This window comes from Zootoca vivipara, chromosome 7 (assembly GCF_965207765.1).
Source record: "Zootoca vivipara chromosome 7, rZooViv2.hap1.1, whole genome shotgun sequence".
In the NCBI taxonomy this organism is placed as follows: Eukaryota; Metazoa; Chordata; class Lepidosauria; order Squamata; family Lacertidae; genus Zootoca; species Zootoca vivipara.
Genome location: NC_142590.1, coordinates 19126288 through 19414645, shown reverse-complemented (window position 1 = coordinate 19414645; position 288358 = coordinate 19126288). Strand labels below are relative to the sequence as shown.

At 43.4% G+C, this 288358-nt stretch overlaps 1 protein-coding gene across 3 annotated transcripts; it reads right to left on the bottom strand.

Moving 5' to 3' along the window:
- Window positions 1-60358: 60358 nt before the first annotated feature.
- OLFM3 (olfactomedin 3) lies at window positions 60359-208284 on the bottom strand. 3 transcript variants are annotated; one of them, XM_088673780.1, is made up of 6 exons: window positions 207835-208284; window positions 95768-95914; window positions 83070-83225; window positions 74592-74811; window positions 63976-64082; window positions 60359-61785 (listed from the first exon to the last, which is right to left on the bottom strand). In XM_088673780.1, exons 1-6 carry the CDS (start codon window positions 207901-207903, stop codon window positions 61108-61110), a joined length of 1377 nt encoding a protein of 458 aa, XP_088529906.1. In that variant the 5' UTR covers window positions 207904-208284; the 3' UTR covers window positions 60359-61107. The 3 variants fall into 3 exon arrangements, with proteins under 3 accessions (XP_088529906.1, XP_088529907.1, XP_034978641.3); XM_088673781.1 differs by lacking the exon at window positions 207835-208284 and adding an exon at window positions 110578-110821; XM_035122750.3 differs by lacking the exon at window positions 207835-208284 and adding an exon at window positions 110825-111192 and having other exon boundaries at window positions 60365-61785.
- Window positions 208285-288358: the final 80074 nt, after the last annotated feature.

The window sequence follows — 288358 nt, the reverse complement described above, 5'->3', positions numbered from 1 at the left end:
ACGAGCTGCAGCTGCCTCCAATTGTTCCCTATAGTTCTCAGATCTACCCTCTACAGCTGTGAAGGGAGGAGGGGAGGGGGCCCGCTGGCTCCTCTCCTCACAAGGGCCTGATTCTGACTCGACTCCTTCCTCCTCCTGTTCTGGTCTTCCCTCTTCCCTATCTGATTCTTTCTCTTCTGAGGATTGCCGCCACCAGTCTTCTCCAGGTATGAATTCCTCCATTTCCCCAGACTCTTCCGTGGTTGCTGCTTCGCCTAGGGGGGCTTGCCACCACTCCTGCTCATCTGACGCAATCCTGACATCGAGCAACAACTCCGCAAAATTCAAGTTCCAGAGTCCATTTAGGCCAGGGGTAGTGAAACTTTTTCAGGCTGAGGGTCTCATTCTTGTGTTGGTAACCTCTCGAGGGCCATATTCTGGTAGTGCCCAATGCTTTGGTTGTACATTTTTGGAGATGATTAGATGTGTGTGTGTGTGTGCCTTTCGTGGAAAGTTATTTTGCCATTACGAATCTACTAAGTTTCCAAGAACACAGTCTGAAAACTTCTGCCATAGGAACAGTAAGCACGAAGGCGAACATGGAAGTCCTTTGTTATATAGTCTTATGAGCCGCCACCATGAAAGCTGACTGGCTTCTCGGATTTCTGTATTCTTGGGGATAAGCATATGTAGCTGAAGCGAGAGCTAGGAACTTTTTCTCTCGGTTCTGTCTCGCCTTTTCCATTTTTGAACAAGCTGTCATAATAAGGGCATGGTACATGCTCAGCCTTATGTTAACAAATTTCTGGAGCTGAAATACTATTCCCTCAGGGTGGCTTGCATGCCAGCATTTGGCATATGCACAAAAAAAGCAATCGAGGAAAGGAGGACATTTCTGTGATGTGGGCCTACATTTCGAAAAGAACATGACAGCATTTCCTATGAACACAATAGAATGACTTTTTTAAAAAAATAATAATAATGCAAAGGTAGTCCAACACATTTTTCTGCTTTCACTCCTCTGCCTCGAACGCAGCATTTTTTTAAAAAAAAACCCTGACATGATAAGTAGAATAGCCCTCTAACTTGAGCTGTCTCATTAAGGTTTTTATTCTGAAATCTTCTATGAAATTGTGACTTGCTTTGAGGCTATTGAATCTTAGCACACTGTGCATTGTAAGTGAAATGTGCATTTGGTCATGTATTTGCGCTGGCACCAAGAGGTTGATCCTTCAACAGGGATAATAATTTATTCATTTGACAAAATTTGTATGCCACTAAATTGTAAATAAAATCTCTAAGCTGTTGGCAAAGAAGATAAAACATGCTTTAAAATTTGTCGATGAAAATCAAAGTTACAAGGAGTTTTAAAGAAATCAAGACACAAATAAAACCCCTTAGTTAGAAACATACAGTATAAGCTAAAATTACATAAAATACACAACAACTTTATGTTTGGGTAGCCTTGCCAAAAAGCAGGCACCAAAAAGAAAACAGCGAAGATGCCTGAGCAGGGAGTCCAAGAGTGTAGGAACTGCCCCACTAAAAGACTGTTTCCTTACAAGGGCAGAATGAACATTTTGTGGGACTTGTCAAAATGCCAGTTTTTCAGACTGAAGTGATCAAATGGGGATACAGTGGAACCTCTACTTACAAATTTAATGCGTTCCGAACGCACCTTCGTAAGTCGAAAAAATTTGTAAGTCGAATCCCATAGGAATGCATTGGGAGAAAAAAATTGTAAGTCGAAGCAACCCTATCTAAAAATTCGTAAGTAGAAAAAAACCTATCTAAACCGCATCCAAGATGGCGGACGGAGCTCCATTCGTAAGTAGAAACATTAGTAAGTAGAGGTACCACTGTATATGGGGTAAGGTGATCCTTCAAGCAAACTGGTTCCAGGTTGTTAAAGGCTTTTGACGATGGTGATGGTGATGATACTAGCTGAAACAAATTCAGAACATTGATTTATTTTTATTTTTACACTAGCTGGCCCGGGCACGCATTGCTGTGCCTGACTCAGGATCATTGTTTCCCAGGAAAGGGGGAGGATGTGCCCCCCCCTGGACTATGTGTTTTTTCCTCCCCCCCCGTTGTTGTGTCTCATCCCTGTGATTCTTCCCATCCTGTCGTGACCCATGAGGTATCCCGTCCCCCCCTTCCCCCACCCCTGGGTCATCCCTGTGACTCCCCCCACCCTGGCTCAACCCATGACCTATTCAGGCCCCTCCTCTTGGCCTAGTCCAGGCATCCCCAAACTTCGGCCCTCCAGATGTTTTGGACTACAATTCCCATCATCCCTGACCACTGGTCCTGTTAACTAGGGATCATGGGAGTTGTAGGCCAAAACATCTGGAGGGCCGCAGTTTGGGGATGCCTGGCCTAGTCTGTAGGCTGTAAAGTAGAGCCGAGGCCTAGTCTGTAGGCCTTGGCTCGGCCTAGTATGTAAATGCAAGCCGGCCTAGTATGTAAATGCAAGCCTCTGCCCTGTATCTCCATTCCTTGGCCCCCCACCCTTGGAAAAGGAACTATCAGCTTCTGGGTTCTATTTCCCAGCATGCACTTTTGGGTGAGTTGTGTGTTCTGAAACACTGGGTTTTGGGGTTTTTTCGTGGCCCAGGTATGACATCTGTGTACAGAAAGTGTCCTAGGTTACTCTCTTATTCACATGTGGTGTTGTGTCCAAATTTCAATGCTATCGGTCAAGCGGTTTCGTTGAACATTAGAGAGGAACGGACATGCCAAGTTAGAGAGGAACAGACATGCCAAGTTATATATATATATATATATATATATATATATATATATATATATATATTTGTTGCCAAGTTAGAGAGGAACGGACATGCTAAGTTATATATATATATATATATATATATATATATATATATATATATATATATAAGTTGTTGTTGTTTAGTCGTTTAGTCGTGTCCGACTCTTCGTGACCCCATGGACCATAGCATGCCAGGCACTCCTGTCTTGCACTGCCTCCCGTAGTTTGGTCAAACTCATGTTCGTAGCTTCGAGAACACTGTCCAACCATCTTGTCCTCTGTCGTCCCCTTCTCCTAGTGTCCTCAATCTTTCCCAACATCAGGGTCTTTTCCAAGGATTCTTCTCTTCTCATGAGGTGGCCAAAGTATTGGAGCCTCAGCTTCACGATCTGTCCTTCCAGGGAGCACTCAGGGCTGATTTCCTTAAGAATGGATAGGTTTGATCTTCTATATATATATAGGCTGTTCTACAGATCTGAATGTGTGCGCAGTCCTGGCCCAGGACACATCATTGTTCATTGATCATCTTCCGCTCAGGGAAATGAAAGATAGGGTGTTGCCTTACACTGCACCAGACTGCTGATAATTAACAACAACAGCAACAATTTATTTATATGCCGCCCACCTGACTGGGTTACCCCAGCCACTATGGGCAGCTTCCAACAAATCACAGTAAGAAATCAAACATTAAAAACTTCCTGATACAGGGCTGCCTTCAGATGTCTTCAAAAAGTCAGATAGTTGTTTATTTCCTTGACATCTGATGGGAAGGCGTTCCACAGGGAGGGTGCAACTACCAAGAAAATCCCCTGCCTGATTCCCTGTAGCTTCACTTTTCACAGTGTAGGTACCACCGGAAGACCCTCAGAGCTGGATCTCAATGTCCAGGCTGAATGATGTGATTGGTGATGCTCCTGCAGGTATACAGGGCCAAGATCATTTAGGGCTTTAAAGGTGAGCACCGACACTTTGACTTGTACTCGGAAATGTACTGGGAGCTAATGTAGATCCTTTAAGACTGGTGTCATTTGGTCCTGGCAGCCACTCCCAGTCACCCATCTGGCAGCTGCATACTGGATTACTTGTAGTTTCTAAGTCACCTTCAAAGGTAGCCCCATGTAGAGCGCATCTCAGTAGTCCAATGTCTACATTGGCTGGCACTTGCTCTCCAAAATTGAACCTGTAACCTTAACCTCGCAAAACAGTAGCCCTATTAGAAAAGCAGCAGTAAAAAGCTCGGTTTAAGTCCTCTCTCCTCTTATCAACAAACAGCTGACTGGGGTGTTTGCTGATTGTTTGACATAGCTGCAAACACAGACACAATCCTGGTTGCTAGACTGAGGCCCATGGAATATAGAATTTATACAGAGTCAGACCAATGTTCCACCAGGCTGGGACTTTCTATCTGAGTGGCAGTGACTTTCCAGAATACCATCCCCAGCTGGAGAGATTATACCAGGGATCTCCTGCGTGTATGGTCCCCTCATGTGTGGACAGGATATTTCACTATCACTGTTGGAACTGGCCCTTGGGAAGCACAGAAATAAGGGATTTATTACAAAAATAAAATAAAATAAATTCCCAAAGAAGTCTTTACATTACAGCTTCTCTGCCAATGGTAATAACAGCACTTCAAAATGTTCGACAAGCACTACTGCAGTGAACCGTGGCAAAAGCTGTGAAAAACAGGCGAGTCTTTTGATTTATTCATTTATTTTAATCCATTTATATCCCACTTTTAAAAAAATTAATTGGCTCCAAAGTGGCTAACAAATCAAGAGCGGTCATAACGATAAGACAACAATGGAAATCCATCGCGTATCTGCATGAGTCAGCATAAAACTGGCAAAACCAATATAAAAAGCGCGCATAAATCAGGCATTGAAAAAAGTCTTCCAGAAAAGAAAAGTTTCCAATGTCCGTCTAAAAATGAAGTCAGAGGGTTGGGTGGATTGCAGGATCCGGGGTGGGGCGTTCAGTTTGAGAAAAGAGCTACTTAGATCGGGGCAGCCTGTGTTTATGTGTGTGTGTGTATGTGACTTCAGAAGCTGTAGGGCAGTTTCAAACAAAGATGTGCTCTCCCAAGCCCACATTCCCAGCATGTTCACACTCCTGTCTCAGTGACATCTATGCTGGCTTGGTCATGTTCACAGAATGGAAGATGGCAGGATCCCCAAGGACGTGATCCAGAACTGGGTGCTGCAGAGACCTGGCTACTATCTCCATCTTAAGGATGATGGGAGTTGTAGTCCGACAATGTGTGCATATCACTATGTTGGCTCTCTCTGAACCGGGGGGGGGGGAGAGATATTCTTTCAGCTTCAACTTCCCAGTTCACAGTCTTAGGCAGCACTCGAGACTATGCTATAAATATATGATTATTTTGTATCATGGGCATCTGCGCATCACCAACGGGTAACACTATTATGTGAAATGAGTTGTGTTAGAAGGTAAGTGTCCTGATTTCTAAGACCGAACTTTAAGTATAAAGACACTTACATTCAGAATGGCAAACACTCTGGTTAACGCAGCAGCTCTCATGTGTGACCAGATTACTCCGAAGGGCACTTGAAAATTGATGCTTGTTAGTGGGATTCAAGCCTCCCATACTAAAAAGAGAAACCAGAGGAAGATCTCAGAAAGTGGAGCTCGGCTGAGAATTAATAAGAGACAGGGTGTTGTGGCCGAGTTTATTGTGTTAACAAGGTGACCTTCACAAAAGCACATCTAATTGTTAATTGCGGAGAGAAGCCATACACATATACCCCCATTGAAATTAATTACGTGGTCCCCCCACATCGCTTGATAGTTCTGTGTTGTGGCCATCTCCACAAATAATCAATGATACGATTGGCTGATATGAATGAGTTGTGTAGAGGTTTCCAAGATTGTCACTTTCATTATCTTTCCTTAGGGTATGGTATTGGCTTTCCCCTTCCTACTGCATAATGATTTATTTATTTCAAAAGAAATGATCAGAGGCAAGGATCAGCAGAATAAGAGTTGGGGAAAAATATATCTGGGAAGACAGATTGCAGAATAAAATATTATCTTCTCATACAGGAGGGTTAGTCTTGGAGGAATGACAAATTTGGCAGAGTTGAAGATGATACAACATAGTGTGTGTGTGTGTGTGTGTGTGTGTGTGTGTGGAGGGATGGGGTTAGTTTCAGGTCTGTCTCTATCCTACAATAGGCTATGTTAGGGTCCAGATTAGGGGGCACTATTAAAGGGCAGCTGATCCCCAGTTGTTTACTTTATAATCACAACTTTGCCACCATGAGGGGAAGGTCTATTTAGATTTCCTGCCTCCGACGCCAAAACTCCTTGGACCATTTTCTAGTTAGCAGTGGACATCTCTCTCTCCATCGGAATTCAGTAGTTGTTTCAGACTTTACTACTGATTTGTTGAGTTCCTCCCCCTCTAGTTGGCACAGTGGACCACAACTTTGTGGGTTTAAGGGTTATGAATCCACTAAAGCGAGAATATGGACTCATCATACCAGCAGGGTTGGGGGCCAGAAGAACCTAGATCTGCTGCTGGGTTCCAGTTCTTCCCTGCCAAGTAAGACTTAATGGAATTGTCATTTGAGCGTTTTATTAGCCCTAGTCATATGTCCGCCTCTTTGCTTAGACCAAACACATGGAGGGCTAACAGGGGATTAGGACATTATACATTATGGCATGAATAGGGAAACTCTGGACTTCCATTATCTTTCACCATTGGTCATGCTGGGTGGAGCTGATGGGAGTTGTAGTTCAACAACTACTGGAGGGCCACAGGTTTCCCATTCATCTGGCATTACCAAACCTAAGCTTAAATCTCCTCTGCATTGCTTCCCCTGCTGTTCGCTGTCCAAGGTGCTGATTTACTATGATACTGAATCAGGAGAGAAAGATCAAGTGCTCAGATGGTCCTTCACAGAAAGAAGCTCTCCTCTAATGGGCCATTCAAGGGGTGGCAACAAGTAAGAACCAAGGCTAACCATCAAGGATTCTGGAGTGACACATTATGGGCAAACACAGATAACCATTTGCCAATGACTAACTTCCCACAGTGTGTGGTAGCAGTTGAAATATGTTAAGGGAGGCAAGAGCAAGATAGAACAGGTATTAGGACCCGTGTGTGTGTGTGTGTGTGTGTGTGTGTGTGTGTGTGTGTGGTTTCATAGGGCTGTCTGTTATTAAAACTTCAGGTGTCAGTGGGAGAGAAGTATATAAGGTGGAGGAAGCAACCGTTGTCCTATGCTGGGACAAGAAGAGACTGTGAACATTGAGAGTGATGCGCTGCTGAGCCCTTGGTTCAAGAGCACTCAGAAACCCTGAATGTAGGATAGCAGGATAAAATGCTCCCAATGGAAACAGGTCTCCCTAGGACTTTCAGTTTGTAAATAAAGTCTCGCTGCTGGCTAGACCAGCCTTTCCCCAACTGGTGCCCTCCAGGTATTGCTAGACTACAACTACCATCAGCCACACAGTCAGAACAGTCAATTGCCAGGGATGATGGGAGTTGCAGTGCCCATCAGTAGGGCACAAGAGTATAAATGATAAGTAACTGTCAGGCTTTGAGGAATTCTATCCCTCCCTGGTGGCAGCATGAAGCAGAGAAAAACAAAGAAGAGTTCTTACTAATGTGTTTATTCAATTATCACGGAGAGAGACGAAGGAATGCAGTCTGTATCCCATTAATGGCGCTGCTCCAACTGATCTCCTCCCCCCTTCCTAGCAACAGCACTTCCCCTTATGGGGGAATAGCCGCCAGGGGCTATTTGTCTCTGAGTCCTTTGCTCTTACACTCTCAGTGAACACTGAGTTCTGGGAGAAGGGGGGTTAGAAATACTCTCCAGTGATAACGTATCAGCTGGCTGCTCCGACTCTGTCTCTGCCTTCTCTTCTCCCAACATCTCCCAACTCTTCTGTTCTCCTGTCTCTGTACTGTGACCTTCCTCAAACCACTGCTGTAATTCAATACTGCCTTCCTCTTCTCTGGAAGCTTTGGGGTGTGTGTGATGTACACAATTCCTCCTCAATCTCTTCCCCTTCAGTCCAATCCCTGACAGTAACTTAGCATGTAAAAGATCACCTATATTCATCAGGGGAAAAAGAAAGCCTTCGTTTGTTATTGTGATGTACATCATTTCAGTTTCTCGTTCTGCAGCAGCAAATACTACCGTATACCAGGTTTGAGACGGAGGGGATGGAGCGATCTTCTAGCCCCTCCTCTAGACATCAGCTGACAAAGTCAAGTCTTTTCTGATCATATCCGTCATATTTGCACTTCCAGAAATAGAAATGACCCCCATCACCAAAGCCTTGCTTGAACGCCTCTCTCCCCGACAACCAGCCTCTGTAATGTAATGCAATCATCTCTTACAACTGTTCTTCAACTTTCAAACAGCTTGAAGTAACAATTTCACTTAGGTGGACAGTATATATTATTAAGTGCTCCTCTTGCTGTGTGTCTCAGTGTGAATCTTCCTGTCTGAGGAGTGTGTAAAATAGAGAACAGGGGAACAGATGGGTCTTGCCATAAAAATGAAAATCTTTTTTTAAACACACACACGCACACACCAAAAACCTAGAAACGAAAAGTTTCATGAGAATGTGGAACCAAATCCTGTATAGCTCATGCTGATAATTCTCATTCCTTCATCCTGTGCAAAGTCCCACTGCTTTGTACAGCTCTCGCAAACCTGAGAGTGGAGAACATATATGAGGGAGGCTTAAAGGATCATGCTGGCATAGGAAGGGATGCAAACAGAAGAAGGAAAAAAGTCAACAAGGAAGCAACAGGATCCTATTTGCAATTCAAATCTGATGCTGTGTTTGTAATGCTGCAGCTACAGACACCCTACATTGGCAGGGAATGAAATCTCATGAAAATGCAAATTCTTTTGACACAGTGATAGTGCTGAGACCTACCTCTATTGTAAGAAGGGAAAGAGAATGCACAATGCAATATCTCTGGTATACAAATACCAAATGTCCCATTTCTACCTGCCCCAGTAGAGCCATCTAATTTCATACCCTGCTTCCTTAAAAGAAAAAAGAAGTTGTCCAGGTGCCATTCTCTTCATGGAAACATAATGGTCTGCCATTATTATTATTATTATTATTATTTCTGAATTGTTTCCTCTGATGCTTATTACCGTGATCTGCAGTGCTATAAAATGTGTATAAAACAATGACATTTCTAAAACAAATTTCAAATCCAATACAGATACCATCTGGGATAACAAGGCTTGTTTTAGTGCTAATTTATCCTGTTGTATTAGGGGAAGCTCCTTAGTTAAATCCCTCCCACAGAGCTTGAAAACATAATGCCAATGCCTTGTTTCATGCTTGTTTGGTCCTTGGCCAAACATCCACTTCAACTAAGCTGCTATAATGGCTCCTTGGGTGGCTTAAGACCTTTGTCAGAGGCGGAGAACTTGCAGCCCTCCAGTTGTTGCTGAATCTCAGCTCGCATCACCCTTGTCCGTTTGTCATGCTGCCTATGGCTGATGGGAACTGGAGGTTCCCTATCCTTATCCAGATGTGGGTTTTAGCCGGCTGTCCTTTTAACCCACCCCCATTTTTATCCGTTGACTTTTGTTATATTATTTGCTCTGTAATGGTACATTTCTGCTTTTCGTCTCATTGAGTGCTCAGTGAAGAAAGGCAAGATACATATTTATATATATAAAAAAACATAGGTGAATGTTGCTGCTAGGAACCCATAGCAGAGCTTATACCCAGTGGTGCTGATGGTCCGATTTGCATTCAGGTCTTCCGGAGTTGTCTGTTATGCCAGTGGGATTGAAAGGTCACTTCTGAGCAAATGAAAGACATTGTCTTTTTAAAAACCAGCATCCTCTGTTCTCAAGGCCTTGAGTCCCTGAAGATATTCATACTGAACGCAACACTTCCTGAATAATAAATAGCTATGCTGTTCCCGGAGGGGTGGGGAGGGGGGGAGAGAAACCAAATGGCAAAAATTTGGACTGTTTCCATGTTTTTCTCTTCTCTCTGTGATTCCAGCTGAGAGTTCTTAAAAAGATACAGTGCACTTTCTATCCCCCTGCTCCATCCCCCTAAATCTAATACAGTGGTACCTCTACTTACGAATAACTCTACTTACGAATGCTTCTACTTACGAATGGAGCTCCGTCCGCCATCTTGGATGCGGTTTAGATAGGATTTTTTCTACTTACGGATTTTTCTCCCAATGCATTCCTATGGGATTCAACTTACAATTTTTTTCTACTTACAAATGTGTGTTTGGAACGCATTAAATTCATAAGTAGAGGTACCACTGTACTTGCCTTCTCAGGTCTTTTGGACACCATGCAGAGCTAGTTCAGGCCAGCCACTGCTTTCTTCTACAGGAAGTGTGAAGAACAATTTCCCCTTTCCCCTTCTTATTGCCAAGCTGTGAACATCAGGGCAGTCAATGCCTAAAAATGAGCTAGCGGTACTTTGGACATCTTCCTTATACATACATGACATGCAGGCTTGCTATGGATCTCACTAGGTTTTCAATCTATTAAATTAATTTAAGTAACCCTGTGCCAACCTTATCCTCATCCTTTTGATTGCTAAGTCCTTATGCACATCATCCCCTCAACCGGATGCCTTGGTAATAGTGGGTTGTAGGCATAGTTAGTTCCACTCAGAGTGGGACAACTCTTAATGGAACAAAACTGGATACAACCCACAGTCTGCTTTCCTTATTAAGAAAGTTATAGTCTCCTTTGTAGTTTCTTGATATTTACAATACGGCATTTTTTAAAAAAACAAACAAACTCAAAACCAGCTTTGCAAATGTATTGTATTTATGGTAATAACTCACAATGAATGCAGAATTGTACGTGCGCTCTCTCCTGAGGCAAACTAAAATTCAAAAGAAATAAACATGCTCTCCTCTCATTTCCATTCATCTCACTTTTCTGTGAGAAGGTCCTGGTGGGTTATGTCCAGAATGCCTTCTCATCACATGAAGAATACCTGCTTCATGCTTTCAATTCTTGCCACTCTTTAAAAGTTTTTGTTCCAAGAACTGTAATTTATTTTGTTTTATTGTTGCATGTAGCGGGAGCAAACTTTTGTTCTTCACACTAGGGGTATGAAAAATGAAGCAGGTAATATCATGAACCCTAAAAATAGAGGACGTGACTGGATGCAGGCAGGCCTTGATTTAGACAGTGTGGCTTAGACTGAACTATGACATGTAGAAATACAGGGGGAAATATAGCCTGTGACCTGCCCACCTGCAGCATCTTGCAGACAAGCACCTGAAACTCAGACTCCATAGGTAGCAATTACAGATCAGAAGCATGAGGGATGATATCCTATAACTCACCAGTCAGATCTTCCTGCTCTTGCTGTCTCTTCTGATTTTATGAAACAATAATCTAACTAAAACTCAGCTGAACCTTCTCACTGTTTTCTGAACACTTTCAACAATCCAAAAAGCCACCTCCTTTCCCCAACCTTTATTTTTTTGGGGGAACAATTCCTTTGTGAACCTCAATGCTTCTCCCCTCCTTCTCTCAGTTGATGTCATGAGACAGACACATCTGATTGGCTACGTGGTGTCATGACATCATTCCATTTGCTGTGTGATTCCTTACTGGCAGGACCAACCATGTGACTGAGGTAGAAAGGAAGAGGAAATGGCATCTGTGGGCGAAATGACCCCAATAGCATGAAACAGGATAAAATATAGAAATATTATTTAATATTACTAAGGCAAGCAATACACATAGAACCCCCCCCCCAATTAAAAAATCAGAAGCAGTACTTTTGTGTACCGTCTGTTGCTCATTACACGGTCACATCATCATAAGTACAGTCTCTGCTATTGTTGCTTTTGAACTGTATTTTAATGTTGCATATTTTAAAAAATTTTAATACGTCATATAGCATTGTGTTTCAAAATTGTTGGAAGCTGCATGAGCACTGGAAGGGTGGGAAATAATGTTTTCCCATAAGTAAATTCAGATAAAGCCATCAAGTGCATTTTTTGGAGGGCTGCAAACTGGATTTAAGGTAGTGAGGCTCTGAAGAGAATACATATAATGGCAGACAATTCTGGCCTAATCTGATGAAATCGCAGGTAAGACATAACCCCCTAAATGTTCCAAAGTGCCAAGCTACAGCAAAGGACAGGGTGCCAACTCCATGTGGCTAAGGTGTCTTATGCCTTCCCAATATCTGTTGGGAAGGGACCAGGCCCCCTTAGAGTTGAGGGGGTAGAGCAGACTGACTGTGGAGCTGAGCACAATGTGGTTTCAGTGGCTGGCTCCTCCTGAGCATGAGAGAAGAGGAGCTCCACGCTCGGCCCCCTCCTGATAATGCGATGTTGCGCATGCTGGGCACATGACACCACACACACACACACACACACACACACAATGCACATTGCACACATAATATCATGCACCCACATCGTGCACCAGGCCCCCTCAATCTTGGGTGCAAGTTGCACCTCTCATAAAGGACAAGGGCTTGCCTGGCCTTTGAATTTGGTCCCCACTGGACTCAACGGCCAACTTGCTCAAATGTTCATCACAGACTGATTAAGATGCTACAAGAAATAAGATTCCACCTAAACATTAGGAAGAACTTCCTGACAGTAAGAGCTGTTCAACAGTGGAATTTGCTGCCAAGGAGTGTGGTGGAGTCTCCTTCTTTGGAGGTCTTTAAGTGGAGGCTTGACAGCCATCTGTCAGGAATGCTTTGATGGTGTTTCCTGCTTGGCAGGGGGTTGGACTGGATGGCCCTTGTGGTCTCTTCCAACTCTAGATGCTGTATTTCACTATTAATATACTTCTTCTTACTTGTATTTCAGTTCAACAATTACTTTGATAAAATACATATTTTGTTATGTGCAAATGGCTTTAGATACTTATTAGGTCCATAAATTCCCATATAGCATATATTCAACACACACACACACACACAATTGGACAGTTGGACATATAAAGGACCCCATTACCTTCAGTAGCTTAGGGCCTCATCAAACCTAAATCCGGCCCTGGCCACAATACTGATTGAATAGCTCCTGGTGGATATGAGTCATACATGTGACACGTGGGGGACCACTAACTAACAGCCAATGCTGCATATGTGCAGAGTGTCTTGGGTGCAATGGGACTCTCCTCTCCTCTCTTCTCCTCCCCAAGCACTCTCAAAATCTGCTCCAGAGGGTCCTCCAACACTCTGGGGCAAATCTTGAGGGTGCATTGGGGGGGGGCTGCAGAGGAGAGAAGGGGAAAGTTCTGTTGTGCAAGAGAAGTTCCATGTGGTAGTGGATAGGATACGATCTTGTGACTCTCCCAAACATCTCAGTGATTGGGCAGGGATATAAGGAATCAGGCAGTCATGGAGCCAAGATCTTGGATCTAAGTTGTTAAGGACCTTGTAAATTAATACAACACTCTTGAACCTGCCCAGGTATCACAAACTGGCTATGGCTGCCCCTCCCTCCCTCCCCCCCCTATATATTACTTTCACTCCACTTTGATTTGAAATGGCCCAAGTGTAACTCTCCAGAATTGGATCTAAAACTGTTAAAGGGTGATGGAGAAAATGTGACATCGCTGCAATTGAGCGGTGATGAAAAGTACCGGGTGCTTTTTTATCTCATATTTTTTGCTTTCAACAGTAAAGTACTCCTGTTGATGTTGCCACAAACTGAAGACAATTATTCTTTAATGCCATGTATTTGCTAGACCGGGGCAGGAAAAAGAATTCATAGCCTATTTCACTCAATTACTGCTCCCAGCAATATTCTTACCAGGATATTGCTTTGCAGCCACTAAAGCAAACCGAAATAAGATTGGGCTCTTTGCGAGGTGGATGGTAAAGGGGGAAAAATAGTTATTAGGTGTGTGGGTGTGGGATATATATCCAAACAAACAAACCTGTAAACGGACAGCATAATGCTTTCTTTCTGAAAGGCTGCTTCACAAACCAGTTAAGTTAGAATACTTGGGTTTTACTTGATAGTTACTTCATCATAAATGTTGGCTTTAGTGTTCTTGCCATAAAAATTGACCCTGCTGCTTCTGTCTGTCATAGTGCTTGTGAGATCACATTGGAACGCTGGCATCCTGCCATGTTTTGTGACGTCTCCCTTGTGCATGCCATCTTAAGTGAACTCCAAGCAACTGGTGAACTACCCAGATTAAATTTATTAGGACCCCTGTTTGTGCAGTCAACTAGCTAAGCAGAAGATCGTCGTGAGTCAAGAATGGCTGGTGGTCTTTGTGAGCCAGGACAGTTAAATATAATTGATTTAATTCACACAGTAATGAAACATGTATGTGTATTAATGAAGGTTTAAAATGGAAAATGGCTAAATGTGTATTGCTAACATTGGGAAAGATTGAGGGCACTAGGAGAAGGGGACGACAGAGGACGAGATGGTTGGACAGTGTTCTCGAAGCTACGAACATGAGTTTGACCAAACTGCGGGAGGCAGTGCAAGACAGGAGTGCCTGGCATGCTATGGTCCATGGGGTCACGAAGAGTTGGACACGACTAAACAACAACAACAACATTGGGGGTTTTCCACAGTTGTTTTCTAAAGAACTTCTAAATGGGTTAATGATTACCTGTTGATTGCATTCTGTTACTCTAAACTGCATGCAATTTGATCACTTGACTAGGCTATTGAGTTACTAATTTGCCATCCTGAAAGGGTGGTGGCTGTTAGTCTTTCTCTGAACATGACAGAGAACAGAAAGATGTAAATGACACTCTCCTGAAGGGATAGTAAACAGCCTTAGCCCAATGGAAGCTGGAATGCAGTCTGTGGGAAGAGATGATCCTCTGCTTCTAGGTCTGTTTGGATTATTTCATATTTTCTAAGATGCTGAGCCTGTGCTGGGTAGCACAAGACATTGTATAGATATTTTGGTTGTATCTTTGATACTTAGGTTTTGTTTTGAAAAGTTCTGCCAGCAAAAGTTCGAATGATATTTTTATGGGCCTGGACAACGAAACGTCTCAACAGCAGTTGTTTAAAATTACTTTCTTTTGAACCTAGACATGCAGGAAAATCTGAAAATCTTTAGTCATTTGAAAACTAAGAAGTTAATTTTTTATTTTAAATAGCACTGGGGTGTACCTTTTATGCGGTTAGTATTTTTTTTCTTTCAAAATTACAAAGAACAAACCTTTTCCATATTTTTTTTAAAATCTTAACTAAAACAAGTTTTCTTGGATGTGCTGAAAACCTTTCCAACACTTCTTTCTCAAATTCCTCCTTTTTTCCAGTGCAGTTTTTCTGTGCACACTCAGTAAGCATAGCTCATTGATAGCTCACTGAGCATTCAATTTCAAATGTTCTGATTATTTCTACTTTTAGCTAAGTATTTTTATTTATTTGCAGTCGTACCTTGGTTCTCAAATGCCTTGGTATCCGTATGCTTTGGATCCCGAAGCCGAATGTCCAATACGGCTTCCGCTTGAGTGCAGGAAACGCCTTGGTTTTTGAACAGTTTCAGGAGTCAAATGGACTCCCGGAACGGATTAAGTTCAAGAACCAAAGAACCTCTTGATGGGGCTCCTATCCTCCAGGATCACCAGCACCAAGCTAAGCATTGTAGGGAGGAATTCATGATTAAGTTTCAGAGGAACCATGGGACAGTCAGGTTTATTGATTGCTAACTACTGGGATATAGGACTGGTTCTTGAAATGCTCAATTTCAAGCTGATTTAGGCTTGATCTACACTTGCAGTGGAGTGAAGTGGTAGAGTTGAGGTGACAAGAAACAGCAGTACCATTTCAGATTACAGGCTAAGATCAAAAACACTCTCTTTTGTGTGCTAATTAATTTTGTTCTTTCTGTTTTGCCAGGAATTTTCTATCTCAAGGTGCACTACAAAATGGCACCTCCCACCTGTACGGTACAGCCCTCTCGTCCCGTCTTAGCATTCGTTCATGTCATTCTGCTGTATGTGTAGACTTGATCCCTAGCTCAACTTGATTGTAGATCGAACACATTTGCTGATTTGATGGGCTGCCTCCAACGATGCTACTTGAGAACACTTGTGCAGTGTTAGACTCATTAAACTGCACAGAAGCAGCTTTTTATGTATTTCAAAACACAGACGTGTTTTTTTTAGATTAAGAACAAATTAATCCCATTTGTTCTTAAGTACCACAGAAACCCCTGGGTAACAAGTAAACAAAACTCTACATCTGCCACGATTTACATTAATTTCCACTGCAGAGATTGTACACATTGGCTTCTTACTGTTAAGAAAACAATACTCCCCTTCTAAGATGAAAAATGCAAATAAGATTTTATCAGCATCACATGCCGACAGTGTGTGTAACATATTTGCCTGAAAAGCCTGTAGATCTCCAATGAGACTATTGCAGTTAATCATACATTAAAAATTCAATGTCCAGCTATATAAAAAAAACAGCAGGGAGTATAAAGTCTCTATAAATCCTTGTGGCCTTGAATTGAATAGTTAATGTTATAGATTCTGAAATCCAGTGGAGTGGATGGGAATGTGCCATTTGATTATAGCAGGCAGGGCTGATGATAAGGAGGCGCACAGAAACTCAACTCCAGTCCAAAAGAGGCCCTACCCATTTAGCTTTCCATTGTTGTTGTTTTTAAACTAAAGCACCTCTTTACCCTGGCTTTTGACACTTGAGGTGTATGTGTTTAGGACTCACCTAATTTTTATGGTTGTAAATTGTTTTAAATGGCTTTTAAGACTGTAACCTGCTCCGGAACCTTAGGATGAAGGCTGGGTAATCAATAAATAGTCAATGAGTGCTGTCCTTCAGCGTCAGAATTTGGATAGGCAGTGAAAGTGGTGATCTGGGGTCTGGAGACAGTTTTTATTTTATGGCTGGATGCTGCACTTAGAGCCATGAGAAAAAGAGTGGCTTAGAAGAGCTTTAAAATAAATAAAAATCAAAACACCGACAACGACGACGACGACAACAACAACAACAGATTAGTCCAGCTATAAAAATTTGCATGAAGAGGAACAATGTGCGTTTGTATTAATCATGGCAGCTACAGTAACCGTGACACACGGGAGAGAGAGAAATAGTGAAGACAGGAAGAGCGAAAGAGATTGCGAGGAAGCAGAGAAAGAGATAACAAGGAGAGAGGGAGAGCAGGAGGAGGAGGAGGAGGAGGAGGAGAAAGAGAGTAATTTTATCAGTTAGGGAGCCATTTGATTAGTTTGGTTATTGTGTTAGCTTGGGGGTTAGAGAGTGTTAGAAAGAATGCCATTTTCTTAGCTAAAGAGTCATTTTATTTGTTAAGGGGTTATAGCACTGTGGAAGAGTAAGTAGGATTTCTTAGCACTTTTTACTAGTGAAATTACTACCATAACTATCAAGAATAAGAGCTCTTTGGGACCACCCAGCCACAGTCATGGCTTGATTATTCTCAAATGGACCAGTTTAAATGCTTCAAGTGGCTTGCCTTTTCCTCTTTTAGGGCCTTGGGAATGGATGGTCTCTCACAGTACTTTGCTAGTCTGGCAAAGGAGTCCATGGAGCCAAGGAGACACACACATCTTCATTCTAGAGGGTTGACCCTTTAAGAGAATCAAGGGGACAGAGCACAGAAGAGGTAGACTGGAGGCAGTGGCTCAAAAGTCCTAGCTTTACTTCCAGCCGCATGAGGAGCTCTCCTTGGTGCTGTGAGAGCCAACCCACCTTGGCTAATGGGCTCCTTCGGACCAGAACCAAGGAGTCATCCTTGGTTTAAACTTGGGTTTGTTGGGGGGGACCATGTTAAGGAACCATTGTTTGATCCTGGCTATAATGAGCCACAGTTGAAACTAAGAACAGTTTGTTGTAAAGTAAAGGTAAAGGTACGCCTGACCATTAGGTCCAGTCGTGGATGACTCTGGAGTTGCGGCACTCATAGGCCGAGGGAGCTGGCGTTTGTCCACAGACAGCTTCCGGGTCATGTGGCCAGCATGACTAAGCCGCTTCTGGAGAACCAGAGTAGAGCATGGGAAAGCCGTTTACAGTTTGTTGTAGTTAGCTGTAACAACAAATAACGGTTAGTTTAACCCTGGAAACAGAGTTTCTGATCTCTTTGTCATGGCTGCATCAGAGGAAAGGGAAGAAGACAGTGTCCAAGCCTGCAGTTCACCCAAGCGCCTTCCTATACCACTAAATCAGACATAGGCAAACTCGGCCCTTCAGATGTTTTGGGACTACAACTCCCATCATCCCTAGCTAACAGAACCAGTGGTCAGGGATGATGGGAATTGTAGTTTGCCTATGCCTGCACTAAATCATGTCCTTGAGAAATACAACCTTTGTGAATTCCAGTATGAACTGATCTAATCCATAGCTCCCACACTAATATGCAATTGGAATGTAACTATTCATTAGATTTCACTCCGTGTGTGAATGGAAAGACGTGTTTTGATGGGCTGTGTAGATTTGAATGGATGGATTTGTGTAACTGAGTTGTGTATGAACGTGTGTGAACAAATGAAATATTTATATGGCTTTGACTCCACCTACTTTTGATCTCACCCACTTTTTGATTTGGTTACTCCCACTGTTGGCATGCAGCCCTCAGAAAGTTACACACAAGGGAATGTGGCCTTTGGTTTGAAAAAGTTTCTTCGCCTCTGATCTCACCAGACAAACTAGACTTACAAGCCAGGATATATAACATGTCAAGACCCTGAAGCAACTTACCACCTCTGTGCATGCTAGATTTAATCAGGTTTCACAAGCAGGTATACAAGCAATTTACCTGCAGTACATTTAAGACATAGGGTATTGTTTGTAATATGTTGTTAAAGATTATCTCCCCCCCCCTTACCTTTTATTTCCTTAGGCAAAACATTTATCCTGAGGTTTGCAGCTATTCTCATAAAATGAGCATCTAACATTTCATTCAGCTATGCAAATGAAGAAGGGATGAATAAACATTGCATATGAATGCAAAAGATACTTTGCATTATCACATTAGACATGGAGGAGGCATAAAACATTCCTATAATTATTGTCGGCATCTGTGAATTTATAGGAAAGATGCAAATTGGAGGAAATGAGAAAGTACCAACAAGAGAGTCTGTTGCTTTTTAGTTTTTAAAGAACTGTTGGCTATGAATTCCTCCAACGCTTAAAAAATATATCCATACCTATAGTCCTACAGTTAATAGTCCCCCCCTCCCACTGTGAAACAAACAAAAGGAAAGGTCTAAATTAATGAAACTACTGTGCATTTGAATTTTTACACTGCCATTGGAGAGAGGGGGGAAAATCCTTTGGCGGGCATCCCGGTATTGAAGAAATAATCATACTCAACGCGCTGAATTATTGTTAGCTAAATGCTCTGAAGGACTTTGGAGTAAATTAGAAGCTGTCAAATTAAGAGAGTCACAGTGCAAGCCTATGCATGTTTACTCAGAAGTAAGTCTTAGTTAATTCAATAGGACTTACTCCTAGATTGTGGCTTCAGAAATTCTGATAGCAGCCATTTCTAGATTTGTTTTCAGTTTTCATTCTTCCAAAGGACAAGTATTCAATCGAATGGCGTGGTGGGGAGGAAAGGATAATTACGTTGTCAAGTTTATCCTCTAACGTCAACGATGTTTAGTTTGGCCAGATAGATACCCCAGTTGTGAATATATTGGGACAATTTAATTAGTTTAGGACTGCAACCTTTAATTGGTGGGATCAGTAGACAAATCAGGCAAAGCTCTCTTGATCTTTGAGAAACAATTATCTTGCTGGAGCTGAAGAAAGGGCACACTTGTTTATTTTTTGAGGCTGTTTTGATCCTGGTAAAACAGGCTGCCAGGTGTGGATTCAAACACATCCCATGGAAAGAAAACTATAAAGTACAATACCGGTAAATAACTGAGATAATGGTCCGTATGAATATCTAATGCGAACATGCCTCAGACCACCTCAATGAAGGTTGTGGACCATTGGCAGTCTATGGACCAGTTTGGGTACTCCTGCTATACATGTTTACTCAGAAGTAAGCCCTACTGAGTTCAGTGTGGTTGTCTACTAGGCTTAGGGAGTGGCAAGGAACTCTGTATGGGACTGAAACTTCCCCCTTCTAGCCACAGGAAATCTTGTTTAACAAGATGTTGGGTGTTCTGAAATTTCTCTAGGCATTGACACACACAGAGAGAGAAACAAACAAACAAACAAACAAACATACTTACATATAAGAAGGAAGAGGATTCCCGTTGCACAAGCAGGATTTCCATTGTGCAAATGGGGAGAGCATTATGGATGTCATCCATGATTTTCTCTCCTTACAGCCACATACATAAAAAGCATTATAGTAGTTCCTATAAATGTACAGTACTTTCCCATTGTGCATTCTAAAAAGTACTCACAGATTTACTCAAGGGTGGATCATAAGAAATGAGGTACTGTAAAAATGAATTTATTTAGAAAATGGGGAAAGGATATGCTGCAGTCTAGCTTCATTTTTGTTTTCCTTGAACCAAATCGAGAAAAGGAACTTCACATCACTAAAAAAAACACATGCCTTGATTAAAAAGTTCTTGTAGAAAACTATGTATGGCTTGCTGGAATCGTCAAGGTTTGATAGATTGGTTGCAGGTGTGAGGATATTGGCGCCGAGTGATTGGCTCATGTGGCGGATAGGCATTGGCTCATTGATTTGTGGGGGAGGGGAGGTCAGCCATCGCCTGCCCCTCTATTGACGCAAGGGTCTTCCGTTAAAGGAAGCCAGGGCCTGGATCCTGTCCAAAGTCCGCTTGAGGGGCTGGGCCATGCCAGGCCTCTGGGGACACTGAGGAGAGCTACAGGCAGGTTCCCCCTCTTTGGGTGGTTTACCCTTACTGACTTCCTGCAAAGGGGGCAGGAGTCCGATATAGTCCTCTGCCAATGCCTAAGCCAATACTGCTCACATTTCTGTAATCAATAAAGTTGTGGCCTAAAATTTTGCCCAATAACCTTAAACCAAAATTCTGTGTCAGTGTGAATTTTAATCTAACGAGGGGCTGGTTTGGGGGCCTTGCCATGCAAAAATAAAAAAACCATCTGCAGTCTTGAGTCTCTGTAAAAAGACAAACAGCAGGTTTAGTTTGTCAATGGAAAAAAAACACCCTATATATCTTGACTTTACATGTTGATACTTTGGAAACTAAGCCTCAATTACAATGATACATGCCAGAGGAAAATCCCGATTCAGTCGCTATTTTATCTAAAGGAAATCCATTTCTAATTAACTGGATTTTCCTGCAATCTAGTCTGTCATTGCAGATTTGTTTTCCTCAATGGAAAGATGTTGCACCAGAATCCTTGTGGGTTTAAGTACATGGATATCCAGACAGAGATATTTTTCATAGTGGATGAAGAGTAAAACTCTGCCAGAGTAAAAGTTACCGGCATGGCTGTTTGTATGCTGCAATTTAGTACAAACAAAGAGGGGAAAGGGTGAGGTGTGATATTACAGACAGAATTCAGTTATTGGGAGCAGATGCCTGTTCACATTACAGTCATACCTCGGGTTAAGTACGCTTCAGGTTGAGTACTTTCAGGTTAAGTACTCCGCGGACCAGGAAGTGTTTACTTCCGGGTTCCATCGCGTGCGTATGCGCAGAAGCATTCTGCGTGCTTCGCGCATGCGCAGAAGTGCTCTATCGGCGCTTTGTGCACGCGCGCTATCGCCGCTCGCGTTAAGTACTTTTCGGGTGCAAATGGCACCCCAGAACCAATTAAGTACTTAACCCGTGGTACTGTTAATTTTTTCCATCTACAATACTGTCTTATTTATTTTATAGTACAGTACATTGATTATTACCTTCATTTTATGGATCAATGGTCTCGTTAGACAGTAAAATTCGTGTTAAATTGCTGTTTTAGGGGGTGTTTTTCATCGTCTGGAATGGATGAATCCACTTGCCATTACTTTCAAAGGGAAAGTTCGCTTCAGGTTAAATACGGACTTCCGGAACCAATTAAGTACTTAACCTGAGGTACCACTGTACATTGGTCCTCACCTCAAGTCTTCTGTAATCATCACAAATTATTTTCTCCCCAAGTTATAGATTTTACTAGATTTCAAAGCCAATTCACCACACTGTCAGGACAGTGCAACCTTGCTTCTTTTCCTCATTCTCTTGGCAGCTGACCACTGTGCTTCAGTTTTTCCACTCCTATCTCCAAATCCACTCCCCAAAACGGACCAACCTGATAGTTCCACTGCCCTCAGAAATTCAGAGTGGTGGTGGCGGCGGCCTGGGGAAGAGCATTCTCTGTATTTAATGCCTAGGCATTCTGGAATTCTAATCTTGTAGAGATATAAGAGATTAGAAGGGGAATCCTCGTGGTGACCGTGGTTGCCATGAAGAAATTTCACCTGCTGCTAATGTTTGCTGTCACGGGCAATGCTTTGACTTAATACCATTGTTTCTGTCTGCTGTATCTCTCTAAACTGAGCTCACATACTGACAGAGGCAAGTGGCCAAAAACAAAGCCCACCAACTTCTACTTCCTAAACACTGAAACTAGGACATGCCATCAAGGGCGTTGTGTCCTGTTTCACTGCCTGAGGCAAAACAGGGAGGTTCTGTGCCGCCTCTCCTGGCTGAAACCTCCCCTTACATGAGTTACACAGTGGTGCCCGTGAAGTGGCATCAGCAGGTTCCTATGAGATCTCACGGGATTTCTGCCATGGAATTCTACTCAATATCAATCCAGAGCAGATTCCAACGTATAGTTAGCAGAGTAAAAACTTAAATATGTTGCAGGATTCCCCCAAAATAGACCAGAGGGGTGCTGCCTCATGGGCTTCTACTGCTTGAGGCAGCTGCCTCCACCTGCCTCATGGGCTGGCCGGCCCTGCATGGCACACAAATGAATATACTGAGGATCCATTCTGGATCTTTCACAAAAGTCAGATTTTTTTGTGTGGTAGAACAAAAACATGAATATTTTAAAGTGCACCCTTCCAGAATACTAGCTGAATAATATGGCATCATTGTGTGAAAGCATGCCAGTTTTTTAAAAAATAAATAAAAAAAACCTAGCAACTAAGTACCGGTACAGTGGTACCTCTCATTAAGAACTTAATTCGTTCCGGAGGTCTGTTCTTAACCTGAAACACCTCTTTAGCTAATGGGGCCTCCCGCTGCTGCTGCGCTGCCAAAGCATGGTTTCTGTTCTCATCCTGAAGCAAAGTTCTTAACCCGAGGTACTATTTCTGGGTAGCGGAGTCGGTAACCTGAAGCGTTTGTAACCCGATGTACTACTGTATACCAATGGCAAGTACAGAAAGCCCCCACATTCCAATAAAAGTGGGTCAAAAAATGGCCCAGAACATTTGTGATAGAAAAAGTTACAGGATTCCACCAGTAAGTTATGGGAGAGGCACTCTGTGGAAAGGAAGCAATACGTTCACCATAAAACCGTTTGCACGTGCAGTATTAAAAACAGTATTGCCTATAGCCACCTCAGAACCATCAGGAGCACAAATTCTCATGAATGAATCACAAAAAGTATATCTGGAAGGGTCTACGGTGTTTGTTTTAGGAGGAAAACACATCTAAGGCCCAAAGCTTTCAACTACAGACAGCCATCTTAACAACAAGAGCTCTTCTCCTTACACTTGGGAGGCAAACAGAGATTAACTCTCTGCTCATGATAGTACTGTTTGCATAGGGCTGCCATATTCCCAAGAGTGAAAATCCAGACAAGGTTGATGACATTTTTTTCTGGACATTTTGCTGATTTGACAAAAATCTACCAAGATGCCATTTTCCGGCCAAATTCCTGGACATGTCCAGGGAAACCCAGATGTATGGCAGCCCTGGTTTTTATGTAAAGGTAAAGGGCCCCTGACCATCAGGTCCAGTCGTGTCCGACTCTGGGGTTGCGGCGCTCATCTCGCTCTATAGGCCAAGGGAGCCGGCGTTTGTCTGCAGACAACTTCCGGGTCATGTGGCCAGCATGACAAAGCTGCTTCTGGAGAACCAGAGCAGCGCACGGAAACGCCGTTTACCTTCCCGCCGGAGCGGTCCCTATTTATCTACTTGCACTTTGATGTGCTTTCGAACTGCTAGGTTGGCAGGAGCTAGGACCGAACAACGGGAGCTCACCCCGTTGCAGGGATTCGAACCGCCGACCTTCTGATCAGTAAGCCCTAGACTCTGTAGTTTAACCCACAGCGCCACCTGGGTCCCTAAGCGCCACCTGGGTCCCTAGTTTTTTTTATGTACTTCACTGCATTTAATTGAGCTTCCTGTTGCTTGCTTTGGAATAAATACGCATAGGATTGGGCTTCCAGTTTGCACATTTAAGCAGTAGCCCCTCCAACTTTTTAAACACAGCTTGATCCTGCTAAAATTCTTCTGTAAGGCATTAGCACGAACTTTTATGAAAAAGCTGCTTTGTCAATATCCTCTTGACTCAGGAAGCTTAAAGCGAACTTTTCAAAGAATCAGCAAGTTCTTTTGCTGGTAACGGATGAAGTGACGAGGATAGCTTAGGCTCCTTTCCCCCCAGCATAATCCCTTATAGCATTATTTCTGTCTATATATGCACAGAGCTACTGATGACTGAGTGAAAATAGGATTTAACGGGATTTAGTGACACTTTCAATAAAAGGCTTGAACTTAATGCAAGAATTCTAGGGGGAATTTCTTTCCGAAAGACATTTCCAGCAAGCATTTACACTTGAAATCTCTGGCTTCAAAATAAAGTGAGGCCTGGCTCTGGGTTGAGTAGACGAAACCCAGAAACGTATGCCACAAATTAATTGTTATATATACCTTTGTAAAAGTTCGTGTTCTGAATACAGAGTGAGCTTATGCATGCGCTGAGGTGCCTGTGGCCTTTGAAGTTCTTCTATTCTCCCCCACCCTATATCGACTTTTCAAAAATATGTTCCGTGAATTTACGCTTGAAGGACCTGGCAAAGCAGAGCACAATTAACCACTGCTTAGGTCAGCTGTCAAGAAGGATAGAACGTCTGTCAGGTGTAAGGCGTTCGGAAACCACCAAGGACCAGTCTTCTTCAAGTCTTTACAGTCTACATTTTCTGTTCAACGGTGGGTACATTGACTTCATTTAGGAGGTGATTTTCCAGCCATGCTCCATCTGCTTTCGTCTAAATGAATGCTTTGAAGTGAGGAGGTAAACCGAGGGCATGCCAGAATTTCACAGTCAGGAGAAACCAAACCTGGTTTAGGTTTTTCTGCCACGAGGAAGGTGGAATGCCGCAAACTTGAATTCTTCTCTGTCTTTCTCGCTCTCTCTTTCTCCTTTAAAAATCTGGCCATGGACCAGGGGGAAGAATTGGTGGAAGAAGATTGGAAGAAATTTAAAGTTTATTTAGAAAAGGATTGTAAGATTAGTAGTTCTTAGCAAAGGATTTGCAAGTAAAAGGAGGTTGTAGAAGAGTGTTAGCCTAGTTTATTATGTATTAAGATTTAGTTAAGTGTTATTATTGTATTGAATTTTAAGATTCAATTAGAATAGAATTGTATTTTGAGAAAGTATAAGAGATTTATAGTATTGATAAGTCATTAGGAGTATTAATAGGTCTAGATAATTATTTAAAAGATTGGAATCAAGATTTGGAAAGTACTAAGGAAGTAATATAAAGAAACGTAGTTGGGAGGGAATGGAGGAAGTGGATAAAGATTTATGCTATATGATTGATAGGTTATCTTTTTATTATTGTAGTGTTTTTATGTTGCTTTGTTGTGTACTTTGTGTGTGTTTTTTCGGTTATATGTTCCACTTTATAAAACCAATAAATATATAATGAAAAAAATAATAAAAAAATCTGGCCATGACAAGGACAACAATGAGAGGCACTGGTGCATAATAGGGTTGCCAAATTTTCCTCGAAGGGCCCCTGCACAACGATATGAGAAAGAGAAATAAAAGAGATCAGGTGAGACTAGGGATGTGGAGGGGGAAATAGAGTCCGATCTCATTTGAAGGCAAAGCCACCAAATTCACGCTTTCTGAAACAATATATATAGCAAAACACAGAATTTCCGCTTCTCTGAATTTTGCAATGCAGTTTTCCCACCAAATAATGTGTATGAAAACTGCGTATACTGAGGTACTGTGTCCATAGATGTGCACATGTTGGTGAAAATGGCTTTAATTAAAGACACAGTAGCCCTAGAAAGCCTCAGCGTTCCTTATGAGTCTTCAGTGGACAGGTTGGAACTGCTACTATGTTTTACATTAAAAAAATAAATCACGACAAAACAAAAAGTAAGGAGAAGTGCTGGAATGCAAGGACATCGTCTGGATTCTCTAACAAAAGTAAGTGAACAAGGATGTCAATTCCAGACTAAACAACTAGTCTAATAGCATCCCCAGAAATATTCTTTGGAGTTGACAAAAATCCTCTTGCTGCTAGAATGCACTTGAGATCCATCAACGTATGGCAATGAATGCATCTTGTAAAAATGGATGTCAGCCCTTTTGTGTTTCTTCCTAGTCACTTTATGCCCATGAAAAGTTTCCCTTGCTCCACATCTGTACGTCAGACTGCAGTTAAAGACACAGGAACAATTAGACAGCTGGCAGCTCCAGATCGAGAGACCTTCATTTTGGAATCGCGGGCAAAGTCCCTAAACTGAACTCCACAAATCATACATTTTCCCCAAACTCACTGCAGGTATATAAAGCTTCACACTTTACAGCTTTCCCATGCCCAGCTACTAACCTTTCTGCTTAAAAGACGAATGGCTTGTTTGCTGCCCTAAGTGTTTGTAATCGTGAATCATGCCTTGCTTGTAAACAAGAGTTACTGACAGGAGGGAACTCGGCTTTTAATTATCCCAAGTAGGTTATTTGGCTGAGGAAAAAAGAAAAAAGGAAGAAAAGAAATTTCAAAAGCTTAATCGCCAATGGCTTGTGTGGAAAGGCCAAATGCTGAGAAAGTGATTAGCTATTGAAATCCTACCCTCATAATCAAAAAGACAGACCATAAAATAACCATTTGTTTTGAATCAGGAGCACCTGACTTTTGAATAATGCTAAGCGACATAATGGTTCTTTAGCAAAGGTCCCATAAACAAGCCTGATCAACTTCAAACAGCAGTACTGTATGACTATCCTGTAATTGGAGAAGAGTCCATATAAATTTTGTTTTTAATCTTTGGACCTCTTCTTTTTCTCTTTTTTTCCTTTAAAATTTGCATGGAATAATAATGGGAAATGGGGAGGTGAGATCGAAGGACTGAAGTTCTCACAACTTCTGAAAGTTGGAACACAGCTTTCTTCTGTCAGGAATAAAACCGAAGATTCGGTTTAGACCAGGAATGGCTAATCCCCAGTCTGCAGGCTAGAGCAGGCCTCTTAAGCAAAGCTTTTGTCCCTCCCCTCCAAGACCTCTCTCATGGGAGTTTATGAAACCAGGGCAAGAAGGGGCAGAGCCCTGCCAGTATTTTTTCTTCACCCCCCAATCCAGCAGTCATATTCATAAATTTACCACTGTCCAAAGACTCCCTGAAGTATTTTCTGTTCTCCTCTGTGTAAAAAGAAAAGAAAAAGTATAATCACACTTGGCTCCAGAATGCAAACAGGGGCTGAAGATGAGTGAATTTTGGGACCAAACTGTACATCATGTTCAATGCATTATTGGGTTTAATTTAGTTACAATTACAATCTGGCTGTTTCTAAAACTAAAGACAGCTGCTGCAAGGTCCTTTGCCCCATCTTGATCAGGAATCTGGGGCAAAGGGAGTTTTCTCAAAATATTGCACTCTCACCTATTCATGCATTGCAGGAGATTGGACTAGAGGACCCTCAGGGTCCCTTCCAGCTTGACAACTCTATGATCCTACCCCAATCTTGATAAAAATGCAGCAAATTATCTCAGGAGAGAATCTGCAAACCAAGGCTTACAGAGCTATAAATGCTTACCATAATATAGTTCATAATTTTTGTGGGTTCCATCTTCACTATACTGTACATTTAAAGCAATACCATGCTACTGTAAACAGTCATGGATTGCCTCAAAGAATTGTGGGAACTGTAGTTCGTTAAGGGTGGTGAGACTCATAAGGAACCCCCAATTTCATCTCACAGAGCAACCATTCACAGAGTTCTCCATGAAGAGCGATTGTTAAATCATTCCAGGAATCCTTGGGGTCTTCATTTAGTGGGGATAATTAACCCTTCCTAAAGCAGTTGTTCAGGAATGAGAATTCAAATGGTTAAGTCTAGCGAATTAAGCCAAGAGAACTGGAGTGCTTAAGCCTTTTGATTCATTAGCCGTGGATATTTGCCTTGCTCCAGTGTCAAGGAAGACCAAAGCAAGCTGCTCCTGGAGTTGGAGAAGACCCTACGCCAGCCTGCCAGTGTGACCAATTTGTGTGTCAATGTCTGTCAACGTTTCCTAATTGAAAAGAGCGACTTGGCAGGCCACAGGAAAACCAGTTTAGCAGTAAATGCGCAATGACTCCCATGAACACAAACTTGGATAAAATTACACAACTGCCTGCTCCACCCCCCCCCCCGGGTAGGCTTTTGCCACTTGCTTGTTTATACTAATAATAATTTATTTGTACCCCACCCATCTGGCTGAATTCCCCCAGCCACTCTGGGCGGCTTCCAACAAAGATTTAAAATACATTAAAAACTATGGGGTTTCTATGAATTTCAGGACAAAATGTAATCTAACACACTCAGAACCAATCAGCCTAGGTTATGATACACTACTATATTTACAAAATAAAAAAATTCCTTCAGTAGCACCTTAAAGACCAACTAAGTTTTTATTTTGGTATGAGCTTTCGTGTGCATGCATACTTCGTCAGATACACTTGAAACAGAAGTAACCAGACCCTTATGTATATACAGAGGGTGGTGGGGGTGATGGGCTGATAGGAGTGGTAAACCTGTTGATGGCTGTTAATGACTGCTGATGACTGCAATTGGTCCTGCGGGAAAAAAGGAAGGGTTGAGGCGCTAAAGAAAGCTTGATCATGCATAATGAGATAAGAATCCTATGTCTTTGTTCATCCCAGGTAGCTCCATGGTTTTAAGATTGGTAATGACCCTTGCTTTTCCCCCGCAGGACCAATTGCAGTCACCAGCAGTCGTTAACAGCCATCAATAGGTTTACCACTCCTATCAGCCCATCACCCATTCCCACCCACCCCCACCACCCTCTGTATATACATAAGGGTCTGGCTAATTCTGTTTCAAGTGTATCTGAAGAAGTGTGCATGCACACAAAAGCTCATACCAAAATAAAAACTTAGTTGGTCTTTAAGGTGCTACTGAAGGAATTTTTTTATTTTGCTTCGACTCAGACCTTAGAAATCTTTCCATCAGCAATGGGTTGCATAGGAACACTGCTCTACGTCTAGCACTAGGAAAAGAAACCACACATTCCACTTCCAGTAGACCCAAGGGAGACAAGGCAGAAGTTGAAAAAACCTTCCTTTAAAAAAAGATGAAGTACATAAAGTGCTTCTTTAATGACAGTTTGAGAAGAAGTACAAGTCAGGCTCAAGTTGTGCAGTTCACAAGCATGGAAGGAAAACAAAGATGACAGACATGAGTTCCAAGTAGTTAGGAGGAGGAGCAAAGGAGGAAAAAGTTTAACCAAGGACTTGCTCCTCAGCCTCCTAATCTGCTGGTATGCCAAGGCTTATGACAAGCATTTGTGGCCTTAGGGTGGTTCACCTAACAGGAGCTGATACAGAAGAGAATTGAGGTTGCTAGCTGTAAGTCATGATGGATAAGGGATGCAGGTGGCGCTGTGGTCTAAACCACAGCGTGGTTCTGTGAGCTGCCCTGGTTAACCAGAAGCGGCTTAGTCATGCTGGCCACATGACCCGGAAGCTGTCTGCGGACAAACGCCGGCTCCCTCGGCCAGTAAAGCGAGATGAGCGCTGCAACCACAGAGTTCTCCACGACTGGACTTAACGGTCAGGGGTCTCTTTACCTTTACCTTTACCCTAGTCCCCCTAGCCTACTGACTGCACACCACTGTACAATTTTCACATGAGAAAATGGAAAAAAGAGATAAAGCTGGCAGCTGTAGACATTATGGGGAGGGGGGAACAGAAGAGCCAGCAGGGTCAATTCACTATTCATTGTGGGAAAGCCTGGGTCTGTAAGACTGTATTTAGATCCTTTGTAAAATAAAGTAAATAAGTAGTGCATTAAAAACTTCCCACCTGCTGCAACAAAAGAGATCTTTAGAGATGTGGCAGAAGCCAGGTTCTTTTCGACTTTTGATGCCTGTTCAGGGTCCTGGGAAGTTAACTCAAAGAGATGCACCTTCAACACATATCTTTGGGAAGGAAATACTTCCAAAGGCTTCCCTTTGGCTTGCAGAATGCATTTGAAGTCTTTCACAGGAAAGTTCAACAAATATGTGACTGCATGCTTCCATGGACTATGGCATAAACTGGCCTGAGGAAACACCATTGAAGAACATGATCAGAAACTTGGGGGGGGGGGGAAGCACCAGGAAGAGGCAGAATAAAAGGGCGAAAACTGAACAGGCAAAAGGGTAACCTCAGAACGAGAGAAATAATTCAGGTGAAAATATCGGGGAAAGTGGTGCAGATGAATCCTGATATGGTCAAGACTATAATCACCCTAGAAACAAAAAGGGTGCAAAAATCCCGAGTCGATTCTGTAAGGCTTATAGCAAAAACTAGCAGATGTGTTAGAATACTTTTTAAAAAACACACAAGCCAAACAAGGTAACAGACCCATAATATTGAACAGGACACCATGAGTCGGAAACCAGAGACTCCGCAACGGTATCTATTTATCTACTTGCACTTTGATGTGCTTTCGAACTGCTAGGTTGGCAGGAGCAGGGACCAAGCAATGGGAGCTCACCCTGTCACGGGGATTCGAACCGCCGACCTTCTGATTGGCGAGCCCTAGGCCATAGCTGCCAAGTTTTCGCTTTTCTCGCGAGGAAGCCTATTCAGCATAAGGGGAAATCCCTGTAAAAAAGGGATAACTTGGCAGCTATGCCCTAGGCTCAGTGGTTTAACCCCCAGCGCCACCTGCATCCCTTATCCATCCCTACTCACAGCTAGTCCCCAAATATTCCCTTGGTGCCCAAAGCCCAGGAAGCTTCTGCCTGGCTTAGGGAGGGAGCTGTGATACTCTGATGGGTCTAAGAGTTTTCCCAGCAGCTTCCCAAAGTCTCCAGGAAGCTTCTACCAAGCTTAGGGAGGCAGGACACGATGCTCTCAGGCACATTGCCCTCACAAGCTGGCATCTGTAGCCCTAACTGTTCCCATATGAAAAATTTCACCACATGCCACCAAAGATATATCTCCAACACTCTTGCTTATTTTTGGAAGACGGTGCTCCTCAAACGATTTCTTTGCTATATTTACAAATTTGCTCTTCTTCTCCTGAGGGCTGCAAACTATTGCAAATGCAGCCTTGCAGTGCTGAAAAGGATGATTGTAAATCTTCTTTTTTGGCTCTCCCTTGGCCAGCATTTACATTTCATCCCGTGTTCAACGGCATTGATTAGCTCAGCTCTCCGCATGTTTTTCTGTATTCCTCTTTTTTTCTTCCTTTTCTTCAGATCTTTCTAAGATTCCCCTTTCTGCATATCATGCACTCGGTAATAAGTGATGTGGGGTTCATAAAGAGCTAACAAGTGAAGATTTATTTAACATAATATTGAGAGGGAGGAATTAAGTTAACCATAAAGCCATGTTAATAGTTCCGAATGGACTCCTCTTATTCAGTAATATAAGAAGTCTCCATTTCTTCCCAAACCCCAGGTAAATGTATATATAGGATGACATTAATAAAGCTTTTTCATGCTGCAGCGGCAACAGTTTTGCCAGACTGAGCCACATTAGAGAGTAGTGCCTGAACAAAGTCGAGTTATTAAAATGTTAGGCCTAAAATTCTCCCGGGGGTTGATTTTGAGGTCCTGAAACTGGAAGGGGGCTATTTTGGATATGGGGCGGGGGCAAAATTTCAAGTGGTTTGCATAAATAAATAAATAAGTCATTTTTTAAACTGTATTTTTTCCAGTTTTTAGTGTTGTTTATAGTTTATAAAAAGGGCTAGGAGGCAGATTGGAAGAATGGAAACTGCTGTGTTTAGTAAGTGCCCTCTGAGCCCCCTCACAAATGTTTGCCTCACCCCTGAAAACTGACCAACTTTCCAAATGGGGTAAGAAATTGGGGGTGGGCATGCATGCCAGATCTAGTTTTTAAATCCATCTATGCAGTTTCTTGGCCATTTCCCAGTTCTATGACCTGTGAGGGCTTTCAAACTGGCAGATCAATAGCTTCCTTTTGGGCTACATCCTGCCCCTTGCAAAGCGACTTAATTTCCCTTGGGAGTCAAATGCTTTAACCTGGACTTTGTTACTTTTGGTGGGATGGGGAGAGAGCAAAACCGCCCCTTGAACATTAGATTAATCTTCAAGGGTGAGCAAAATCTAGATACTTTTGGGTGGTTGGAAGGCTAGTGTTATGGAAAAGTGTTTTTTTTTTCCATCAACACACCACCATATTGTGCTAAATTGCATTCACACCAGTGGGCGTGGTGTGACACAACAGCAGATGTCATTGGGCATGTCACCACCCTCCACATGGCATCATATTCCTGCCTGCCTGCAACCAATTAACATGGAATGAACACTAAACTCCAGCTAGATTACACTAGAGTCCCAGAAGTGGCTTTTACACTGTGTGAAATATCACATAAAACACAGAAATTATAAGGTAAGGAAGCATTTTTTTTTCAATGATTCCAGGGACACTTTAAGTAATTAACTGCCTTTCGGAGCAGCCCCATCCCAACTCCTACTTGCGTGCAAGCAGGAGGGGGCGGGGATCCCTCAGCTGGGAAGGGAGGCTTCCTGTTGCCTAACTGAGAGATTCCTGCCCCCTCCTGCTTGCACGCAAGCTCTGATAGGCAGCATGAAGCCTCTCTTCACAGCTGAGAGATCCCCGCCCTGCTCCTGCTTACATGCAAGTAGGAGTTGGGAGGCTGCTCCAATAGGCAGCATGAAGCCTCCCTTCACAGCTTAGTTGCTGGGGTCAGGGAAGGTGGGGGCATCCCGGAAGCGGCATTTTAGAGCCCCTGCACCACCATCATATGGGGACTTCCGAGCAGCTCCTGAAGCCAGCCAGAGCCAACTGCTCCGGGCTGCTGAGACTGCCGCTGCTGCGTTTCCCAGGGACATTTGATGAAATCCGGGGACATTCCGGGGATGGAATTTGTCCGGGGACTTATTCACAAATCTGGGGACTGTCCCCAGGAAACGGGGACGTCTGGTAACCCTAGAATAAGGTGTTGTCTGTATGAAGCCTAGATGTGAGGGTTTTTGTTTGTCTGCTTTTAGGGGGGTAATACATACATACATACATACATACATACATACATACATACATACATACAGTGGTACCTCAGTTTGCGACTGCAATCCGTTCCGCAGAGGCGGTTGCTCACCGAAGCGGTTGCTCACTGAAGGCACGCTTCTGTGTGTGTGCAAAGCACCGATAGAGCGCTTCTGCACATGCGCGAGCTGCGCAGATCGTGTCTGTGCATCCGACGCCACGGAACCCGGATGTAAACACTTCCAGGTCCATGGTGGTCGCTTGCCAAAGCGGTTGCTCGCCGAGGTAGTCGTAAACCGAGGTTTGACTACATATATATATATATATATAGAGAGAGAGAGAGAGAGAGAGGGAAAGAGAGAGAGTTTTGACACAGCTTCAAACAACAGCTTTGCTGACCCCCAGCAGGCAATCACCATTCCCTTTATAATTCAAAGCAGAATGTCCCATGGGAACAACACTATTGCCCTCATGAGCCAATGGGTAAAGTATCAAGGGCAGATGTTTTGCTTTTTAGGAAGCTTACTCATACAACGCCAGATTATTTGTTCTTCTGATTCAGTATTTGACCAGCAGCAGCTTTCCTGAGTCTTAGGCGGTGTGAAATTCCAGAAGTTTCAGGGGCCTACTTGGAATTCATGTTTCCTTTGGAAATGAGGGACAGTGGAGACTGTCTTTAGGATATATGGTTTATTTACAAATATATACAACCTGAGCCTACAAGAGAAGAGTCCACAACATTAGATCCCAGGCGATTCTTGCTTCTCCCGTAACTGCAGCCATGGATCTAAAAAAAACCTCAGCCATGGCTCTGACTCTCTCCCTCCTGCTTGCCACTTACAGACGGAAATGCTTTTCTTCCAGCCCACATCATGCTATGATCCCCTTTCTCCAGTTTGCCGCGTTTAACCGACTGACACCTTTTTCCTTGGCTTGCATAATCTCCAAGTGAAATCCAAAAATTCCACTCTGCTTTTGTCTCTCCTAGTGGAAGGAGCGGCTCACACCACTCTGCTGTTTGGCACAGAGGAACTGCTTTGTTAATCACCTGTTATTCTTCCTTTGTTCTACATGATGGTTCTTCTCCCAGATGGTCTCCTAGGCTCCAGCAAAGTGGTTCGGCCAGTATTTTGACACTGCTAAATTTAGCATCTGCCATCCAGGAATTAGAAGGGGGGTCCATAAATTAGAAGGGGAGTCACCCCACAAACATAACAATACCAGCCACATTTAGAGAAATAACAGCCACATTTTCTGGGGGTACTCAAGGGTATGCAGTACTGTCACCTTTTTTCTAGAAGAAAAGCACTGGATATGCTGGGAATCTAACCTGGGCCTTCTGTATTCAAGGCATGTATACAGTCCCTGAGCTGTACTCCTTCCTTACCCACTTGATACAAATGTTATGGTCGATACAGATTTCAAGCAGCCTCTGTATTTTTCCACGATCTCCTGCAAATGGGTATTCAGGTGAATGCCAACAGAGAGGGGAATATAGGTTCCCCTATTTAAAATGTTGGTGATACATTTACTGTCCTAATTGGCATGACTCATATTCATAGAGTACAGTGGTAATCGGAACCTACCAGCAGCTATCAATAGGATCGTTCCTAGATCCCACACTGCTTTCAATTTTAAGCCTGTTATTGATCCGATTGTTTTCCCCACCCCACCAAACTCTTCTAGATATCGATTTCCCTGGGGCTGCATCGACGGCACTGAAATGGCAGGTGTTATGCATTGATTTTTGTAAAGCCCTTCACTCTGAGTGCAGCTGCAGTGTTCTTTGCTGCAAAATGAATTGCTCGTGCAGAAACCAAATCGGTGGATTCTATACATATGGCTGTATCATTCAGGTGAGCAGGCTTTTTACCACTTACTCCAGTACAGTCTCATTGGGTATAGTTGCAAATCCTGAGGCTAAAAAGAACCATGAAATAATGTAGACAAGAGTCCCGACATTGGCACAATCCTTGAGAGTTCAGCGAGCAGTTGTCTATATCGAAAAAAATCTGGAAATAATTTGCCGCAATTTTTCTGAAAATAGGACGTAGGGTTTAGAAACATGGGAAGTTCCTTATACCAAGTCAGACTATTGGTCTATATGACTGGCAGTAATTCTCCAGATAGGGCACATTCTCAGCCCTACCTGGTGATGCCAGAATTGATTCTGTTACTATTATCAAAGGTAAAAAGGTAATGAACCCCTGGATGGTTAATTCCAGTGAAAGGCAACTATGGGGTTGAGGCGCTCACCTTGCTTTCAGGCCGAGGGAGCTGGCGTTTGTCCAGAGACAGCTTTCCAGGTCATGTGGTCAGCATGACTAAACCGCTTCTGGCACAACGGGACACCGTGATGGAAACCAGAGCGCACGAGAATGCCGCTTACCTTCCCGCCTATTTATCTACTTGCACTGGTGTGCTTTCGAACTGCTAGGTTGGTAGGAGCTGGGATAGAGTAACGGGAGCTCACTCCATTGTGGGGATTCAAACCGCCGACCTTTCTATCAGCAAGCCCAAGAGTCTCAGTGGTTTAGACCACAGCGCACCTGCGTCCCTACCTATTATTAGTAGTATTTGTATTAGCATTATTTACATTTGTTAGAAGCCTTATACAAAGACAGCCTCAAAATGACTTAACAAGATAAAATATAGCAAATGAAATTAATAAAAAGTCAAACATTTCAAAAAAATGTACAGCACGAAATTCTTTAACTACGCTGGGTAAATGAACCCAGGGTTTTTGAATGCAAAGCAGATGACCTGTCACTGAGCTACTAGCCCCATTCTTATCTGAAAGGTTGATGGCTTATCTGAATGCAGATTTCCGAGGGGAGACAAGAAGCATATTGTTCAGCTCCTCTTGAATGGCATCACTCAGAGAATGCAAGTGGGTGATTGCACATTTGAATGCTCCTCTAGGTAAAAACAAAACAAAACACAAGTCAATTACCTCTCTGTGACAAGCTAAGATACTGTAGGGAGCTGTTCCAGTCAAGTTCCTAAGCTTTCTACTAGTGATGTGAGAATGTGGGTGTTTATGGTGGGTTTTTTTTAAGGTATTCAAATATGTAATGACCTTACTTGCACTTGAAGTGGCACAGTCACCGCACCATGTAATTTTTCTGAAATTGTTGATCAGGAAAAAGAACATCTCGGAATCCTAATTTGAAGAAAGATTAGCCTTGAGTGCTGCAACATGTCTTCTGTGGAGGACCCTTTTCCTTGGCACTGCTAACTGGTCAATTAATTTCCAACTCTACAGACAGAGAATCTCACCTAAGAGATCTACAGCAAACCTTTTTAGAACTAAAATATCCACCTGATGAAGTTAAACAACAGATCAACAGAGCCAGACTGATACCTAGGGAGAACCTGCTGCAAGACAGACCCAAAAAAGAAAATAACAGAACACCACTAGTCATCACATACAGCTCCCAAGTTAAAACAGTACAACGCATCATCAGAGATCTACAGCCTCTCCTGGACAATGACAGCTCCCTTTCTCAAGCTCTGGGAGGAAGACCTTTCATTGCCTACAGACAGCCACCCAATCTTAAACAACTCCTCACCCACAATAATACAACCACCAGACTTAACATGGACACTGGTACCAGAGCCTGCAATAAACCCAGATGCCAACTTTGCTGCCACATACACCCGGACAACATCATTACTGGCCCCAACAACATCCAACATACCATCTCAGGACTATTTAATTGCTCATCTTCTAACATTGTGTATGCCATCAAATGCCAACGGTGCCCTTCAGCTCTCTATATTGGACAAACAGGCCAAACCCTACGCCAAAGGATAAATGGACATAAATCTGACATCAGGAACCATAAGACTGAAAAACCAGTAGGAGAACACTTCAATCTCCCAGGACATTCTATACAAGATCTCAAAGCAGCTGTTTTATTACAGAGAAATTTCAGGAACAGACTGGAAAGGGAAGTTGCTGAATTGGAAATCATTACCAAGCTTAAAACCATGGAAGCACCTGGGATGAATAGAGACATCGGATTCTTATCTCATTATGCATGATCAAGCTCTCTTTAGCACCTCAGCCCAGGACTAATTGCAGCCATCAGCAGCCATTAACACCCATCTACAGGTTTACCACTCCCATCAGCCCATCTCCCACCCCCACCACCCTCTGTATATATATAGGGTCTGACACTTCTGTTTCTAGTGTATCTGAAAAAGTGTGCATGCACACGAAAGCTCATACCAAAATATAAACTTAGTTGGTCTTTAAGGTGCTACTGAAGGAATTTTTTTATTTTGGTCAATTAATGCAGTACATGGCTGTAACTCAACTGCTGGTTTCTTGTGGCTGGATCACAAGGACACAAGAAGAGACTTACAGGCAGGAATGTATGATCATGTCTCAAAATCTTCCAACTTTCATTGGCCCTTTCATCTGCTATTTTCCTTTCCACTGCAGTTGGCTTCTTCTGTTTTTTTGGTCTGCTAATACAGAAATATATGTATTTTTATGTACATGTGATAGGTATGCATATCTCAGCCGCCAAGATCCTGTCTCATTTCTCTCACTTAGGCATCAGGGAAGGACGGCTTAGCACTCTCTCTATATTTTGCTCTTAGTGTCCTGTGGTCTACGAATTCCTGTGGTCATATTAAACATTTTATAGGCAGCATAATGCCACTCATAAAAGGCATTTTTTGTAATGCAGAGTTTTATTTCCCAAATGCATATTTTATACAGAGAATGGTTATGCATGTTCATTTGCTGAAACATCATGTTCAATCTAATGCAGTGTTTCCCAGCCTTGTGCCTCCAGATGTTTTGGGACTACAACTCCCATCACCCCTAGCTAGCAAGACCAGTGGTCAGGAATGATGGGCATTGTAGTCCGAAAACAGGTGGAGGCACAAGGTTGGGAAACACTGATCTAATGTATGTTTTTAAACATTTGTAGTAAACATGATATCATGTTTGACAGCTTGAATTCTTCAGACCTTCAAGTGAGGAGTGCAGATGAAGTCATTCCATGTGAAAAGAACAATAATAAACAATGTGTTCCACTGGTTTTTAAAATTCGCAGTTGTTGTTGTTTAGTCGTGTCCGACTCTTCGTGACCCCATGGACCATAGCACGCCAGGCACTCCTGTCTTCCACTGCCTCCCACAGTTTGGTCAAACTCATGTTCGTAGCTTCAAGAACACTGTCCAACCATCTCATCCTCTGTCATCCCCTTGTCCTTGTGCCCTCAATCTTTCCCAACATCAGGGTCTTTTCCAGGGACTCTTCTCTTCTCATTAGGTGGCCAAAGTATTGGAGCCTCAGCTTCACGATCTGTCCTTCCAGTGAGCACACAGGGCTGATTTCCTTCAGAATGGATAGGTTTGATCTTCTTGCAGTCCATGGGACTCTCAAGAGTCTCCTCCAGCACCATAATTCAAAAGCATCAATTCTTCGGCGATCAGCCCTCTTTATGGTCCAGCTCTCACTTCCATACATCACTACTGGGAAAACCATAGCTTTAACTATACGAACCTTTGTTGGCAAGGTGATGTCTCTGCTTTTTAAGATATTGTCTATGTTTGTCATTGCTTTTCTCCCAAGAAGCAGGTGTCTTTTAATTTCGTGACTGCTGTCACCATCTGCAGTGATCAAGGAGCCCAGGAAAGTAAAATCTCTCACTGCCTCCATTTCTTCCCCTTCTATTTGCCAGGAGGTGATGGGACCAGTGGCCATGATCTTGGTTTTTTTGATGTTGAGCTTCAGAACACATTTTGCGCTCTCCTCTTTCACCCTCATTAAAAGGTTCTTTAATTCCTCCTCACTTTCTGCCATCAAGGTTGTGTCATCTGCATATCTGAGGTTGTTGATATTTATTCTGGCAACCTTAATTCCGGCTTGGGATTCATCTAGTCCAGCCTTTCGCATGATGAGTTCTGCATATAAGTTAAATAAGCAGGGAGACAATGTCTACTATCACAGCCCTACTGAACTGAGTAGACACGATTAGGATTGGTGCTTATAGGCTGACTAAAGTAGGTTACTCACACACAAAGTCAAGAAAAAACACTTCAGAAAAAAAGAAAAACAATGAGGCTCCCAGCTTGAATTCAAGCCACAATGCATTTTGTGTGTGTGTGTGTGTGTGTGTGTGTGTGTGTGTGTGTGTGTTCTTTTGCATCCTTAGCTTGAAATCAAGTCAGGGATGCAAAGGAGGAATCAGGATTGCATTCTAAGTGTGCTCCTGGTACTTCCTTTGCTGCCAGGAGTTGGCGCCTGCAATTGGCACCTTTTTCTGTTAACTGTGCAGGGAAACAAAAAAAAGAGGCCAAAATAAAAAAAGGAAAAGAAAAGGAAGAAAGCACCAACTTTTTGGCTCAGCTCAGAACAGAACTGCACTTTGATTGTGCTTCCCCTTTTTCCTCCTTTTAGCTGCAGCTTGAAATTTCAATCAGTAGCTCAGACTTTCCTGTGTCCGATATATTATGTATTGTCAGGACAGGGAAAGGTGGGCATGGTTTGGCATCACGTTCTGGCTGACTCACCTCTGAAGCCTGGTGGGCTTAATTAGGCCCACGAAACAGAGGTTCCCCACCACCGATTTATTCTTACTCTCTGCTTCCTGTTCCTTAACCAGTTATGGGTCCTTCCTGCCAATGCTTGACTAACTGAATAATCCATGCCTAGGTCACAGGCAAAGTTCCCATGTCTATACCATATTGCTAGACAGCTGGGGGTGAATATTTCTTGCACCATTCACTCTATGAATTTTCAGGAAGTGGCAACAATGAGCTACCAGTACCTAGATTTGGTGTCAGCACCTGCCATGGTGGAGCAAATGTCAGAGCCCATGAGCATGGGGCTGATGCTGCCATCCCATTTTTGTTTCTTTTTCCAGCAGAGAAGAGATCCTGTCTCTACCACCCCCTTTACTATGCCAGAATGCAGTGCCCTCTCTGTCCACCCTCAGGGTAATGAGAGTAGTGAAAGCGGCTGCATCTGCTTTGCCCAATGCTTCTATTCTCACTACTAGGCTGAGCACTGCTGCCTGTCTGCCCTGCTGCCTCCCATAAGGGGCCAGATGGTGATCCTTAGCTTGGATCCTGGGCTTCCTGGATGCAGAGGGGTGGTGGGAGACTGGGAAACCCACAAGAGAAGAAGGCTCAGAGCCCGAGGAGTGGTGGTGGGGTGATAATGAGGGAGAAGAGGGGGCAGACTGGGGGGGAAGAAGCATCAGAAGCTGAAGAGGCAACAGGTTTTCATGAGCGGAGAAGAATCTGTGGCAGAGAGCAGTTCAGAATCAGAGGCAGAAGTGGAGGCTGGAGAGACCCCTTCCTGTTGTGATCAGCTCCCCTCCCCACTGGTCTACCAGAACTCAGAGAGGTATGAAGAGGGTGGAGCAAAGACAGACAAGCCAAAGGAGCCTCAGGTTGCTCAGGAAGGATCTTGGGGAAGAGGAGACTTAAGAGAGTTGTGGGAAGGCAGAGGCTGTCATTGGAATTCTACTCAATATTGATCCAGAGTAGATTTCAATGTATAGTTAGCAGAGTAATAACTTAAACACGTTGCAGGATTCCCAAACAATAGTCCAGAGGTGTTTCATCCAGCAGGCAAATGAGCATAATGGTCACAAATCCAATACATTCAGGATTGGCACTGTCCATAAAAAATCCAGTTCCAGCAGGCTTAACTTAAACTTACATTTTATAATAAGACTAAACCTTAACACTACATACAGAACACCACACCAGAAAGAAAGAGATACAGAAATACAGAGTGAGACCCAGGCTCCTTCTGGCCTCCCTATTACAGTCAGCATGGCCTTGACCGAAAAAAGATAACAGAACCAGTTTAAACCAGCTCTACTCAACTTCTCAGAAGGAATAACCCAAACATCATGAAGTTTCTTTCACACAGAGAAGCTTCCAGAACCCTCTTGAATTAGGTAGAATAGAAAAAATCTCTACACATCAGATCAATACTTTCTGTACTAAGAAAGGCAAGCTGACAGAGACCTTCAGACATTGCAACTGCCTCATTGGGGTAAGACTACCATGAAAAGTTGCTGTGCTCACCAGGCCTGAGCTGTTTTGTTTCTTTGAATAATAATAATAAAAAACTCCACAGGCACCTTGTGAGTTATTGAGGAGGGCCCTGAGGGCACAGTATGCCCTCTCCAATAGCCAATGAACTGGCTCTATGTTCCTGGCATCACAGATGAGAGCCTAACATGTGCATGGCCAGATACCACCTGCTTATTAAGCAACTGTGTTTTGCTGTGCAACACCATTCTTCCTCAAACCAAATCGGCACAAGGCACAAATGATGAGAGAAAGGTGTTGGGAGTCTCCCACACCTGCTTAGTATTCAGCGCCAATTGCTGAAACCGTGAAGGAAGAGAAGGAAAACTGCAGGCAAAGTGGAAAGTGCTAGGGCGGCTGGGGGTGGGAAGAGCACGATGTTTCTTGATTGAATTGGAGAGGAGGACAATGATACAGCTCCTTGTTTATAAAGTCTGTTAGTGGTGCATGACTGCAGTGCGCGAGATGACGGCTTGCAGTTTCCCCATCCTTCTGTATTTTCAGAGCACCAATTAATGGGGACTGTGTAGCAAGTCTTTAATGAGCAGGGAGAAATCCATAGCCGGTTCAGGCATACTTAATGGGCTGAAACACATCTGGCTATTTTGTAAAATGTTCCCTAAAAATACGATGCTGACAATCTTTTTATTTTTTTTTAAAGACTTCTTATGATTTCCCTTCCTGTTTCAAATGCAGGAAGTGACATCCATAATTTTTCCATGGCCAGATCACTAAGTAATTCCTGACACACCACTTAGGCTGCCCTCTTAAACATGCTCACTGGGAAGTAAAGCCCACTGTAGACACATTTCTGAGTCAATATGCGCAATATGGAGGGCTCTATAAGGACTGTGGCTGTTTGCTGCTGACCAGTGAGGAAATCACCTGCTGCTGAGGGCCTGAAGCGCCTTGCCTGCCTCCTTCCATCTGGGCAGCGAGGGCTCCGTTTTTGTTTTTTGTTTAAATTGCTTTTGTTTTTTTTATCTATGTCATTTTAAATTGTAATTGATATCAATGCTGTATTCTTAGTTTTAGATTTTATGATTTATGTGGAAATTGCTTTCCATTTGGTTGTGTACTTCTTGATGTGTTTTATTTATTGCTTATGACTTTTGTTACGTTGGTAATTATGTCAGTCTTGTCATGTTGTAAGCCGCCTTGAGCATTGTTTTAACTATGGAACGGCGGCATACAAATAAAATGATGATGAGGATGAGGAGGAGGATGAGATTTCGTACTCTTTGTTTGAGCATGGTCAGCTGCTCAAAAACTGCCTGCTATTAAAAAACCCCATATACCATCATCTATAATGCCAAAATTCGTTAAAATTCTGAGTTAACTGATGGTGAGAGAAGAGCAGGACATCTTTGTTGAAAAGAATTCAGCAGTGGTAATGGAATTCCAGAAAGCAGAACAATTGCTTCCCGCCCCCCTCTCCAATTTTCAGAAATTACACATCCTGGAGGGGGGAACAAGGTGTCGCTGTCTTTTTAAAGTGGTAAATAGGAGCAAAGCTTTACTATGCTGTCCAGTTTTATGTCTGCCTGGATCAGTGCTAATTTTCTAGAAAAAGAGGTGCCCGAACTCACCATGAACACCTCCCTTGTTCTCCTATAATGCCAAGGTGCCCACCTCACACCCTCCAACATTTCTCCGGTTCCATTCTATCATGATAATTTTACTATTTATACCCCATACATCTTACTGGGTTGCCCGGCTACTCTGGGCAGCTTCCAACATATACAAATCATAAGAAAACATTGAACGTTTTAAAAAATACTTCCCTAAACATGATTGCCTTCAGACAGCTCAGGGGTCGGATAACTCCATACCCTCCAATGAAAACAGGGACATCCTACCATACCCTCCAACATTTCTGCAATGGAAATAGGGACATCCTAAGGAAAAGCAGGACATTCTGGGGTCAGTCAGAAATTGGGACTGCTTCTCTAAATCAGGGAAATAGGGACACTTGAAGAGTCTGCCACCTGAGAGGTGCTGGAACTGAGTTCCAGTGAGTTCCAGCTGAAAAAAGAAGCCCTGGCCTGGATTAGACACTTCTGAGCAGGACCCTGTTCATTATTACTATATTAAAGCTTCATGGTTTTACGTGCTCTAGAAATAACCTCTGATAATGATGAGAACCTATGAAGTTGCCTTAATAGAAGGACAATGGACAAACTGACACTCTAGAACGACAGGAAGCTGCAATACTGACTATTTAGCCCAGGCACCCCCAAACTGCGGCCCTCCAGATGTTTTGGCCTACAACTCCCATGATCCCTAGCTAACAGGACCAGTGGTCAGGGATGATGGGAATTGTAGTCCAAAACATCTGGAGGGCCGAAGTTTGGGGATGCCTGATTTAGCCTATTTATTGGTCTATCTACCTCAGTATACAGCTCTCAACACCCCAAACAATATACAGTATATAACAATATACAATATATTTTGCGGGGAAGCCATAACTGTTTAAAGTGGTAAAGGGACCCCTGACCATTAGGTCCAGTTGTGACCGACTCTGGGGTTGCGCGCTCATCTCGCATTATTGGCCGAGGGAGCCGGCATATAGCTTCCAGGTCATGTGGCCAGCATGACAAAGCCACTTCTGGCGAACCAGAGCAGCACACGGAAATGCCGTTTACCTTCCCGCTGTAGTGGTTCCTATTTATCTACTTCCATTTTGACGTGCTTTCGAACTGCTAGGTTGGCAGGAGCTGGGACCGAGCAACGGGAGCTCACCCCGTCACAGGGATTCGAACCGCTGACCTTCTGATCAGCAAGCCCTAGGCTCAGTGGTTTAACCACAGCGCCACCTGGGTCCCTCACTAAAGTGGTAAGGTACTGCTTTAAATGAAGGTTACAGATGGGGTCTCAGACAAAGGCTTTTCCCTACTTTGATGCTTGAGATCCTTTCAACTAGAAGCTTCAGGGAGAACGAGGGTAGTAACAAAATGCATGGCAAGATGTTACAAATGTGTGACTTGCCAACTGTTGTGAAGGACCAAACGGTTCAGCAACTAGAAGAAAAGAAAAGAAAAGGAAAGGAAAGGAAAGAAAAGAGAGAAGGAAAGGAAAGGAAAGATAGGCATGCCTTTTCCAGCCTCCTGTGGAGAGAAAACAGGGGACATTACTGGACCAAGACATTTTTTTGCTGTACTAAATGGCTCCAGACCACAATCGGAGTAATGCAACCCAGAATCCCTTGCTACATATAACACTTTGTGCAAACTGAGAGTTGTAAAACATAGCTGAAGGTATACATTGCAGCATCTCTTACTGGGGGGCAGGGGAGGCTTTCTAGAAACATCTGGCTGACCACTGTGTGAAAGAGGATGGGCCAAAAAGGCCTTTGGTATTTTCTGACAGAACCATTCTTACCTGAGATGCTTCAGTTACATGCTGGGACGTTCCCCTTATATCATGTTATACTGGCACATTTATTGAGTGCTGCATTAGGGAAACTATTACCAGTGGAAGGTTTTGTGACTGAACATAGTTTGGGAATACTCGGACTCCTGTTCATCTTATTTGAGGTGAGAGGCAGTCATTCACTACCCCCCTTAGTGGACGGAGTTAGTACTGAAAGCAGCTAACCTCGCCCAGCAATTATTCTGCTTTGTTTTGTTTTGTTTATTCGTTAAGTTCACAATAACATAATTGTATATAATTGTGTGTAGTTAGGTGGGTAGTTGCATGCCATTATAATAGAATATAATAATATGGAATAATAATAATAATAATAATAATAATAATAATAATAATAATAATAATAATAGAGCTGTGGGCAAGGCAAAACACCTCAAATCAAGCCTCCCTCATTATTTGTTCCTCAGGAGAAAAATAAGAAAAACCATTGTGTTAAAAACAACAACCAGGAATTTCCCAAACCTAAATGTGCTTTCTTAGCAATTGATGGATTCTCCATACAGTTTTGTTTTTGTTCTTTGTTTTTACTTTGCTATGCATAAAGGTAAAGGTAAAGGGACCCTTGACCATTAGGTCCAGTCGTGACCGACTCTGGGGTTGCGCACTCATCTCGCATTATTGGCCGAGGGAGCCGGCGTATAGCTTCCAGATCATGTGGCCAGCATGATAAAGCCGCTTCTGGCAAACCAGAGCAGCACATGGAAACGCCGTTTACCTTCCTTCCCGCTGTAGCGGTTCCTATTTATCTACTTGCATTTTGACGTGCTTTCGAACTGCTAGGTTGGCAGGAGCTGGGACCAAGCAACGGGAGCTCACCCCGTTACAGGGATTCGAACCACCGACCTTCTGATCAGCAAGCCCTAGGCTCAGTGGTTTAACCACAGCGCCACCTGGGTCATATGCATAGCCTGGGACAAAAAGGTGAGAATGCACTTTGTGTCAATTTTATGCCATTCAACCCAGCCGTATCTTCCTTTCTGTTGCCCAGTTCCACTGCACACCAACCCAAGATTACCTGCAGGACAGGGGGTCCTCCTTGCATCTCTGGGTTATTTGTGGGGCATAGGAATGCGTTCATATTCCCCCCCCCAAATATAGCCCAGCCCACCACATGGTGTGAGGCCCACAGCTGAAAAAGGTTGCTGACCCCTGACCTAGTATGTATAAAAGCATTAACCATGGAAGAACCCCAGAACGCTTTTAAGGTCTTGCACAGAAGCACCCAATGAAAATGACAATGCCAGCTTCCCCAAAGACTTGGTTCAACAGGGTTTGCAAAAACAATTTGATGTCCTTAGGTGGCAGGCGCTGCCCAGGAGTCTGTGCTTCTTGCTGTTGTTTTTTCTCCCTCTTCCTTTTAGCAGCACAGAATGAATTAACACTTGTTTCCTCCGAAATGTTTCCCGGCCTTTCAAGTGGGGCTGTGCGACAGTGATGCTTCCAAGCAACTGCTAATCAATAATGTTATCCAAGGTTACGATAAGTCCTGTTTGCTCGGATGAGGCACGCCTGAATAATTGGCTTGTCTGCGTGGCCCTGACACACAGCAGTGACTTAACTAGAGAGAAAGACTCTTGACAGGACAACCAGGCTGCAGTCCAGTAAAGTTCATTGTGACAAGTGAATGACTGATGGAGTTTATTTGTGGAGCAATCATATGGATCGCAATAGAGTCATAATTCTAACAATGCACGTATGCCACAAATATAGTGCACAGAGCCATAAAATATATCAGAATTAATCATCCAAACAATATATCACATGTGCAGTTAAAACATTTAAACATACTCTTGTTGAGGCAATAATAATGATCAACTTTTTCCTGGTTTGCCGAATAGTTCATCGGCTGGAATTAAAGGAATATCAATGCACAAATGCTAACGGAATGAAATGAACGAAACCATTTAGAGCTGTGGTATAATAATAATACTAATAATAATAATAATAATAATAATAATAATATTTATACCCCCACCCATCTGGTTGTGTTTCCCCAGCCACTATAAGTGTTAGACTAAGTGTAGACACCCACACCCAAAGTCTCTCTTGGTCTCAAGGCTCCATGCATGACTTTGAGCCAATCACCATGTCTCAGTCGAATCTACTGTACTTCACAGAACTGTTGTGAGGATAAAATGAGGGGGGTAGGGCACCCACCCATTATGTATGCCACTTTGTATGGCTTGAAGGAAAGATGAGATCATGTCAGAATTCTATCAGAATACCAGGAAGTCAATTTCACACATTTAAGAACTGCATTTTGTACCATTGCGCTTCTAATTTCAATGAACCGCACTAATCAGGTCCCATGCTGGGATATCAAATCTGGGCAGCCGAATTTCCATATCATGCACATTGTCTGATAATTATGCAAATATTCCTTTGTGTGAAGCAGTGGACTTTGTGTGCTAATAAACAATAAAAAATGCAATGGTTCCAGGATGGGGCTTACTCTTTGCTAGGAATAACTGGTTCCGCTGCTTTCGGAATATTAGAATTGTAGAGTTGGATGGGACCCCCAAGGGCCAAATACTTCAGCCCCCCACAATGCAGAAACCCCTTGCAATGCACATGCAACTTGGTGCTGTGCATGTTTACTCGCAAGCAATGCAATCCTATACATGACTGCTCAGATGTAAGTCCCATTGAGTTCAGTGGGACTTACTTCCAGGTAAGTGGGTACAGTGGGGCTGCGAAACCTCAGACATGGGTGGAAGAATGCAGCCCTCCAGGCTCTCTTTTTGACCCTTGGGTCTCTCCCCACACCAGGCCCATGCCTCATCTACACCCCCCTTGAGTACTTTTGGCTGGCTGGATCATGTTCTTAAACCCTGAGAATGCCATTTGCTTGCCTGGAGGAAGAGGGGGTGGGGAGAGTAAATGTATGTATAGAAACTAGTCTATTGCAGAAGGGCAAAATTTACCTTCACTTTTATCTTTGGCCTTGCTTTCCACTTGCATGAGGTCCCCATATCCCAAATATTAATATTGCACAGTTTGAAGCAACTGGATGCATAAAAGACTGTTCCTTTTGGAAATAAAGCATTGTCCAGACCCATAAAAATATTGATCAAAGTTTTACTTGAAGAACTCTTCAAAAACAAAACAGAAACAGTAAGGATACACCCAAAATATCCAAGCACAGACTCAGCAGCTTACAAAATACAAAATATGGTAATCCCAACAGACCTAGAAGCAGAGGTCTGTCTCTTCCCACAGCATCCATTTCCCCTGAAGCTGTTTTCTCTCCCTTCCAGAGAGTCTTTTACACGAGTTTGTTCCTTGTGGCCATCTAAGAAAGACTAACAGCCACCACCCTTTCAAGCTGGCGAATTTGCAACCCAATATGTCACCTGGTCTAAGGTTACAAGACTCACATGTAACAATTAGCTAATTATCAACTCGGCAAGAGCTCAGAGAGCACTTAGAAAACTACTGTGGAAAACCCCCAGTGTTAGCAATACACATTTAGCCATTTTCCATGTTAAACTTTCATTAATACACGCAGACAATTCCCATTTCTGAGTGAATTAAATCAATTATATTTAACCCCCCAGACGGTCGCTCAGAAAAATAATGTGGCCTTTGGGCTAAAGGAAGGTTCCCCACCAACTTGATTGCAGCAGTAGACTCCTGAGTTTCAATCCCAAGCAGCCTTTGCCAGACTGGGACTTCCACTTGCTGTTGTCATCGACAAGGAGCTGCTGTAGACCATCCTGTGACATTGCTGGGTGGGTGGCACGATTCCAGAAGTGGGAAATTAATGGCAGCCACCCCAGCTCCAGTGAAAGATGATCCTAATCTAATTTTGTGCTGCCAGTGGAACAAAATATTTCCTTTAAAAAAAATTAAATACAAGAGAGTGGGGTGGGCGGGGGAGCCCTCTCAAACCTGCCTTAAATCATTCCTATGGAGCAGGCAGTGAAATACATCCATTGTTGCTTCCAGGCAGTTTTACAGGCATGCGAGAGCTAAATTTTACATAACTGGGAAAATAAATTAAGTCCTCCTCTGAGCCACGCTCCCTTGCGTTATAAATCTCCTTTGTGGTTTCTAATTCTACCCAGAGAAGCCCCGCGTTAAAATTCATTTGGCAAGATAAGCCGGGCAAGAGCAGGTGTAAGCGGTGATCAGGAAGATTAACACGGAAAGAAAGGAAGAAAACAAAAAAAAACTAATGGAAAATCAGAAGGAAATATTGGTGCCTCTTTGCAGGAGAAGCAGTGTGGGAGAAAGGAGGGCCATAATTTATTTAAAGAGTTAAGTGAATCGGAAGGAGTTACGAAAAAGTGCTGATTGTACAGCAGGGTGCATTTGGGTTCCAGGTCACTTAAGCGCACACTTCTTTGGGAAAAACGTTGAAGGTCAGATCCACACTACGGGCTTGAAATGGACTCAGCAGTTATTCCCTCTTCGCTCACCGGGAACTGCCCTACCATTAGGCAGAGTGAGGCAGGTGCCTCAGGCGGCAACCAAGACAGAGCAGTGGGAGACACACAACTTGACCACTTTTGCCCCCTAGTTTAGCCTGAGATACTCAGGTGAAATAGAGGATGCTGTCCTGTTGGCAGTGTTTATGTAAGACTCAGCTGCCAATCCGGTCAACTTTTGTACATGGAATGGAATGGAGAACGGCCCCATCTTGGGTTTCATTTCAGGCACCCAAATGACTCAGGCCACTGCTGCTATTCATCCCGGGAATTGCAGTTCTGTGGGGAGGAAAAGCTATAATTACTTTAATATGAAATGAACATGGTGTTTTGGGAGGGGGGGATCCCCTAAAACCTATAAATTAATCATTGGTAGGATTTTGATTATTCGGAATGAGAAGGGAGAAATACAAGCTGCAGAGGAATTCCTGGGCTAGTCTATGCAGAATGGCTTGGCCAAGCTAGGGCCTTGAAGGAACAATACAGGGCCATTGAGAGCCATTGCCAGTGCAAGAGAACTGCCCTTCCCCCTCCTTTGGGGGGTGAACAGAGACAGGGGATTGGGAAGGTTGCCAGGGGAACTGGGTGTGAGGTGACAGGAAAAGAGAGTTTTTAGCAAGGGGTTCTGGAAAGAGGAAGGGAGATCCATCTTGGGCGGAGTGGCTGAAGGCAAGTGGGGAGAGATGCCTTGGACTCCAGCACTGCACTGCAATGGAGAACAAGACCCTCTTGTGATGACCAAGCTGTAAGATCTGGACTCCTTCCATCTAAATTAGACATAAATATGTGAATAAATCGCATTTCTTAAAGCTGTGACAGCCTCTGCTATGTCTTCAATTCTCCAAAGGAACACAGGCCCTAGTTGAGGGCTAAGACCCCTGGAATCCCAATGTATAGATTACCTAGGAAGATTAAAAATGGGAGAAGTATTGATATGCAGTTGAAAATAGGATTAATAGGACCCATGGAAGGGATGTGGGGTGGGTGGGTCAGGAGATCCAGAGTAATCTGGATAATTAGATTTTGGAATTGGTTTTGTTGTATGCTTGTGTTTTTGAAAAGCAAATAAAATTTTAATTATTATTTTAAAAAACGACCCCTGGAATCCTGTGAGTAGCTCAGCAGGGATGGAGGAGGGGGGCTGGGAACACTCATTTAATATTGAAACAATTGAAAGCATTCCAACAGTGAACTTCCTAGGCACGGAAGGCATTGAGCTGGTTGCAAAGAGGGCTGACATGATGCCCTGAAATGAACTTATGTTCAGTGGACCAACACTAGGATTTAGGAACCACAGAGACCTTGGGGGAGTAGGACTCAAAATCCCCTTTGTATGATTGAGGGTGACAAAGTGATCAAGTAGAGTAGGCACAACCCAACTCTAAAACAATGTTTAGGCTCTTTGGGTCCTTAAACTAAAATGGGGGTTAGCAGCCACACACTTTCTTAGGATCAGGGTCAAGGAGATAAACATGCAGAGGGTGTATCATCTCAAGGGTTAGAGGGTTAGGGTAGCAGAGAGGGAGGCAAACTAATTGACCAGAGAGAAGGCTACCAAGAAGTGACGCAGCACATACCAGTAAATTAGCAAAAATATATAAAGCAGGGTCAAATATATGTTGGAAATGTAAGGAAAAAGAAGGCACCTTTTATCATATGTGGTGGACATGTAAGGTAGTAAAAGAATTTTAGGAAATGATATACAATGAACTGAAAAAAAATGTATAAAATAACTTTTTCTTAAAACCCCCGCAGCCTTTCTTTTAGGAATTCTAGGTGCCAAAATCCCAAAGGAGCAGAAAAGATTATTTATGTGCATGACCATGGCCGCACGGATACTAGAGATGGAAAGAAGATAAAGTCCCTACCAGAGAAGAATGGCAGTTCTAGTTGATGGACTATGCTGAAATGTCAAAAATGACTGGAAGAATCAGAAATCAGGAAGATCAAAACTTTAATAAGGAATGGGGGAAATTTATAATTTATCTTAAAAACCATTGTAAACAGTTAAAACTGTTAGCGGGACTGGAATAACACTTACAGTATAGTTTAATGGTGAATTTTTGGACATAAGGGTGATGTAAAAGATTGGATTATTATAAAAGATGCAGGAGGGAATGATTAACAATAGGACCCACAAAGGGGAGGAGGGAAGTCCAGAAGATTCCTTGGAAACTTGTTTTTATGTTATATATTGGATATGCGATTGTAAAACTCTGATTTGAAAACCAAACAGCACAAACATGACAGGTGGAAACCATGTTGCATGGGGGTCTCATTCCTGCTCTCAGTGCACATTGGCAGAGAGCACATAATCCCACCCCCCATTCCAGACCTTTCATCATCTTGGTCCCCCTCCTCTGCACAAGTACCTGTATATGAACAATTCAATTCCAAAAAGGAACAATCCTAAATATGTGATGACTCAATTAGTGCCAACAATTCCCCCCCCCAGTGGTTATATAAATGAATTGAGTAACTCAAGTAAATAAAAGATCCTATCATCTTCATTAGCGAAGCTACAGTTCCTGCAGAGGAACACCTAATCAAACATTAATTGGGACTGTTTATGATGAAGTGATTCAATTCATTGGTTCAAAGCAGCTTAATTCAATCGAAGGCAATTCAATCCCTTAATTTAAGATGCTAATAAATCATTAAATTGAATTATAGCTATTCGTTGGAGAATTATTTTTTGGAGAATGATTATTTTTTCAAGTTTGCACCGATCTTTATGGAACCCAGAACTGTGTATCATGTTGCTTAATTAGGGACTCAACAGTCATTCAGAAATTGCAGATAAAATACAAAACATGTTTCCAAGAAAGTGATGCAATGAAGTCCATCTTGAAGATAAAAACTTATTGCAATTTGCTATCTGTCACAGATGGGGTGTTGGCTACTCCCGAGTAAGCCCTCCACACATCCTCTGGATTTTCATAGTTTTATTGTGCATGCTATATACAGTGGTGAGATGTCTCAAATCATGTCTGCTCTGCATGGGGCAGAAGCCCACAATGGCGTCTCGTGGGCTCTGACCCCCCTTTTAAGACTCCAAACGCCCCTCCTCCTTGCTCTATGGGTCCTCCGTGGTCCCAAACCAGGCTCCTGAGGTGCCGTTCCCTCTCCTCCCTCCTTTCCAGCCCCTGCTGAAGCTAGCTCCTCCCCTGCTTCCCTGCTACCAACCTGGAGCTGAGCCACCAGGACTCTGCAGAGCCCTGGACCCGTCTTAACCCTTCCTGTTCCTGATTTGAACTCCCAGACTTGCTGCTGCTCTCCCATCTGATGGAAGTAAGCAGAGTGGGCTGCTCTCTGCAAGCCCTCTCTCTTACATCCACCCCCCCTCCAGGCTCCCCCCCCTTTCTGAGGCCTGGTTTGCCTGGTCTGATGTCTGTAAAGAGGGCTGGAAGCCTGACAGGTCTTCCTCCTCTGTAGTGTGTGTAAAATCCTGTTCCCAGTCAGTGCTGGGTGGCTGGTCCGTGTAGTTCCTTCCGTTGTCCTCCTCCTCCTCCCTCTGGAAAATTGCTTCCGATTCCCGGAGGGCTCCTTGGGTCTGCGTCTCCCCTGCTCCCCACCTGGGATTGCCCTCCCCCTCTGTGTTCCCTGTGCTACTGACGTGTGGTGGTTTGGGTCTGTGGGAGAAAGGAGCGTGCAGTTCCAGTGTGCGGTCCTCCCCTTGCATGGTGTGCGTGGTTGCCTCCGCGTTTTGGGAAGCAGGAGTGCCCTGCCTGGCCATCAGACATTTTAACCCCCCCTCCCCCCACCAGGAGCCCGGGCTCGCTGTGGCACTGTAGACCTCCTCCTCTTCCTTTCTTTCTGGAACCTCTTGGCTGCCTTCTCCCTCCACCCTTCTGTCTAGTGTCTTTTGTGTGATTTCCTCCCCCTCCCTCCTGTCAGCGTCTTGTGTTGGATGTGTGTCACGTCCTCTGAACCTTGGGCTTTCCCTAAAGTGTGAGAGCAAAGACCTGTGACCCACGGGATGGACCTTTCTCGCTGTAGGTACTTCCCCCCTGAAGGTGACAGGGTTGATCTGTGTCAGAACCTTGAAGGGCCCCAGCCTTCTGGGTGCCAGCTTCTTCCCCCTTCCCCCCATGGGAAGGCCTTCTGACCACAGCCAGACCCTGTCCCCTCCGTGGAAGACCTTCTCCAGTCCCCTGTGATGGTCTGCCCCCTCCTTGTAAGCCTCATTGCCCCTTGCCACGTCTCCATCCAGTTGTTGGTGTACTGTCTCCCTCCTCTCACCCCATGCCTCAATAGGTGGTCCCCCAATCTCCCCCTCCCCCTGCTCTGGGAAGGCTCTGGGGTTTCGCCCAAGACTGGCCTTACTGGGTGTGAGCCTCGTGAAGACATGTACTGCATGCCCCTCCGTGGGGTTGTCATGATATTGCTTGAGAATCTTCCCTCTGAGGGAGTCCTGGGGCATATACCGGGCATCATTGCTAAAGAGTAACCCCTCTTTCTCTGCAAGCCCTTCCCCTGCCCCCTCTCCCTCCCTCAAGTCCCTCCGTATGTTCTGGGTAAAAGTGTCCTCTTTGGTGAGTTGGCTCAGTTTCTCTTCCTGCATCCCTGCCTCTGCGTCGTTCCATCCGCCTGGGGAGCTGATGTGGTGCGATCCTGAGGATTCTCCTTCTTTCCTGCAGTGCTCCTTGCCGTCTGCATCTCCAAAGGTGAGATCTCCCCGGCGTTGGCTGCCCACAGGGTCATTGTCCATTAAGTCCAAAGCTAGCACTTCTGCGTGCTTGTTCACTGTCATCTTCCGAGAGGGGGTCTGTTGCGTGACCTCACCCTCCTGCAATTCCCGGCCGCCTACGGTCAAGACGCTCATGTGCAGCTCCCTTGGGAAAATGGGAATCTGATTCTGCTTAGCCAAGTCCACCAATAGAAAATCATTGCTGCTGCCCCTGCAGAGAAGCCCGACTGTCTCCTGGGTCTGGCCTCTTGGTAGCTGCAGACTTACTTCCATCACTTTGCCGTGCTGTGGGGTGTTCCAGGAGGGCTCTGTTGCTCTTCCTCCGCCTGGCCACTCCCCTCCTGATCTGGCAGCCAGGCTGGCTCGTTTCCCCACGCTCCAGTTTGCATGCTGAGCTCTTCCATCTTTGTGCCTGCCTGCTCTCGCAATTCCTTCCTCTGGGGGCAGTGTTCCACCCAGTGGCTGGATGCATTGCAAAGGAGCCATCCCCCGCCTTTCTCTTCTTTCTGTTTTCCCGCGTCAGCGTTTGAAAGCACCCGCGCGCGGGCTTTATCCCTCTGCATCACATCTGGTGGGAGGGGTCTGTGCTGGGCTGCAGCTGCCTCACCAGGACTGTGTGGGGACTTGGGGTGGCCGCCTTTCCCCTCTGTCTGTCCCTCCTGTCCGGAATCGCCTTGCACTCCCTCCTGCGCTTTCATGGCACCATGTCTCTCAGCCTCAGAGCCAGCTCGTGCTGGGGGTCGCCCTTCAAAGTGCTGGCCCGTGACGGCACCCTGCTCATCAGCCCTCCCGAGTGTCCTCTCTGCTTGTCCAGCCTCCGCTCCTCTGGCCTGGCTGTGTTCAGAGCTGCTCGGTTCACTAAGCCTGGCTTCCCCTGTGATTGGGCGCCTACCTTGTCTTTGAGCTGTTCCATAGTTGCAGGGTGCTGGCTGCAGCTTGCTCTCCGCTGCTCCCCTCATGCATGCCAATCCTTCCTTGGCATCTCTCCTTTCAGTTTCAGATGCTGCCAATTCCATGCCTGCTGCCACGTTTGCCGCTCTCTCTCCTCGGGGTAGCCATCAAAAGATTGTGGGCTTGCTGTCACAGATGGGGTGTTGGCTACTCCCGAGTAAGCCCTCCACACATCCTCTGGATTTTCATAGTTTTATTGTGCATGCTATATACAGTGGTGAGATGTCTCAAATCATGTCTGCTCTGCATGGGGCAGAAGCCCACAATGGCGTCTCGTGGGCTCTGACCCCCCTTTTAAGACTCCAAACGCCCCTCCTCCTTGCTCTATGGGTCCTCCGTGGTCCCAAACCAGGCTCCTGAGGTGCCGTTCCCTCTCCTCCCTCCTTTCCAGCCCCTGCTGAAGCTAGCTCCTCCCCTGCTTCCCTGCTACCAACCTGGAGCTGAGCCACCAGGACTCTGCAGAGCCCTGGACCCGTCTTAACCCTTCCTGTTCCTGATTTGAACTCCCAGACTTGCTGCTGCTCTCCCATCTGATGGAAGTAAGCAGAGTGGGCTGCTCTCTGCAAGCCCTCTCTCTTACACTATCTATCTAAATTCCAGCCATTTCTCCCTTTGCTGGGGGGGGGTTCCCCTTTTAGTTTTTGACATTTCATTGAGTTTGGGGGCAGTGGTACTTGGTACCCATTGGTGATTGGTAGAACAAAGTCAATGAGTCTAACGGTAGGTTGACATACCTGCCAAGTGTCCCTATTTTCCAGGGACAGTCCTGGAATTTCAGAAGCTACCCCAGCTTCTGATTTGAGCCTGCAATGTCCTTATTTTCCCCATCTTCTTCTTCTTTGGCGATCACTCGTAGCCGAGTAAGATTGTCTTCCATAAACACGGTTTTAACAATGGGTCCCCACCAGCACCACCGCGACTGAGCTGGGGGGGGGGGGAAGGGGAGAATGTGTCTCCACATCTAATCTCGCCCCTTTCTAAATTTTATTTATCGGTGTGTGTTTTTCTTTTTGTAAACCTAGCAAATAATAATAAAACATTGGGATTATGGGGTTTTTTTCAGGGTGGTGGACGGTGTGTGTGCTGTGTCCCATTGGTGAAGTGGTGGTGGCAGGCCACCCTTCTTCTGATTGGAAATGCTCCGTGGGGGACGGCGACCAAAAAGGTGGGACCGAGGAGGGTCAGTTGGGTAGGGGAGGGAGCTATTCTATGTCCCCATTTTCACCTGAGGAATGTCGGAGGGCATGGGTTGAACCAGAGCCAAAGACATAGTCTCCTTAGACTTTTCCTCCTTAGTATCTGTGTTGCCTCTTGTAGGATTCAGCAGAGAGCAAGATGGGAGACAAAACGATAATTAATTGGCTCTGCCTGTCATTGGCATTAAATTGATTATAAACAGCCTTCCTCTATCTCTAGTCACAGGCAATGTGTTTGTGGGATCCTCAACAGCGTAAAAAAAAATGCATCCGTCCTGTGTTTGTTGTGCATGTGGACGACTGCTTCCACCTGCGGCAATCCACGGCTGGATTATATGGGTTTACAGCTATATGATGGCAAAGGCAAAATTATGTGAACGAAAAAACCTTCTATGAACCATTCGTCTGCATCTCTTTCCCCCAATTCTTCTTTGGACTTGCGAGCATCTGTTCTCCTGTGTTCTGTTTTAGCTAGCGATTGCTGCATGAACTTGGTGGATCTGGCCTAGTGAGCTGAAAAGCATTTAGCACCACCAGGCTGGCCTGGAAATAAATATTATCCGGGAGAGAGTGAAGCAACACGGGGATTAAGCTGCTGCATTATCCTGCCACACTCATCTCTTGGGGGAATTGATTATTGTCTTCAGCTTGGAGTCACTTCAGTGCCAAGAAGACACTCAAGCAAGCAGCTCTTCCCATGGTTGGCTTGGCATGCTGTGACAGATGACATCTGTGGAGCAACAATCATAATCTTAAGTGTCTCGAGCAAGAACTGCCAAAAAGGAGTTATGCTAAAAGGATGGCGGGAGAAGAAAGCATTTTGAGCTCACGAACAGAATCTGCAGACATCGTGATCCCTGAGATGGTGGTGTGGCTTTGAATTACCACCGACAGCTGGAGATCCGTTTATATTATTAGGAACCCTATTGGGAAGCTTCCTTGTGTGCATAGATGTGCATGCATGTGCACACACATGCACACACACACTTTCTATGTTATGATATTTGATTCAGTTCACATTTCAAGGTGTACTTACCTACGGTAATCAACACTTTCTGACTCAAGATATGAACTGAGACGGAAACCATCTTTTGCAGTCTGCACTTACCTGAATTTTTGTAATGCAGTTCTCTGGCCAAGTAATGGGCTCAAACATGCATGTATTAGGGTAAAGTGTGCATAGAAATGCATGTATAAGTAAAAGTTATATACACAAATGCGTCTTTTTTTTTTTGCAAAAATGTATAGGCAAAATTGTTTACAGCAGTGTATATAAGGAGGAGTTCACACTAAAATGCTGATGAATTTTCATGTGGTCTTTTCTTTTTTAAATGATGTGGATGGAGACATGGAGATTTGAATTCTCAGACTGGAAAAATAAGAAGCAGGGAGAAAATTAAATCAATATATTCAGCCATCCCTAGTACACCATTGTGGTGCTCTTGAGTTATTGTGGAATACAACTCCCATTATCTCAGACTAACCATGGATTCTTTGGTTCCAGCAAGGCTTTGGATGTTTTGCTATCCGGAAAAGGAAGTAATAGAGGAAGGATATCTGGTCATTCTTTGCTGAAGTCAATGGTAAAAGACCCCACCCCTCTCTCTTTCTTTCTTTCCCTCCCTCTCCTTCCACTCTTGTCTCTGTATTATTGGCAATATTCTTTGACCCTTTGAAAATAATTAAGATAGAAAGACCTTGACACATAAGTATTCCATTATTGAGATTAAGTAAGCCCCCCCCCCCAAAATGCCCAGAATGTTTCAGAAATCTGCAAGATGGTCATTTAGAGCTTTAGAGTTCCAAACAGGCAAATAGGGAGAAGTTTGGTCTTCTGACTTCCGATGTCACAGAAGCTTTTCTTTCTGCATTTACAGAGTCCTGCTGGGTCTAGAAGGAAATGGCATTTGAAAGCCTCCCTCCCAAGCAAAATAGCAGATTTCCCAAACAGATTCCCTTCCCACCAATGGTGCCAAGAGGAAATTGTAGGGGGGTGGAGCCAGAGTCAATGACAGGCAGAACCAAAAAAATTCTACTTTTGTGTCCATCCTGCTCCCAGCTGAATTATACAAGGGACAGCACTGAGACTAAGGAGGAGGCCCTGCCACCCTCTGGTGGCTGTCAGAAAGAAGGTTCAGGTGTGGGGTTATTGAGGACAGACTAAGGTTGGTGGGGCAGTGCCCCAATTTGTCTTCCCCATTTGCTTTTCTCGTGTTATCACCATTTTGCTGTTTTGATGATACAGTTCAGGAGATGGAAGCAGTTCTCCCCAACACTCATGTGCTTATAGACAATCATCTGGGACATTATTACTGATATTTCCTTTGTGCCCATTATAGGCAACAGACACATTTTGAGTTCAAAGGTGCAATAGGGCATCTTTATAACTGTAACGTCAGAGACAGGTGAAGTATGCACAGATGTGCCTTAGGGCTGGCTTATCACTTGATATCTTTACTTTTGGGTTATGTACACTTGCAGACTGGCGACTAAATGTGTGCCCTGACTCCCGTTGACTAGCAATGCAGATGACTGCCTCCACCAACATTCATGAGCGCAACACGGAAGCGTTAATTCCCTCCAACTTTTCTCCGATGAAAATAGGGAGGTCCTATTTCATATCCTTCAGCATTTCTCCGATGAAAATAGGTATGTGCTATTCCATGCCCTCCAACATTTCTCCGAGGAAAAGAGGGATGTCCTAAGGAAAAGTGGGACATCCCAGGATCAAATCATAACCCAGGACAGCTTCTGTAAATCTGGGACTTTCCCTGGAAAATAAGGACACTTGAAGTATCTGGGAACCATAGATGAGAGTCGCTGTGTTTCAAATCTACTCTATTTTCCTGGGACTGCAAACATGGTGCTCTCCAAAGGCTCTTGAGCAGGCATCCCCAAGCTTCGGCCCTCCAGATGTTTTGTACTACAATTCCCATCATCCTTGACCACTGTTCCTGTTAGCTAGGGATCATGGCAGTTGTAGGCCAAAACATCTGGAGGGCCGCAGTTTGGGGATGCCTGTTCTTGAGCTACAACTCCCATCATCGCAAGTCAGTTTGGCCAACCAGGGATGATGGGACCTGCAGTCCAATACAGTTGTATTGGAATACACAGAAGAGAATTGCACGACGAGGAGTTAGATGGATGTCCAGCAGTTTTCCCCTTCTAACGCCCCTGGCTTACCAGGCCTGCGTTTATCACAGCCTGCTATCCGTACCTCTCATCAATATGATGAGAGTTAATATGATTTCTTTGTACTCGGCATTTCTCCAGTAGAAATGCTTAAGGCTCTAAAAAAGGATCAAAGGCTTGTGATCTGTTACAGATAAGCCAAGACAGGGTCTCACACCCTACGACTAGGGAATGCAGCTGCTTTCTGTCTGCATTAGCACTTCTTTTCCCACACTTGAAAGCGTAAGGAAGGTATATAGACCATGGGAAAGCCACTGCTTGGTTAAGTCCCCTTTTAATAGTACTATAGCTGCCAAGTTTTCCCTTTTCTCGCGAGGAAGCCTATTCAGCATAAGAGAAAATCCCTTAAAATAAGGGATAACTTGGCAGCTATGAATAGTACATGTTATTAGGGCCAATAGCGTACAACCCAGGCGGGTGTGATTAACATACACTTTGCCTTCCCCAGTGTAAGGCAACTGCATAAACCTGAGGGAGGAAGACACTGTCCCTGAGAATCCAGTGTAAGACCAGCCCAGGGCAGCGATGCCCATCATCCAGCTTCAGCTATGAGGAGGTGTACCCCCTGCCATGTCTTTATGGGTTTCCAAGTAGTAGCAGGGGCCTGAGTTATGCAATTTAGGTTGTCTTCTTTAGTTCTGCCAGGTGGCGCTGTGGTTAAACCACTGAGCCTAGGGCTTGCTGATCAGAAGGTCGGCGGTTCGAATCCCTGTGACGGGGTGAGCTCCTGTTGCTCGGTCCCAGCTCCTGCCAACCTAGCAGTTTGAAAGCACGTCAAAATGCAAGTAGATAAATAGGAACCGCTACAGCGGGAAGGTAAACGGCATTTCCATGTGCTGCTCTGGTTTGCCAGAAGCAGGCTTTGTCATGCTGGCCACATGACCTGGAAGCTGTACGCCGGCTCCCTCGGCCAATAATGCGAGATGAGCGCGCAACCCCAGAGTCGGTCACGACTGGACCTAATGGTCAGGGGTCCCTTTACCTTTACCTTTAGTTCTACCTAGCTGTAACATGCCTGCTGAAAACAGTATGCGATTGACAAGCATTCTATTAAGTAATTTTCTTGTTTTCAGATGATGCATATTTTTAACTACTGTGTATGTGTACTTTTTTATGTGTACTTTGAATTTATTTCTTAGGTCTTGTTTCTACCTTCTAACTTCAATGGGTAATATTGATGTATATTTTATGTTTTTTTGTAGACCTTGGTTTTGCCAGTTAAGCAGCATTTACATTTTTAAAACGGGCAAGCAAATAAATCCACGTATGTAGTCCGGAATTGAGGACCTTGACGACTGCAGAATTTTCATATCCACACCATTCCAAAATGGACCCATCAGACCATCAAACTTCAATATATTTTTATAAAAAATAGTTGACTTTCACAGAAGTGAAGAGATACAATTGCACAATGGTGGACACAATGGTATAAATACATATCACTGAGAAATTGCTTGCAAGAAGTTTAAAAACAGACTGTACAGCACCGCATCTGAAATTGTGTAACAGCCAATAGAATTTTACTTCTTTTCACCTCCAAAGAAATCTGATTCTTAAGTATTTGACTTTAGAAGAGAGTGTGGTTGTTGTTTGTTGCTTTAAAGAGAAACCCAAATAATATCGATGCACATTCTATTTCAGATTACTGTCCAAATATATTTTGATGTTGAGCATTTAGACAGATTGCTTTTGTTTAAAAAAATGATATATGGTAGAAAAAGACATTCATGCAGTTAAGCCACCATTAGTCTCTGACTCTAATATAAGGCAGATCATTAATCTTGTTTTAAATTATTTTTTAAACAATGTCTTTAGCCACTGAAATAAACTTTAGTGCTTTCCATGACAAAGTCATGGCAGGCCTGGTGTAGAGTTAAGAAAGTTACCTCTAATCCCATCCAGATCATTTTAAATAAAGGCTCCGCCATATTTGGAATACATGATACTGTAGAAAAAGCTTCCCTCCCCCCCATTTCCTTTTCTTAATTCTTACTGGAAAAAAGAGAACTTAAGAGAAACCCAGCAGAATGCTTTTGAGTTCAGCACAAATGACACTGCTTTCAGGTGGCCAGAATATCAAGGTTGAGTTTATGTGTCATCCTCAGTCTTAATTATGTGGAAAAGTGTGACATTGAACAGGACTTGGTGCCCATTATTCCAGGCATACAGAGCCCGATCTCTGGCATTGTAGTCAAGCATGGATATATGAAAATATTGATTATGAAAGGGGATATCCGTGTATTCGTACGTGGAGGTTTTCGTGGAATAGGAGTAGTACACCTTGGCTCCAGTTAAGTGAGAATTGGTGACGTACAAGGTGCCACAGATCATGAAGGATTCGCCAGCACTTCTCTTTGGGTAGCCAGTGCTCCAGCTTTTCATCACTTCCAATGTGTCCTGGTTCAGTTGGCTGATGACGATGTTGCCCGCGTTCTGATTGGTTGCGTAGACGGCCCACAAGCCAATTTCGTCCGCCATCAGGTCGATATCCGAGAAGCCGCCCCAAGTGTATGGGTAGACGTTGTGGAAGCCGGCGTACTCCAGGCTGCGCTGAGCCAGCACCCGGCCCGTATCGAAGCTGTACTTGATGATGATGTTGCTCTGGTACTTGTTGAAGAAGAGGGAGCCATTGTAGACAACGTGGTTGGTCCCTGCCCACTTGAAAGGGAGGTTGTATGTCCTCGACTCGGCTCCGCTGACAAAGTCTGCTATCGATTTGTACTCACGGACTATTTTGTTGTTGGTGTAACTGTCCATATACCAGACCTGAAAGGAAAGAAAGAAAGAAAGAAAGAAAGAAAGAAAGAAAGAAAGAAAGAAAGAAAGAAAGAAAGAAAGGGTAAGCTGTGAACTTTGGACAGAAGCATAATTTGCAAGTCGGTCTATCATTTTAAATACATTTGCTATTTACTCTTTCACTGGAGTCTGCAGTCCAAGGGGTTCCTCTGAGAAAAGAACTGTATTGGCAGACAAGCACGCACAATGTGTGATTTCTGTGGAGCTGTCGCCATGGGAATTAAATGGACCATTCAAGCAATTTTCCTTGGATTTCCTTCCCTTTCTTCCCTTGCCTTGCTGGGCTCTCCAAGGTTTAAGTCAGTAGCAGCTAATGTGCAGGGGTGCCAGCTTCTAGGGGCTGAACCCTTTTGAGTCCCCCACTACATTTTTGGAGTGGGACCGGCTCCCACCATCCCCCAAAATTTCGGAGCCAAAGAGTTGTTCAAGCACTTGTTGCGGGAATCCCTTGTCCCCTTCTAGCACTTGCTAGAAGGAGCTCTTAATGCTGATGAGGAGATAAGAACTCTGTCTGATAGGACCAGAGGAGTACAGGAGACTGACCGCAAATATTTTTAAAGTCTCAAAGAGGGTGGATAAAAACCAATGTTTTTTTAAACAGTTAAATCACGTGTTTTTTTTTAAAAAAATTAAATCAGATTTTTAAAATAAAATGCTTTTGGGGGGAAAATCTTTCTAAAGATAGTTTTCTATTTAAGTTACATTATGTTCCAAAGGCTATTCATCAGGAAATAAGGATTTGTTTTAAGTTTATCATGTGGGCTAAAACTCAGTCTGTGTGTGTGTGTGTGTGTGTGTGTGTGTACGTGTACATATATATATAATTTAACCACATCAGTTAACAAACATGGATACATATGCTAATAAATTGTTTAAATTGTTATTAAGGAATGATTATTTTTCTCCGTCCAATAAAGTACAGCAGAAAACTTATCCAAATATAATCAATAATTTCATAATTACCTGTCTTTGTATTTCTAATAGTATAACCAAAGCAGTAATTTTAGATATACTGTAACTGTAAAAACTGCTCTGAAAATTTATTAGTCCAAAAATAAAACCTTCATCTGGTTGTAAATATTAAGATCATACCAAAAAGAATGAGTCTTTCCGTTAAAAAATGATTTAAATCAAGTCTTAATGACTAGTGGTTTAAATCATGATTTAAACCATGATTTATATCAAATCCAGCCTGGTCTCAAACTTGCTGCTTTTAAAAGTTGCCCCTCTGTTGTGTGCTCTCCTAATGGTCAACTCTGCCCCCTTTTAATTCATTTAAATATATTCTACCGGAAGTGTTCTGCTGAAGTTTCCTTTAAAGTAAAGCGTTCCACTGCAAGCCAAAAGATTGAGAACCACTGCTTTGGACAATAAGGAGAATGATGTGTAGGTCATGGTAATATTAGACCCTTAACTGACATGGCTGTCATGTCTCCATGTTGATCCACCCCATGTGGTTTGTCCTGATTTCATGTTTATTAAAAGGGAAGGGTTGTGCACTGCATTCGGATAGACCCCAAACTAAATCGGGCTGATTTGGGGGGAATTTGGTTGAGACAGCCCCGGATAGGGCTGGGCAGGCCAGAGAGATCCAGGCTGTTATGGGGCAGGGCATGGGAAGTAGAGTTACGCATAGGTGGGGAGGAGAAACCATAGAAAGGTGGACCCGAACAGCTGGATGCACCTTTGTGGAAGAAGGTAGAGGTAGGTGTGAGTTGATGCTTTTCTGGCCTGACCTCTCCTTCCTGCCTCCTGAAGCAGCACCACACAGGATCGAATCCTAAGCAAAAGATCCGATTCTGCATGATGCTGGTTGCTGCTCCTTCCCACGGGGCTTCCCTGCATTCAGGGAAACTGCTGATGAAAGAGCAGCAGCACCCTGCAGGATCCAATCCTCCCACTTGTACGGTAAGCAGATAGTTGTAGAGCAGGTGTATTGCATTTAGAAGACCCTAAGTTTAGTCCCCAACATCTCCAGCCAAAACGTTCTCAGGTAGTAGGTGCTCAGAAAGACTTCTGCCCGAGGCCTTGGAGAGAGCTGACAACTGGGCTGAATGGATCTATGCTGTGACCCAAGTATAAGGCAGCTTCACATCTTTCATTGACCAACTGGTAGAATTCCTGCCCGGCTCCTAGCAAGAAATAATAAAAGTCACGTACTCTGTTATTTTTCTCTGATGCTAATGGATCCGTCATCCAAGCGCCAAACCGGGTTCCCGATGTCTTGACTGTAATAGGGCCAGTGATCTTCATCAATTTGCCGCATGCTGAAATGATAAAAAAACCAAAATGACTCTATGAAAATCCCTTCCAAACCACAATGTTGGCTGACTGTGCTCTTCTTCCAGATATACATGCTGTGAAAGGAGACTGAGTGAGAAACCAAAGCACTGGTGAATGCCCGCTTGCTTTTGGTGCCGTCCAAAAAAAGAAGAAGGATACTTTGTTAAAGTTCTTTAAATGAAGAGTTGGGTTATTTGAAGGATGCAAACAAGACATGGTATAAGGATTTGAAATAACTAGCAGTTCAGTGGTATATCATGCTTTCTTATTGTTTTATGTAGCATGTATGTAATAAAACCAACAAATGAAACACTGCTTTTTCAGGGAACATTTGAGTTGATTAAAAAGTAGCATATAATGTTGCTGGTTCTTCAGTGTTGTTTTTGCGACTTTTTAATGCATTGTCTTATTTGATTGGTGTATTGAGGTTTTACCTTACTGCTAGTGATCCATATGGCTCAAAAGAAAGGATACAAATATATTATATAAACGTATATATGTGCGTATATATTTGTATGTGGTATCGTGCCTGAATACATGGGCCTATACTCAGGAAGCCTGTACAGCTATCATTGGGTTTTTCTACTTGTAAGAGACTCTGCTTCCACCCAGAAATAAGGTTCTGGCCTTTGGACCATTGGCTGGAGAATAGCATGCATCTCCTGATCACATGCTTATACCCTAATTAAATGCCTAAATCCTAATTAGAGGTTTACATCCTAATTAAGAAACAATGCAAGGCCCCTTGATCAGGGGCCAGATCCAGGTTGACCCTGGATCATGCTGGGTGAGATTTACGGTAATTTATATTGTTTTGTAGTTATTTATTAAGGGACCCAGGTGGCGCTGTGGGTTAAACCACTGAGCCTAGGGCTTGCTGATCAGAAGGTCGGCAGTTCGAATCCCTGTGACGGGGTGAGCTCCCGTTGCTTGGTCCCAGCTCCTGCCAACCTAGCAGTTCGAAAGCACATCAAAATGCAAGTAGATAAATAGGAACTGCTACAGCGGGAAGGTAAACGGTGTTTCCATGTGCTGCTCTGGTTTGCCAGAAGCGGCTTTGTCATGCTGGCCACATGACCTGGAAGCTATACGCCGGCTCCCTTGGCCAATAATACGAGATGAGCGCGCAACCCCAGAGTCGGTCACGACTGCACCTAATGGTCAGGGGTCCCTTTACCTTTACCGTAGCTATTTATTAAATGGGAATAAACAAGTGCTGTCCTCCTCTGAGGGGCACTGCAAGATGCTATTCCAGAGGGTTTTTGCTCCAACATGCTAGACCAGCCCTTGGATCAGGGAGCCACCTACAGCCCTAGCATTCATGGATTTTTTTGGGGGGGGGGAGTATGTAAAAACACACCTTATTTTCATCAAAGTGACAAGGATTCCGTTGGGTGAATTTGAATGAGGTTGAGTGATTTGTTGATGGCAAGACGGCAAGTTGCACTTCCACGTGAATGAAAATGCTTAAATGGAGGTTAGTTTTAGGTATGCTTTGTTCAATCGGCACATAACTAAGTAGGTCAAATTGGAGACAAGCAGAACAGGCTGTGTGTTCTGACTGCTGCACCAGCCAAGTTATGACTTCATTTCCTACACTTAAGTTACTGGAAATGAATGCGCTATATCATCCGAGCCTATTCTCATTCTGTTATAATGGGGCAAGTGCCTTGATAAGCCGCCTTGAGGCATTGAATCCATTGCTGGGCTAAATGGATATAATGGAAATATGTACAAAGTGAATAGGCACTCAAGTCAATCAACTACATTGGATGAAAGTAGATGTTGCAGGAGCATCCACCCTGTGTGTGTCTCCCCCTTCTCCCTGGAAACATCTAGTATAGGGATGGGGAATCTGTGGCACTCCAGATGTAGCTGGATTTTCTCTCCTCCCCATCTGAAGCTAGGCCAGTAGTGAGAGAGGAGAGGGAATTCTCAGTCACAACACTCCATTTGTGGAATTCTTGTTATCTAGGTGTTCCCCTCAATCCATCTTTTGGGGGATGTTTCTTTATGACTATTTTCTTGGATTAGATCGGGTTAAAATATATGTGGCATAATAACAACATTTTACTTAATCGGAAGCTGTTTGTAAAATTAAATCAAATAGTCCTGTTTTTCTCCATTTCAGAGCAAGTCGGTAGGCTTGCGCAGAAATATAGGTCTCTTCGAGAATCAACAGGTGCACAAAGTACGGGGAAAAATGTAACTTTCAATGTAAATAGGGAATTGATTTCAGCAACACAGTCTCTACAACAGAGAGGACTTGGATCAGGGGTCAGCAAACCTTTTCAGCAGGGGGCCGGTCCACTGTCCCTCAGACCTTGTGGGGGGCCGGACTATATTTTTTTGGGGGGGAGGGAAATGAACGAATTTCTATGCCCCACAAATAACCCAGAGATGCATTTTAAATAAAAGGACACATTCTACTCATTTAAAAACACCAGGCAGGCCCCACAAATAACCCAGAGATGCATTTTAAATAGAAGGACATTCTACTCATGTAAAAACATGCTGATTCCTGGACCGTCCACGGGCCGGATTTAGAAGGCGATTGGGCCGCATCCAGCCCCCGGGCCTTAGTTTGGGGATCCCTGACTTGGATGTATCAGAACATAGCAAAAATACTGTATCCGCCACTCTTAAATCTTTCATAAATTGCGATTTTGAGGGTACCTCTTCTCTCTCTCTCTCTCTCTCTCTCTCTCTCTCTCTCTCTGCTGGGGGTGGGGGTGGGGGGTTACAGAAGGAAAAGTACTGGAGGTGTTAAGCCCAATGGAGAGCTTTAATACATATATTTTGGGTTTTGCCCTCTTGTCAAACCATTTTGGAAAGAAGTTATGGAAGTAATAAAAAAGATGAACAGACATGGTATTATGTTAAATCCTGAAATATTGCTTTGGGGTTATCTGAAGGATCACATCTTGCAGGGGGACTTAGAAAAGGTGAAACGTTTACTTAAAGCAGCAATACATAAGTGATGGCAACGCCAAGAACTTCTTTAATATCCTCCTGGAATGAGCAAATTTTGACTGTAACATTTCTAACCAAAATTAGCTTATTATGTGAGGTTTAAAGAAGGCTGTTTGGAATAAAAGTGAAGTTTGTTTTTTTTTAAAAAATTAATCAGTAGAATATGAAATAGCAATATAATATTCAACCACATATATTGTTTTAATTGCAGCCATTGCTGCTTTCCTCTTGCCAAGGGTAGGGTGGAAGGCAGGGAGGCCAACAGCAGGTGGAGCCAAAGCTACTGAGAGGCAGCACCAACTCATTCTATCTCCTTCCTCCTCTTGGCTGAGTTTTACAAGGTGCAACACTGAGACGAAGAAGGAGGAAGCTGACAGGCAGCGCCACCCCCTGGACTTGTTGCAAGTAAGAGGGTAGGCAGGTGGGCACTTGCTGAAGCATGTTGCGCATGCTGTAGTGGTGCCTTCGAGCCCCGGAAGTCATGTCCAAGGCCCCATAGTGCAGGGGCTGAGCACCCACAACAATTTTTTTGTGGGTGCCCAGGACCCTAGGACGCGCTGGTGCCAGTGTGTTTGTGTCTGTACATCACTACTTTGTTATAAACGGCTCCTGGTGGCCTGCATGAAATGGTTTCAAATTTTATTTATTTCATTTAAATACACTGCACTTCCAGTTACACACAGACACAAGCACCAAAACCCTTGCAAAGCCATCTTCTGATGCGGCTACGATGCTTCTCCCACAACAAAGGCTTTGAAAAGAATCAAGTCTTAAAAAATAAAAATAAAAAACTTTGTCAGGAGCCAATTCTTCCAAACTGCTTTGGTTGATAATCAAGGGGGGGGGGAATCGCAGAAAAGAAAGTGAGCTTGATTAATGAGCCTTCTCAGCACTCTGAGTTTCGGCAGCTGCGGACCCTGCATTTGCATTCAGGGAACGGCTCAGGATGACAAGGTAGGCCCTGAAGCACGTCTTCGTGTGAGTGGTGAGAATGATGGATCAGGCTGTACTATTTTGAGCTGCTTAAGGCCCACACTGGAAACTGCTGGGAGAGAAAATGACTTGGAGAAGAACACCCAATGACTGGCCCAGGAAATACTTGACCTTGGGAACGTATCAAGAGATGGATCAGGCAGGAACTGTAAGTTCAGGGCAGGAAAGCAATGGAGGAAATGCAGGGTCCCATTTGATTCTTGCTGAAATCCTCCCCAATGATTGACTTCTTGCTCAGAGTCTACCCACCCAGTATTCCACGTCAAATGTCTTCTTCACTCACTATTGCATTCACCAAGAGGCTGATCGATGTGACTTAAGGGTAAATTAAAACTAAGTGAATCACTTCTTATAGAGAGACCCTAGTAATCCCCCTCTCCAGTAATAATGTGCGCAAAATTCTTCCCCTGTCCTTGACTGCCTAGATCTCTCAAGGTAAGTATAAATCCTGTGTTTGTATGGATGTTCACAGAGTGTACCATAACTGATCCTATAGTTACCTTAGCCAATCCACTCATAATTGCCCATGTGGTACTGGTAGGACCTTGATTCTTTCACCGTTTCAAATAAACTGAACCAATTAGTGTCGTCGTTCAACAAAATCCTTGGAACCTGTGTTGTTCTCCGTTGCCTTTAGCTGTTTCATCAATTTTTCCACAAGTGCCAGTTCTAAAATGATTTTTAAGAATGAGACGTACTTAAAAACAAGCAAGAGAGTGCAAATGATTCCTCTGTGGAAAAGGAACCCAGTCTTCAAACTGTTGTGTGTGTGGAACCTTTCTGAAAGGCATTATAGCAGAGTGGTCAAACATGAGCTGTGAAATCATAAGGGGCTTGAAATTGCAGCTCAGCCATGAACTCATTGGCATCTGGCATCCTTGGGCAGATGCCAGGGCCCCAGCACCCTAGTGGGTCCCACTACTAATAAGAGTTGGAAGGGACCCCAGGGGTCATCTAGTCTAACCCCCTGTAATGCAGGAATCTCGACTAAAGCATCCATGACAGATGGCGACCCAACCTCTGCTTAAAAACCTACAAGGAGAGACTACAGCCTCCCGAGGGAGATCGTTCCACTGTTAAACAGCTGCTACTGTCAGAAAGTTCTTTTCTCATGTTTAGTCAGAATCTCCTTTCTTGTAACACTGGTTCAAGTCTGACCCTCCAGAGCAGGAGAAAACAAGCTTTTTCCCTCTTCCATGCGACAGCCCTTAGGATATTTGAAGATAATACTATGATACCTTGGTTCTCAAACTTAATCCATTCTGGAAGTCCGTTCCAAAACCAAAGCATTCCAAAACCAAGGTGCGATTTCCCATAGAAAGTAATGCAAAATGGATAATCCATTCTAGACTTTTAAAAACAACTCCAAAACCAGCAATTAAACATGAATTTTACTATCTAACGAGACCACTGATCCATAAAATGAAAACAATAAACAATGTACTGCAGTCACAATCAGTAGCTGAACTGGGTTCCACACAGTCACGAAAACAAAACAAAAAGAGCCGCAAAAACAAAAACATAAAATAAATAGGAAAAAACAGGCAGACCTCAGTGCAACACTCAAAACGGAAGTGTGGCACTCAAAATGGAAGCGTAACACTCAAAATGGAGCATGTTTGGCTTCCGAAAAAAGTTTGCAAACCGGAACACTTACTTCTGGGTTTGCACTGTTTGGGTTCTAAGTTCTTTGAGTACCAAGGTGTTTCAGAACCAAGGTACCATTGTACCATCCCTAGGCCCTCTTAACTTTTCCCCAAGCTTCGAACTCTGAGCAGCACCTGGGGGCTGGATCTAGCCATGCCGTTAATTTCCCACAATATCCCTGACTGAGCCTCACTTTAGGGCTCTGCGGGGCATTTCAAGGATGGCCATCACAGGCAGGTAAGCCCAAGGCTCACTGAAAGAGGACGGGTCCCCGCAGAGAGCATCCTGCTGAGGTTACTTCTCGAGAGATATTTAGTTGGTAAAGTAATGCTACTGTTGCTGTTGCTAACACAATTCCTCTGGAAAACAGAGATCATTTTTAAAAGCCGCACAAGGCTGCCATGCTAGCAGGGGTGAAGGCAGTAGAGGAAATGAAGGAATCCTCCCCTGCTATGCCCTTCTGTCGCCTCTGAAACGCACGGCAAATATTAGCAATTCTGAATGCATTAGGAAGAGGTCAGCTTTCTTCTGACTCTCCTGCTAGCTGAAAGGGACTCCTTTAACACCACTAATATGCGACTCGTACCAATGTTTTGGTGGCAAAGGACTGTCAGGAAGACAAATGCCTTTGCTGCCTGTGTCTATTAGGGACATAATGCGGGATGTGCAGCTATAGTTCTGAGGGAGAGCAGTGTGGGCTGTAAAAGCCATCTGCCCAGTACATTTTCTACAAGAGCAGAGACGGCCAGACTTTAATTGGAAACAGAGCTGAGCGTGACTTAAAATGCCAGCTCAGCCCCACATTGCGCAGCAGAGAAAATGTTGGCCCACCCTCTGCGGGCATATTTGATGGGTGGGTGGGGGTGGCTCACCTGACTTCATATGATGCCAGGTGATCGCACTTCAAAGGAAAAAGCAGCAGTATGGTTGTGCCGCTTTCCTTGGCAAAAGCGGGGCTTGCTTTTGATGCTGAATTCAGTGCTGAACGCAATCCCCCCCTTGCGCCACGGGTGGATGGCGCTCGAGAACACTGTTAAGAACATGTTAGCTCTGACTGGGAGATCCTAAATGCAGCTGGTTTATTGCATTTGGGATTGCATTTGGTGCTGAATTTAAAAACGGCGCAGGAGCAAGCATGCAAGGGCTAGCTGCACTTCATATCTTCCTGTTCTGACGGAGTCCCCATTCATGATGAGGTTTCTATGTGCATTTATTCAAACACAATCGACTAACTCTTCTTCAGGCCTTCCCTGTTGATACAGACAAGTCTGAAGTGGAGCTGGCGTATTGGAAGTGAGGCTTGCATCTTCACCCCTGCCGCTTCCCACTTCATTCATTCAGGCAAACACCAAAATGGAGCAGAAGTCCTAAAGAGATACAGTATTACTTATGATTACAGTGGTACCTCCAGTTGCGCACAGGATCCATTCCCAGGATCCTGAGGTGTGCGTATCCAGAGGTGCCTCTTCTGCGCATGTGCAGGGCATGTAGAGCGCTTCTGCGCATGCGCGCAGGGGTGAAACCTGGGAAGATACTTCCGGGTTTGCCGCGCACGTATCCTGAAGGATACGTAACCAGAGGTGAATGTAAGTAGAGGTACCACTATACATTTATACCTCACTTTTCTTCCAGGTCATCCCTTTCCTCATTTTATCCTCACAGCTCTGTGAGGTAGGTGGTTATCATCATCATCTTCATCTATAAGATTTATATACCAGCCTTCATGAAAAGATCTCAGGGCGGTTCACAATTTGAAAATACAAGATAAAAACACAAGATAAAACAGAAACAAGAAAACAACAACCTCTGCTTTCACGTCCTAGAGATGTGTTGACTGACCCAAGGTCAGGCAGTGAGCTTCCTGGCTGAGTCAGGATTTGATCAGTGGTCTCTCAGGCCTTAGTCTAGCACTCTGATCCCTCACATGCTGGCTAGATTTCCGCTAGACAATTTGCCTTTCTGTTCTTGCGCTTTTTTTTTTTTTGCTTTCTCTCTTTCACTTTTTTATTTCTAGTTTCAAAGGGAGACTCTGAGAATGAATTATTGAAAGGATAACTCAATCTAGAGATCATCTTTCACCTCTGACTCAGTTCATTTGCCTCCAGGATCCACTAGGATTCTTGACGTTGAGAAATATTGTATGGCTCTATACAGTTTTCCAGTTACTACGCAGAGTTTACCGCGGCAGACCCTACTTGGTAGGAGAGTGACACAATCTGGAAGACAGTGATGTGGGTAATCCTGCTATTCCCCATCTTTGACTAATTATTTTCTTTCAATTAATTGGGCTCTTTCTAAAGATGCACGGTTGACAGAAATGAAGGGCGAAGGTTCTTCTTCAGAAACTTTATAAGTTAATTCTTATGCACTTGCAATTCTTGTGAAGTTAGTACAAGTGATCTTCCTACACAGTCATTTCCCCCTTTCGTTAACTTACTAAGTTCATCGAACTTTAAAAATCATGCTGCCTTTTATTTTGGATAGGACTGATCAATATGATGCAATGGGGTGCTTGCATGAATGTGAGAGAGCCCCCCCCTTTGGAAACAAGGCAGCCTTCCCCAACCTGATATCACCCAGATGTTTGGGGCTATAACTCCCACTAGCCCCAGCCAGGCTGAAATAAGGGGTGAACCTTTACATAAGAGAAGTGGCGAGCATGGAAACTGCTCAGGCAGCAGCCCCAAGATGATGATGATGGCAATTTTTTTATTTATACCACGCCCACTCTGGGCGGCTTCCAACCAAATATCAAAAACAATACAGCATCAAACATTAAAAACTTCCCTAAACAGGGCTGCCTTCAGTTGTCTTTTAAAAGTAAAATAGTTGCTTATTGCCTTGACATCTGCTGGGAGGGCGTTCCACAGGGTAGGTGCCACTACCGAGAAGGCCCTCTGTCTGGTTCCCTGCAACTTGGCTTCTCGCAGCGAGGGAACCACCAGAAGGCCCTCAGCGCTGGACCTCAGTGTCCGGGCTATACGATGGGGGTGGAGATGCTCCTTCAGGGATACAGGACCGAGGCGGTTTAGGGCTTTAAAGGTCAGCACCAACACTTTGAATTGTGCTCAGAAACATAATGGGAGCCAATGAAGAACTTTCGTGACCGGTGTTACATGGTCTCAGCGGCCACTCCCAGTCACCAGTCTAGCTGCCACATTCTGGATTAATTGCAGTTTCCGAGTCACCTTCAAAGGTAGTCCCAAGTAGAGCGCATTGCAGTAGTCCAAGTGGGAGATAACTAGAGCATGCACCACTCTGGCGAGACAGTCTGTGGGCAGGTAGGGTCTCAGCCTGCGTACCAGATGGAGCTGATAGACAGCTGCCCTGGACACAGAATTAACCTGCGCCTCCATGGACAGCTGTGAGTCCGAAATGACTCCCAAGCTGCGCACCTGGTCCTTCAGGGGCACAGTTACCCCATTCAGGATCAGGGAGTCCTCCACACCAGCCTGCCCCCTGTCCCCCAAGAACAGTACTTCTGTCTTGTCTGGATTAAACCTCAATCCATTAGCCGCCATCCATCCTCCAGCCGCCTCCACACACTCACACAGGACCTTCACCGCCTTCACTGGTTCTGATGCTTACTTGTAATGAAGTTCCACAGGAATCAGTGAGACTTACAAGAAAAAAAGTGTTTGGGGTTAGAGCCATGACTCGCAGCCTATTTTCAGGAGCAATTCTGTTGAATTTAACAGAACTACCCTAGTACATAAGGGCGTCGTAGTTTTAAAATCGTGGAAATTTGGCACATCAATTCCTTAAATAAATGAAAGCAAAGGAAAAAAGAAACTAAGGCACAAATCAGAATCCAGAAATACCTGAATTTAAGCCATTTTGAGGAAGCTTCAGACATTAAAAGATGCATCTATAAGTGGAACTGCTGTGTCCCACACTTCAGCATTCAGCTTTCACCTCCTAACAAGCTGAATCATTTAACGGGCACAGAAGTCTTACTGTGTTGGAACTGAAGATGGATGAACTACCTTTCCAGTGCATTTGGTATGTGTGTGTAAACGAGCAATGGTTTCCCACAGCAATCTGGACACAAAAACTTAAAATGTAAAAAAAGTATGAAGGCTTGGTATCAGAGAGCAAATAATTTGCACTTGGGAGATAAAAGGTGGGACTGGAGCTGATGGGAACAAAGGGGAAGTATTGAGGAACAGCTGATAAAGTGGAATGATACGTGAGCAGTCCTATATATTCCCACTTCAGAAGGGAGCAGAGCTCAGTCGGTAGAGCATGAGACTCTTAATCTCAGGGTCATGGGTTCGAGACCCATGTTGGGCAAAAGAATCCAGCATTGCAGGGGGTTGGTCTGGATGACCCCCATGGTCCCTCCCAACTCTACAATTTGATGAAATGCATGATTAATGTGTCAGTGGGGTTTGGCTGCATGCACATGTAATAAAACAGAGGTGTATAGATAGGCCATTACACTTTGAAATCGTGCTTACCCACCAAGCAGGTGGTGTTCCGAGTATGTATATTTCCATGAAAATTTGTCTTTGGCTGAAAGAGGAAGAGCCAAGACCCTTGGATTTTGCAAGAGGATCTATTGAGTCAAAGTACATGTTAGCATTTGAAGTAAATGAAAAATAAAAATGCCAAAGATGAGCTACAAAGCAAAGGAAATTGGGCAAGTAGTCTATTGCTTTTCCCGAGCTGAGCTCAGCGCCCTTCGAACTCCTAGCCTGTGGGAAAGCACTGTGATCAGAGGCCATGTTCATATATTGCCACAGGGGTGTGCAGCAGGATGCCAACCTGCGCCCCTCCCCCGATGTGTCAGATTGCAACTCTGCAATTCCAGATGGCTTGAAACCGCATTCAAACCCACATGCAGTGGGACGAAATGGGCCATGAAATTGTGAACTTACTAAGCTTTTTCATGCAGTCTCGAAGCCTGGTTTCCAAACTGAGCACTCGCTGGTGGAGTTCCTCATAATCATAGGCGCCAATTTCCTCCTGGATCCCGGTGAGGACTGAAGACAGATTTCTAATTTCCTCTTTGAACTGGGTGATTAACTTAGCATCGGTTTTGTACTGTTCCAGGACTGGTATCAGTGGCAACAGCTCATCCATCTTTTCTTTCAGCTCCTGCGAAAAAGCAGTGAAGTGTGCATTAGGGAAGTCTAAAAATGTTAGGTCCTCTAAGTTCTTTAATAAAATTCTTTTATGCTTCTTATCAAATCTATGCCTGGAATTCCTATTGATCGTAGTATCAAAATTAGTGTCCCACGAGAGATTTAGAAGCCCCGAGATGAACGGCTTAAAGCTTTGGATAAATTGTATGTTCTTAAATAATGTTCTTAAAGAGAAATCATTTTCTTTTAAATCAAACCTTTCCTAGTGTAGAACTGAAAAGAACAGGAATGTTATTTTTAAAGCTAGCTTGATCAGAAACATACATCCATTTAGTCCAAATAATGACGGACCCCTTAGCTATATACATGCATTCCACTGTTATCATTGTGGTGTGTGAGAATGCTAGTGAATTTATTTGATTTTTCTACTTAGAAGAGGCAGTTGGTTGATCTGCACAGAACTGCCTCATCCACTAAGAGCACCCTATGCACTTCAATAAGTGTTCAACACTGTCTAAAGGAGCTCCTTGGCCACATGAAGACCCCTGTATCTAGGCTGATTCTTTTGCCAATATTTTAACCATGCACAAAACTGGCTATACCTGCCATTTGGCCAATCAAGACAAATATCAATAAAATGATTATTCCTCTAAAACTGCTCACAAGGCAGTTTTCCAGAGGAAAGGCTTTTGATTATGCCCATGTGTGTGGTTTGACCTTTATGCTAAAACACTTGGATTCTTCACCCACAGATAGTTTGCTTCTTCTGGATTTCTGTAGGTGCAGGCCTCCCCAGACCCCAAACTGATTCCAAAACTATTTCCTTAGCACACTGTACTACTTTGGTCAATACTTTAACCCTGCGTTAAACGAGTTCCATCAATCATTTTGCCAATCACCTGGTTTTGAAAGGTGATTTAGAACCCCTTCTCCAACCCATTAAGAAAAGATCTCAGCTTCTAAATCCTGAACAGCGAAAATGGACTGGCCAGTTCATCTGCGTAGTTGGCAAATGCAGAGGAATGGAAAGTGCACCAGCATCCATTCATTGGTATGGACCAATGATAACACAGAAGTATGAAAACGGTAGGTGGGTCCTAAGCGAACAACAATATTGGGGTTGTTTCCAATGCCAGTCCTCCTCAGAGGAGACCCATTGAAATTAATGGACACCACTAACTTCGGTCTATTGATTTCAATGATTTTACTCAAAGTGAAAGTTGGTTGGCGGCAACCACTGAGCAAGTGCGCGCACAAAGTAGGATAATCTGGATAGTACATGATTTGGTTCCACTGACTCCAGCAGAAATCATTGCCTGCCTGCCTGCCTGCATTGGGTTTTGGCATTTGCTCATTTGGAATAAAGAGAATCACTACATTTCATGATACATTACTAAAGTGGTTCTAATAAGAAAGCTTTGCCTATGATGGTTGAGAAATGCCCTCATGATGTTGAGAGAAATGAGCTGATATTGTAAAATGAGTCTTCAGCTCAATGAATGGGTTCATCCCTTGAGGTGTTTTTGTTAGCACTGTACCATGCTGCATAATAATGATGATAGTGGTTCCAGTGTTTCGGCAAAAGTACATTTAAATTAATTGTATCAACCATTTCACTTTAATGAATTTTTTTGGGGGGGGGATATCACATGGGAAATATTAATTCTGGTGATGAGGTGGCGTAAAAATCCACAGGCAATGTCAAAAGGCATGTTTTACATATAGTTAATTTAAATGGATGTAAATTGCATTTTTAAATTACATGCAGAAATGTTATTACCATAAATGCATTAGAGTAACTAGAGCTCCCTTTGCAGTTCTCAAATATAATGTTATACTCGTGAGAAAAATTCCACTTTTTGTTGATGCCCAGAAATCTTGAAATGATATCTGTTTGGAAAGGATGAGTCGAGGGAGTGTTTTGTTAGACACAGCACCATAAACTCATACAGACCTTCACAAATGGGACATTAAATCCTCTTTCTGTTCCAGAGATCTAAATTTATAAACACAGTGACATGACTATGTACATCGTTGGGCTTCGTTTCAATAGTGGATTCAATATGGGCAAAAGGAAAGAACTGTAGACCTCAGACTCAGTTTCCTGAAGCAAGCTTACAGCAGTCCCTTACTCTATGAGGCAAATGTGCTTAATTTGTCCACGGTTGTTCTTCCTTTAACAAACTTGAACAATATATATGTCAAGAGAGACATAAGATGAGCAGTTCATGTGCGTAACAACCAGCCATTGTGCATAATTCACCTGGCCTCTTGGAACAGGGGTCAGCAAACTTTTTCAGCAGGGGGCCGGTCCACTGTCCCTCAGACCACAAATAACCCAGAGAACATTTTAAATAAAAGCACACATTCTACTCATGTAAAAACACGCTGATTCCTAGACCATGTGGGCCGGATCTGGCCCCCGGGCCTTAGTTTACCTACCCATGTCTTGGAAGAATTCTCCATGAGGTCTGGTGAATGTTCACAATGGCTGGTTGATATGCACATTAACTGCTCAACTCTTAACATATGCATCTTTAAACATTTGTGTACATGCAGATGGGTACTCTGGTCCAGGGTACAGCATAGTGTGGCAGCAACCAGACTCGGGAGGAGTGCTGTGGCTGTGAATTTTGCTCTAGGAACCGGCTGCATGTTTGCTTATTTGCACCAAGCCATGATTTGGCACCTGGGCCAAAGTGCTACTTATTGTCTGCAGTTAGATTAGCATGAAGGCTGTGGTTTAAGATCTGAAGTTTGCATTTTTAAAAAAATAAAAAGAAAGAAAGAAAAGAAACCAAATGGACTGGTACACTTTTATGCTTGAGAATATATATATATATATTTTACAAAGGATCCAAAATGATGCAAATGCAGTCTTGTATTTAATCCTGGTAGCCAAAGGCAAGCGAATGGGATCCTGTGCAGTTGAGTGAGTGGGCTGGCAAAGGAGGAATGGAGCAATCTGTCCCTCCTTTGTGCCCAGAACAGAATCAAGTGGGCTGCTAGAAGAAATGAAAACCTCTGCATTGAAATTCAGCAGACTTCTGGAAAGGGGGCAGCACTCTTCAACCCTCTGCTGCCAGCTTGCAGCAGGTTGGTATTGGGTTGTTGTTGTTGTTGTTGTTGTTGTTGTTGTTGTTGTTGTTGTTGTTGTTTTTCTGCAGCTAATAACTTTTGTGGGCATCCCTACAGATGAGGGATGGTCACCCTGTGTACTGTAGTCTGTTCCCCAGGCACTAGTTCAGGAATTGCAATTCTCAGTTGGATGCACAGACTCTATGGCAAAGCTGACATCACCTAGCAGGGAAGGCTTCATAAGTATGGAACACATAAGTGCTCAGATTGTCTGTAACAATCAATGGGTAGAAATGCATTTTTCTAAAAGATCCTCCCATTCTCTGCACACACTCTAAGAGGCAGATCAGCCTTTTCAGAATGTGAACGAGATAAAAACACTGTAATGTGACTATGATATCCACAGGGCGACAGATTGCTTCTTTTCCTCCAAAAGTGAAATAGTTTTATTTTTTTTAAAAGAACAACAAACAAACAAACACCTTGATTGAAATTGGGTTGAGCTAATTCAGTTGCTTAAGAGCTCTGATCAAGCATATGCCAGTAAAAGGAAAACTGAACCACTATTTTACAACAGTTTTCAAAAGACCAAAGTGGGCCATATTAGTTACAGATAACAAATGTGTTCATTGCATTCTAACACAACTAGGAAGTACATGAATTGCACTTTGGTGATTGTGCATACAACGCCCGCTCTTTACCATTGTGCTCAGTCCCACCCCGCCCCAGTTTAAGCATGAAGTGCACTGAGCAATCTCGCAGATTGCTCTTCCAAAAGAAAGAAGCACGGCCTGTTATTCTGACCTTTTAAAATTACTGAGTAATATGATTGCTTTGCACTCCTTTTAAAATGCCAGTCAAAGGATCCAATCAAAGCTGAAGGCCCAGCCAATCCAAATATCAGGTCTTTTAAAAGGTTACAGTGTTCAGAACATGCTGTTGCCCTTGACAGCTCTTATTGAAACTGCTGGATGCTGACCTTAACGCTAGGGCCGCGAAAAGTGTAATGACAATACAAAATACTTGAATGGCACAATACAAGTTTCCCATTATTGCCAATGATGATAGGAATCGTTGTTGAGTTGGAATCTTGTACGGCTACGGGCATATCCTCTAGTTAGACCATTCTGAACCTGTCTTTGGCAGAAAAAGAACATCTTAAAGGGAGAGTTTCTCCAACCGGGACAACCTGGTTTTGTTTTTGAATTGCTCTTGTCCTTAGGTTAGATAGTGGGGAGCATTTCTGAAAGCTACCTGTAAGAGCAGGCAGGTGAGAGGAGGTGAAGCGAGGCAGCCAGAGGAGTCTGGAAGAAAGGCGAGCTGACTTGTTGACAGAATGGGGAGCCAGCGAGCTGGTAAGGCAACACAATATTGAGCAGGGCAGCTAAGAGACAGAGAAGCTGGGAGAATGGCAACTTGGCTTTTGCTCAAAAGTCAAGTTGCTCTGACTGAGCAGGAGCCAGACAAGACTCATTGTAGAGCCATGTAAAATGCTGTTGGCTCCGTTGTGTCATCTGACCCCTTTTCTGTCCCTCTGCAGTACTGATACAATGCACTGCAGAGAGTAGGCCAGAAGCTCCCTTTTCTGCCAAGCTGCCATATTGGTGCAGTGAGAACGGAGCTGGGGCGTCTAATGGCCCTGGTTAGGGATGAGCTAGTTGTCTCCTCTAGTGATCTAGGGCCTCACTCTGTTCTGGTGAAACCTGTAGAATCTCTAAAATTGGTTCCAGTCTAGATTTCAAAACTGGAGCATGTGCAGTTTGTCCTAGTTTTCCATTTCTTTGGTTCATTTGTAGCTTCTCTGACTCTCCTGCCTTGGCAAAGTGCACGATTGCACCACTGTTTGTTTGTTTTAATTCTTCCAAAAAGAAATCAGAAGCAAGCTTGGATTGTTACTTATTGCTCGCTTTTGTTCCTCTATGTTAGAACACCACACAAAAAAGAATCAAAAGGTGCAATCACAAAGAACAAGCACATCAAAACACTTTTATTTGTGGAGTCTTTTCCACTGTGCAGACAAGGGAGAGAGAGAAGACAGATAGAGATAGCAGCACTCTGCAGAAACGTCAGGGGGAAAATGGACTTGAAATGTAAAGATCCTTCATTCCTGCAGAATTATCTTCTTCAGCAATTGTATATAGTGACAAAGTTGTGTGTAGTATGTAATTGGAAGTCTCCAAAGCAATCATAATGGTTTGCATCCAGCGCTGTCTTTAGCATATGCGCCGCCGGGGTGCAAAGACCCACCCAGCACCCCCAAATTTAGTTTAGCCCCCAAATTATGCTTATGTCAGACACCACGCCTTATTACGAAAGAAGGGAGGGAAAAGCAACAAACTTTTTTATTTGCTCATTTATTTACAATACACTTGTGTATACAACACCACCACACTTAAACTTGTAAGTATTGTTTAGGCACCTACTTAGGAGAAACATCAGTCGTGTCAAAGGTGCCACTGACCCCGCTGCCGCATAGCAGCTCAACACAATATGTAACATAATATTTTGATGTTAAGAATTAATTTCATGTGCACGGCGCCGTTGTAAATGACAAGTGCCATTGTGGTGAATGATAAGCACTGCTTGCGGCACGGTGCGTCTTTGGTAAATGAGCGCACAAATCCGAAAGCCCTTTAGTGAAACAGTAGGTATACATTTCGGTAATACCTAGGTATATATGTATTTTGTTTTTCTAGCTTGATCAAAATTATTTATTATTTCATAACAGGTAGATAGTTAAGAACTTAGGTGGCTTCAGCGGCGGGCACCCGGCGCCCCCCAGAATTCGATGCCCAGCTGCCCCGCACCCCTTGCATCCCTGAGTAAAGACGGCCCTGTTTGTATCTATTTCTGCACGTGCACGAAGCGTCAATAGAGCGCTTCTGCGCACGCTGCGCAGATCGCTTCGGCGCATCCGAGCGCCACGGAACCCAGATGTAAACACTTCCAGGTCCGCGGTGGTTGGAAACCGAAGCGGTCGCAAACGGAGGTGGTCACAAACTGAGGTATGACTGTACAAGTGCCTGGCTACAATGTGCATTCTACATACAGTGGAACCTCGGTTTATGAACACCTCGGTTTATGAATTTTCGGTTTATGAACACCGCGGACCCATCTGGAACGGATTAATTCATTTTTCATTACTTTCAATGGGAAAGTTCGCTTCAGTTTATGAACGCTTCAGTTTATGAACAGACTTCCGGAACCAATTACACCCATGCTTCAGTTTATGAACACTTCAGTTAAAGTACTCCGCGGACCCATCTGGAACGGATTAATCCACTTTCCATTACTTTCAATGGGAACGTTCGCTTCAGTTTATGAACGCTTCAGTTTATGAACACTGCGGACCGTCTGGAACGGATTAATTCATTTTCCATTACTTTCAATGGGAAAGTTCGCTTCAGTTTATGAACGCTTCAGTTTATGAACAGACTTCCAGAACCAATTGTGTTCATAAACCGAGGTACCACTGTATAGCATAGTCAGTGAGCTAGTTGTTCAACATGCATAATAATCTAAGGATTGATTATTATCAGTAAGTTTGTTCCCCCCCCCTTTGGTAATCTTGTTCCATTGCAAGTTCCTTTCCTTGCTTTCCTTGCTTGTCTTTTTAACTCTGTCTCAAAATAAAATGTTGATTGGGGAATGGGGAGGGAGGGGAAAAAAGGAAGTTGGTTCCACTTTCAGGAAAAATTTGGATTAAAAAATATCAGATGAGGATAATTATGTAAGGAACCACCCCAATTATGTTGCTGCTGCAAAGGTGGGGGGGGGAATAGAAAAAGAGGCGCTCACTTCTTCCTGTTTTTTAATGGATCAAAAAGATCTGGTCTATTGTGACAATGATTAAACTAACTACTAAAGGCAGTTACAAATAAATCAACCCGATAAATTGATGGAGAAATAGATGTTCTTCTAGATGCTTGGAATAACAAGCACAGGGGCGACATGCAGCCTTATGCAGTTTTCAACCTGTTGTAATGTTATTATTTGGAACTTTTGTTGCCGATACATTGTAAAACTTAAAAATATTAACAAAAATAAAATGAAATGAACTGCAGTGGAACCTCGGTTTATGAACACCTCGGTTTATGAATTTTCGGTTTACGAACACCGCGGACCCATCTGTAACGGATTAATTCACTTTCCATTACTTTCAAAGGGAAAGTTCGCTTCAGTTTATGAACGCTTCAGTTTATGAACAAACTTCCGGAACCAATTACACCCATGCTTCGGGTTAATTACGCTTCAGGTTGGGTACTCCGCGGACCCGTCTGGAACGGATTAATCCACTTTCCATTACTTTCAATGGGAAAGTTTGCTTCAGTTTATGAACGCTTCAGTTTAAGTACTCTCTGGACTGTCTGGAACAGATTAAGCCACTTTCCACTACTTTCAATGGGAAAGTTTGCTTCAGTTTATGAACACTTCAGTTTATGAACAGACTTCCGGAACCAATTGTGTTCATAAACCGAGGTACCACTGTACATTACTTCATGTTTAACAAGAGTCAACAACCTATCATGCCTTTTTAAAAACCAACAACCAAAAAACCAACAACAACAAACTCAGAAACAACAACCGAAAAACCCAGTGCTACCAATTAAAGCAGGCATAGGCAAACTCCGGCCCTCCAGATGTTCGGGACTACAATTCCCATCATCCCTGACCATTGGTCCTGTTAGCTAGGGATGATGGGAATTGTAGTCCCAAACATCTAGAGAGCCAGAGTTTGCCTATGGGTGAATTAAAGCAACACGAACTTCTTTCCTTATAAAACTTCCCAACCCTTGAAAGTACAGAATGTCAGAGTTTAAAGGGACACTATCGCTCCTTGCTGTTTTCTTATTAATTCTGCTGGGTGTGCTTCATTTATCAAAAGCAGAGGCTGTTTTGCATATAAATCTCCTGGTGGGAACCCCATCACGGATGCCGCGAAAATAGGATTCTGTTCTGCAGTGGTGACATTCCCCCCCCCACTATTGTGTCAGTAATTAATGGTCACTTCCCATCACAGCGAAACGGTGCAGCGAGAGGGATGATCGCAGCAGAAAGAAGGGGGTTCATTATGCGCTTACCGACAAGCGTTTCAAGTCGGCAGCTTTGCCGGCCGCACATTATTTCTCACAAGCACATCACTTCTGGCAGTCATTCAAGTGATCATTAAAAGAAGAGAAAAGTCAAACATACTTGAAAGTGCTTTGTCATTAGCGTCTTCCGGTCATCTTCAATTTGCCGGAACTTGGCCTTCAGCCCTTTCATTTGTGTTTCCATCCTTAAAACGTACTGGAAATCTCTCTGAGTCCGTAGGTTTAAAACTTCAATGGACTGGGACATGTTCTGAACCTGTTAAGGAAGAACATCAGTTATGCTCTCAGAATATACTGTCTATCTATCTATATACTTAAGTTTTCTTTCTCACATATAAAAATGCTGTTACATCAAACGCTGAATGATACGCCGGCATGTGTCAGCATTCAGATTTGCTAGGCATTTTGCTGAGCTCTGAAATTCACAAGAACAGAGAATTGGAAACACAGTCTCGTTTTGTACAGGTTTGACCCCTTCTAAAATTAATGAGACTGTGGAGGTATAGAATTTGAACCTGTCCCTTTAGCCCATCAAACAACACCTGCAAAAAAGAACATACTGTGGCAACTCAGCAAAAGAGGAACATCGATGCTGAGGCAGAGCTGCATATTTTTACACACATATATATTAAATACTGTAGTAGCCTGAAGCAAGGTCTGTGTGTTGCTTTTAGGTCAGTTCAGGACAGTGCTGGGGATCAGTAACAACCACAGGCTGATATGGAAGCAGTCTCTTATGGCTGCTTCATACATTACACAGTTTAAAGTGCACACCTAAGTGGGTGTGAGTGTGTGGCTAAAAGATGTAAATCCTGTGAAAACAAACACACACACACACACACACACACACACACATTAGGGATGCGGGTGGCACTGTGGTCTAAACCATTGAGCCCAGGGCTTGCTGATCGGAAGGTCAACGGTTCAAATCCCCGTGATGCGTGAGCTCCTGTTGCTCGGTTCCAGCTCCTGCCAACCTAGCAGTTTGAAAGCACGCCAAAAGTGCAAGTAGATAAATAGGTACCACTCTGGCGGGAAGGTAAACAGCGTTTCCGTGTGGCTGCTCCAGTTTCACCAGAAGTGGCTTAGTCATGCTGGCCACAAGACCTTGAAGCTGTCTGTGGACAAACGCCAGCTCCCTCGGCCTATAGAGCGAGATGAGCGCGCAACCCCAGAGTTGTCCGTGACTGGACCTAATGGTCAGGGGTACCTTTACACACACACACACACACACACACACACACACACACACACAGTGGTAACCTGCAAAATTAATGCCTTGTGCAACGAACAACTCGCAAGACGAAAGCTTTTTGCATTGCGCGAGGTGTCTCGTAAGACGAAGTTTCCTGTGGCTGCGCTTCGCAAGACGAATAGTAACACATTAATTAAATGGGTAGACAACCGCGCTTCGCAAGACAAAATTTTTGCTTACGAAGCGACTCGCAGAACGAATTAATTTCATCTTGCGAGGTACCACTGTATGTGTGTGTGTGTGTGTGTGTGTATGTGTGTGTGTGTGTATATATATATATATATATATATATATATATATATATATATATATATAAACATTAGCTTAAGCTCCTGCTTAGAGATGCTTGAGGATTACATGCATGCTGTATTTTTAAATAAAATGACTGGACTCACATTTCCCAGACTGCTAGGGATATCCAAATGCAGTTACCTTTGGTACTGATACTTAGAAATCATACCGAAATGCATACAAAAGTCATACTTCAGTGTAAAACGCCAAAGTAAGGCCTATTTCATGAAAAATATGTACAAAAATAATGCACTTTTTTAAAGCTCCCAGGCTGATACAGAAACAGAAAATGGAATGGGTTTAAGAACAGATGTGAAAGTAATGCAGATCAAAAATAGACTGAACCATCCATCTCTACTCCTGGTCAAATATGCACCTGGCAAACCTTGTTTGCTGTCATCAGTGGTATATGGCTCAGCCACTCACCTGACCTCCAGTTGGTTGCATTGCTGCATACCAGGCGGTACAGAGGTTGCCACAGTGCAAATGCACCTACAGCCTTGCCTCTGCCACCATGTTTGCACCCTGTCAACCGCCCCTTCCCAGTACGCAGATGCGGTCAGGTGAGGGCCACCGCACCACCCCACCTTCTGGCTTTCATACACATTTTCTGGGTGTGCCTCCAGCTTTTCATATTTTAGCGCCTGCCTCTTCCCCACTGTAAAACTGCTAAAAGTTCCCCTCTTCCTGAGCTTCAGATACAGGTAGGTTGTTGAGGAATGCAGGAAGGATGGAGGGGAAGGCAGAGCCCCTGCTGTTCTCACAGAGCTTGCTGGGCAGCCTTTGGATGTCATCTATGGTGGTTAACTGAGGGATGAAGACCAAAGGGTTCAGGGGTCTAGGACCAGATACAGCCTCAGAAATACAAAAACAAAATAAAACAGGGTGGCATCTGAATGGGGAATTTTCAGGTGCACCAAAGAGGAGAGTGACTGCTTTTTTTTTAGTACAATACTGTACTTGACTTTGGATGGATGTTTTCTTGTGCTAATTTGAGGTCACTCAAGAACTCTGGGCTCTCAGCAACCGATTCATCACTTTCAGTATGGTTTCTTGATTGCATTAGGACATTGGGCCTTTGCTCACCCAAGAACTCTTTAGCCTAGGGAGTCAATTGGATTGTACGCGTCAAATTCTGTGATGCAGTTTTGGTTCAAACAAAGATGCCCTATTTTATGGGGGAAATGTGCATACAAAATGCATAGTTTAAAGGGAAATGCATGGAAACGCAAAACATGCATTTTAAGGCTGGAATGTGTACAAAAACACATAAGAGGTGCATAATAAATTCAAATAGTAAGAATAATAAAAGCACGTTTTTGAGCATTTTAAAAATCCAAAATAATGGGATGGAAGGGACCTATGATTGATAGAAAATGCAACAGAAATAGGCTTCCCTATTCAGCTGCTGCTTTTTAAAAATGTATAATGTATCAGATAACACAAAAATGTTAAGTATTCTAGCTCAGGAACTGGCAAATTTGATTTCATTACTTCTCAGTTCATAATCCCAAAATACTATGCAAAAGAAATGTCCAGATGGGATTTTCAATAAGGGAAAAAATAAAATGAAGTAGGGAGGCTGAAAAGACCAAAAATGTGGTGTGTTTTTTTGGGGGGGGAGCTGCCACACAGATAAAATATAGTGTGCTTCTGCTGATGTTTCAAGTGCTGTGAACCATATTATGTGGCTTCTCAGAAGTATGGCATCTTCTTGATGGGGGGGGGGGTTGCCACCATCCTTCGAAAGGATTTATTATGAGAGTGATTCTAGCAATATTCAGACCTCAGTGGCCTTAGAACTACTACTAAAAGAAAAGGACGACCAGAAGTATAACCACCTTCTATGCTGAAGGGCAGAACTGCTGACATAAGTGGCTACTCCATGTCAAGTTCACCCCCCACCTACCATATCAATTCCGGGCAATCCTAGTGCTGGTGTGACATCACCACTCCCACTCTGAATCACTGCAAGATTTGTTGAAACACTGGGATCAGGGTCTTTGATGTGGGGTCATGGTTTTAGTTCAGCCCTGACTCTTGATACATTGGAGTGCATTTATTTATTTTTCTTTCAGAGTCCCCGAATTCTATACTTTCCTGCTATGCTCCTTTTTGATGTGCCTGTGCTTTGGAAGATGCGAGACAGTGATATTTGTTCAAGTACTGTACAAACTGTCTCATTCCCCCCCCTCCCTGAACTATGTTAGTGTTTTCTTCTGCAAGTAGTTGGAAGTACAACCTGCACATTGGACATTGGTGTCCAGACATATACCCACAAATGCCTCGACATTTCCTTTTGCAGTCGGCCTTTCTCACACTGTACTGGAAGCAGCTTCCTCCAGCACCTTGAGATTCAAGAGGGAATTGTTGTGGTATAAACTGCAGAGTGGAGAGCCATGGTGCCCACATGGAAGTCCGTCCATGGTGCTTTTGTTCCAACCTTTGTGTGTGCCAACTGACTCCCTGGCTTCCTCCCTTATCAGCCAGGAGGAAGCTCCATATTGAAATGCATTATACCTTGGAATACTTTCACGGTCTGCTTGTGAGCTTCCAGTGGCATCTTTCAGTACTAGAACAAGATGCAGATGGCCACCAGCAATTAGAAGCTGGACAGCCAGTAAAGTCTTAAGGGTATCCAGCGCTGTGGTGCAAGAATCCTCCGGCGCGCCCCCTGATGGCAGTAGCGCGTGGCTGAGGGGCGGAGATGGAGGATGGCGGAGCCTGGACGGCGTGCACCACCTTGCAGGGGGGTGGCCTGGGTGCAGAGCCCACCTCCCGCAGAGGGGGCTGCTCGGCCTCCCACCCTGGACCGGCCCCTCCTTGGTGCCTCCTTCCAGCGGCCGCTCCGGGATGCGGCGGTGGCGCGCGGCCATTGAGCTTCCTCCATGAAGCAGAATCAGCGAGAGTCCTGCCTAGAGTGGCAGCAGGTGCGTGGTACCACTCTAGGCAGAAGTCTTGCTGATTCTGCTTCATGGAGGAAGCTTAATGGCTGCACACTACTGCCACCATGGGGGGTGGGGGTGGGGTGCCAGCAGCAGCTGCTCCCAGACACCAGCCGTTCAGCGCCCCTGGTGGCCAGGCGCCCTGGCGCCTTGCGCCACCCAGCCCAGGCCTAGAGACGGCCCTGTGGACAGCAGATAAAGGTAAAGAAAGGCAAAGGTGTGGGAAAGTTGAGGGTGGCAAGAGAGGATATATTGATTATTAATATCTTTCCTAACTTGCGCCAGGAAGTTTCTTCACTTAGCAGAATGCATTCCCCTTTTACGCAGGAGAAAACCGGTTGCAGACTCGTGTGAGCCTCTTAAGACAACAAACAATTCAATCTAGCTTGCCCAGATTGAGATACGGTGGTACCTTGAGTTACAAATGCCTCAGGTTACAAATGCTTCAGGTTACAAACTCCGCTAACCTGGAAGAGTTACCTCGAGTTGAGAACTTTGCCCCAGGATGAGAACGGAAATCGTGTGCTGGCAGCGCAGTGGCAGCAAGAGACCCCATTAGCAAAAGCACGCCTCTAGTTAAGAACAGTTTCAGGTTAAGAACGGACCTCCGGAACGAATTAAGTTCGTAACTAGAGGTAGCACTGTATGTTCTATTATTCCTGGTAGGACCCCTTTGATCGCTCCCAAAAGAATAAAGACACAACAGTCTTATTCATAAGTAACAAAAAGTAGTTTTACTCACGATCAGGCAGAGCACAGTGTGATCCCTGAAGGCAAGCTTTAGGCTTAAAGTTACAAACATGTACAAACAGGTTTACCCCCATATGGGAGACAACCTGGGGGACTGCTGGCTGGCAGCAGTACAGTCCAGGTGAATCAGGAAGTTCACAGGACGAAAAAGAAGACCGAAGAGAGGGAGGTGGCTGAATGACTTGCCCTTTTGCCAGGTATGGAAAGGTCACACCCACCTACTAGTTACATGCAAGAAAGGATGCTCCAGGTCAGGAGGAACAGGAAGTTTTGACTGGCTGGACCAACATCCTATGCATTCTCATTCTAGCAAAACAGGTAATGTTGTCATAGCTGCCAAGTTATCCCTTATTTTAAGGGATTTCCCCTTATGCTGAATAGGCTTCCTCGCGAGAAAAGGGAAAACTTGGCAGCTATGAATGTTGTACTTAACTGCTCCCAGTTAAGGACCCCAGTTAAGGACATCCCACAAAAGGACCCCTGGACGGTTAAGTCCAGTCAAAGGCGACTATGGGGTTGTGGTGCTCATCTCGTTTTCAGGCTGAGGAAGCTGGTGTTTGCTCACAGACAGCTTTCAGAGTCATGTGGGTAGCACAACTAAACCGCTTCTGGTGCAACGGAACATGGTGGCAGAAACCAGAGCGTACGGAAACGCCGTTTATGTTCCCGCTGCAATGGTACCTATTTATCTACTTGCACTGGTGTGCTTACAAACTGCTAGGCTGGCAGGAGCCGGGACAGAGCAACAGAAGCTGACCCATTGCACGGATTCAAACCACCGACCTTCTGATCAGCAAGCCCAAGAGGCTCAGTGGTTTAGACCACAGCGCCACCCATGCCCCATAGGGCAGCAGGACTGAGCAGGCATACAAGTCACCCAGTCACAGTCTTCGACCACTGGGGTAAGGTGTATTTTATTTCTGTTTAAGTTAAATCAATGAATCCACGTGCAAATTGTATGCGGGTGGGTGCCTTCTTCTTTGGTCATTTCCTCATTTTCGGCGCTGCTTAAATGACTACCTAGAGTAGGTGGACCTCTGGCCTGATGCAGCAAGGCACACTTTAAACTTTTAAATTTGTAAACCAGCTCAGCCCTGAGGGGTAGGCAGGGTCAGAAGTTCCCACAGATGCAGAGAAAACAATGCTATGGATTTGTGATCACTTAATCTTCTGTAACTCTGCTCCTAGTTTAAAAAGACTGCAAAGCTGGTATTTCATCAAAATGCAGATTTGCTACTTATCTAGCTCTTAACGCTTTTTGAGAAACTGCCAGTGATAATAGCAAATCCACAACTTTTATTATCCCTGTCGCTATGCAAGTCAAGCAAATAAAACACCCCTTAGAACTGTGACAAAACTAGGGCTGTTTGTTTTGCTAGAGTTGTTGTTAATCGGAATCTGTAAGAAGATTCAATGCGACATAAACGGGAATTTCCTTGCATACTCAATGTGATGAAATTAAAACAATTTTATTAGGGCTGTACTCAATATCATTCAGATTTGCTTTTGTGGCTGAAAATACTATGGGGAAGAAATAGTTCCAGAAACATTGATTGTGTGAATAGTTTTTTCCTGAATATTGTTCAGAAAAACTGAGTAGTAGTCATTATTCAGTGTAGAACCCACTGAGTTTAAGGAGCATTAATTCCAATGGGCCTACTCTGAGTAAAATTTAGTTGAATACAACCCACTGTTTCCCATCATTGCTGCCACTACTTGGGTGCCATTTTATTTCCCAGCCTGTTCCTTCAGCCTGCAGTACTTCCTAGATTAGTTACACAATTGATTCCTCACAATCTGGGATCACACAGTGAATAGGATAATGCCACATGGCTAAGTAACCAATCAGATTTGCCTACATGATGTTGTCACTGAGAGCAAGCAAAGTCAATGAAGAGCGAGAGCAAGTGAGTATGTTTTTTGTGAGGAGTGCCAAAATACACTGTTGAAAAGGGGAGAGTTGGTGGGTTTTTTTTTGCCACTGCTGTACACGTTCATAAAAATACAGGAGAAGTCGGAGTTTGTGCAGAATATTTTGGGTTTTCTAAGCAAGACCTGTGGCAAGGGTGGGGCTTATGGTAAAAATCACAAAGCACGCTACAATTTGATTTAATGTCTGGACTGGACAAATTCATGGAGAAAAGGTCAGGTTTTAACTAATGGGCAGTTAATCCTTTTAAAAATGTAATGTATTGATTACAGCCACAGACCAATATAATTCGTTACACTCGAATAATATGCATCAAAAAGATATGGATGAATTTACCGAAGAACAAAAAAAAAAGAAGTTCTCGCTTTACCATCTGCTTCCACATTTGTACGGTATTAAAGAGACAAGGAATTTAGCTACCTTATATGTAACATAGATATAGAATTGACAATTACGCAAAAAGATATCACAGTTTCAGTGGATCTTCTTGTTGAGTTCTTAATAAAGGGGGTGGAGGCACAGGCTCTTTGGGCTCCATATACAAATTGCAGTGTCTTTCTGATTTCACAAAGATGAAGTCATTCACCAAGAAGAGTCTTATTGAGCTGAAGGGCAGAGCCAAGAAAAACTACATGGCCAGAGGCTGAACAGCTCTGAGAACTAGTTTCTGCGAGACGAATGATGGTGAAGCACTGTTGCCTTTCCGCCTTTCCAGAGAAGCAGCCTAGAGATGTCTGACTGGCTGCTGTACCAACAGGAAATACTGGGCGAGGTAGATTCAGAAGCTTTTGTTATTCTGGAAGTGATCTACTTTACTTCAATAGGTTGTCTATCAAGGATGCAGTTTATAGCTACAGTTATGGAAAGCATCAGTGCTGTGAAATTGCCGGAAAGCCTTGAGAGCATTTTAGTGCAAGAGTGTAAATGGCATGGCCCCTTTGTCTGTTAACAAACAAACCCAGAATGGGAGCAGCTACACAAATATTCCCTTATTATTTTAAAACTGAAGTCTATAACCTCACCCTCCACCACCGTGCTCATGAATTCTTTTATTGTGGAAGACAGTTTGCTTTTATTTCACAATGCCTGAGCCAATGTAACATCTGAAACTTCGAAGAACAGTAGCACGACAACAACCCAGCTGTTTTTAAAGCCTTGTGGCTATGTGTGCCTATTGATGTGGAATATTGCCTTTATCCTGGTTTGCCCTCATGTTGCGATTTCTTAGAACTGGTCCACACATATGGATCCCTTGCCTACTTTTCTGCACTTGATGACTGCACAATTGATGACTAGCCTTGAATCACAGCTTATCTCTGGAGCCAGTTGTGGGTTTCTCGGTGGAAAAACTCTACTGTGGAGAGAAGGATTCCATGCTTTGATGTATGACATGAAAACAAACACTGCATTCATTCATTCGACCGTTCATTTGTTGGTAGTGGGCCACCCTCTTTATTCTGCATACATTTACTGCCACTCCTACCCATAATCTTATTAATTTGGTGTATGGAAGAGAAACCTTAAAAAACCTGCAGAAACAGTTCAATAATATCAGATTCCAGATCTTCAACAGGGATAGCCTACCATGTTAAGTGTAGCCTATTTCAAGAGAGTTTCTTAAAGCTGAATTGAAGAGGCTTTCTCATTTCCTGAGTGTAGACACTAGCCACCAAAGAAAGGACTTTTGACTTGTAAAATGGTATTACGGAAAGGTCATAGGCTTGCTACCTTTTCACGTGGCAAACTGTGGACAATTCAGACTGCAGCCGTATGCTCACTTACCTGGGAGTAAGTCCCACTGAAAACTCTGGGACTTAATACTGAGCACTTATGTGTAAGTCTGTCAGGAACCATGTCAGTCAGCACAACAAGAAGGACATCAAGGGGCTTATTATTTATCAGCAAGTATTACCCAGGTGGCGCTGTGGGTTAAACCACAGAGTCTAGGGCTTGCTGATCAGAAGGTTGGCGGTTTGAATCCCTGCAACGGGGTGTGCTCCCGTTGTTTGGTCCCAGCTCCTGCCCACCTAGCAGTTCAAAAGCACATCAAAGTGCAAGTAGATAAATAGGGACTGCTCTGGCGGGAAGATAAACAACGTTTCCGTGCGCTGCTCTGGTTCGCCAGAAGCAGCTTTGTCATGCTGGCCACATGACCTGGAAGCTGTCTGCGGACAAATGCCGGCTCCCTTGGCCTATAGAGCGAGATGAGCGCAGCAACCCCAGAGTCAGACACGACTGGACCTGATGGTCAGGGGCCCCTTTACCTTTACCTTTTTATAATAACAGAAGTACAGTGTTGAGTAAACATCTAAAATACCTGCCTGCAAAGGGGTGGGGAGCTCTTGCTGCCTGGAAGCAGTGGCTCATGAAGAGATACAATATGTATCCTCCTCTACAGGTTATTTTTCTCTCTGCCATGCCCCAACATTTCATTCTGTCAAGACTAACTCAGAATGAGAGACCACTTCCTCTGATGGTATCACTGACTCTCACCTAGGGACATTGGTCATAGACAACTGAGCCTGAGACCACAAGCCCAGGAAATTTTAAAATAAAAACTAATTTAGAAAATATTCCAGGAAATGATGGCCCATCAGAGCTGGCTGCCAATCCGGGGTATAACAATAAAACCATAAACAGGGTGGTGATACAATGACCACTGCAATCAACACAAGATAATATCACCAAGGCAACTATCTGTAAACAAACAATAAACATCCATAAAAATGGATGAGCACTTTATTTACTCTGTTTGCAATTGTTCAAGATAAAAACTCTCCTTCATGGATCACTGTATGGAAGTGAGAGCTGGATCATAAAGAAGGTGGATAGCTGAAGAATTGATGCTTTTGAATTATGGTGCTGGAGGAGACTCTTGAGAGTCCCATGGACTGCAAGAAGATCAAACCTATCAATTCTGAAGAAATCAGAAGGACAGATCCTGAAGATGAGGCTCCAATACTTTGGCCACCTCATGGGAAGAGAAGATTGCCTGGAAAAGACCCTGATGCTGGGAAAGATGGAGGGCACAAGGAGAAGGGGACGACAGAGGACGAGATGTTTAGACAGCGTTATAGAAGCTACCAACATGAATTTGACAAAACTCTGGGAGGCAGTGGAAGACAGGAGCGCCTGGCGTTCTCTGGTTCATGGGGTCACGAAGAGTCGGACAGGACTAAATGGCTAAACAACAACAAAGATAAAAACTACCGTATATACTGGCGTATTAGACGGCTTTTGAACCCAGGAAATTTTTTTCAAAAGTTGGGGGCCCGTCTTATACGCCGGGTCCAAGAATCTGCGGTCACCGCATACGGTGGGGGGAGCTCAAAAACGGCCGCATCCCCACTGTATGCAGTGACCATATGAACGCAAAGAAGCGTGCTCGGGAGGGGGCTGCTCCCCGCCAGGGAGAATGGCTCCCTCATGGCTTTGTCACCTGGATCAGCGCAGAGATACAGTTTTGTGTATTTCATTGGTGTCAAGCTGCTGCCTCTTCTCTTTTTGTCAGCGCAAAGCAAAGGGATCTCTCCGTCTCTCTCTCTCTCTCTCCGCTCTCTCTTTCACTGCTGCTCAGCGTCTTTCGCTGGCTGTGTGAGCTTCCGATGTCTCTGCCCCTCTATCGCTATCCTCTCTATGGTTTCTTTCCCCCCCTTTGCTCGATTTCTCTGCCTCCCTCTCCCTCTCCCTCTCCCTGGCTTCTATTCCCCTTTTGCTCACTGAGCCAGCCTCGTTGTCTCTCTCTCCGCTCTCTCTTTCACTGCTGCTCAGCGTCTTTCGCTGGCTGTGTGAGCCTCCGATGTCTCTGCCCCTCTATCGCTATCCTCTCTATGGTTTCTTTCCCCCCTTTGCTCGATTTCTCTGCTTCTCTATCTCTCCTCTCTCTGGCTTCTTTCCCCCTCTCAATAACTAAGCAAACAAACAAACAAACAAACAAACCACCATTTCCCCGGCTGCAGACTTGAGTGCTGGAGAAGACAGCCTCCCCTCCCCTCCCCGCCAAAAAAGGGCTGGAGTACACCCCAAATTCTATATTTTAACTTGAAAAGTAAGGGGTCGTCTTATACGCCCAGTCGCCTTATACGCCAGCATATACGGTATTTGGGAAATAAACTACTTTGCCATTTTTATGGATGTTTATTGTTTCTTTACAGATAGTTGGCTTGGTGATATTATCTTGTGTCGATTTCCAATCTGGGGGGCAGTGTACCCTTGATTGGTCTTCAGCACCACCTCCAGACCCCCTAAAAAATTACTCGGTGCAGAAGCCCAGAGCCAAAGGGATAATGACCATGTAGCAGCAGGAAGCGTCATATTCCTGAGACTCTTTGGAGGGAGGGAGACAGAGCCACACGCCCCAGAGCAAGGTTAACACTCCAAGAAAAGGGATAGGCAGCAGAGTGAGTAATAAAACAGCACAATTTGTGCTTAGCAGTCACAGGTGCAATATCTACTTCTGCTCAGCAATTAGAGAGCCTTTAGATCTGCTGGACAGCTCCCTGTTATCAGTAATAGGACAGGCATCTGAGCCAAACACCACCATAGGCAGAGATGTGGTTGACTGGAAGCAAGCAAGGTCTAGTGAATCAATCAAAGATATGGCAGGCAAGAGGTCACTATGGAGGTTGAGCTGGGGCACAGAATGGGTACTTCATTCAAAGTGTTGGTGCTGACCTTTAAAGCCCTAAACGGCCTTGGCCCAGTATACCTGAGGGAGCGTCTCCACCCCCATCGTTCTGCCCAGACACTGAGGTCCAGCTCTGAGGGCCTTCTGGCGGTTCCCTCACTGCGAGAAGCAAAGCTACAGGGAACCAGGCAGAGGGCCTTCTCGGTAGTGGCGCCCACCCTGTGGAACGCCCTCCCATCAGATGTCAAAGAGATAAATAACTACCTGACATTTACAAGACATCTGAAGGCAGCCCGGTTCAGGGAAGTTTTTTAAGTGTGACATTTTAATGTATTTTAAATTTTTGTTGGAAGCAGCCCAGAGTGGCTGGGGAGGCCCAGCCAGATGGGCGGGGTACAAATAAATTATTATTATTAATTCATTTTTCACAGCAGTTCTTTCATGGCACTCAGTTTGGGAATTACTAAATTGGCTGTGGCAATTAGGTAGCACTGAGTATCACCATTTCTCTTTAGATTATTAAAAGCTAAAATTGGAAAACCGGCCACTAATGCCTGATTATCTTTAGAACTCTTTATTCTCTAGCGCAACAACTTCTGTTTTCAGCGTGGCACACAAAATTACAATATATATTGCAAATCTACAAAAGAGATGATGGTGATTATTAAAAAGTTCTTTTTTTTGTTGCCCACAGAAGCTGTTTTTCACAAAACACTTATTGGGGAGACTGTCAGCACCGCTAATTGCAATTCTTGGGGAAACACAAGTGCTGCTTTTGCAGAAATTATGGGCGGACTTTGTCTGTAGTATGTTTGCTACGCATTGTCACCTTCTGTGTCAGGAGCTCGCTGCCCTGTGCTGTTTAACATTAAGAAGAGAAAGTGGATGTCGATAACTTTTAAAATGGAAAATAAAAATAGTATTTAAAAGGGAGTGAAAGAACATATTTCCACGAGCATCTTAATAGGCAAAATGAAGGTTATCTGGTGACCATACTCACCTTTTCCAGTAGCTGTCTAAGCTGCTTGCTCTTGGCATCTCTGGAGCACAGGTTTTGTTCTGGAGCAACCACAGTGCAAATGCACCTTCCATCTGGGTCTTGGGCGGAACTATAGACTTGCCATCCTTCTTTGGGGCTGATTTGAGTCTGTGAACAAGAAATAATGGGGCACTATAATAAACAAGCACAGAACGGAGAGAAAGAGAAATGGGGTTTCATTTGCAGGTGACCATTTTATTTATTTATTAAATAAATTGAATCTGTACAGTGTTCCATTGCATAAAATCTCTTCAGTAGTTTGCATAAAGTTATAGGCAAAAATCAGCAATTTAAAAACAGGTTGACCTAAAAATTTCAAAAAAGGAAAAGCCAGTGGTTTAAAATATATGCATTATAAGGTATATCAAAATACACGCCAGCTTTACCATACCAGAGTAGGCAGGCTTGAACTAAAAGGGTTTTTAGCAAGCATTGAAAAAAAGTACAGCAAAGTATAGCCTAATCTCATCTTTTCCAGAAATGGCAATTTACTCTAGGAATGATGTGTGCCGGTGATATATTTCAATTTGCAGTTGGTGCCATCTCTATGTCCCTTTTCAGATCAATCCCTCCATGTGGTCGGTGAATTTGTATGGAGGGAACAGATGAACGAACGCCTTAGGCTTATGTTAGTACACCCATTGCCTGTGCCCTGTCTAGTGCAGGCATATCCAACTCCCAAGAGACTGTGATCTACTCCCACTATAAAAAAACTGGTAGTGATCTACCCATTGGATTGACCAAAGTTGTTGAGATTATTTTGGGGAGGAAGACCCAAAGTTGCTGAACTTTTTTGGGGGGCGATCGCTCAGGATCACACGATCGACCAGGATCGACCGGGGCACACCACAAATCGACCGGTAGATCGCGATCAACCTGTTGGGCAGCCCTGACTTAGTGAGTACTTTGCTACAATCAGCTGAAGACAGCAAGAGGATGTTCTGATGTCAGAGGCATGGCAAAGAAGCACCAATTGTGCTTCTTGCGCCTCTTTAGTGCTGTGGTTGGCAGGGCTGGAGCTGGGACCTTGTGTTTGCAAAGCATTTACTCTCCCACCAAGCTGTGGTGTTTCCTTACTTCCCTCAGAGGAACCAGATGACCATAGATGAAGCTTCCATATGGAACGGAAATCTCTAAATTACCTACACCCCAACAGTTATAAAGAGAAAATGAAACAATTCACCCTTTGTGCCTTTTTAATTTCTTTTCAAAAAGGGCAGAGGTCCTGATCCAGCAAGAGATATCCGAATGCACAAGGCTTACTTATAGCCTGCTTATGTGGGTTAAGATATGAGAGGTTACTGTTTCTCCTCTCACTGCTCACTAAGGGCCAAAGCAGACCTTACTTTAATTGTGTTAGTGATCATGCTTCACCCTGATTTCGACCCTGGAGATGGAGCCATGGTGAACAGGGAAGTTACTCATTGGATGGGCTGCGTCTTCCAGTATGTGAATATCTGTGCAAGGATTTGGACACTAAACCTCTGTTTTGCTCCATACGTTTGCAGAGCACAATTTACTCCAAGTGGATTGATGGCTGGATCAGCACTTAACTTCAACTTGGCCAAAGGAGCTTGTCTGCTAAAAGGAGGAGTGCAAAGCTGACAATAAATAAAGAATAGAATAAAATAAAATAAACGGCAGGCCATGCATGTCATGTAAAGCTGCTCCTGACTTTGACCTATGATTGACACTCATGCCCACACAAGATACAAGGTGTGATGTTTTTCTAACTGCAGAAGAGGAACCACAACCTCACAAGTGTCTTCTTCTGTGATGTTACCAGGGCCGTCTTAAGTATATCGGGCGCCCTGGCGCAGTGGTGTGACAATCCCTCTGGTGCCCCCCCGCCCCATTTCCCAGCAGCAGTGCGGCACCCCTCTGGTGGCCCGGTGGCCTGGTGCCCCGCGCCACCCAGCCTTGCCCTAGGGCTGGCCCTGGATGTTACCATGTTAACTACTGATGGTTGTAACTTTGGCATCACGCCCAGACATACAAGAAATGCAGACTAAGTTGTAGCCTACCAACTGTCCACACACACAAAAGTGACAGCACAACACAGACCCAAAACAAATTGCTTAATAAAAGCATTAGACAAAACCAGGAAATCAGCCCTGAGTGCTCCCTGGAAGGACAGATCGTGAAGCTGAGGCTCCAATACTTTGGCCACCTCATGAGAAGAGAAGAATCCTTGGAAAAGACCCTGATGTTGGGAAAGACTGAGGGCACTAGGAGAAGGGGACGACAGAGGACAAGATGGTTGGACAGTGTTCTCGAAGCTACGAACATGAGTTTGACCAAACTGCGGGAGGCAGTGCAAGACAGGAGTGCCTGGCGTGCTATGGTCCATGGGGTCACGAAGAGTCGGACACGACTAAACGACTAAACAACAACATAGACAAAACCATTCAACACACCCAAGACACAACAGAGAAAGCATGCATTGGGCTAGAAGTTGTGCAGTTATGTTTTAATTGTTTTAGGAAAAAGATAGCATTGACATCTTTTTGTTTTAAAAAACGAAGAAGAAAGGTTTACATGTCTACAATTATTGGATTGCACACTGCTTGGCTTTTCTCTAGGGTTAATCTCACACAGCCCTCCCCAGACACAAGGCAGCAAAGGATTTGAACGAGATGCAGGAGTGTTAATAATTTTTAAAAAATAATCGCAGAAATATGAAGAAACAAGACTGCAAGGCATTTTTCTACCTCCAAAACCTTTCAAGCCTCAGAGGACTTTGTGAGGTAGAGAGTAGATATTGCAAAGTAGACTAGTCATTAGCAGAGCTGAAAATAGATCTGGGAAGCACACTGTTTTAAAAAAAGTCAGTGTCAAATTAAAATGTCTCACCTAGACTGGATATGCAGAGGCAGCAGAAAGTGAGGGTAGAATCCTAGTGGCAGTGGAAAAGATGGAACGACTCTGGACTGTGGTGATAACAACATCTTTTAATGTTCCTCTACAATTGAAACCAAACTCTCTCACTGCAAACAGAAAACTAGCACAGTAGTTGGAGGGAGATGCAAGCTCCTCCTTCCTGATGTGCTAGTTATCTACTTGTAGGGAGCTTTTACATGAGGGAACATGCAAAACCAGCATCCTTTACCTCCAGTCTGAAATGCCACAGCCCATTACACCATCGTTGGGCTTTAACCACCCAATTTCTACCCATATGCAAAGGGTCTTCTAAGGATGTGCTCTGTCCTTACTTTATAGGTGGAGGCAAGTAAGAGGAGCAGGCATTCAATGCTTTGTGGACATGCATGGGTACCGGACATATTACACAAATCGAGAATATGCATACTGACAATTACAACTAAGGAAATAGGGCGGCTTCTAAAATACATATCCCAGGTGTCAACAGCCAGTGTTAAAAGGTGCATCTTCAGCATACATCTAATGAATGTGCCATATACATCTCTGTGGAGAATGAATTCCACAAATTAGGGAGCTTTGCCTACTTCAAGAACAGGTGTGTATGAACTGATGGTTTAAGTTAGTGCTTTTATATATATATAAAACCTAACTGGGTTCCTGTACTTCTCTTCTGCTTGTAGCTTTCAGGTGGAACTTTTCCTTCAGTTATAATAAAGGAAGGATTTCGAAGTCCTGGTTATGAATTGCTCCCCGCCCCCCTGAACACAAACACAACAGCTTGCAATGTGCCATGTTAGTCCGCCCATTCCCTGATTGAGTCTTTTCATGTATATGGCGGGGATGGGCCTGCTAAACTACACACAAACACACACACACACTTCAGCATTTACTGTACATTGTACCAGGTACATATTAAAGAGAATGGTCAAACTGACAACAAATATATTTGAGGGCCAACCAACACCATCTGCACTGTGAGGAGGATGAAGAGAGTGAAGAAGGCAGCTGAAGACATCAGGATCTTATCCAGACGGACTGTGCCCTCCCCCACCTGGCCAGCTTTACAAGTTACAGCATTTGTCCAAGTTCTTTAAAATTCTAAACTGCCTCGGCAGAAAGGCAATATATAAATGCAATGAATGAATGAATGAACTGGTGCCTCTACAGCACAGACTTGCATAGAGTGCTCTTCACATTCAGCCATGAAGCCCACTGTGTGACCTAAAAGTGGAAGAGGGCATAGCTGCCAAGTTTTCCCTTTTTTCACGAGGAAGCCTATTCAGCATAAGGGAATTTCCCTTTAAAAAAGGGGATTACTTGGCAGCTATGGAAGAGGGGTGTAGAACTATGGACTCCTTGGAAGAAAGCTGGGAAATTAATAAAATGAATATATCAGCATCCTTTCAGAACAATCCTATACATGCACATAATTATAGGCCCATTGAAGTAACCATCCACACTACTAACTTAAAACATTAGAATAACTGAAAGTAAGGTAAAGGTAAAAGGTAAAGGACCCCTGGACAGTTAAGTCCAGTCAAAGACAACTATGGGGTTGTGGCGCTCATCTCGCTTTCAGGCCGAGGGAGCCGGCGTTTGTTCACAGACAGCTTTTCGAGTCATGTGGCCAGCATGACTAAACCAGAGTGCATGGAAACTCTGTTTACCTTCCTGCCACAGCAGTACCTATTTATCAACTTGCACTGGTGTGCTTTCTAACTGCTAGGTGGGCAGGAGCTGGGACAAAGCAACCGGAGCTCACTGCGTTGCGCAGATTCAAACTGCCGACCTTCCAATTGAAAGAACAGCTTATACACAACATAATTTTCATTCATTGTCATTCCGTCCTTAAACTATTGCTTATGTAGCCAAAATGGCAAGAGCCATACACAGAAGGGAGGTATCAGCAGACTTGGGTTAACCTTGTTTGCAGAAGTACTTATTTCTTTTTAAGAAAAAAAAACAACAACCCTGGGGATTGGGGATCCCCCAAAACAGCCCCATGAGGATTGAGCACCCTCACTGTCCATGGAATTCTGCCATACTGCTGAGAGAGGAAAAACAGAAAACTAGGTGGAAGGGAAATGGAATGGGCTGATTAGAAAAGGAGGACCGAGGAAGAGACATAGATATTTAAAGGTGGATAGAAGAATCTCATTGTCTGAATTGGTCATTTCCTGGTCACAATGTAAAGCTATTTTTATAGGTCCGGGGGGGGGGGGGGAGTGAGACCTGCCAAAGATTAAATCATAGATTTTAATTTAGTTATTACAGATGTCGTAAAATTCTGCCAAAAATGTAAAAGGAAGCAGTAATGGCTGCAACTTACAGCAATAGTCAGGAACAGAAATCAGTCAAGTGAATACAGTGGGTATTCATTCACACAGTTGTTTCAAGTCTGCAAATAGTACATAATTAGTAACTTTTTTTTAACAGTGCCCTGGCAATTCTTTTACATTGAAATGAATGTAAGTCACATAAGTCATGTAAATAGTTCTGTAACTTACACTGAATAGCAGACATTGAGAGCTATAACATAGTGTTTGGTAGAAACCGAACTGCAGTGGAATGGAAATGGTGCTAATTGTGACAATACAGGTCAGAATGCATATTGCTGCCTTATTGCATCTGTAGTAGTTATGACTGAGTACTAAGGTGTCTACCCCACCCAACTCCTCTGAGGCAGACAGGATTGAAGTGCCTAGAACCCTGAACAGAAGCAACATTTTGTTTCAGGGCTTTAAAAGGTAAAAGGACCCCTGACCATTAGGTCCAGTCATGACCGACTCTGGGGTTGTGGTGTTCATCTCGTGTTATTGGCCGAGGGAGCCGGTGTACAGCTTCCAGGTCATGTGGCCAGCATTACAAAGCCACTTCTGGCGAACCAGAGCAGCGCATGAAAACGCCGTTTACCTTCCCGCTGTATCGGTACCTATTTATCTACTTGCACTTTGACGTGCTTTCGAACTGCTAGGTTGGCAGGAGCTGGGACTGAACAACGGCAGCTCACACTGCCGCGGGGATTCAAACCGCCGACCTTCTGATCAGCAAGCTTCAGGGCTTTACCTAAGACATTAAAAAATAAGATTGACTTATAATTTTCTAAAAATAATTCAAATGCTGAAAAGGTAACAAATACAATCTGTTTTGTCACACAATCTTTTTATATATATATAAAAAAAATACACATTGCAAAGGGGGATTCAAACCATAGCACACACGACAATCACGTTAGCTCAGAGTGCATTTTCTGGAGCAAGAAAAGCTGCAGTTTCCCGGTAACAAAACACTGCAACACAAAGGCTGGGAAAGTGCAACACTCCCACCACAAAGAAGTGCAGCCTCAAAGAAAGATGTCTGGATCCTCCATAAAAAAGGAATAAGAAAGGTGTATTTATTATTTGGAAAGGTCCGTGGAAAGACTTGCCTTAGGGCTTTCTGGAAAAAAAAGGTTTAGTGCTGAATTATAGGACGCCCACAATGCTTTTTTATCCATTGTGTTTATTATTGTTACGGCGGAGGGCATGTGGTATAACAAGAACAATAAAAGCAAAGCAAAACAGAGCCAAAGGGACCAATGTTGATGGGTTTTGAATAGCTGGAAGCATTGGAAGCTGGAATAAGCCCAGCTTATCAAAGCTACAACTGTTTGTAACATAAATAAAACGTGGGGCCGTGAGATCTCCTTTCCGTTACCTGCTGATCTATTAAAGCTGATGTTGTGCAGTAAGAAGACACTGTTGCAGGTCTGTACAACCTACCAAGTCACATGCAGCCCAGTAGTCATCTATGGTGGCTGGGCAACCGGCCCTATCATTAGGCAGAATGAGGTAGCTGTCTCAGGTGGAAGTTGCAGAGGTGTACAGGTTGTAGTACAGAGGTGTGTGAGCCATGCAGCTTGTGCACTAAGCTAGCCTGGTGCCATCAGGTGCAGGGGAAGATGCTTCCCCATTTACAGCCTTGAAAGGTCTCAGCTGCCAGTATGGTTGGCTTTTGCACATGGAATGGTAGAAAGGCACCATCTTTGCCTAGGGTAGCAAAACATCTTGGGCTGCTGATGCCTATCAAATACTTGACAATCCCATAGATCCTCTTCCCTGCAAGGGAGTCCTAGGCAAGCAGTAAAGGCAGGAACTTTCTCAAGCCAGTGGAAGGCTGCCGTAAATGTACAGTGGACTGTGTTGACATTTGGGAATCGCAAATGTATAAGCTAGTAGCCAAATGGTGCTGTGGGAAGACTGTGATTTGGGGCCTGCCTCCATTTTGTTTTCAGCGGTGTAATATTTACGGTAAGTCGTCCAAAAGTCTCGGTGTGGTGGGGAAAATAATGGTGGTGATGAATACTATTTTGCAGAACTGATTATGGTTCTGCTAGCCAAAGGAACACGCAGGTTGCCACCCCTGACCACTAGAAGCTGGGATTCCTGCTCAGCACCCTTCTAGCTTCTGAAGTACTGCCAGGAACCTTGTCTGTACTTTACATCGGCAAGAAAACAAATTCTGAGCAAGTGCTGTTTTGGAAGCGTGCTCCTACACAGCAGTGAAGCAGGTAAGAAGAGCTCCTACCCCACCCTCAAGGACACCTCACGTGTGACATTTTAAAAATGTGCACGGAAGACATTGTTGTTTGACATGTACACCCAAAAAAGTAATGTGCAAATGCAATAAAAAAAAATGTTTGCAACATGCAGGCCCGTCAATCAGGGAGCCTTGTTTGGCTGCAGGTCCCTGTGGAGTGCATGTTTGGTGGCAACCCTGGGTTTGCTGCCATGTCATGTATGAAATATCACCGGAGAGAAAGGAATTGGCTGCAAGACTCCTGACTAGCAGCAGCTGAAAAGTGGACTGTGCCACTCAGCTGCCTGAAGCCACCCAGAGTGGCTGGGGAAACCCAGCCAGCTGGACAGGGTATAACAACAACAACAACAATAACTAACTGGAGGTGCCATATATCGATATGTGGTCCTTCTTCAGGCAGAGCTTGTGTTCTGCAACTGAGCTCTCCCTCCTCCCCAGCTCCGCTGCTGAGTAATCTATTGATGATCAATCAGGTGATAAACATGAATTTGTGACCAATCCCAACATATGCTCATGTTGTATCCATGTCTCATTCACATTTGCGCCATTCCCCGAGCTATTAAAATGTGGGTTGCTTATTTATTTATGACACTTATCTACCACCTTGCTGCCAAAGCACTTAAGGCAGTTTATATTTTATAATAATGACTCAGTAATGGATCACAAGCTTGCTGTGGCATTGGCACATCTGAGGCATGGAATAGGGAGCTCTGGGGCTGGTTCCTGCACAGAACGAATAAGCAAACAGTTTGAGGGTGAGTAACAAACTCAACTGCAGATGCAAAGTTACTGAAAAGCTAACGAGGGGGAAGCATTCTCACAGGTCTAAGCTAGGCTTATTCTCGCCAAGCAACAGCTTTGGACTCAGGAACTATGGGTAAAAATTCTTGCTCAGCTTCAGACTCAGTTGGGCATCTCTTGGCCTCAGTTCCACATTTGGAAACTGAGTAGAACAGTGATCGCCATTATTGTACGGATGAGGCTAAGAGATAGGACAGCTACGTATCACCTACAAATCAAAGAACATACTGTGATGGTGTTTATTTGCTCCAAAACTAATATTCATATCACAATCCTATACAAGTCTATTCAGAAGTAAGTTCCACGGAGGTCAGGGAGACTTATTCCCAGTTTATGGAGCAATCCTAACTCTGGGAGGCCGGTGAAATTTAAAGTGGCTTAAGAGAGGACAGCATAAAGTAAACCAAGTCCAGATATGAGGCTATTGCTAACTGAGCTGGTGTAAGCCCAGCAGAGGGAAAACTAAAATAGAATTTGACTTATGCCACCCATTTTGCTGGATTATCACGCCATGCAGTTGAGCTAGGAATTAGGATTGAGCATAAGTGTGTCCCTGCCCCCAGTCTGACACCTGTCACACTGCAGAATGCCTCTTTTTTCGGGGGGGGGGGCTAATACAAGCCTCAGATGAGCTAGCTTCAGACGAGCCAGGGTTGGTGGGGGTGGTGTCTTACACTGAACCAGAGATTCACTAGATCCTAACTCACTTATTCCTCAGAGAACCTTGGGTTTGGATTGCCTCCTAAGTGTGCATAGGATTGCAGCTTTCTTATTAATTTATACAGGGTCATCTATGTAGCTCATGGAGTGTCTCTACCCCCATCGTTCAGCCCAGATACTGAGATCCAGCTCTGGGGGCCTTCTGGCAGTTTCCTCACTCTGCAAGAAGTGAGGTTACAGCGAACCAGGAAGAGGGCCTTCTCAGCAGTTGTGCCTGCCCTGTTGAACACCCAATAATAATAATAATAATAATAATAATAATAATAATAATAATAATAATGCTGAACAAGATAACGTAAGCAGAATGGGAATGTTCCTTTCCCTGAAGGTATGACAATCCACATTTGGACAGCGAGGCAGACAGTAAATAGGATGGATTCTCAAAACCTTCCCTAAACCCAAAGGACATAAGCTTATGTATGAGACACGATGAGCTGGAAGAGTCCTCAGCATGTTGCATGCTGAACTAGTGCTATTCTAAAAGTAATCAAGTAATCACTACAAGACATTTTTTTTAAAAAAAAAATAACTTCCTGTTCATCTGATGCATATTTAGCACAAAGAAAATTCCTTAGGCACAGTGGAAGGGCATTGTGATTGGCTACCCAGGCTTAAATGATTGATGATATTAGGCTATATTTAGGCCACAGTGCTCTTGTGCCTTCTGTTTTTCCTTTATTATTTCCAGCATCTTTTGTGATTTTAGAAGGGCTGTTGTCCCTAGGAGAAATGGCACAGCAACAAACAGGTAAAGCTGGATTTTCATTTTCGAAAAGTGTTGATGCACTTGTTTTGCATCAAAGAGCCATGGCTCATTGGCAGAGCATCTTGTTTGTATGCAGAAGATATTCAGGTTGAATACCTGGCATGTCCAGGTGGGACTGCCTGAAACCCTGCAGAACTGCTGCCGGTCAGGGTAGACAATACTGAGCTAGTTGCTCTCATCACCACACCTAACATAAACTAACAAAAGCCACTGGTGCGTCTCCTGCAAATGCGGGTTTGCTGCTGGCTGGTCTGAGAAAAATCAAGGAAGCTGGGGGGAAATCTCTCTTCATGCAAAGGAAAAAGGATGCCTGCAAATCTTTAGGGCTGGACACACTGCATGAAACAGGGAAGGAAACAGAGTTATGAACAAGTAGGTCCCTGCCCTCAAATAGATTACATTCTAAAAACTAGCAGCTGGAAAGAGGAAGAGGAAGGACTGCTAAAGGTAGTAAGAGATGAATGAGAACAAATGGAGGTGTACATAGCCTTGGCTAGTTAGAACTGGGTGAGATTCCTCCCTATGTGAGTTTATGTTGGATTACCTTGGAACAGAGCCAAAATATTTCTGAACTAGGCTTATTTCCTGAGCGAATCCAACATTTTGAAAAGGAGAATACCATTCCCTCTTGCCAGCCCTCTCAAATCTCCAGAAAGGACCTCCCTGCCAGCTGAGACCTTCCAAACAACTTCTTCCTTCCCCTTAAAGATATTAACAGCTAGTTGTGGCAGTTGTGGAGGATATACCAAGAGCCGGGACATCAGGGAAAGGATGGAGGAACTAACTTGTCTCCCTTTCCCCCCTCTCTTCATGTGATGCTATGCTGCTGCCAACCACTATGTCTTTAAGGGAGGATGGGAGAAGATTGTTCTGGTTATCAGGGGAAGGTGGAGGAAGATGTTTTGGAGATCAGGTGAGGCTGGTAGGAGAGAGGCTGGGTATTCTTCTCAGGCTTAGATTTCAGCCGGATCTGCAGCTTGCAATCTCACCTCTCTTTTGAGATGATATTTATGAAAATGCAGGTCCCAGATATGACAAACTTTGACATTATCTTTAGAGCGGACATAAAATGAAGGGGTTACACCAAAACAGGCAGGCTTCGAAGAAAGATCTGAAAGAAGACAGAAAGGCTGCCATGTATTTGTAGATATTATGGTGATGACTGTTATGTTTATTTCTGCAGCGCTGTCCATGCCCTTGATGCTTTCCATGAACTAAAGGAAGACTGAGAAGTGTGGCATGAAAGATAAACTTCAGAGGGAAGTGGGGGGGAGAGAGACAAGGGAAACAAACTAGCAGACGGAGGCGAAGAGAGTTGAGACTATGGCAACATGAGATGAATGGGGGCGAATGAAGTTACTTTGACTTTGTTTGAAGGGGTTTGGGTTACTGGTACAATGGATTAATAAATCAGAATGCATTGCCACAGTATCAAAACTCACTGAAATGGAAGTGAGAAGGACAAGAAGCTGAGAACAATTTGAGAGCAATATTATTTATATGAAACACAAGTACAATTCAGAATGCATGTAAAGCAATCTCACTGCTAATTATATCAAGTTGTTGTCATGGTTATTAAACTAAAATTTGTATACTGCCCTATACTCGCAGAATAATATCACAATATAAAAACACAAAATACACAATCAAAATAAAACAACCCAATAACCCCCTGCAACACATTTAAAAAAGGGCATTGAATGCCAGTCAACCAAAGGCCTGGTTAAAGAGGAACATTTTTGCCTGGTGCCTAAAGATTTATAATGGGCCTATGGACTGTAATAAAGCTGTGTGTGTATAATGAAGGCGCCAGGCGAACCTCCCTGGGGAGAGCATTTCACAAGTCATGATTCATAGAGGTAATGGTGAAGGGTTATACAATAGTGAATATGTGAGTATGTGAGTTCTATAGGTTTGCATGTTCATAATATAGATGCCAATGTATGTGTGTTGAGTGTGTGTGTGTGTGTGTGTGTGAGTGTGTGTGTGTGTGTGTGTGTGTGTATCTAGATATAAATACACAGTTGCGGAATAGCTGTACTCCAGCCAAGCTGTTTATGTTTCTCATCGTCTGATGATAACACGGTGACATGCTTTTAGTTGCAATTGCTGGAGTTCAGATCTCTAAGTGGAAAAAATTCCTGCACAGGTTCCACTGAATTGAAAGTGGTAGGGATGACAACAATGAATGCAAACTTTCTATGGAAACAGCCTCATTTGTTTCAATAGAAGACTGGCCACTCAATGTATACTGGCCAAGTTTTTGGTGGGCGGGGATGGGGCAACAAATTCCATCAAGTTCAATAAAAGCAGCAACTGAAAAAAGGAAAAAAAGGAAATATTTCTCCAGCCCAGTTGGGGAAATAATAAAGGTAAGTAGATTTACAGCTCTTCCTTTATGATACAGTATGTGCAGCAAAATATCTGAAAAGGTACCAAACTTCATAAAAAGACAGCTCTTTGCTTCACATTTGATAGTTTATTTCGAGTTTATCTATGGTGGATTCATAATCACCACCCAGTGCCTTCTACATACAGAGAACATATTGCTAACTGGTCCACAGTAAGACATATATGCTATTATTTCCTTATCATTCCCCTGAACTATGAGGATTGCATTACTGTTGTAGGGGCTGCTTCTGTAGGGATTGCTGAAATGATGGAGGTGAAGTGTGTTGGAATGTGATATCTGGAGATATTGTGTGCCGGACATCCTACACACACACACACACACACACACACACACACACACACACACACACAATCAAATACAAGCTGCTGAAGCAAGAAGGAAAGAAAAAAAAAAGAAGAGAGTGAGAAAAGAGTGACTAAGGGGTGGGATCCAAACTTTGTTTCTATCTGGGGAATGGAAACTCACCAGCCTACTCTAAAGTATATTCATAGCTGCCAAGTTTTCCCTTTTCTCGCGAGGAAGCCTATTCAGCATAAGGGAAAATCCCTTAAAAAAGGGATAACTTGGCAGCTATGAGTATATTGGCCCAGGTTCTAATCAGGCTGTCCTGACTTCTATCTCTACATTTGTCACGGTCTCTTAGATCCATCACAGGAGTCCTCTCACACAGTGGTACACAGTAGGACATTTTAGACTGAACTTAGTGGTTCCTTTAGATGGCAAGGTATATCACTTTGCTTACTTTTACATGATCTCACACAGTCACCCTCTCTTTAAAGAGGAAGGAGTTTTACTAGACTTACTTCAAAAGCCAACCTGCTGTGCTATGTGGCCCTCTGCACTCATTCTGTTAAATTTCTGCCCCCAACTCCTTTCCTGGTGGTACCACTGCTTTCAGGGTCTGCCAACAAGGCAGTTATACTTGGAGGCCTGCTCTTGGATCAAGATTAAATTCCAAAAATTGTAAATTTTGAAATGAAGTCAAATCATATATTAAAGCCAATTTTATTGTAGGTTCTACACTTCTTGGCTTCATGTGTCTCCCAGTTTCATTTTTTTTTGGGGGGGGGAGGGAACCAAGGAAATCATCTGGATCTATTAATCTATCTAACAGTCACCCATCCTCAAATGTGTTGGGACAAGGCATATCACATCAACCTTGCAAGGCTGGTTGGGCTGAAATTGGTTAAAGGCCAGCCAGTTACTTTTGTGGCTAAGAAAGAATTTGAACTCAGATACCCTCTGCCTCCCAGTGTATCCTTTACACCACACAGGTTTTCCAAATTTGCAAAAATTAATAATTTTATATTCATTCAACATATAATTGAGAGAAACAGTGACACTTCGTCCCCTTCCTTCTAGCTGTAACCTTAATTAAACCCATTTAGTTTTTTTCATCTTACTGCAGTCAAAAATAAGGACACACACACACACACACACACACACACACACACACACACACACACACAATGTATAGCCTCAATCCATAACTCGATACAGCTCATTTGAGGTCTAAAGAGCTACATACACTAGTTCACCTTAGGTGAAGAGCTGATCCATCAAGTTTAGTAAGTCAAACTGGGTGCACAGTTTAAATAAACTCACATCTTCCCAGAGCCCCAGTAGGTACAAAGGCAATAATTCAGTTGTATTTCTTGAAAATAATCAGAATTGTCTCCCTTCTACACACAGTCTCCCTGAAATCAATAGGGCTACATTAGAAGGTCTTTAAAAATAGCAAAACAAGGAGTCCAAATGAACAGCACTGGAAGCTAACTACTATAATTATCTTCCTCTGTTCACAGGCTTTTTGGCAAATTCAACATTGATCAGTAAATTAATCACATCTTTAGTTTTTAAGTGAAATTTAGCCCCAAGCTGTTCTTGCCCCGATATTTGATTGCAATTACACGGCATGTTAGCACAGGTGTGGAGGAATGATTCCTCACAGATATTTAGTTTAAGTGCCTTCTCTTCAAACTTTCATTAGCTCCTCTTTCATCAAATGAGATGGCAAAGAACCCAGGGTTCACCCCTTCCACCAAGCTATTAAGCCAATATTAAGACCACAGAACGAGACAGATAAAAGCAATTTTGAACTGGCTGCTCTTATGCTGGAACAAAATTCCCTGGCATGCATCATATATGAACTGCAAGTAGTCATAAACGGGAGATTAAATCCATAAGGAAAAGTAGCAGAACATCAATAGCTGGTAAGCTGGGAATAACAATTGGCATTCTTTCCTCGCCAGATTGCTCGCAAGTGTGTGTTTGTTTTCTGGCCAACCGGTAAAACTCCTACTTTTAAAATATTATTTTGTGATATTTACATGCTGCATTGAAACCTGGCAGAAGCGGGAAGGTGGGAGGGGAGGAGGGAGAAATTATTCTGCTCTGCTGCATATGATAGTTTTTACAATAAAATAAACATAAAAATAAACAACTCTGACAGTCTAATCTATTTTACTCCACATAACCACGACAATATTTTTTGTTTGTTTTTGGAATAATAATAATCCTGCACATGAAAACAACCCAAACCTCAACATCTAGCAATATCTTGCATCTTGCATACAATACCCAGGGTTTTAGACAAGTATTCATCAAGCTCACTTCAAAATCTTCTCCTGCAAAGATCCTTCACAACTGTTCTGAGGTTCTAGGGTCCACCTCGCAACATACATCAATTAAGAGCCTTGGGAGGTTTCCTACTTAAAACAGATTTCAAAAGGAGATTAAAAACTTTATGAAGAAGGACTTCCCAGTCTCTTAAAAAAGAAAAATAAATTGCTCTGAATGTCTCTTCCCCCTCCCTAGCCCTCCTCCAAACGAAGCCCTTCAAGAGATTGCAGTTACTTACTAGAGTATTAGAAGTGGACAGCCTGGTGGTGTTTAGTCCTACCAATGATGGGAGCGTTTGGGACATCCAGTTAGAAATCATTGCCATGGTACTAAGGACAGCACCAAGCTTGAGCAGTGGAGGACTCATTGCTGTGGAGGCTAATGAGTTTTCATAGTGACTGATTATCATCCTAGTGCAGGCTGGCAGGGAGAGGCGTTCCTGCAGCTCACAACATCCTCAGCATGAAAGGGGATCAGCCTCCCCAGATTTAATCATCCACTAAAACACACATCTAGGCAGCCTCTCTCTCACTCTCTCTCACTCTCTCTCTTCCCCCCTCCAGTGCAGCTCCTAGTCTCCTTTCTTATATCACCACACACTAAAGCAGGCTGGCCACAGACACACAATCCTTTTTATATGCCTGTAATTATTACAGCTTCCCTGTGGAGCGAAGGAAAGGGAGAGGGAGTGGGGGGATGAGAATGGAAGGTTCTAAGGAATCTGTTAAAATCTAGTTAGCTCAACCAGTGGGAGATGACTAATAAAGCTGCCGCGCTCAGGGCAGGCACCAGAAAAATAACCCAATACAGCTAGCTGATGGGTATGCAAGAAAGCCTCTTCTGATTCACAGACAATTATTTGGGTGGGCATATAACCCACTGAAGAAACTGTGAACCTATGGTCGAAAGTGGTCCTGAATGCTTGCCTGCAGGTCTTGTGTAATCATTTAAGGGTGGTGGGTTTTGCGGGTCTGATTTCCAAATAAACAGGAATAGGGTCAGGCTGCATATTTGGCTCTGCCAATGATGGTAGATTTCATATGTGCATAATGTGCATGTATACAAACCCATGATGGAGAAGAGGGGATGGAAGGAGGGGCCTCTTGTACACCTGTACATTTAGGGTGCAGTGAATCACACACCTGCAACACTTGTTGGCAGTTGACATCAAGCAAGTTGGACTCTTTATGCTGGTTTTAAATACAGGATGGGAAATGTACATAATTTCAAATGACAAAGGGATTACTGTAAAACCCGCTACCAAAACTTCTGTTTGTGGTGTGGCGGAATAAGTGTTGTAACTTCATTGCTATCTAGGACAGTCATACATACTTGTATCTTTAGTCCTCACAGATAGCAATGAAGTCTAGGTATATGTAACTGCTTTCCCAATATACTTTCCTTGCCTCTTCTATTGATATTTAGATGGTTTAGATTGTTATCTCCCTGGGGCACAGATACTACTTAGTTACATTTGTCTGTAAAATATCGTGTATCCCGATGGCAACGTACAAATAAAACACATCATCATTGGCGGCAACAACCCCATAATCAACAGCAGGTAAAGGTTTTGAAGTATCTACAGCTGAAACTTCCATTGAGCTCAGTAGCAAAGCATATGCCGAAGGCCTTGGGTTCAACCCCATGCGTCTCCAGGTAAGCCTCCTGTCTGATACCCTGGAGAACTTCTGCCATTCACTGCTGACAGAGCTAAGCAAGGAAGACCAATGGCTTGACTTGGTATTTTGTCTCTGCTTTTATTCTGGCTGTGCTGCTCTTTGCTCATAGGTTTTTAGCTTTTATGAGATTATTTCAGCTGCCCACGTGACCCACATGAATTTGAGGGTGGTTGCAGTTAGCTTGTTTATCTGTGCTGTTTTTGGATTTTATTATGTTAATTTTTTTTTGTATCTCTGCCTTTTATAAAGCGTGTTAAGCTATTAAATGGACATTGCCCAGGGAACCATGCAATGGCGTGATGAACAAATAAAAATAAAGCAGCTGCCTAACAAACAACAACAACAACAACAACAACAATTTATTATTTATACCCAGCCACTCTGGGTGGCTTCCAACAGAAAAATAAAATAAAATAATAATCTATTAAACATTAAAAGCCTCCCAGGGCCCCTTAGATAACCCTTATTTGGCAAGGAGTTCCATTTTAATAAGGGATTGGATGTAAGTTGCTTCTGTGTAACGTTGTATGGCATTCAAGTAACTTTCCCATATGCTCTATTTACTTTAGAGAAAGTAAAAGATAAAACACAAAAAACTTGCTTCTGGCTCCAATTAGCTACCGCCATCATCCAACCTGTTCACCCAATGCGCAAGTGAACATTACAACTTGGGCAGGGATTGTCCATGTGATGAACATCTGAAGCATCCAATGTGTGTGGAAGGCCGTTTACAAGCATCACATGGCTGCTTATGCATGCAGATCTTTCTTGCTGGCAAGTAGAGCCCACTGGAACTGGTAGGGCAGGAGGCAGGAAGACCAACAGCCAATGTTGAGCCAGTGCCAATGGCAGGCAGAGACACCCCCTGGCTGGTTGTGGGAGGGCAGGCAGGCAGGAGTTGGCTGAAGACAGACTGAGGTTGGTAGGGAAGCGCCCCATTTGCCCTCATGGACCAGCCTCCATCATTTGTTACGAGTGGGACATTTGTTACTGAGAGCAATGAGGTCTGAAGGTGGGAGACTGGATGTCACACAATGCTAAAAAGAGTTGACAAAATAAGATGGTGCGTGTGTGTGTGTGTGTGCGCACACACATCAAATATGCTACTTTCAAAGTGAATATAAAAACGAGAGACTATTTGGCACAACCCTCCTACGCATCCCCCTGAATCTGTGCTCCAAATGCAAACCAAAGCTCCCCTTTCCCCATATGCATTTCAAATTATTTCAGTCTATCTCTTTGATTTAGCCAAGATGTACAGAAAAATCAATCAATGCCTATTTCAAAACACAGTGTGATCTGCTGTATAATTTTATGAGGGACTTGGAGGCTTGACCACATATATACAAAAGAGATCCCTCGCTTCTAAATATTGAATTCTTTCTTGGAAATACTGAGTTCGACGGAATATTGTTTTGCAGAAAGTGTGCAATTCCTGTGAAGCATGCCCTTGAAAATTGGCTAAAGTTTTAGTCCACAGGCAAATGAGGGAAACCAAAATTCCATTTGAAATTTGTAGCTCTCAGCTCCATGAAAAATCACCAGGTAGCAGTTAATATAAAATATATGAACTAGAATATGCCTCGTAGCTACCTTACTACCTGAAGAATGGCACTAGAAAGGCTGCCACTTCCATACAGCAAAATTTGCTGTAGTTAATATATGGAAATAGTGCATTTCCAATTGATTATAGGTGGATGAAGATATCCATTTATCAAATAGTAATTTATCACACGGTGCATATGGCCACTTTCTAAGATATATTCCTGGTTTAGTTCAAAGCAGCAGCAGACGACATAGCTAGACTGTTCCTGGACTGCGCCATTTCAGACTGCACATTATTGAATACAAGGGGAATCGTTGACCCTCTTGATGTTGCTGTACTACAACTCCCATCATCCCTGTCCAGGATGGCCAATAGTCAGGGATGATGGGAGTTGGAGTTCAACAACAGGTGCTGGGCCACAGGTTCCCCACCCCAGATTTTGTATTTCCACGTTTAAAAATTTCTCCCCAAATCTACAAGCCTAGTCCTATTACTGACAGGTAACTTTTGTATGTGCAGCAGGAATTCTAATTTAGTTTATTTATAACATGGAGGAGAACATCAGTCACATGAGCCCCACAAGTGCTGTCTGAAATGCTACAGTCCAGGCCCAATTTCACTCCCTCATCTGTGCTTTGTGTAAATGAGTCTTCTTCAGCCCTCCTGCCAAGGATAAGGAGAATTTTACCTCTCATCAGATGCAAATTAAAGTGTGGAGGAAGGTATTCTTCCCATATCTGTCCTCTGATTTCCATTGCTGAAGTTTGTGTTCGGACTTACTGTGGTGGGCATGGAATGGCTTGATAAGCTGGCTTTCTGTATCATCTTGCCAAGGGTTGAGTGGGATTTCATCATGTAACAGGTCTTCAGGTCCACTGAACCAGAGTCTAGCTGCCATTCTGATTTCAGACAATGCATCATTCCTGGACATTGTGGGAAAAGTAGCCACCTGCTACTGTCTGCTCCTTCCTGCACTGCTTCCAGGAAGCCCACTAGAGGAAGGGCCCCATCAGCAGGTAGACATTGTGCTCAGGCCCCTCACAGACTGGAGGCAACCCTGAAACCAGCTTTCCAGCCAACTTGGTACTGGTTGCAGGTGACACAGTGGGGGCAGCAGGGCTCACCCGGCCTCCAGGGAGTTGAGTCACTGCTTCTTGCAAGAACGGAGAAGCAAAGTCGCAGGGAGGTTGGCCTGGTGAAGATACTGTGGCAGGAGCACCAGATTAGCTCTGCCAGTGAGCCTCTCTAGCTCTGGAGATGTCACCAGAAAATGGTCCACTTCTTTTCAAGCTAGAGGGGCTAGAAATTTGTTTCTTTAAAAGTAAAGACAAGCTTTGGTGGATGCTGTGTGCTACATCCAATGGCCACAATCTGCCTTAATTGAAACTGCTCGGTTTTTCCCGAAGCTCTGGTTTAGCCCTACCTGTGCTTTTGTGCTTCATTTCATCTGATAATCTCAAGCCACACCAAAGGAACAGGTGAAGAAATACTGGGATGCTTCAAGATATAACTAAACTCCTCCTCCAGTGTTGTCCTCAAACCACTTAAGAACCTAATAAGAGCTTTCTGGATCAGAACAATGACCCCTCTAGTCATCCTGTAGACAAGGAAGTGACCAAAACCATCCCTCGGGTTCCTCTCAGGCAGGGAATAGAATAAGAAACGCAAGCAAGATTCCAGAAAGACAATACCCTTTTATTAACTTCACTGCAGTAAAGGACAATCCCATAAGTGATGGGTACTGCGACGACCACAGGTTTCACACAGCTAATGTACCTTTTACAAACAACGTACATCAGGTTTATTACATAACTACTTCCACGTTGTTCATTCCATGTCAGCCAACAACATTACAAGCCATCCTAGTACAATAAATTAACAATAGTAACAGTAAAAACAAACAAAAGCACAATGGTTAATCTTTAAATTTAAACATACAGATCCTTCAACCTCCTTGCCTCTAATATGTATAGTATAAAGTTAGTTAAGGGCTCTATACCTCTTCTATAATCAGGTTCAAGCTAACTAATACTTAGCAAATATCAATACAGGGCTCCCCCCCCCCCCCCGGAACTCAACAGAACTCAGTTCTGACACCTCTCAGGTAGGCGCCATTGCCATTCTAAGAGAACAAGGGTGAGTTGCAGTACCTCTTTTTCTAGAAAAATAGCACTGTATGAATGAAAGTATTTCAAGCAACAAGAATGTATGTTCATACATTGCACCTGAAATATCAACATTCCTTAATGACTTTTATTGCTAGGTCTATTCACTACCTTATTAGCTCATTCACTACCATTTGCCCATCACGGTGTATCTGCAGCATACAGGGAACTGAATCAACAACTCTCTACCCATCAGTGCATCAGCATAAGAGCTAAAGGAAAAAAGCAAACATCCTCAGACTTGGGCCTGAGCAAGGTCAATCAATACTTTCCGTTGCTTCCGTTTCACGTGTACACTATCCTAGGGGCTTTTAAGGTAAGTTGGGGAGCAATAACAAAGGGTAAAGCATGTTTTCCTTCACAGTTTTCTCACATTTGCCTACCAAGTACTCATGGGGAATCCACAAGCAGAATATGAGTGCAAAATCCTGCAGCTCTCAGCAAATGGTATTCAGAGGCACAAGGCCACCAACACAGTGCTGAGAAGCTTAGAGGAAATCTCTCTCTCGATGAGGGTACTGCCACAAGCAGAACAATGCAATCAGAACAGCCCTATCCCTAAAATGGTGGTGGAAACCTGGAAAAGGAGATGATGAAGGAACGGACAAGTCCCCGTGGCAGTGGGCAGTCTTTCTTCAGACACCGCAACCTCAAGTAACTGATAGCTTCCTAGATCCTAGTAGACTGCATCTTGAAGTCTACTAAGAAATGAACTGGGAACCAACTGGAATTCTTTAGATACTGGAAGAATGTTCCCTGGCTTGAGATAGCCCCATTTAACAACCAGGCTGCATATTCTGGAAATGGCTGGGGGAAAACAACAACGGCACACACACACACAAATCTGAGGTGGAGGAAGTACAGAAAAAGGCGTTGGAACACGATTTGAAATCTAAAAAGCCATGGGCAAATGGTGTGATTTGGCCTGGAAGCCTCTGTGGTGATTAGCTCGAGATATATTACCCAAGGGTGTGTCCTGGTAGCCCCCGGGAGCAAGCAGCTATTTCGACATAACTGGGAGATGGAATGCTTAAAATTCAGCCCTGCCACCGACTCCCTCAGTGATCTCTGTAGGAGAGCTAACCTTATAAAATGTGGTAGAAGGAGCACATCCAACTCAGTCTGAATGCCGGGAGGATTAATTAGTCAGTGTTTGTAAAGACTATTGAAGATGAAAAGAGCCATATATCTGTACTAACCTGGGGCTATAGGAGTGGTATGAAGCCAAATTAGAATTCGGGCCTCTTTTGTCGGGCATTTGTTTGAGTTGGAGAGGTTTAAAAAGTTGCTGTAACTTACTTTAAAAGGAAAAAAAAAATATCGGTGTCTCTGCTCACTCCCTCTGACAAAGAATTTATGGTGAGCCAGAGCCTTGCTCTGAGGGGAAATTGGGGAAGCTGGCAGCAGTAAAAATGAGAAAAAAATGCCTCAACATGTAAAACTATATTACATTTATATATATATCTCATTCGCAGCCGAAGCAAAATAAATAACCGGGAGCCGTTGGTGCAATACACAAAGTGAGCTTTAATAACTCGCTACTGCTGCTGACATGCATCCACCTTTTCTTTTCTAACCTGTCAGTGTGTTACAGATGGAAATTTCCACACAGGCAGACTAGAGTCTGATGTGCTGCAGAATAAAGAGAGGTCGCCTAGGCCTGGTGGATTGATTCTCCTGGCAGACAAAGCAGGCAACTGGGCTTTTGCTTCCTTGAGAAAAACAACAGTTTCCTAAACCACCAGGGACAATAACAAAAGGATGTGCTGCAGAACCATACGAGAGCAGAAGCAAATCATATCCATGTGAGCGACAGGCAAAAATCGCCCAGCTCTTTTGTTCAGATGAACAAAACATCTGGGCCAGTCTGGGACCTCTACTTAAGCCACTATTGTAGCAGAAAGTGTGAGTGGACCCATCTCCACGTTCATGAGATAAGACATGACTGAAGCCTTGAGCATCTCATATTATGCAGTCAGTCCGAGTTGAGACACCAGACTGGGCAAAATATCCCATTCCAACAACCTTTTGGCCTCACCTCTCTTAGCTAACTCTCTGGGTGCCCTTGAGGTGATTCCCTTGAAGGATCCACCAGCAGATGTATTTTGGAGTGTCTAAAAGGGGAGCGTTTACCTCTGAAGGCTCTCCAATCTCAATATATGGAGACGCTGCTTGACTCACATGTGCTCTCCTCCTCAATTCGAGTCCCACTTTGTATCCCTCCCTCCACTCCAATGACACAGTCAAGGATCTGCTCCCCACTCCGTACCCTCCAAGGCATTCTCCCCGTACTGCACTTGGAGCTCAACTTACAGCCTAGGGATGCTCCCGAATGACATCGTGCTTAGATGTACCTCGCTGCAGCCAAAGGTAGAGATGCATGGTAAGGCATTGTTGAGTTGGCTGCTGGAAGTTACTGACACAAGCACATTGACATTCTCTGTTTTGGCTGGATTAGCTTTCCATGTTGCTTTAGGTGAGCTTTGCAGACAAATCTGACTTCCACTGACTTTTACCTGGGGCGGTGGAGGAGCAAGTAAGCGTAAAACCCTCACCTGACCTTACACCAGATATAAACCTGGGGTTCAAGTCTCAAGTGCAAAGGTTATTTGGTGAATAGGTTTGCATGGTTTGAATATTAGCTTTTGCTTTTTGGTTTACGTTGGTGTGTCTACTTGCATTACGTCATGAAGAGAAGGAAGGAAGGAAGGAAGGAAGGAAGGAAGGAAGGAAGGAAGGAAGGAAAGAAGGAAGGAAGGAAGGAAGGGGCTTAACAATTAAAATGCTTAGTTCACTAGCTAAAGCAAAGGAAAGGTGCTTCCCAGGTTAATTGGAAACTAAGAAGCCTCAGACAGACAATCTTTGGACTTTGCTAAGACAGAGCTGAAGTGCTATGCGGATGGGCTAGAGGAGCTATACAGTATCCCCTAGAGTATTTTGCATGAACACACACCGTTAATTATCAAGGAGACCAGTTGCAAAAGCACATGCACAAAACTAATTATAAAACTTTAGAAAAGATTGTTCTATGAAAGACATGCCAGCAAAAGGAGAGTGTGTTACAAGCTAGGTAAGTGTGTGTGTGTGTGTGTGTGTGTGTGTGTGTGTGTGTGTTACTTGGGACTCATTTTTCTGCAAACCTACCTGACAGGCATTTCCAGAGACAATATGCAAACCGAAATACAGTTCTTCTTTGAAATTCACACTTCTCTGAATTTTGTGGCGGCCATGCATTAAAAATGCATTCATTAGCGAAAACAGCATTAAAAAAGGCATTGTGTCAGGGAGAATTGCTTGCAAAAAAAATGTGTGTAGTAGGAAAAAAGTCACATAAAAATGTTCATGTTGGGCGAAATGTGCACATAAATGCTGACAAATTTACATGAGAACAACAACAACAAGAAGTTTCCCAACTGATGCAGAAAGTGGCAAATGGAACTTTGGGTTGGAACAAATGAGAAACCAAAATGGACAGATTTGCTCACTCAACTGCCGGGCAATCCTATGCATATCCACTAAAAAAACTGGACCATCTAAGTTTATTGAGGTTGACTTCCAGGCAAGTGTGTAGAGACCTGCAGACTTATTGCAAAGCAGGGCCATTCAAAACTTGGCAGAAGAAGAAACAAAGGGTGGGATGGCAACACTGATTGTACTCTGAAAACGATGAAGGTATAAAGATAATGGCCAGCATTGGGGAGGGGAGGCAAATCACTGGGATTGAGAGAACCATGAATGTGGTTTTGGAAGCACAAGGCAGTTTTAGATTTGTTTCCCTTGAACAGTAGCCAGAAGAACATAAGAAGTGTCCTGCTGGATCAGCCCAATGGTCCATCTAGTCCAGCTTTCTGTTATCACAGCAGCCAACCAAATGCTTGTGGGAAAACCATTGGCAGGACCAAGCAAACCATTGGCAGGACCAGTGCTCCAGGGTTAGCAAACCTGGGTAGCCTCAGCGCCTCTGATAGTCCCACTGCTGCTGACTGGAGACTCCACCAGTGCTGCTACTCCTTAGCACTTACTGCTACCATTTACTGGAAAGGAGGAAAACAAAGGGTGAGGGTTGGCACCGGAGTGGGAGCTCATTCCTTGTCTGGGTCCTCCCCAAAAAACCTGGATGTGGTCGCAAGGTGCTCCAAGAAGAAAACAAAGCCAGTCATTCCATTGGGCTAGCTAGCTCATGTCTTTCATGTGAATCTGAGTAGTTCCATGGATCCTGGCCAATTCAGTTTTTCTTCATTTTTAGAAATACAATTATAGTGAGAAAGACTCCTACATACATAGAGGCTTGTTTCAGAAAAGGAGGAGAGCTTCTTAAGTGTAAAAGCAGCCCAACAGTGCGACTCTGCTCTGAGAAGGCTTGTCAGGATTAACTCCCATTTCAGCAGCTGGAACGAAGCAGCCTCGGTGAAAAGCTTCTTCTTTCATCTGCTCTGCCCATTAAGCAAAGGGGTGCTTCTCCCCTGCAGTGCCACTTCCAAACATTTGTGGTGACTGAAGAGCTCAGAATCAGATGGAAAGACAGCCTCCAGTAATTGGTGCTGGCTGGAGTTGTGAAAACAGTGTGCAAGTGGAAGGTCAGTGTGCAGAGTGCTCTAACAACCACATCTGCATCAAATGTTTGGAGACGCCTTGATGGAGTGCTCAGCAAGACGTGACATTAATCATGCAATTAAGTGAATGCATGAATGGCTTTTTAAAAGCCATGGTGGCAGTGGATAATTTAACCCTTTGCCCCCTCAGCAGATCTGATCTCTGTTGGGTCCTCACAGCTGCTATCTGCACGGAGAGGAAAGATTCCATTGCCATTATTAGTTTTAATCGGCATCAGGGCCCCGGTGTATAAGTTGATAGAGACCAAGAACTGGCTTGCAAGCAACAGTAAGCCCAAGTATGGCTTAGTGCAAGTGAATGAGCAGGTGGGGTCTCGAAGCAGAGATTGTGGCCACTGTGATCGTCTCCCGATCCTCCTTCCACTGCGCTGCTATGAACCACATCATGGTTTAGTCTAGAACGCTGGCCAAACCCAGGCCCATGGTTTGTCTCACTCTGGACAAACCACAAGCTGTGATCCATGTTGGTCTTTAGTTTACAGTGCATAGTTTGTTTAGTGGAGACAAACGCCAGATTCAGACAACACACTAAGCCACGCTATGGCTTATCTTGTCAGTGTTTGAAAAAAGCAAAGGTCCTGACTCCCTTTGTCTCCTCAGCCTGGTCCTCGGACCCTTGTCGGCATAAAAGAGTCCACGAGGAGAGTGTCCTTGCAGAGTATTTTCTGCTTTTATTCTTAAAAGTCTTTATCTGCAAAACGACCGACCAACTGTACACACATCAACACTACCAGCTTTAACCAACCAGATCATTCTATATATACACAAGTATATTTGGGTGAAAGGTTGTGTGAGTCGTGCAGGCTTTGCCAATTCATTGTAGGCCGCTGACTTAGTTCCTTTTTGAATTAAAGAAAAAGCGGCTAATTTTTAAGCCGTCACCTTATTCTCACATCAGAACTTGGAGGAGAAGTGCAGCAACATGTGTTCTAAGTCGGGGCTTGGCTTAGCATTACAGCTCTAGGAATTTTGCCTCATTTCCCTGCTCAAAAACATAGTGAGCCAATTCCCCATTGAAAAATGAATGCAAAGCGATCTAAGAGGAGCCCCTTCCAAGGGGGTAGGTTTTCAACAAAGGCCATTTTTGTGCCCTTGTCAAGTACCAGATGGCATATATTTACAAAATGTGAATCTATGTGTGATAGTTATACAGTTTACTCTGCGCCTGACTAGGTAAGGAAGAGTTCAAGGGCAAATTCCAGCCAGGCAAAAAGCACTGCAGGAGGGTGTGAGGCATGGCTGGTAAGGGATTTGGCCTGGGAGAGAGAGTGTGGCCTCTGGAGAGTCTCAAGGGCCAGATAGACAGGCCTGGAGGGCCACATTTTGCCCCCAGGCCTGCGGTTCTCAATCCTTGGCACAAAAAGTTACAAGATTTGCGGTTATTACTTATGTATCCCCTTCTGGGACATAGCCTACCCAAAAGGGCACACTGAACCATAAATAAACACAGACAGACAATCTAAAAACTACCTAAAATTAACAAAGGACGGATTGTTTAGAAAAAAAGTCCAGTTGAACCAAATAACAATGAGTAAGATAGCACTTACTACAGCTTTATTGGGCACAAGGTGAAAAGCAAACTGGACAATATGTTACCAACATAAAACAGCAAAACCACAAACTTTAAGGGCATTCCATCAATCAGCCAGTAAGACTTTCCCCAATTCATTCCCAACTTGAGCTGCTTTCTTTTATTATTATTTCAATACCTGGAAAACATATTTGGAGGCTAGCTCTGTGTTTCTGAGGCTCAGGCTGAAATCAATGGGATTTACTACTATATAAATTTGTTGACGGTTGAAATGAAAAAGGCAGAATTGTTAACCGCAAGTCCCCTGAAAAAGAAATGAGAAACAAATAAAGGACAAGTTCATGCATACCGTGGTCTCTAGGAGATCAACTCCATGTGTGCCATTGCTGGGATTGTGAAGAGCAGGGGTCAGCAAACTTTTTCAGCAGGGGGCCGGTCCATTGTCCCTCAGACCTTGTGGGGGGCCAGACTATCTATCTCTCTCTCTCTCTCTCTCTCTCTCTCTCTCTCTCTCTCTCTCTCTCTCTCTATCTCTCTATCTCTCTATCTCTCTATCTATCTATCATCTATCTATCATCTATCTATCATCTATCTATCTATCTATCTATCTATCTATCTATCTATCTATCTATCTATCATCTATCTATCTATCTATCATCTATCTATCTATCTTCTATGTATCCATATGGGGGGGGGTGAATGAATTCCTATGCCCCACAAATAACCCAGAGATGCATTTCAAATAAAAGCACACATTCTACTCATGTAAAAACATGCTGATTCCTGGACCGTCCGCGGGCCGGATTTAGAAGCCGATTGGGCTGAATCCGGGGCCCCGGGCCTTAGTTTGCCTACCCATGGTGAAGAGTAATCATATAGAAGAACATACAAACCTATCGTAAAGGGAATCAGACCATTGGTTCATCTAGCCCAGAGTCCTTCCTGCTTTGCTTGGCAGGAACTCTCTGGCACAGATCCATCTCAGGAGATTTTGTGTGCTGGACCTTCTTCATGCAAAGCAGGTGCCCTCTATGTCTGAGCTGGGGGAAGGAGCTAGGATTCTTGCTCTCCTTTCTAAAGCAGCTTGAGGGGCAATGAGGAGAACCTCCCTCCTCCAACTCCAGTTCCTGCCAATCAGATGCCCCTCTGTTTCTGTCGCCTCCTCTAGTTGCCAACCCAAGCCTGATTCTGACAGCGCCTTGGAGATGATGCCTCTCTCCACACACACTCACACTCACACTCACACACCCTTTCAACTAAACTTACCTAGGACTCCCATGAAGTTGTCTGGTACTCAACAAGGTATAATTTCTAAGAGTTCAAACACACAGTGCATTCAGGCATGGGGAATAGCGCATTGGGCTTCCTGATTATAGTATATATACTTCTGTTCTGTTTTCTAATGCTCCTTTCACACTGCACTACCTGGGGCATTATAGAACTGTGGCTTTATGACTGGCAGATCATGCTAACTTTCTTTCATACCAGTGAGCATGGTGTGTCATTGAACGATGTTGCTATCCCCTCCCACCCGGCATTCCGCACATGCGTGCTTCTGTCCCCCCACAATTCCCTCACAAAAACAGCAGGAAAGAACTAGTCTGTATGCTGGTATACCGCCCCAAATTTAATCACTTTTTACTCCCACAATTTTCAAGGTCACGTGGACTGCAAACAGGTCCCCCCCCCGGAATAAAATAGAATGGAAACGAACACTGAACATGTGCTATATTCCATTAGTTTTCATGAACTGGCGTTTACGTCACATGAAAGCTGAAATATAATGCAGAAATTAACCGTCCGGGGAGCGTTGAGGAAAGGGAATAAGATGCTGTGCGAACGCAGCCACGTGTAGAATAATGGCTTCTCTCCCATGCTCTATTTAATATCCAATTTCCGATCTAATATCTTACTCTGTGTGTTTTTAACCTTATCTTAGCCAGTCGTTACTTTAGTAGTTGACACAGTATTACCAGTTCAGTCCGAATTATTCATTGCACGGGAACACAGGAAGCTGCCTTATACTGAGTCAGACCCTCTTACTCAATATGTTCTACACTGACTGGCAGCAGCTGTCTAGGAATTTAAGCAGGGAGGTGCAGGGGGTTGAACTTCAGGCCCTTTGCTTGCAAGGCAGACATTCTACCACTGAGCCACAGTCCTTCCCTTAATTGCACTTTGGGTTAATTTGTTCCCCCACCTTCCTTCCAGACCCTTTTGGCTACATTCCTCATTTTTACATAGAGCTCTGCTGGCTTCAAATGCATCGCGGGTCCAATTTAAATGTGATGCCTGGCATTTAAAAATAAATCATTACCCATACAAAGGTCCCATATGGACACTGTCATGTCTAATCCAAGTTGCTGGCACTGAGATGTGCAGCATTTGCACACCACGTATCTGTGACCCACTATTACCCTGTCCCTAGCATGCTGCTATTAAGCAGGTAGACATGGCAACCAAATTTAGGTGTCACAATCCCCACACCAGAAAGCTTTGTATACCTGCCTAGCTTGAGATTTAAACTGGGTCTCATTTTTCAAATTATATACACCAGCTCCTATTCACATTCCAGTATTGATGAAAATCACAAGCATTTTGTGCCGATTTATCCTAATCTTCACAATTGCTCCTAGTATAATTCATTTCTGTATGTTATTTTTGCCAATGTATGCAACCTTATACACACTTTATTCTAGTGTATGCATTTGGGGAGCGTATTATTTGGCCATGCGGGGTGTATGGGGAGGGGCAGTACCTCTGGTGTGGGACATGTCATGCTCCTTCTGAGGTAGTTTGTCCACCTTTGATCCCCACCTTGCACTTACCGGTAGCTCTCACCTGTGGCTCCTAGAAGCTGCAACAGTGGCTACCCCCTGGGAACGGCTTCGATTGGCCAGCTAAACCAGGTGAGGGTAGCCAGTGGGTCTCAAACCCTCTGCGAGTTAGAGACTTTCCCTTCATGAAAAGAGAGGCTCCGGCGTATTGAGTGGGCAAGACCAATAGTGGGTCCAACAGTCAAGAAGGCGGTTTTTGCATGTGCAGTAGAGGCAACTGAAAAGCAGATGGGATTCATCAACCTGGGAAGGTCGCCCATCTAGGAGAAGGAGAACTCTTGATCCTAAACCTCCACTACTTATAGTAAGCTACATTTTTGTGGCCAAACGGATTTCATAAAGGTGTTCCTTGGCCAGTACAAACTTGTTGTGCAATCTCTGAGAGGGACAGTGGCTGGATTTCTCATGGGTAACTTCTGAAGGTACAGAAGAGCTTTCAGAAAAGCGGAGATGTTTAGGGGGCTACTGTGTGGTTCTGCATAGTTCATCTGCCAATTTCCCTCATTTTCTGTTGCAACCTTTAATGGTGAGATTTGCCAATTGACCTGAAAAGCCCGTTTGACCTTTTGTGTGTGTGTGGCTTTCAAAATCATACAGTGTGCAAAACAAAGTAGTCAGGGCAATTATCAAGCATGGGAACCAACATGGGCAACCCCCCCCCCCACTATGGCTGGTGAAAGAACCAGTAGTTATAGGCAGAGAAGCAGAAAGCTAGTAAAATATGGCAACCCTTTTAAAGACACAGGAGTCTGGTTAGTGTGTGTGTGGGGGGAATGGGAGCCCTTATTTCTAGACTCATTTCATTTAATAAATTAGCCACTTAATAAGGTTAAGATAATTCTTATGTGAATTCTTGCCCTTCTAAATGGTACATGGTTTCTTATTAATGATATATCTTCCTTTCTTCTTCTGTTGAGTTTCTCACTTTCAATTGCAAGCATAGCCTTCTCCAAAAGTAATCAAATTGCATTAATGAAAAAACCTTTCATTATAACATGTTGCATCAAGGGATTTTCATGTGCACTCAGGCTCCAAAAAACTGGGAAATCACTGTTAGGGGTCAAAACCTTAACATGTGTGTTATTTCGGCAATGTTGATATAGTATAGAATCCTACCCTGTGGTAAAAAAAAGGTAAAGGCAAAGGACCCCTGACAGTTAAGTCCAGTTGCAAACGACTCTGGTACGGTAGTTCCAGTTTTCCCACTGGCTGCCAATTAGCTACCAGCCTTAACTTCAAGCTGCTGCTTTTGTTATATAAAAAGCCCTACACATTCTGGGAACAAGATACCTGCAGTTGGTGGTTGAAGGCTTCCTGCAGATGCAATTTTATCAGGAGGTCTGTTCCACAGAATAGGGGAATAGGGCCAGCTAAATATTAGACACTTTTGCCTTATTGGAACCTACTTTCATCTTCTAACAAGCCATTTGGGGACAGATTTCCCCAGTCTGCATCTGCATTGAAATGGCTTTTATGACGTTTTTAGCTGTTTCTTGTTTGTGCATTTGCCACCCTGGGCTCCTTTGGGAGGAAGGGCAGGATATAAATTTAATAAATAACACAATAATGCATTGGCCTTTATGGCCACAGGTGGCAGAGTGGTCCCAGATCTGTACAGTCAAATCAAATGGATATACGGAGTCTACAGAATCAAAGCTATCATGCAACCAAGGCAACCATTTCACATTGCACGTACCCAGTTGTCAATTGATGCCATCAAGACAAAATAACAACCAAGATAATGCATGTGAACTGATTTGGACACATTAGAAATATGTCACCTTATTACTGAAGGCAGCTAATCATGAACAAAGCCTCTTTTCTGTGCTCCCTTCTGTGACATCACCTGAATGTTTTAGAAATTGTATTTTCATAGCGCAATCCTGTACTTGCCTACTGGGATACAAGTCCCATTGATTTCAATGAGACCTACTACCAGATAAGTGGGTCTAGGATTGCAGCCTAAATGTCTTTTTGAACTCAGTGCAACTACTAGCCTTTTCGTTCTGCTGGTTTTGAAAACTTCAGCTGGATAGCTAAGCTATTTCTTCTTCTTCAGATCTTGTGTTTACAGTGCGTTGGGGTCACTGGCGAGAAACTGTACTTTCAGGCATTTAAATAAAGTACATAATTCATTCTGCAAACACTACATTCAATTTGCTCTTCACTTCAGTCTACTAGGAAATTTATCTGGGTTACATAAATTTCAGATCTATATTACCATTCAAATAATTCAATGGGCAAATGATAATTTGTGCCTTCCCTTGCAAAATGAGCAGTCCTTGCGAACTGATCTTACGTAGACTGTGCCACACTTGCGTAATGAACTTCCTTTAATGCATTCATTCATTCGGTAGACATATTAATATTCCACCACTAGAGAGCACTTCAACAGAAACAATATGCATGGAAATTAGAATCTGGCTTCAGCTATGGACCTATACATTTCCTTCTCCGTGGACTTTTCTCAGGATTGAGCAAATGGCAACCCCTGCCCCCAACCCTCTCATTGAATGTTGGTAGAAAACACATTGCTGTGTGACTGAATGGATGTCCAAAAAGGATGAGAGAACTGGCACATCTGCATTAGCAGCACAGGTTTTTTCTCTCCCCTGCTCACTGAAGGAATCACCCAAGGGGTTGCTACTGAGTGCATCTCTAACTGCTGCAAGGATTGTGCTTGACTAATGGGAGTGCAGTACTGAATTATCCCTGATACATTTACAAGTAATTTCACGAATCTCAATAAGATAAGAGGTCAGTGGGGATGGTTCTGAGCTAGAGAAGAAGATTGAGTAACGCTATACACATTCCCCCAAGACCAAGTCCCATTGTAATCGGTGGGGCTGATTTCTAAGTAGACATGTATAGGACTGCACTATCACTAGGAATTCCTGGGAACTGTAGCTTGGGTGTGCGAGGGATCTTTACCAGTGAACACTCAGCACAAAATTACATTTCTTAGTATTGTTGGAGTGAGCCAGGACAGTTAAAATAATATCAGAGCTACAGTATTCTTACAGGACCCAACCCATCCAAGTAGTAGCATTGTGCCCAACATAGGGATGGGCGACATCTGGTTTTCAACATCATGACATATCACCAGCTAAATATCGCGATATACCAATGTATCAGGATGTCTGAAATAAGGATGGGGCTGTGTAGAGGCACTGGCTGGCTTCATGGTGTTTCCTGCATTGTGATTTTTGCCGGCATCTGTTCGTGATTCACTGCCCATTGCAGGAGGCAGGGGGAAGCGCTGAGCCAGCAAATTTAAAAGGGGCTGCAGGAATCAAGAGAAGCATTGGCTGGCTTCATGGTTCCCCCCACATTTAGACTTTTGCACAGCACACATGCACACCATGATTCATGATATATTGCCAGGTCAAAAATTATGAAACTGATACCACAATAGGAACCACAAACTGGTTTGGGGCGATATATTGATATATCTCCCAGCCCTAGTGCGGACCATACATCCAAAGAGGGCCTTGTTTTCTCCCTCTCCCCATTACACAAGCACCCAGCATGCTAGGTCATTTACAGTGGTACCTCTGGTTAAGAACTTAATTTGTTCCGGAGGTCCATTCTTAACCTGAAGCTGTTCTTAACCTGAAGCACCACTTTAGCTAATGGGGCCTCCTGCTGCCGCCGCGCCACTGGAGCACAATTTCTGTTCTCATTCTGAAGCAAAGTTCTTAACCTGAGGTACTATTTCTGGGTTAGCGGAGTCTGTAACCCGAAGCGTTTGTAACCTGAAGCATTTGTAACCCGAGGTACCACTGTATAGTGATTAGGTAGTCCATATGCAGCTTCCATATGTTCAAAAATATCACCCTTTGCTTAACTAGTGGAAGGTCAGCTACAAGGCTGAACAACCTCGCTCCCCAAAAATCTCTCTCTCTCTCTCTCTCTCTCTCTCTCTCTCTCTCTCTCTCTCACGCACACACACACACACACACACACACACACACCTATTTTAATATGCACCCCCCCTGAGTGTTGACTAATGTGATGCTTGCCTCCCAAAGATTAGCAACTCCTGTTCTACAGAATACAAATCCATTGTGCTAGGGATCAGATTACTGTATGTAGAATCTGGAGTGTGTTTTCTGGGTAGGGGATTCTCTGAGGAAAACAATCTTGCTGACATGCTATACACAAGGCAGTTGTTGTTGTTGTTGTTGTTGTTGTTGTTGTTGTTGTTGTTGTGATGCAGACTGACGAGAGGGTCTTCTGTCTTTGAAATGTGACCCTCTCTGTGTTGCATTACCATTTGTCTGACATGATGCCAAGTCTATTTCAATTAGCGAGTCGAACCATGACATTATGTACAAGAGAGAAGCTGTAAAACGTTTTAACGAGATGTTGAGGTCTCTGTATGCTGGCTTCTAGGGTGATGGGAGGGTTAGGTTTGTGAAGGTGAAAAAAGAGAAAAGAAATAGGTACCTTACAAAGTAGAACCCACTGTTCTGGGAGAGAAAGAAAGAAACATATGTAGCGAGTCTTTTAAACCTGTCTACAAACAATTATTTTACTGAACCAAGGAGGTCCCAAAGTGATGCACCTGGAAATTTCAGAGAAAGGGGCAGTGAAGCAATTTGACAAGCCTCCCGAGACAATAAACTGATTTTTTTTCATATTTCTTCCCATCTCCTATTAGGTTGTGAGAGACTTGCAATAACCACTGCTTGTGGTTACCAGATGCTTCTCGGAGTTTTTTTTAGAAGCATGTAACCCGCCTCAAAAGTTATTGCTTTGTGTGTGTTCTGATACCATCAATCTAACTTCAAATAGAATTGACTTTTCAAAACGGAAAGGAAAACAAAACCGCAACGTCTTTTTCAAGCAATGCTTCGTTATAGAAATAACTGAACCCCCACCCACACCTTTGGTTCAGTTCTGAGTCATCTCACTATTTGTGAAGCTTTCTGATTCATTTTTCCTATGGCATCTGTATCCCACCTTTTCTCCAAGAAATTCAAGGGGGGCTTACACAACCCCCTTCCTTCCTGTTTTGTCCTCTCACCAACCCTGTGAGGTAGGTTGAGCTGAGAGGCTGTGAGGTAACCCACGCCCAAGGTAACCCAGTGAGCATCATGGCTTCATGGGGATTTGAGCCTTGGCCTCCCAGGTCATCCTCAAAGAATTCTGGGAGTTGTAGTTTGTTAAGGGTACTGAGAATTGTTAGGTGACCTCTATTTCCCACACAGAGCTGCAGTGCCTAGCTGGTTTAACTACCAAGCCCTTGTCTCAGGGAACTCTTGGAAAGGAGCTGATTTTTTTTAAAAGGATGTATAAAAGAAATGGAAGGCAGGGCAGGTCCCTATGGACAAGTAGAGTTGAGAAGCTCAGACGGTGTCAGGAAAGCTGAAGCTTAGAACACACAGAGGCTGGAGAGGAATGCTACAAGTTTTCAGTCTTTGATTGATGTGTTTTCTTCTGATGATTGTTGATATTATTTCTGTGCTGCTTTTATTGACATGCTGTTTCTAAAACTTATTTTTATGGATTAGCAGGAACAGCCAGAGGGGCAGGGCAGCGACACACATCTGGCCACCACCTGGCAGCAGTTACCCTATGGCTTATGGGGGGGGGGAGAGGTGGCGTGGCTGGGAGCTTGGCACAGCATGGGTGAGAGCAACAGATTGGCTCCAGTGGGGCCTCTGCATCATACTGACCTCCTTGCCCGCTTCTCTCTCTTCCTTCCAGTAAGCTGCAGAAATACTGGTGCTGGGAGGTAAGTACAATTGCCCCTTTCCACCTATTGCTTCTGTGTATTAGCTATTTTATGGTGTGTTTTCTAGTAATTTGAGCTGGAAAGGTAGAGATCTACTTAGGTATAACTAACAAAACATTAACCAAGTAATATAAGACAGGGTAAAACAATATAAAACTGTGGAAAGCTGAATATACAATAAGCTTGCAAGCACTGCTTACCTATGCACCATAATACCCCTAGTTTTTGTTTTTTGTTTTTACAAACCCTGGCACCATTCACATCATTCATTAAGCCCTTCCAAAATCTTAAGAATGAATGAATGAATGAATGAATGAATGAATGAAATTCTTTAGAAGTGCCAGAAGCCACCAAACGAGATGACAGAAAGGATTTTAACTCAGCCTGGAATTTGGTCCTGCCAGCTCCCTGATTGGAAAATCGCCTACCAAAAGTTCAAACCAATAAACCAATAACTCCCCTTAAAGCACTATCATACCACTTTAAACAGCCATGGCTTCCCACTGCAAAGAACCATGGGAACTGTGGTTGTTAAGGGTGCTGAGAGTTGTTAGGAAATCTCTGTTCCCCCCACAAAACTACAATGTTCAGAGTGATCAATCCATCTTCCAGTGAACTGGGAATTGTAGCTAGGAGATCAAGGACGACGAAATATGGCATTTAACTGGCCAAACATTAATTGGGCTTCAGCTTCCTGAAGAGCTGCTGAAGTTAGGAGATCAGCCACTTCCACTTCTACCTGCCTGCTCTCTTTCTGGTTTGGGTCCCTGGGGAGGAACCTTTCCACCCCCATTCCTGCATTGCACTGTGCTGATCCTTGCAGAAGGACTCCTCCTTTCTAGCTTCTGAACACATTCAGATGACAGCTGCTGGTGGCAGCTCTTTCTCCTTAGCACTACCATTCCCACTTGGTTGCTTTTCTGTGAGCAAAGGAGAGGCAACAAACTGGCCACATGCAGAAGAGGACAGCACTCCTGTGCTAGCAGAAATTGCAGCTTGTGTGAATTAGAGTGAAAAAGTCACTTACATTCTGGAGTTCAAAGGCTTTATTCATGCAGGAATTATTTACAGGATGAGTGGTTATGAGAGAAAGAAAACAGCAAACATTGTGTGTCAACAAGTTGGGAGAGAATAATAAACAAACTGACTCAGCTTTTAGGGGTGGAGTTACCTTAGACAAATCGAAGATTATAAACAAGTGGTAGCTACATTGCTAGACAAATAGTGCCCTCATGTGGTTTAAAGTAACACATGCTTTAATTCAAGTTCAGGAAAAGGAAATGTATTTGCTTTTCTCCAGATCCTGCATCTATAATAGCTACACAGAAGAGGAGTCCTGCCCTCTTTAGCACCTGGGCTAGCTCCTGCCACCTGCTCACCTGTTCAAGTGGCAGTGGTGGTAAGGAGCCTTAGCCTAACTTCCCCTTCTTTGCAGCAAGAATCAGTAGAATCCCAGGACCTTGGCGGGGGCAACAACATTTTCAACTTTCAATTGTTGAAAACAAGGTAGCTTTTGCCCTGGCTTCTCTTTTGCAAAATAACACCATTTGACATTTGAATTGGCAAAAGCTGATGAATATGACATTTCTCTGCAAATATACAGTGTGCCTATAAGTTTACTTCAAAGCTGCCAACCTTCATTGGCTGAAACGTGCAGCAATCTGAATAAACTAGGGAAAAGAAATATTTTAAATTTATTTTTCTTTTGTTCTCTCTGAAAGTGTCAAAAATAATAAATGTTTCATGCTCCTAATAGCCCACTTCAGCTTCTGATTATATCTCATTGAATTCGAAAGCTTGACTATAAACATAATGTCATGAGGATTGTAATTTATTTTCTCTCTCATATCCACATCAAAGTTGCTTGGGAAAGTATTTTTAAATAGTCATAATTGCTTAAAGAACAACAGCCAACCAAACCCATTTCTTTGGCTTTTTGAATACTACCGGGTCTCATATACACTATACATTTAAAGCCACATTTAAAGCAATATTGTTACATTTCAAACAGTTAGATCTCCAATTCTGCTCATTGAGCTACAATTCCCACAGTATTCCAAGTGTGGTTGCCTCTGCATTTTGACTGAACAAGGATTGAATCAAAACAGCTGGAGGACCAAGTTTGGCCACTACTGGCATAGAGGAACCTGGCAGAAGGTATAACTGGCTGAATGGAATGCTGCACACTACAACGTTTTGTTGTTAAGTTCTATCTGCCACTTTAAGCTTTTGAGAGTTAACAGGTGGGATGCTATATTCTTAATACAGCTTGGGACCAGGATACCTGAAAGCTCATTTCACCCCCTATATACCCAGTTGATTGCTGTGTTCTGCAGGTGAGGGCCTCTTCCAGATACCATCCTATCAGGAGGCGCATTCCACAGAATAAAGGAATCAGCCCTTTCGTGTCATGGCACCTACCCTCTGGAATTCCCTCCTGTTAAATATAAAATAAGGGCTGTCTCTGTTGTCTTTTTGGCACTTACTGAAAATCTTTCTCTTCCCAAGTCTGCACTTGATTGGGAGTTGTTTTAAAGACGTTTTTAGTTGTTCTTTATGCGTTTGACACCCTGGGCTTCCTTTGAAATGAAGGCCAGGATTTAAATTTAATAAGCACAAATAAAAGAATACATTGGAGCTTGATGGCAGTCAGCGGCAGAGTGGTCCCAGATTTGTCCGGTCACTGAAATGGACGCATTGAGTCTACGCAACTGAAGCTACCATTTCATGTTGCAAGTACACAAATGTCAATCAGGGGTTTAATCTTGTGGACCCCTTTGGAGTTTCTTCCCATTAAATATTAGACAGGCATAATCACTGTTGTCTTTTAGATGTCTACTGAATACTATCCTCCGACTCAGGGGATGAGAACCATTTGCTGCTTTGTCTTCGGCAGCAGAGTGACCTGGAACAACTCTGCCACCATCCAGAGCTATGGATTGTCCCTGCCAAATCAGGATTGTCTACACCTTATTTTATGTCTTTGCCCCCTTCTCTGGCCCTCCAGAGAAGGAGAAATCAAATGCAGTTCCCACCTGCTCCTCCAAACATTTGGCCGTGTTGGATGGCCAAATGAATGGTGCTGACTACAGGGGAAAATATTAATTTTTAAGCCCAACTGCAACAGCCCTAAATTTAAGCGCTGGCTTCTTAACCTGCCCATTTGCATGTAAACAGTGCACCGACGAATTAGCAGAATCTTATCCCTTTGCCAGCTTTCAGAATTACACCAGCAAAACCAAATTCATCGCCGTAATTTGGGTAAGTGCTGCAAAATTGATTTTATTTGCATAGCAAAATGATTTAGCTTGGTTTGAAGCACAATTTATCAACCACTCTATAAGGCATTTGCATAAATGACTGCATTTCACACAGGCAGAAACCAAATCTATCAGAATCCAACACAGCAGAGAATTGTTCCATTGAATTTCTTTCAAAGAAAAGTCTAAATAGGAGGGTGGCATATGAAGATTCTCTAACCGCTTAAGTTCAAACTGTCTCTCTTCTCTTCCATCTCCTCAATCTTCCCCAGGAAAATAGAAATATCAAAAGCAACTCACTGTTAATTTTGAAACATTTTGGCACAGCCAGATATTAATTCACTTTGGGGCAGTTTTCAGCACTCTGAGCAACGTTTCCCTTTTCTTCATTTATTATTGTATTGTCAGATTCGTAGACGACCCTTCAGCTTGGAGGTCCCCTTCCATTGCCTTCATTTGCCCTCTCTCTCAAATGCCCTCACTTGCCTATGGTGATGTCATCAGGGTTAATCAGACTGGATGCAGCAGCCAAAGGAAAACTAGCACCTTACAGGATAAAGATGAATATCTGCACAGTTTAGGTGTGTGGGTAGTTCTTTCAGAGAGTCTTTGGGGGGGGGGGGCAAACAATGCCCACTCACTAAATATTGCAAGTTTCTACCCCAAAATCAAAATCAAAACTGGAGAATATTTGGCATAGCCCAGCACATCGGCTGAAACTCTGATGCAGACGTCCAGCGTATTAAGTTCAACAAGAAGTATTTTAAGTTCCTACTATATGTAGATGCTGCTGCATCATTTCCCCAGATGTGAACAAAGATATCCACTTCTAAACTACTTACATGTATCAAGTAGTGCTGCTCCTTTTAGAATGTGATGTAAAAGGGATGCCCAGCCATTGGTTCTCCAGAAAATGTTGGCCTACTAACTCCTACTATTCTGACCACTGGACTGTGCTGGCTTGGTCACAAATGGGCCTCAGTCCAGCGACATCTGAACGACCACAGATTCCTCCCTGGTGTTCACTCAAACTCAGTTCCGGCACCTCTCAGGTGGGCGCCATTGCCATTCTAAGAGAACGAAGGAGGTGTTCATGGTGAGTTCCAGCACCTCTTTTTCTAGAAAAATAGCACTGATTCTAAACATAGCATTTTTACCGTCAACCACTCCAAAATCCTATGGTTTCAAGCTTTAACTAATTCATTCCATAACTGACACTTTGATTAATTGATAAGACTGAAATAGAATGGCACAGTTGTGAATTTTTTGGGGGCTACTATGGCTCTCCCGATGTAACTGTAATAGATAATCTTCCTTTCCAACCATGTGTGGCAGTTTTACTTCTCAGCAAGAGACTTGTATTGAGGAGTTGAAGCTATGCAAATTTATTTAAATAGAATCAATCAGCTAGAATGATGCTTAACCACCCAAAGTTTCTTTATTTGGTTGGCAGCCTTACAAATTGTCTATCTTGGTATGTAGGTTTCTCTGGAAACTAAATCTGTGGTTAAGAGTAATCGATGATATCCTGCTTCAAATCATCCTAGACATGGATAAATCTTTCAGAGCACGGACATATCAGTGTTATAAAAAATGAATGTTCTACCATGGCCATTTATCTCCTTCACAATCTACCTCCATCCATCTTTCCAGTCTATTTTAAAAGATTGGGTCAATTATTTAAAGCTTTTTTTTATGGGGCTGAAACAGCAGGTCAAAGATGCACTTGCCAAGCTTTAAAGGAGCTTTAAAACCCCCAGATCTCAACACGGACCATTCTTTAATGTTAGGTCTCTCAAACTAACCTGTTGAAAGGGGAGGACCTGGTCAGGGATTGATCACCTAACTGGACTGAGTGCTACTCAAGCATCTAGTGGGCCAGAACATTTTAAGTTATACTTTCTGTAGCTCTGAAATGTTAACACCTCCAGGGTCACTGTCAGCTGCTCTTCAGCTGTATAGGCTGTAGGCTGCAGGTCAGAATCTCATAGCTCTGTATGCATACCTCCTTACTGATAGAAAACTGGGTGCCAAGGAGAATAAACATAGTATTGCTTTCTCCCCAATATGCCAGCTTTGTATGTACATGTAATGCTCCCCTACCTCCCAAATGGGGGAAGCATTCAGCAATTAAGACTTCGACCTGCAACCTCTAGTGATACTGTTCAGGAACCATTTTAACATCTTATTTGCTTTAGGTAGATTATCTGCAGGGGTGCAGGTGGCGCTGTGGTCTAAACCACTGAGCTTCTTGGGCTTGCCAATCAGAAGGTTGGCGGTTCAAATCCCCACGACGGGGTGAGCTCCCATTGCTCTGTCCCAGCTCCTGCCAACCTAGCAGATCGAAAGCACATCAGTGCAAGTAGATAAATAGGTACTGCTACGGCCGGAAGGTAAATGGCATTTCCGTGTACTCTGGTTTCCATCATGGTGTCCCGTTGAGCCAGAAGCAGTTTGGTCATGCTGGCCACATGACCCGGAAAGCTGTCTGTGGACAAACACCAGCTCCCTCAGCCTGAAAGTGAGATGAGCACCCCAACCCCACAGTCACTTTTGACTGGACTTAAGCGTCCAGCGATCCTTTACCTTTACCTTTTAGATTATCTGCCTTGCATGCAAAAGGTCCCAGGTTCAGTCTGTTGGTATCTCCAGGTAGGGCAGGGAGAGAACCCTGCCTGAAATCTTGGACAGCTCCCGTCAGTCAGGGTAGACAATACTGAGACAGATAGCCCAATGGTCTGACTCTGTATAAGTCAGCTTCCTCTACTCCTGTCAGCATGCTGGGAGAATCCCAAGGTTACAGAAGTACAAAAAAACCTTTAAAAACAAAAACTTAAGGGAGCAACTGTCCCCTGAAAATAGCTCACTTTCTCCATGCCAGGACTTATTTTATATGTTTCTATCATTTTGTCTCTTACTGGCCTTTGCTCTAAAATAAAAAAGGCTCTAATTTTGTAATCTTTGTTGCCCATTTCTGAACCTTTTCTAATTCTCCTATGACTCAAGTTGGTTGGGGAATGGAATGGCCTGCTTGATTTCCTCCCAGTTTATCATATTCTGGAGGACACCAAAAGAGCCCACTGAGGACTGAGCATGCTCAGTTGCCTCAGAATGCTGACTGCTGGGTGGCGTGGCTGATGGAAAAACCCAGCAGGAGCTGAAATGGCTTGCTGGCAGGCAGGCGGGCACCCTGAACAGGCAGGGAAACTCCTCTGAAGAAGTGAGGATGTACTGCAACATTTTCTTGCACGCCCCACTCACATTTTATATTGCAGAAATATTGCCTTCCTGTGGTGCTGCATATCTTTGTGTCTAGTTGGGAGAGAGAATTACCACCTCTTCCGAGTGATGGAGCTGTGGAGTGAGTCCCAGACTCAAAGCTGCATGGTAGGTCGGTGCAAGCTGGCAGCCCTGTTCTCAGAGAAGGCATGTAAACTTTCTCCTTAGAACTGTAGCTCCGTGGCAGAACATTTGCTTTGCATGCAGCAGGTCCTAGTTTTAATCTCTAGCATCTCCAGGTAGAGCTGGCGAGAGACTCCATGCCTGAAATCCTGACAGTCGGTGTAGACAGCTAGATAGACCCAAGGATCTTACTCTGTATAAAGCGGCTTCCTATGCTCCTAAGAATGCTTTGTAACTTAACTTTTGCGTAGTAAAAAGATAGGCTACCCTCCTTAATTAATGCTGGCTCTGAAAACCACCAGAAGGTATGTCTTTTCAGCATTTTGCTGGGCTGCCAAATACCTTTCATTGTGTATATAGAAGGAGGCCATGCCAGCCAATGTAGGCATGCTGGCTGCCTTCTTCTGCGGCCCACAAGTAAGTGATGTGTAAGAAAGAGACTTGGTGAAATGATTAGAACAGAAGCAATCTGACATCTCTTCCTGGCTTGCTATCCCTTGTAAAATAATCTGGGTTGTGCATAATGAGGAATTGGAGAGGGAAAGGGAGTGATTCCTCACCTCTCCCATATTAGTTTAATGTTTTGCTTCCCGTTCCCTTGAGATAGAACTAAGAATCAAATTTGAGCTAGGGGCTAGGGGAGGAAGACACAGTGTTATTAAGGATTTGAACAAGACTTTATATGCAAGTGATTTGCTCCTGCCTTGAACAACAGAAGCCTCTATGAAATTGTCGGGGGAAAAGGGCAGATCTATCAACAAATGGACTGCGTCAATTTTTAACCAAGTCAATGGTTTGTAAGTGAATATCTAGGTAGGTCATACACTTGCAAAATCTTTAGATTCAAGGTAAGTAACAATCATTTGTAAAACTTCTTTTAAGTAAAGTCATAGCAAAAGAAAGGCATAAATCAGTGGTTCTCAAACTTTTTTCTCTGGGCCACACTTTCAGAATAAAAATTTGCTCGCACCACACCAATTTTTTAATCAAAAAGAAACGCATTGGAAAACAAAAAGAAACTACCATACTACTGGAAGTGCTTGATTTACAACATACCAGTACTTTATAATATGATCACGAGACCATCCAGAAAGTATAAAACAATGCAGCTACATAAGAACATGAACCATTCCCAAAATATATTTATAAACGAGCCTCTTACATATGTACCTTAATTATGTGTACAAACTTAATGAGAGGTGTGGGCTCGCTTTTGCCGGGTAAGCTATTGTAATTAGATCTAATCCGAGACAAACTCTCATCTCCTCATCAATACAAGGAAGCCCTTCTCTCTTCTGATCTTTCATATTTGTCAGAGTTGGAAATCCCTGTTCACAACAGTATGTCACGGAGAACTGTAGAAGAATGGCCAGTGCTCTTGAAAAGAGGCAGGGGTGCTTTATCTGGTTGTGTGTGTATATATAATGTTTAAATGTTTCTTTGATTGTCCTTGAATCTTCCCGCCACACTTGCCACCCTCTCCTGCCACACCGAAGTGATGTCCCACACCCTTTCAGAATCATTGGGACAAATCATTCTATTTCTGATCGTCAGGTGTGAGCATCAATGTTTCTGTAGCAAAAAATGGTACTACCATCGCAAAACTCTAAGCTGATCTATTAGAATTGATGGATGTGACTAACGTATGTCCTCCTTTTAAGTAGAAACACTGGATACAGCCCAGTGTGCATCATAGCTGCCAAGTGCCCAGAGAAGAAATCTGGGATCGGCAGCCGCACGACACCGGAAGTTGCATAGATGCGACTTCCGGTGTCGCTTTGCCCAGAAAATGGCCGGCGCCGGCGCCGGATGTCGCGTCTATGCATGTCCGGTGGTGGCTCCGGCCATTTTCGGTGCCCATAGATGGGCAAAGCGGCACCAGAAAAATAGCCGCCGACAGGAACAAAAATAAGGGAAAATAACGGGAGAGGAGCTGGAACAGGAGACCTCCGGGAAAAGGTAAGTAAAAACGGGGGTTTCCCGGGAAATACGGGGTACTTGGCAGCTATGGTGTGCATGTATAGGCTACTTGCATCCCAGCCTTTTTGTTGAAACCCAAAAGGTTCAACACTTTTTAAATAAAGAAGGCCATGATAGCAGGAAGTGAAATGTCCCTTGAGTAGGTGTATGGATGGAAGCAGTTCTGAGAACCTTCCCAAGGGAGATCTGAAACCTAACGTGGCCGTAGCCATGCCGACGTCAACAGCCACAGCCCAAGCCGCACAATGTTAAGTATAGTTTGTTTGCTTCACACTTTGTTCTCCCGTGGCATCATTTTTTTTAAAAAATAAATAAATAGGCTGCTGCAACAAATCTTACACAGAGCATCCTCTGTGGCCATTAGCCCCACAATGGATCAGCTTATGAATGAATTGGAAGCGAGGGCTTCACTACTCCAGGAACTGCTTGAAGCTAATGGAAGCATAATTCAAAGGGGAACCGGAGCTGCAACCAGCCAAAGGAAAAAGCTTTTGTTTTCCATTAGGTCCTGTAGCTTCCCTTTCTCATTACATGCTACATCAGAGTCTCAATGAACTCCCCAACTCTATTTCCTATTCTAGCAGGTCCGTTTAAATCAACGCACAAAATGACCTACTAATCCTCCTAATTGGAGAAATTCCATTTAGCAGACGTATCCTATTTCCACCACCAAAGCTCTCTTTCCTTGACAAAATTTACAGTCCGCTCAACCTGTCTTAATAAAGTTATTTCACTGAAGCAAGATGCGTGCCTTATAAAACCTGGATGTCATTTATGAGCATTTTAAAGCTTACGCTATATATATAAAAAACTTGGGCATGTCAATGCAAACTTGTCAGGTTTGCCAAAAGGTCGCCTCGGAGCGAGGGGCTCCCAGTCGGTTTTTCTGCTATGCTATACAGAACGCGGACTGGAATATAAAAGGGGTGTACTTGGTCATTTCCACCTAGTCTAATATGACCTGTGGATTCTGTTAACCAGGCTGACTCACCACTGGGCGTGACCTGCTGTTTCACAACAAACCCGTTTACAGTCATTAACAAGCACGGGATTATAGATGGCTTGAAGGATCATTGCATCATTCAAAACTAATAATGCATGGCATGTGAATTCAGCAGTCACAGAACCAGGGTGTACGAGACATGTTTTTTCCATAAGGGTGGCAATTTATGCATTGTCAAAAGAGGGAGGACATGCACACACAACTATGACTAGGTGATGTGTGTGCCTGCTTGGTCTGTTGCCCAGGTGCCAAATGCAGAGGGGCCACTGCAGAGGGACCCCTGCTCTCACTTTTTAGGGTTCTTTTGCTTTAAACTAGACTTGTTCAAAAGGGAACCTGTGGCCCTCCGAGTGCTGTTTGACTTCAGCTCCCATCAGCCTCAATCAGCATTACCACTGGTCAGGAATGATGGGAATTGTAATCCAACAACATCGGGGTGGGGGGGGCATATGTTCTCCACCCCACTTCAACAGTGTAAATGTAATTTCACAGTTATCTTACTGTGGGTTACTGCACGCTGAAGAATTAACATAATTTTTTTTATCATATTGCCATTGTCATTTTATTATGGGGCAACCCAGTTAGATGGGTGGGGTATAAATACAACAACAACAACAACAACAACAACAACAACAACAACAACAACATTCCGCATTTCCCACAAGTAAATTGGTGCTCAAAAAAGTTCACAGAAAAATCAAAATCTAGACATAATAAGATATATGATATCACTGCAGTGCAGCATAGCACTAATAATCAATAATTAACAGTTCATCTAACATATATTAATATTTACTCAAGTGTACAGCTTACTGATAGAATAAGTCAAGTCCATGCCATCTATTGAATAAGTAATGATATTTCATAGGAACTAGCCAAACAGGCCTCATGTTGTGGTGATAGCAATGAATTTGAACGGCTCTATAAATGACTATTAGACAGGGTGGCTAAATGGAACTTTAAAATACCTGTAAATACCAGATATTGGGATAGGCAATGGGGAGAAGGATGATCTGCTTGAATTTTTTCCAAGGTTCCCTTGGATTGAGCTTCGTTCTGAACCATGATATTTAGTTTGAATGAAGGAAGCGTTGTAATGTGCCCTGCATTCCAAATAGTATGAACCCAAAAAACACATGCCATGTTTATTCACAAAGGAATGTTTCACATGAAATACCATTGCTTGGGGAAGACATGATATCTTTATTATAGATCTGTCACCCAGCTGAAGAAATCTGAGCTGATTAATTGTGTGAGTTTTAGTTGGCCAGTTGGTTGGTTCGTGTAAAATTTGCTTATCTCAACATATATTGACAACCAGCAGTTCTGAATTGGCCTGGGGGAAATAGCATTTCTGCATCATGGTTCTGTGATGGAAATCCTACTGATTTCAATGGGGCCTCAGCCCAAATAAAACTGTTAAAGAGCAGAGCCTCACACTCTGTTTGGAAATACCCTGTGCAAAATCTTGGCTTTGTGGCCATGGGAAGATAAACTTAATTTCCCCTTGCTTAATCAACTTCTGCAAGAGTTGTGGTAAGGACCGGCCACAGAGATGACATGCGAGAGAACTCTGACCCACCCTCTGTGCCTGTATCAATCTTACTTTCCTTTCCACCCAAATCTGTTGGGGGAGAGTAGGGGCAGATACTGTAATAGGAGATACAACTGAAAGTGGAGAAGATGAGATGCTCTTCTAAAATGGCACTCAATTAAGAATCAGTGGAAGTGAGCGAGATACAAAGAGGTTGTAGATAATACTATGGTGTGAAATGAGTATTGTTAGAAGATAATTATAATTTAATTAAGAGGTAAGATATAGAGTGTAAAAGGATAAGATACAAAAGATAGAGAAATAAGGTAATATTAAAGTAATAATTAGGGTTTATTTAAGATTTAGAGTTTACTAAGGATGATGTGTAAAGAAACGCAGAAGGAGGTGGAATGAGGAAGTCAATGGATTAGAAATAAGGGTTACAAATTAGAATTTTTGTTTTTGTATTTTTGTATTTTGTATTTTCTTTGTGTGTTTTGTATTTTTGTATGTTTTTGGTTGTTTGTTAAAAAAAAACCCTTTAATAAATATATTTTTTAAAAAAATAAATAAAATGGCACTCAATTAACTGAGGGGAGGGACCACATTTTTAATTGTTTGGAAGATCTTTAATGAACAATTTCATTTGATTAATTGGTTAAACATTGCAGTTTTGCCAAGTTTTCTCTGGATGGCATAAATCTATGACTGACTGCAAAGTCAGCTCCCAATGAAACACAGTCTTCCTGGATGAAGCAGGGTGGGGTGGAAATGCAACCATTCTTTTTTGATCCCGAATTTCAAAAATTGCCATCTTGGGAGACTTGCTTTGTCCAAAGGCAAAGCGCAACCACTATGGAGACAGCTCTTCATTAAGAATAACAAGCATTTCCCCAGAGATGTTAATCATTACCAACAACTGTGATTCCCCAACTGCATAAATGCATTATCGGCCCCTTTATACATCTCCCAGACAATAACGAGACAATATTGTTCCAGCGTAAGACCTTGGACCTCCAACGGATAATAAGTGATTCTTCAGTGATTACCAAAATCCAGGCTACTGCTGCAGAAGTTGTACAGGCCCACAGAAATGATGTGATTAGGCTTTGTGTTGCTCAGCAGCGCCTTGGCTAGGTCTCCAATATTTTAAGCTATTGTAATGGAGCAGAGCAAGCCTTTTATATCACAGTAAACAGTTCTGACATCAAGCTGACGGATCATTCTTGCCCCCTCCCTGCAAAAGGGCTCACAGCTTTCAAATGCAAACGAGTCTAGAAACCTTGGTGCACATTATGTCATATTAGAAGTATTCATCCGAAGTAACATCTTATAACCAAGGGAAGGAAAAATGCTATTTTCTTCTTACAGAGAGGGTTGCTTTGGTAAGCCTAGAAAAAGCTTATAATCCAATGCAGACTTGCGGCAGACTGACCTGTAGTACTTCACTAATCTTTTGAAGGCTGAAGATCCAGCGATATGTACAGACTGTAACATTATTATGTCCTTTAAGCATGTTCTCAAATAGATTAGGACTGCAATACTTACTTATTTATTATTTATCTGTTTCCAATACGGATAGACAGCTATGCTCCAGGGGTGGTCAGAAAGAAGTTTACACAACAATCAAGAAAAAGAGTTTATAAACCAAAATAATGCTGTCTTTAAGGCAAACAGCTGCCGCAAGGTAAAAAGTAAGTTCATTAATAGGCAAAGTATAACTTGCTTAAACAGAAAGGTATTTTTCAAGTGCCCCAAATCCCAAGGGTTAAGCAGCTCAGTCCCTAATCTCTCCATTACAAAGCAGCTTTTCGTGTTAAAAAAAGGGGGGGGCGTATTAGGAAACGCAGACAGTCTAAAAATTTAAGCGGCACCAAACTACATGTCATATGGCCCACAGGGCCTAGGTTTGTGTGTAATATGTAGCTTAGCCCACTTGTACACAGGCAACCCAAATTATGTCCAGACTTAACTACAAAAGGAAGTGAGACTTTAAATGGATTGTAACCTGATTTGATTGCAAATAATGGAATTCACAGCTTCCTATAGTCAATTTGTAATGTGCTCCTCCAGACTTAATGTTAAAGCCATTATTGTTATATGATAAGCCCTGAATCTTTTTACCAGGCTTTCCTGCATGAGTTCAGGTTTTACAATAACATTTTGCTATGGCACCATTAGAAAATGGAGAAGGAAATTTATCCCTCTAAAATTCTACAAATCCTGTGTGGCTTATTTTGGTTTCTCAACTAATCCAGTGGCACAGAAAAGAGAATGACTCTGAGGACTGTCAGATGCCATTTTAGATATAAATGTTAGGCAGAAATCTCCTGAAAGGATCTAAACTCGGTATCTAAAAGGCAGGGTGAGGGGATCCTGCTGTCAAATATCATGCGGTGCTTTGAAAGGAGTGGAAACTCACTGTTTGCTGCAGATGAGTTACTGACACAAGCCGAGAGTTAATTTATTTCTGCTGAGCTAATAGAAGAGGGATATCTAACTTCTTTGTGCATATGAGTACACCTGCCACATAAACTGAATTCCTCATGAGTAATCCATTTGGTGCTATGCATAGGGGAGCACCTGGGGGCTTAGGGTGAAGTGCAAGTAATAAAGAAATAATTTGCTATACCCATCATCTAGCAAAAGACACTTTCCGTCTATTTTGATTACTAACGCACATTGATGTTTTCTTTGGGAAACATGTAGGAATGTGCAGACTGCACCTCCTTCTCCAAAGTTTCTTTCAAACTCTGTTTTTAATCTCTGCATTTGCTTTGAAATTTGGGAACAACTGCAATTATACCATGGCCCTCCTTGTTTTGCCCTATTGTCATGGGTAATGGCCAAAGGATTGACAATTGGGCAGGTTAAGAGGTGGCAATTCTACCTAAATCACTGCTTGTCCATCTTGTGTCAAACTAGTGCCAGCAAGAGCAATGCAAGTTAGGAAAGTTAGGAAATGCCAGGAGTGCCCCTGAGGTAGAACCCAGGTAGAACCCAAAAAGAAATGCAATGTGCTGCTTAGATTTTGCAGTGAGAACCGCACCCATCTCCTTACACACACACACACATACATGGATTCTACCCAACTTTTGAAAATGCCTGGGATATCTAGCACTGTGAGCAGCCAATGCCGGCTGTTAATTTGGATAGCTCCTACAGCTTCCCAGCACAATCCCAGGGATACTCTGGAAGGCTGCCTCATGTTCCCTGATCACATCCACTGCAGCCAGTGGGTAGGAATAACACTGCCCATTCACTACACTGGAAGCTTGGTACATGTGACATGGCCACCAGGAATGGCATCCCAAGAAGACCTGGAAGCCATTTCACAAAGTGGGACAAGATGATCACATCATCTAGGGACCATGGTGCTCAGGGCTTGTGAAACAGCCTCCAATGTGAAACAGCCTTTGGGGTGCCCTTCAATTCCCTAGGATGTCACCTTGCATGACCCAATTGCATACAATAGAATGAGAAGAGGGCGTGTCCACTACCAGAGGCTGGAGCATGCCAGATGGACTTATGGAGTGGTCATGCGCAAACAGGTGATATGCAAATAGGGCATGTGCATATATCCAAGTTGAACTGCAGAAGCAATTCTGGCACCCACAAATCCACCCTGGTACTATGGGGGTGCAGAACAGATGCACTTGTAATTGCTTGCATCAGGAAGTTGAAAAAATATATGGCCACCTGATCTATGAGATGAAGATTGTTAGGGCCATTAAAAAACCACGGGGTGAAATTTAACAACCCTCCAATCATTCGATCTGTGCAAACATTGCCAGATGGAATGATCCTCACTCTCCTAATGCCATGCGCTATTCTGGGGTTCTCCTGCCCCTCTGGACCAATTTTGTAGAGGTAGGGGGGGGCACGAGGGAGGTGAGGAAAGCCCCATTGTGCAAGCAGAAGTTATTGAGCAGGGCTTCCATTGAAGGGGCTGGTGGAGTGTTTCCAGTCATAGAAAACAATAATTATCAAGGATGGAGATCAGTTTGAGATAAGGAGATATGGAGATGTTGTGGTGTAAAAGCTGCAGAAGGTCAGGTGGTCTGAAATACTAAGAACTCAAGAAAATAATGCAGAGTTCAAAAATGAAAATATTTTCAGAGAAATTTATTCTCCTGCTTTTCTCTGCCGCTGCTGACAGGAAAACATAATTGTGACTTGCTTCACTGTTGAGAGTTACAATGCTTGATTCAGGAACCTGGGACAGAGCTTGACTACTGTGTATCAAAAGGAATGAAAGCTGCCTTTTGCTGGGAGTGCATTCAATAAATACATTTTCATGGACAGTTTTGATTCTCTATACTTTAAATCTATGAGCTAACCTTTCTCTACTTCATTTTTTATTTGATCAATTCTTCAGTAAGGTCACTTTCTCATCTAGCTCAGTATTATTATCATTATTTTCCTGCCTGGAGATCCCTAAGGTTGAACCTCGGATTTTCTACAGGAAAAGCTCATGAAAAGGTCTTAGCACTGAGCTACAGCCCATCCCAAGGGAGAATGTGTGATCATTTCAGTTACATGTACATTGACTTACTTGCAATTGGGTGTTGGAAAATGTGTGCTTTGAGAAGGAAGGAAGGAAGGAAGGAAGGAAGGAAGGAAGGAAGGAAGGAAGGAAGGAAGGAAGGAAGGAAGGAATTCTACAGAGGTAATCTGCTACAGAGGTAATCTGCCGACAAAGTTCCGTATAGTTAAAGCTATGGTTTTCCCAGTAGTGATGTATGGAAGTGAGAGCTGGACCATAAAGAAGGCTGATCGCCGAAGAATTGATGCTTTTGAATTATGGTGCTGGAGGAGACTCTTGAGAGTCCCATGGACTGCAAGAAGATCAAACCTCTCCATTCTTAAGGAAATCAGCCCTGAGTGCTCCCTGGAAGGACAGATCGTGAAGCTGAGGCTCCAATACTTTGGCCACCTCATGAGAAGAGAAGAATCCTTGGAAAAGACCCTGCTGTTGGGAAAGATTGAGGGCACTAGGAGAAGGGGACGACAGAGGACAAGATGGTTGGACAGTGTTCTCGAAGCTACGAACATGAGTTTGACCAAACTGCGGGAGGCAGTGGAAGACAGGAGTGCCTGGCGTGCTATGGTCCATGGGGTCACGAAGAGTCGGACACGACTAAACGACTAAACAACAACAACAAAATCTGCTCCAGAAGGCTGGGAAGCCCTCCACAGCAGGTGGGGGGGGGCACAGGAGAAGGAGAGGAAAAGGAAGTCCCATTGAATGTGCAGAATTCCACTTGAGTAGGGTTGTATTATATTATACTCCTAAAGTACCCTCCTGTCCACTCCTGGTTGTTTCTCATGTTTAACTTCGAAACTTTCCACAGTCTTGACCCCCCCCCTTACCGCTTCACTCCTATATCCCATCCCATTTCCCCTTGTGACTTTCCTGCATTCAGCTCCACCACCCTCAGTCATCCAAGCGCCCCCATTTTCCCCAAACACCACAACCTGTTTCTCCCTTGCTGGACCACAACCATCACACCACCACCGATAATGATGTTGATCACAGCAGGCATGGAGGAAGAAAGGGTTAAATTCAACCCCCTCTCCCCCAATGCCATTTTCATTAAACAAGACATCTCTGCACATTAAATGCAAAGATATAGGGTGATCTTCAACTAAGTTTTGTTCAAGGTAGACCCACTGATACTAATGGGCCTAATTAAGCCATGACCCCTGATTTCAGTGTGCCTACTGTGTGTAAAATGGAATGCTACCCACTGTTTGTGCCAAAGAGATACGTTATACTCAAAGGGAATCTCTCTGTCCCTCTTCCCCACCCCCCTCTCTCTCACACACGTTCTGCACTTCTGAAATATGAGCAAAGCGCTGCTCCTCGATATTCTGCAAGAACGTTAAATTAGACTGCATGCATTATCGGCGCCTTGCCTTTTTCCCATGGCTATGGATTTTTCATAAGCCTTGAAGATTTTTAAACTTGACAAGTGGGGAACTAATGGGAAATTGGCAGAGTAACAATCGAACCGCCAAGTTAAAGTAGGAAAGTTGTAATAGTACAAGCTAACTCCCCCCCCCCCACCAAGAAGAACTGTTCATTGTGTTGTTCTCAATTTTCCCCCACTGGGAGACCCTTTTGCTCCTACACCCACACAAGCCTATTTCCACCCCCCTCTCGTGCATATGGTGTTTCTCTTGCTGCAGAAGGCTTCCTTCCACAAAGCTCAAGCCGTCACATCTGTGCAGCACTTATTTCTTTTCAGAAAGATGTTGCCTGAATGTTAAGTTAATGGGCCAAATTCGCCGGCGATGCAAATCCCTTCAGAGTCGCCCGTTAACTTCAACAGAACCGAGTCCGGGGAAACATGGTTATTTATATATAAATAATCAGATTCCATTGGTATGCAAGCAGAGACTTGCGTCAAAGGAGAAATTAGCAGATTTTCGGTTGTGTCAGCTGAACGACTCTGATTCCCCTCCCTCCGCTGATGAGCAAAAAGAAAAGAGAGAGAAGGGAACATTCGCTGTGGACCACAGAAACCTTCGTTCATATCTAATTGAAATTCACGCACAGAAAACGCTGCCATTTAAGCAAATTTGTAGGATGCTGAAGGTTGGAAGTGGGCAACAATTTTAAACATGCATAAATAAACAATCGGCATCACGGGGTAAATTGCACCTCCCACGCATTAGCTCCCTGCCTTAAGACTGATGCCACCCTGCAATGTAACATAGGCAAGGTAAAGTTGAGGGTTTTACTACAAAGACTTGAGTTCTGGAGTCCTCAGTTGAGTGCCTGTTGGCACGAGAGAGCCCCCAAACACCTCCCTCCATGTACTGGCACTGTATCCGGTGCCACATAGAACTCAAGCTTTTAGTGTGGGAGCACCTTCACTTTGAAACTCCCTGCCTACTGATATGAGGCAGGCATCCTAAAAGCATGTTTGCTGAGACAAGCCTACCCAGATGTTTAGAAAGTTGATGCAAGTTTTAATCTGTTTTTAGTCTACTACTGATAATGTTATAGGTTGCCCCCCCCCCCCGGTAAACCGCTTTGAAGCTTTTCTTCTTAACAATCAAAGAGTGTGCACATTTTATGAAACAAATAAATAAATTGTAGCCCCTTTCCCATTTTCTTTAGTTGCGTCTTTAGTTGTTTTTTGGTTGGGAGGGTTGACTGCTTTTCTTCTTTGAGAGGGGGGGACGACTGGTTTTTTGTCTGTGTTTTATTTCTGGGAGGGGGGGTGTTTGCCTGATGGACGGAATGGGCATTTTGAAGTGTCTGTGACAGATTTCCAAACATATCCCAGGCTTCCCAAATGTTTCAGATCCCTGCTCTAGTGCCTGGAATGGCTTTGCCAACCAACACCATGAGTACAAGTCATTTTGTGTCTACAGACTGTCAAATACATATTTTAGTTGTTCAATGTGACAAGTTTGGGAGGGTGTTTTTGTTTTAAGCTGACTTCTCCATTTTAATTATAAAATATTTCCACGCTGCCTTTTGGTTCCAAAAAGAGCTCCCGATATAGTTTCAAATGTCAAATAAGAATCAAATATCAAAGCAATTAAAAAGAGTTTTCAAAGCCAAAAACAGATAAATAAAAACCATAATGAGGTAAAACGAAAGAGCATTAAAAAGTGCAGGGGAACAACAAAAATGTCTAACTGCTTCTGTACAGGACATCAAAGAGGGAGGGAGTTCCACAGTCGGGACTCTTTTTTTATTTTATGAAATATTTTTTATTTTATAAGCTTAAAAATACAAAAACGAAAAAAAAACACCAAAAAGACAAACCTGAAAATGAATACAATACAAGCATACAAAAAAATAAATATAGAAAACCAAAACAATAACAATAAAAAAGAGAAAAAGAAAAAGAAAAAGACTCTAATTATCTATCATATGTTCTTACATTGTTGAATTCCTCCAGTACTTCCCAACTGCGTTACAATGTATATCATCTTTAGTACTTTCTACATCTTGTTTCCAATCTTATTTATAGGTTATATAAACATGTTCTTCTCTGCTTAACTTCACTGTCAAATAATATCTCTTATTACTTCTTTAACAAACCAATCAATTTTACCTTGACATTTATATCTAATGCTAACTCAACAATATAATTATAACACATATTTGAATTTTAATACCTGTAAATTCTCGACCAATCCTCCTCTACAACCTCCATATACTTCTAGATCTTATATCACAGTTGGGACTCTTGAAAAGGCCTTGCCCTACAACCCAAGTAACACCTAGGATTGAAAATCCCCCCCTTCCAAAATGGGTCTCTTGCCTCTCCTTCCTGCCCAGTGATTCACCCCTGGGTATCTGGACCTGACTCAGGGCTGTCTGGGACTGTCTTGACCCAACTCAGGCATAGCCCACGTCCTCCCCTCCACCAAAGGACCTGATCCAGTTTGGTACCCAGGCTTCAGCTGAATCCGGTGCAGAGCTTGAGTAATCACACCTGATGGGCAGCATCTTGTAGGAAGAGGTGTTCCTTCAAATTTCATGGCCTGAAGCCATTCAGGGCCTCTTTTTCCAGGTTAGATTTGTTGTTGTTTAGTCGTTTAGTCATGTCCGACTCTTCGTGACCCCATGGACCAGAGCACGCCAGGCACTCCTGTCTTGCACCGCCTCCCACAGTTTGGTCAGACTCATGTTGGTAGCTTCGAGAACACTGTCCAACCATCTCATTCTCTGTCGTCCCCTTCTTCCCAACATCAGGGTCTTTTCCAGGGAGTCTTCTCTTCTCATGAGGTGGCCAAAGTATTGGAGCCTCAGCTTCACGATCTGTCCTTCAAGTGAGCACTCAGGGCTGATTTCCTTCAGAATGGATAGGTTTGATCTTCTAGCAGGTTAGATGCTGATTTGCATTAAAAAATACATAACCTTGTTTGTTGTTTGAGGAATGATAATGCTGATTTGCATTAAAAAATACATAACCTTGTTTGTTGTTTGAGGAATGAACATGTATTAATATATTTATTTTAGGCAATTTCTGCCCTGCCTGCCTACCCAAAGTCTACTCAGAGACAGCCTGAGATAAAACAATAGTGACAGGTTGTAAAGTAAAAAAGCCATAAACACAAACCAGCAGTAACACAGTGAGCAGTATCAGATTTCTCTTTGGAGAACTGTTTTGGTTTTTTTATCTGCTCTTACTTGTTGGATTTTTAGTGGTGTCGCACACCGCTATGGCGCGTTTTGTAATGCTCAGTGGCTTAGGCAGAACAACAGCAAAGAAGGAAATAAATCCTGACCATCTGCAGACGTGATAAAGAAAAGTAATTGGGATCAAAAAGTTGGCTCTTACAAACTGATGTAAACAAATCAGATAGATAAATAAATTTTGCATGGAATCGAAAACAATTTTTTAGAAAAGATTTGATTGGATTGATTATATTTCTGTGCCACTTTTCATAGGATAATAGAATTGTACAGTTGGATGGGACCCGAGGGTCATCTAGTCCAACCCCCTGCAATTCATTTCCATTCAAATGAATCCCAAAGTGGTTTGCAAACAATAAATAACAGATACGTAATAGAACATCACAAATATGGCATCTATCATCTATTATACAGTGGTACCTCGGTTTATGAACACAATTGGTTCCGGAAGTCTGTTCATAAACTGAAGCGTTCATAAACTGAAGCGAACCTTCCCATTGAAAGTAATGGAAAGTGAATTAATCCGTTCCAGATTGGTCCGCGGCGTTCGTAAACCGAAAATTCATAAACAGAGGTGTTCATAAACCGAGGTTCCACTGTAGTTATAAAAATGGTACTAAATCGTTTCAAATATATATGAAGGGCGACAGTGTGTATTGGCAAAATGTAAACTAAACCCACAAACATATGGAGAGTTATGACTCACAAAATATTAACAGAAGCCCATTGCATTTTTACTTCCGTCTTCTTCAGTGAGGTAGGTTAGACTGAAAGACAGTGACTGGCCCAAGGTCACCCAGCAAGAAACTGGAATCCTGGTTTCCTAGGTCCTAGTCCAGCACTCTAACCACTACACCACACATAAATTAAAAATACAACATTGAAATCACTCAAAACAATTTATTATAAAGAGAATAGGGCAAGTCTTAAATTTTTTTTCCAGCGATAGCTCACCTGGTTAGAGCATGGTGCTGTTAACATCAAGGTTACAGGTTTGTTCCCCTTTTGAACAGCTGCATATTCCTGCATTGCAGGGGGTTAGACTAGATGATCCCCAGGGTCATTTTCAACTCTACAATTCTATGATTCTATGATCTCAGGTGTCAAAGGCCAGGGTAAAGAGCTGTGTCTTCAGCAGGTGTAATAATGTCAATTTGAAATGTGGATGTATTAATTAATATATTGATTATGATTACACGTAAATAGCAAATATAAATAATGATTTGGATGAATTAAACCATCCCAGGAGTCACTTTGCAGCTAGCAGGAGAAATATAGGCCAGCCAATTTGGTGGCAATTTAAAAGGGGGAATCCTCATACAAATCAGGTCTCTGTAATTGACCATTCTATATAGCATTTGAAGTGGAATTGCATTCCAAATTAACAATGGAGATATGAAAAGGAAACTTTAGAAGGACTATTTCACAGGCTTAACTTTCAAGGATATGCAAACTATGTTTTAATAAGCCCTTCTTACAATCAAGGGTGAGGACTGGGAATAGACGTACTACTTTTCAAAGGAGACAGATACCAGCACCATTTTATATGGGGGATTTGTATTGCAGAAGGAAAATCCAATTAAAATAAAAGTGTCGTAAATGTACATCTTGCCAATGTCAGAGATGCACATGTGGAAGTGGATAAAGCATTGCATTAACTAGCTCAATAATCTTTCAATGAGAGGACAAGCACCAGCTATGATTTTGACTGAATCCAACCAAGATAAAATAGCATATTGCCAGAGCATGTTCTGAGAGTGGATTCTGATCACACAGAAGAGGAATGAGTATTTCTTTTCACCGAAGACTATTGCTAAATATATTGTTTAAGGCAGACTTAATATAGAAAAAATATGTTTCTAAAAAGCTACCTTTTCATTGTTAATACGCACTTTGAAGAGGCAATCATTGCAGTTTGATGTTCAGAAGGGCTGCAAGTCAGAGCGTGACAGTAATCAGAATGGATCTTTGGGGCTGCAAAGCTGATTTTCCATTCAAAGGTTTTAGGATAAAAACCTGTTTGTGCAGACATCTTAATTGTTTGTGGTGAACTTTTTAATGACTTGGAACAAGCTTAGCTAATTGCTAACCAATCTGCTGAGTCTTGGATGCTTCCAGGCTTTGAGAACAGACAGGAATCGATAGCAAACTGATTTAGGATCTCAGTGTCCAGGCTATAAAAGCTGTGGTCAAATGGGAAAATGAGAAGCAGTTTTATTAGATCATAGAATCATAGAACTGTAGAGTTGGAAGATTACCCCGAGGGTCATCTAGTCCAACACCATGCAGTGCAGGAAACTCAACTCAAGCATTCATGAAAGATCCAACCTTTGCTTAAAAACCTCCAAGGAAGGAGAGTCCACCACCTCTCATGGAAGTCTGTTCCACGGTCAAACGGCTCTTAGTGTCAGAAAGTTCTTCCTGATGTTCAGTCAGAATCTCCTTTCTTGTAACTTGAAGCCATTGGTTCAGTTCCAACCCTCCAGAACCAAAGAATACAATCTAGACCTATTTCCCATGTGACAGCCCTTTAGATATTTGAAGCTGGGTATCATATCTCCTCTCAGTCTCCTGTTTTCCAGGCTAAACATATTCAAGTACCTCAGTGGTTCCTCATAAGCATACCTGCCAAATTCCTGCCGGAAAAATAAGGGATCAGCAGACCGGAAGTAGCGCTGCCGCCATTTTGGAACTGGGTGGAGCAGCACCGGAAGTCACTTCTGAGCATGCTCCGCCCAGTTCCAAAATGGCCACCACGCCGGAAGTCACGCTGCGGCCATTTTGGAACTGGGCAGAGCAGCATCGAAAGTCACTTCTGAGCATGCTCCGCCCAGTTCCAAAATGGCCGGCACACCAGAAATCGCTTCTGCGCATGTCCAGAGACTCCAGACATGCACAGAAGGAGCCTCCCCTGGCCGCTAAGTAAACTGGGGGGGAAACAAAAAAAATCCGTTTTTCCTGCTGAGAACGGCTGGAAAAACGGGGGTTTCCCAGGGAATACGGGAGACTTGGCAGCTATGCTCATAAGGCTTGGTGTCCAGATCCTTGATAATCTTGGCCACCCTCCTCTGCACACGTTCCAGCTTGTTAATACCCTTTTTAAACTGTTGTGCCAGAACTAGACACAGTATTCCAGGTGTGGTTTGACCAAGGCAGAAGACAACAGCACTATTGCTATTCCTTCCATTGATACAGCCTAGAATAACCTTTATCTAGTATACATTATAGTTTTATCCTGTTCTTCTTCTAAGGAACCATGGTGTGAGATATATTATTTCTAAAGCTGCATCTATACATATAAATTAGCATATTACAAGGGCATGCAAATTGGGCAACCTCTTGCATCCCCTGCTCTCCCTATTTAGGGTTCTTTAACCTGAAATGGGAGAGTCCCTCAAACAGAGAACTATCTGACGGCCCTTCAAAGAGAGAACTGCCCTCCATACACAAGGACATGCGTCCACCCTACTTCTGTCTAGCAGACTTGCAGGTGGAGCATTATGTTGTGTGTGGAGCCAATAATTCCCGCTTCCCTTAAACTCTGGATGGTTGGGAATAATTCAGTAATATGGATTCAGTGCTGGCCAAATGTCAGAATGACAACTATAAATAAATAAATAAATAAATAAATAAAGGCAGAAGGGAAACACCCATCCCTTTAGAAATGCCTAGAATCCCAAAGCAGTAGTGTCACCTTGCTCCATGGCAAGGCTGGTCCTGCATGGGTGTACCTTCCAACGCAGTACATTCAGTGGCGGAGCTTCATGCTCCAGCACCGGAGGCAGAGAGCAGGTGGGGGTGGGGCTGGCACACATTCTGGGGGCATGGCGCAACACCTGCAGGGGCAGGGTGCGTGTTCTCGGGGCGGGGGTCACGTTCTCGGGGCATGGCACTCTGCCCACAGGGGCGGCCAGTGTGGGTGGGGCAGGCAGCCACGATGGCACCCTCAGGATCGTGCTGCCCAGGGTGGGGCGCCCCTATCACCCCCCCTCTCTTCCTGCGCCCCTGAGTACATTCTAACAGAGTCTGTGGGTGAGTGCCATGAAGAGCTTAGAAGATACAGCAATCAGGGTGGTGGTCAATAACTTTATTATCTCTCTCAGACAAGAACAGACACAGGAAATTCCTCACTCCACACAGGCTCCTGCTAAGTCAAGTTCCACCTAGTGGCTGAAGCAGGGAGAATTCTCAGGGCGGGAAGTCTTTTAACACCCTTTATTTAACCGACAGAGAACAGGAACTACAATTGATGAAGCTTCCAATTTGTTACAATGCTCCTTTGAAAGGGGGGGGCAACCTCTTCAGACACCAGAGGCCCAGCAGAAGGGATAGCACTGCACCCCAGTGTTCACTGCTGCTACAGTCACTTCACCACTTGAAAAACATGAGGGAATTGATTTGGCAGACAGCAAAGTTCTCTGCTCTCTCTTACCTCATTTGTGGGTGAGCCCAATTCACATACTTTGTTATCTCACTTGGTCACCATGGCTATTGTCAAATACCTGAACTCTGCCCCCCCCCAAAGCCTTGTGAAGATCAGCACATTGTTTCATGTTGCTTCGGAACATTTCCCAAATATGGGCCCTCCAATAAATAACTCAATGTGATAAGGCAACGGAAGATCTCCCTATTAACATCCAGCCCCAGGTGCAAATTTTCCTGCTCCTCCAAAACCCCACCAATTTTTGGTAACTGTAGCCAAAAGGAAAATAAATAATGTAGATGGTTGTTGGGTACCCAGAAAGGTTTAGACCTGATGGATGTGCAAATCATTTCCCACCCCAGCTCATTAAAACAGCCATTTGAGGAGATAACAAATTACCTTGGGGGCACTATGTGTGGTGTATGTGTACACAGGTAGCCATGAAAGTTTTATGCGTGTTCACTGGTCCAGGCATTACAAATGGCTCAGAAGGAAATTAGATGGGATGAAACTGCCCTCTGACAGTGAATGAGATGAATACTATCTCGGAAAACAGCAAATACCCCTGTGGGGGAAAGTGGTACGTCAAGACGCTGGTGACAAATTCAGGATTACCTTGCTCAAGGCTGTTCTGTATAATAGGAAGGCAGGAAATTCCTCACACAAACACATCGGGATGCAAATAAAAATAGGGGTAGTCAAAAGAAGCCTCAATAGCCATAATGGATTGCTTTTGGACTTCCTAGCAGCTAAAACAGATTGACTTAGCACATTAGAGCAGCTGCCTGTATTTGACTCTGGAAGCAATCAGCCAATATAAAGTAATTGCAGCTCACCGTAGTTTTACAGATCTGTATTTCAGAAAGTAGTAAAGCAGGCAGACAAGAGATTTGGTATGCCTCTCTTTCCCTGAATGTGTCTGTGAGAGAGAGCGCGAAAAGTTGTTTCAACCAGTGCACTAACTCTCCTGTAAACATCTCTCCCCTGTGAAGCTTTTGGCTCAGGCCTTAACCTATATAATACGAACAATAACCAAAGTATGTGGTTATCCAACCTTAGGGCCATTCAGAAATAGGGTTGCCAGACTCAATAGTGGACAGGACTTCTGTGCCTTTCATTGCCCTGCTCTCTTTTGAGTCTGGATACCTTAAAGAGAAACCAGCAGACCCTTTGCTTGGAAATTAAACAAAGGGTCTGCTGGTTTCTCTTTAAGGTTTCCAGACTCAAAAGAGAGCAGGGCAATTAAAGGCACAGCAGTCCTGTCCTCTATTGAGTCTGGCAACCCTATTCAGAAATGCCTGCACTTCTTATACAAACATGGCTGTGCCTGCTAGCAAAACTGAATGCATTCTGAGTGTTTGGCCCACGGTCTGGACATGCAAGTGCATACAAACTCTAGTTTCTGCCATGCAAACTGGGAGCCTCAAACATGCAGCTTTCCTGATCATGTGGAAGGAGAACTTGTGGGCATGTGGGGTGCAGGGCTAGTGGGGTACAGTCACACACACCCCCACACTTGACACACGCAATGGAGAGGTGGAGGGCACTTGTGAATGACTCTTTGTGTCTTCCTCCTCTTCTCAGTGTTGTCTTATCCACTGCCAAAATGTGTAGACTATAGTCTCCTTGGAGGGAGGAGCTATCCCTGTCCCATGTGCACACACAATGTGCTTCACTGGTGGCTGTTAGCAGAAGGCCACCATAGTACAGCAAGTTATAGTGAACCTGTCCCTCCTGAAAACCGTGGATCTCAGTGAATCAACCATGCAAGGCCTTAGTATGCAATGGAGCCTCATATGCAATGGTAATCTGATGCATTCACTCATTGCTTATATTAGCCTCCTTCTGTCTAAGCAGTAAAAGAACAGAATGATGCCATCTGCTGGCTGGAGGTGCTATATACCTAAGAATCTGGGTAGAATTTGTTTGCTCCCACCGTCTTTCTGGGGACTGCAATCTTGGTTGATTTGGTGTGATTTCCTTTGCTGTGGGCATTTTTGAATCATTTGCTTACAGGCTGGACTACAGATAGCTTTCTGTTCCTTTGTAGCCCTCACACTTTCAAAACAAATCAAAAGTTTGTCACCTGCATAAATCAAAACTACATATCCCGAAGATCACTGAGGCCCAAACATGGTAGGTTGAAAGACTAATGTCAATTTCCATTAAATGTGTGGATGGATTTTTTCTTCTTTTTTTAAAAAAAAAAATAAACACACTTATCTGGGAAATATGACTCATTCAGAAGCTGTCCTTCTCTTAGCTATTAAAGCAATTTGATTTTTCCTGAGTGGTATTGACAATCAATTAAGAGCTATTTCTGCTTTTCTTCCACCTTTCAGCAATGCTATCAACTAAAATTATTTCCTCTCCTGTACATTTCCATTCTCATTTGGTTAAAAAAAAAAAATATTGATCAAGCCCTCAAAGCCTACCAGACATTATTTGCTCTCGTAGAGCTGACTTTCTTCTTCTTCTAAACACTCGCTTGGATACCGTAGTTCTTATAACTGAGCTGCAGTACTTGAAATATTTCTGTTCTGCCTTTCAGTTCCCCATGGAATGCTGAGGTGGTTCACAACAAAGATTTGAAAACAATATGCAAGCCAAACCATTTTTTAAAAGTGTCAAATCATAAATCAGAATTAATGCATCAAGTCAAGACAGAAGGATAGTTTTATTTACCATTCACAGGCCATGTTCACACAATACATTTAATGTAATATCAAACAGTCATGGCTTCCCCCAGAGAATTCTGGGAGCTGTAGTTTGCTAAGGGTGCTGAGATTTGTTAGGAGACCCACTATTCCCCTCCCAAAGCTACAGTTCCCATAGAATTGTAACTCTAGGATGGGAAGAGGGGTCTCCTAACAATTCTCAGCTCCCAGAATTTTTGGGGAAAGCGGTATTGTAGTGCTTTAAATGTATGGTGTGAATGTGGAGACAGCAAGGCCTATGACACTTGGACCACCATCCTACAGAAACCCATTTACCTGTGAACTGAATGTGACAGGACTTCTGAGAAGACATGCAAAAGATTGTACTGTTTGCGCTGTTTTAAATCTGATGTCCTCAGAAGCAGAGGAGGATGCAATGGCTTTGCCAGTGTTGAAGTAGCATTCACCTGCCAGACTGTGGAATTGAAGTGTGGAGGGCAGGATCCTCCACATCTGGCAGCAAAATGTGTTGGGTTAACCTTGAGTTTATGGGAAAATATAAAAACTATTGGGGTGAGGTGGGGTTGGAAGGGTAAATTCAGAAACATCTGGCTAGGCCAGTGTTGGAAGGCTAACTTTTGGCCCAAAACTGAGAGGATCCTTGGACTATTGATGGATTAATCCAGCAAGGCATTGCTGTTGTTTTTAAGGAGATCTCAGCTGGCTGAAAGTGGCATACCATAGTAAGGAATCTGTTTGTTATAGTTGCACTGCTGAGTTATCTGGGGAAATTAATTAGGCCTTCTTATTTCGCATTCACCCAACTCTCCCTGAGGCCTTACCCCAAGCAGGGAGATGGCGAAGGAAGTGCATTGTTTTATAAATCTTTTTGGAGCATCTTCAGAGAAAACAAAGAAAAGAAAAGAAAATGCTTGATTAAAAAAAAGAAAGGAAAGAAGATTAAGCTGAATGGAGATTTGCCAACCTCTTGAAGCATACAAGGCAGTGTTGTTTCCCTATTGTGCTAGGAAAGTATCTTCTGATCTTGTCTCAATAATGGAGTGGCTTCTTTGTGGCTTTGTGTGGAAAGGTATTGTTTCTACGATCACCCCAATGTGACAGCCAGAGGGTGGGGGAAAGAAGTCAGACAAGAGCATCCTATTGTCTCATTCATGGCTGCTAGAAGTAGAAGGCGTGAATCGAAGTAAGAAAGGAAGGGATGCTTTTGAACAGAAAGATATGATTCCCTCCCATATCTCATTTCAACTTGGCAAGGCCTGCGAATCGAAGACCATTAAGAATATTCAATACAGTCATACTGTTGGAGGAATTCGGGGGAAATCTTATTATTCCCATCTAAGCTCCTTCCGCTCTGCCCCAATTGCTAATCTTTGGGCATAATACAGTCATATCTGAACAGTCTTTTAATTAAACGGTTGTTCTTAATTACAGTATAGCTATGTGTGTAAGTCTTGGGTCACTGACCCACCTTCAAACTAGGTGGACAAATCAGAGGACAAGAAAAACACCTCAGTGCCATGAAACCAAAACCATATGATATAGGTGTCCACATGTTCCACCTTACAGAGGAAAATGGGCTAAGCAGCCTTTTTCACCCCAGTCCTCCACTCAAACAGGCACCTCCCCCAAAACAAACAAGCCTATAGGGAGACTGATCATTCACCTGTCTGATGACAACAGTAAGTGATGCAAGTGAACTAGCCAGCAAAAGATGAACATTTGAGGATGTGAGGTGAGTGACGCCTTCATGTTCTTTTAAACTGTACACATTTTACATGCTTTTTTTCAATGCCTTTCATGCTATTCTTCCTCAAATTTTAATGTAAATCACATATTTTCCAATGCTGTGCAACACATTTTTCATATTATTTTTTAAGGAAAAGCAAACTTTCCCCTCCAATGCTTTTCCAAATATTTTCCTCATAAAGTATTTTGCATGCATGCCTGTGTAAAATAAGTATTTTTGTGCGCCACCTTTTTGCATCAAAACCACACTGCAAAATCCAAGGAAATGTGTGACCCGCTTCTGATCCACAAGCAAGTTCAAAAGTGTCAGGTCTGGTTTGTCTGCTGTGAAAAGGAGACTAGATAAATTCTTTCTTCATTCCTCCCAGTAGATCTCTAGGTAGCAAACACATATACTCCTTACAATAATAATTACATCTCAGGAAGGGCCTGCTGGTCATGCTCTATTGAATAGATGCCCTGGGAAGAAAGAGCCACAATCACTGTGGGAAGTGACCTAAGCAAGACTGTTGCTCTACTTCCTGCCTGGGGTCTCAACAGCATTTATATAGTCACCTCCTGGGTACCAAGGCAGTTTCCTCCACCTCTTAACAGATTGCTTCATATTAGATCTATTAAACTGAGCCATCAGCTTGATTCACAAGATGCACAAGACTGAAAGGTGCATTATTTCAATGGTGCCTAGGAGACAGGAAATAAGAAATGAATGCAGAAGGCTCAAGCACACTGTTAATTAAGCCGTGTTTCATATTATAGGGGAAGACCCACAAATGGCTTGATATAGACTTCAGCTTGCAGTAACATTAATGCATGTGAATGAATGAGCAATGGCCCTTTTTTAAAATTGATCCCTAAATCACACTAAATTATTCCCCCCCCCCCAAAAAAATAATAATCATAAGGGCATCAGTTCGTTCTTGGCATTCCAGGGTACCCTTTAAAGCTGTCATGTTTCTTTACTCCTGGGACGCCTTTAAGTTTATGTGCTGTGATGTGCTCAGTATTTTGACAAGGGAAGATAAAAAAGAAGGATTGGCTACTCTCCACCAGCTACTCTTTCAAGTTTCGCTATCAGATTTATAGAGATGCCTTTTCACCTTTCCCTGCTAGCTCTGCAACATTTCATACGCTCAGCCCTTTCAATTCCATCAGTGTGTCTCGATCGAGTACCAGGTCAGAGTTTGTCAAACTTTCTTTTTCTCTTGCCATTCTGGCGAGAAATGAGAATAGAAACTATTGCAATGAGGACCAACGTGACAAGCATAGGAGCTACCCCCATTTTTATCCCACAAGCCTACATGTAGATTAGGTCAAGAGATATTGATTTGCCCAAGGCCACCATATGGTTTCAGGGTCCAGGAGAGATTTGAACCCTAGTCGTAAACTTCATCCGTTGCACCACATTGGTTCTCAGATCTACATGTGTGGCAGTGACTAGTTTTAAGGCTAGTTTTTAAAATGATTGCATCCTGTGTGCTTTCTACTGGGTGAGAGTAATATGATGGTAGGAACAGACTGGAAAGAGAAGTTGCTGAATTGGAACTAATTACCAAGCTTAAAACCATGGAGCCACCTGGAATGAATAGAGACATCGGATTCTTATCTCATTATGCATGATCAAGCTTTCTTTAGCGCCTCAGCCCTTGTTCCCCCCCCCCCCAGGACTAATTGCAGCCATCAGCAGCCGTTAACAGCCATCCACAGGCTCACCACTCCCATCAGCCCATCACCCATTCCCACCCACCCCCAACACCCTCTGTATATATATAAGGGTCTGACACTTCCGTTTCCAGTGTATCTGAAGAAGTGTGCATGCACACGAAAGCTCATACCAAAATAAAAACTTAGTTGGTCTTTTAGGTGCTACTGAAGGAATTTTTTTATTTTGCTTCGACTCAGACCAACACGGCTACCTACTTGTAACTAGAATGATGGTAGGAGACAGAGAATACTATGTCATGTATTCAGTCCCCAGCCTTTCAAGGTATGCCTGGGAAAGAGCTCTGATTGAAACCCTGGAGAATGGCCATCCTTCAGTGAAGGCAGCATTGAGTTAGATCAGGAGTCAGCAACCTTTTTCAGCCGTGGGCTGAAAACCATGTGGTGCGCTGGACTATATTTTGAAAAAAAAATAATGAACGGATTCCTGTGCCCCACAAATAACCCAGAGATGCATTTTAAATAAAAGGACACATTCTACTCATGTAAAAACACACTGATTCCTGGACCATCCGCGGGCTGGATTTAGAAGGCGATTGGGCCACATCCAGGCCTTGGGCCTTAGGTTGCCTACCCCTCAGTTAGATAGACCAGTGGCCTGACCCCACATAGAACCATAGAACTGTAGAGTTGGAAGGGACACCAAGGGTCCAGTGTTTCCCTACTTTTTCCCAACCACGCCCCCCCTTCCGATCTTGTTTCCTGCCTGTGGGCCCCCCATAGGCATGGCCGGGGGGGGCAGGGGGGCAGCTGCCCCCCAAATAAGTGAAAATCAATACAAATATGAGATTCTGCCCCCCTAACAAAAAGCCTGGCTACGCCCATGCCTCCCCCTGTCCTCTGCTTAGAAACCTCCAAGGAAGGAATGCCCAGAACCTTCTGAAAGAGGTCCATCTTCCATGTATTATAAACAGTAAATGACACTTATTTGACCCCAGTTATCTGACACAGAGGGAGAAACCTACAGGTACAGTCCCAAAGGTGCACAGGTAGTTCTGTATATATGGGAGAATTTTAAAAAGCAAGCGGTCCTCACTGACCTGGTGCAAAAAGATCTTGTCATCCAGAGGAGCCCTGGCTGCCTAGATAAAACACTATAGCCCCCCCCCCCCTACCTGGGAGTAAGGCCCACTGAACTCAGTGCAGCTTGCTTCTGAGTAAACACTTCAGTTATTTAATAGATGCGAGTCGGCATCTGATCTGCTAGGTGCTGGGGTGGATTGCACCTTGCGCCTTGCAGAGTCAGGCCCAGGCTGCCATTGGGCCCAGCACTGGCGGCAGCAACAAGCAGCTCCGGCTCACCCAGCCCTACTCATTGCCACCCCACCACTGCACTTAATTGACCTGGGGGTTCTGGATCGCGGGCTCTACTGGTCAAAAGGGGAGCCTCAGCGATCGCACTCTACCACCGGAAACAAAGCAGGACTGCTCCAAGAAAATGCATGTGGCAAAAAGGAGCACTGGGCCCCAGGGGGGCTGCACCCTTACCCGCTCGTGATCAGCCAAATGGATAGCAAGCCAATCAGGAATTTTTATTTTTTTAAAAAAGATTTTTTCCTCCTCGCTTCCCTTTGTGCCCCCCTAGCCTCATTTTGTGGCCCCCATTTATGCATTTTTCACCTGTGGCCCCCTTGGAATATCCTGAGGGCATATGGGCATATGGCATATGGCCCCCGGTTGGGAAACACTGATCCAGTCCACCCACTTGCAATGCAGGAATCTCAACTAAAGCATCCATGACAGATGGCCATCCCACCTCTGATAATTTTGTGTGGATAATACAGTATATTGATATTTTGAGGGCTTCCATTAAATAATAGGCCTAGCTTAAGATGTATGTGAAAATGGTTATTGCATTCACATTGCAAATGGAGAATGGCTTTTTTTTGTTACTACCAGGACTATTTATGTACTCCCCCTCCCTTTATTGAATTTTATTGGCTTCATTTTTTCCTCTTCTCTCTTTTATTTTCTTTGTTAACTTTGCAACTAGAAAAGATTACGGAGGAGGGGACTGTCATATTAGTTAAAATGAACAATGAGTTGCAAAACACACATCTGGAAATAGTGTTTTCAGATTCCAGTTTCCATAGTAGTGGTGGAAAGTTTGTGCAGAGAGAATCAGAAATACAAAATTCTGCAGCGAAGTATGGCTTTTGAAGAACCAAACACTGTCTTCACAACAAAGAAAATAAGTTTGGTGACTTTTTCTTGACCTCCATGGAATCTGTATCACAGCTACATGCCCAAGGATGCTCTCTTTGATATTATTTTATCTTTGGTGCTGTCTGATCTTTACAGCTGAGTCTATGGATTCAATCAATATCTTTGTGCCAGACAGCCTCTACCATTGCCTATACCAAGGATAACACAGGCAAAAGCTGGCCTATATCAATGATAAAAAAACAAACACAAAGCAGAGGGTGTTCAAAGTGTAGGAATGACCCTCAAAGAATACCAACCTTTCAGGCATTTCAGTGAAGTATGTATGGATGAATACAGTTATTTAGAATATTTCTAACCATCCCTTCATCATCAGCAATCTCAGGGTAGAGTGAATTACAATTAAAACTCATTCAATTTTCTTTTAAGGGAAGTTAAAAATCTTGATTATCAACAAGAGCAAGTGAGACAAATATGATTAAAATGAACAATCCACAATATACACACCCTCAAATTACAGAGTAGACTACAACCACCAGGAATAAGTAACTAAAACTCATCTCCTCTTAATGCCCGGGGAAACAAGCAGGATTTCACTTGGTGCTGAAATGGAAAAAAAGAAAAGAAAAGGAGTATGTGCCACCTGTACCTCTAAGGCAGGGGTGGGGGGCCTTTTTGGTCCAGGGGGCAAGATCTTGATCTCCTCTAACTTTGGGACCAGCGGGAACTGGCTGGCATGGCCACACAAACACCCAGCAGGATTGAAGTCCCCAGTCATGTGTGGGGATCTCACTTCTGCTTTCTGCAGACATCTCTACCTGCCCTACACACACCTGCATGTGTGTTGGGTCTTCACATCATCAGGGGGCTTTATTCATCAGGCTTATTCTTATGTTCTTAAGTGGTCCTAAATCAGGCATGTCCAAAGTCCGTTTTGGGGGCCTAATCCAGCCTGCCGGTCAATTTAATCCAATACAATGCAAGCAGCACGCAAGGGCACAAGATTCAATCAAGTTTCAATCGAGTATTATTAGTACAAAAAGAAAACAATAAGAGAACCATATACAAACGCTGACACAGAAGCCAAAACCAAACGTCAAGCAGATAGCATATACAAATAAATACAGTGGTACCTCTACTTACAAATAACTCTACTTACGAATTTTTCTACTTACAAATGGAGCTCCATCCGCCATCTTGGATGTGGTTTAGATAGGATTTTTTCTACTTACGAATTTTTAGATAGGGTTGCTTCGACTTATGAATTTTTTCTCCCAATGCATTCCTATGGGATTCGACTTACAATTTTTTTCGACTTGCAAATGTGTGTTCGGAATGCATTAAATTCGTAAGTAGAGGTACCACTGTACCGAAAGGCAAACCAGTCTTTATGGTCTTAGAGGCTATGTAGCGGTCAGCAAAGTGGCAGCAGGTCGAACGAAGTGTCAATGATAGACAGGCTGCCGGCGTTTTTCACCTGTTTCGCCCATATGATGGGCTTCTTCAGTAGTTTCTCCTTCTGCTTTCTGTTATGTTTAATACATTCAAATTCGTATGAAACCACTTATCTTGGCTTAGGCCACAATGCTCAAGTTCTTATTTCGAAAGGTTCTCTCATGCAGCTTTGATACATTTACATATTCAATTTCTTATGTTCAGAGTTTTCTTAGTTTGAGCATGTATTGACTTCAATCCTAAAAAAAGCTCAACTGATCAAACCCCTACTGGCAAATCTGTTAGGAAAATCTGAAGCCTCCCATATTAAATATGATTTTGATGACAGGTCTAAGGATATTACACTGGCTGTGGAGAAAGTTTCTTTCGGAAGTCAAAAGAAACAAAGATCATCAAGCTCAAGACAAAACAAAATGACCGCCTCGGTTTCTCTCTCTCTCTTCTGGCGGTCTCTGGCTGTTCTGAAATTGTTCTATGGATCTTTGGACCGCAATAAAGATTTATTATTTTAAAAAACTCAACAACTTTGGGGTAAAATCCTAAAAAAAAGCTCAACAACTTTGGTTGGCCCTCACGCATGTTCACTTTGAAAAAAGTTTGGGCACCCCTGTCCTACATGTATAACAGGCACCCCCAAACTGCGGCCCTCCAGATGTTTTGGCCTACAACTCCCATGATCCCTAGCTAACAGGACCAGTGGTCGGGGAAGATGGGAATTGTAGTCCAAAACATCTGGAGGGCCGAAGTTTGGGGATGCCTGATGTATAACATCAGGGTTCTACATCTCAGCGATTTCTGCCCATAGTCTCAGCTCTTCTGCATAAAGCTTACATGTCTACAAAATGCCCACATGTAAATGCACAGTCAGAGATCATGTATTGGGGATCTCCACATATTCAGCTTCTACATGAATAGGCTCTGTGCAGTAGAGATTGATCAATGGCGTATGGAGTTCAAAGACAAGGGGGAGCCAGTGTACACAATCTTGAACACGCACACACCTCGTTTTGAAAGTGCTCCATCTTCTTGAATTCAAACCTTCCCCACACAGGAATCGGATTTAATTTACCTACATTTAGTTCGGTGTCCAAAACAATCTGTCCTCAATTACAGCCTGTCCTTCTTAATGCAAAGCATATTGTATTTATGCCTAAAACATTATCTGCGGGAACTGGCATTCACAGTATAATTTATAATGTACCTGATGCCATTTTCATAGTCTTGCTTTTTTTTTTTTTTAACTTAAACGTGTAGTGGAAAGCTTCAAACTGGCATCGATGTGAATATAAGCACATAACTTGATTGCATATTGATGACACAATATTAGGAAAAATACAACCACAGCCTTCTTCCTCCATTAGAAATTGACTGCAGGTCACTGTGGCTGAGTTGGAGCTGATTTAAGCAACAGCTGGCCTCAAGCATTTGAAAAACATCTGGGAACTGCTCTAGGCACTGCCAACATTGCATTTTCATTATAGAGGTTGAACTGCACTGAAGAAGGGAAATGTATGCTATGGGTCAACAAGGCATTGCCTGTGGTTGCTCATGTCTCACAGATGTCACCCCTACTGCCCACAGGATCCTGTCCCCACTTCAGGGAGCTTAAAGCTGGGGAGGGGGGGAATTAAGTCTCGCTCCTCAGTTGTGACCACTCTACCAAAAACACCCACCCACACCAAAATTAGGTTTGGAGGGAAGTAGGTTTAGAGCAATTATGGTGCTGGAGGAGACTCTTGAGAGTCCCATGGACTGCAAGAAGATCAAACCTATCCATTCTTAAGGAAATCAGCCCTGAGTGCTCATTGGAAGGACAGATCCTGAAGCTGAGGCTCCAATACTTTGGCCACCTCATGAGAAGAGAAGACTCCCTGGAAAAGACCCTGATGTTGGGAAAGATTGAGGGCACTAGGAGAAGGGGATGACAGAGGACGAGATGGTTGGACAGTGTTCTCGAAGCTACGAACATGAGTTTGACCAAACTGCGGGAGGCAGTGGAAGACAGGAGTGCCTGGCGTGCTATGGTCGATGGGGTCACGAAGAGTCGGACACGACTAAACGACTAAACAAGGTTTAGAGCAAATCAGGGTGGATTTGATTTGAATCAGGATTTGAATCACTAGTCATTAAGACTTGATTTAAATCTCTTTTTTTAACAGAAAGATTCATTCTTGCTGGTATAATCTTATTATTTACAACCAGGTGAAGGTTTCATTTTTGGGATAATAAATTTTTCAGAGTAGTTTTCACATTTATGTGAAACTGCTGATTTGGCTATATTATTAGAAATACATAGACAGATAATTATGAAATTATTGTGAGGTTTAATAAGTTAACTGTTTATATTTGGACAACTTTTCTGCTGTATTTCATTGGAAGGAGAAAAATAATCATTTCCTTAATAACAATTTAAACAATTTATTTAACTAAAACAATAACATTATAGCATATGTATCCATGTTTTTATGCGGTTAAACGTTTTTTATAAAAACAACAACAACTTAGGCTGAGTTTTAGCACACATGAAAAACTTAAAACAAATCCTTATTTCCTGATGAATAGCCTTTAGACTATAATGTAACTTAAACAGAAATCTATCTTTAGAAATACAGTGGTACCTCGGTTTAGAAACACAATTGGTTCCGGAAGTCTGTACTTAACCTGAAGCGTACTTAACCTGAAGTGAACTTTCCCTTTGAAAGTAATGGAAAGTGGATTAATCTGTTCCAGACAGGTCCGCGGAGTACTTAAACTGAAAATACTCAAACCGAGGCGTACTTAAACCGAGGTATGACTGTATTTTTCCTCCAAAGGCATTTTTTTTTAAAAAAAATACAAATTAAATTTTAAAAAAATCTGATTTCTTTTTAATTCTGCCCCCCCCCAAGCCTATTAGTTCTGCATGTGTGTACCTGTGTTTTCTCTGGAGAATGTACCGTAGTTGAAAAGGAAATGTTAACTCTTGCCTCCTCCTCAGCTGCACTCTCCAGGTAGATCAAACACACCTCCTCCAATTTCCTCAAGCCTAATTGCTAATGTGTGTGTAGCACACACAACCACATCTCCAACTTGCAGATGATCCCACAAGCCTGAAAAGGTTTGGTGGCTCAATGCATGAAGAAGGGCATTGATTTAACTCTGTTATTTCTCAATACAATGCCTGAGTTTTCATTGAATGAGTTTGCCTTTGGGTTTTCCTTGTGCGGCTAGTTCTTCCATGTGGCTGAACGGAGTGGCAGGCTTTCAGATGCCACAGAAGGGCACTACATTGTGAATAAGGTCATCAACTCTTATGTTATTTCCAGTGGAGGGTAATCCAAATGCACGATAGAGAAGCTCATTACTTTGTCAACACAATAAGCAGGGGAAATGACTTTGCCAGGGGTAACTTTCTTGGGGGGGGGGGGGTTATAGAACATCCCCCCAATATACAGTATTGCAAAAGATGCTAAGTCAAAGGGGTGGGATTTGTGGTCTTCCAGATGTTCCCATTATCCCTGACCATTCATTGGCCATGCTAGCTGGAGCTGATGGAACGTCAAAGTCCAATAACACCTGGAGGGGCAGAGCCTGACATTTACCTGTAAGAAGGAAGAGTTAATAGACATGGGGGGGGGAGGTGGGGAGGTGCAGGCGCAAACATCCTGGAAGCTGAACCACTAGGATGCAATTTTAAACCTAGAATGGAATTCTCCCAGTAATGTTTAGTGGACTTTTAAAGGGGGGGAAATGGTTTTTCAGTGAGTATGGATAGCTAAATGGCCTGAGAACAAAGTGGTACCTCTACAGTTCAGGGTCAATGTATTGCGGGGTAGCTGTTGCTGGAATATAACCAATAAAGGGAAGCCTGTTACTACCGTGCTCTGTTTTTGAGTTTCCAGGAGGCATTTTGATAGGCCATGTTGGAAATGGTACCATGGGCTAAGATGAAAGGGGGGGGAGTGGGAGGTCCTGCTGAATGAGGCATCTTCCATCTAGCAGGGACCCCCACCCCCTATTTTGTCTTAAGAGTACAGTGGTACCTCTACTTACGAATTTAATGCATTCCGGACGCACATTCGTAAGTCGGAAAAAATTGTAAGTCGAATCCCATAGAGAGAGAAAAATTGTAAGTAGAAGCAACCCTATCTAAAAATTCGTAAGTAGAAAAATCCTATGTAAACTGCATCCAAGATGGCGGACGGAGCTCCATTCGTAAGTAGAAACATTCGTAAGTAGAGTTATTTGTAAGTAGAGGTACCACTGTATGTCTTTCCCATGCTGGTGCCCTCCAGAGCTTTTGGACTCCGATAAGCCCCAGCCAGCATAGCCCAAAGGTCAGGGGCGATGCGAGTTGTAGCCCAAAACAACTGAATGGAGTCCGGTTGGAGAAAGGCTCCAACAGATGGCTCATTAACCTTGAGTAGCCCTGGAGTACTTTCGAATGAAGGTTGGCATACACGACTGTGGGTTTTAGCCTTAATGCACTCTTCAAGTTAAGAGTGCACTCTGCAGTCTGTTGAAGTGCATTTCAAACATCTCATTGATTTTTATAGATGTGTACACACAGAGCAGTAAACAAATAAAGACATTGGAGTGGCTTAGTCCCATTGAAATCAATGGGCTGTGCAGAATGTTTACTCAGAAGGAAACCGCATGCAGATTACAAGTTTGTCCAGGCTTGCAGCCTCAGAGTACGTAACACGCTGAATTCAGTAGTACCTATTTTGGAATTGATGTATGCATGTCCCTTTTGCAATCCCAGGAGCTAGCAGAGGAAGGTGTACTGAGCCCCCAGTGGCCCTTGCTCTGCATGTGGCTTGCCTTTGTCTTATTGGGGTAAAAGTCACGCACACATACCTGCTACCTCTACTGAAATGAATGGGACAGTCTGAGCAAAACAGCTGCAGCAGGCTTTGTGATGAGCATGCTAAAGCTCTGTTGAAATTCAGCCCTCCGGTTAAGGACTCTCTTATAGAAGGCTTCTTCTCCCTAAAATGTAAATGAAAGTTCATATTCCCCTTTATAGCGCAGACTAGTTAATGAGTCCAATACTTGATTTGACTTGCCCCCCCCCACACCACACACCTGCTTCTTTCCCTTCACTCCTACGACTACAAAGATGTGAAAAACTGGAACATTGCCATGCAGCCAACGGGAAAGTGAAAGTTAATGGAGCTCTGAGATTGAGGTAATTCACATGAATTAGAAATAACACACTAAAGCGCTGCAGTTTCAACAAAAAAATCACTTCTGAAATATTCTGCGCAGAGTTCAGGGCAGGCTAAATCAGACTTCCGAAAGGTCTTGAGAAATAGCTTGATATGCTGAAATGAAATATATTGCATGCAAGTGCCAAGTAACAAAAAAGGAGGGGGCATCTAGCATTCCCAATTTTTAAAAAATTGAGATACATTTCTAGCAACAGTTTGGGCTGCTGAAGTTTAACACCACAAATGCTGAACAGGAAATGAGAGCTTCATATTATGCACGTACCTTCCTGGGTATAATACAGTCATACCTCTAGTTACGGTTGCTGCAGGTTGCGTACATCATGGGTTACGAACTCGCCAAACCCAGAAGTGCCGGAACGGGTTACTTTTGGGTTCGGCGATTCGCGCATGCGCAGACTCATATGGAGGAGGGAGAAAGATTGTTTTTTGCTGCTCCAGAGAAGCGGACACGGAGCAATGGATTCAAACTTCAAGAAAGAAGATTCCACCTAAACATTAGGAAGAACTTCCTGACAGTAAGAGCTGCTTGGCAGTGGAATTTGCTACCAAGGAGTGTGGTGGAGTCTCCTTCTTTGGAGGTCTTTAAGCAGAGGCTTGACAGGCATATGTCAAGAATGATTCGATGGTGTTTCCTGCTTGGCAGGGGGTTGGACTGGATGGCCCTTGTGGTCTCTTCCAACTCTATGATTCTATGAGATGCGCCGAATGACATCACGTGCATGTGCAGAAGCGCCGAATCGCGCAGCGAGCATGCGCAGATCCGGCACTTCAGGTTCCATACTACTCTGGATGCGAACGGCTCCGGAACGGATCCCGTTTGCATCCAGAGGTACCACTGTATAAGGATTCCTGTTAAGAGTGGGCCAGGAGTCAGTGTAATAAAATCCAAAACTGTGGTGCGTGCTCTCTAGCTTATGGTCTTTACAGTCAGGTAGGGGGCCAGAAGGGGGCCAGAATGCATTAAAGAGAAGGTACTTCCCTACCCAGAAAATGAGGAATTAAAGAACCTCTTAATGAGGGTAAAAGAGGAGAGCGCAAAATATGGTCCGAAGCTCAACATAAAAAAAACTAAGATCATGGCCACTGGTCCCATCACCTCCTGGCAAATAGAAGGGGAAGAAATGGAGGCAGTGAGAGATTTTATTTTCTTGGGCTCCATGATCACTGCAGATGGTGACAGCAGTCACGAAATTAAAATACACCTGCTTCTTGGGAGAAAAGTGACAACAAACCTAGACAGCATCTTAAAAAGCAGAGACACCACCTTGTTGACAAAGGTACATATATTTAAAGCTATGGTTTGATGTATGGAATGATGTATGGAAGTGAGAGCTGGACCATAAAGAAGGCTGATTGCTAACGAATTGATGCTTTTGAATTCTGGTGCTGGAGGAGACTCTTGAGAGTCCCATGGACTGCAAGAAGATCAAACCTATCCATTCTGAAGGAAATGGAAATCAGCCCTGAGTGCTCACTGGAAGGGCAGATCCTGAAGTTGAGGCTCCAATACTTTGGCCACTTCATGAGAAGAGAAGACTCCCTGGAAAAGACCCTGATGTTGGGAACGATGGAGGGCACAAGGAGAAGGGGACGACAGAGGATGAGATGGTTGGAGCTTCCTGCGGCCAATCAGAAGTTGTGCTTTGGTTTCCAAATGTTTTGAAAGTCGAACGGACTTCCAGAACGGATTCCGTATGGCTTCTGAGGTACAACTGTACAGTACCTTCGGGAGCCAATGTTTTGGGGTCTGTGGAAACGCGACTTGAGAAGCGGGTAACAGAGGAAACCATTGGGCACATTTTTGAAAACATGCTCACCTGTGTGTGCCATAGCTGCCACATTAGATGACAGAATCGCTAAGGTGTGTACAATTGCAAACCGGTGCACACTGTGAAAAGGCAACCCTTGCACATTTCAAAGGCCACGTGGGTACACAGTGACAGTCACTTGGGTATCTTCAGCTTGCTGAGCAGGTCACTAAGGCTGCAATCTGATCCAAGCCTTGCCTGGAAGACAAGCCCCACCGAATTAAACAGGGCTGACTTCTGAGTACATGCAGTCAGGGTTGTGCTGTAAATTGATAAAATATAACCTCATGGTGGCAATTTATCCTTGCTGAATTATAACAGCTCTGTTTATTGTTTCAGGGAAAGGAAAACATTTTACAAGCTTGGTCACCTCAGAGCAAATCATAATAATGGACAAGTGTTTGTCAGAGTATGTTGATTTTATTCCAGTATGAAGGGCCTGCTGTAATGAAATATTTATGTGGCGTTTTTATTTAACTCATGATGAATGGGGTATAAACAGCAACACGGTCGCCATTCTTAAAGATCTCTCAGGCAGAAAAGAGACACGATCCCTTGATCTTCCTGTTGGCGGCTCACCTGGGCAGCAGAACTCTCTGGGAGCGCAGCAGTTTGGAGCAAGTGTAGGAAATGGACCCAGCATAAAGGTTATTCATCTAAATGCAGGCGTTGGGATCCTGCGACCTTCTGGCACCTCCTGCCATCTCTCACACTTGGCCGCGTTGGTGTGGGGTCATGGGAGTTGGAGTCCAGCAACATCTAGAGGACCATAGGTTAGCCACCCCTGATGTACTACCAACCTTACTGTATGCTTGTGAAACATGAACCACTTATAAACGCCAACTCTGCGAAAGATTCCATCAACGTGTCTCCGAAAAATTCTACACATCACTTGGGAAGACAGGCAAACTAATGCCAGTGTACTGGAAGAAGCAAAGAAGAAGAAGAAGAAGAAGAAGAGTTTGGATTTTATATCCCGCTTTATCACTACCCGAAGGAGTCTCAAAGTGGCTAACAATCTCCTTTCCCCTCCTCCCCCACAACAAACACCCTGTGGGGTGGGTGGGGCTGAGAGACTTCAGAGAAGTGTGACTAGCCCAAGGTCACCCAGCAGCTGCATGTGGAGGAGCGGAGACGCGAACCCGGTTCCCCAGATTACGAGTCTACCGCTCTTAACCACTACACCACACTGGCTCTCTCAAAGATCATCAGTGTCAAAGCGATGATTCTTCAACATCAACTTTTTGGTCTGGTCATGCTGTGTGGATGCCTGATTATCATCTCCCAAAGCAACTACTCTATTCCAAACTTAAAAATGGAAAGCGTAATGCCGGTGGTCAACAAAAAAGGTTTAAAGATTCTCTCAAGGCCAATCTAAAAAAATGTAGTATAAACACCGACAACTGGGAAACAGTGGCCTGCGAGTGTTCCATTTGGAGAACAGCCTTTACCAAAGGTGTCATGGGCTTTGAAGATGCTCAGACTCAGGATGAAAGGGAGAAACGTGCTAAGAGGAAGGCACTTTTGGCAAACCCTCACCATGATCAATTCCCAACTGGAAACCTATGTCCCCACTGTGGAAGGATGTGTGGATCCAGAACTGGCCTCCACAGTCACTTATGGACTCACTTTTAAAACCGTGTTTATGGAAGACAATCTTACTCAGCTACGAGTGATTGCCAAAGAAGAAAGAAGAAGAAAGTGTATAGCATTTTAAAAATTGAGAGGAGTCAAATATATTTGCCCTTTGCTCTGCTAGCCACAGACCCCAAAACAAAAAAATCCACAAAATGCTATGAGTGCAATTCAACATTGTGCTGTTATAACTGTTTGATCAGTGCAAGCATTATTGCTTGCAAATTGGACTCTCCTCCCTTCCCAACATGCTATTTTTTTTGGGGGGGGGGTTATCTCGACTCTCCAATCCTGTACACCAATGGCATCGGAATACTGCCTGATCTCTTTGTACAGCAGTGTCGTAATAGATGGGGCAAATGAAAGAAATATATTGGCTGGCATTTATGGGCATATTTGTTTAATAAAAAATTGAACTATGGTAGCTCGTATCAAGATTAGGAGATCAGTACTTGGTTCGTAGCTCCATCAGGGGTTGGGGAACTGGTTCTGATTGGGAGGGCTGGATCCTTACCTCCCCGCTACCAAGCCCATTTTGACAGGTGGGGGTTTTGTTTTGTTTTTATGAAAAGAAAAATGCTTTCAAATGTATGCATTTAATATAAATTGCTGTATTCTCTCTGGGAGCTTTTTGGAAGTTCAATGCAGATTTTTCAGACAGAAAATGAATATGGCCTTGTTACTTGGCAGCATGAATAAATAAAAGGGGCAAAATAGCTGAGGCTCTCACTCCCCTCGGGCTGATTGCTCTTTTAAGAACACATTCATTTGTGATAGAGGCTGATCATCCTACTAAGACTCTCATGCTGCCTTGCTCTGCCTGTGCTGCTGTGTTGAAAACAACTGAGCGATAACTGTGTTGAGCTAAGAAAAGACAAGAGAGATTTTTAGACTGTGTAATTGTTTAATTTGCCTTCATCACACAATAGTGCTGAAGAAAACGGCCCCTTTGCCCCAAGTCAAAGACATGGGTTGTGACCTTAAAGTGTATGTGTGTGCTGAGGATTGCTGAGTTTTTATGGCTTCCGTGGTGGCGAATCTGTTTCTGTAGTCACCAGTGAGCTGTATTTATTGAAATAAAAATGAAAGAAAAAATAATTGGAGCAGGAGATGGCACAGGGACGTTCCTTTCTGCAGAAGGTCAAGAGTGTTTGCAAAGGTTTCTTCAAAGCTTTAGTAATGCTCACCACCACCAACACAATGGCTGTTACACACAGATCTATATGGAAGGAAGGTTCTGTATATTGCAAGAATACAGAGCAGGAGCTCTGCAAGCTAAGCAAGACATGAAATTAATTATGGGATTGCAGTTATGTGACTAGGTTTCTGGTTTTTTGGTTAATTAAATAGCAGGCGCAAGGGGAGCCTGAGCATAACTTGGACTGTGGCACACAGGGAGAGGGTTAACTCTTTCCTCCAGAAATACCACTCCTCCCCACCTTGGCATTACCCCACCTAGAATGGGAAGCTTCTGTTGGTGTCAATGGAAGCTTCTACCTTAGGGTGATTAGTAGTTTAAGTCAGGGATAATTATCCTCAGGCCCATGCCACAGAGGTACCATAGCCACACACCACAGTCATGACCACTCTTTTCTGAAACAAACAAACAAACAAAAATTCCTTCCAGTAGCACCTTAGAGACCAACTAAGTTTGTCATTGGTATGAGCTTTTGTGTGCATGCACACTTCTTCAGATACCTCTCTTTTTTGAGAGAGGGAGAGGGAGAGGTTGATTGCAACCATCCAATTGGCATCACGTCTAGTTTGGCCCTGTGTGCCCAAAGATATTTTCCCCTGAGTGCCTGGCTCCTATCTTCACAGCTCCATCTTGCATTATGTTTTGTGGTCACTCTGCAGGGTGCCGGATGTAGGAGTATAACATAGACGGCCAGCGACTGGCTTTCATACATAGATGGTCGTTCTCATTTATTTTCTCTCGCTTCTGCAATGCCGTAAAAGGCAATTTCAACAAAGCCTGTGAGAGGGGCAGGCAGCATACAGGAAGGATATTAATCATCTTCTTCTTAAAAGGCAACCCAGCCAGGCTAATTCAGAGGCCATTTAGCATTCAAGGGAACATACTCCTGAACTTCTGCTTCCTTCTTGTTTCCATATGCCCTCCTGCCAATTCAGTACATTATTGCTGCTCTTATTCGTTTCACAACTTCTTGACTCCTTCTGATGTCAGCCATCAAGCGGCTTGATCCTGCCATGTTATCAGCGTCAGGCAACTCAGTGCTGGCCTGAGGTCTCTCAGCAGGTAAGTGACAGCCGGCAGGTAGGCTGCACTTATCTCTCAGTCTTCTGAGTCTGAAAATGCCACCCTCAAATCCATGAGAAATCTGAGGAACCAAGAGACTTCTTTAAACTTGCTCTTTTGACTCTGAGCATTTTGTTTGGGGGGGCACCATGCTCTCAACATTATGATTGCCGCCATGAGGACTACAAACACGAAAAGCTGGGGTCATCAGGATTCCTTCCACCTGTGAGCAGTGTTACTGCTTATGAGCAAAAACTGAGGCCACATTCACAAGTTCCTTTTAAAGCACCACGATACCACTTTAAACCACCATTGCTTCCTCCAAAGATTTATGGGAGCTGTAGTTTGTTAAGGGCGCCAAGAATTGTTAGGAGACCCCTATTCCCCTCACAGAGCTACAATCCCAGAGTTCCCTGTGAAAAAGGATTGACTGAGGATTGCAGCTCTGCAAGAAATAGAGGGGCATCGTGACAACTTTCAACACCCTTATCAAAGTGTATTCAGTACACCTCCAAAACTGAAAATCTCAAGAAAAGGAAAGAAAAGAACATCAAAAAAGCATCCAGGGTGAAAAGACCTCCTGAAATAAAACACTTTTGGCCAAGCATCTCAGCAGGGACAGTGCCTGTCTAATTTCTTGTGGGAAGGAGTTCCAAAGAGTTGGCCCCACAATGCCATACCTGCCAAGTCTCCCGCTGAAAAATGCGGGATCAGCAGCGGCGCGGCACCGGAGGTTGCATAGAAGCAACTTCCGGGACCGCTCTTCCCGTGTGTGGGCTCCGGAAATTGGGCAGAGCGGCACCGAAAGTTGCTTCTACACATGCCTGGCCGCCATCTTGGTGGTGGCCACATGGCGATGGCCATCTTGGTGACGGCCGCCGCCATGCGGCTACCACCAAGATGGCCGCTGGGCATGCGTAGAAGCAACTTCCAGTGCCGTTCTGCCCGATTTCCGGTGCCCACACATGGGAAAAGCGGCACCCAAAATGGAGGCTCCCTGGCAGGTAGGAATTCCGGGGGATTTCCGGATTTTTCTCCATTTGGGAGAACAGCGGGAAACGGATTAAAATCCAGGGGTTTCCCCGCGAAAAACGGGATACTTGGCAGCTAAGCAATGCTGAAGGCACAATTGCTCATTGGCATGAGTTGTGCTTCTGACTCATAGGGAACCACTAATAGTGCTCCTGTCGCCCAGATGATCTCAATGAGGGTATCCAGGGCAAGACCTAAGGCAGGCATCCCCAAACTTTGGCCCTCCAGATGTTTTGGCCTACAACTCCCATGACCCCTAGCTAACAGAACCAGTGGTCAGGGATGATGGGAACTGTAGTCCAAAACATCTGGAGGGCCAAAGTTTGGGGATGCCTGACCTAAGGTATACATGTTAACTCAGAAGGAAGACTCAGTGCACAAGATGCTCAGTATATTGGTTGTGACCTGACAACCTATGTGCTTTCTCAGTCTGCTGCCCAAGTGCTGCTACCTACCGGGGGTCAACTTCAAGGCCCCTCTGCTTCCCCTTCTTGGGATGCTTTTCTTTTAAACTGGACAAATAGACAAACTGTCCTATGTAAAGTAGGATGCATATGAACCCTCCAAGCTTCTCTTACAATAGAGTGGAGTGGTTGTACAGAAAGACCCTGTGAGTTGCTAGCAATTCAGACCTTGCTATATCTAGGTCCATGCCTGAAATGTTGGTGGTTGGAGGCAACTTTCCCACTTACACTCTCTCTCTCGCCTTTGGGTATGTTGAAACAGTCCTTTGGGCCTGACCAGTTTCTCATGGCACCTCTGGGTCTATTTCTAAAGTGAGACAAACACTGAGCAATACCATACTGAGCTGCTTGAAGGAAGAATGGGATGGATGTGCAAGATGTAAACAGCAACTGTGCACAGCAGGCTGGCATCCTACAGTGTTAAGCAGCAGAAGTAGCTTATTTTGTTAATTCTTAGCTGCAAGAAATGTGGAGTGAATGGCAGCCCTGTGGGGATCAATGCGGCTTTCAAATAGTTATACTTCCAAATTAAGCAAAGTAGCACAATCGCTTCTTTCACCCACTGACATGCTTCTCAGGTACACGTCGCAAAAGCGAATTTGTCACAGTCTCTTTGCTTTTTCCTCCACTCCCTGCCCCTGAAATATGCTGTGAAACTCTTTGCCAAAAGGTTCGTTGGCCGATTACCTCCCTTCGTTTGCCACCTCCTATCTGTGCCCAAAGGGAGACTGATTGGACTCGCTTCTTAGATGAGACCAGTGACCAGAATAAGAATGATGCGCATAAAGTGGCAAGCGTCCCCAACCTGCTCAACCAGTGCCTTGGGAGGGACTGAGAGGGGAAAGAAGCCTTGTGTCTGCATTTGGGGGCCAAAAGCCCTACACTAGTTAAAGCCCTAAATGGCCTCGGTCCAGTATACCTGAAGGAGCGTCTCCACCTCCATCATTCTGCCCAGACACTGAGGTCCAGCACCGAGGGCCTTCTGGCGGTTCCCTTGTTGCGAGAAGCCAAGTTGCAGGGAACTAGGCAGAGGGCCTTCTCGGTGGTGGCGCCTGCCCTGTGGAATGCCCTCCCAACAGATGTCAAAAAGGAAAACAACTACCAGACTTTTAGAAGACATCTGAAGGCAGCCCTGTTCAGGGAGGCTTTTAATGTTTAATAGATTATTGTGTTTTATTCTTCTGTTGGAAGCCGCCCAGAGTGGCTGGGGAGACCCGGCCAGATGGGCGGGGTATAAATAATGAATTATTATTATTACTATTATTACTATTATTACTATTATTATTATTATTATTATTATTATTATTATTATTATTATTATTGGACTCAGCTACATTAGTCAAAAAATGTTTTGAATGAGTTAGGAACATGCAACACCAGATGGCGACGGAGAGCAAAGAAATTCTATGCAATTTTTACACAGCGTTCTCTCTCCACGCCCCCCCTTTGTTATAATGATTTAATTTCTGCAGCTTTGCCATGCAGTCACCCATTAGGAATCAGCCGTGCAGTCATGTTTGAATGTGCTAGGGTTGGATAATATGTTGATATATCAACCAAAACCAGTTTGAAGTCCACATCATAATATCAGTTTCATAACTTTTGTCCTAGCAATATATAGCGAACCATGGTGTGTATGTGTGGGGGCTATGCAAAAAACCACAATGTGGGGAAAAAAACCTGTTAAACCAGACAATGTTTCTCTCAATCCCTGTTAACTCTGCCGGCTCAGCTCTCCCCTGTCTCATGCAGGAAAAACTGTGGAGCCAGTAATGCCTCTACATAGCTCCATCGTTATTCCAGACATCGGAATATATCAGTATATTGCAATGTTTGGCTGGTGATACATTGTGATGTTGAAAACCAGATATCGCCCAGGCCTACTGCACACACACACACCTGTAGGGCAGCAGGGAATTCCACCATGGTGAAGTAGCTCCCATTCAAAATGTGACTTCAGTGATATGGGAGTCATTTCTCCATGACTTCACCCTACACCATCATGAAAACGGGTGGTAGCCCAAGGGGAAACCCTAACCCAGGGTGACCATTTGCCGTACTTTACAGAAGAAAGCCCTGCATTTCAAGGAGTCTATTTCAAGGAGTGCTCCAAGTCCTGTTTAAAGATACAATACAGCAGGCATGTCCAACAGGTAGATCGTGATCTACCGGTAGATCACAGGACGTCTGTGGTAGACTACTGGTAGATCAGTGGCTCCCCCCTCAAGAAGCTAAAAAACTTTGGCTTTCCTAAAAAAAAGCTCAGCATCTTTGCCCTGCACCCCTAAAATGACCTGAACCACCCAAAACAGGGCTTTCCTTCCTTAAAAAAAAAAGCAAGCTCAATGTCGCTTTTCTCTTCCCTAAAGAAGTTCAACAACTTTTACGTGAACCCCCCCCAAAAAAAAGGGCTTTCCTTCCTAAAAAACCTCAACAACTTTGACCTGAACCCACAAAAAGGGAGTAGATCACTGCCAGTTTTTATCTCTGTTAGTAGATTGCAGTCTCTTGGAAGTTGGCCACCCCTGCAATACAGTAACTAATAAGGGAGAGAGACCCATGCAGTTCAACTGGTCAGTCTTCCTCAATGTAGTGAAATCTACTGTATTTCTATTTAAATTATTATTATTATATGTGAATAATCGCTGTGTCTCTGTCTGTCTGTCTGTCTGTCCGTCTGTCTGTCTGTCTGTCTCAGGTGTGGAGGAACCTTTGGCCCTCCAGTTATTCCTGAACTACAACTCCCATCATCCCTTGACATTGAAAATGCTTGCTGAGGCTGATGGGAGCGGTAGTTCAGCAACATCTGGAGAGCCAAAGGTTCCGCACATATTATCACACACACACATACACACACACACTATTGCATGCAACTCTATATCCTCCCTTCTCCTCTACCCACCCTAATTCCAGCCATAGCTAAGTTTGAGAGCCCTTCTGAAGAAGAGGAACCTTGGACCCTAAAGCAAGAACACCCTGTTAAAGAAAGAAGAGTCTCTGTAAAGCAACAAGATATTGAGGGGGACCAAAATAAAGAAGAATTTGGTGCTAAATTAAATTGGCATGGTCGTTAAAAAAAAGAGACAAATCGAATAACACCTAAACTAGAAAAGTTTGGATTCCAGAAGCACAAGTATATGCCAGATGAATACTTTCAAACTTTGCAGGGCTGGAGTTTAAAGAGATTGGATTTGCACATATCTGCCTTTAAAAAAATGGGAAAATTGCATTTGAATAAGCTGCAGTCTCAAGGGAATGTGTCTGGGTAATTAGGAAGTGAATGGATAACATCTTTTGGTTCTTTAAACGTTACAGACCATTAAAACTGACAAATCACCAGGTTCCAATAGCACACATATCACCGCTAAGGGAAGGTAGAGAGAAAAGATTTGCTGATAGCTTCTTGACTGCCAATCCGCCCCCCCCTCTTGTGCGTGTTGGAGAGTTGAGGGGGGATGACAGCAAAACGTTTCTATGAACTAAAATGGCTGGCCAATTAGTATTCATTAGGAAGCTGTTCGAGAACAACAAAGTCCAGAAAATTATCCATGTGGTCCATTGAAAACACATTGATGTACCCTCTTTCTTGGCAAGGATAATTAGATGGCTGCAGTCAGATATTTTTCATCTATACTTGTAATTAAGTCTACTTTGCAATGTAGTGGGGAGGCGAGATTTGCACATAAGAAATATTCAGATTGAATTGGGTGGGTTTGGGGTTTGTTTGTTTGTTTTAAAAAAAGAAAAGTCACGAGTTACTAATATTTTACCAGCGATCAGCCACTGAACATTTCTGAAGTCCCCATCTATTTGGCAGAAGTTATGTTAGGGGTGGGGAGGTAAAGCCTTACCAGTTCTTGAAAATTCAGGGAAAAACAGAGGCGTGGGGGAACAAGGAGAAGTCAATCTACGTTTTTGTTAACACAAACTTTAAATATGCAGGATTTATCAGCAATGAAGGGAAATCAAAATGGAGAAACCCCAGTTGTTAATGATTGCTGGAAAGATGAAGAAATCATCTTTGTATGTATTAACCACTCTCAATTTTACCCATGGACTGCCATCTGTCCAGATTTAAATTTGCTCTGAACTAATTTTAAGATGTATTTTAATTAAGTGATTGCCTGTTTTTATGTTCTTTGTATACTGTGTTAGTTTTATGATGTTAGCCACCCTGAGCCCAGCTCCGGCTAGGTAGGGCGGGCTATTATTATTATTATTATTATTATTATTATTATTATTATTATTATTATTATTGCTGCAGTGGTATGAGTTCATCCTATGCCACCATGAAAATGGGTGGTATCTTCAGAGTAAACCCACTGTTCTCTCTCTCTCATATGTGTGTGGTTCCTTGCCATTCCATTGTACCTTCTGCTACCCCTCTGGAAGATGTGCAGGAAAACAAATCACAAAAGGGATGAAGTTATGAAGTTATGGTGAATGGAGAGCATTTGGGGGGAGCATAACACAGCCTGGGGACCATCTGTTAATCTAAACATGCTCCTTAAGTGGCATACTGGAAGTAGTCAGCATGGAGACAATCCTCATTGTCATGGATTTGCCTATCTTGGAACCGGGTTCAAGAGCAGTTCAGTCATCTGCCGTTGCATTGTCTGCTAAGCTGATGCTTTTGTGCCAACATCCCTTCTCTGGGCTGAACAGCAATATCTTGATAACCTGAAATGGGTTGGGTTTCCATGATGCAAGCTTTGGTTCAATTAGAGGTGGCCACACTTCAGTTCTAGAGAAACCTCTGGGACAAATTAGGCACAACCAACCATTGGGAAGGACCATAGCTCACTGGTAGACCACCAGCTTTTTATGCAGGTTCCAGGTTCAATACCTGACATATGCAGGAATGGTTGGGAGAGACCCCTGTCCTGGAGAGCTGTCGCTGGTATTGAGCTAGATCAGGCATGTCCAACAGGTAGATCATGATCTACCGGTAGATCACTGGATGTCTGTGGTAGATCACTGGTAGATCAGTGGCTCCCCCAAAGAAGCTAAAAAAACTTTGGCTTCCCTAAAAAAAGCTCAACATCTTTGCCCTGCACCCCTAAAATGACCTGAACCATCCAAAACAGGGCTTTCCTTCCTAAAAAAAAAAAGCTCAACGTCGCTTTTCTCTTCCCTAAAGTAGTTCAACAACTTTTACGTGAACCCCCCCAAAACAGGGCTTTCCTTCCTAAAAAAACTCAACAACTTTGACCTGAACCCACAAAAAGGGGGTAGATCACTGCCAGTTTTTATCTCTGTGAGTAGATTGCAGTCTCTTGGAAGTTGGCCACCCCCGAGCTAGATGGACCAATGGTCTGACTCAGTATAAAGCAACTTCCCTTATTTCAATGATTCCAGTGGTACTTGAGCAAGACTCATTTTAGCTGGATTATGACCATTATTTCTGACAGCAGAATTCATACTCAGTTGCTGACTGTGGGTTATGCCCAATGCTGTTGTTGTTCTGCTTGCGCAACAGACTTCCAATTGAGCAATGGGGCTTCCCCATCCTCTCCCCTGTAGCCCCCTCACACACACCCTCAAAATCTGTTCCAGGGGGTTGGAGGGACCCTTCAGAGCAGAGATGAGGACATGTCAGGAGAGGAAGGGAAGCCCCACTGCACAAGTGGAGCTCTGTACACGCAGTGTTGGCTTCAACCATATATGCCTTTATTCGAGTGTCAATCACATGGACGGAACAACCTTCTCCAGCCTGGCTTTACTTCCTAGCCACTGTCTGCAGAACTGGGCAAGCCACACGTGTGGGACTCTGTCCAAGCCACATGCAGCTTGAGGGGACCTGATGTACTTGTGCCTGCCATTTGTTGAAGGTTGCATCCAACAGAAAATTGTACATGGAAATATATTTGCTCAAATATTAGTTGGCACTGGTGACTTGAATGTATGTGGCTCGTGAGCCATGAGAAGCTTTTTAAAAGCTGAAGAAAACCTCAAAAGAGAACTCTGAAAAATTTAGTGGCATCTATAATCCTTTGAAAGGGGGGGTGTAGCAATTCTTGAGAGGCCACTGGGGTGCCATAGTGGGATATAAGCCTGGTAATTGGAATCTATCCAGGTGCAATTTTGTTCATTAATAGCTATATAGATATGTATCTTCAAATGCGCTATCTGTACATGTAATGGAATATGTGCATGGCCTAATAGGAAAATAAGTCTAGGGAGGGGAAATACATCTGCAAAGAATTGTGCCTTAGGCACACAAATGTGGACCCAGAATGCATGCAGGAAATACGGAAGGATGGTTTTCCGTTTCCATCAGAAAATACTATTCATTTTGTGGATCCATTATTTATTTATAATAAAATGTCTATCCCGCCTTTCTCTGCAATGCAGGCGCAAGGCAGCAATAACGTAATTTAGACCGCCATAACAGCAAAAAGAGGCAAAAATGGAAATAAGATTTTTTCCCCTGCCTTTCATCCATCATGGAAATAAAAGCTGGTGTAGATATGGTTCCTAGACAATCTCCCCACCCAAGCAGTGACCAGACCCCAACCTGCTTAGCTGCTTCATGCCCTGCTATAAAGAGAGAGAGAGATTGGAGCACTAATAACTATCCCAAAGGTTATTAACTAAATTTGCCCATTGAATCAGAACTGTCAGAAGTGTTGTGCACTTTTTAGATTTGGGAACAAACCATAGCTGCCAAGTCTCCCGTTTTCCCCGGGAAATCCCCGTTTTCCCACCTGTTCCTAGCTGAAAAAACGGAATTTTTTGTTTTTCCCTGGTTTATTCTGGCGCAGCGGCCATTTTGGAACTGGGCAGAGCATGCTCAGAAGCGACTTTTGATGCCGCTCTGCCCAGTTCCAAATTGGCTGCAGTGTGACTTCTGGCGCGGCGGCCATTTTCGAACTGGGCAAAGCAGCATCAAAAGTCACTTCTGAGCATGCTCCGCCCAGTTCCAAAATGGCGGCAGCGCTACCGTACTTCCGGTCTGCTATTTCCGGCCCGGTCCCTTATTTCTCTGACAGATGCATCTGGCAGGCAGCTTTTGGAAAGAGACCTTTTGGACTAGCTATTGGTTTGGTCTGACCCAAGAAAACTTTAACGGTACTTCCATTCTTTCAATCTGTACCCTCATACACTGGCAGTGCAATTCAAAGTTTAAAAGCCATCAATACATTTTTCAGGTGATCTTTCAGACTTATCTTTAATGCTTTTAAAAATTTTTATTCTTTGCTGTTTATTTTAATATTTATACCATTTTGTTTCACAGGTGTTGCTTAATGGCTGCTGTCATAATCCTTTAAAGATGTTTCAGTGCTTCATTTCAGTGGTCTGAAATACGCTAAGGATGAATGCAATGCATTTAAATATTTGCGAGCCATCTTGCAAAAGTTAACTCTGAAAGGCGGCCTAGAAATACTGGAATGAATGAATGAATGAATGAATGAATGAATTCCATTGTTTCCAATGCTCCCAGTAAAGGTATCTAATATCATGGCATAAATTTTGGGATTGGGCCCTTAATCATCCCAAATGCTCAATCTCATGATAATGTCTTGTGATTAGCACTCTCAATAGTGCAGAGCAAATTAGGAAATACAAATCAATCTCTTAATAGCTATAGGATATGAGTTTCTAAAGTAGAAAAATCAATAGGAGCACTTCAAGGCCCTGATAATGAAACAAATAATAAGATTATGTCTCCCGAGTCTCAGCTGTCTGCTGTTATTCACAACAGCATGGCACTGCGCTGACATGTAGAAAATTCAGAAAATGACTTTTAAGTGCTTATATTTCCATACCGAAAACTTCATAATATTTCTTCACAGAGAAGTCAATTGGCTATTATTTCTGAATGTTTAAGGCATATCTGAAGGAATTATGAGAACAAAGCTGAAAGTATTTCCAAACCCAGCAAAAATAGTGTTAGTTACTAGTGAGAGTCTAATGTTAATATATCCTCTTTTGTCATAAATGTCATTTTAGTGTCTATTCCAAGCCCCAATCAAAGGCCCTAATCCTGGGATTAGGAGCGGGTGGTGTTGTGGTCTAAATCACTGAGCCTCTTGGGTTTGCTGATCAGAAGGTCGGTGGTTTGAATCCCTGCAATGGGGTAAGCTCCCGTTGCTCTGTCCCAGCTCCTGCCAACCTAGCAGTTTGAAAGCACACCAGTGCAAGTAGGTAAATAGGTACTGCTGCAGAGGGAAGGTAAATGATGTTTCTGTGCACTCCGGCTTCCATCATGGTGTCCCGTTGCACCAGAAGCGGTTTAGTCTTGCCGGCCCCATGACCCAGAAAGCTGTCTGTGGACAAACGTCAGCTTTCTCGGCCTGAAACAAGATGAGTGCTGCAACCCCATAGTCACTTTTGACTGTACTCAACTGTCCAGAAGTCCTTTAACTTTTTTTAAACCTTTATTCTCCAGCATAGCACCCAGACACCCTCTTGATACCCCCTGCCCTGTTCAGTTTAAAAATAAATAAATAAATGAAGTTGCAATTGGCTTTTCAAAATTGTTATTTGGTTTGGGGTTGTCGCTTTCGGTGGTGACCGAATTTCCTGAGTTTTTGCATTTTGAGTGTTTTGCTGGTTTGAGGTGTATGTATGTGCGAAGAGAGGTCCCCCCCCCAGGTGAAATGAGTACATTGTGATGCCCACTATGGTTTCTTAGGTTTCCAAATGTGTTGCTGGGACACAGAAAAGGTTGGGAACTCTTGATAATCTATTTACTGCACATGTGGCAGACTGAGGTAACATGACCCTAATATAGTGGAAGAGACCGCGCCGCCATTAGAAGGCTGGCGTTTTTAAATGTACCACGTTCTGAAATGACTCCCTGTAAATTAGATGAAACAACAGCAGCACATTAGGAGGAAAGATTCTAGCCCAGAATAATCTTGGCTGCGTTAGATGTCTACTTGTAGAGAAATTAAAAATCCCCATTAAAAACATGTGTCGAAATAAAAATATACATTCTTCAGGTGTGATGGTGTCTGTGTACATACTTGGTGTCTGCATACTTGGGCGTACTTATTAGGAAAAAGGTACCCAAGTGGCTTGGGTACATGACATAATATTATATATAGTCCTTCAGCGTGAAAACTGAATTTTTTAGTTAGGCCCATTGTTTTTAATCTTTTGTACCTGGGAAACGACAACTAATCCAGAATGCGGTGACCGGGAGTAGCCACTGGGACCATATAATACTGGTCCCAAAGGATCTACATCATTCAGCCCAGACACTGAGGTCCAGCTCTGAGGGCCTTCTGGCAGTTCCCTCGCAGCGAGAAATGAAGTTACAGAGAACCAGGCAGAGGGCCTTCTTGGTAATGTTGCCCACCCTGTGGAATGCCCTCCCATCAGATGTCAAGGAAATAAATCACTTCATGACTTTTAGAAGGCAACCCTGTACAGGGAAGTTTTTAATGTTTGATGTCTTACTGCGTTTTTATATGTTGGCAAGAGTGGCTGGGGCAACCCAGTCAGATGGGCAGGGTACAAATAATAAAAACATTATCAGAAGCATCAAGCATCTGACCAAAACAAATATGCAAATGAAAGAGGAATTCAGCTCTCCTTACACAAAGGAGTAATCAGTGGTTTATTTTACAGTTTGTAAAGAAATGAAGAGGGTGGCATGCTATCAACAAGCTCTCACTGAAATAAAAAGATGCCGAATGCCTGAACAACATGTAGTCTACATTCAGTACCATGGACAGAGACCTGGCTGCTGCTAGTGGGCTCCTGCAAGAGCAGTTAAGGATACAGAGAGATATTCAATGAGTTAGCAACTGCTGCAGCAAAATAATTAAGGGTCTGGGTACCACTGTAGAAAGGCAACTTTCCACATTATAAAACAGCATCACTGTCTGAAGTTTGATTGAATAGCTGACTGATTATGTTTGATGACACTCAGCTTAGTAAATAACAGTTGAGATGAAGTGCTTTGGTTTGCGCTTTTTAAAAGATGAAGGTTGTTGAGCAAAAATAAATCATGAATCAAAGTACTCCATCTTAACTGGGCTGTGGATTGTGCTTCTAATGCTCATTTGTGATCAGCCAATTAAATCCAGGCAGAGCTCATTAATATGAGGAAGTTATAGAGGACATGTAGCATGGTCAACCCGAAACCCGAAACAAATAAATAACCACATTTCTTGTTGTTCTTGTTTAAAAGCAAATATACTTCTCACCATCTTTGGTGCATTTGAATAGTAATAATCAATAATTTCACACACACACAGACCCAAGAGCTTTTGTGTGCATGTCTCTTGCATTTTCAAAAGGTTTATGGTATCAGAAGCAGCATTTGATCTTTTTCAAAGATTGTCATTTTATGGTTGCTTTCTGAAGAGTAAGAGCCATTTATCTCAAGCTCTCATTCATCTGAGATGGAGGATGTTCACATTAATCCATTAGTGGTTGCAGCACACCAAGCAAAATCTCTTTAGAAGCATATGCCTTGTTCTTAAGTAAATGTTAATTACACACAAACATTCTCTCTCTCTCTCTCTCTCTCTCTCTCTCTCTCTCTCTCTCTCTCTCTCTCTCTGTGTGTGTGTGTGTGTGTGTGTGTGTGTGTCTATTAGTGATATGCCAAGGATAGGAGAAGAACCTGTGTATTATAGGACAACATAAAGGCAAATATGCAGAGAATAGTATGACAATAGAACAAACCATGACATGTGCTAGATAACATTCTGTTGTTTTTTTTAAAAAAATTCACATTGACTTCCACCAATGGCATTCTAATCCTTTTTTAAAAATTGCACCAGCTTATCTGAAAGGGCATAGTAGGACTACATTCCCAGTGAGTGAAACATCATATCTGATCACATTATTTAAAGGATTTCCTTCACCCATACAAGCTTGTCTCTGGAGGCCCTACACGTTGCTTGCTATGAAGGTCAGGTAGTTTGGTGAGCACAAGGGATGGGATCTTCTCAGTGTTGGCTCTTAACAATATGGAACTCTTTCACTAGGGATATATGAATTACAGCAGCCTTTTATTAATAAATAAATAAATAAACCTTAAAACTCCACATGTTCTAGCTAGCTTTTAGTTAGGATGATGTTCAAGTCTCTGCTGTTTTAGAAAACAAGTTTCAATCCACTGGTTTCAGATTTTATGCTGGTTTACATTTGTTTCAATTTGTGGTTTAATGCTCTTCAGTTGCAAAACCTGTAGGTTTATAGCTGTATTTCTAATTTTGTAAGCCACACAGAGATGACATTGCCCATAAGGCTGTCTAGAAATAGTTCAAATAATCAAGCATAATAACTATTCTAATTTGAATGGTGAGATTTCCTTGATTTCTATTATTATTTATTGTTACTGATACTGAAACAAAAGCTTCAATACATTTCTGACTTAGAAAAAAAGTCTGTTGACTCTGTGTTAGTGTCGTTGTTGGCATGCTCAAGCACACACCAGCCCATAGCATCTTTCTCTCCCTCAAGCTACATCACTCCCTGCTTCTGAAATGCCCAAAGGTTTCCAACGTAGATTGTTCTGAAGCATGGAAAGGCTGCTGTTCAAGAAACACAACTTCTAAGATGTCATGGGCATAGGGAACTGGTTGCATGGTTAACTTTGCATCCAGAAAATCACGGAGCACCCCCCCCCCAAATAAATCGATAAATAAATTAAAACCACTATTTTGAACAGAATTGCTGATACCTTACATCTTATTAAAACAACTTCCATCTTATTACAGACTTTTGCTCGTTTCCCATGAATGGATATACAGTTGAATCTCCGCATGCGCAGAAGGTTGCGAAAACCTCGGGATCCAACCGGACCGCCGGAACGGATCCTGTCCGCAACTAGAGGTACCACTGTAATTTGGGAAGAGGGGAGGAGCAAAACAGGAAAGCTGAGAGAGTCAGCCAGTTAGCTTCAATCATTTTTATGGCCACATTTTCATACACATTCCTGCCATTTGATGGACACCTGGCTCGTAAATCATCATACATGAAAAAGTGCCATATAGTAGTCTGAAGATACAGAGGAATTTTCCTTAAGAGAATCACGTGATGCTACATGAATGAGCAAGCATTGGTATAAGTAACTGTAATAATAATAATAATTTATTATTTATACCCCACCCATCTGGCCGGGTCCCCCCGCCACCCTCGGCGGCTTCCAACACACATTAAAATACATTAAAATACATTAATACATTAATATGAGCAAACTATAAAGAACTGTTTCCAGAGAGTTGACAGAAACTAAAACAAATGCCCCACAGCCGTTGATGCAATATTAAATAATAATTTGCTATTAAATCTTTTTTATTATGTATGCCAAGGGGGGGGAATACTTTTTTAAAAAAATAATAATTCCCAAATGCACCATAAAAGCCTTTTGAAATTAAAACATTGGTTATAAAATTACGATTTTAAATGCCCCTGAATGAGTCTAGCCAGCCATGATTCAAGAAAAAGTCATTACCAAGGACAGCACTTGAAGAGATGCCAAGAGCAAGTATATATCTGAAGAGCTGTCCTCGATGGCTGTGGACCTAAAGCAAAGGGCCTCCCTTTCAAGTGCTTTTAAAAAGCATCCTCTTGAATTTTTATGTGGAGATGCTTTTATTTATCTGCAAAATGTATTAGTCATTTTTCTACCATCATGGCCCCAGATCTGGACATTTGTACATCAGTAGAGTCCTGGAGTCATGAGGCTACAAAACTACCACAGTCACCTCCACACCATACATTGAAAACACGCTTACACCACTTTAACAGCCACAGCGTCCCTCAAATAATCATGGGAACTGTTGTCAAGAGACCCCCCTCACAGATCTATGATTCCCAGCGACCTTAATGAACATTTCCCAGGATTCTGTGGGAGGAGCCTAGGAGAGCTTGGGATACATGGTGTGGATGTGAGCCATCTCAGCAAGCAACTCCTGGGGCAACCTTGCTGCCAGGATTTGCACAGATTTTCTGCTCAGAAAACATTGCAGCTCTGGGGTTCTGACCTTCTTCACCACATCAGTCCCACAGGCAGCAGAAGAGACGAAAGTTCTAAGGCAAGGGTGAGCAGAAGTTAGCTTGGCCTCTCTGTCTGAAACTCTGGAGGGCTGCTGCTGGTCACTGTAGACAATATGGTGCTATAAGGCAGCTTCCTATTGACAAATCTCTGGGTTATTTGAAGTAGATCAGCAAGGATTTCTGTACTAAAAGTACACGCTCAAGGTGCAAAGTTTATCCTTCAAGGACAACGCGATCCCATTCCAAACAAGCAATCCCACTATCCTCAAATGGCCATCCTGTCACGTCAATTGAGTTTCTGTTTCTCCTCACTGAACATATCAATGTCATTTTAGTGCTGTCACTCTCCCCAAACCTTCAGAATGGCGCCAGATGGGAATATGGCAAAATAAAAATACTTCATTTCTGCTTGAAAACTGTACCTATCCAAATATATAATCAAGTATAATTCATGAGATGTGCCCTGTGTTAGCTTTTTTGGAACTTATGGAAACAATTCAAAACAAAGTCAACACCAACAAGTGCACAATAAGATCCAGAATGTATATTCCGAGCCTTGTTTTGCCAGTGACAGGAAGGGATCATGTGGTGCTCAAAACCTCTTTTCCACGAAATGAGCTTAGATGCGTCTCCAGACATGGATCAGTGTCACAAAATCTGTCATCTTTTCTGGCAACTTGGTAGGCTGTCCTGGCAGAGACTGAATAGACACAGACAGTGAATTATTTTCTCATGTCTTCCAGTGACCTCTCAAAGTCAGCCATGTGATATGGAGAAGCCTAGAATACTCTTTCTCTCACTATAGTACTACTGTGCCTGAATAAAACCAGGAGTCAGCAAACTTTTTCAGCAGTCCACTGTCCCTCAGACCTTGTGGGGGCCTGGACTATATTTTGAAGGGGAGGGATGAACGAATTCCTATGCCCCACAAATAACCCAGAGATGCATTTTAAATAAAAGGACACATTCTACTCGTGTAAAAACACGATGATTCCTGGACTGTCCGTGGGCTGGATTTAGAAGGCGATTGGGCCAGATCCAGGCCCCAGGCCTTAGTTTGCCTACCCGTGAATAAAACACTCTCATGTATAACTTGCATGTGTTGCAACACATTGGTGATAGTGATTTTATGGTATTTGCCTACCACCATCTAGTAATGGATGGATTTTGTGTGTGTGTGGCCAATGATGAGGCTGCTTGTTACATAAGTATTAGGAACACTTCCCTATGCCAAGTCAACTAGCAATAGCCTTCCACCGCTCCATACACTCCACCACTGAGCTTTGGCTCTTTCCTATTTAGCCCTACAAATCAGCCTGGCTTCTCTCACAGAAGCACAGCAGTGCATAGTTAACAGGAAAGATCAGGAGAATTCACAACCTGTGACTCCGCAGCTGTCATGGAACTAAATCTAAGGCAGAGATACAGCTTAAACAAAACACCTTAATGCAAAGGATGCTACAGGTTTCTGTGGGAGGATATAACATGTTGCTAGTTTTGAAACAGCTTCACTTCTTTCTTGTTCATCTCAGCACACAATTCAAACAGCTGGTCTTAACCTTTAAAACATTTTACAGCTTTGGGCATGGATACTGCCCAGAGTGGCATATAAGGAAATGAAGCAACTACTCTGATGCCCAGGGTTCCTCCAGCAAAACAGGCTGAAGCCTAGCCAATTTTTTAAGTAAAGGTGACCTGGTTCCACTGCCTGGATTCTGTGTTAAACTTTTCATGGCCCTCCATATCTGCCTGAGACAACCACGAGCATACAAAGCAGCCTTAGAATGACTTCATCTAGATAGGGATGGAGGATAAAATTATTCAGTCTGCATTTTAGAGGAAACTGGCTTATTTTTTACGGATCCTGGACTTTTACATGGATCAGAACACAGTTATAAATCAGATTACACACATCTCCAAATTCTGAAGCCCCAGTTTTAAAAAATGCCCACAAAAATGCATATTTTAAAGGGAATAACATTTTTTTGGGGGGTGCAATGAAAAACCAAGGAACATGCATATTTTAGGGGAAGAAAAAAATCCACACAGATTGGGATGGAACAGACCTGTGATTGAATACATGCGGAAAACAACAGCACAGCAACAGAACGGAAATAGGCTGATCCACCCATCCCTATATTTATCCCAGAATAGTCTTTTCTCACTGGCAGTTGTTCTACCTGAGAGCCTTTCCCCTGTAGATGTCAGGGATTGAACCTGGGACCCTTCCGGCATGACAAACATGTGCTCTGTGATTGAATCCCTTAACTTCACAGCCCACCCCCACCTCCACCTCCTTGTTCAGTTGCACTGCTAAAGACTGTCCCTCAGGGGCTCAGAGTAAGCTCTGTCTTCCTCTTTGGTCACGGCATAAGATGTTTACTTAAAAGGTAAAGGTGAAGACCCCTGACCATTAGGTCAGGTCTTACCATGTATCAAATCCCTCCTAACAAGATCACAGGAGACAAACACTGATCAAAAATGGTCTACTACAAACCTTCTCAAGCTGTGACCCACTAAGCCCAATGCAGACCACCAGTCAAATATTGTGATCTATCATATACCACCACCCCAGGCAGCAAAAACTATTTTTTATACTGAACTCCTAGTGGCTGGTAGACTCTGTTCATGTTATGCAAAGGCACAACAGAAATATATATATGTATTAGAAATAGGGCAGAGCCAAATTTTGAGGTGCTTTTCATAAAATCTTTCTTTGGCTGTGAAAACACACACCTTGCTGGTGATGGGAAACTTGAAAGGGGACACACTGCCCTCTACACTAAGGTGGTGTACAAACTCCTCTTTCCTTTGCACCCAAGGTGCTCCCGACACTGGTTTGTGGTGCTGTGTACACACAACATTTGTCTTAATCCACACTGAGAAATGCTGTGTTTTGAGGTGCTTTCCCCCAATCTGTTTTGAAAACATAAAACCATATGAAGACATTCACACACCCTTTCCGCCCACGAGTGTGGAAAGCAGGCTGCTTGGAAACACGGCCACACATACAATAATGTGCAAATCAAGTCTGAAACATAGGTGGTATCAAACATACAACAAGAACCCAATGAATGGCAAATTCAGCAATACAACAGCGTAACCGGCCGATATTCTCAGTCACCAATTTATAGACATATAACACCAAATGACAAAATCATACACACAAGAATATGTAACATTCAAACATCATAGAAAAACGTATGACAAGATTCAATCCAAATATCAGTCCAAAAAGTATCAAGTCTTAAATACAGCTCATATCCATACAGCATGTGAAAAGGTTCCAAGATCCATACGGCATATGGAAAGGTTCCAAGATGTTTTCAAGTAGATGAATGAGGATCTAGGTAACAACGGAGCATCCAAATGTGGTAACAAATAACGGTGGCAATGGAGTATCCAAATGAAGATGAGAAGCAACAATGGATGGTGACAAAAAGATGAGACAAGATTACCCAGGTCTCATCTTTTTTGTCACCATCCATTGTTGCTTCTCACCTTCATTTGGATACTCCATTGCCACCGTTATTTGTTACCACATTTGGAACCTTTTCACATGCCGTATGGATGCCCTATATGAGCTGTATTTAAGACTTGATACTTTTTGGACTGATATTTGGACTGAATCTTGTCATACGTTTTTCTATGATGTTTGAATGTTACATATTCTTGTGTGTATGATTTTGTCATTTGGTGTTATATGTCTATAAATTGGTGACTGAGAATATCGGCCGGTTACACTGTTGTATTGCTGAAACACAGATGGGGCAAGGAGCAGCGATTTAAGTTGGTAATGTGCAGACAGCCTGACTCTCACTGTGTTGCAAAAATCATTGCCCTCACTCTGAACTGGCATTACAGTGTGGTCACTATAGCCAGATCTGATTGGTTGCAGGGCATTCTAAATTTATCACACACACAATGTGATCCCCACTTGTCTGCAACTGCTACTCTTAGGAAGAAGGCACAAGGTGGGGGCAGGGAAGGAGCATTAATGCAACTGGTAGATTCATCTGTTGTTTGCATTGCAATTACAGAATTACCCCCATGCATATGTTGTAATAGCTGACTTATGAGTTGTTTTTTTAATCATCAAGGTAATGTGTGACAGTTGCAAATGCTGCATGATAAACATAGCCACACAGACCCACTGCATACCTAGGCGACATCCATTTAAAAAAAGAAAGAATAAAAAGGTAACATTTTAAACTTATTGGGGTGGAGGAGATGTTTCTCGGGCTCCTGTATTAAAAGATGCTTGTACTGCTGTGTCTGTTTGTCACAGTTAAGTTATTCAGTGGCTGATGGGGGCACAATATTCTGACAAGATGAATTGAAGGCACCTATTTTGAAAAACCGCCCAGTGCAACTCTGTAAGCCTATCTTAGCAAGGAGCCACCTGACTCTCAAATAGAATGGTCTCATATGTTATGCATTGACAACCTAACCAGACATTATCTCATATTGCTCAACACACACGCTCCTGCAGCATTGCACAAAATGTTCAGTAGCCAGCAGCACTGTGGCCTCCCTAGCACCCCATTGGGAATGTAAGGCAAGCGAGCCAAATTAAAATATATCCTCCAGTCTTACCACTTCTGGGCATCTAGACTCAACGCCTCCATGTTAGCAGTGAGAAATAGGTCAAAATAACCCAAGTGCCAATTTTGGTGTGTGGTGGCCATGTTTCTAATAATACCAATAATAATGCTTTATGTAGCATTTTCCATGTATTCAAAGAGCTTCACGTACATTTTTAAAATATGTAAAAGCGAGGGGTTGTGGATGTGTTTTGTTTCTGTTATTGTTCTTATTGTGTACTTTTATTTTGTATTCATATGCTGTGAACCACCCTGAGATCTTCAGGTGAAGTTTAATCAATAAAATAAAACAAATAATCCCTGGCAACAACCTGGTAAGCAAAGTTGGCATCATTGTTGCCCATACTGCAGATGGAAGGGCTGAGGCTGAGAGAGAAGGACCTATTGATGGCAGATTCGAACCAGCAACTTCCCAGTCAATAGTTCAGGCTCTTAGAGACTAAGCTACATCAGTTTTCACTTCTACTTTGCTTAACAAAGGTAATTGTTTCACAGCCATCACATGGAAGGGCTGGATGCAACAAAACATTTGGCCCAATAAAAAGGCATTAGTAATCTTTGATCCCCTATCACTTTCCTTATACAGTGGTACCTCAGGTTAAGTACTTAATTGGTTCTGGAAGTCTGTACTTAACCTGAAGCATACTTAACCTGAAGCGAACTTTCCCATTGAAAGTAATGGAAAGTGGATTAATCCGTTCCAGACAGGTCCGCGGAGTACTTAAATTGAAAGTACTCAACCTGAAGCGTACTTAACCCAAAGTATGAGTGTAATCGGTTCTGGAAGTCCGTACTTAACCTGAAGTGAACTTTCCCATTGAAAGTAATGGAAAGTGGATTACAGTCTTACCTTGGTTTAAGTACACTTCGGTTTGAGTACTTTCAGTTTAAGTACTCCGCGGACCTATCTGGAATGGATTAATCCACTTTCCATTACTTTCAATGGGAAAGTTTGCTTCAGGTTAAGTACACTTCAGGTTAAGTACGGACTTCCAGAACCAATTACACTCATACTTCGGGTTAAGTACGCTTCAGGTTAAGTACTCCGCAGACTGTCTAGAACGGATTAATCCACTTTCCATTACTTTCAATGGGAAGGTTTGCTTCAGGTTAAGTACGCTTCAGGTTAAGTACAGACTTCTGGAACCAATTGTGTAATTAAACCGAGGTACCACTGTAATCCATTCCAGACGGGTCCGTGGAGTATTTAAACTGAAAGTACTCAAACCGAAGCATACTTAAACCGAGGTATGACTGTACTAGGTTCAAGCTGAGGCACAAAGCTGAAATGGTTGTAGAGTATGTGCTTTGAATACAGAAAGTCTCAGGTCTCCATACTGCAATCCCTAGGATGGGAAAGCTCGGCAACAGGGAATGGGTGTTTCTAAGACTAGGATGAAACTGTGAAGCTCTCTTGTTATTTTTGCTATTGCTACATGTTTAAACTAGTTTTGTTTATAATATGGAAGTGTTGGGGTTTTTTTTGGTATGCTATTATAGTTTTGTTTTGCCATGTTACTATGAAATGTTACAATTTTACTGTTTTGCCACACTGCTATGAAATTGTTACTATGTTACTATTGTTTTGCTAAGTTATACTGACACTGTTACTACGTGACTATCGTTTTGCCAAGTTATTATGAAATTGTCACTAGGTTACTGTGTTGCCATGCTATTATGAAATTGCTATTGCCGTGTTTGTTTAAAACACATCCCTGTTTCTTTGTTGTAAGCCGTTTTGAGCATGATTTTTTTTTGGGGGGGGGAGTGGCATACAATTAAAATGAATGAATGACTGGTTCTTGCATGAGACTAGGATGCTAGTCTGCCATTTAGAGTAGTTGACGACACTGGTCTGACTTCATACCTTTAAGTACCTGTATGAGCTTTAATACTGGCAGCCCTATATAGGGAAGTTTTTTTATCATGGATGTTTGACTGTTTTGGATATTATAATAGCGCAATGTTGAATCCCACTCCATGGTGTTAAATGGGCTCAGGCTTTGTCAAGCATCTACCCATATGTTTATCATGGTATGTTTACCTATAGATCCCAACATTCAAGTTCTGCTACTCAAGAACTGAGCAGGGAGCCTGCTAAGTAGTTCTGAGTAAAGAAGAAAAAGCATGTGCACCATTTCTCTGCATCAATATTCACCCCTACAAACAAACTGCAAGATAACAGCCTCACTTAATCACTACGATAGGAAGCTGGCACAATCTAGTGTCACAGACCATCATTGCTTGGTTTAGGGGAAATGAGACTTTTATTTCCCCAAAGACAAATCTTACTTTGTTATTTTCTGGCCTTAAAACCCCCAAATCACATTGTCACACATTTTATATCAGTTTGCTCATAGATCTGCTCTATTTGATTATACTTAGTACACTAACAGTGCAGTCCTATGCACAGTGCAGTCCTATACTCAGAAGCAAGTTCTATGAAATGCAATGGGTTTTATTCCAGGTAAATGGGTAGCTGAGAGAGCAATTCACAGAGGATTGTCCTGCATGTGATGGTTTATTCCAGACCTGTACACTTTATGACTCACCAGGCCAAATGCTGTCCAAAAGCCATTTATTTATTTATTTATTTAGTGTTCTTGTATACTGCTAGGGGGGAAGCTGTAATTCAGAGGGTCCCAGGTTCAATCTCTGGTGTCAGGCTTTGGGGAATCGGCTTCCTCCCCCCCATAGCAGTAGATAAACAGATCAAGCAAAAGGAAAGTCTTAGCAGTTAGTTTCTTTAATAAACACAGTGAGAGACAAGAGAAAGCATCTCCCCAGAATGGCGGTGCTCCCAATTAAGGCTCACCCCCCGCCGTCCCTATTAAACTACGTCACTCCTACGTCTTGTCGTCTGAGCTTGTACCGTCTGTGCTTTCTGTTCTGAGACTTTCTGAGCTCTTCTCGACCTTGGGGAGGGCGGTTGAGGAACAACGCTGTCCAACGACTGTGAATCTCTCTCCCCCAGTGTTTCTTCTCCTAGCTGTTCCCCATCCAGTATTTCCCAGCTTCTGCCTTCTGAACTATGCCCCTCTGCAAACCACTGTCCCAAATCTACACTTTCCTCCTGTTCCTGGGAAGATTCAGGATCGGGGTGGGGGTGGGGGTGGCTCCCACTATTCCTCCTCAGTGCAGCCCTCCTCAGCATGGTCCCTGACATCTGGCAGGTCCAGCTAGGATTAAAACTCTTGGTTTGAAACTCTGGAAAGCCTCTGCCAGTCAGTATAGACAATACTAAGCTAGATAGACCCAAAGTCTGACTCAGTACAAGGCTGCTCCCCATATTCCCTTACTCAAAGAAGCTAATGACACACATAGCCTTGAAACATTCTATCTGCATGTTGTTGTTGTTGGGCTACAACTTCTATCAGCCTGAAAGAACATGGCTGATGGTCAGGGATGATGGAAGATGCAGTCCAATAACATTTGGGGAGTCAAAGTTTCCCACCCTTGTTTTAAAAGGAACTGTACTAGATGTGGTCAAAGATGCAAAGATGTATGCAAGAAGTTTGCACACTAAAATAAATAGGCACTATACAAGATCTAAGGGACCCAGGTGGCACTGTGGTTAAACCACTGAGCCTAGGGCTTGCTGATCAGAAGGTCGGCGGTTCGAATCCCTGTGACGGGGTGAGCTCCCGTTGCTTGGTCCCAGCTCCTGCCAATCTAGCAGTTCGAAAGCATGTCAAAATGCAAGTAGATAAATAGGAACCGCTACAGCGGGAAGGTAAACGGCATTTCCATGTGCTGCTCTGGTTTGCCAGAAGCGGCTTTGTCATGCTGGCCACATGACCTGGAAGCTATATGCCGGCTCCCTCGGCCAATAATGCGAGATGAGCGCGCAACCCCAGAGTCGGTCACGACTGGACCTAATGGTCAGGGGTCCCTTTACCTTTATACAAGATCTACTAGTTACCTGAGTTGACTCGCTCATGTTAAACAAACCTATGGAGGCTTATGCAAGTTCAGTTAACTCAGATAACTAGTAGAACTCTTGCATAGCTCCTATTTATTTCTGTGAAATGTTTGCCAGTCTTACTAATGTAAGTAATGGAAGTCCCATAGTGGCACCATTTAGGGAGGAGAGATCAGCTCTCATTCACTGTGTTTCAGACCATGGTGTGATTATTCTTCAGAAGAACTTAACATCAGATCCTTATGAAGCATACAAACAACCACAGCAAAGTATCTTAAATGCATGGGGTTGGTTTCAGGCTAGGTCAATTAAACTTAGGTTCCATTGGGACATGCTTGGTATGAGTCATATCCCATTGACTTAGTCTGGATCCAAGGTGATCCAAAACAATTCATAATGCAATCCTGTCCATATCTAAGACTATAGCCAAGTCACTCAAAGGCTTCTTGCAATGTAATTTCAACTGTTTTGAAACTTGTTGAGAGTCCTGGCCTCTCCTCACTAACTATTCATGAGTGGAGGAAGATGCAAGCAATCAAAGCAGATTTGGAAAGCCAACTGTGATAGAAACAGAAATGTAAAATGTAACCTTTCAGGGTCATCAACCATGAGTCTTTCTCATGTGTTCCACCAACATGGGAAGCTGATGGGTCAGGTGTGATTGAAAGAGGCAAAGCTGGTGGCTAGCTCTGATTTAGGACATTGGGCCATACTAATCCAAATACTTGGGTTCTTAACTGCACCTAGCAGTTAATGCAGGAATACATACAATATATGTCAACACTGGCCTGGAGCAACTGCCAGGGTTTATAGTCTGGCCTGGAGAGTCAGTTTCAAAACTCCATTAATTCAAGTTCTGCATCTGCCCATCTTAAGGCGTCAATAACATTTTAGAAAAAGGGTAAAGTTTGGAGTTGTGGTGACTTCATTAAGGAACGTTCCTCAGGGCCTTCCCATTCCTTGCAGAAGACTAAAGCATGTTCCTCAAGAGTCTGAGGGGTAGCAGTACTTCCCTGAGAGTCAGGGGGCAGGGTGTAGAATCTAGGATGAGCTTCCCTATTCAGGAAAGACCGGAGAGTGAGTTGAACTTTTCCTTGGAAAGCAGTAGCTTTGGGGGCTCCACCTCCAAAGGCTCTCCAAAGGGAGCCAGCGTGGTGTAGTGGTTAAGAGCAGTGGACTCATAATCTGGCGAACCGGGTTCACTTACCCGCTCCTCCACATGCAGCTGTTGGGTGACCTTGGGCTAGTCACACTTCTCTGAATTCTCTCAGCCTCACTCACCTCACAGAGTGTTTGTTGTGGGGGAGGAAGGGAAGGGAGACTCTTTAAGGGGAGTGAAAGGCGGGATATCACGTCCAAACTCATCGTCTTCTTCGTCCTCCTCGTCGTCGTCCTCCTCCTCTTCTCTTGGTTGATGCCCATGATACCAGGTGGGTCTACCCTGTACATTCATTGAGCCATAAATAAAACTTGAAGTGGCACTACTCTTAAAAACTAAAGACATGGAGTAGATTTCACATGCCCATGCACACCCCACTATGGGATGGACCATTGCATGCTCATTTGTTTCCCCTTTCTCTCTGAGAAAAGGTGTGGACTGAACCCAGAGAAAAATGAGAGTGACTGTAAAGATGGGGAGAGGTGCCTGCCCACTAAAGATCTCTTGCAAGGCTCCCTCTAAAACCTGGAGCTGGTCCTGTTTCCAGGACAGAGTTTTGCCATATGCCTCGGAGGTCCCTCCTAGCTACTAGTGCCCAGATTAATATTTTGCAAAGAAGACTAACACCTAATCCAGGAACTTTGGTGGTGTTACAGCATTGCATACTGAAGAGGTGCAGGCCTCATTCATTCTCTTCAAAGGAAGCGGTGTCTCTGTACACACACATCCACTTGTGTACATGCAACAACCCTTCGACTGAAATGCATGGAAAACCTCTTGCAGGCAGAGGAATTCCATGTCACTGGAAAACTCCTCCCTTGCAAGGGATCTCTGGGCTGGGATGACTGTAATAACCCTTCTACATGGCAATATTTCCCTTCACAGCTTGGTGTTACTCAACTTAGAAACGTTTCCTTCTGTTTGCCCAGAGTGACGAATTGGTTATGATTTAATGATGGCTTGCCTTGAGTGATCTCCGTAGCTCAAGCCTACGTACTGTACCAAGGTCAGAAGTAGCATTCTGCTTTCCAAAAAATAGCACAGAGATGCCATCTAGCAGTGACACTTAGGAATTTCCAGATCTTGAACATTTCCTTCCTTCAATATATATCAAATCATTGTGTAAAATACTAGCATCCCCACCTCCAATCTCAGCATCCCACCCCCTCCAGTATCTCAACAGCATGTAGAGGAGGGGAAAGAGTCCCTGAAGTGCATCATCAAATGAGATATATATACTTCCATATATATTATTCTAAAAATGGAAATTCTAATCAGAGGCTAATTAATACACACTGCATTTCAGCCAGAGTATCGAAATAAAACTGGTGTGCATTCATCAGCATTAAAAAAAACCCTGCAGAATTAATTAGTGCTTCTTTTTCATTAATGTCTAAGTGCAGTCAATAGTCTGCTGTGCTGAAATAGGTGATTTAACCTAGCCCTGAAATCACACCTCTCTAGAAAATAAGTTAACTCAATAAAAATGAAGCCAGTGTGCAAGGACCTTAATTAGTGTGTCCCCCCCACCTGCCCCAGTAACATAGATCACCATGAGGTGGCGATACACAAACACTTTCCTACTGTTAACCTTAAAGGACCTAAAGCTTTGTCAGCATTGAAGCATTTAGATGCCTTATTCTGCTGATTTCTTGGAAATTATTACAGGATTCTAAGAATCCAACTGGTGCCTATTGATGAATAGCAACGATGGATTCAGAGTGAAGATTCTGTGTACCTTCAAAGAGCAATGCAATCCAACAAAGCACACACGTTCTCTGACGTTACACACATCTGGGTAAGGCTGCAAGTGGATTATGTCAGGCAGTGAGTTAGGCATAGATACTCTTTGCAGATAAGCACAAGTTTATCTGATGATCTGACACTGTCTTTGGGGGATTTGTGTATCACCTTCACTACTTTCCCTTATCTCCCACAGTGCTGTAAAGTATTGTTATGCGTATAGGTGGCGGGAGGGGGGGGGGTTAGGGGCTTGAGAGAGGCTGTATGTGAGATCCTTCTAAGCCTTGGATCCAGTAAGTGTCAAAATGTAAACCAGACAGTGTTAGAAACTCAGATATATAAGATAGGTGCCAAATAGCTCCTTAAACCCAGGTTGCAGTCACCAAAACGGAATGTCTAGCTGCCATTTTGAGACAAAATGGCTCTAAAGTCTTATTTTTCAAATGATGGACTGACTGTGATTGATTCTCAGTTAAACATATGGTTAGTTCAGATTACAATCATGAGCTAGGTTGAGAGCTTTGAGGACTTAAAGGGGGAAAGTCTCTTGATCCAGGGGCAGTTGGAATATTGGCCCATTCAAACCTCTTTTTCTTAATGGTGACTGCTCCTGCTCAGGCTGCACAGAAAGAAAGCATTTTGGTTCCAGAAACCCACTCCAGTTTTCCAGATAAAATACAATCGATAGAATTACACAGGGTGGGGCATTAGGGTAGAAAACCAGTCCAGATCCAACAATCTCCAGGCGTGCACCTTCAAATGGTGGAGATGTCAGGCATGGGCGTACCCAGCATGGGGCAGGGGGCAGCTGCCCCCCTAGAAGCAGGGCAGCTGGAGAGGATAGGCAGGGACGCTGCCTGCTGTGCTCCGCCTCAGCCTGCTTTGCTGAAGTGAAACGGCAGCAACGGCAGCATGCAAATGAGGTGCCGCAGAGCATTGTGGGGCAGCACTTTCTGTGCTGTGCTCGCTGTGGCTTGAAGGAGTGTGGGCTGAAGTTAGCCCAGGTCCAGGTTTCCTTCAACGGAAGCAGCTTCGCTGCTGCTGCCTCGTTTTAGTCACCACTGCCATTAAAGGAGCGGGCGAGGCAGGAGTGCAAGCACGGGTGGCTCCGTGTGCTGCCTTGCAAACGGCCCCCTTTCCTCTGGGGGGCGTGGACGTTGACCATGCCCCCTGGGGGGGATCCTGGCCACATCATTGCCAGCTAGCCAATCAGGTGGCTGGGGGGCGTGGCTGGTGTGCCCCCTAGCTTTGATCCTGGGTACGCCCATGATGTCAGGTGCCATTCTGGCTCCCAGGTATCTTCACTTGGTTGCAGGGGGTTGAAAGCCTGGTGCCAAATGTGTCAGGTGCCTGGCTAATTTAGAACACTGAAGCCAGGGTATATTCCTATGCTGAAATGAAGGGCAATTAAGAGAACAAAGCAGAGGGGACTCTGTGTGAGATGGGAAATGGGTGTGGCCCCTCCCTCAACTCAGAGTTAGAAGGACAAAGTCTGAGTTGAGAGTTTGCAGTGATGTGAGAGAGTCAGAGCGACATCTGAGGCCGGTTTTTATTTCTGTTTGAATCCCAGGTTGCGGCTCAGGTTGTATATATGTGTAAATAAACCATGTATCATAAAGACACCCACAGTCTCCGCTGTGGCTCATTGCAAAAGGAAACACAAACTATCGCAATGGAATCTCGCACTGCTCAGAGATTGGGGCGACATGCAGCAGTATAATAACTCTAAAGGGAGAAGAGTTGCACCCAAGAAAAGAGATTGATAAGTGTTGCTGACGAAAGAAAGAAAGAAAGAAAGAAAGAAAGAAAGAAAGAAAGAGAAAGAAAGAAAGAAAGAAAAGCAAACCCTTTCTCTACTCTGTTCTTTTGATGTCTGAGATGTCTCTTGGAAACTCACTGGAAAACCTGCGTTCACAAATCCAGTAAGAAACTCGAGAAAGGCATTTTGCTTCAAGAAGCTTGCAAATTAGATATATATCCAGGTTTCCAGCATTGCAGGGGGCTGGACTGGATGGTCCTCGGAGTCCCTTCCAACTCGACAATTCTATGGTTTTTTCTATGTATTTTCTCTACTTCAGTTCAGAAAATTCCAGGAGAGCTATATTAAAGTGGAAAACTTTAATCATAGAGAAACTAATTTCTGCATTAGAATTCCATTTCACCATTTGCATCCAGAAAGACCCTCAAGGCACAATGTTCAGACTGAGATTCCCCTTCTGCCATGTTAAAATGGTTTTCACCTAAGTCTTTTATTGATACCCGCCTAAAGCCACTGTGCACATAATGGAAAGTCATGCCATCACGTCCGTGTAGCAAGAAAACGCTACCACAAAGGTTTGAAACAGTCAGAAAAGTTTGTCCAGACCTCCCACTTCCAGTCTCATTTCGGCTCCTCGATACAGGTGGCTTACTAACATAGATGTGGAGACTTTTTGCCAATGGCCACACTAGACATTGGAAGAGAAATGTTAAATGCAGCTGCGGGAGGCTGCCCTCAGGATGCAGATGTGGCGAGTGGAAAGGATCTAGCACTTCTCCTCTGGCTTTTCTGCTCAAAAAAGGCAAAAGCTGGTTTTTCACTTGTGGGGAGGGGGGAGAGCTTCATCCCAGCCTCTTTTCCCCTGTGGGTGGAGTGCAAAAGTAGCAGAGAGGGGGCAATTTTGAGTACCCTCCCCCCCCCAAAAAAACATGCATTGAAGTAGTCCCTCCCTCCACCATTCCTCTGCATAAGCTTGCAACCTGCAATAGTAACTGATTTTCAGTTAAAAATGAAATATTAGGAGACTGTTCCATGCATGTTGATACTGACTTTGGGTTTTGCTGAAACAAACAAACAAACCTGATCTGACAGCATCTTGAATCCACTGCTGTTCTGCACAGATCAGGTCACACTTGCTCCTAACTGTTGCCGTTCCTTTGTTTTTCGGCCTCCTCCTCCCTCCCTTCCTCTCCTTTCCCTCTTCATTATATATATGGGGGTGGGGAATGGGGAGCAAAAGACTTTCTGGCCACTTAATTTGTTTGATGAAATGGGCTGTAGCTCCTGAAAGCTCATGCTAAAATAACTGTATCCATTTCAAGATGCCACAGAACTCTTGATTTGGGGGTTTTGTTGTTGTTTACTAAAACATACTTAGGGCAGAACCAAATGTTCCAAAGTTACCTCTAGAAACTGTGCTGACTCTCAAACCTCTTATTCTTGAGCAATCCTGTGCTTTGTTGTTATTATTCACAACACTTTTAGAAAATATTGATTTGCCGCCTGAAGAACTGTGTGAAATAAAGAACATCAAGTGCCATTTTACAGGTGAGGAAAGTGAGGACAACCAGCTATACTAGGCATTTAAGCTCTTCCCCTCCCCCTCCCTTCTTTTCATTTTTTTGGGGGGGGGGAGAAGGGGCAGCGTATCAGAAACATACTTGACATTATTAATATCAGCATCAGCATCAAAAACATTTCACCGTTTACGTATGTCGCTAACAACAGCAAAAATAAAAAAAGTTTTTTCAAACATTTCAGGAAAAACAATAAAGATAACTTTAAAAATGAGACAAGACAAACACACCGGCTCACTGTGGAACTTCTCCAAAGAAAAGAAGTTTATGTTTGTGGCCCAATGAGTAATCTTCTAAAGGGGGGGGGATCCAGTCCAGTTTTGCCTCTAACTCTTCTTTTAAAGGAACACATTGATTGGAAGGAAAATAGGATGACTTTCTTTTTCTTCCATATATATATATATATATATATATATATATATATATATATATATCTTACAGAGATGTAACTCAACACAGGCATCTGAGAAGCTGTGAGCACAATTTCTGTCCATTCACCCAGCGGCTATTGATAATTTTATCGATACCAGGCTGGAATCGCTAAACTCTTTGTCACTATACCAAGACTCAAGACACATGAAGAGATCCTAAAAGAACAACTAAAGAGAGTACGATCAAGACAATCTTGAGCTGCTCTCCTTTTTAACCTTAAACATAGAATGCACCAATAGTCACTTTTATCAAAACTGTTTCTACAAATTGCTGGTCTGCAGAAGGACTCCATGCTTTCATAAAATCAGCACTACTGCAAACACACATTTTCTGCAAGAAATGTTTGCGTTGTATTTACAATCTATGGCTTTTCCCATGCTCCCATACCTAAATCGTGTTTCCCCCAGTAAACCAACCTGAAGTTTCAGCTCAATCGCCAGTTTGAAGATTATTTCTATATTTAAGCTGAACACCCTAGATTACATGCTTTTGATGTGAACAATTCTGACATCCATCAAAACACAAAATTCTGTTTACAAGCCCCGAAAATAGTCCACACTCCTTGTTTGACACTTCAATGCCTCCGAAAAGCATTCACCGGCATGCAGTGTGGAGACCACACACACCACAGAGGGCCCACAATGGGTACAGTATTTTATATCAGCAGATATCAAGTCATCCAGAGGTGGCACACAATGCAAATCTTCCACTCCGAGGCGTCAGGTTTGTGCTGAACAGCACATGCAGTCGCCAGGCCTACTGGACTTCACTCATCTCTTACTAATGGCTTTCGACAAGTCTCATTTTCAAGGTCCGATGGAATGATTTTTCAAATTCCCAGCCCAAGCCAGAACGTTTTTCTGTTTTTAAGGGGATGTCATTCAACTGCAGAGCAAAGCTTATTTGCTCTCACAAATGTAAGTGGGGGAAAATAATGGTGATGATGATGCTTCTCTGCAACCTGAGGGCAATTGCAATTGCACATGACTAGTGGAAGGGAGAAGCCCAACCTCCCCCCTTCCTTTTCTGCAATATAAAGGCACGTGCCTTTAGTCTTCCTCTGGAGGGATGCTTCTCCCCATGATTCCAAAGGGCTACAGATTTTATGCATCCCCTGATCGCTATGAATAAACCCATCCCTTGTCCATGGCTAGGCTGTTCTGGTGTCATTTCCAGCTAAGACTGGGACAGCTTCCAGAGTTCAACAGATAAGACATTGTCCATGGGGAAAGCCAATCGCAGCATTCCTGGTGTTCTAACCTATATCCATCACCCGTCTCTCCTTTCCATGTGCGTGATCGTCAACAAAACTTGTATAGTAAGATTTGGGGGAGGTGGAGGGAGAGGGAGGGGTACCCAACAACACAACCAGAGCAAGTCATCCAGGAAGAAAGGGTGCAAGCCAACATTAGCCGTATTCACGGGAGACCCTCTGAATTCAAGGGGCTTACTTCAAGGGGTCTCCTCTGAGCAGGATTTAGCTGGGTACCACCCAGTGTCCGCTTTGTTATTAGACTGGATAGGGTGTGTGTGTGTGTGTGAGAGAGAGAGAGAGAGAGGGCGCATCCTCATCTTTCCAACTGTTTGGGGGAAGCCAGCCTGCAGTGCCCCTCCGCTGTTTGTCTTATTGACCACTTTCCAACATTGCAAGGTGAACGCGCGCGAGCACACACACACACACACACACACACAGCCTTTTCAAACAAGACGGGGAAAAAAGCAGCCCAGGCTGTGTTTGCGGAAAGCCCCACTCCATCCATCCCCTCCCCTTCTGGCAAAAACTACAGCGCACCCATGGCTAGGAAGACAAAAAGGATGCGCTGGGAAGCAAAGAAGCAGGATATACAATCCCTTTCCTCCCCACCACCTCTCCCCCAAATCCCCCATTGCCTGCCCCACTAAAAACAGTGGGGGTATTATTATTATTATTTTAAGAACTTAAGGAAATATCACAGGAAGGGGGTCAACTAGTAGTTCCAGAGGCGAGAAAGAGCACAGGCAATGTTTGCGGAGGGTCCTTCCTGCATCTCCTACCTTGGAAGGGTCCAAGCCGGCCAAGAGAGCCACCAGCAAGAGGTTGAGGATGCTGGCGGAGGGCTGCATGCTGCTCCCGGGGCTGCTGGGCTGCTGCTGCTCTTCCTCTTCCTCTTCTTCTTCTCTTCCTCCTCCTCCTCCCTGCTCAGCCTCTCCTTCATCAGTCACTGCAGGGACCCCTCTCGTCAGTGCCACTTTCTGCACGCCCGTCTGCCACAGCCAGGAGAAGGCGGCAGCGGGAGGCGGCAGCAGCAGCAGCAGCAGCAGCAGCCCGGGGGACGCTCATTCATTCCGCAGGCATCCTTCTCGGAGCGCGGCGGCGGCGGGAGGGGGCGCCCAGTCCAGGCGGAGGGAGAGAGAGGGAGAGCCAGCCGGCGAGAGGGCAGGGGGAAGCGGGCGGGCCGCGTCGCGCACGCCCCGCCACAGCCGCCTCTCCGCCGCCTCCTCCTCCCTCCGCCGTCACAGCGGCCAGCCCACCCTGCGAGGGGGGGGGGAGGCGGGAGAAGAAAAGTTTGCCGGTCCCCTCCTGACTCCGAAGAGCGCGGAGCCAGGCGGGCGCTGCGCAGGGCTGGCCGGCGGATGTGACATCACCGGGGTGGGGGTCAGGGAGGCGTCTGGTCAGTGCCAGAGGCTGTGGTTAGAGGGGGCAGAGGGACAGTGGGGGGGCGCTGAGGGGTCAGCATTGACTTCTAGGAGAACACGCACAACCCCGTTGGTGTCTCTTTTGGAAACTTCGACGTAACCCTCCAACATTTCTCCCACCATGGGATTTAGGGATGTCCCAAGGGAAAGTGGGACGTTCTGGGATCAAGACAGAAAACGGGATGGCATGGCTTCCACAGATCCAGAACCATAGCTGTCAAGTTTTCCCTTTTCTCGTGAGGGAGCCTATTCAGCATAAGGGAATTTCCCTTTTTTAAAAAAGGGAGAATTTGACAGCTATGTCCAGAACTCCCTAGAAAATAGGGACACTTGGGGGGTCCGTCCCCTACAACATCTCCCCGTTGAAAATAAGGACGTCCTATTCCATCCCCCTCCATACCCCCCACTATTTCTCCAATGAAAACAGGGACACCCTACCATACCCTCCAACATTTCTCTGGTGAAAAGAGGGACATTCTAAGGAAAAGCGGGACATTCCAGGATCAAGTCAGAAAACTGTATGGCTTCTGTAAATCTGGGACTGTCCTTGGAAAATGGGGACATGTGCAGGGAGAGGGGTCAGTTTCAATCACACTTGTGATTTCAGCAAAAGTGCTGGGCCCCACAAAGTGCTGTCCTCCAAGAGATAAGCTTCCTCATGCACTATGTTTTCCATATGGATTTCTCACTCCACAACTGTAACAAGAACAAAATCTGAGGTATTTATGCTGCATTGCTACGTACTATCCAGCAAATGCCTTGTTTGGCCCTGAGGTGGTCAACTTTTGTCTCAGGTGTAACATTTCAGAGCACATGTGCTTTCTTGGCTGAATGCAGTTCCACAGGGAGAGAAAACAAATATCTCCAAACAAATATCTGGATGGTGAGGGGCTCTACATTTCTTTCTTTCTTGTGGAGCATTCAGTCATTCAGCTATGCTCTGAAATTGTACAGTCAAGAAACATATCTTCCACCTCAGTGAAGGTTCAGCCTTTGTTACAAGCTGAACCTTGTGAAAAGGAAGAGATGGAACTAAGGTATATTATCAATGAGAAGTGTGGAGTAAGGTTATTTATGTTGTCTTCTGTGTCCTGAAATGAATTCATTGAATGTAAGATGGGGCCACAAGAGATAGATCACTGGTGTCCACAATTTGCCATGCAAAGAATTGCTTAGATAAGCTGCTTATCCATTCTGCCATGTGGTGAAATTTCAATGGGTACAAAAGTTTTTTTGGGATCCATCCTAGTGCTGACCCTCCTGGTGAGGTTGCACCATGCAGAAGAAGCATGTGTATTATTGTTGCATGAAGAAATAAATCTCTTCCCACTGTGCCCTACAAAGTGCTGTCCTGGGTGGATTTTCACATGGGGTTGCTGGCTGATGAGCCTCTGCTTACTAGCAAGCTGCAAAGGATTCTGGGCAGTGTTTTAAGGCACAACACTCAGTTCTCTTGCCCAACCTGTTGCCCTCCAGATGTTTTGGACTACAACTGCTATCATCTCCATGGCCAATGGTTCAAAACTTGCTGTTGCTTCCTAAGCGCACACAACTATTTGCTGACTCTTTGCATTTTAGGGGCTATTCCTTTGGTGTGGAAAAACTGTTTCTCTTGAATGCTAGTCTGTCACTGTGTATTCTCTCATTGAGGAATCCCCAATAACTTCATCGAGGACCATTCCCGCTGCCACCACCCAACAAATGTGAAAAACATCGATCTAGTTGGGATATTGGTTTTGTTCTATTGTTCAGAAATGGCACTTTTCAAAAAAATTGGATATGTCAACATCTCCTGGCCAATTTTAAGGTGCTGTCAGCAGGACAAGTAAAATGTTTAGCCCTGGGCATCAGACTGAACACAGAAAACAAATTATCAACTCATGGCTAGTTTTCAAAATTTGATTTTAAAGCTTCAAAACTCTGTTAGTCTTTGGGATATGTACCCAAATATCTACCACTGAAGAAACCAACTTGTTAAAAATTGCATGGGCATATTAAATAAAAGAAATACAGTGAGTTAAATACAGGGAAGTTTTTTTTAATATTTGAGGTTTTATTATGCATTTATTATTTTGTTGGGAGCAGCCCAAAGTGGCTGGGGAAACCAAATCAGATGGGCAGCATATAAAAAATAAAAAATATTGTTTATTATTATGAAATATGAATGAAATGATTCTTTAAAATGAGAATATTATTTAGGCAGCAAAATCTTGTGATTTGTTTCATGAACTCATGATTTTACTTTCCTAGTCAAATAGGGCCATAATGATCAATCCCTGGAAAAATAATAAAACTGACAAAGGAACAGGGGTCAAGATGTTGTATTATAAAATACAAGTGGGAGATCTAGTGTGCCTTCTACATTATGTTTGGAATCTTAAAGTGGAGAGTAACTGCTATTCCCAACGAGATAGGCTGTGAGCAAAGAAGTTCTTCTGAAGGAATGGGGAAAAACTGGGCAAGGAGCACAAAAAAGGAAGATTTTGCAGAGCGGTAGCTATATTTTCTTGCAGCCCAGTAGCAGTAGCAGCCCATGTGGCAGGATGAAGCTGTGGAGCTATTCTCCTGACATCACTGCAGCTTACCTGGATGGGTTTACACAGATGGGGTCAAGACAAGAGTCCAAGAACATCTAGAGGTCACCACCTTGACTACACCTGACTTAGAGGCACGTGATTTGCTACTGCTGGAAGTACAAAGCTGAACTAAAGGGACCCAATTCTTTACTCAGTTGCACCATGCGTGGAATCCACTTAGTGCCTGCAGATAGACATTTGACCCAGCAGATTCCTCTGGTAATGGAAGAGCGGGGAAGCAACTTTCACTGATTTTCCATTCCTCCCTGTGGCAACCAGTGCCCTCCAAAACTCAGCTCATGAGAGTTTGGGAAATAATCCAGAAAAGGGTGGAAGGTGGCCTGGGGGGTATGCAGTAGAAAGGAGGAATAAGCAAAACTCCACTCCACTCCTCTTCTGTCAGCTCAGAAGCCCATTCATGAGTGCAAAGGCACCTATTAGATTCTGCACAATTATTACAAACATATGCAGGAGTGATTATATCCCCCACAACAACGCAGTGCTGTGATGGGCAAACCTTCATTTGATAGTTGATCTGCAGCTATTAAGAAGAGGGAAGAAAGCAAACTTCCCTACAGGCCAGGAGATGGCAACCCTAGTAAACGGGAATAACTCCTTTGAAACAGCACATAAATCAATTCTTTCGGTTCTCAAATCGGTTAGCATTGCATAAAGCACGCCGTTTAAGCCATAATGGTCGATATTTTACAGCTGGAGTATATACTCCTAGAGAAAAACTAAACTATTATGATGATAATGTATTTGAGACATTATTAGCATTTCAGTGTCAGTAAATAGCTAATGGGGGGGGGGATTGGCATGGCAGATGCTTATTCTTTTGCCCCCTTGATAGATGGGTGCATTGTGTGGAATTCTGAATGCTGATGTGAGATTACAGCTGTCAAGGCTCATATGAAAGTATACTTTCTAAAATCAATGTAAGCAAGGGGACATGAGAAGGAACCTTTGTTCTGTAAGCAGGGAACCATTTCTGGAGAACACCAGCAGATAACTGATATCTGATGAAGTGTGCACGCACATGAAAGCTCATACCAAAATAAAAACTTAGTTGGTCTTTTAGTTGCTACTGAAGGATTTTTTTAATTTTGTTTCGACTCAGACCAGCACGGCTACCTACCTGTAACTGAACCTAATGGAAATACAGTGGTACCTTGGTTTACGAACTTAATCCATTCCAGAAGTCCGTTCTTAAACCAAAGCGTTCTTAAACCAAGGCGTGCTTTCCCATAGCAGCGGCGACTCAATTTACAAACGGAACAAAACTCAACAGGAAGCGAAACATGTTCTTATTCCAAGGCAAAGTTCACAAACCAAAACACATACTTCTGGGTTTGCAGAGTTCTTAATCCAAGTTGTTCATAAACTAAGCTGTTCTTAAACCAAGGTACAGTACCACTGTATTGGCTGTAGTAAGTGTTCCACAAGTAAAGTTCTGCATGGAGAACCTCATGTCTCTGCAGGTGCTGCGAGGTGACAAGTCCAATCATCCTATGCTGGCTGGAGCTGGAGTCCAATACCTGAGTTCTCCATGCTTGCAGTAATGGGTGGGGGGCGGCTTTCCCCCTCTCCTATCCCTTTCAGCAGGTGTGAGAAATCTGTGGCCCCCCAGAAGTTGCTGAATTACAACTCCCTTCGCTGGGGCTCATGGGTGTTCAGCAATGTTTGGAGGGCAACAGGTTGTCCACACCTGCTCTTAAGGCATCCCTCCTCAGACACCCTCCCATCTCCATCAAAGAGAAGGGACAAAGCATGCAGGACTTGGTCCAGTAAATGTCCTATAGAGGTGAAACAATTAGAGACCATCCCCCGGGGCTTCCGCATACCTGCAAATTTTCACACATCCTTTCCTTTATATTGGATGCTGAGCACATACACCCCTCCCATATCCTGGCAAGCAGCCTTAAAAGTGATAGCCTTCATAGATGCTTCTGTTTTCCTTCCTCAGAGGATCACTGCTACCCTAATCTACAAAGAAGTCACAACCCCCTTGCTCATCAATGAAAGCCATCAGAGGGGGTGGTGGGAGAGGGCTATTGTTTTGTTCTTGTTTTATTGTGTATTATGTATTTATTTTTATTTAAGAACTTTCCAAAATTTTAATGCATACAAATTTTAAATACCTTTGTCTGTCTAATGCCTCTAGACTTCCCATCCCATCCCTCCATGGCTTCCCATTTCTTCCTTGTTGTGCTGCATACCCTCTTAAACCACTCACTTTCACTCTATGCAACATCCTAATTGTTAATGACTGCTGCTCACAGATCAGGTTCTGCTTGTAGATTTAGCTAATTGTTATACCCCTTTAAGTATTCTACAAAGAGTTTCCACTCCTATGTATTTTGTGTTTTTATCGACTTGAGATCTACGGATGAAGGGTGGTATACAGATTGTGTGTGTGTGTGTGTGTGTGTGTGTGTGTGTGTGTGTGTGTGTGTGTGTATGTATTGCATAGGTAGAGTGTTTGGATTGAGCAACGGTGTCCCTCTGCTCAGCTCTGAGCTGACCAGCTGCTGAACGTTCGGAGCTTTCTGCAGAGGTCAGCAGAAAGCTCCAAAATGCAGCATTCCAAGGGTTAGGGTAGGGCTGAGCTGGCCTGGGATCTGCTGGATCTTCAGCCAATCTTGTTGCCATTGGGTGACAGCATCAGGCCCATTCCAGGCTGGTGCAGGGATTGGGCCCAATCACCCTGAGACCTTCTGCCACCATGAACTGACAGATTGCAGATGCAATCATTCTGCAAAACCTTACCAGTGTGGGACTTGTGCCCTAAGGAAGGATCTGTATCGAGTGTTTGGATTACTTAAATCACTGCTTAAAAAAAGAATTACTCTCGAATCAAAGAAAGAGTTGGAAGGAACCCTGAGGATTAACTAGTCCACACCCCCACACCCACCCACACCCCATAATGCAGGAATGTGCAGCTGTCCCTTATGGGCATCGAACCTGCAACCTTGATGTTATCTAACCAACTGAGCTAACCCCTTTGCTCTCTCATTGCGGAAGTGAAGAAGACAGGAGAGTAGGTGATATTTTCGCCAACTGATGAGAATGGCGGTGGGATGAGGTGGGAGAGAATCAAGTTTTGATCAGTCAATCTGAAGCACACCAGCCTGACTGAAGCCAGCTGCTGGCAGGGTAGGATTGGGGAGTTGTGTGAACCAACAATTAAAAATTAGCTGCCATGTGGCAGCCTGTGAAGTTGTGCACCAGATTGCTGAGAAACACCTAAGGTCAAATTACATATCACAATTAGCAAGCTGTGTTAAAACAACAACAACACCCTGCACTTAAACAGTGTAGACCATTATTTTGAAGAAAAAGAAGCTATGGGCTCCAATCCAGGATGGGCTTTTGGAGCCCACACCAGCTGGAGAGGAAACTTGAGAAGTCAGCGATTGGCTAGTAGTAGCATCAGATGAACTAAGCTCTAAAATGATGAACAAACTTAGGATCTCTTTCTGGGACCAGAAAGAAGAAAGTTTGTTGAACTGCATAAAGCATTTTAAGGACTGAACATTGCCTGCTACTTGAGTGCAATGTGTTACTTTGTTTCTTCGTAACATTTACTTTTCTAACCAGCATTCAAGACTGTTCTGCAGTAAAGCTTTGAAACTCATTCTTCAGGTGTGAAACTCTTTTATTTCTACACAAGATCCGGATCAGCAATTCTGCTGAAGGCCATCTGTCATGGGTGCTTTAGCTGAGATTCCTGCATTGCAGGGGGTTGGACTAGATGACCCCTGGCGACACTTCCAATTCTATGATTCTATGAAATGGGTCCATTTCCCAGGCATAAGATCCAGCTGCAGAAAGACATCTCAAATCCCAGGGCTGCTGCCACACTGCAGCTTCTTGTAAGCTGCTCAGCAAACAAAGAGAAAAGTTCATCAATAATGCCAAAAAGGAAACACAATAAATAGAATATTCATCACCTGAGACAACACATCTTGCTCAAATTGCCAATACATTGTTGAGCAGGGGTAATCGATGCATGTTTATGGATGTTAGGCACTGCCTTTTACTATGACATCATAAAAAGAAAACGAGGAAAGTGGATTTCTCTGTGATTTGTGTTTTACACCAGACTAATTTAATTGAGGAAACAATGCAGTAATGTGTGGCTTTATTCTAGACCTGCCAATTGACCAGAAAAAAATCGAGCTCATCCTCTTTTGGTGCTTTTTAACCATAGTTTGATTGGCAGAAATCTGCAGTATACGAAGCAATTTTACATTAAGTCAGATCACTGGTTTATGAGGCACAAGGATTCCTCCCCACTATGACTGACAGTGACTGTTTAAGGGTTCAGGCAGGGCTATTTCCCCAGCATGTCTCCTTGTGATCCTTTTAGGCAGCAATGTCAGGGACTGAACCTGATATCAATATTTAAAGCCTATGCTCCGCCACGGAGCTTCAGCTTCTCTCTGTGAGACTTTGCACAGCATAGAGGTAAACATCATCTCCTAATGTCTGAAGATCAAGCTCCTTGGAGGAGCAAAGGAGAGGTGAAAAAGTTGACATCCTGCTGCATCCTATTTAATGAAGTCTCCACAAACGACAGGAAGGTGGGGTTATACTTTTCTTCCTTTTTAAACACGAGAGAGAGAGGGGGGTTTTTTTTATATAATTTAAGAAACTCTTTAGGTTTTGAATGTGCCTGAAATCTAAATATTCCCATCAGGTTTAAAACAAACATGACGAAGTGCTCTTAAGGCAACTGAAATAAATATAATAAAAGACAGGGGCAGAAGCAGTAGGTAGTTTTTTCAAACAGCGCATGTTCTATTATAGTAAGGCAAAAAAATAACTATACTGTAATAGTGGCAAAAACCAAGAAGGCTGACAAAATGAAGCATATTGTCATTTTAAAAACAACCAATTTAGAGGCTCCATTCCAAAGATCTATAGGAGTTCAAACAAACACAATTATGACCAGATAATACTGAAAAAGAATTAAAATAAACTCATATCATTGTATTAGTGCATCAAAAGTATACATAGCTATATTGTGGTTAAGTTATTTTTCTGCCACTCACCCTGAGGCTCTGATTTTTTTAAGAAAGAAAGAAAGAAGCTTTATTTCTAGAATGAGGAGGAACCATGTCAATGAACAGGATATTTGTTCGAATCCTCCACAAAACACAAAAAAGCAAAAATAGAAAATGTAGAACTTTTTCAGGAAATGTGTGCAAGGATTTACCTTCCTTTACATGCCCCATTCTCTTATAGAACTCTGAACTTCTCGTTCTAGATTATATCATCACAAAAAAACACAATAATTTTTTATAAAAAGACTTGAGTATTATAATTAATAATTAGCCACCGTTCATCCTAATGTCCCAGGGTGGGTTATACAATTACAACACAATATTAAAAATGTGCAATCATAGAAATAAGTGTTATATGACATCCCAGTGGAAACCCAGTTTCATTTTGGACCCATGGGCATTTTCAAGCCATCTTCAAGGGCAGCCCCACATAGCAGGGGTGACCTGAGGCACTTCAGCACCTGAGGTGACATGTTCCCCTGCCGCCCCCTGCGAGGGCAGTGCAAATTCTGCAAAGGGTCTCTCCCACTGGAGGGGGGATTTCCTTTCTGGCTCTACATCCCCCTGTATAATCCAGAAGTCTAATTTAATTCCTCACTTAGTCCACAAGGCACCAGAGTCTTCAGCGGGGGAAATCCAGAAGAGTCCTCTTCTCAACTTTGCTTCCGGTTGTTTTCCAGATCCCATTATTTCCTCAACAGCCCACAATTTTAAATCCTTTTATGTATGCCCAGAATTCACAAAGTGTTTCACTACAGGGGTAGGAAGTCTCTTGTTTCTTTTTATGTTTGCATATTCTCTTCTTTAATTTTTCTAGTAGTCATGCCAACATGCATGAGATTACTTGGGCAATGAGCCACATATATTCCTCCTTGGGTATTGCTGTTATAAACATTTTTCAGGACATACTTCCTTTTTACCAACCTGACTGACAAAGTCCTTAAGCTTCGCACAATTTATACACACGCTACATTGGTTACAGGGGAAATTACCTTTGGCTTTCTTGAGCCTTAGTTTTTCTTAAGTTGCTGTGTACTGAGCACATTTAAATACCAACTGGCTTCTTCTCACACCTAGGGAAATCTGCTAGTAGACCCCAATATTTTAATCTCACTTGCTGAATCTGTCAATTGAACTCATCAAACATTGAGGGTGCCATCTTTCTAGTTCCAATTGTTTTACTCCTGTAAGGTTTCAGCAAGTAACTCTATCTTTAAACAAAGCCTGTTTAAGAACCCTTGTTTCTGCAATTGTTTTATTAATGATTTGGCTTGTTTGTGAAAGCCCAGCAGATCACTCCTTAATTGAAACCGCAATATCTCAGGGACTGTGTCTCTCCATGTGAACCTACCCGGACCCAGAGATCATCTTCAGAGGCCCTTCTTCATGTGCCTCCTCCATGAGAAGTCCATAGGGTAGCAACACAAGAACGGGACTTTTCTGTGGAGGCTCCCAATTTGTGGAATATTCACTCTTGGGAGGTCCATCTGGCGGCTTCATTAAACATCTTTAAGCACCCAGCAAAAACATTCCTCTTCAACCAGGCCTGCCTGCCTTCCTTCCTTCCTCCCTTCCTTGCCAGTGCAGTTTAAATATCCTTGTGTAAAGTGAGAATGAACACAAATGGCCAGAGCATAATGTAAGAACACAATGTAAGAGTATAAGGTGAGACTCACCCAGCATCCTGTTCTCACAGCGCCCAATCAGTGGTGGGGAACCTCAGGTCTGGGGGCCAAATGTGGCCCTCAATGCCTGCCAGGATGCTGTCAACGGCTCCCGGCTGGTTATCCAGGAAAGTATAAAGACAAGGGAAAGTTTCTTACCGTCCTTTTTCATTTCAAGCTTTATGGAGAGAGGCTATAGAACACAGCCTCTTGGATAATGGCATTGTCCCGAGTGAATCTGCACCTCCCCATCTCCCCCACTTCCTCATTCATCATTCTCATCATCTCCTCTACAGGTGCTGCTACATGCCCTCTGTCTTTGAGCTCTTTGCTCTCCTACTTTTAAGGCTCGCCAGGTTCTAGGTTCTGGGAGATGGAGGGTCTAGAGTGCTTTCTAATGACATGCCAGCTGGGTGTTGCTCTGGCTCTCCCATGATTTCCCAGCTTTTCCCCTCATCTCCCTCTTTGCTGCGACCTCCTTCAAACCCCTGTTGTAAATCTATGCTGTCTTCCTCTTCCTCCTCCCTGGAAGGGTCAGGATGGGGAGGCAGTCTCCACCATTCCTCCTTTGCCCAGTCCCTGACAATGACCCTCTATCTGGCCTTCCCTAGGTCACAGCCTTCCCTGGTCCTGTTTTGTATCCTGAGTGTTTGTGCCTATCTGGAATGTGTCTTTGAACTCTGATAATGCCTCTTGCTTACCTGGATAGAGGAAAGAGGAGTGTGTGTGTGTGTGTGTGTGTGTGTGTGTGTGTGTGTGGAAACAGGCTTGTTGTGCAAAGGTAAAATTAACATCCATTGCTCTTCTCACTTCTGTTTCTGACTCCACTCACTACTTGCCTGTGGCCCCCAGAAGGCTGTCCTGAATTTGTCTTTCTAGCTAGCTGGAAAAGGGTCCCCATTTCCGTTTTTTGCAATGGTCAACATATTTTCTGCTGCTCCTGAAATAAATATTTCAGATCATTTTGAAAGTTAATGATGGACAGAGTAGCCATGTTGTATTTTGAACCAAGTAATGAATAAACCACTGCTTCTTTTTCCTTCTGAATACATTGCTCTCTATTCTTCATAAATTCATGATGTTCTTCCTCTGTGTCCTTAAAAAAAAAAAAGCACTGCAAAAATTACTACAGGCAGACAAATATTCTGAGGCACATTTCCATTTGTATAAAGTAGTCATATATATTTAAGCAGCCAGATTCAGAATGAATCCTTCATCCAAGTTGAAAAAGCAATAAGCTTCCTCAACGTTGCTGGCTGTTTCTTAATTGGCAATTCAATATTTGTTCACATCATTATTGATTCAACCATTCATTACTTTATTTTTAAAATCCCATACGGCATTTCATATTTGACACATGATGGGAATGGTGTGAGAAATCAACAAAATGGAGTACTGCCACATAAAATACTAAATTATTACATACCACTGTGATGAAGTGTAAGGGTTGACTAACAGTGCATTCCTATATGTATATACTTAGAAGTAAGCCCAAAAGGTCTTGGAAAAGACTCTGATGTTGGGAAAGATTGAGGGCACTAGGAGAAGGGGACGACAGAGGACGAGATGGTTGGACAGTGTTCTCGAAGCTACGAACATGAGTCTGACCAAACTACAGGAGGCAGTGCAAGACAGGAGTGCCTGGCGTGCTATGGTCCATGGGGTCACGAAGAGTCGGACACGACTAAACGACTAAACAACAACAAGCCCAAATGAGTTCATTGGCACTTACGCCCAGATAAATGATTATGGGCCAACAGCCTTGAGCACACAAATGCCATGAGATAATTGACTAATCTGCTCATTTATTTTCAAAAAAAGGTTTGTCTTGCCCACTATTTAATTAGGCATGTTCAATTATTTTCAGAAAAAATTTCCTTCCTGGTGCAGAGAGGTTACAGTAAGAGCTTTGAGGAATGTTGAGCACAGATCTGTTTGATTTTAATTCCAGTTATGGTGATTTAAAATTGACAACATCGCAAGGCCCCCGTGCACCCTGCTCTGAGGACTGAAAATGACTTTTTAAGGAAGAATGGAAGATGTTTATTGCATATATACAGAAGCAATGTACACAGGTTAATACATTAGCAGGGTTTTAAGATTACTGGTAATTTTGTTATGAATGGCTAATAGGGATTTAAATAGGCTAAAAATTTGACAATAGACATGCAGTATGTTGATAAATAATAGAACCAAGGAAGGGATTAGAGGGAAGCCAATTTGTTTCATTTTGTTTTTGTATTGTTGTTGTTTTTATTTTGGAAAATGAAAAAAAAATATATATACCACATATTAAAAAAGAGAACTGCTCCCACAGATATCCCCACATCCTGCCTGGCTTGGGGCTTGGGGCTTGGTGAGAGTGGACAATCGGGAACACCCTTCATGCCCTGTCCCTGCCTGGCACAGAAGTCCTTGCCACAAGTTAGGCAAAAGCACCACATCCCCACCTGGCCTTGGTCAGACCACACCTGGAATACTGCGTCCAGCTCTGGGTGCCACAATTTAAGAAGGATATTGACAAACTGGAACTTGTGCAAAGGCGGGCGACCAAGGTGATCACGGGCCTGGAAACCAAGGTTTAGGAGGAATGGGACTCAGCTAGACTGGTAAAGAAAAAGTGATTTACAGTCATACCTTGGTTCTCGGACACCTTGTGACTCGAACGTTTTGGCTCCCGAACGCCACAAACCCAGAAGTAAGTGTTCCGGTTTGCGAATGTTTTTTGGAAGCCGAACGTCTGACACAGCTTCCGCGGCTTCCAATTGAGTGCAGGAAGCTCCTGCAGCCAATCGGAAGCCGCACCTTGTTTTTCTAATGTTTTCGGAAGTCGAATTGACTTCTAGAATGGATTCCGCTCGAGAACCAAGGTATGACTGTTGTTGTATTTGTGATATAGCATTGTGCCACCAGATGGCAACACGGAGTCCCGTTTTTCTCTACCTGCTTTCCCTGTATAAATTTACAGCACTTTTAAACTGAAACACTTATTTGATGTGTCTAGATCAGGCATCCCCAAACTTTGGCCCTCCAGATTTTTTGGACTACAATTCCCACCATCCCTGACCACTGGATCTGTTAGCTAGGGATCATGGGAGTTGCAGGTCAAAACATCTGGAGGGGGATGCCTGGTCTAGATCCAGCCATGGTTAAGGGTGCTGAGTATGTTTAGTCTGAGAAGAGGAGGCTTAGAGGAGATATAAGAGCCATCTTCTGATATGTAAAGGGCTGTCACATGGAAGATGGAGCAAGCTTGTTTTCTGCTGCTCTGGTGGGTAGGACCTGAACCAATGGCTTCAGGTTACAAGAAAAAAATATTCTGAGTAAACATCAGGAAGAACGTTCTGACCATAAGAGCTGATCAATCTGCAGTGGAACAGACTCCCTCAGAAGGTGGTGGCCTCTCCTTCATTGGAGTTTTTAAAGCAGAGGTTGGACGGCCTTTAGTTGAGATTCCTGCATTGCAGGGGGTTGGACTAGATGACCCTCAGGGTCCCTTCCAACTCTACAATTATCTGATTCTACGATTCTTTAATCTGTGCACCATCCTCAACACCACCCATTGACATGAGGTGGGGAAGGCCAGTTAGGACTAGACTCTAAAGCTTCCTTTTCTCAAGGAATAGTAGTACTGTGATTTAGAAATTGGGCTTTGGCCATATCCCTTGTCCTGTTCAAAATCACACATAATGATAGAGGAAATGTTCACTAAACTATAATGTAACAAAACTCGGCTCTCTCCCGTTACCCTCTACCAAATATTGTTCTTTGTGAAAAGCTCGGGGAATGAGATTGGATCACAGGAAGCATTATTTTGAAAATCTTATTAATCTTGTCCCCAAATGAATGGATTTGCATCCAGCACACATCTCATTACTGACGAGAGATTAAACTTTTGTAATACTATCCTATATGAAAAATGCAAAGGTTATAATGAGCAAAGGTATTGAACCTCACCTTAATCAGAAAGAAACCTGGAAATAGGCGCTGGATTTAATTAGATCACCACCATCGCTATACACAAGGAATGGACATTTTTAGCTTACTGCTGGTTCAGAAATAAAAACTTAACTAGAGCAGGAATGGGGAACCTGAGGGCCTCCAGGAGTCTTCGACTACAACTCCCATCAGCTCTAGCCTGCATGGCTAAATCAGGAAGGATGGAAGTTGTGTTACAGCTACATCTGGAGGGCCACAATCTCTGATCAAGAGCAGTGTTTCCCAAATTTGAGTCTCCAGTTGTTTTTGGGCTACAGTTCCCAACGATCCCTGCCCACTGGTCCTGCTAGCTAGGGATGATGGGAGTTGTAGTCCAAAATCAGTTGGAGACCCAAGTTTGGGAAACACTATTCTAGAGGATTATTTTTTAAAGAAGAAAAGAATTAGGTTTCTAGAGATAACATTCCCTTCACCTGGAAGCTCTATCTCCCTAAACCTGGATGGATTTACATGCATTTGCAGGCCATGGTTACTTGGTTTGGGGGTGAATTCATCACACACACAGTCAAGTTGAAATGTGTCTTTCATTTCACAGGTTTCAGAGCTGACATTTAACACATACCCCAGGTTGGAAAAATAAAGATCTTATTGGAAAAATAAAGATATGATACCCTTCAATCAATGGACTGATGATAAGACATCATTGGCAATTTATAAATTGACTGCTTACAGGCACAGATTCTGCATGGAAGGCGATGATGACATTTGGAATGAGTTTATACAAAATTTGCTAGGCTATTAGCATTTACATAAGCACTAGGACAATAACACTATATCAATTTATACATGAATATATGGAAATATTGTATATTGCTTTTCTTTTGTATATTTTTCTTTTTATATGTATCTTTGTTGCTGTTTTTCACCCTCTCACTTTTCCTTCTTTTTTCTGTTATCACTTTATTTCTTTTAACTGAAATCGCCTTAATAAAATATAAAAAATTTTTTAATAAAAAAACCCCCATCCCAGGTCTGGATCCTGTATTGATGAGTTGATTTATATTTATTTGTACAATCCTTCCTTGGATCAGAGTAATTTCACATGCCATAAAATAGTAAGTGCTCACTTGCATGCTTCATGTACCCCCCCCCCAGTATTTCTTATAGGGCCTGAGAATCTAGTGGTTAAGAGCGGTGGACTTGTAATCTGGTGAACCGGGTTCGCTTCCCCGCTCCTTCACATGCAGCTGCTGGGTGACTTTGGGCTAGTCACACTTCTCTGAAGTCTCTCAGCCCCACTCACCTCACAGAGTGTTTGTTGTGGGAGAGGAAGGGAAAGGAGATTGTTGGCTGCTTTGAGACTCCTTCGGGTAATGATAAAGCGGAATATCAAATCCAAACTATCCTCCTCCTCCTCCTCCTCCTCCTCCTCCTCCTCCTCCTCCTCCTCCTCCTCCTCCTCTTCTTCATCCCTCTCTTACAGACTAGGGGACTATACTTCAAGGAGTCACAAATGATTGTAGGTCATGGTGTAAGGTAGACATGCGTACCTTCCAACATTCCTCTGATGAAAATAGGGACGTCCCATTCCATAATAATAGTTTTACTATTTATACCTCACCCATCTGACTGAGTTGCCTCAGCCACTCTGGGCAGCTTCCAACATAAATAAAAACGTAATAAAATATTAAACATTAAAAAAAACCTTCCCTATACAGGGCTGCCTTCAGATGGCTCAGGGGTTGGATAACTCCACACCCTCCAACATTTCTCCGATAAAAATAGGGACATCCTACCACACACTCCAACATTTCTCTGATGAAAATAAGGATATCCTAAGGAAAAGTGGGATGTTCCGGGATCAAACCAGAGACTGGGGTAGCTTCTCTAAATCGGGAACTGTCCCTGGAAAATAGGGACACTTGGAGGTTCTGCACATGGTTAAAAGAAAATATGGCTCTCACAAATTTGCAGGGAACCCTGGAATTGAGGTGGTATGCAGACTGACTCATTCCCAAAGTGTACCACCATTTAGGGCCAAAAAACGTGTATTTGACAGTCACGTTACACTATTGCTTGTTCTGAGTCCCCGGGACAGGTTGCGGTACGAGGCAAAACAGGGACTATTTTCAAACGTCAGGTACCAAGCCCAATCAACTTTGTCCAAGATATATGCTCACGTCTCTTTGAATATCAGCTCTCCAAGTGGCTCTGTTTAAATTGCATGGTGGACTTGACAGTTGTGACAGATGCCGAGGAACCCTCAGTGCTTGCAATTAATGACTTCAAGGAATAGCTTTAATCATGTAGAAGATCTATGCAAGCTTAAGATAAGTAAGCCAGGATGTCTGGTGTGTGTGTTCGGTCGGTGCTGATGAATTTCCTGGCAGCCATCCAGTAGCGATGATGCTTGAGGAATTTGATCTTAGAGAATCCCTGTACAAAAATGACCTCCTGGTTTCACGTGCAGATCAAAACTTACCTACCCACTCAATTTTGTGCTGATCCAAATGTTGTGGCACAGTTTAGATGTATCAAAATGCACATTTCAACATATGACTGTATTTCATCTGATCCATCCACTGTAATAATTAAGTTTGCAGATGATACCACCATAATGGGTCTAATTACAGGTGGAGATGAATCAGCGTATAGGGAGGAGGTTCAAAAGTCTCGACATGGTGCCTAGAGAACAACTTGCACCTAAATATCAGTAAGACAAAGGAGATAGTGTCGGACTTTTGGAGGAAGAGAGGGAAACTAGCCCCTTTGTATATTGGGGGGGGGGCTGTGTGGAGAGAGTCTCTTCCTTCAAATTCCTGGGAGTTTACCTTAGTGAAGACCTCACTTGGAAAATCAATACAACCCAGGTGGTTAGGAAGGCCCAACAGAGACTCCATTTCCTTAGGGCAGGCACGTCCAACAGGTAGATCGTGATCTACCAGTAGATCACTGGATGTCTGTGGTAGATCACAGCTAGATCCATGGCAGCCCAAAAAAAGCTCACCCAAATTTTTCCTCCTCCCTAAAAAAGCTGAACAACTATTACCTGAAGCCCTAAACAAAAATGGGCCTCCCTCCCTCCTAAAAGAAGCTCAACAAGTTTGACCTAAACCCCCCAAAATAGGGCTTCCCTTCCTTAAAAAAACTCAACAGCTTTGACCTGAACCCCCCAAACGGGGGGTAGATCTCACTCCCAGTTTTTAACTCTGTGAGTAGATCACAGTCTCTTGGGAGTTGGCTACCCCTGCCTTAGGGTCTTGCGTAAGAACAATGTCAAACAAAAAATGATGATCTCTTTCTACTTTTCCACAAGAGAAAGTGCCCTTTCATACTGTATTTCAGCGTGGTACGCTGATTTGACAGCCACGGACAGGAAGTCCCTACAGAGGGTGGTGAATACAGCACATGATATCATGGGTTGTCCCCTGAGTTTGCTACATGACATCACAGGAGACCGCTGCCTCAGGAGAGCGAGGGAAATTCTCAGGGACGACTCACACCCTGGCCAGCACCTCTTTAATCTCCTACCTTCGGGCAGGAGATACAGAAGTATAGTCAGCCACACCAACAGGTTAAAGAACAGTTTTTATCCGTGGGCTGTTGGGCTGCTGAATGGGAAAAAAATAGTCGTGCAAATGACTTCCGACAAGCACACAGAGTGCGAACAAGACTGAGCGTATGTGGGGTGGGGTGGGGCTCGTTTAATTTCACTGCAAACAGGTGGTGTAGTGACAATAAAGGTTTTTTATTTTTTATTTTTGTATGTATTTTAAGAGGGAAACAAACATTTCAACATTTGTTTAAAAATCTAGAAATCAGTACATAATATCTTGAAATTTACTGTTGCTGTGCATTGCATCCCACTAAGTCATTTGTTGTTGTTGTTGTTGTTGTTGTTGTTGTTGTTGTTGTTGTTGTTGCTGCTGCTGCTGCTGCTATTATTTCAATTTCTTACTCATTCTACACCAAAAGTCCCCAGGATGGTTTACAGCAATTTAAACAGGGTTTTTTGTTTTGTTTTTTGTTTTAAAAAATCTCTTCAAAATAAATTACAGTCAAGAGAATAGGGTGGGTTGCAAAAATATATGTCCAAATGTTAAAGGCTAGGGTAAAGTTACTCATACTCCAAGTAGACTCATTGAAATCAATGGGTTACTAATGACTACCTAAAATCCATTGCTCTCAATGAGTCTACTCTGAGTAGGAATTAGTTGGCTACAGCCTTGCTTTCTTTCTCTCGCTTTTTCACGCTTTTAATTGTTTTACTCTTTCAAAACCCCAGTTTTGGGTACATGGCTCTGTGTGAGAGCCTCTTCCTCGTATGCAAAATCTCCCAGGTGCAACACCTGGCATCTCCAGCTGGACGGAAACCCTGAGGAGTCACTGCTGGTCTATGTCAACAATTTGGAGCTGGAATGAAACAATGATCTCATTTGGTGTGAGGCAGTATGCTCTGTTCTACGCCTGGGTAGCAAACATGGTGCTTTAAAAATGTTGCTGGACTACAATTCCCATCATCCTTGGCTGACTTATGCTGATGGGAGTTGTAGTCTCACAAATTTCTGGAAGGCATCAAGCTGGTTACCCATGTTCTATGCACAGCTGTTTGGGAGCAAGTCCTTCTGAAGTCCATGGGGCTTTCTTAGGAACCTAGGAAAAACCTAGTGGATCAGGCCATCTAGTCCAGTATTGTGTTCTCACAGTGGCCAATCAGATGTTTTTCTCTGAATGCACATGGTGAGGTTGTATGCATTGGATACTAGTGGTTATAAAGGTAAAGGGGCCCCTGACCACCAGGTCCAGTCGTGTCCGACTCTGGGGTTGCGGCGCTCATCTCGCTCTATAGGCCGAGGGAGCCGGCGTTTGTCCGCAGACAGCTTCCGGGTCATGTGGCCAGCATGGCAAAGCTGCTTCTGGCGAACCAGAGCAGTGCACGGAAACGCCGTTTACCTTCCCGCTGGAGCGGTCCCTATTTATCTACTTGCACTTTTTTGATGTGCTTTCGAACTGCTAGGTGGGCAGGAGCTGGGACCGAGCAACGGGAGCTCACCCCGTTGCAGGGATTTGAACCGCCGACCTTCTGATCAGCAAGCTCTAGACTCTGTGGTTTAACCCACAGCGCCACCTGGGTCCCTAGTGGTTATAGTCAGTACTTACTTTCTAAAACGTGAAACTTCAGGGCTCAAATTTGAAATTGTAGTGCTTTTTCTTTTAGGGGATTGCTTCAAGGCTATGCAGAAACACCAGTGGAGGTTAAAGGAGAGATTGTTGCCTAAAAATATTGTGTAGGAAACTTTATTACCTATGTATAAAGGATACCTATGTGATGGATTGGGAGTCAGACAAGGCCTAGAGAGACCCAAGTTCAAACCCTCATCCATCCTTGGGTTAATCTCTATCTCTCAGTCAAACCTACTTTACAGAGTTCTTGTGAAGATAAGGTGGTGGGTGGAGTATTGTTGCCCTCGTTGACTGATGCCCTGGTTACTTGGAAGAAAGGTGGGATATACTGTAAATGTTAAAATAAATCAAATCCTTATTCCTTACAAGGATCTGGTTCATGTGCCCCTGCTACCCTTTGATGACCCTGAAAGGATGTGTAGAAATCTATTTTTCACTTCATCGTAACAGGCTACCCTTGCCCTTCCATTCAGCAGACATAAGGGATTCTATCACACTCAAGTGAGAAGTGGAAACTATGGAGGGTTGATTATATAGAAAGGCTAAGCATTTTCCTCATTTGATTAAAGACATTTGTAATCCACTGTCTTAGAGAGTAATTGTAGCGATCTCAGAGGAGTAGGAGGAATATCTGGGAGGAATAAGACAATTTGGTTTTGTTTTGGGGTTTTTTTTGCTTCCAAGTGAATGGAATCATTGAAAATGTAATTAAATTACATTGTAAAACTGAAAAATTAGACTTGATGGGAACAAGCAATCCTTCTTCGGAGAGGCGAAAGTCACACATAGCATGCGGCATGAAAATGTCCCTGAAAAAGGACTGTGATGTAATAAAGGTGTGAAGCTTCTCACCTATGACAGTAGCAGGGGAAGCTTATCATAGGATGATGTCATGCAATGAAGGGGGGATGAGATGACATTTTGGCAGTATGCCTGCGACATTTGTAATGTTGCAGCCTGAGAATGTCCTGGAAATAACTAAAGGAGCGCCCATGGCACAGTAATATAGGATATGTTTTTCATACAGAAGGTATTGGATTCAATCCCTGGCAGATCCAGGTGTTTTGGGCTTTTTTTAAAGTACAGTGGTACCATGATTTTCAAATGCCTTGGTTCTCAAACACAGAAAACCCAGAAGTAAGTATTCCAGTTTTCAAATGTTTTTCGGAAGCCGAACATCCAATGTGGCTGTCAGCTATTGTTCCCAGGGCACCTGCACCAATCAGAAGCTGTGCCTTGGTTTTTGAGCATTTCAGAAGTCAAACGGACTTCCGGAACAGATTAAGTTTGTCGCTTTTGTTTTTGCTATTTATTTTGCATTTTTGTTTTCAAGGCTTTTCTGGTTAATTTCTTTTTGTGACTGTGTGGAACCCAGTTCAGCTACTGATTGATTGACTGTGTGATTGCAGAAATGGATAAAAGCCCCCCTTCCAAACACTGACTATCATCAGTACAGGTAAGAAAAAATATTAATTTTAATTTTTATCATCTACAATACTGTCTTATTTATTTCATAGTACAGTACATTGATTATTGCTTTCATTTTATGCACCAATGGTCTTGTTAGTTAGTAAATTTCATGTTAAATTGCTGTTGTAGGGGTTGTTTTTAAAAGTATGGAATGGATTGGTCTATTTTGCATTACTTTCTATGGGAAAGCGCGCCTTAGTTTTGGAACACTTTGGTTTTGGAACGGACTTCCGGAACGGATTAAGTTTGAGAACCAAGGTACCACTGTATCAGGTAGCAGGTGATGTGAAAAACTATTTGCCTAGGACACTGCAGATCCACTACCCATGAGAGTCAGTGATAATGGACTGGGTGGACAAATTCTTTGACCTGGCATTAAGGACCTTCGAACCTTCAGTCATTTTTTCTTTGTAGGCTTACCTCCATGGAGTAGCTCCGTGGGTGGCTGGAGCTATTTCCAAGGCAATCTGGGAAGTTTCAATGCTGCATATTTCAATTTAGCCATTTTAAAATGGCTTCCTACTGCTCTGCCACAAGAGCCTGTGATTGAAAAGCCATTTTGAATCGGATCGAGGCAGCCTTTGTGTTTCCTTCCTGGGGGGAGGGGGGGGAAGGAAAATTAAGGTTTATATCTTTTAGTTTGAAAATTACACATTGCTTTTAGCACCGTGTCAAATGTAACGCAATCCATATGAGGCTGGGATGCTAAGTGTCCTCTTTGTGTCTTGTCCGCAGCATACAAATTGGCTACAGTTGGCTGTTTAGCTCAAACTGGTGTTGTGAGATACAGCTGCCTCTCTTCTCTCTTCAGCTTGCCAATCAGGTGGCAGCTATCACCGTGACAATATAATTTGTGGCTTTTCCCTTTGCCTGATGATATACAAGATATTTCAAGCCACCGCTTGCCGTAGCCTGTGCCTGCTTCCGAGATTTAGATCTCACAACTATACTAGCTGGTTCTCCTGGAAAGGGAAAAATACTTTTGGTGTATGCCGTTACAGGGAGAAGTCACAGCTTATTTTGAGCAGATTAATTGCTGATTCATACAGCTCTGCAAGTGGGCTGAAATATGGAGGAATAACGATGAATAAATGTGGCATGTTTGGGATAACGTAACTTCACTGTGCTCTTAAATCTGTTTCCCCCTCAATGCATACCCTCCGGAATTTCTCCGATGAAAATTGGGATGTCCCATTCCATACTACTACTAATATTTATTTATACCCCACCCATCTAACTGGGTTGCCCCAGCCACTCTGGGCGGCTTCCATCATACATAAAAGCATAAAAAATTGAACATTAAAAAGCTGCCCTATACAGGGCTGCGGGAGGCAGTGGAAGACAGGAGTGCCTGGCAGGGCCGTCTTGAGCAGATCGTGCGCCCTGGTGCTGAGGGGCGGAGATCGCTCCGCCGCCCGCCCCGCCCTCGCAGGGCGCAATTGGTTTCTGCGCGGCTTTGCCGCGCGGCGCCCTCCTTCCCAGGTCGGCGCCCAGCTTACCAGCCCCGCGCCATGGTGCACTGCGCCACCGGGGGTCTACGGCGAGCTGGGCCTGGTGCCTGGCCTGCTATGGTCCATGGGGTCACGAAGAGTTGGACACGACTAAACGACTGAACAACAACAACATACAGGGCTGCTTTCAGATGTCTTCTAAAGGTTGTGTAGTTACTTATATCCTTGGCTTGGGAGTTGCATAACTCAACTCCATACCCTCCAACATTTCTCTGATGATAAAAGGGTTGTCCTAAGGAAAAGGGACATTTCAGGATCAAATCAGAAACCAGGATGGCTTTCGGGACTGCCCCTGGAAAATAGGGACAATTGGAGGGTCTGTCAATGTGGGCTACAACTTCACTTTACTGTGGCTTTTGGCCAACTCTTGTTCCTAGTAAAAGGGCAATAAATAAATAAATAGCTGGCATCAGAATTTGGCTGACAAGGGCATGTTCATCACGATGCCAATCACATTGAGCAATGGTTTGCATGTGTGAATAAGCCATCATGGATCAAACACCACTTCACCTCCAACACAATGCCTTTTCAAGTGAGTCACTTCGCACATCTCATAACCACCTGCTAAGTGATGGGAAGTGATGTATGTGAAGTGGCAATGCAATTACATGTCAACAACACCGTTCGTATACTTTCAGAGACATTTGGGAGCTGATGGACGCAATGCTCTGCAAGCACCCACTTCCTGCCCGTTTTATACTTGAGTAAAAAGGTTTCCTCCAAGCTGAGGGTTCAAGACAGGTCATGTGACTGAAGATTTTGTTGGTCCTTCTCAGAACCAGCCTGAGGCTATGAAGACTAGAAGACCGTACTGTCCAACTCTAGGGCCCTGAGGTCCATTGCTGGCCTACTTGAGGGTAGGGCCAAAGCTAGAGCCTGGATCTGTTCCAGTGACTTGAAGGGCCGATATTCAGAGCTTTAAAATTTTAAGCCAGACCTAACAAATCCAGAGGCTTCATACTGGCTACCAACCACAGGGCCCAATGTTGCATGAACAGCTGGGAAGAAAATTTTGAACTCTCAAAAGCTCAACTCATAATTATAGGAAGCCCTGCACCAAAAGAGGGAGAGGGAATGGAAATGATATATAATGAAATGAAAAGGTTATTTAAAATAACCTTTGTAAAAAACAAACAAACAAAAACAAACAAATACCCAAAAGCTTTTCTTTTGGGAATTATAGGGACATAACTACATAAAATGTACAGAAATTTATTTATGTATGCTACTACAGCGGCAAGAATGTTACTTGCCCCAAAATGGAAAGACACAGAAGTCCCAGTAAAGGAAGAAAGGATACAAAAACTTATGGAATATGAAGAAATGGCGCAACTTACCAGAAGGGTAAGAAATCAAGATTACCATTTCTTAAAATAAAAGAATGGAAATGGTTTATTGAATATTTACAGATAAATTATAAACAGATAAAAACATTGGCAGGATTATTGTAGCAACGTGCCATTTTATAAGAGTATCTATTTAAAGAAGATGAATACAGTAAATGAGCAAATTAAGTTAATTTGGATATGCAGAAGATATTAAAAACAAATTTAAGGAACCGCAGAAGGAGGGGGGTGGAAGTCAAGTTTTGAAATGTCAAAATGAATGTAAAATTAGTGAAATGTATAAAACTATTGAAATGTATAAACTTGAAAATTTAAATAAATAAATAAATAAATAAGAGAAATGTAAAAAGGGGGGGGCTTCCTGCCCTCTTTCTCATTTCAGGTAGGTATGTGTGTGTGCCAGTTTTGAGGGCGTAGGCATTTTGAAGGGAATATTTACTAATTTAGCTACTGAGGGCCTGTTTGCAAAGGTGTGGCTGATATTTCGTTTGCCAATGTTACAATGCAGTGGATGGGATTGAAGGATAAACAAAAGATGGAGGAAGCAGGATAAAGACTACAGTGGGCAGGGAGGGAGGTTAACCATTTCCCCTCCACAGCACGACCCCAATGAAAATTATCTCCTGCTCCCATCCCCATCTTCTCTTAACCAGAAAAGGGTTATTAGAAGCTGGGGGGGGTGGGGGTGGGAATTTCATTGAGATCATGGTGTGTGTTAGGGCAGCTGTCTATCAGCTCTATCAGGTATGCAGGCTGAGACCCTACCTGCCTGCAGACAGTCTCGCCAGAGTGGTGCATGCTCTAGTTATCTCGCGCTTGGACTACTGCAATGCGCTCTACGTGGGGCTACCTTTGAAGGTGACTCAGAAACTACAACTAATCCAGAATGCGGCAGCTAGACTGGTGACTGGGAGCGGCCGCCGAGACCACATAACACAGGTCTTGAAAGATCTTTATGTGGCTCCCAGTACGTTTCCGAGCACAGTTCAAAGTGTTGGTGCTGACCTTTAAAGCCCTAAACGGCCTCGGTCCAGTATACCTGAAGGAGCGTCTCCACCCCCATCATTCTACCCGGACACTGAGGTCCAGTACTGAGGGCTTTCTGGCAGTTCCCAAGTTGCAGGGAACCAGGCAGAGGGCCTTCTCGGTGGTGGCGCCCACCCTGTGGAACGCCCTCCCAACAGATGTCAAAGAGAAAAACAGCTACCAGATTTTTAGAAGACATCTGAAGGCAGCCCTGTTTAGGGAGGCTTTTTAATGTTTAATAGATTATTTTATTTCATTTTTCTGTTGCAAGCCGCCCAGAGTGGCTGTGGAAACCCAGCCAGATGGGTGAGGTATAATTAATGAATTATTATTATTATTATTATTATTATTATTATTATTATTATTATTGGGAAAGGGTCAACCTCTCTCCATCAACCAAATACTGAATGCGCGCACCCCTCCTATGGTGACGATTTATGTTTTCAAAAGGCCAAAAACCAAAACAAGAGCATCTTTTGCTTTCACACAATTAATGCTAAGCTTAGTCTGGCCTTTACCTAGATCCCAATGTGAAGCAGCTGATATTTCAGTAATCTGTGGCGTTCAGCTGGTAAACCCAGAAGGACCGGCAGCAAGTCACTTTCTTATTTTCTTACCCATGGGAAGGTGTACTTAAAGTCGCAAGTAAATAAGCGAGTAATAACTCGCGTTTCACACATTAACAATATAAAAGAGTTATTCCCTATCGAGCAGAAGAGTCGTGTTGTGCTAGGGGCTGCAATAAACTGTCTCATTAGTCTTTTTCTTTCCTGAGAAATGTGCTCAATTTTGAATAGCTCCCCCCCCGCCCAAGCTCACAAATGAAGGAAAGCCGTAATTTGTAAGAGGGAAAAGACCTAGTGCCGACAAAGTCATGACAAGTCTATTTGGAAGAAAAATATTTTATTAGTAATATTGTGTTAGTAAAAGACCACACTGTTTAAATAGATTTGCTTGAGTTTCAGCCCTACGCACACTAACCTGAGAGTAAGCCCCGTTGAACTGCACTGGGCTTAAACCTACCTTTGGAATAATTACCTAGTGTGGAAGGGGCAGGAAATTTACCTTCCATGTGCTGTATTGGAAAGGTCAACTGAATAAAGTTCTTTTCACGAGCACCACCAATGGCTGGTAAATCATGTATTTGTGCGCTCATAAAAGAAGACAGAAACTACCCCAGCTTCCTTGTTAGACTTTATGGGATTGCATGGGAAGCCGTGGACTCCTGTGTTATTAGATGCAATGAAATTTTTTGCAAGTGCTGCATGCAATAACAGTAAATACTACATCTGCTCCACAGTGAGACAATATGAATGCACTTGTCTGAGAAAAGTGTCCTTTTAAAGGATCTTAAAAGTGTGTGTGTGTGTGGGGGGGTATCTAGTGTGTTTCTTCATTTCTTTAGAAGCTGCTTTTATTTTCTGTTAGTATCGGGGTTTTTTTGGTCTGGTCTTGACTCATGGCAAGTCTGGAACACACTACATTGAGGTGGGGTACCCATGGGACGCAGATGGCGCTGTGGGTTAAACCACTGAGCTTAGGGCTTGCCAATCAGAAGGTTGGCAGTTCGAATCCCTGCAACGGGGTGAGCTCCTGTTGCTCGGTCCCAGCTCCTGCCAACCTAGCAGTTCGAAAGCATGTCAAAGTGCAAGTAGATAAATAGGCAGGAAGGTAAACAGCATTTCTGTGTGCTGCTCTGGTTCACCAGAAGCGGCTTTGTCATGCTGGCCACATGACCTGGAAGCTGTACGCCGGCTCCCTCGGCCAATAATGCGAGATGAGCGCTGCAACCCCAGAGTCGGTCACGACTGGACCTAATGGTCAGGCGTCCCTTTACCTTTACCTTTACTCATGGCCCTACTGTTATTGCTGAACTATAATCCCTGACCATTGGTTATACCAGCTGGGGCTTATGGGTATCTTAAACTAGCTACCGGTACATATTATATAAATCCCTTTTCTTGTGACAGAATTAAAAGGACGCTGGTCAGCTACAAGATCTTGGAGAAGGAGTCTGGGTGGGCAAGAGTTAACATCCCCCTGACCTTAAGGTTGAATAAATTTAAACCTTTTGTAAATCTATAAAGTTTAAGCAATTGTTCTGTGCACAGAACAATTCTGTTCACGAAATTGTGAACATGAGCCCAAATACTTCATGTAGCAAGTGAGGGAGCAATATGTATTACACTTTTGTTGTTGAAAGTTAAGGACATTGCTATTAGCAATATATCACAGCTTCTACATATAGTAGGGGTATTTAAACTGAGAGTCGTCATAGCGATTCGTAGTTAGAAGTAGAAATTGGCAAATGTGTCCTCTTTTTTGCTCTTCAACCTATGGCAGCCATAGGTTTTGTGATATTTTTGTTGATGATGTTGCAAGCTAAAGTATTTCCCTAATGTGGATTTTGGTTCCCCACCCCCAGTTATGGGTCAACACAACTACCTTTATTTTATCTGCTTCTAAAAGTATTTTTGGACAGTATGGTTGGACAGTATTCTTCAAAGCTACCAACATGAGTTTGACCAAACTGCGGGAGGCAGTGGAAGACAGGAGTGCCTGGTCCATGGGGTCACGAGGAGTCGGACACGGCTAAACGACTAAACGACAAAAGTATTTTTATTTGTTCAAGTGGTGCAAGTCTCACTCTGAAGCTGACCGAGCGCATAATTGTGCCTAACCATATGGCAGCATCTTCTGTGAAGAAGGCTCATTTTGCAGCTTGCATTGCACCCTCTGGAAGCTGGCCGGCAGAGTAATTTGAGGTCTTCCGTTGGAACCTCTGGAGGATTCAGCTCAGTTATTATGTCCTTAGGCGATTATTGCATACAAAGGTGGTCTTTCTCCACATGGAAACATGTCAAGTTGCTTGAACTATCTTTATTACTCTCCCCCCCCCACACACACACACTTAAAAAAATAATTTTCACCTGTCCAGTGTGGTGTTATTTTTTAAAAATAAAATACAAAGTGACCATTTTGTTAACTTTCCATTGAACTTGTCATTGCCAAAGGGGGCAAATGTTACTGAAAATCGTCCTCGGCAGTGCTAGCAATGCCAACACCAGCATGTCATATGCTATACATTTTCCCACCTCTAAAAATAGTATGATAATCTCACAATGCTCTCTCTCTTCACCCCTGCAACTTTCTTGGCAGTGGTTAGCCTACATAAGTTGTATTTGCTAAAGGTATTATCTATGGTAAGCGTAACTTATTCCTTTCCTCCCACTATAGGCCCATGCCTTCCAACATTTCTCCGATGAAAAATGGGATGTCCATGCGCTGTACTTAGCGGATTGCTGCTGGTGCTGGGATCCTCCGATCGCGGCTACAGCCCCCGCAGACATGGAACCCGGGGCGTACCGCCCCCATGCCCCCCTTTCAACGCCACTGGTTAGGCTTCCGATAAAAGTTTGCAACCCGGAAAACTTACTTCTGGGTTTGCAGTGTTTGGGTTCCAAGTTGTTTGAGTACCAAGGCATTCAAGAACCAAGGTACCACTGTACTGTATTGTAGATTGGGGATGGGGGCAGGAGTGCATCCGCGAGTCCTGCATCCACATATATGCCAGGTTGCTTTTTCGACATTTGCACAATTAGTGTGAAGGCCTGTTAGAGAGCTTTAGGTGCATTTGATTGAAGATGCTGAGAAATGTTCTCCACATTAGGGGACCCTGCTAAGGCAAGGGCTCCTGATCATGGGGGCTTGGTGAGTAGCATTGCATAAGCCTTGCATTTTGTGTATAGAAATGAAGCTCCAGTGTGTGTACTTGTTGAGGTTGAGAATCACCCTTTGAGCTATAGCACTGGCTAAATTGTGCTGTGAAATTTGCGACAGCCTGCGGTTTGAAGCCAATAAACCTGAACTGAATACTGCACAAATGTTTGGAATGGTGTGGCCTGGAAATTCAAAGGAAATGAAATAACAGCAGAGGTGCTGGTAAACGTTGATTCCAAGCAATTTAAAGCTTTTCCAGCTCAACGCAAAGCTGTTTAAATGCAATGGGATTGGGGAATAGCCATTTAAGAGAAGTAACAGAAATATAAAAGAGAAATATTGCATGCTCTAATATTTGATGGTTAAAATAAAAAATGAGCAGACCCAAATTGCTCCAAATGGAATTGTAATTATGAAGGAAACACAAAGCAGCTACAGTGGCTCTCTGCTTTGAGAACACTCTAATTAGTTTTATACTTGCGTATGTTGTGATGTTATGATTCTGTCCTCCATACCTTTATCAGAGCTTTTCAGAACACAGTAGCTGTTCACCATAAAGCAGCAGAAAACAAAATGGCCGTAATATCAGAAAACATTATTATTATCGACCTTAGAGGAAAGAACATCATGTCAGTGTAACAATGGCTCAGGGCTGGTGTCAGAGGTTGGCATCACTGTGGACCATTGCAGAGGTAGTCATTTCAAGGTCTGGGCTGTTTACATGTAAATTCTAGGGAGATTTGTTTATTGTGTTACATTTATATCTCGTTCTCCTTCTGCCTTGGGGACCAAGGTGGTTTTGGTGTGGTTCCACCTAACTGTATGCAATTGGCTTCTAAAAGTCTGTTAACACGGATTGGCTATATCAAGTTCAAACTTGCCATTGGATTGTGTCGACAATGGCAAAGATCCTGCGCTGGAACTTTACAGTTTTGCCTGCATTTCTCTCCTCTCCTCCCCCACTGCAGCAATCCTGAGGCCACTTCTTCAGGATGTAGTTGCATCACCACAACTTTCCATTGCAAGCAAATTGAAATGTGTTTGAAGTATCCTCCAAAGAAAGTACAAAGGGAGCTCCCATTTCAGAGCTCTCTCTCTCTCTCTCTAAAAGACAGAAGACATTTATTAGCAATTCCATAAGAAAGCAAATTCTTGTAGGGGAGCTGAGATTACCCTGCAGGCTTAACCTTTTACAATTAATTAACATACTATTATCTAGGCAATAACCCCCTTCTGCCTTCTTCCATTCCATGGACTTGCCTCACTAATTTAATATAAATCTTTCATTCTTCATTACCAATGCTCTGTTTAAATAAGAAGAGGGGTCCATAAATGGCATGACTTTCATAGTTCAGCTCCGAGGAGCCAGGGTCCAATTGCGCCCTTTCTTTTCTTCGTGAAGACAACAGTATAATGCTGAAGTGGAAATGGCCGGTTCTGTATTATTCTGGCCCTTTTATCCTGGGAATTCTGAAGCCAAGCTTTCTCCTGACAGGTACTGTCTGTCTTAAAGACAAGTAGCAATTTTCTGAACAAGAAGTTCTGAAGTAATTACTCCGTAAAATTCTACAGCTTAAAAAGTGGGCTTCAAAGGAGATGGAGAAAACTATTCCCCTGGGCCATTTCTGTGGTCTCCATGTGGTGAGATCCATACCGAAGGAGATGAAATGGTTGTGCCTTCAATGTAATCCTGGCTGAGGCAGGAGTCTTGTGGCAATTTATTCTTCCCCATCCAAACTGCCATGCGCATCAGGGACATTTTGTAAGGCGTTATTGTTATTTTACCCAGGACCCAGGTGGCGCTGTGGTTAAACCAGTGAGCCTAGGGCTTGCTGATCAGAAGGTCGGTGGTTCAAATCCCTCTGACGGGGTGAGCTCCCGTTGCTTGGTCCCAGCTCCTGCCAACCTAGCAGTTCGAAAGCACGTCAAAATGCAAGTAGATAAATAGGAACCGCTACAGCGGAAAGGTAAATGGAGTTTCCATGTGCTGCTCTGGTTTGCCAGAAGCGGCTTTGTCATGCTGGCCACATGACCTGGAAGCTATACGCCGGCCCCCTCGGCCAGTAATGCGAGATGAGCACGCAACCCCAGAGTCGGTCACGACTGGACCTAATGGTCAGGGGTCCCTTTACCTTTTATTGTTATTTTAACTCCTCTAATGTGATGAATTCCTTGTGGTAACTTTTCAAAGAAATGTTTGAGGGGGGTGGGGTGGGGGGTTCAAATGCAACCTAGACCTCCCACAGCCTTGGATATGAAGACTCTGCTCCTAACTTTGGATGTGTAGCTCTCTGGAATCAAGGCCTCCGAGATGAATTTGATCAGGGGCTACAAAGCTTCTTTGGGGATCCTTCTTGTCTCCACTAGTCATTCTGCCATGGCATTTTAAGTAGGCTTGCACAAGATGTAAATGCTAGTCTTCACACAATATATGCAAATGTTTTCTGAGGTCCCACAAAATTTCTGGCTCCCCTCCTTTGGCTCCTGGGTCCCCCTTTTGACCCTGTGCAATGTATCCCCTGCAACTCCCTCCTGTGGGCCCTGGCTGTAATGGTCAAATGATAAAGATTATTTGTGGATCCATTAAGGCAGGCACGTCCAACAGGTAGATCGTGATCTACCGGTAGATCACTGGACGTCTGTGGTAGATCACTGGCTTGCCCCAAAGAAGCTAAACAACTTTGGCTCCCCTAAAAAAAAGCCCTGCAACCCCCCAAAACAGGGCTTTCCTCCTCCCTAAAAAAGCTTAACAATTTGACCTGAACCCCAAAAAACAGGGCTTTCCTTCCTAAGAAAAGCTCAACAACTTTGACCTGAACCCCCCAAAAGGGAGTAGATCACTGCCAGTTTTTAACTCTGTGAGTAGATCGCAGTCTCTTGGGAGTTGGCCACCCCTGCATTAAGGCATTACCTTTGCCACTGCTTACAGTATTTGAAGTTTACATATGCCGCAGCTAAGTAGTTACAGGTTGGATTTACATGGGCAGCAGAGTGTGGTAGAAATGATGTGATTAAATTCTGGGGTGAGGAAGAATAGATGATGTTGTCTCAGACTGAAGATGTAAAATGCGTTGCACAGAGGGCTTATGAGCATAGCTGCCAAGTTTTCCCTTTTCTCACGAGGAAGCCTATTCAGCATAAGGGAATTTCCCTTAAAAAAAGGGATAACTTGGCAGCTATGCTTATGAGTGTGCCTCGTCTACCATCCAAACTACTACTGTCTACTGTAGCATTTAAGGATTCTACAACTTGTAGAAGCGAAAGGAAAGTCCGATGCTGTAAAGAAAAATATTGCATAGGAACCTGGAATGTAAGAACCATGAGTGGAGGTAAGCTGGATGTGGTCAAAAATGAGATGACAAGAATAAATATCGACATCCTGGGCATCAGTGAACTAAAATGGAAGGGAATGGGCGAATTCAGTTCGGGTGACTATCATATCTACTACTGTGGGCAAGAATCCTGTAGCAGAAATGGAGTGGCCCTCATAGTCAACAAAAGAGTGGCAAAAGCTGTAATGGGATGCAATCTCAAAAATGACAGAATGATCTCGATACGAATCCAAGGCAGACCTTTTAACATCACAGTAATCCAAGTTTATGCACCAACTACCGGTGCTGAAGAAAGTGAAATTGACCAATTCTATGAAGACCTACAACAACTTCTAGAAATGACACCAAAGAAGGATGTTCTTCTCATTACAGGGGATTGGAATGCTAAAGTAGGGAATCAAGAGATAAAAGGAACAACTGGCAAGTTTGGCCTTGGAGTTCAAAATGAAGCAGGGCAAAGGCTAATAGAGTTCTGTCAAGAGAACAAGCTGGTCATCACAAACACTCTCTTCCAACAACACAAGAGACGACTCTACACATGGATATCACCAAATGGGCAGCATCGAAATCAGATTGATTATATTCTCTGCAGCCAAAGATGGAGAAGCTCTATACAGTCAGCAAAAACAAGACCTGGAGCTGACTGTAACTCAGATCATCAGCTTCTTATAGCAAAATTCCAGCTTAAACTGAAGAAAGTAGGAAAAACCACTGGGCCAGTAAGATACAATCTGGATCAAATCCCTTATGAATACACAGTGGAAGTGAGGAACAGGTTTAAGGATTTAGATTTGGTGGACAGAGTGCCTGAAGAACTATGGATGGAGGCTCGTAACATTATACAGGAGGCAGCAACGAAAACCATCCCAAGGAAAAGGAAATGCAAGAAAGCAAAATGGCTATCCAACGAGGCCTTACAAATAGCGGAGGAGAGGAGGCAAGCAAAATGCAAGGGAGATAGGGAAAGATACAGGAAACTGAATGCAGATTTCCAAAAAACAGCAAGGAGAGACAAGAGGGTCTTCTTAAATGGGCAATGCAAAGAAATAGAGGAAAACAATAGAATGGGGAAAACCAGAGATCTGTTCAAGAAAATTGGAGATATGAAAGGAACATTTCGTACAAAGATTACCATAATCAAGGACAAAAGTGGTAAGGACCTAACAGAAGCAGAAGACATCAAGAAGAGGTGGCAAGAATACACAGAGGAATTATACCAGAAAGATATGGAGGTCTCGTACACCCCAGGTAGTGTGGTTGCTGACCTTGAGCCAGACATCTTGGAGAGTGAAGTCAAATGGGCCTTAGAAAGCATTGCTAATAACAAGGCCAGTGGAAGTGATGATATTCCAGCTGAACTATTTAAAATTTTAAAAGATGATGCTGTTAAGGTGCTACACCCAATATGCCAGCAAGTTTGGAAAACTCAGCAATGGCCAGAGGATTGGAGAAGATCAGTCTACATCCCAATTCCAAAGAAGGGCAGTGCCAAAGAATGCTCCAACTACCGCACAATTGCCCTCATTTCACACGCTAGCAAGGTTATGCTTAAAATTCTACAAGGCAGGCTTAGGCAGTATGTGGACCGAGAACTCCCAGAAGTGCAAGCTGGATTTCGAAAGGGCAGAGGAACCAGAGACCAAATAGCAAACATGCGCTGGATTATGGAGAAAGCTAGAGAGTTCCAGAAAAACGTCTACTTCTGCTTCATTGACTATGCAAAAGCCTTTGACTGTGTCGACCACAGCAAACTATGGCAAGTTCTTAAAGAAATGGGAGTGCCTGATCACCTCATCTGTCTCCTGAGAAATCTCTATGTGGGACAAGAAGCTACAGTTAGAACTGGATATGGAACAACTGATTGGTTCAAAATTGGGAAAGGAGTACGACAAGGTTGTATATTGTCTCCCTGCTTATTTAACTTATATGCAGAATTCATCATGCGAAAGGCTGGACTAGATGAATCCCAAGCCGGAATTAAGATTGCCGGAAGAAATATCAACAACCTCAGATATGCAGATGACACAACCTTGATGGCAGAAAGCGAGGAGGAATTAAAGAGCCTTTTAATGAGGGTGAAAGAGGAGAGCGCAAAATATGGTCTGAAGCTCAACATCAAAAAAACCAAGATCATGGCCACTGGTCCCATCACCTCCTGGCAAATAGAAGGGGAAGAAATGGAGGCAGTGAGAGATTTTACTTTCTTGGGCTCCTTGATCACTGCAGATGGTGACAGCAGTCACGAAATTAAAAGACGCCTGCTTCTTGGGAGAAAAGCAATGACAAACCTAGACAGCATCTTAAAAAGCAGAGACATCACTTTGCCGACAAAGGTCCGTATAGTTAAAGCTATGGTTTTCCCAGTAGTGATGTATGGAAGTGAGAGCTGGACCATAAAGAAGGCTGATCGTCAAAGAATTGATGCTTTTGAATTATGGTGCTGGAGGAGACTCTTGAGAGTCCCATGGACTGCTAGAAGATCAAACCTATCCATTCTTAAGGAAATCAGCCCTGAGTGCTCCCTGGAAGGACAGATCGTGAAGCTGAGGCTCCAATATTTTGGCCACCTCATGAGAAGAGAAGAATCCTTGGAAAAGACCCTGATGTTGGGAAAGATTGAGGGCACTAGGAGAAGGGGACGACAGAGGACAAGATGGTTGGACAGTGTTCTCGAAGCTACGAACATGAGTTTGACCAAACTGCGGGAGGCAGTGCAAGACAGGAGTGCCTGGCGTGCTATGGTCCATGGGGTCACGAAGAGTCGGACACGACTAAACGACTAAACAACAACAACAACAACTTGTTCAGCTGGGTTTGTAGATTGGGGCACAGTCAAAATAGGTTATTGGCCCAAATCTCCATGGATTCTGGCTCCAATTAAGCCCAGCACACAGTTAGGGAGTTCATCCTTTTTCTGTGTCAGGGCTGCGGCAGAAATCCAAGAAAGCCTGCACAATTAGATTAATTCCAAGAGGGCTTTGGACTCGAACTCTTTGAATACCTCCTCCATGCCGAATAGTAACCTACATTTGAAACTAAGAAGACTTTTAAAAGCTGTTGTTCTTTTGACATGAGTCTCCGGCTCAGAGGAAAAGAGAGAAACACATGTCACCAGGTATGCCCAAGCCCGTTTCTGAGTCACACGGTGCTCTCTCTACATCAGTCCACGATTTGAGTTTCAAGCCACTCTGTATGAAATGAATCCCTGCGCTCCCCATTTACTGTAATGAAGAATCTAAAAATGGCTATAACCTTTGGCCAAAGTGGATGAAATTTGCAGGCGTGAGAGCCCATGCAGAGTTAATTAAGCCATCCAAATTACACACAGGTCATTCCAGATGTTGTTGTTCATGACACGTTTTTTGCTTATATATTTTTTTAAACTTTGCAGCTTCACACTGGACTTGCTTTCTTTGCAAAACTTTGCAGCTTCATATTGTACAATACAACAGTATTAATCTGAACTTTGACAAAAATGAAGCTTTCATCTTAAGAAAGAAAAGCATTTCTCTGCCACTGTGCATTAACAAAAAACAACCCGACACTCTTCAGTGTTCTAGAGACAATATTTTAGACAGCCCCTGTTTTTGCAGAACCCTTGGACCTAGAGAAACAAAAAAAATACTGGTAGCTCCCCACTAGTGTGTGTGATCAGCACACATGCGGCCACTGAAATGCACACTGTTTTCAGAGCCAAAAAGGGGCGGGGCAGGGATGGAATGGGGTGGAATGGGACAGGTGCCCCTGTATAAGCAAAACATTTAGCTTTAAGGCACAGAAGCAAGAGAGCAACACAAGGCATTGTGGAGGCCCTGTTCTGATTTGAGGTGTTGACAAGGCACTTTGCCTCATTTTCATTACTAGCATTTGCTGGGGATGTACAGCAGTTTTATGTATTGGCAAAATTATGAGACAAAGTGGGAGAGCACCTCAAATCATCCCAATTTATCTCATTATCTGACAGACAGGGCCACTGCACACCCCTAAATAACAGACTCTAGAATCAATGTGAAATGAGCATCAAATTGCATGAGGGCTCAGTTTGAAAATTTTATAATGCTCCCAGTCTTAAGCATCATACATTGCCTTGGTTTTTATCTCCCCCAGTTTTCCTGGCACTTCTAGTTAATTTCTGACATCTCCCAAGCTTACTCTAACTGGGCTATTTATATTTATTGCCCATTTTATGCTTATTACTGATATTAATCTTATTTTAATGTATTGCTCTCTGGTGAGTTTATGTTTAGATTTTACCTTGGTTTAATTATTAGAGCATTCCATCCTGAAGAGGTTGTACTTGACATCAGCAGAACTCAAATTATTGCAGCAGGTGAAGAGAAAGAGAGAGAGAGAATGGACCTAGAATCCTGACTTTTTGTGACAACCTTCTTAGCTTCTGCTCTTATAAATCTATGGGGGATTTTTGGCTAAAATTGGAGGAAGACCGAGGATGGGGATTGCACATTTCTTTAAGTGTCACCTATCTTTCCCCTGAAAATTGAAGCACTGTACTCCACCTCCATCATTCTGCCCGGACACTGAGGCCCAGCACCGAGGGCCTTCTGGCGGTTCCCTTGTTGCGAGAAGCCAAGTTGCAGGGAACTAGGCAGAGGGCCTTCTCTGTGGTGGCGCCTGCCCTGTGGAACGCCCTCCCAACAGATGTCAAAGAGGAAAACAACGACCAGACTTTTAGGAGACATCTGAAGGCAGCCCTGTTCAGGGAGGCTTTTAATGTTTAATAGATTACTGTGTTTTATTTTTCTGTTGGAAGCTGCCCAGAGTGGCTGGGGAAGCCCAGCCAGATGGGCAGGGTATAAATAATTTATTATTATTATTATTATTATTATTATTATTATTATTATTATTAAAATTATTATTATATACCTGGCTAAGAAATGGTTTGGGTCCCCCCCCCAAGACAGGTTGGAATTAAGGAAACAGCCAAACTAGCGTGTGATGTCCCCTGAGCTGAACTAAATGTTTGTTATCATCACCCCACAAGATGGTCTGGGTAGAAAAATGTAGATTTTGAAAATGAATGAGTTACAGACTGTTACACTGTCAAGGGTTTTTGCCACGACTGCAGCAAAGTGGCTCTGGTGCAAGGAGCCCTCTGTGGTCGCCTCAACCACAATGCCTTGCACTGAGGGAGGACCCCTACTTCAGAGTGAGCGGTGGCGGCGGCCTGAACAACTCTCTTAGACTGCAGTTTCAGAAGCAATCCATGGCCTGTGCCTGGAAGCAGTGGAAGCTGCCATCCCAGCAGCCATAATAACAGCAGCTACAGCGGACTGGTGGATGATGGGCTGGCTGCTGGCTCCAGTGGCAGATAGACCTGTTGCCAGCCGCCGCCACTTGTGATCCACCACCTGAGGCATGTATTTCACCATGCCTCAACACAGGGCTGGCCCTGACCAGCTCGTTCAGGAGTAACAAGCCGTGGGCTATCTCCTATCCTGTGGCAGCTAGAAGAAACGTTACTTGCGGAAAGTGAAACGCCTCATAAAATATAATTCAATACAACACAGACTATCATAACCAGGATCCCGCACTTTGCATCATTTGAATGTATGCAATTAAAGTGGCTAATTTACAGGACTAGCTTTTATCATGCATCACTTCTTGCATAATACAACAAACACCACTAAAACCCAGTGGGTAAACAGATAGAATTTATTAGGCATGGTGCATGACGGTGCCTCAAATGCATTGTCAGAAATAATTTCCTGACAAAAAGCTTTCTTAAAAATAACAAACCAACATTATTAAAATGTTAAGCTGTTAAATAACACACTGATCCAGGGGTAGCTAATTTGGTACTTAGCCCAGATATGAGTCTTGAAATCATCCATGAGCATTGCCCACATTGGCTGTGGGCTTTTGGTTGTTGCAATCAGTGCTATTTTTCTAGAAAAAGAGATGCTGGATCTCACCAATAACATCTGCCTCATGAAGGCCACCTGAGAGGTTCCTTAACTGAGTTCTGGCGAATTCTGGCTGGAAACCAAACCAAAACCCTGGTTGTGGTCCAAAACATGTGGAAGGCATCAAACTGGAGAGGGCTACTATGGTCTATGCACACATAGGTAAAGGTAAAGGGACTCCTGACCATTAGGTCCAGTCGTGACTGACTCTGGGGTTGCGGCGCTCATCTCGCGTTATTGGCCGAGGGAGCCGGCATACAGCTTCCAGGTCATGTGGCCAGCATGACAAAGCTGCTTCTGGCGAACCAGAGCGGCACACGGAAACGCCGTTTACCTTCCCGCTGTAGCGGTACCTATTTATCTACTTGCACTTTGATGTGCTTTCGAACTGCTAGGTTGGCAGGAGCTGGGACCCAGCAACGGGAGCTCACAAGTATAAGGTTAAGGTAATAAGAATTGGGGAGTTAAAACTCTCCCCTATTATGTCTGTATTATGTTTGTATTGTGTTAAGATATACTTATGAAAGAGTTGGGGGAATCCAATCCTCAGAACTCCTCCACTCCTGTCCTCTCAGTGGCAGGGGGGGGAAGAGGGGGGAGGAGGGAGGGGGGAGGCTAAACCCAACTTACAATGGACCCCTTTGTTGCTCAAAGCACACTGGTTTCACTGGTGGCAGAGGTGAACCAGTGGGTGGAGGGAGAACGAAGGGACAGTATTATATTGTATGTTTGTGTAGTTGTTTAGTTTTATTTGTAAAATCAATAAAAATCATAAAAAAAAGGGAGCTCACCCCATTGCGGGGATTCAAACCGCCAACCTTCTGATCGGCAAGCCCTAGGCTCTGTGGTTTAACCAACAGCGCCACCTGCGTCATACCTGCACATATACCGGCACATACCTGCACACATACCTGCACATATATAAAAAGCTATGTGTGTGGCCTATTCACTGAGCCAGGACTACTGATGCTGACTCAACGACAACTTTGCTGATTCACTACAGCTGGAATAAGAATACCGTAATATATTTATATGCCCCCCATCTGACTGGTTTTCCCCAGCCGCTCTGGGTAGCTTCCAACAAATTAAGCACAGGATGGTAACCTGTGGCAGTCAAGATGTGGCTGGACTCCTGTCATCCCTGACCATTGGCTATGCTGACTAGGGCTGATGGGAGCTGTAGTCTAACAACATTGGGAGGGCCACATGGCTTGCAGGATGCCATGGGCCACTAAGAAATTGATTTCTTTGAAGCCAAGCCTTGAGATTGAGAAGTTCTAAAGCCATATTGTGTATCATGGACCTGCTGTTTGCAAGAAGGCCTTTGGAAGTTCTCTGGAACCCAACTGACATTTACGGGCAGCATATTCTGGGCAAGAGTCACAGTTCCATTATACAGAATGGAGCTTTCCCTGCTTAATTGAGCAAAACCTAGGTCGAATTCCAGCCTCTCTGAAAAGTATGCATATTACAGTAACTGCTTCATTTAGGGAAGAGATTGAAATTGGCAGAACAATCCCAACCGCTGATGAACTAAAGGGCAGTTTCCATAGAATTAAAGGGCTGTTTGGGACATACTATGGGTAATCTGACAAATGCGGTTTAATTAATGGGCACTGCTATAGTGTGTTTACTGTAGTGTGTTTACTGCATATATCTATTGCATTAGCAATTAAGAGGGGGTGGGGAAACCACCACCGCATTGTCCATCAGTAACAGATATTACCTTTATTTGAGGAACATATTTAACTTGGCTGTCCCAAACTGCATGACAGGGATGTGAGTTTTAATTGGTAGGTTAACTAAATCTTGAGTCAATTCATCAGCAGAGTCCCATTTCCATTGTTTGGGTCATGATTGGTTAATTTAAGGTTCTTTTGTTTCTGGTGTGTTAATATAATAGAACAGCCATTGCCCTCCAGATATTCTTTACTACAACTTCCATCAGTCAATGCTGTGTTAGACAGGGTGATGGAAGTTGTTGTCCAAAACATTTGGAGGCCACCACCACGTTGCTGCAGGGTGCAATAGGGAATGAAAAAGTAAATATGCATCTGCATGTTAAAAAGTCTATTCTCCCTCTGAGACAGGAATGCCCATTTCTTCAGGCTGAAGGGACAGATGCTATGAACACTGTGTGCTTGGATTTCACCACAAATCTCCTTTTTGACACTTTGGACAGGCATCTTCTCAATCTCTAGGCTAGTGAATACTCCTTACACTGCCAGACCCTCCAAGTGTCCCTATTTTCCAGGGACAATTCAGGATTTACAGAAGCTGTCCCAGTTTGTAATTTGATCCCAGAATGCCCAGCTTTTCACTGGAGAAATGTTGGAGGGTATGGACTTATGTTGGAGGGTATGGACCTAAGCCAAGGAGATAAGTAATTACACAACCTTTAGAAGACATCTGAAGGTAGCTGTGTACAGTGGTACCTCGGGTTACGAACTTAATTCGTTCCGGAGGTCTGTTCTTAACCTGAAACCGGTCTTAACCTGAGGCGCGCTTTTGCTAATGGGGCCTCCCATTGCCGCTGCGCGCCGCTGCACGATTTCCATTCTCATCCTGGGGCAAAGTTCGCAACCCAGAACAACTACTTCCAGGTTAGTGGAGTTTGTAACCCGAAGCGTTTGTAACCTGAAGTGTTTGTAACCCGAGGTACCACTGTATAGGGAAGTTTTTTTAATGTTTAATGTTTTATTATATTTTTATATATGTTGGAAGCTGCCCAGAGTGGCTGGGGCAACCCAGTCAAATGGGCATAACAACAACAACAACAACAACAACAACAACAACTATTTATATGCCACCCATCTGACTTGGTTCCCCCAGCCACTCTGGACAGCTTCCAACAAATTAAAACACAAATTAAAGCACAGGAACCACAGTATAGATCGTACTGCATATTTCAGTTCGGTTTAGACCACACAAGCTATCAAGTAGTGGATCATTTTTCACTGTTCAGTGATGCCATATTAAAATAGTATCCAGACAAAGATTTTTTTGGGGGGGGGAGGGGAGACATGCAAGTGTCTTCTGAAAGCTCTATTTGAATAGACATCTTCAAAGCCTGAATCACATAAAAGGACTCTGCGTTCTCCAGGCTACTCAGAGCACGAAATGGAACTGTGAGGAGCTGTCATTTTCCTGCCCCTAAACATCTGTTAGACTTACACCCCCAACTTTGTCGAGCAGGGATCAAATAATTAGAAGAGAATGTTGTCACAGGATTAAACGGCCTTGCATTAGAATGGCAGCTTTTCTAGGAAGCACATTGATGCATACTGTACTGTTATTTTAACATGGTTGACTACATTTATGTAAACGATAGGTTGCATGCACTGCGAACTGTAGCTCTGTGAGGAGAAAAGGGGCCTTTTAAGAGCTCTCAATACCCTTAGAAAAACCCAACAATTTCCCAGGATTCATTTGGGGGAAACCATTATTATTTAAAGTAAGGTTGCTGTATATCAACAAAAAGTTGTCGAGCTTTTTTAGGGCAATCGCCTAATAGCCCCTCTGCTGACAGAGCCACACACGTGTGTGTGTGTGTGTGTGTGTGTGTGTGTGTGCCAACTAACTTAAGTCGAAATAATTTCAATGGATCTACATGAAACATGTCTAATTCTGCATCAAACCCAGTGTTTAACCCTTTAGGTATGTGTGTGTTTGCATCAGAGGGCCAAGTTTGCTCCTTAGCTAGAGGAACCTCAATGAGCTTGCAAACAAATTTTTATAAAGTTCAGTATAAAACTGCTGTGTTAGGTACTGGACTTAAGAACATAATAAGAGCCTGCTGGATCAGGCAAATGGCCTGATCTAGTCCAGCATCCTGTTCTCACAGTGGCCTGTTCTCACTGTTCTCACAGTGGCCAACATGTGGGGAAATGGCAAGCCTGACTGAGATCATAGCTGCTCACTCTACAATTACAGCTCCCAGTCCTTTGGCTTCTAGTCTTCTCTTCTGGTAATAACACACACACACACACACACACACAGAGAGAGAGAGAGAGAGAGAGAGAGAGAGAGAGAGAGAGAGAGAGAGAGGATTGATACAACTAAAGACCATCATACTGAAGCACACATTTTGTTTTTCGTACTGATGGCAAGTAGAGTTAAATAAACAAGTTTCAACAGATTTGTAGGTCAATCCTCTTCATGCTTCCTTGTCCTCGGGAGCTAAAAAAATATGCACAAGTCTTCCAGCCCAGATTTTGTTGCAGTTAAAGCATGAATGTTCTCAGGAACCTGATCATTATACTTGCAAGTAGAAGCAACAGAGACTGGCTGGTGAATATTTGGGAAGGATCGGTCTGGAAAAGTGGGAGAACAGTTTCTACCCAGCCTGCCTTGTTCCAAATGTGGTCTTTTATCTCCTGGTGCAAAATCTGCAAAGCTGTAGCATCATAATGCACAGCACCAGATGCTCTAGTATACAAAAGCAAGACACAGGTAATGAACAATCGTCGCCTCAAGAAAATTGCTTTATTCCTCTCCAGAGAGTGGGGGGAAAGTGGAAACATTAATAGCAACATTATCTACCAGGCCTTGCCAAATTGCTGTCACTTGGTAAATATGCAAGAGAATTAGGTAATAAAAGCTTCATTAATCAAAGTTCAGAGGTATCATTAAATCGGAATCTTGCATTCATCATCCAGGAGCGACATGCAGGTATCAAAGGGGGACGGGCCTTCTGTTCCTATTTGCACAGGTGTAAGTCCACTGCGAATGGTATTCCACTCAGTACCTTTATCCACAATGTAAAAATGATGTACCTGAGAAGAGAATCTGAGCAAATGGAAGAATTACATAATGTCTCAAGGACTGACCACATACACCAAACATACACATTATGTGTGTGTCACTAGTCTTTGTGGCACTACCGGGTACATGTTTCATTTCTGTGTGAATTAAATCAATTATACTTAACAATATTGAGTCAGGCCATTGGTCCATCTAACTTGGTACTGTCAGTAGCTTTCAAAGGTTTCCGACACATATGCAGATCAGATGCTCATTCACTGAGCTATGGTCCATCATCTATCAGTCTAGGTGAAAGCTAACACCAGCTAGATTTCTTGTTAAGTATAATTGGTTTGATTCATCCAGAAATGGGAAAATGCCTGCATATGAATGAAGGTTTAAAATGGAAAAAATGGCTAAATGTGTATTGCTAACATGGGTTTTTTTTTCCATAGTAGTTTTCTAAGGGTGTCTAAGCTCCTAAGTTGGTTAATCGCTGATTGCTTTCTGTTACTCTAAATGGAATGTAACCTTTGATCATGTGATGAGGCTATTGAGTTGCAAATTCACCATTTTGAATGGTGGTAGCTGTTAGTCTTTCTCTGGATGCCACAGAGAACAAAAGGATGTGATGATGGCTCTCCAAGAAGCCTTGAATTTTGGTATCTGACGAAGTGTGCATGCACACGAAAGCTCATACCAAAATAAAAACTTAGTTGGTCTTTAAGGTGCTACTGAAGGAATTTTTTTATTTTGAATTTTGGAGTTATCTTTCATTTCTAAGATGCCGAGCTTGTGCTGGACAGCTCAAGACATTGTTTAGATGTTTGGGATGTATCATTTGACGTTTCTGTTTTGTTGCAAAGAAAGTTCTGCAAGTAAACTTTGAACAACATTTTTATAGGTCTGGACAATGTTTTCTTCCAAAAGGAGTCAGTTCTCATGCATCTAGCCACTTCAAACTGCACAATATCAATACCTGCAATACTTCCTGTCACCCAGCGCTGCTTTCCTCTGCATTTGGCAACTTGTGTGACATAACAGGTCATGTAAGGCCCATGATAACACAACAAGTTTTCCACATTTCTTTTCTGGCCTTTTCCCTGTGCTTTTAACAGTGGCTGCCAAGCAGAACCTTAAACAGTGAACGCTTTCCTAGGATCTAAATAAAGGGTCAAATGTTTATTTTCTGCATGTCAGGCTGCTCAAGAAGGAGCAAATTTCCTCGTGGGGAATTTTAGCAGTTGCCTACCTACCGGTATCCCGATAATCAGCCCTCAGCTACAACGGTCACATAGATGGTATAAAGTGCAAACTCTTCCTTTGGAAGAAATTTATGGCACTTAGGTGAACAAAACGAGTGAATGGAAACCAGAGAATCACATTAAGACAAATTGTGCCTTGAAGTAACCTAACATGCTCCCATATGTTATTGCTTTTGATGAAGATAATGACTTTAAAGCTGAATCGTGGCTCCCACCGTAACACTCTTATTAGTGAACTGCCTGGATCTAGGAAGGCGTACAAATGATTAATTCTACACACATGCCATTCACAGTGTATGAGAGGATAGGCTGTGGGACAACAAGATTTTGGAGTGCCACAAGCCAAATGGGGAAGTAATGGATGTTGTGTTGCTTTATTCCACCTCTCTCTCTGTCTCTCTGTCTCTCTCTGTCTCTCTCTCTCTCTCTCTCGTATCTGTAAGGCATATATATGTAGTGACCTTGCTGAATGACTGCAGTGGGTGGTGAATAATGTATGAAATGCAAAGCTGCGGCCCAGTGTAGAGAGAATACAGATTGTGAGGGGGAATTCCTGCTGGCGTTTGGCTGCATTTCGCTGTGCAGAAACATCGATTGCCGTCTTGCCCTCTAGCGTAGGGCAACCTGAGTTAGTCTACAACTAGAGGTGAGAGGATCAAAATAGTCGTTACCATCTTTAAATGTTATTTCTGCGGGCAACTTTCTCTGCAAAAGAACTTGGAAAACTGACCACATTTTCCCTTTCATAGCATTAACGGTTAAGCAGTCACTAATCCTTTTAAATAATTTTGAAATACCCGTGTTTCTCCAAAAATAAGACACCGTCTTATATTTATTTTTCCTCAAAAAAAAAAACCCACACACACCATGGCTTATTTTCAGGGGATGTCTTATTTTTTCCTCCTCCTCCTGCCGCGGCAGGCATTGCTGCTGCGCCTATCACTATGTCTTATTTTCGTGGTATGGCTTATATTCCTTGAATGCTTAAAAATCCTGCTATGGCTTATTTTATGGCTACGTCTTATTTTTGGAGAAACAGGGTATTTCTTATTTATTTAAGCAAGAACATGCACTTCAATAACATACAAGCATAAAGAATGAAGAAGACAACAGAACGGAATGGAAATGGAAATTAAACGCAAAATGCAAATTTGTGTAGCTTCATTCACAATCCTGAGGAGCGGGATATTATTGGTGTTAGGAGGGCAGTAAGTTTTTTTAAAAAAAACATTTGTTTTCTTTATAAATATAGGGATATTATGATATGCTCACATCAAGTTGAAAAGTTACTAAGAATTCCAAATTGTAGCGTATTTCACTGGAGGAATTTAACCCAATGATTCTATACACACGCAAACGCACACAGTGTGTTTATATATTCTACTGCCTTGCAGACAAAGTTCTAAATCTGAATCTAAATATATCTCTACAAAGGGTATTACAAATCTGGTGCCATTTAATTGACTTTAGACAGGTTTCACATGAATAAGCAATTGTAAGTATGACTACGAGATGGATTGGTCTCGGGAGGCCTGGCAACACTCCCGTTTATTAATGAAATAATCAAACGGTTATGTCTATTAAAGATTGCTTTGGCCTAGAAATCAAATATTGGATTCAGAAAGTAAACTTTAAGTATAATTCATAGTTAAGATTGTTTTTTGGGGGGGAGGCAGGAACTCTCCAGGACGACATGGTCTAGAGGGGATGAATTCTGATTAAAATTCATCAGGAGCGAGGCCACCGGAAAGAAAAAAGAAGAATCCTTGATAATAGCAGGACTGCTACACATACATTGCAGCTAAAACCTCCTCTCTTGCTCTCCAGCGTTTACATTCTTGGCATAATATATTGAATTTAAGAGACTTCAATATTCAGTGTGGTTGGAACACTAACAGGAACAATATTTGCTATAAAAGAACCACCCCCCCAAAAAACCCCCACAGTGTTTTAAATTCAAAGTGCACACAGCCAGCCCAAGTCATTTTGCTGCCTGTGGGGAAAGATAAGATGGCGCCCCCCTCAGTCCACATTTCGCCTTCAAAGCTGACGGGGCTTGCAATTCAATCTTGCTTTATCACAGGCAACAGGGGAATGCTTTCCACCACACCCAAGAGCAGCAGGTAGGCTTACAGATGTGTGGTGGACACAGGCCTATGTCAGAACATAAGAAGAGTCTGCTGCACCAGGCCTCTGGCTCATCCAGGCCAGCATCCTGCTCTCGCAGTGGCCAAGTGGATGTCTGTGGGAAGTCCAAAAGCAGGAACTGGGCACGAGAGCACTCCCACTTCCTGCAGTTTACAGCCGCTGGTATTCGGAAGTACTTTGCCTTCAATGGTGGAGCTAGAACACAGCCATCGGTGCTAGCAGCCGTCTTCCATAAAGCGGACGTCCCTATTTTCATGGGGAAAATGTTGGAGGGGATGGAATAGGACGTCCCTATTTTCATGGGAGAAATGTTGGAGGGGATGGAATAGCACGTCCATTTTAATCAGGACGTCCCTATTTTCATGGGAGAAATGTTGGAGGGATGGAATAGAACATCCCTATTTTCATGGGAGGAATGTTGGCGGGGATGGAATAGGATGTCCCTATTTTCATGGGAGGAATGTTGGAGGGGATGCAATAGCACGTCCCTATTTTCATGGGAGGAATGTTGGAGGGGATGGAATAGGACGTCCCTATTTTCATGGGAGGAATGTTGGAGGGGATGGAATAGAACGTCCCTATTTTCATGGAAGAAATGTTGGAGGGGATGGAATAGAACGTCCCTATTTTCATGGGGGAAATGTTGGAGGGAATGGAATAGAACGTCCCTATTTTTATTGAAGCTCTGAAGCTCAACATCAAAAAAACTAAGATCATGGCCACTGGTCCCATCACCTCCTGGCAAATAGAAGGGGAAGAAATGGAGGCAGTAAGAGATTTTACTTTCTTGGGTTCCATAATCACTGCAGATGGTGACAGCAGCCACGAAATTAAAAGACACCTGCTTTTTGGGAGAAAAGCAATGACAAACCTAGACAGCATCTTAGAAAGCAGAGACATCACCTTGCCGACAAAGGTCCGTTTAGTTAAAGCTATGGTTTTCCCAGGAGTGATGTATGGAAGTGAGAGCTGGACCATAAAGAAGGCTGATCGCCGAAGAATTGATGCTTTTGAATTATGGTGCTGGAGGAGACTCTTGAGAGTCCCATGGACTGCAAGAAGATCAAAACTATCCATTCTGAAGGAAATCAGCCCTGGGTCCTCACTGGAAGGACAGATCCTGAAGCTGAGGCTCCAATACTTTGGCCACCTCATGAGAAGAGATGACTCCCTGGAAAAGACCCTGATGTTGGGAAAGATGGAGGGCACAAGGAGAAGGGGACGACAGAGGACGAGATGGTTGGACAGTGTTCTCAAAGCTACCAACATGAGTCTGACCAAACTGTGGGAGGCAATGGAAGACAGGAGTGCCTGGCGTGCTCTGGTCCATGGGGTTATGAAGAGTCAGATATGTCTAAACAACTAAACAACAACAATTTTCATTGGAGAAATGTTGCAGGGTATGCATGAATGTGTCTAATCCTCATTTAAATCTACCTGTCATCCAACATCTCACTCCTACCTTCATCTTCCCAGCATCTACTGCCTGGGATGACTGCCCTCTGTTCTGCCTAATGGTAGGGAGACTCTAAAATTGTAGCAAGGATTGGCAAGAGTAGAGAAATCACTGATGTGATGACAACACGAGGACACAGGAAAAGCTTTAATAGAAGGGGAGAACTTGACACAGGGGTGTTAATTTTGGTGGCAGCCCCATGTTCCTTGTAATGCAGAGTTCTGACATAGTGGCCAGAGATTCAACCTGTTATAAAGGTTTCATGCCACATATTCTGCAAAGTGATTGGCACAAAATAGCCTATCAAAGATGCACAAATTGCTGCCAAAGGCTCTGGATATTCAATACCCCTTTGAACTCATTCAGAAACAGCTAAAATGGCATTTTTATGTTGCAGAGATGTAACACTATACCTTAGGCTTTATGGCTAATGAAACAACTTCAAATTAGCCCATCTCCTGCAGTTCCAATATTACTACTGACAATATCACAGAGTTTTGATTTCTTTTAGCAGTGATCACACTGCACCAGGCCTCCCTTTTAATACTGCTTCAAAGGGACTTCTTCCATTTATCAGGACAGTGAACTGCAAACTCTGAAGACTTTTTTAAAAAAAAAGTCTGAATTTTTTTTAACCTTTTGCTGGAAATCACAAAAAGTTAAATGATAATATCCTTTGCTATCACTATCAGAATGCCCCCTCCCACTATTTACCACTTTGCTGTTTCTTCTCTGTCATTTTGTCTACTATATTGATGCTCTGTAACATCAGAAATGGTATATTCACCTGGAAGGACAAAACTCCATATTTGAATTGGTTCTTAACTGTATAGTTATAAAGCTTCTCAGGACCATATTGTGATCTGTTGCATAACGAGGCAAAAGGTGGACAGGACAACAGACAATGGTGCAACCTCTGGAATAGCCACGTACAGCTTGTAATCTGCCAAACTGAATGTGGCCCATGAGTCATGTGCTCTATTATGGACTCCATGTGGAACGGAGGCTGAAAACACACAGACAGACATACACACAAAAAAACCCCTCAAATCTTGTTCGTACTGCCTGCCAATACAGTCATACCTTGGGTTACGCCCACTTCAGGTTGCGCATTTTCGGGTTGTGCACCGCGCCGAACCCGAAAGTCACAGAACGGGCTACTTCCGGGTTTCGGCGCTAGCGCATGTGCAGAAGCACTAAATTGCACTTTGCGCATGCACAGAAGTGCCGAATTGCGACCCACACATGGGCAGATGTGGTGCTGCGGGTGGCGAACGTGCCTCCCGCACGGATCACGTTTGCAACCCGAGCGTCCACTGTACTGCAAAATTTTTAGGACAGCAACAGTGGCACTGCCAGGTTTGAGGAAACCTGGGCCACCCCACTTTTTCTCCTTCCCCTGCCATTATAGCCACTCAGCCTCATCACTTGCTCCCCTCCCCCTGTGTTACCAGGCAGAGTAAGGGGAAAGGGTTCTGCTTATTCCCTTTCCTCTAAGCTCTGTAAAATATTTTGATGAAAGAAAACACCTTGCACTGACTTTGGTCTTTGGTCTTCAGTCTTCTCCCTCCTCTTACCAGGTGGTATTCAAAGCTGTTGCCATATCTTTCTTCTTAAACTGTTTGCCTGTCTACAGAGTGGGCACACTGCGGTGGAGCAAAGCTTTCAAGGGTCATGCCTGCCACCTTCATTTCCCAGAGTGCCCCTGGGCCCATGAGAAGAACCCACATGAAATCTCCTTACGCTGCTCCCAGCTAACTATGGATTCGGCCTTGGACTCACCCTGCAGCATTTCTACATTGCTAACATTATTTCTTTAGATCGCTTTTATATTATTCCTCAATTAAAATGCATTTTAGGGCTTATACATACAGTGAGATACAAATCTGGTGAATATAGAGAATTAGATTTTAACAAAACAGGTCATGGAGAAAACTAACATGTTTTCAGGTAGCTGAAAACGAACATTGGCCGGTCAAAGATTTAAGATATACAAATACTATTCAGGAACCTTTGTTTTAAAACATCAGTTCTGTTACACAACTCCTCAAAGCGCTGTTCTGAAAGAAACTGTTGAAAACCACAGGGTCTTTGTACCAATTTTGTGCTTTTATGATGGCAATTATTTTTAAAAATGTTAGCTACAGAGATGTACATGGGAAACGTATTTGGCTCTAATTCAAAATCCACATATTCGAAGCTGTACTGCTGGTTTTAATGGGACTTCTCTATAGAGTAAATGAACTGTGGACTGCAGCTTTTTAAAAAGTGAAGGTCAGTTAATTGCTGTTCCTAGAAATTGTTGTGAGCATCAGCTTATATAAAATAGTCTTGCCTCTGCTGTTTATCCTCTGCTTGGCACTAGGAAAGTTATATAGTTGTCTGGCTCCCTAATATGCCTGCTAACGAAGCTGAACAAGAACTAAAGGAGAAATTTTTTTTTCAAATACAGCATGTGGCCAATTGATTTAGTTTTAAGTTGGATAGTTTTAAAAAGAAAAGACGTTAGGGCAGGCATCCCCAAACTTCAGCCCTCCAGATGTTTTGGACTACAATTCCCATCTTCCCTGACCACTGGTCCTGTTAGCTGGGGATCATGGGAGTTGTAGGCCAAAACATCTGGAGGGCCGCAGTTTGGGGATGCCTGCGTTAGGGTATATATAGCCTATAGCTTGTTCCCAGTTCTCCAGATCATGGTTTGGAAGATCATTTGATTTGTACCTGTTTTCTGTCTCCTGCCAGGGCCCTTCTTCCTTCCCTTTGCATTCTGTGATCAAAAATAATGCTTGAGGGCCGCATGTGGAAATTTGAACCCTTCTCTGCAGGGATCCCTGAGGACTGGAGGTAGTGGAGCTGTTGCGGGCTTTGCCACTGTAGCTCATTGAACAGGAGGCACTTTGACATTTTCATTTTGTCTGTTGCATGTGTGTTGATGGCAGGGAGATGGACTGTGGAGCATAGCTGCCAAGTCTCCTGTTTTTCCCAGGCCAGGAAATCCCCGTTTTTCCAGCTGTTCCTTTTTTTTTTAAAATATATTTTTATTAATTTTCCAATTAGAACCAATTATATCACATTCATTATTTCAAATTATACACATATATATATCAATCAAACCGAATGTTATGCCAAATCGTCTAGAGAATTTTTTATTTGGGTTCCCATGCTGTTCCTAGCTGCAAAAAATGGATTTTTTTTGTTTTTTCCTGGTTTATTCTGGCGTGGCGGCCATTTTGGAACTGGGCAAAGCAGCAAGAAAAGTCACTTCTGAGCATGCTCCACCCAGTTCCAAAATGGCGGCAGCGCTACTTCTGGTCTGCTATTTCCGGCCCGGTCCCTTATTTCTCTGACAGCAACTTGGCAGGTATGCTGTGGAGTGGGGAGGGATGTCCCCATTTGACTCCGTTTCATTGGCTTCCTCCATATGCAGGCAGCACATGGGTGTCATTGCTGGCCAAGCCCCTGATTGGTGGGTTTTGCCTGTGTTTCCATGGAAGTGAGGGTGTGGCTGCCATTGTTCCACCATTTTTGGGGCCCCCCCAGTAGTCTGTTTCCCCCTTTCCTCTGAGATGAGCACCTCTAAGATACAGCAGCTGTTTCTGTGATGCAGTTGTGGCATAGCTCTGCTACCCCCCCCGATGTAATTAAAGTTTAGGATTGCCTGGTAAAGCACTTTGAAGCCTGGGATGAAGGGAGGGCACTCTGGAGGCTCTGAAAGTTATTACTGATGCAGAAACTCTTTGGTAAAATTGATTGGGGTTGGCATAATTCCCAGGTCTTCCAATTTATCCCTTGTATGTGGTCTTATTTTAATTTGAATCCGAAGTGACAGAAGGTGAAGCTGGTTTTTTTTTTTAAAAAAAAGAAATATAGGAAGCTGCCTTTTATCAAGGCATACCATGGGTCTATCTCATTCAGAACTGTAGACACTGACCAGCAGATGCTCCCCAGGGGATATTTGCAGTCCTACCTGGAAAATCTGGAAATTGAACCTGGGGCATTCTGTGTACAGAACATGGGCTCTACCACTGAGCTAAAGACCATTTTCTGACTCAGAAGGGAAAGTCAGGAAAACAAACAAATGGCAGGAAACTGTAACATTTTACTGTGTTTGCACAAGTGTGGAAATGTCACCGACACTTTTTAACTTGGCTGGCTTTAATAAAAAGTGCTTCAGAACTGAGTAAAAATAATTTATTTAGTTCCGTTTTCATTTTGTTACTGTTGTTGAGAAATTGAAGCAAATGACAAATCACCGGAAAGCGGAAGAGTTAACACCATGTTCTCACTGTGGCGGAGACCCCTGGGTATAGGAAATGAGCACGTTGGGGGTGAGGGACAGCCTGGGCACCGTTCAATCCTGTCCCGGAACAGCCCAGAACCTCTGTAGAAAGTGGCAGGGGTTTAATAGGCCTGGCATCTTTCCTTTTTAAGGAACCTGAACAATGACCAATTAACTGGAGCGTTCATCAGAAGCTTGAACTTTTCACCTGCAGTTGTCATAGTAGTGAAGTGATAGCTTCAGCCTCTTCAGCAACCGTTAAATCCTGAATATGGCAGAGATTTAAAAAAAAATCATCCAAATTTACTCCTTTCATAAGAACACAACAAGAGCCTTGCTAGATCAAACCAAAGCCCAACTAGTTCAGCATTCTGTTCCCACAGTGGTCAGCCAAATGTGTATCGGGAAGCCCAGAAGTACGGTAGGACCTGAGTGGAGCAGGAGCTATTCAAGCCACTTGTGATCCCCAACAATTGGTATTCAGAGGCTAGTAGTCATTGATAGCCTTCCATAGCTGCCAAGTCTCCTGTTTTCCCCGGGAAATCCCCGTTTTCCCAGCTGTTCCTAGCTGAAAAAACTGATTTTTTTTGTTTCCCCCCGGTTTATTCTGGCGCGGCGGCCATTTGGGAACTATGCGGAGCATGCTCAGAAGCGACTTTTGATGCTGCTCTGCCCAGTTCCAAAATGGCTGCAGTGCGACTTCTGGCGCGGCGGCCATTTTGGATCTGGGCAAAGCATCATCAAAAGTCACTTCTGAGCATGCTCCACCCCGTTCCAAAATGGTAGCAGCTCTACTTCCGGTCTGCTATTTCCGGCCCAGTCCCTTGTTTCTCTGACAGCAACTTGGCAGGTATGTAGCCTTCTCCTCCATGAATTTGTCTAATCCCCTTTGAAAGCCATCCAGGCTGATACCCATCACAGCCCCCTGTCGGAGTGTGTTCCATAGTTTAAGGATGCACTGTCAGGGAGCTGTCAACGAGCCAGGTCATCCACAGGGCAGGCACACACACAGAAGGCGCAGAATGCAATTAGCTTTTTTATTAGCAGAAAAACAACAACAATATAGCAATGTCACTGGTCCGTCTTAACTCAACGAAGGCATTGCAGAAACTGAGCTCTCGGCATGCCCTTCCCCTTCTAACCTCTCACTCTGGATCCTTCCCAAGCAGACAAAGGTTGCATTAGGGTGGGGGTGGGTGGTCTCCTTCTCTGGGCATGTCTGGTGCATTGCTCAGCAATGTGCAGGATCCCCCTTGAGCGGGGAGTCAGAGGGGGAGGAGAGTCAGCAGGACTGGTACTGTCTGTGCACATGCTGTGACTCCGAGCTTCTAATCCTGTCCTGGAAGGCCCTCTCTCTCCTCTTGATCACTCCAATCTCCTGCTTTTTCCACCTCCAAGCACATCCCTTCTGCTGACTGCTTCTCAGTGTCCCACCACCAGGATCCAGACTCTAAGTTGTCATCTTCTGAGCCCTCTCTGGGGGGCTCATGGGCTGGTGGCTCCGACCACTCTTCCTCATCCAGCTTGTCTTTAACATGCACACTGTGTGAAGAATGACTCCCTTTTGTCTTTCTTGACTCTTCGGTTGTTCTGCTCCACTGGATGACTTCATGTTCTAGTATTATGAGCGATGGGGGCGGGGGGAACCATCCACTTTCTCCATACCATACATAATCATAAAATCATAGAATTGTGGAGTTGGAAGGGACTAAAGGGTCATCTAGTCCAATGTAGAAATTTCAGCTAAAGCATCCATGACAGATGGCCATTGAACCTCTGATTCTATCATGTCCTCCCTTATCATTCATTTATCATTCATTTACTGCTGAACTAAGAAGCGCAAAACATTGAAACTTTGTCCCATAAGGGATTTATTCCAGCTCCTTGATAAAATTATTATTATTATTATTATTATTATTATTATTATTATTATTATTATTCCCCATCCAACTGGCTGGGTTTCCTAAAACATTAGGAATTTAAAAATTCCCTAAACAGGGCTGCCTTCAGATGTCTTCTAAAAATCAGATAGTTGTTTAGTTCCTTGACATCTGATGGAAGGGCGTTCCACAGGGCAGGCACCACTGCCGAGAAAGCCCTCTGCCTGGTTCCCTGTAGCTTCACTTCTCTCAGTGAGGAAACCACCAGAAGGCCCTCGGAGCTGGACCTCAATGTCCGGGTTGAATGATGGGGGTGGAGACGCTCCTTCGGGTATACTGGGACGAGGCTGTTTAGGGCTTTAAAGGTTAGCACTAACACTTTGAACTGTGCTCAGAAATGTACTGGGAACCAATGAAGGTATTTCAGGACCGGTCTTATATGGTCTCTGCGACCACTCCAAATCACCAGTCTAGCTGCCACATTCTGGATTAGTTGTAGTTTCTGGGTCACCTTCAAAGGTAGCCCCACGTAGAGCACATTGCAGTAGTCCAAGCAGGAGATAACTAGAATATGCACCACTCTGGTGAGACAGTCTGTGGGCTGATTGTTTAACTACCCTTTTCTGAAACATCTTCGAGCTCTGCCATTTACTTTTTGAGGTGAGGTCTTTCCATACAAACAATCTCACTTGTAAACCTTTCCGTTCCACAATGCCTTAATCTGCTACTACTGTGATTGGCTGTCCCCTTGAACTACACTGACCTATGTCAACAAGAGTGGGGCACGAAATCTCCTCTGTAGTCAAGTTGTATGACAAATCCTCAGTCCACAAGACTGAAATGACTTAAGCCAGAAGACTACTTGAGTTCAATTGTTGTAGCCAGACTGAACATGAGACAAAGGCACAAGATTTAAATGAGCAAATGCGCTTTGAAATGGACAGCTTGCATACCTGATTATAAGTGCTGGGGATCTCAAAATTCTAGGTCTTCAATGGAAGCTGAGGCCATTGCAGATTTTCCAGCTCTCTTGGCTGTTCTCTACTTTGCATTGAAAATGCAGGAGCCTGTAATTCTAACTGGCATATATCAGCAAAACTATGACAAACAGGAAAACAGAAATCTTGATTTATGGCGATTTTGTACTCAAATACGCTACTGGAGAAGTTCATTCCTTATATCCATGATTATGCATCACATATATTATTCTCAAAATCGCAAACCTTTGGCATATATTTAATATCAAGGGGGAAAGATCAAATGCCCCTTAGAGAACTGGCAGTGACTATGCCATACATCAGCTGTTCCGTTTGAACTTATTCCTACTTATTAAGATAGGATTATGACAGATCCCATCAGTTGTGTCTCATATACATGCCATGCCATGAATTGCGAAGACAGAAGAAGATGTAGGAGAGGACCATATTTTGAATGGCGGTTTCCAATTTTATAGGTGCGGGCACAGGTACTTAAGAGGTCAGCAGTTTTCTGAAGCCAATGAACTACAAATCAATGTCACAGTCTAAGTAATCTTGGAAGAGGTTTGCATCTTGATCAATGGGGTAAATCTTAGGGCAGGCTACAAGAAGTTCTGGCTTGTGCCATACTGAGCCATTCACCGCTGGACTTTTTGCAGCCCCACTTTTGTATTACGATCCTTGAAGTCATAGAGGTAGGTCGCATGCTGAAGTTAGTAAACTACATCAGGTATGGAGTGCAGATGTCTCCAAAGCAAAAATGGGGAAAAAATGTAAAGCTTTCAAATGAAAACCAGTATAAACAATTGGAGTGCCTCCAAGGACGTTAAAGATGGGGAAGAAATTAGAGTCAGCTCATCTTTAAAGGTTTCACACTTTTTGATATAATTTGAGAACTGAAACACAGCCATCCTTTCATACTTGCACTTCTCTGAATTTTGCAATGCAGTTCTTCAGCCATGTAATGTATACAAAAATGCACGTGCTAGGGTTAATTGTGCATATAGAGGCAAAAATATTCATTGTAAGAAAATTGCACGCGAACATTTGGAGAAATTTGCAGCAAAACGCTGACGAGTTTTCATGAGGACTTAAAAGAAAAACTGGTGTGGAAATGTGAACAACTGGACTTAAGGTTGGAAAAATGAGGAACTGAGAGAAAGTGAAAGTGAAAGTGACAGATTTGATTTTTAATGGGAAAGCGTAGGTGAATATATGGTAAAACGAGCTTCCAAAAGTAATTTATTGATATGTTTAGACTGAAATCCACAAAGTTACGGTAAAAGAGGCTCATTTTTTTTTGTTAACATGCAAAGAATATTGATTAATCACAGAGTAAAGGATAATGTAAATAATTTAATGATGCCGAACACGGGTGGAGGGAGGTCACAGGGACACAAAAGGGTGAAAATGATATTTGGATACATGTATATAGAAAGCTTTGTAAAATGTTAAAAGATGTTTTTCTTTTGATTGAAGTATTGTAATAATGTAAGGAATAATTAAAATTTTAAAAAGAAAGTGACAGATTTGACCAACCCAATGTATACAGTAAGCCTGCAACTTGTGCACATTTAACTTGTGTGCATTCAGTTTTATGTACTTGGCAAAACAATAAAAAAGAACAAATAAAGGGGGCGAGTGTCAGAGAAAAAAGATGTTGGCAATTCCATGCACAATTGAACACAATTGTGACTATACACCATTTTGACTATACACGATTTTGACTATACACCGTTTTGACTATACACGATTTTGACTAAACACGATTTCTGACTATACACAATTTTGGCTTTAGGTGCGATTCCTGGAATATAACCCCTGTGTAAGTTGCAGGCTTACTATATATAGGGTGGATCCAGGGATCCCACTGCTACTGTCAATGTCAGTGAGAAGATATGCCCCTAATTTCTACTTGCCAAACAAAACAGAGCAATATTAACACTCTTTGGACATGTGTTTTCTGGGGAGACTAGAAAGTTTCCAGATTAGCTTGGGGCAAATGAAAATCTCTCCTTGTCTGGTCAGTTCTGGAAATGCCTGGCCAAATCCTGAGCAGGGATTCCCTCTGCTGTGTTTGGCCTGAATTTAATCACACCAAGGCAGGCACCTCTAGATGTGCCCAAGCTATGAAATTGGCTTGTATAATAATGTGTGTCTTGTGTAGCTGAAACCATTCTGGCTTTGGACCTCACATTAGCGTCTACCTGTAGTGTCTTTAAATTTGTGGATTATGCTTTTTATGGTGGCAGTGATGTTTTATTTAATTACCTTGGGTACAGCCTTAAAAATGATCCATATGACAGAAAAGTGGCTGCATTTCATTACTTATTATGAAATGTTTAGAAGGTCAATGCTCTTGGTGAACTTTTCCAATATTCTGTGTGCTCTCGTTCGCTACAGATGATGTATGCCTTACGATACGCGCTTGGCAGTTTGACCTCGGTGACTGCCGCATTGTCCGCTTTGTCCTTGTCACACTCTTGAACGTTCCTCCTGGAACTGTACAGTTTTGCATTGCACTGAAAATATAACCATCAACTGTGGTTTAGACGCACTATCTGGAAATAAGGCACCGAAGGGCTTCAGCATCAATTTCTTATAGTACTTTGTATCCATTAAAATATGGGTGAATTTTATAGGAGTAGAGCTTGTGTGACAAAGAAGCTCAAGGTTCCAATCCCTGCTGAGCCATGAAGATCGCCTTAGGCAATGCAGAACCTTTGTTTACATGCAGTTTCAAGGTGGTATCATTCAACTTGTCGCAGTGTCTGAAATAAGGATGGAGCTATGCAGAGGCATTGGCTGGCTTCATGTTTTCCCCCGCATTGTGATTTTTCCACAGCACACACACAAACAAAACGTCGTGATTTACAGTACATTGCCAGGTCAAAAATTATGAAGCCAATATCATGATTTGGACGTGAGACCAGTTTTGGATGTTATACCACCCAACCCTAACACATATCATGATCTGCGTTATATTGCCAGGTCAAAAACTATGAAACTGATATCACAATGTGGACATTGTGATGTGGACAATGTGAAACCAGTTTTGGATGATATATTGATATATTGCCCAGCCCTAGTTGTGGGCAGATAAAATGGCAGGGAGGATGGGACAATTTCACTGAATTTTTCCAGTCATGCTGGGTTCTTGGTCTAGTATACCTGAAGGAGCATCTCCACCCCCATCGTTCTGCCCGGACACTGAGGTCCAGTACCGAGGGCCTTCTGGCGGTTCCCTCATTGCAAGAAGCCAAGCTGCAGGGAACCAGGCAGAGGGCCTCTTTGGTGGTGGCGCCTGCCCTGTGGAATGCCCTCCCATCAGATGTCAAAGAGGAAAACAGCTACCAGATTTTTAAAAGACATCTGAAGGCAGCCCTGTTTAGGGAGGCTTTTAATGTTTAATAGATTATTTTATTTCATTTTTCTGTTGGAAGCCGCCCAGAGTGGCTGGGGAAACCCAGCCAGATGGGCGGGGTATAAATATATTATTATTATTATTATTATTATTATTATTATTCATAGGGCAGCTCATAAGCACATGAGACAAACTGTTTTCCAACCTACTAGCCCTATTCAGAACTTACCAGCATGCTTTGACCCATACCTCCTACACACTTGGAATTTTATGACAACTGAAAAGGGCTTTTACATGGATGTTAGGCGCATTGAGCACCATTGGGTAGAAAGGTGGAATGTAAATGTGGCACATAAAGAGACAGGATGTTCAATGAAGGTCTTCAGCCTGGTCCTCCATCTTCTGTAGTGGTTAAGGGTCTAAGATATACATTTATAAAATTACACATTGCACACAGAGAGAAAGTGGATAGAGAAAAGCTTTTCTCTTTCTCTCATGACACTAGAACCTGTGGAAATCCAATGATGCTGAAAGTTGGAAGATTCGAGACAGATAAAAGAAAGCACATCTCCAAGCAGCACATAACCCTCTGGGATTACAGGCCCTGAAGCTTAAGTTTCATTAGTTTCATAGTAGATCTGCCGTTGGGCTATGGGTTGTCCATAAGTAGGACAGGAGCACAGTAGGTACACTGCCTTTTATACTGAAGGGTGGCGCTGTGGGTTAAACCACAGAGTCTAGGGCAGTGATGGGCAACCTTTTGAGCTTGGTGTGTCAAAATTCACCAAAAAACCGAGCATAACTCAGGTGGTGTATCACTTCGAGGAAAAAACCCATAATTTCACAATATTTATAGTTTAAATAACAAAAATGTATAATTGTAATATATAACTGTATTTAATAAACCAAAAACCCCTTATTTATCACAATGTGCCCAGAGTTGTTGAGCTTTTTGGGGGGAGCTGCTGATCAAAGTTTTGGAGGTTTTTTTGGGGGGTGCAAAAGTTTCTTTGCTTTTTTTGGGGGGGTGCCCCAAAGCTGCTGTGCTTTTTTGGGGGGGGGGAGAAAACAGAAATAAACGACAAATAATACCTTCACTGGAACTAACACGCAGCACCAACATAGTCTGCCAAAGCGCCAGAAAAACAGCACAGAAAGGGTTAAAAACCAATCTCTGGCTACCAGCAACAACAACAACAAGCTGTAGTGGAGACAAGCTGTAGGAGGAGCAGGAGAACAAATAGGGGAAATGCGCCGATGGGGCGCGTGCCAGCAGTGAGGGCTCTGCGTGTCACGTCTGACACGCGTGTCATAGGTTCGCCATCACTGGTCTAGGGCTTGCTGATCAGAAGGTCGGCGGTTCGAATCCCTGCAACGGGGTGAGCTCCTGTTGCTTGGTCCCAGCTCCTGCCCACCTAGCAGTTCGAAAGCACATCAAAGTGCAAGTAAATAAATAGGGGGGAAGGTAAACGGCGTTTACGTGCGCTGCTGTGGTTCGCCAGAAGCAGCTTTGTCATGCTGGCCACATGACCCGGAAGCTGTCTGCGGACAAACGCCGGCTCCCTCGGCCTATAGAGCGAGATGAGCGCCGCAACCCCAGAGTCGGACACGACTGGACCTGATGGTCAGGGGCCCCTTTACCTTTTTAAAATATAACCATCATGACTAGTTGCCCCCTCCATGGGCCTTATCCTCCATGGGCCAATGGCATAATTTGGTATAACTTAGCTTCCTATATCATCACCATCGTTTTGTAGAGGTATAGTAGCAAAATCCCATTTTCTTTCCCTTCAACAACCTCTGCATGAATTGACTTTCAAATTGCTGACTCATGTCAACCTAAATATGACACAATTACTGTTGTCAGTAACCACCGGGTACAATGGAGGTTTTTCAGAGTGACAGCCTTTTTAAAAATCCCATTGTTGTGCTAATGGAACGAACGCATGGTTCATGAGTCAGGGGCTGATGTGTAACTAAAAAAGAAAGAAAGAAAAGTTAATAATTTGTAAATAAGAGAGTATTATACCCACATGAAACATAGTGCAGACTCTCTAACTCTCTTTCTCCCTCTCTTTTTTAATGAAGGTTCATTTTTGCTTTGTGTCACTCCAGAGGAGAATGCATGACATCTTATTATCTAGTCAATCATGTGGGGAATAATGAAGCCAAGAGAATTCTGCAAAGCTCAAAAATGACACCGATGTGTAGGAAATGGAGATGCAGCAAGGCTATCTGTACACAGCACTCACTGCCGGAGCCTAAGAAGAAGATGATTCCAAATGTTTGAAACTCATCAGAGACTCAGTTCTCCATCCCCTCCCCCCCCTCAAATCACCCTTTGGTGTTGGCCAAAGGCTCTGACAATTTCTTTTTTCAGCTGTTTAATTGATTTCTCAGTTGTTTGCACTTTTGTGATTTATGCTCCATGTTAATACGTATTTGATTTTAACGTTTTGTTAGCTGGCTCAGAGATCCATGCCAGTTCTAAAGGCATTTAAAGAATGCAGCTCTTCAGAGCTTCAGGCTGCTTGGCAGTAAGACTCCTGTACCTCAGTGGGCCTTACTTCTGAGTAGACATGCACAGAATTGTGTTGTTAGTGGGAGGTTTTTGTTTTTTAAAAGGAATATTTCTAGTTCCCATGCTTATGGAGATACATTTGAAAATAGGTTTTGAAAGTTTTGCTTTTTAAAAAAGTACAATATCTTGCAGGGAGCACATGGTAGACCCCCACAAAAGTACACAAGGGAAGAGAGGGAGGTTGCTCCATCTGGCAAGCAGAAATGCTTGCAGTGACAGAACAATGTCAGGAGCAGGTATCAGGTACAGGTCAGCAAAGGCTCACATGGGGTCAGTGAAGTTAACTCTTTATTCAAGGAAACAAAGCCAACTCAGGAGGCCAGGCCTGGTGAGCACAACAACTAGTCCCAGTAGATCTAGCCCATGTGAAGCAATTGTGGGGACTGAGGGTCCCCAGCCTTTCCCATGTTGTATAAGTCTCCTCCTCCCCATGGTCCTTCCCAAGCAATCTGAGACTTCATCTTTGCTCTTTGTTCTTCATTCGTTTTCTGGTTCCGAGAGACCAAGGGAGCTGGTCACAGCAGCATGGGGAGATACCCTGGCTTCTTCAGCAGCCTACTTGATCACTGTTTCTTGGCCCTGCTCCTCTCCAGCCTCCACTTCTGCCTCAGATTCTGAACTGCTCTCTGCCGCAGACTCTTCCTGCTCACTAAAGCCAGTTGCCTCTTCAGCTTCCAACACCTCCTCCTCCCAGTCTTCTCCTGCTGACCACTCATCGTCATTCAACCACCAGTCTTCAGCCTGTGAGCCTTCTTCCCTTGGGGAGTTCCCCAGCTAGTGCCTCCCACCCCTCCTTAGCATCCAGTCAGGCCACGACAGCAATGATCACAGCACAACGTTGAATTCCTGCCTTTGTGTGGATGTGATGTTGCCTAATGTGCTGAGGCAAGAGTCACATTGATATTGTGCCGACCACATTTGCTTGGGCCCCCAACTGCCACTGGTTTGAGGCCCCTGGATGATTCCCCATGAAGAAATCTTGCCCTTTGGCTGAAGAGCGCTTCTCACTCCTGAAGTAAACATACTGCCAAGCATAGGTTTTTGAGACCAGAAAATGTTAATCAGGGATGCCCATGAAAGCAAACCACACATCCCTCTGATTATCATTTAGGTGAAGAGAGAAGCTTCCCACAGAAGCCAACACACTTATGTTTTATGTCTGTTTTATGGCTGCAAGGATTTTCATTTGTGTAAAATTAGCTTCTTGGCCACCTCAGTAACATCTCATCATCCATCTTTCATCATCAGTGTTCAGATAGCTTTGTGTTGAGAGTGACTTGCTTGGATAAATGGTGCTGGGTCATGAAGAGGAGTAAATCCTAACACTAAGTGGATTCCTTCGGTTTTCTCTTCCCAGAAATATTTAATCTTGTCACACAATCCCAGATAATATGTAATGGCTTCGGTGATTCAACACCTCAAACTTTTGTTGTTATAGTTTTTTTATAGAAACGCATAATCAGAAGAGCCATACAGTGCACTATTTGATGAGTTCTGTTATGTTCTGGTGCCCATCACATATTCTTTATTTTCCCTCAGATTCAAAATCTGTCCCTTCTGTACCTACAAGATCATAGGGCGCTTTACATTGTGTGTGCAACAACCATCCTGTGAGATAAGATTGCACTTTGCCGACAGCAATTTTCACAGGGATACCCAATTTTTGCCTGAGGAGGTTTCTGAACATTGATCTCTCAGAACCCCCAAACAAACTCTCATTTCAATGTAACAATGTTTTTATATTTCTCAATAGCTGTGTCTATCAAACTAGACATTAGACCTCAAATGGGTTTACAGTGTCCTGGATAATGAATGTCGTGTTGTGGGATCATGACATGCAACATTTCCCCTACTCCTGGCCAATCTCATGAGTGAGAACAGGGCTGGCCCTAGGATAAGGCTGGGTGGTGCAGGCAGCCAGGTCGCCGGGGGGGGGGGCGCCACGCTGCATGCTGCGCCTGCCAGCCGTGCTGGGAAATGGGGCGGGGGGGTCACTGGAGGGATCGCCGCACCACGGTACCCGGGCGCCCGATATGCTTAAGACGGCCCTGAGTGAGTAAGGTTAAAAAAAGGTAAAGAACCCCTGGACAGTTAAGTCTAGTCAAAGGTTACTATGGGGTGCAGCGCTCATCTCACTTTCAGGCTGAGGGAGCTGGCATTTGTCCACAGACAGCTTTCCAGGTCATGTGGCCAGCATGACTCAACCGCTTCTGGCACAATGGGACACTGTGTTGGAAACCAGAGTGCACAGGAACACCGTTTACCTTCCCGCTGCAGAGGTACCTATTTATCTACTTGCACTGGTGTGCTTTTGAACTGCTAGGTTTGGAAGGAGCTGGGACAGAGCAACGGGAGCTCACTCCGTTGTGTGGATTCAAACTGCCGACCTTCTGATCAGCAAGCCCAAGAGGCTCAGTGGTTCAGAGCACCACCGGCTCCACATTAGATATGGGTGAACTTTTCTCATGATGTGGTGTAGAAATACAGCCAATAAAGAATGAATAAATCAACCAGGTGTGTAGCTGGCATTTTGAGGAGGACCCTGGTGTGTATGAACTGGGAGCATCAAACATGAAAAAATGCCTTTCCATTAAACAATACCTTCATGGGATTCAGGACAGGCAGCAAGCACACCTGATAAGGTACACGATCTGAATAAGATGACTCCATCTAACAGAAAGGGGCTCACAAATATGGAAGCCACAGTGGTGTAGTGGTTAGAGTGTTGGACCAGGTCCTGGGAAACTGGGGTTGAAATCCCCACTCTGCTTTTAAGCTTGATGGGTGACTTTGAGCCAGCATACTCTCTTTCAGCCTAACCTACCTCACAGGGTTGTTGTGAGTATAAAATGGAGAGGGGTAGAACCATGCATGTCACCTTGAGCTCCTTGGAAGAAAGGTGGGGTAGAAAAGTATGGCTTTATGCATCCATTGTTAGCCTTAGCCAGAATACACTCTCTCAGATTAATCAACATGACAAACTAATGTACATTTCATTCCAGTAGGTCTCTTTAATTTATTTGGCTACAACTCCCAATACATATTAAAAAAAGAGGTATGGGTCATCAGTTGTAACTAAGGCATTACATATAAAATCCAAACTCAACATGTGGGATAGGTCTTCTCAAATGGGAACATAGCTCATAGGTCAAGAGCTCATTAGTAAGACTTGAAGCCCACCACAATTACTGTGTGGTTCTTTCATTTTAGTTTCAAGACTGCAATACCTCAAGGATTGCCTGTCTCCGTATGAAGCTACCCAGACCCTGAGATCTTCTTTTGAGGTCCTTCTTCATGTGCCTTTTTCATGAGAGGTCCAGAGGGTGGCAAAATGAGAATGGGCCTCTTCTGCAGTGGCTCCCCATTTGTGGAATACTCTCCCCAGGGAAGTTCAGCAGACACCCTCATTATACACCTTAAGGCACCAGGCAGAAACAGTCCCCTTTAACCAGGTATTTTAGCTGATGGACACCCAATGCCCTTTAAAAATGTGTTGAGGAAGGGGGATTAGTTGGCTGTTCTTCTCCTTATTTTTATTATGCATTTTGTATTTTTATATTGTGTTTTTATGTTGTGAACCACCCTGAGACCAGCGAGGATAGGGTGGCATACAATTTTAAATCATCATTACCATCTTGATTAAAAAATGTGGTAGTCCCAGGTAGCATTACTTTGTTGGTCACAACCGCTGCCAAGTTTTCCATTCCTGTGTTGTAATAATGATCTCCGTAGCCTGGCGCTCTGTCTTTGGCTGCCTGATGCTGCGAGGGGAAATCGCAAGCACTGGTAAGAAACATTTTGTTCCTACTTGTGAGGAAAGATTTGTTTAGACGTCACTTTGATTGGAAGCTATACTTGCCCTGAATCCATATGTGGGAAAGAGACACGTTGCTACGGTATCACAGAAGTGAATGTGTTAACTTCCAATAGGATCAGCTCTATCTTGGCTTCTTCCAAAAACCACTTCAGCTGATTAGATTGACCCAAGAAGGTTTTCAAGCCAATGCTGTTTTTAGCAACTTTATCATTCCGGAGGAAAAAATAAACTGATTGGACAGGGATGCTATTGTGTGGCATCTTCATATCTTAATGTCGTGATGATATATTGCAATGGTGGTATGTTTTTTCCTCCTCTTCCCCTCAGCAAATCTAAAAGAGAGGAAAAAAATGTCGTTAAATATAAGACCATTGGGATAAACAGAAGGAGGAGGCAAACTCAGGATTGGTTTCCTAATTTTTTGCATAAAGCAATTCAGATCTAACCAGATCAGTTGTGTCAAACCTGCCACAGTAATGCCTTAAACTTTTGAAAGCTGTCACAGTATTGCTTCAGTAATAACTTTTCGGTTTACGAATGCCGCGGACCCATCTGGAACGGATTAATTCACTTTCCATTACTTTCAATGGGAAAGTTTGTTTCAGTTTATAAACGCTTCAGTTTATGAACAGACTTCCGGAACCAATTACACCCATGCTTCGGGTTAAGTACTCTGCGGACCCGTCTGGAACGGATTAATCCACTTTCCATTACTTTCAATGGGAAAGTTTGCTTCAGTTTATGAACGCTTCAGTTTAAGTACTCCACGGACCGTCTGGAACAGATTAATCCACTTTCCATTACTTTCAATGGGAAAGTTCGCTTCAGTTTATGAACAGACTTCCGGAACCAATTGTGTTCATAAACCGAGGTACCACTGTAGAGCAGGAGACTCTTAATCTCAGGGTCATGGGTTCAAGCCTCACATTGAACAAAAGATTCCTGCATTGCAGGAGGTTGGACTAGACTCGTAGTCTGACTCAGTATAAGGTATGTTCCTGAATCCTTAAGAACTGCATAAAATTTCAACAGCATCTTCACTCAGAGGATCCGACTCCTTCAGAGGATAAGGATTCTTTCTTTCTTTCTGGATGTGGCCTTCTCAGAGGAGAGAGACTTGAGTTTGCATCTTTAGACTGGACTCCCAAATAGCTTTCACTGTAACACTAAATGTCCTCCCGTATTCATCCCTGTGTGGCGACCTTTCAAAAAATATTAGTCGCATAAAAATGAGCATAATGTCAGGTGGAGAGAGGATATCTCAAAGGGCAAATCCAAGGAGCCACATGCTTCTGATGGAAATTTACCCTGGTTGACTGTGCAGAGGGGTGCAGGGAAAGATGATAATGAGGTAGACAAAGTAGCCAATTTGAATCCATAAAGCAGAAAAGAGAGAAAGTAATGTGAACAGGAAGCAGACAACTGTGTGGAGGAGGAAGCAATGTTTAATTTAAGAAAGCTGTTTTCAAGCGCTATGTGCAAAGTGAGAGACAATTGAACAGAAGAGTTGGTTTTTACGATCTGTAAGTGAAGAGGCGGAAGCCCACATTCTGCTCATCTCTGCCTGACTGTGTAGGGAAAGAAACTTAGCAAAACTATTTACAGCTATGAATGACTGGACAGCATCCAGTAAGGACCATCTCTGTGCAGGATTGCCAACCTTTCTTTTTGCTGGCCAGCGGTCCCTGCACCTGTGCCTTTAACAGTCACTTGAGCTGCAAACATTAAGGTAAAGGTAAAGGTAAAGGACCCCTGGATGGTTAAGTCCAGTCAAAGGCGACTATGGGGTTGCAGCACTCACCTCGCTTTCAGGCCAAGGGAGCCGGCGTTTCTCCACAGACTGCTTTTCCAGGTCACGTGACCAACATGACTAAATCACTTCTGGCGCAACGGGACACTGTGATGGAAAGCAGAGTGCACGGGAACGCCATTTACCGTCCCACCACAGCAGCACCTATTTATCTACTTGCACTGGTGTGCTTTCGAACTGCTAGGTTGGCAGGAGCTGGGACCGAACAATGGGAGCTCACCCCGTCACAGGGATTCAAACTGCTGACCTTATGATCGGCAAGCCTTAGGCAGAAGGTAAACGGTGTTTCAGTGCGCTGCTCTGGTTCGCCAGAAGCGGCTTAGTCATGCTGCCCACATGACCCAGAAGCTGTCTGCGGACAAATGCTGGCTCCCTCAGCCTATAGAGTGAGATGAGTGTGCAACCCCAGAGTCGTCCATGACTGAACCTAATGGTCAGGGGTACCTTTACCTTTTTAATGACCAGAAGGGGTGTTACCCAAAAATCCAAACGTGTTTACGGGCCTAAAAAAGCTGGTGACCTCCAAACATAGATGATTCACAGACCACTGGACACTATTTTGTTTGTCTGTTTTTTTTGTCTGAGCCGTTGGGCTGCTAGAGAAAACCTAGGAAACTTATATGTAGCATATTTATCCCTATCAACCGGCTGGAAAAAGATTTTCTCCTTACTAGTCAAAAAGGAAACTGTCGGAAAGAATCTCTTTCAAGAACCTTTCCCCAGGGGAATTATACAGTGAGCAATATAATACAAAAGGGCAGGTTTGTGGCCTTCATGACTGGGTGAGAGATTATCTTTAGGAATTGTGGAGCGGGGGGAAGTTTCTCCACAGAGTTTAGTCAGCAGCAACCTTTTGTTCTTTGGAGGTTCTGAAATCACAAGGCAGAAATGGACATTACAGGAACAAAGGAAGCTGGCTTTTACTCTCATCTAGCTCAATAGTGCCTACACAGAGTGGCAGCAGAAAGGTTTCAGACAGGACCTTTTCTTAACCCAACCCAGAGACACCAAGAATTGAACCTGGCACCTACCGTTGGCATAGCAAAAGATCTTGCATCCCGAGAAAAACAGCAGCCACAGCTCCATCTTTCTTGCTCCATCCATTCCTTGTGGGGTCTGCCTATAACACTTATGAGATGATGTCACTGCCCTGTCCACGCTGTTGCTTTGCATAACTGGCTAGCAGAAGGATGAAAATTATAGCATTTTAATGTCACATTACATAGAGAAAGGGGGGGAATATGGTGGTACGACTATGTTTCATGTCTTTTTTTTAGTTTACATTTTTATTAAAAATGCTTGGCCTGGCCTTTGGGTTAGACTCAGCCTGACCCCTGTGTTTTCCTCCCTCATGGCTTGGATTTATGGACTACTTGAAATGAGGCTGCATTTTAAATTTTAATACTGTATTTTAATTAATTGTTTTTATGTTTTATTGTAATTCTGTTCGTGTGAGCCGCCCTGAGCCCAGTTTTGACTGGGGAGGGCGGGGTATAAATAAAAATTTATTATTATTATTATTATTATTATTATTATTATTATTATTATTATTAAACGATTCTTCCTATATGTTCTGGGCAGTGTCCCCCATTTAATCTTCACAATACTGGTGAGATGGGCCAGCTGAGAGATGATACTGGTCCAATATCATCCCCTAAGATTCACAAGTGAGTTGGGAATCAAATTCCCAACCAAGTTTAACCAACTGAAGTTCAACCCTCTATCCAAGATGCCACACTGTCTAGCTCTATCCTAAGTTTGTTCACGGGGGAGCCAGTTACTGGTACACTCCATGGCCTTGTTTAAATCAAAGCAGCCAACATTGCCTCCGTCTTGAGTACTGGGTGTAATTTTTGCATTGCAAAAAAAGTTGACAGAATTAGAAATGTTGTCTAGGGCTATATAGCTGAGAAGTCATGAGATTTTCCAGCTTCTTCTTTCCAACCCATTTCTACACAAGTTTATTTAGAAGTATATCCACCAAAAGGTGGTATCTAAATTTAATCAACAATAACAACAACAATATCAAGGTGCTCAGGTAGGTGGCAGAAGAGGGGACAACACTCTTGTATCTTTAATAGTTGTGTCCTGCTGAAATCTCCTCTTCTGTCCAACTATTGAAGTTACAGGAGCCCTGCCCAATTTTGAATCTGGCCATATTGTGGGGAAGATGACCCCACCTCATTGCCTGAGCCCATTGAGAGCCTACCCTGTTGTAAGGCAGCTTTGTATCAGATGAACATCAACAGAAGGGAAAGGGCTTCTGGTTCGCCAGAAGCGGCTTAGTCATGCTGGCCACATGACCTGGAAGCTGTATGCCGGCTCCCTCGGCCAATAATGCGAGATGAGCGCGCAACCCCAGAGTCGGTCATGACTGGACCTAATGGTCAGGGGTCCCTTTCCCTTTCCCTTTCCCTGGCAGGGGGTCTGGAGGCAATTAACTATCTTGGTCTCGTTCTGCAATTCATTAACAACCCTGAGCAAGAAAAGCCTGCCCTATATAAGGAAGCTCACGTATATAGACTGTCTCAGTACAATTCTTTCCCCTCCTGGCTCCTGGCGCTTTTATCTTCTTTTTTGCTCATTGACTAGGATGTGGAATTGACTTTTTTTTTTTTTTTTTTGCTTCTCATGTCTAAGACACTGCCAGAGTGTGATAACTTCATTACATCTTACAGCACTTTTTCACACATGCTTCACTGCAGGCTCAAGAATTTCCCACATTAAAATTGCACTGAAGCATTACCCAGAGTGCTGGAAACAGCCACACTGCTTGCTGGTGGAAAGTATGAAAAATATTATTCCCCTCATGACCTTAACTATCCGTACAAAAGAAGGAGGGTGCACAGAAGTAAAAAGAAAGAAGTAATTCTGTTCCTGCCTCATCCTGAATAAAAACTAGCTCCCTGAAAGCAGAACCTCCAAGCAGGGTGGATAAAAATCGATGGTTTTTTTTAAAAAAAATATTTCAAAAAAATTGGATTTTCAAAAATTTAAATCAGATTTTTTTTATTTAAATTGGATTTTTAAAATAAAATGCTTTTGGAGAGAAAATCTTTTTAAAGATGGCTTTCTATTTAAGTTACATTATAGTCCAAAGGCTATTCATCAGGAAATAAGGATTTGTTTTCAGTTTTTCATGTGTGCTAAAACAAAGTCGAAGGTTTTTTTTTTAAAAAAAATGTTTAACCACATCAGTTAACAAACATGGATACATGTGCTATAATGTTATTGTTTTAGTTAAATAAATTGTTTAACTTGTTTTTAAGGAAATGATTACAGTATTTTACTCCTTCCAATAAAGTACAGCACAGAAGTTGTGCAAATATAAACAGTTAACTTATTAAACCTCACAATAATTTCATAATTAGCTGTCAATGTATTTCTAATAGGATAACCAAATCAGTAATTTTTGATATAACTGTAAAAGCTACTCTGAAAATTTATTATTCCATAAATGAAACCTTCATCTGGTTGTAAATATTCAGAATATACCAGCAAGAATGAGTCTTTCTGTAAAATAAAAATAAAAAATTAAAATAAAAAAAATTAAATCAAGCCTTACTGACTGGTGATTTAAATCAAGTCTTACCGACTAGTGATTTAAGTTGTAATTTAAATCAATTTGATTTAAATCAAGTCCACCTTGCCTCCAGCCTCCAAGTGTCTCTATTTTCCAGGGACAGTCCCGGATTTACAGAAGCCAGTCCTGGTTTCTGATTTGATCCTGGATTGTCCCACTTTTCCTTAGGACATCCCTATTTTCACTGGAGAAATGTTGGAGGGTATGGAGTTATGCAAATCCCGAGCCATGGAAATAAGTAACCTTTAGAAGACACCTGAAGGCAGCCCTGTATAGGGATGTTTTTAAATGTTTAATGGGTGGCATATAAATAATAAAATTATTGTTTCTATTACGGTATTAAGGAACAGGACTTCCTTATTTCTGTTGGAGAAATGTTGGAGGGTATGTGAAAGTAAGAACTAACTTTTAAAAGGAAGCAAGCAATTTGCTCCAAGTGATGCTGGCGTGGGGTGTTTCATTGAAGTCTATAAGCATTATATTTCGATTTGTGACTCCTACCCTGCCCACAACACACTAACCATGGCATAACATTGCCTCTCAGATTTCAAGTCTGACTTTTACAACACATTTACTGAACTCCTACTGAAGGAATATTACCATGCCATAATTCCTCTCCGTATTTCATAAGTGGTTACTTTGAAGTAATATCAAATTGCGTGTGGCACAAATCCCCCCCCTTTCCACATCTTTTAAAAGAGTCATGTAATGCAGTGAGCTTCCCCTTCATAGTACTCTCAGGCACAAGATGCATAATTCATCGAAAAAGGACAGAAGAAGTGGCCCTCTGGTGCTGTAAAGTCTGTTTGATTACATGCCTTCCAACTGCTCAAAGATGTACAAACCCTTCTCCCCTTATTGTTAAATCTAAGATGTTCCAAATGCTTTCCCTTATGGCTTGATCCACAGCATTGGTTAAAGGAAAGGAGCCATGACCTATATTCGTTCCAAAGGAAATTCAAATCACTAATGAAATAGCCACCAAACGTTGGGGAGGTGTAGAAGAAAATGGGACAATGCAGGTGGACTGTACCTTAATAAAGAGGGGTCACTGATGCCCTAAAAAGAGGAGGAAAAAAGGACAAAAGACTATAGTGGTTTTGCATAATATTTGCATGCAGCAATTGATATTCATAGGCACACATTTAGAAATAATTACTATTAACAGGAAAAAAACAATACATCTTACCCTACTTGGGAAACCGTCAACAGGCAACTTGTGTCACACCCACAGCATAGTTTTAAAGAACTTGTATACCATTTTAGCAGTCATGGCACCTCCCAAGGAATCTTGGGAACTTTCATTAGTTAAGTGTGCTAAAAACTGTAGCCTTGTGAGGAGTCTCACAACAACTCTCAATATCCTTAACAAACTACAGTTCCCAGAATCCTTTGGCAGAAGCCATGACCATGACCATTAAAGATTGCTTTAAATGTATGGTGTGGATGTGCTTAACTGCTGATGGCCAACTTCAAGGCCCCTTTGTGCAGTGATGGCTTTTTACATGGCTTATCCTATCTGGTCTTTGACCGCAATAAAGACCGATCGATTACATAGTTTATCTCTTCGGATCATGACATTAGAACAGTTGACATGAATTTAATATAAAATACATTATCTGTGACCGTGGTACAATCTCCTACCGTGTTTCTCATATTTTAAGGCATCCCTAAAAAATAAGGCATGGCAGGATTTTCAAGACCTTGCGAAATATAAGGCATACCCCAAAAATAAGACATGAGCAGGACCCGGCAAAGGCAGCAGTGCGCGCTTTGCCGAGCTCCAAGCCGGCGGCGGGCTGCTGCTGTCCCGCTCAATTTCCCTGCCCCCTCTCGCGAGACTCGCCGCCGGGTCCGCTCTCGCGCACATGGCCCGGTGAGAGGGAGCCTCCCCTGCGCGCGCGTCTGCGCTCACCCTCCCCCCTCCCTCCCCCTTTTCGGCCCAGCGCGCCGCCTTGCCTGTTCGTGTGCCGCGCGTGTGAGGCGAGCGGGAAGGCAGGAGACCCAGGAGAGCCTGGCGGCCGCCGAGAATCCCGCCACCGCTCTTCCCGCCCAGGACGAGGGGCCCGGAGGAGGAGAGCCCAGCGGCGGCGGAGAAGGAGAAAGAGGCGGCAGCAGCAGCGGCGACTCAGAGGCCGAGCTGCTGGACGGGCCTTCCGCGGAGGAGCCTGTGGGGAAGAAGGAGCTGGAGCCCGAAAAAGGCGGCAGTGAGGAGAAGGAGGAGGAGGAGAAGCCGCGAAGCAGCAGCCCGCCGCCGGCTTGGAGCTCGAGCCGGCAAAGGTACCGTAGCAGCGGCGCTTTGCCGAGCTCCAACAGAGCGGGAGCTGGCAAAGGCAGCAGCGCGCACGTTGCCGAGCTCCAAGCCGGCGGCGGGCTGCTGCCTTTGCTGGTTCCCGCTCAGTCGTGGCTCGGCAAAAAATTAGACACCCCCGAAAATAAGCCATAGGCTTATTTTCTTCGAAAAAAAAAATATAAGACATGTCTTAAAATATGAGAAACACGGTAACTCATACATGACCTGGAAAGAACAGCTATTGTGGCACATCACTGTGTTCTAGGCTTTTGGGTAGTTAGGGGCCCTTTTACTCCATATAATTAAGGTGTGCGTATGTACTGAATGATTATTTGCTGTCCACATATTTGCAGACCTGCTGTCTAAAGCAGCACCCATATGCTCTGTCTCTTTCGATCTGTGTAAGTAACCTCTCTTTCCCTGGTGTGACAAGTTCTTTATTAGGTAAGGTAAAGGTAAAGGACCCCTGGACAGTTAAGTCCAGTCAAAGGCAACTATGGCGTTGCGACGCTCATTACGCTTTCAGGCCGAGGCAGCCAGCATTTGTCCACAGACAGCTTTCCGGGTCATGTGGTCAGCATGACGAAACCGCTTCTGGCGCAATGGGACACCGTGACAAAAGCCAGAGTGCACGAAAAAGCTGTTTACCTTCCCGCCGGAGCAGTACCTATTTATCTACTTGCACTGGTGTGCTTTCGAACTGCTACGGTGGGTTGGCAGGAGGTGGGACACAGCAATGAGAGCTCACCCCATTGCAGGGATTCGAACCGCCGACCTTCTGATCAGCAAGCCCTAGACTCTGTGGTTTAACCCACAGCGCCACCTGGGTCCAGAAACTTATATACCATACAATAAATAAGTATCCAGATAAGTACTTTACAGAGTTAGCTTTATTAAACTAGAATAGACTGGTGGACTAGATGGGCATTTGGGCTGATCCAGCAGGCTATTCTTACCCTCTTAATGGTGTTTACTTTCAATTAAATGTGTACAGAATTGTAGCCCAGTTCTGTTTCCTAGTCTTCTAAATCTCTGCTTCATTTGATAGCAAAAGATGGACTGCTGTCAGCGAAGGCTGCGTTACCTGCGTCTGAAAAAGCCCAGAAAGGTTTTACAAATATGGAATGGGCAGTTTAGGAGTCCAGTTGTGCCATTAAAATGTACCTATGAAACTCTCAGAAAAAGTCAATGGGGTGTATGTGTTGTGGCCAGAAGATGGATTTGATGCATTTAGGAAATGCAGCTAGGGTTAAAGGACATTTCACCTTTTAATACTCAGAATAATAAAAAAGAGAGAATTGCACCCAGCCTGTTGACTGAAATCTCCAGCAGCAACTATGAAAAAGTGGTTGTTTGCTAACTTTCGTTGAAGCAAAGACATAGACTCGCAGAAATTTAAAAGGCAACCTTCTTACTGACTCATTACTTGGTCAGATATGCAAGGACAATACAAGGTGACTGACTACTTAACACCAGATAATGCTGCATATTGAAAGAGACTTTACACTACACACCTGGCTCCCCTCTTTAAATTAATCCTGGAAGACGCCTTATATAATAATGGCCTGCATAACTTCAAATCTTGTAAGACAGCTAGGCAACTCCAGCTGGTCCGCAATGTAGCTCCCTGGTGATCAATTGAAATAGTACACCACAAATAAATTGTACCAGGAGGTTTAAAACAACTTCACTGATTGTGAGCCCCAATTCAAGGAGCTGGTTTTAAGTAAGGCTGACCCAAACTTTTAAAGTGCCAAACTCTCCTGCCAGCAGCCACTGTCTGCTTCCCCCCCCCCCCACGATGTCATTTTCAGAGGGGAAATGGCAATAGCACACACACACAAAAAAAGACTGCCAGTGAGAGGCAGCCCATTTATCTTCTTATCATGTTTCCCTATGTAAGCAAGTAAAAATAAAATAAAATTATTCTACCAAACTTTTGGAAGATGAATATTCATTTTATGCTGTTTCTAATATTTATTTATTGCATGTCGAGGTCCCCCAAACCACCCCTCAAATAATTCACACCACAGACAGAATTTTTGTTTTGGTTTTTTGGCATGAATTTGGCCACAATTTTATTAAAACACAAAATATGTGAGTGGTTGCGTAGGCATTGGTTCACCAACTGTCTCCTAAGGACAGAACTAGCCTTAAGGCAACAGGGGAAACCCTACAGGAAGAGACAGGGAGTTGGGTGTGCTGGCCCTCCCCTCTCCCTTCAGGCTCCCAGGGGCTCTTGCGTGGCCCGCCCCCCCGGCCGGGGGTTATGGACATTGCATATCGAGCCCCTGTATTTCTGAACGGAATTTCCCCAACACACCGGCATTAACTTGAGGGGCCAACACAGTCAACAAGACCCCTCATACAACCAACAAAATAACCAATGCCTAACCGCCAATCTTACAAGTTGTGACTATTTGCTATGCAGTAGGCAAAAACCAGACGGCACCAGCCAATCAGCCAAATGGAAAAATTCCTACCAGGCCCCTGCCAAGCAGACGATCCCATGATAGGCACAGCAAGGTCAACACAGAGGCCTAAAAATAGGGAGGGAGGGTGATCCGAAGTACGCCACCAAAGAGGAGGAATAAACCACGTGCCTGCATTTTATACCCCTGGCTGTCCCTCTGAAATTTAAACATGCTTTTCTCCCCAACAACAGCCTGGGTTCAATCAGGATGGTGGCCAACTCATAGCCCCCACCCCAGCAACTCAGGGTGGTTTGCTAGGCCCCCACCACAACACATGCTCTCCGTGAAGGAGAACCAGCATTATTGGGGGGCTGGGCTGCTTTAAGACTTTTTTGTGTTTGTGTGGTGTTGTTGTTTCCAAATTGCTGCTTAAAACTATCTCAAGACGTTTTAGAGGAATGCAGTGCGAACTTATTGTTAATTTAGAAAAACTAAAACGGGTCTGGAAACAGCATAGAGAATGAATCTGGGCACACTCAGGTGAGCAGTAACCAGCACTTACCCACTCAGCTCAGGATGGCTGTGTGTCCTGCTTTGTGGAGGACAGACCTCTCTCTGAAGTTGTCCTCTGTCTGAGGAGCTGTCAAGTCCAAAGGGAAAGAATTCTAAGAAGGGGCAGCAGGTATATGTCTGAAACAACATATGTGCTCACCATGTGTACAGACCCAACGTACACTACTAAGAACAATTGAAACATTTGTGTGGAGCCTTATACCTAATATGGGACACAGGTGGCGCTGTGGTCTAAACCACTGAGCCTCTTGGGCTTGCCGATCGGAAGGTCGGCGGTTTGAATCCCTGCAATGGGGTGAGCTCTCGTTGCTGTGTCCCACCTCCTGCCAACCCACCGTAGCAGTTCGCCAGAAGCAGCTTAGTCATGCTGGCCACATGACCCGGAAGCTGTCTGCGGACAAACGCCGGCTCCCTCGGCCTATAGAGCGAGATGAGCGCTGCAACCCCAGAGTCGGACACGACTGGACCTGATGGTCAGGGGGCCATCAGGTTTCTAAAGAAGTGTTTTAATTTTAGTTTATTCTTTTAATGATAAAAAACTGCTTGGAGACTTCTTTTTATTACATGGTACATACATTATCTTTTTATTTTAAAAATATGTTATGCTGTCTATTTCTATGCTTTGTTTTATGTTTTGAGTACTATGTTCTGTAAAATATGTTTTTAATGTTGTGCACGACTCTGAGATCTTTTGATAAAGGGCAGTATGGAAATTAAATAAATAAATAAAACAATAAAAGCACAGCATGGGTAGGTATGCAGCTACACAAGCAATTAACGCTGAGCTCCTTGGAGTGACTAGGCAGAGCATAAATTCAATAAACAACAACAACATAAACAATTTTATGTGGGCAGAACTCTTTCCCGCAACACCAGGTACGAGAATATCCGTTCACCTGGGTTTCTTATGTAATAGATGAAGATTTATCATCCGGTGGTGAAGAGCTCTGCAAGAAAGCTTTGCTTTTGATGTCTTGATGAGAAAGCCCCTGGGCAATTTTCACACGACATCAGTGTAACAGTCACAGGCCTGATGAGGAAACGTGCCTTTTGTCTGCTGCTCATGGTGCTAATTAAAATCTGATCTCCTATTTTGAACTGACCTCGCAGACACAAATCTCAAACAACAGGAGGAAAGATAAATGATTTGATATCCTGGCAGAGAAATGTACAGCTTCTGGTGTGGACTAACCCTGCGAGAAGCTTCCTTCTTCTTCTTACAACTGGTACTCTGTGAAAGCTGAACTAATTATAAAGGAAAGCTAGAGCTTTGAGACTGGAGGCAGAGATCCTTATAGCTTTTGGCTAGTCTCAGCGTTTCCATGCAATTCCGATAACCAATTAATCATACTGACAGGTAGGCTTCCAATGATTTAAGTAGCTGCAAAAAAAATCTCACCCCCATCTGATAGCAAATATCTCAGGTTGGGCCAACACAGACAGGAGAAGGAAGTGGAAGAATGGGCTGCACCATTTCCGACCACAGGCGTGGGGAGAGATACCAACTTTTTTTAAAAAAAGTACCCTCATGTTTAAAAAGTCATTGCATGCAACTAGAAATCTAGCACACAAGGGAGTTGTTCTCTATCCCACACTTCTTGTTGACTGTGAACATTTCCTATTTGCAAGGAGTTGTGATCATAGTCAAGTATTTGAAAATGTAGCCCCCTGCCAAAGTGGTACAGTCCATTTTGCCACCTCATTCTACCCCAAGCATATCCCAGGCATTACTTTTGCTCTTCATTTTAAGATTTGGAAAGCCTGATCATGCGCACATTTATATTTTGGGCAGTCTGTTGCGTAGAACTGGGTGGTGGGGGAGGTCATGGTGCTCTTTGAAGAAAAGAAACTCTCTTCCCACCTGTGACTTTCCAAACATTGCTGGACTCCAGCTCCCAACCCAACAGCCCCAGTGAGCATGGTGAGTGGTCAAGGATGATTGGAGTTGTAGTCCAACAGAAATGGGGGTTCTATACGTAATTCATCCCTGGCCTTGGAAATCTGTACACAACTGGAGTATTAGGTCATTTTCAAATTACAACCAACCATGGTTGCTCTCTTAAAAACTCACCTTGTGGTTCACGCCAACCACATATGGTGAGCTGGTTGCCTGCAAACTCCACTTAAGCAGTTGGAGAAGCTTTTTTCTTCATGCCTGCTACATCCTCTGATTTCTTTTTCCTTTAAAAAATATAGAGTTCATTTCATTTCGATTAGCGCAAAACCGTAACATCTACTCTATTTCTTTTAAATGACCCGATATGCGACATATAACAAAAACTTACATCATGTTGTTTGAAGTACATGGCTTGTTTTCTGATCATCAATGCATGCCATTCAGCTTTGAACTAAATTGTGATAAGTCTGCAACCTTCCTGCCATGGGTAAAAGAACAAATACCTCAGGCATATCAAGAGTTAATATCTAGCACTGGCTTTCCCCAACCAGCTGTTCTCCAGATGTTTTGGACCACAACTCCAGTCAATCCCAGCCAGCATGGTCCATGGTAAGGGATGGTGGGAAGTCTACTTCAAAGCAACTAGAAGGCACCGAGTTGTGAGACTTATATGGTCACTGCATGGACATACTATATATAAGATCCTGAAAGTTGCCCGCGAAACCTAAATTGCTGAATAAATTGCATGGGTTTGCTTTAGTACCAGATTAACTATATATCTCTGACTGATTTCAGAGCAGTCTGGCATGTGGCCAGAGTTATAGAGCACAAGGGCACAGAACCCCTATGTCATGGTCAGCAATGGTCTTTTGAAACTACCCAAGACCAGTTCTGTTGCAGAAAAAGCAAAGTCATCAAAAGAGTGTTGTATTAGAAGCCTTATCAAAGAGCTTCCCTTCTTCTTTAACTTTTGAAATAATTTTTATTTGATTTTACAAGTGTAGAGTTGTTGTTGTTCTTGTTGTTTAGTCATTAAGTTGTGTCCGACTCTTCGTGACCCCATGGACCAGAGCACGTCAGGCACTCCTGTCTTCCACTGCCTCCCGCAGTTTGGTCAAACTCATGTTCGTAGCTTTGAGAACACTGTCCAACCATCTCATCCTCTGTCGTCCCCTTCTCCTAGTGCCCTCAATCTTTCTCAACATCAGGGTCTTTTCCAGGGAGTCTTCTCTTCTCAAGAGCTGGCTAAATTATTGGAGCCTCAGCTTCATGATCTGCCCTGCCAGTGAGCACTCAGGGCTGATTTCCTTAAGAATGTAGAGTTGTAACAGTACAAAATACGTATTCATATTTAGAGATTTCTCCAAATCTCCAGACTTCCCACCTTCCCCTCCATGGGTCCTATTATGAAGCTTCTCAACTGCATATTATTTCATCATTCAAATTTTATCTCTCTCCATTTTACCCATAGTATTTTCTACATTACAAGTGTTATTGCAGTCCTGCTAATGTTTTCACCTGGTGGTCTCTCTAGTAAATTAAAAATTTATCTCTTTCTTTATTGAAGTTTTGGTTCCTGAGCTTTCTGGTCAGTTTTGCCATTTCAGCATAGTCTGTCAGCTTAATTTGCCAATCTTCTCTGGTAGGGGACTTCATCTTCTTTTCATCTCTGGGCTGGTAACATCTGTGCGGCTGTCTTTGCATACATGAAAAGTCCTTTCTGCTCCTTTGGAATCTTGGTACCTACAACAATTCCTAATAAAAGGGCTTCAGGGTTTTTTAAAAAAATAAAAGTTATTTCAAACGTTTTTTTCAGTTCATTATATATCATTTCCCAGAATGCTTTTATTACCTTATGCGTCCACCACATACTGTATGGTAAAAGGTGCCTTCTTTTTCTTTACATTTCTAGCAGATATTTGTACTTGTCTTATACATTTTTGCTAACTTAAAGGTAAAGGGACCCCTGACCATTAGGTCCAGTCGTGACCGGAGTCAAATACCACCGGTTACATCATTTTCATATAATTTTCTTTCAGCGTACAACATGCCGAGCAAAGAGCTACCCTTCTAACCTAACAAGAGTTGGAGAACAGCATTTGTTTCCCCACAACTTTAATTGATGTGTTTCCATTCATTTGAACCAGAGCAGGTTGGGGATTCTTATCAGTCACCGTGGTCAATGGTCAGGTATGATGGAAACTGTACTCCTACAATGGGGGAGGGGGCGTTACAGGTTCACTAACCCTGACCTAGAACTTATGTTGGTTTGTACATCACCTTTGAGGCCTCCTTAGAATAAGAAACAAAAGATAACTGAGAAATAACATCAATCTCAGGGCCAGGAATCAGGGGATGAGTGACAGACAGGCTACAACCCAGAATTACTCATTGTAGTCATGATGTGTAGAGATCTAGCCCAGTAAGTAACAATTATGCTATCACACTGTTGACACTGAATGAACATTAATAATATTTATTTTAAACAAATTCATGGAGGTTTCGTAAAATGATTAGGTTTCTTCTTTTTTAATTCTTGAGATACGATGATTACAGTACATATTAATGGAAAATGTTGCTTGCAGGTAATTATCATATTCAGGCAGGCGAGGAAATGAATATGTGTAATTATCTTATCGGCTCCTGTTCAAGATGTACTTCAGAAAATGGTCCTTCAGGGTCAGAGAAGGCCCCATGCCCTGTGGTTAAAAAAGTAATTTGTGAATGTCTTGTAAAAACTTAGAGCTTGTGTGCACATTATATTTTAGTGCCTTCACATTTAGGTTAGAACAGTGGTTCTTAAAAAACTTTTATTGCATTGAGGACCATCCTTCTGGTTTGCTTGTGGATTACCATGTTTTCTTCTTTTACGGCCACCAAATAGGAAAACACATTTACGGCTATCCAGGTTTTTTTTAAATCAACAATTGTGTTTGTTGTCTGTGTCAAAAGGAGGTCTTCAAAATTTCCGGTACAACTACCTAAGCTGCTCAGAAGGCAAGGCATTTTCATTTTATCTTGACAAGTGGCATGCCCATGGAGACTTATTATTCCTCTGCTGGGAATACGTTGGTTGAGCTACAATGCCCATGCTGGTTTAAGACATTTTTCTGACTGTATCATTGTTTAAATTGTTTAAATTTTATTGTAATTGAATGGGATTTTAAACCAGGCATCTGCAAACTCGGCCCTCCAGAAGTTTTGGGACTACAACTCCCATCATCCCTGACCACGGGTCCTGTTAGCTAGGGATGATGGGAGTTGTAGTCCCAAAACATCTGGAGGGCCGAGTTTGCCAATGCCTGGTTTAAACCATCCAGAAGGCTGTGTTCTAGGCAGGGGGTGCCAACTTGAATAAAATATTGAGGGGGCCCAGGGAAGCCCCACCCTGCATAATCAATCACAAGACATGGCACATGCACACCAATTGAATAGCAATACCCATCAACCGGGGGGGGGGGGCTCAGCCCTCTCTAATATTTTATTGGGGTGGTGGTGGTGGTGGGAACCTCAGCCCCTAGGAGTTGGCTCCTATGGAATGTGTTAGCTGGGGCTGATGTGTGTTGTGTTCCAGAAATTTCTGGAGGGCACCAAGTTGCCCAAAGCCAATGGGGACACAATGCTGGGGCTGGGGACACAATGCTAGGCTAGATGGACCTTTGATCCACTATTGGAAATGATATTGTAGAGTTGGGAAAGGCTCAGGAAAGGACAACCAGCATGATCAAGAGGCTGGAGCAACTCAGCTATGAAGAAAGGCATTTGGGAGTCCTAGGGGCTGAGGTCCTTTCACACACACCCCAATAAAATATTTGAGGGGGCACCTTCAAATGGTGCCATTCAAATGGTGTGTGTGTATCTTGATTGATTATGTGGGGAAGGGTTTACCTGTCCCCCCCCCCAATATTTTATTTAAGTTGGCACCCTTGGCACAGTCAATGGGCTGATGGGAATCCACCAACATCTGGACTATACCAGGTCTCTGGAACCTGGGTTCCACGCCCACAAGCAGACCAGGAAAGCAGATAGGCATCCCTCCTG

Coding starts and splice junctions, on each gene's coding strand:
- OLFM3 (XM_035122750.3), bottom strand. CDS start 110,995: ATGATAATCAGTCACTATGAAAACTCATTAGCCTCCACAGCAATGAGT. Junction 95,915..110,824: donor TGTCCACTTCTAATACTCTA/GTAAGTAACTGC, acceptor TCTTGTTCACAG/ACTCAAATCAGCCCCAAAGA. Junction 74,812..83,069: donor TAATGACAAAGCACTTTCAA/GTATGTTTGACT, acceptor GCTTTTTCGCAG/GAGCTGAAAGAAAAGATGGA.